Source organism: Bombina bombina, chromosome 2, assembly GCF_027579735.1.
Source record: "Bombina bombina isolate aBomBom1 chromosome 2, aBomBom1.pri, whole genome shotgun sequence".
Lineage (NCBI taxonomy): Eukaryota > Metazoa > Chordata > Amphibia > Anura > Bombinatoridae > Bombina > Bombina bombina.
Window position 1 is genome coordinate 1,415,962,026 of NC_069500.1, and position 288,358 is coordinate 1,416,250,383.

At 41.0% G+C, this 288,358-nt stretch overlaps 1 protein-coding gene across 1 annotated transcript; it reads left to right on the forward strand.

The window, feature by feature from the left end:
* Positions 1–4,571: 4,571 nt before the first annotated feature.
* On the forward strand, positions 4,572–235,114 carry ALMS1 (ALMS1 centrosome and basal body associated protein). The gene is made up of 19 exons (XM_053704364.1): positions 4,572–4,647; positions 11,379–11,516; positions 80,157–80,340; positions 95,638–95,758; positions 106,925–109,031; positions 109,189–109,348; positions 120,317–121,795; positions 127,117–127,232; positions 180,000–182,265; positions 183,431–183,556; positions 184,174–184,338; positions 184,731–185,905; positions 190,943–191,048; positions 191,785–191,985; positions 195,634–195,875; positions 200,302–200,470; positions 222,626–222,689; positions 232,818–232,917; positions 234,790–235,114. The coding sequence occupies exons 1-19, from the start codon at positions 4,585–4,587 to the stop codon at positions 234,832–234,834; spliced, it is 9,027 nt and encodes a 3,008-aa protein (XP_053560339.1). The 5' UTR covers positions 4,572–4,584; the 3' UTR covers positions 234,835–235,114.
* The last annotated feature ends 53,244 nt before the right edge of the window (positions 235,115–288,358 follow it).

Consider the following 288,358-nt stretch of genomic DNA (forward strand, 5'->3'; position numbering starts at 1 on the left):
AGGGTGATAAAAAATATATATAATGGAGCGCAAACATAATATATAACAGAGCACACAAATATATCTATTGGGGCATCAAAATAAGATATAAAAGAAGCGCTAAAATAGAAGCACAAAAACAATGAAATGTAGATCCATTTTCTACCATGAGTTTGTTGAAGAGAGGCATTAAAGGGGCATTATATACCAAAGTTATCATAGGCTATTTAAATAAAGCATTAGGTGTAGATAACATTTGCAATTGACATACAATACCTATTTTGCAGCTAACTGAACTAAAAATGGGATAAACCATGCAGGGTGTTTCAGTGAATATGAATACCTACGTACTATGCTCTAATCACTGAGCTATTGTTTTCTCCTCACTCGCTAACGGCCGACAGCAGGAAGTTACTGACTGACACGCCTGGCTCACTAAAGCAGCATTATATGAGGTCTGCTGAGAAACTGTTGTTTTATTTGTAAAGGATCATATTTTACTGAGAAGTGTGTGAGAAATTTAGCTCCCAGGGTGCCCAGTAGCTTAGCCAGTTCCCTATTGATTCGATCCTGGACTTGAAATCAAAAGATCGCATTGGCGATTGCGTGATTTCATCTTTACTAATAGTGTTTGTTTACAATCGGAACTTTTGAAGGGAACACTATTTTTTCTGCCACAATGGAGTTAATATGAGAAGTTACACAACATTACGTTTATTTTATACCAAACGTTGATGTACACTGTCTTATCAATAAACTATTAAATATATCCTATAATATAAAAGGCCAAGTGTGTTTGTCCGAAGCTGTCATGCGCAGTAGAGACTGCGCGAGGAGAGAGAGGAGAGAGGAGGGAGATTATATATATATATATATATATATATATTTATTAGGGCTGCACGATTAAGCGCATAGCTGCACGATTAAGCGCATATGCGATTTAAAACCGCGATTAATCGCCACGATTTAAAAACCGCGAGAGTCGCGATTTTTTGCTAAAAAAAATCCTCAGAAGTGGCTGTAATGGATTGATTTGTATGTGATTTCTTGCAAACCAGCTCCATCTAGTTGTTGCTTTTAGCACACATTTGTAAAATGTCTCTTTTACTTTCACTTTCTGATCTGAGTAGCAGCCGGTGTTCTGTGAAAGGACCGAACTTTGTAAAAGAGAGAACCATGTCACTTCCTGTGACGTTTCATCAGCTGTTGCACTCATTTTGCACCAAATGCGCATGAGTGCCAGCGTCGTCATATACCTGGCCGCATACGTCACGGTGAAACTATTTAGACTTGTGAAATTCTGAAACCTTGTTATAGCGCATGCGTGGGCTTTTCTATCACAAATGAGGGTGTTTTATGGAACGATGTTTATTCAACACTGTATGTGAATTATGGTGTGAAACCGAAATAAACGAATACTTATTTAAAAATATTTATTTATATATATAACCTCAAACTCATACAAACAAGAAGGCGTGCATTCAAAGCACTTCACTTTATGATTACTTTAAAATACGACATGCAGTGGAGATAGCCGAGTGGCTGTTTGTCATGCAGGGACGAATAAACATTGTTCCATGTTTGAGGTTACATATAAATAAATATGTTTAAATAAGTATACATTTATTTCTGTTTCACACCATAATTCACATACAGTGTTGAATAAACATCGTTCCATAAACCACCCCCATTCATGATAGAAAAGCCCACGCATACGCTATATAAAGGTTTCAGAATTTCACAAGTCTAAATAGTTTCACCGTGACGTATGCGGCCAGGTATATGATGACGCTGGCACGCATGCGCATTTGGTGCAAAATGAGTGCAACAGCTGATGAAACGTCACAGGAAGTGACATGGTTCGCTCTTTTACAAAGTTCGGTCCCTTCACAGAACACCGGGGTTCTAAAGAAACTGGTAAACCGCATAGGAATGTGTATACCACGTCACTTTAGATCACGTGACTCAGCTGCTGGAGGTGAGGCGCTCGATGAGCATGCGCAAGAGGCCCAATCTCATCCAAACGACGTTGTTCTGATTTTCATGCCCGTAGGATTTTGCTACCGTCGAAATGAGCATGCTCAGTATGAGGTAATTGCATTCCACAGCTGACTGAAAGGAATGTATTGAATGCATTTAGGCATGCGTAGAGCTACTGGTAGCAAATTCTGAAGGGAGAGACATTTACCTCTTAAACAGGCAACTCACGCATGCTCAGTAGAAGCAGAGGGGAATCTGTCCGATGTTCATACCCCTCAAACTGCCCATGCGTGACAGCCATATGTTTCATATCCAATAAAGTGTTTTATTCTTAAAGGGGCAGGTGGGGAGGATTTTATCAGATATTCATACCATTATATGCCCTCAAACTGTCTTAAAGGGGTAGGTGTTTTTTTGTTTTACTCATATCCCTCTGTCTTAAAGGGGCAGGTGGGGTGGATGTTATTGCTCACAATGTTTCGTTATGAGCTCTGGATGTTTTAGTATATGACACACTGTTAGGGGTCTGTGCTTTGGATGTTTCAGTATGTGACACACTATTTGGGGTCTGTGCTCTGAATGTTCCAGTATGTGACACACTGCTTGGGGTCTGTGCGCTTGATGTTTCAGTGTGTGACACACCATTTGACGTCTGTGCTCTGAATGTTTCAGTATGTGACACCCAGTTTGGAGTCTGTGCGCTGAATTTTTCAGTATGTGACACACTCTTTTGAGTCTCTGATCTGCATGTTTCAGTATGTGATACACTTTGGAGTCTCAGCTCTGGATTTTTTTAGTATGTGACACTCTTTGGAGTCTCTGCACTGGATCTTTTAGTATGTGACACACTCTTTGGAGTCACTGCCCTGGATTTTTCTAAAAGCAGAGCCCATGCAGAAATGAAGAGGAGGGAAAGCCACTTACTTATATATCCCCCTAGGGACGTCTGCAGTCTGAAACTTAGGGTATGTAATCATTAAAGAACATCCCACACAATCTCCTGCTCTCTAAGAAAAGGCTAAAACTGCAGTCCCCTCTGCTGCTTGGTTAACTTAACTGCATCTACAATGTATTTGATATCAGCAAAGCACAGCATTTCTGAAAGGAGCAGCCCCCCCACCCCTACTGCTATATGCCTGTATTTGATTCCTGCACAGGAGCATGGCTCATTATCAGTCAAATTAAAATGTTTAAAAAAAAAAAATAATAATAATAATAATAATAATAATAATAATAATATTATATATACACACACTGTGTGTGTGTGTATATATATATATATATATATATATATATATATTAAAGTGATATTTTGCCAAGACCTTTGGAGCGCGCTTTCTACTGGAGTTGTGATTGCTTTTTGCTGCACCCAAGGCTGTGGAGTGAGGATCTGGGAGTGCATATTGTCATATATATATATATATATATATATATATATATATATATATATATATATATATGTGTGTGTGTGTGTGTGTGTGTGTGTGTGTGTGTGTGTGTGTGTGTGTGTGTGTGTGTGTGTGTGTGATATTATATATATATATATATACACACATACAGTATACACACAAAACATGGGTGGGATATTGTGTGTGTATGTGGCTTACACTGCTTCATTTGTTAATCATACCACTATCCACAGTTAGAATGACTGTCCAAAACATGACAATGTTGTGTGTCATAAGACCCAATAACTGGCTAGTGGCTACTATTTAATCACATCACAGGCAGCAAATTTTATTTTAACTATTTTTTTGTTTTGTATTTTTATGCTCCAAGAGTGTATTGGACATTGAGAAACGTGTACAGTAAGATTCTGTAGTGTTAAATAAACTTTATAATGCAAAATAAAGGTGTTATAGTCATTTATAAGAAAATGGTGATTAAATAACAATCAGGGGGGGGGGGGGGGTTGCCCAAATTGCCCAGCCCTAATATATATCCTTTGTGCTCCAGCATTTTAAATAGTGCAGCAGATCAGAGAGTCAGTGGGGCTAGTATCATATCAGCAATTAACAAATTGAGTAAAACAAAATGATGCATGCACCTTATGCTCTGTACGAAAGTGCTGGTGCACAGTGCATACTTAAATACACTCTTGAAGCAGCTATAACCTTTGATAAAGGCATTTTTGCTAATTGATATAATATTGAAAAATGTTTGTATTCAAAAGTGAAATGCACCCATGTGAGTTCCATTGTTGGCTGGAATGTCCCTATACATCTGCTGAAAAACGAGGTATAAATTAGTGTGGTTTACCTCACAGGAATAAAAAAAGGTTATTAATGACACACAATCATGTTACTGTAATCTGTATAGAGATCATTTACCTACAAACTAACATTTGACACAGAAGCTTTAGAACTAAACAAAAAAACAATCTACGTGAACGTACCAAGTACTACCAAATGCTGTTAACATCACGAGCACAAAGCAGTGCCCGGAAACAAGTTCCCGACTTCCCGGCAATTCGCGCCCCTGCATATTATCTTGAACATTGCCGCTTTCTCTAGCGGGGTTGCGCCCGAGCTCTTGTGCCGCGTCCCTAGTAACACAACTGGCGGCCTGGCTGGTGGGTGGAGATTGGGTTATTGCGCATGCGTGGGAGTCAGTGCTGGTGTCAACATGGAAGAGAGCGAGCAGGGTGAAGAAGGGAGAGTCGGGGACACGGGTTCTTGTACCCCACCGGTGAGTGAGGCTGCCCGGTGTGTGTATGTGCAGTGGCACCATGCATATGTATGTATATGCACGTACATGTGCCTACCAGCCTGCGGTGTGTATGTATACACTGTACATACACAGGGGCCGGTCTGTATGTACATGGTGCACAAACTGTAATGCACTGACCGATAATATACTCTGCCTTATAACTATACAGAGCTAATATGGATTCTATAAATGTGCCAGTATGCCCTGCCTTAGTGTGTCAGGGTGCTTTGTATGTATAACTGTACCTGTGACAGTATGCCCTGCTATAGTATGTCAGTGTGCTTTGTATGTATAACTGTACCTGTACCAGTATGCCCTGCCTTAGTGTGTCAGGGTGCTTTGTATGTATAACTGTACCTGTACCAGTATGCCATGGATATGTACTAGTATGCCCTGCCTTAGTGTCAGTGTGCTTTGTATGTATAACTGTACCTGTGACAGTATGCCCTGCTATAGTATGTCAGTGTGCTTTGTATGTATAACTGTACCTGTACCAGTATGCCATGGATATGTACCAGTATGCCCTGCTTTAGTGTGCCAGTATGCTTTGTATAACTGTACCTGTGCCAGTATGCCATAGGTATGTACCAGTATGCCCTGCCTTAGTGTGCCAGTATGCTTTGTTTGTGTAACTGTGCCAGTATGCCATGGATATGTACCAGTATGCCCTGCTTTAGTGTGCCAGTATGCTTTGTATAACTGTACCTGTGCCAGTATGCCATGGATATGTACCAGTATGCCCTGCCTTAGTGTGTCAGTGTGCTTTGAATGTTTAACTGCGCCTGTGCCAGTATCCCATGGATATGTACCAGTATGCCCTGCCTTAGTGTGTTAGTGTGCTTTGTATGTATAACTGTACCTGTGCCAGTATGCCATGTATATGTACCAGTATGCCCTGTTATAGTGTGTCAGTGTGCTTTGTATGTATAACTGTACCTGTGCCAGTATGCCATGGATATATACCAGTATGCCCTGCCTTAGTGTGCCAGTATGCTTTGTTTGTGTAACTGTACCTGTGCCAGTATGCCATGGATATGTACCAGTATGCCCTGCTTTAGTGTGCCAGTATGCTTTGTATAACTGTACCTGTGCCAGTATGCCATGGGTATGTACCAGTATGCCCTGCCTTAGTGTGCCAGTATGCTTTGTTTGTGTAACTGTGCCAGTATGCCATGGATATGTACCAGTATGCCCTGCTTTAGTGTGCCAGTATGCTTTGCATAACTGTACCTGTGCCAGTATGCCATGGATATGTACCAGTATGCCCTGCCTTAGTGTGTCAGTGTGCTTTGTATGTTTAACTGCGCCTGTGCCAGTATGCCATGGATATGTACCAGTATGCCCTGCCTTAGTGTGTTAGTGTGCTTTGTATGTAATGTATAACTGTACCTGTGCAAGTATGCCATGGATATGTACCAGTATGCCCTGTTATAGTGTGTCAGTGTGCTTTGTATGTATAACTGTACCTGTTCCAGTATGCCATGGATATGTACCAGTATGCCCTGCCTTAGTGTGCCAGTATGCTTTGTTTGTATAACTGTACCTGTGCCAGTATGCCATATGCCATGGATATGTACCAGTATGCACTGCCTTAGTGTGTCAGTGTGCTTTGTATGTATATCTGCACCTGTGCCAGTATGCTTTGTATGTTTAACTGCACCTGTGCCAGTATGCCATGGATATGTACCAGTATGCACCGCCTTAGTGTGTCAGCGTGCTTTGTATGCTTTGTATTCCTATAACCTCCGATCCAGTACCAGCACATTATTTAGTTTGCCTCAATATAAAAAGAACGCAGCTCGATCCTCCTTTTCCTACAGAGCGCCACAGTTATGGAACAACCTCCCGCAAACTTTCAAACCTTCCCCAAGCCTAATATCCTTTAAGAGATCCCTCTCTACATATCTCAAAACAGAATGCACCTGTCATTGTTGATTATATATTTCCTACCTGTTCTATGTTAATTGTTTGCATATATTGTGTATTATTGTTTTTTTAATTTTATTGTACCCTATTGTATCAATGCAATGTTTTGTGGACCCAGGACATACTTGAAAACGAGAGAAATCTCAATGGTATCCTTCCTGGTAAAATATTTTATAAATAATAAATAAATACGTATGCACTGTCTTAGTGTGTCAGTGTGCTTTGTATGTATAACTGTACCTGTGCCCGTATGCTTTGTTTGTATAACTGTACCTATGCCAGTATGCCATGGATATGTACCAGTATGCACTGCCTTAGTGTGTCAGTGTGCTTTGTATGTATAACTGTACCTGTGCCAGTATGCCATGGATATGTACCAGTATCCCTTGCCTTAGAGTGTCAGTGTGCTTTGTATGTATAACTGTACTTGTGCCAGTATGCTTTGTTTGTATGACTGTACCTCTGCCAGTATGCCATGGATATGTACCAGTATGCCCTGCTATAGTGTGTCAGTGTGCTTTGTATGTATAACTGTACGTGCGCCAGTATGCTCTGGATATGTACCAGTATGCCCTGCCTAAGTGTGTCAGTGTGCTTTGTTTGTATAACTGTACCTGTGCCAGTATGCTTTGTTTGTATGACTGTACCTGTGCTAGTAATAGTATGCTTTACGTGTATATTTGTGGCAGTGCCAGTTCAGTAGGCTTTTGTAAAATTCTATTTGAGATCATTAGTATGCTCAGCACGTATTACTGTGTCAACACTAGTTTGCTCAGCATGTAAAACTGCCGGTACTAATATGCTTCATGTGTACAGCTATGCTGGTGTCAGTATGTTCAGCAAGTATAATATAAACACTGTATATGCTAGCACTAACACAACACATATTGGAATAGTTGATACACTCCGTAGCAGAGAAGGGGTTAATCCTTTTTTCCCCCCTTTTTTTTATGTCTCTAGAATGGAACCGGTTAATCGCCTTTCTAAAGGTCTCTAGCCAGGAAGGCGTTAACCCATCTTCCACAACTTACTTGAAAATAAGGGGTTTACATTTAGTCAAGAACGTTTTTGTATCAGTGAAGGGGTTAATTACTGTTCTACAGACCCCTAGAGCCCCAAAGAAGGGCTTGATATTTGCTCTACAAGTAGTGATAAAATAGTTACTTTGTATCTCTAGTAGGGAAGTGTGCAGAAAAAGGGTAATCTTTCTAATCGTATCCCTGTAGCAATAAAGGGGTTAATTATTGGTATACAGGTCTCTGTAGCAGGGATTGGGTATATTGCTGCTGTGAAGGTGTTAATCACTGGTCTACTTGTCTTTTTAGCAGGAGAGTTATAAGTTGCTCTTGTTAGATCCCATGGCAGGGAAAGCGTTAATTTCTGAGATTTATAAGCAGGCAGGAGGAGGCTATGTGCTAATGTACAGGGCTCTGCAGCAGGGAAAGGGTTAATCCCTTCTCTGCCTGAATGGTCACTGTGGCCTTTTTTTCTTGCAGTTGAAATTTATTTGTTTTTCTATTTATGGCTCATTATTAGCGTAGCCAGACGCACCTCAGGTTGTCATATGCGGTTAGGAAATCCGCTCTCCGGAGATGTCATTAAAAAAATCCTACCGGTAGTATAATTACTGATGCGTAGGCCCCACTTCTTCACTCTTGTTAGTAACAAGTATTAATCTGATCTCCAGGAGACCAACAGCTTAAAGGGACACTAAACCCAATTTTTTTTTTAATGATTCAGATAGAGCAGAAATTTTAAGCAACTTTCTAATTTACTCCTATAATCAATTTATTTTCGTTCTCATGCTATCTTTATTTGAAAAAGAAGGTATCTAAGCTATATTTTTGGTTCAGACCCTGGACAGCACTTGTTTATTGGTGGGTGAATTTATCTACCAATCAGCAAGAACAACCCAGGTTATTCACCAAAAATGGGCTGGCATCTAAACTTACATTCTTGCTTTTCAAATAAAGATACCAAGAGAATGAAGAATATTTGATAATAGGATTAAATTAGAAAGTTGCTTAAAATTGCATGCTCTATCCGAATCATGAAAGAAAAAATTTGGGTTCAGTGTCCCCTTAATACAAAGAAAATTAAAGGGATAGTAAAGTCCAAATTCAACTTTCATGATTCAGATAGGGCATGTAATTTTAAACAACTTTCTAATTTACTTTTATAATTAAATTTGCTTTGTTCTCTTGTTATTTTTAGTTGAAATCTAGGTAGGCTCATATGCTAATTTCTAAACCTTTGAAGGCCGCCTCTTATCTCAGTGCATTTCACAGCTATAGGGCGTTAACTTATGCGTTTCATATAAATAACATTGTGCTCATGCACGTAGACTTATTTAAGAGTACACACTAATTGCCTGAAATGCAAGTCTGTCAAAAGCACTGGGATAAGGAGGCAGTCTGCAGAGGCTTAGATACAAGGTAATTACAGAGGTAAAAAGTGTATTAGTATAACAGTGTTGGTTATGCAATACTGGGGAATGGTAAATATAGGGATTATCTATCTTTTTAAACAATAAACATTTTTTGTTTTTTTTACTATTTTTTTTTAGTAGATAAACAAAACAAGCCCTAGAACTGACCCCTGAGGAACACCACTAGTAATAACAGCACCCCCTCTGCTGAATGTACTACAAAGACACTCTGGTCTTTTCTTAAAGGGACATGAAATGCAACATTTTTCTTTCATGATTCAAGAGAATACAATTATACAAAAGTTTCCAATTTACTTCTATTATCAAATGTGCTTAGTTCTCATGTTATTCTTTGTTGAAGAGATACCTAAATGGGTAAGTTGTACATGTTTGAGGCACTACATGACAGGAAATAGTTCTGCCATATAGTGCTGCAGTCACATGCACGCTCCTGAGCTACCTTCCTGCTTTTCAAAAAAGATAACAAGAAAACGACAAAAATCTAATAGAAGTACATTAGAAAGTTGTTTAAAACCGTATGTTCTATCTAAATCGTGAAAGAACATTTTGGGTTTTGTGTCTCTTTAAGCCAGCATTCTACCCAGCTCATAATATGTGAGTCTAGGTGAAGTAGATACAGCTTATGCACTAGTTGCTTGTGACAGTCCTTTTTCATTTTCAGTAAAACAGTCGTGCGCCTCCCCCTCATAGCTTTATATTATTAGCTTTTTGCAGGGAGATATAATCATTTTGTTTTTATACTAATGATCTGGTTAATTTGCTTTGTATTCTTCTCTTTGCTAATTAACCTTTAGGGAATTAGCGTCAGCTTAACTGGAACCTGGCAGCAGATGTCTGTGAAATTCATACTAGGTCCAACTCCTGCACCAGGAATGATTTAGTTTACAAGATATTATGTCTTGTATGTGAAATAGCAGTAAAAATGTTAAAACAAGAAAGTATTAAGTTAAAGGGACAGTAAACACCAGAATTTGTGATGTTTAAAAAGGTAGATAATCCCTTTATTACCATTCCCCAATTTTGCATAACCAACACAGTTATAATAATACACTTTTTACCTCTGTGATTACCTTGTATCTAAGTCTCTGCAAACTACCCCCTTATTTCAGTTCTTTTGAGAGACTTGCATTTTTAGCCACTCAGTGCTTGCTCTTCACGTGCCTGGGCTCAATGTTATCTATATGAAACACATGAACTAACGCCCTCTAGTGGTGAAAAACTGTCAAAATGCTTTCCAATTAGAGGCAGTCTTCAAGGTCTAAGAAATTAGCACATGGACCTCCTAGATTTAGCTTTCAACTAAGAATACCAAGAGAACAAAGCAAAATTGGTAATAAAAGTAAATTGGAAAGTTGTTTAAAATTGCATGCCCTATTTAAATCATGAAAGATTTTTTGTTACTTTACTGTCCCCTTAAGATTCTAGAGTTTATTAGTTTAGTACACACAGTATACTAAATTATTTGTAAAAACAGTGGCACTTTAATTCATAAAATATTTAAAGACGCTTCCTTTGTAAAATATTTACCATTTAGTGATGGTAAACGCGGTTTCTCCACCCGCATCTCATACTTGATTTAGCTGAGCGATGACAAATCCGGCTTCATCCAATCGTAGCGTGCCCCACTTGCTGTCTGGCTCGTGGGGCACGCAACAATTAAATGAAGGCGATCTAGAAACACACAGAAAAAGACCATATTTTATCTGACATACAGAAAAGATGGCTTAAAGTGAATGTAATCTTTCATGAATTAGTGCCAGGTTTTAAAAATACTGTTAAACACAGGAGCACTTTCACTCATGCAGCGTAGTTTTGTTTCTTGAACAAAGCCGGATGGTCGATCACCTGCCCGCCGTTCCTCTGCCCCTAGAGGATCCATCTTGTGAGGCCACTCCATGATTGGAGGAAGCAATTATGTTACATTATGTTAAGCAAAACAGGGCCCAGAAGTGGCGACTGAGGAACACCACTAGTAAGAATGTAACAATAATTCACATTTATTGTTGTTGTACGCATGCAGTTTAATTAGCTGATAACACAATAATACAGTGCATATTAAGGATTAACATATACTTTATTCCTTCTACTCTTTGGTTCCCAGGTGTTTCACCTGTAACTTTCTCCTCATTGGCTGCTGTTAGATAATGGGACACTGAACGGTCTGATGTTGGACAAGTGCCGGTTACTGCGTCCTGTCCAGCAGCCGTTACCATAGAGACAAAAGTGCGCCATTGCTTAGCTAGAGAACTGCTAATGATTCTATTACTGACATATAACATGATGGTTTGGTTTTATTTGTTACATGAGATTACAAGGTTGTCTTTTTTCTTTCCAGCCGATCGCTACAACACCTCCAGTATCACAGTTTGGACGCCTGGAAGAGCTTCAGAGTGAGAGCAGCAGCCCAGGAACCCATATCTCCAGCACCAGCGGCATGTCTCTGGGGGAGGCCATCAGACAGGCTGCGAGTCAGGTGATGTATACGTCATGCTGTCATTACAATATATTAAGTTAAATGCACCTTAATGTTTCTGTAAATATAAACAAAGAGCCTGATGATACGTTACAGTCTTTTGGAACATCTGCCATAGTTATTATCTAGATCATGGTGTCCAACGGGTGGTCCGAGGGCTACATACTGCCCTGTGAACTAGTTCTTGTGGCTCCAAGGAAAAGCAGAACAATTTTAGCCAATAGTGATTGTGGCCCCAGGAAAAGAGCAGAAATAAAGATGTGTGCTTTGGGGTGACAGCAGACAAGGATGCCCTGCACCTAAATCTAGCCCTGTCCAACTGGACATATTTATTTGTGTTCCTGATGATCCTACACCTGAGCAAGCGTTTCTCATGTTCTCTGTATGAGCAGCTGTGCCACATACACTATAACGTTGTTCACTCACAACCTTTTTTAACCTCTGTTTAGTTTATCTATTCTTAAACTATTTATTTCTATCTCCTAAAATGTTTCTTTATGCAGCGGGCCATATCTCGGTATGCACCTATCCTCCGTATGCACCTATCCTCCGTATGCACCTATCCTCCGTATGCACCTATCCTCAGTATGCACCTATCCTCAGTATGCACCTATCCTCCGTATGCACCTATCCTCCGTATGCACCTATCCTCAGTATGCACCTATCCTCCGTATGCACCTATCCTCCGTATGCACCTATCCTCCGTATGCACCTATCCTCCGTATGAATCTATCCTCCGTATGCACCTATCCCCATACTCCTCCAGTTCTTGTGTCTTGGTATGAGGGAAATGCTCTGATAATTCTATTAACTTGCAAATCTTATTTATTACACAAGGGCAAGCATTATGGCCACTTATATAAGCACAATGATTTGTTGAAAAGAGACAATAATTAGGAAGGAATATTGTGAATTCTTTAAGTGCATAAAAACACATTTTGAATTCCCCATAAAATGTGTAAAGGTCCAATATTTACTTTGAATTTTTCCAATTGGCTACAATTAAAGGGATATGAAACCCAAATTTGTAACATGAATCAGATAGAGAAGCGATTTTAAGCAACTTTCTAATTTACTCCTATTATCAATTTTTGTCTTCGTTCTTTTAGTATCTTTATTTGAAAAGCAGGAATGTACATTTAAGAGCCGGCCCATTTTTGATTGGTGGCTAAATGTAGCAAGCGCTATCCTGGGTGCTGTACCAAAACTGGGTCCGTCTCCTAAGCTTAAATTGCTACTTTTCAAATAAAGATACCAAAAGAACGAAGAAAAAATTGATAAAAGGAGTCAATTAGAAAGTTGCTTAAAATTGCTGCTCTATCTGAATCATGAAAGAAAACATTTTTCATATCCCTTTGAGTGCCATTATAGTAAAAACATTACATGAACTGATTTGTCATTTTAAGACTATTGACCCTGCACTACAGGGGTTAAACACATAGTAGAAGTACTGCTGTGGGTCCTGAATAATAACTGCCAATGATCCAATCACCGGTGCTAGTTACACAGCTGTGTCATGTGACTAGCACTACTGATTGGATCAGCTGCAAATACAAAGAGAGAAGCGCTCTACCAGGAACGACCAATAGCTCAGTAGCTAGTTCTATGTCGAGTCACCACCCAGCAGCAGCCTCTTTTAGCCCAGTTGCGCTTTTCACAGAGGAAAACGTTCCTGATATCAGTCTGATCCTGCCAAGTGAGCTCAGTCCAGCCCGAAACACCAGGCAATTCTCCTCTGAACAAGGAACATGACAACCCCAGACGATCGTTTCGGATTGGATCAGCTGCAGTTTGTGTTTAGGACCAGCAGTAATCTGCAGCTTCTGAGCGGTACTTATACTATGTGTTTAAAGGGATAGTTTAGTCAAAATTAAACTTTCATGATTCAGATAAAACCTGCAATTTTAAGCAACTTGCTAATTTACTTCTATTATCATTTTTTTTGTCTTGGTATCTTTATTTGAAAAAGCAAGAATGTAAGTTTAGATGCCGGCCCATTTTTGGTGAACAACCTGGGTTGTTTACTTGACAAAGTGGGGCTGCCAAAGAAAGCTGCGATTCCCCACAAAAAGTATGCACTAAAAGCACTCTGGGCCCTGACTATGGGCGGTATAGTTCCAAACAAAAGGAAAAATTAAAATATAACTTTTATTAATATATCATGTTTTAAAAACATTAAGAGTAACACACAATTAAAAAAAATCCAGACATTAATGACTTGTGACTGTGCAGAAATAAATAGAGGGGCCCTGTGATAATATGATTAGGGCCTTAGTTATATTGAAATCACACTCCCCCTCACAAATATGAAGTTATTTAGCTCTAAAAGATGTGAATAGATAAAATCTATTGGCTTTTATCATATGCTTATGCTAGTATCCTGGGCTATATATAATTGGTCTGGTACTACGTGATTGCCATGCGTATATCACCTGCAATCGGCTCCACCTTGTACTCAATGGTCCCTCAATCCCAGAAACATAAATGCTCTATGGTCCTGTGTTGTCCCAATGATAAACAAATAACTGTTGTACTGTGTCTGGGTTAGTGAATTTAACACACTAGTGAATCTGTCAGTCACTTGCTGTGAGTCCAGGGCCATCTGAATTGCCCCACTCCTAGGTAAAAAATGTGTAGTGTGTGTCGTGCTTAAACACATGTGATTACCATTGTTCTTTCGTTTAATAAGCAGGGCACTTACTCTAGTAAAGTTTCCTCAAGTTCATTTCTAATGGAAAAAAAGATACTTGCTGACTCGTGAATTGGTTACAATTCGATACATGTGAGATAAGAAACACAAAATATTCAATATTAATGTGTTATTTCACAAAATTTTAATATACTTTGAGATAAACACTGTCCTCTCTCTCAGGGGAATGTAACAGTAGGTTGTCTGTATTGTAAGATTCACGGAGCTAATGTGTACGGGCACTGTGCAAGGTAAATTGGATATATAATCTGATTCTGATTATCCCTTATCCTTGTGAATATTTTAATTGTGCTTTTGGAATTATTTCTGTCAATTAAATACTAACAGTTAAACTGTAATATAATACCACATGCCCCTGTCTTAAGAAAAGACTTTTATCAATATTTAGTTCCATCAGTTATTAAAGTTAGATGAACACTCGGTTCTGACTCTATATTCAATATATTCTATATGATTCTCAATCAGTTCAGCCGTTATTTAGTTCAAGCAACTATTAAAGCTATTTGAACATCCAGTTATGATTCTGTATGTAATATATTCTATACAATTTAACATCAATAATCCCCTTGGGGAGCCTATGCGTTCTAATATGTCATGTATCGATTCTTCTGTTGTGCTGATCGTCAGCACTGGTATCAGTAGTGTATTCTACTGAGTCTCCCAGACCTTGTAATTGGTTCGACACTAGTTCTATTCAATTGCATAAATACTAGGTCTGGCACAACCCAGACCGTTTTGTACAATTGGCACTAGCGATATTCAAAAATGTCAGATCCGGCACAGCCCTGACTATATAGTCAATTGATCTAGTTATCACTGAGTGTGTCAAGTATTGGTGAAACTGAATTGCATGAACGCTAAGTCTGGCACAACCCAGACCGTGCACTAATCTAAGCTTATCTGATACTAGCAATATTATGTGCAAAGAGCATGATCCAGTTCAGTCTCAATCTGGCAATTTAAAATAAGAGCGTCCAAACGCTCTAATAACTCCTCTGACGCGTTTCGCCCCTCCGGGCTTTGTCAAAGGCAGCCTGGGTTGTTCCTGCTGATTGGTGGATAAATTCACCCACCAATAAACAAGTGCTGCCCAAGGTCTGAACCAAAAATTGTCTGGCTCCTTAGCTTAAATGCCTTCTTTTTCAAATAAAGATAGCAAGAGAACAAAGAAAAATTGATAATAGGAGTAAATTAGAAACTTGCTTAAAGGGACACTCAGGTTAAATAAAATTTTCATGATTCAGATACAGCATGTAATTTTAAACAACTTTCCAATTTACTTCCATTAAAAAAAATGTGCACAGTCTTTTATATTTACAATTTTTGAGTCACCAGATCCTACTGAGCATGTGCAAGAATTCACAGACTATACGTATATGCATTTGTGATTGGCTGATTGCTATCACATGGTACAAGGGGAGTGGAAATATACATAACTTTAAAATTTGTTATAAAAAAATCTACTACTCATTTGAAGTTAAGACTAAGTGCTATTGCATTGTCTTGTTATCTTGCATTTGTTGATTATGCAAATCTAATGTGTTGACTGGTCCTTTAAAATTGCTGCTCTATCTGAACCACAAAAGAAAAAAATTGGGCTTAGTGTCCCTTTAAAATTACATGTTCTATCTGAATCATGAACATTTTTAATTTTGACTAGACTATCCCTTTAACCCCTTTTGGGGGGTTAAACACACAGAAGTACAGGGTCACTAGTCTTAAAATGACATTCTCTAAACGAATAAGACTTAACTTTGACTTAAATGAATAGAAGATAAGAAAGGTAATTAAATGCTTAACCCCTTTAGGACAGGATCAGAACAAAGTTTCAAAGTAAACAAACTGTAAAAAGCAGAAGTTACGTGATTGTTGCTGCGATCACGTGACTCAAACGACGGTTATGGAATCCAAGGGGACTGATTATGTTGCCAGGCACATCTTTCGGTCAGATCTTCAGTTTACTGATCGAGGAGGCGAGCAAGACGCCAAAAAACGTAGGACTCTCCATGCTGTCCTAAGGGCGCTAAAAGCCCAGCGCTGTTAGGACAGCATGGAACATCCTAAGGGCGTCAAGGGGTTAAAGGACCATTAAACTCAACATTTCAGCAATGCATACAGTGTTTATTATTGCAAGTGAAACCTTATGCTTCCCTTTACTGTATAATACATCTCCCAGGGAGGCTTAAAGGGACATAAAACACCATTTTTTTTTCTTTTATGATTTATACAGAGCATGCTATTTCTCCAACATTGGTGTGTCCGGTCCACGGCGTCATCCATTACTTGTGGGAAATGTTCTCCCCCACAGGGAAAGGCAAGGAGAGCACACAGCAAGAGCTGTCCATATAGCTCCCCCTCTGGCTCCGCCCCCCAGTCATTCTCCTTGCCGCTCTGAACAAGTAGCATCTACCACGGGGATGGCGAGGAGTTTGTGGTGTTAGTTGTAGTTTTTTATTCTTCTATCAAGAGTTTGTTATTTTAAAATAGTGCTGGCTTGTACTATTTACTCTATAACAGAAAAGTGATGAAGATTTCTGTTTAAGAGGGCTATGATTTTAGCACAAGTAACTAAAATCCATTACTGTTACCACGCAGGACTGTTGAAACAAGAGAACTTCAGTTGGGGGTAACAGTTTGCAGACTCATCTGCTTCAGGTATGACTAGTCTCCTTCTAACAACACAGGCTAATGCTAGATGACAGTCATTTTTCCCCTCAGGGGAAACGGTAAGCCATTTTTCTTTCACCTCAGCAAAAAAGATAACAGGCTTCCCCTTTTTGTTTTTTATGCTGGTAGACACTGTTTGGGGCTAAATCGATTGATTTTTATTACAATATTATACCATTTGAAATATTTTATAAGCTCACATACACTTGGGAACGTTTTTTTATTGATCTGGCTTGTTTTAGACACCTAAATCTAGTCAGGAAGGCCCCTTCACTCTAGTGTGCTGAGGAAGCCTCATTTTGGCACTTCAGCTGTGCAGTTGAATTTCAATGCAGTGCATGCAGATTCATGTGAGAGGGTCCTGTGGTTCAGAAAGTGACTCCAAAAGGCTTTTTTTCTGTGAATGGTGACCCCTAAGGAAGGTAAAAAGCTGCAGCAAGGCTGTAGCTGGGATTGTGGTGTGTAAAAACGGTTAAATCCAACAATTAGCTCCGGTTTGCTTGTTTTAAGAGCTAGAGTCTCCATATTTGCTGTGCAATACTTTCTAAGCATTAAGACACTGGGGTCCAAATTTCAGAAAAATCGGATATTGCCTTCATAGTTTTTTGAACATTCAGAAATAAATGTGTCATTTTATTATTTAAAGAGACAGTAACGTTTTTGTTTAAGCTAGAACATCTCCGCGCTTTGCTTAAGGAGGTATTAGCTACTCTGGATGACTGTGATTCCATGGTAGTACCAGAGAAGTTGTGCAAATTGGACAAATTTTTAGAGGTCCCAGTGCACGACGACGCTTTTCCAATACCTAAGAGGGTAGCGAACATAGTGGAAAAGGAGTGGGAGAAGCCAGGTGTACCCTTTGCCCCACCTCCTATATTTAAGAAAATGTTTCCATTGTAGACCCTAGAAGGGACGCATGGCAAACGGTCCCGAAGGTTGAGGGAGCTGTTTCAACGCTAGCGAAGCGCACAACTATTCCTATAGAGGATAGCTGCGCTTTCAAAGATCCTATGGATAAAAAATTGGAAGGATTGCTTAAAAAGATTTTTGTTCAGCAAGGGTTCATCCTTCAACCAGCTACGTGTGTTATTACTGTCACTTCAGCGGCGTCCTTTTGGTTCGAAGAACTAGAAAGGTCGCTCCAGAAAGAGACTTCCTATGAAGAAGTCATGGACAGAATTCACGCATTAAAGTTAGCTAATTCCTTTATATTGGATGCCGCCTTTCAAATAACGAAATTGGCGGCGAAAAACTCAGGTTTTGCTATAGTAGCGCGGAGGGCGCTTTGGCTAAAATCCTGGTCGGCAGACGTGTCGTCCAAGACTAAGTTACTGAATATTCCTTTCAAGGGTAAGACCCTTTTTGGGCCGGAATTGAAGGAAATTATTTCAGACATCACTGGGGGTAAGGGCCATGCCCTCCCACAGGATAGGCCTTTTAAGGCTAAGAACAAGTCTAATTTTCGTTCCTTTCGCAATTTCAGGAACGGACCGGCTAATAACTCCACTGCCGCTAGACAAGAAGGTAACGCGGCCCAGCCCAAACCCGCTTGGAAGCCCATGCAAGGCTGGAACAAGGGTAAACAAACCAAGAAACCTGCTGCTGCTACCAAGACAGCATGAAGGGGTAGCCCCCGATCCGGGACCGGATCTGGTAGGGGGCAGACTATCTCTCTTCGCTCAGGCTTGGGCAAGAGATGTTCTGGATCCCTGGGCACTAGAGATAGTTTCCAAGGGATATCTGTTAGAATTCAAGGGACTTCCTCCAAAGGGAAGGTTCCACCTGTCTCGATTATCTTCAGACCAGATAAAGAAACAGGCATTCTTACATTGTGTAGGAGACCTATCAAAGATGGGAGTGATAAACCCAGTCCCCTCCGGGGAACAAGGTCTAGGGTTTTACTCAAACCTGTTTGTGGTTCCCAAAAAAGAGGGAACTTTCAGGCCAATTCTGGATTTAAAGATATTAAACAAGTTCCTCAGAGTTCCATCCTTCAAGATGGAAACCATTCGGACAATCTTACCAACAATCCAGCAGGGTCAATTTTTGACTACCGTGGATCTGAAGAATGCGTATCTGCATATCCCAATCCACAAATCTCATCATCAGTTCCTGAGGTTTGCCTTTCTGGACAAACATTACCAGTTTGTGGCTCTTCCATTCGGTTTAGCCACCGCTCCCAGAATTTTCACAAAGGTGCTAGGGTCCCTTCTAGCGGTCCTAAGACCGAGGGGCATCGCTGTAGCACCTTATCTAGACGACATCCTAATCCAAGCGCCGTCTCTTTCCAAAGCGAGGGCTCATACAGACATTGTGTTGGCTTTTCTCAGATCTCACGGGTGGAAAGTGAACATAGAAAAAAGTTCACTGTCACCGTCCACAAGGGTTCCTTTTCTGGGAACAATAGTAGATTCTGTGGAAATGAAGATCTTTCTCACTGACGTCAGAAAGACAAAGCTTCTAAAAGCTTGTCGAGTTCTTCACTCTATTCCTCAACCCTCCATAGCTCAATGCATGGAAGTAATAGGACTAATGGTCGCAGCAATGGATGTGGTTCCTTTTGCTCGAATTCATCTAAGACCATTAAAGCTGTGCATGCTCAATCAGTGGAATGGGGACTATACAGACTTGTCTCCCCAAATTCAAGTAGACCAGGTAACCAGGGACTCACTTCTCTGGTGGTTGACCCAGGATCACCTGTCTCAGGGAATGAGTTTCCGCAGACCGGAGTGGGTCATCGTCACGACCGACGCCAGCCTCTTGGCTGGGGCGCGGTCTGGGACTCTCTGAAAGCTCAGGGCCTATGGTCGCGGGAAGAGTCGCTTCTCCCGATAAACATTTTGGAACTAAGAGCTATATTCAATGCGCTCCTGGCTTGACCTCAGCTAGCGGAAGCCAGGTTCATAAGATTTCAGTCGGACAACATAACGACTGTTGCGTACATCAATCATCAGGGGGGAACAAAGAGTTCCCTAGCGATGAAGGAAGTAACCAAGATAATCCAATGGGCAGAGAATCACTCCTGCCATCTATCTGCTATTCACATCCCAGGAGTAGACAACTGGGAGGCGGACTATTTGAGTCGTCAGACTTTCCATCCGGTGGAGTGGGAACTCCATCCGGAGGTCTTTGTTCAGTTAACCCACTTATGGGGCATTCCAGACATGGATCTAATGGCGTCCCGTCAGAACTTCAAGATTCCTTGCTACGGGTCCAGATCCAGGGATCCCAAGGCGACTCTAGTGGATGCATTAGTGGCGCCTTGGTCGTTCAACCTAGCATATGTGTTTCCACCGTTTCCTCTCCTCCCCAGGCTCATAGCCAGGATCAAACAGGAGAAGGCCTCGGTGATTCTGATAGCTCCTGCATGACCACGCAGGACTTGGTATGCAGACCTGGTGAATATGTCAGGAGACAGGACCTTCTAGTACAAGGTCCATTCGAACATCCAAATCTAGTTTCTCTTCAGCTGACTGCTTGGAAATTGAACGCTTGATTTTATCCAAGCGTGGGTTTTCAAATTCTGTGATTGATACTCTGGTCCAAGCCAGAAAACCTGTGGCGGATTTACCATAAAATATATCTGTTGGTGTGAATCCAAAGGATTCTTCTGGAGTAAGATTAAAATTCCAAAGATTCTCTCCTTTCTCCAAGAAGGTTTGGATAAAGGATTGTCAGCTAGTTCTCTAAAAGGACAGATTTCTGCATTATCCGTCTTGTTGCACAAACGACTGGCGGCTTTGCCAGATGTACAAGCTTTTGTTCAGGCTTTGGTTAGAATCAAGCCTGTTTATAGACCCATGACTCCTCCTTGGAGTCTAAATTTAGTTCTTTCAGTTCTTCAAGGGGTTCCGTTTGAACCTTTACATTCCATAGATATTAAGTTACTATCTTGGAAAGTTCTGTTTTTGGTTGCTATTTCTTCTGCTAGAAGAGTTTCTGAATTATCTGCTTTGCAGTGTGATCCACCCTATCTGGTGTTCCATTCAGATAAGGTTGTTTTGCGTACTAAGCCTGGTTTTCTTCCAAAAGTTGTTTCCAACGAGAACATCAACCAGGAAATAGTTGTTCCTTCTTTGTGTCCGAATCCAGTTTCAAAAAAGGAACGTTTATTACACAATTTAGATGTTGTTCATGCTTTAAAGTTCTATTTAGAAGCAACAAAAGATTTTAGACAAACCTCATCCTTGTTTGTCGTTTACTCTGGTAAGAGGAGAGGTCAAAAAGCTACTGCTACCTCTCTCTCTTTCTGGCTGAAAAGCATTATCCGCTTGGCTTATGAGACTGCCGGACGGCAGCCTCCTGACCGTATCACAGCTCACTCTACTAGGGCTGTGGCTTCCACATGGGCCTATAAGAACGAGGCTTCTGTTGACCAGATATGTAAGGCAGCGACTTGGTCTTCTCTGCACACTTTTGCCAAATTCTACAAATTTGATATTTTTGCTTCTTCGGAGGCTGTTTTTGGGAGAAAGGTTTTGCAAGCCGTGGTGCCTTCTGTTTAGGTAACATGATTTGCTCCCTCCCTTCATCCGTGTCCTAAAGCTTTGGTATTGGTTCCCACAAGTAATGGATGACGCCGTGGACCGGACACACCAATGTTGGAGAAAACAGAATTTATGCTTACCTGATAAATTACTTTCTCCAACGGTGTGTCCGGTCCACGGCCCGCCCTGGTTTTTTTAATCAGGTTGAAATTTTTTTTCTTTATACACTACAGTCACCACGGCACCCTATAGTTTCTCCTTTTTCTCCTAACCGTCGGTCGAATGACTGGGGGGCGGAGCCAGAGGGGGAGCTATATGGACAGCTCTTGCTGTGTGCTCTCCTTGCCTTTCCCTGTGGGGGAGAACATTTCCCACAAGTAATGGATGACGCCGTGGACCGGACACACCGTTGGAGAAAGTAATTTATCAGGTAAGCATAAATTCTGTTTTTAAACAACTTTCCAATTTACTTCTATTATTTAGTTTGCTTCCTTCTCTTGTTATCCTTTGCTGAAAAGTTTATCTAGGTAAGCTCAGGAGCAGCAAAGAACCTAGGTTCTAGCTGCTGATTGGTGGCTGCATATATATACTGATTGTCAGTGGCTCACCTATGTGTTCAGTCAGCAAACAGTGATGCATTGCTGCGCATTCAACAAATGATACAAAGAGAATAAAGAAAATGTGATAATAGAAGTAAATTGAAAGTAGTTTAAAATTGTCTGTTCTACCTAAATTATATTTGGGTTTTATCTCCCTTTAAGTGAATACTTTTAGCTAACTTTTTGTGAACTTCTGTTTCCCCCTCACCTTACCTGTAGTCATTTGCTTTTAAAAGGACAGTGTACACCAGTTTTCATATAACTGCATGCAATAGAGACTACTATAAAGAATAAGATGCACAGATACTGAAATAAAAATCCAGTATAAAACTGTATAAAAACTTACTTAGAAGCTCTCAGTTTAGCTCTGTTGAATGAGGTTAGACAGGGACAGCCAATGAAAAGGGCAGAAAGAGCAGACACCCCTCATCCCCTGCATATGAAAATACAGATTACACAAACAATAGCAGCAAGAATCTGTACACCTGGGTCTATATCTGATACTGTGGGGCTTGGTTAGGAGTCTGAAAATCAGCACAATGTTATTATAAAATAAGCAAAACTATAGATTGTAACAAAAACACCCTCACATGGGCTTTATAAAGGGATCATGTACAATGCCCCTTAAAGGCAGATTATCAATTTTACATCAACAATCATGATAGGAAAAGTATTCTTTGCAATAGAAGTGTGCACACTATGTAGTTTAGGTGTGGTTATTATTGCTTATATATACATAGATATTTATATTTAGCCATTGGGAATTACTAAGTTCAATCACTGCTAAACCACCTTTAAAGGGACATGAAACCGAACATTTTCTTTCATGATTCAGATAAAGAAAACAATTTTTAAAAAGTTTCCAATTTACTTATTATTAAATATGTGTTGTGCTCTTATTCTTTGTTTAAGAGATATCAAGATAGGTAGCGTGCACATGTCTGGGGCTCTACATGACAGGAAATAGTGCTGCCATCTAGTGCTCTTGCTAATGTATAACATTGTTATAAAACTGCTGCCATCTAGTGCTCTTGCTAATGTATAACATTGTTATAAAACTGCTGCCATCTAGTGCTCTTGCTAATGTATAAAATTGTTATAAAACTGCTGCCATCTAGTGCTCTTGCTAATGTATAACATTATTCTAAAACTGCTGCCATCTAGTACTCTTGCTAATGTATAACATTGTTATAAAACTGCTGCCATCTAGTGCTCTTGCTGATGTATAACATTGTTATAAAACTGCTGCCATCTAGTGCTCTTGCTAATGTATAATATTGTAAAACTGCTGCCATCTAGTGCTCTTGCTAATGTATAACATTGTTATAAAACTGCTGCCATCTAGTACTCTTACTAATGTATAACATTGTTATAAAACTGCTGCCATCTAGTGCTCTTGCGAATGTATAACATTATTATAAAACTGCTGCCATCTAGTGCTCTTGCTAATGTATAACATTGTTATAGAACTGCTGCCATCTAGTGCTCTTGCTAATGTATAACATTGTTATAGAACTGCTGCCATCTAGTGCTCTTGCTAATGTATAACATTGTTATAAAACTTCTGCCATCTAGTGCTCTTGCTAATGTATAACATTGTTATAAAACTGCTGCCATCTAGTGCTCTTGCTGATGTATAACATTATTATAAAACTGCTGCCATCTAGTGCTCTTGCTAATGTATAAAACTGCTGCCATCTAGTGCTCTTGCTAATGTATAACATTGTAATAAAACTGCTGCCATCTAGTGCTCTTGCTAATGTATAACATTGTTATAAAACTGCTGCCATCTAGTGCTCCTGCTAATGTATAACATTGTTATAAAACTGCTGCCATCTAGTGCTCTTGCTAATGTATAACATTGTTATAAATCTGCTGCCATCTAGTGCTCTTGCTAATGCATAACATTGTTATAAAACTGCTGCCATCTAGTGCTCTTGCTAATGTATAACATTGTTATAAAACTGCTGCCATCTAGTGATCTTGATAATGTATAACATTGTTATAAAACTGCTGCCATCTAGTGCTCTTGCTAATGTATAACATTATTATAAAACTGCTGCCATCTAGTGCTCTTGCTAATGTTTAAAGGGCCACTGTAAGTAAATATTTTCTATGCCTGTTACTAACTACCCCAAATACGCTTTTTATCAATAGCATTTCATTAACATATCTCTACCGTATATCAGAAATCTTGTCTGCAAATTTAATTGTTTTCCAAACCCACTCCGTGGGTATCCTTTGCTCTGTACCAATCCGTTTACAATACCTAGGTTTCAAAATGGCGCTTTAAACACAAAGTTATTGGTTTAAGTATTTTGAAAATGCAGTGCTGAAAATAGTGGGCAGGATAACGTGACATCATCGGCGAATAAAATATATAACTTTTAGAACGTTATGAAACTTCGTTTTGGAGAAAATATAGGTCAGTAGGTTTTAATTCATGTTTATTAACTTTAATATGTTAGTTGTTTAGCTTAAAAAGTATAACAGAAAGTAATCCTTTAACATTGTTACAAAACTGCTGCCATCTAGTACTGCAGACACGTGCACGCGCCTGAGCTTACATCTGCTTTTCAACAAAGGATAAGAAGAAAAGTAAGAAAAATTGATAATATAAGTTGTTTTTCATTGTATGTTCTATCTGAATCATGAAAGAAAAATGTGGGGCTTGTTTGTCCCTTTAATCCCTTCGCTACCGGTAATTTCAGAGAAAACCTTGCCCAAAATATTGAAGAATTGTTAGCGTTTTTGCTAACCCCATTTATACTGAAATACAGCCTTGATTTTGTGATATTTACCTATCAATACTACATTTTATTTATTATAGTAGACAACCTAAGGTGTATATCAATATATTTTATTTATTTATTATAGTAGACAACCTAAGGTATATATCAGTACTATATTTATTTATGTATTATATATAGTAGACAAACTAAAGTATATATTAATACTATATTTTATGTATTTATTACAGTAGACAACCTAAGGTATATATCAATACTATATTGTATTTATTTATTATAGTAGACAACCTAAGGTATATATCAATACTATATTTTATTTATTTATTTATTATAGTAGACAACCTAAGGTATATATCAATACTATATTTTATTTATTTATTATAGTAGACAACCTAAGGTATATATCAATACTATATTTTATTTATTTATTATAGTAGACAACCTAAGGTATATATCAATACTATATTTTATTTATTATATTAGACAAACTAAGGTATATATCAATACTATATTTATTATAGTAGACAACCTAAGGTATATATTAATACTATATTTTATGTATTTATTATAGTAGACAATCTAAGGTTTATATCAATACTATATTTTATTTATTTATTATAGTAGACAAACTAAGCTATATATCAATACTATATTTTATTTATTATAGTAGACAAACTAAGGTATATATCAATACTATATTTTATTTATTTATTATAGTAGACAAACTAAGGTATATATCAATACTATATTTTATTTATTTATTATATTAGACAAACTAAGAAGTATATATCTAGGCCAAAGGTTTTCTTAGGCGGTGGCCCCTCCCCTCTGACGAAATTTTCCAGACAGTGCCGCCCATAACGGATGCTATTTTATTTTTTCTCTTTAAAGACATTTTTGATATTTATTTTTAGTTTTAATTTGGGGAATTTACGTCAGATCCAGGTTTCACATACCAATCTTAAGAGCTGGTTCTCCTCAACCAATTTGTACTTTTATTGCTCCTGTGTTAAATGCAACTTACTGATCAAGACAACAAATGCGATGCAGTCTTTGCGCAACTTTGACCTTGGTGCCTTTCTTCCACCTACATTACACCCTTTGCCTTTTTCCACCACAAAATGGCAAGTGTCATCGTCTTTTATCCTTTTAACAACGTTGTATTCTGGCCAAATTCTTCTGGGCTTTAACGCCGATGGACGGAATACAACGTCCTAACCGGGTGGCTTTCCTGAAGCTACTGGCGCTACCCAGATGGGGTCTTGAGGGCGTGCCGAGCATCATAGGGACACCCCCCTGACGCATTCCCATCATTGAAATCTCGTGATCACGTGCACGATCGCAAGATTTAAAATTGTTTACATCAGAGCAGTTGTTCCGATGTAGACAGTTTAACTCCGACAGGAAAGGGTTAAAAACTGATGTTTGTTTTGCCAAAGTCATCTGCTGCTTGTGGTTTCCATAGCATAATGTGAAGTGTCACTGCTCTCACGCCCCCCTGGGGATGCCTGCCTCACACTTTAAAAACTCCTGATCTAGGCTCATTTTAGAATATTTCATGCCACTGTTTCGCCGATAAATGCAATCGTATTAAAAAATGTTTTCACTTTTTTACAAACTTTGGGGTTCTCACTGAATTTTTTTACACACAACTACTGGAGTCATAAGACAAATGGTAGTAAATCGATTCTCTGGGACCCCTTTGTTCAGAAATAGCAGAAATGCATGTCTTTGCTATTTTTTTTAACAATTAGAAATCCGCTAATTGCAGCTGCGATTCACACTTCTGAAATTTCCGTCAGTAAAGGGTTTAATTAGTTAGCTGGTAAGATTAATAGTATTTTAATACAGGGATTATACTCACACCTGACACGTTCCACCTCCTTGATCCCTTTCCAGACAGCTCTCTCCCCTCCCACACCTGTCAGGGTTTTTCCCTCCTTTGTTTGCCATGTGCTGCTGGCAGCCATTTTACTCACCTCTCTTGCTAAATCTGGTGCAAAGTGTGTGATGCTGCTCATTTCCTGAAGCCCTCTTATGGCCAGAATGGTGTACATAATCCGTATGAGATAGGTTGCAGTCTCAGAATTGTGATGTCATCACTTATTATTTAAAGGGCCTCTGTTCAGTATGCTTTGCCCTTGCGAGTTGTGAGTTCCTAGGGATTACCTGGCTGTCTGACGTCCCTCCTGGTTCCTGATCCCTGGCTTGTTCTTGACTCTGGCTCGTCTGACTACTCGCTTTGGCTCCTGACTCGGCTCGTCTGACTACTCGCTTTGGCTCCTGACTTGGCTCGTCTGACTACCAGCTCTGGCTTTGACTCCTGGCTTGTTATTTGACTTGTGGACTCTTTATTATTTTTTTGTTATTAATAAAGGTGTGATTATTTTTGCACTTCTCGTCTCAGTCTGATTCCAGCACCCTGACATTACGCAAGGGCCATGAATCCTGATGGTGCTAATAATCCACCTTTACCTACCATCATTTCCAGGATGGATGAACAGGATCACCTCTTTGATCAATTTGCACTTGCCCTGCAAACCCTTCTGACTCGCACTGCACATTTGGACCAGAGTGTCCCACAAGTTATGGCTGCTCATGTTTCCGCTGCTGCACCTAGTCCTACTAGGAGCATGTCCAGTTCTGCTCCTCTACCTCAGCAATATTGAGGCGATCCTATTCAGTGCAGAGGGTTTTTGAACCAGGTTGGCATTTACTTTGAGATGTTACCTCATGCGTTTCCCTCTGACAGAGCTAAGGTGGGATTTCTCATCTCGTTACACTCTGACACGGCTCTTGCCTGGGCTAATCCCTTGTGGGAGACAAACCTGTGTGTCTTTTTTATCCTAATTGACACCAGACTCAGAGAGAGGCCCTCTTTCAAGGAGCGCTTGCGGAAGCCTCCTGTTCCATTGTCTCCTACGTGTTCATCCACACCTATGCCTCCTGGTCCCGAGTCACCAGGTACTGCTGAGCTGATGCAGTTGGGATTCATGCATCTCTCTGCGGCACAGAGGGCCTTTAGGAGGAGGGAGGGGCTCTGCCTCTATTGTGGGTTACAGGGCCACCTTTTAAAGTCTTGTCCTACACGGCCGAGAAACGCTAGCAGCTAAGGTCCTGTCGGGGGCAGACCTTGGGTGGTTTATCCTCGTCCCCGGAACCGCTAAAGGAGAAACCTTCCTGAGTGGACCTTTCCTGGGTGTACTCCTCCATAGTCACCCAGGCTCTTGTTGACTCCAGTGCTGCAGACTATTTCATTGATGGTGCTTTTGTATCAAAGCACTCCATTCCTGTATTGCCTCGGTCCGTTCCGCTTGCTATTGAGGCCATTGATGGCAGGCCCCTTCAGCCCGCACTCGTTACTCACGAAACCACTCCGTTATCCATGGCTGTTGGAGCTCTCCATTTTGAGACTCTCCAGTACCAGGTGATAAACTCTCCACATTTTCTGGTTGTTCTGGGTTATCCCTGGCTCCAAAAGCACAATCCCAGTCTCGACTGGCGCAGGTCCAAAGTTTTGTCATGGTCTCCGGCAATGTATTTCCACTTGTCTTCGGAAACCAGTCAAAGTCTTGTGCACTTCTTCGGTATGTCAATTGCCAGAGGAGTACCGAGAGTTCCTAGACGTTTTTGACAAGGTGCGTGCCGGTATGTTGCCTCCCCACCCGTCTTACGATTGTGCCATAGACCTGCAACCCGGAGCCATTCCTCCTCGGGGCCGGGTTTACCCTCTGTCTGTTGCAGAGAATTGTGCTATGGAGGAGTATGTTGCTGATGCTCTGTCACAGGGGATCAACCACAAATACTGCTCTCCTTCAGGGGCTGGCTTCTTCTTTGTGAAGAAAAAGGGTGGCGAGTTAAGACCATGCATTGATTATAAGGGTCTTAATCGTCTTACCGTTAAGAATGCTTACCCTATTCCGCTCATTACGGAACTCTTTGACCGCCTCAAGGGAGCTACAGTCTTATCTAAACTTGATTTGAGAGAAGCGTACAATCTCGTTAGGATCAAAGAGGGCCACAAATGGAAAAAAGCATTTAACACCAGGAGCGGGCATTATGAATATCTTGTAATGCCCTTTGGCCTATGTAATGCTCCTGCTGTTTTTCAGGAATTTATTAATGATGTCCTACGAGATATGTTGCAACAGTGTGTTGTGGTGTACTTAGTCGACATCCTCATACACTCACCCATACTTGAGGCTCATCATTCTAATGTCACACGGTTACTTCAGAGACTACCTGAGAACGGCCTGTTTTGTAAACTCGAGAAATGTGAGTTCCATCAGACTCAAGTAACCTTCCTAGGTAATGTAATCTCCGTTTCAGGGTTCTCCATGGATCCTGACAAGTTGTCTGCAGTGGCCTCGCCCAGTTGGTCTTCGCTCTAACGTTTTTTGGACTTCGCCAATTACTATAGAAAGTTTATTAAGAACTTTTCTTCCTTGGTCAAACCTATCACAGACATGACCCGTAAAGAGAATAATTCACTCCATTGGTCACCTACTGTTATTAAGGCCTTTGATAGTCTTACGTGTGCCTTTGCTGCCACTCCAGTACTGGCTCATCCTAATCCTGTCCTGCCTTCCGTTCTTGAGGTTGATGCGTCTGAGACTGGAGTAGGTGCCCTCTTATCTCAACGTCCTACACCTGACGGTTCCTTGCATCCATGCGATTTCTTCTCTAAGAAATTGTTTCCAGCGGAGAGCAATTATGAAATTGGCGACAGGGAATTACTGGCCTTAATTTTGGCACTCAAGGAATGGAGGCATCTTCTCGAGGATACTAGCGTACCAGTGCTCATTCCTACTGACCATAAGAATTTAACTTATCTATCCAAAGCTAAACGTTTGTCGCCCCGACAGGCCAGATGGTAGTAAGAATGTTAGGGCTGATGCCCTCTCACTACATTTTTCGCCTCTGTCCAAGGAGGAGTCTGTACCTACTCCAGTTGAACCTCCTGACCATATTTTGGCTACCATACGTACTAATTTGATTTCTCCCTTGGGGGAGGAGATCCTGGCTGCACAAACCAATGCACCTCCTGAGAAACCTAGTGGTAAAGTGCTTTGTTCCTGAAAATCTTTCAACTAAACTTTTGCACACTTACCACTATCCTAAAGCCGCAGGTCACCCAGGCAAAAAACTAATGATTTGGTCTGTCACTCAACAATTCTGGTGGCCAGGTCTTCATTCTGATGTAGCTGGGTTTGTTGCCTCCTGCTCAGTTTGTGCACAGAATAAGACTCCTCTACGTCTTCCTGTGGGTCTTCTTCAACCTATTGCTAATGGTGAGCGTCTTTGGACACATCTTTCCATGGACTTCATTGTCAAGCTCCCTGTTTCCAATGGCAATACTGTTATCCTAATGGCGGTTGACCGTTTTTTTCCCTAAAATGTCACATTGCATTCCCTTGAAGAAGCTGCCTACCTTCAGGAGCTTGCTTCAATTTTTGCCCGGGAGGTCTTCCGTTTACATGGGTTACCCAAGGAGATAGTGTCGGACCGGGGTAGCCAATTTGTCTCCAGATTTTGGCGTTCTTTTTGTGCTCAAATGGGAATCCAGCTTTCCTTCTCCTCGGCATATCACCCTCAATCTAATGGGGCTGCGGGACGGTCTAATCAAGCTCTGGAACAGTTCCTCCGTTGCTATGTCTCAGATCACCACAATAATTGGTCTGAACTGTTACCTTGGGCAGAGTTTGCTCGTAATAGGTGCTATTAATGCTTCCTCTAGTTATCCCCGTTCATGGCGAATTATGGGTTTCAACCATCCTTGTTGCCTAATTCATTCATGTCTCTGGGTATTCCGTCTTTGAAGGAGCATCTCTGGCAACTCTGTTCCACGTGGGTGCAGGTTCAGGATTGCCTTCATCGTTCTATGCAGCGCCAAAAAATCCAGGCTGATCGTAGGCGTCTGCCCGCGCCTTCCTACCAGGTTGGTGAGAGGGTTTGGCTGTCCTCCCGCAACTTGAACCTTCGTGTGCCTTCCAAAAAACTGGCTCCCTGTTATGTTGCTCCTTTTCGAATACTCCGACAGGTCAATCCTGTGGCCTATGCTCTTGACCTTCCTCTTGCAATGCGCATCTCCAATGTTTTTCATGTCTCCCTCTTGAAACTATTGGTTTGTAATCGGTTTACCACTGTGTTGCCTCGTCCCCATCCTATCTTTGTTGACAACCATGAAGAATATGAGGTCAGCAGCATTATTGACTCACGTATGTCATGGGGCCGCGTACAGTATTTGGTTCACTGGAGAGGCTACGGTCCGGAGGAGCGTTCATGGGTTCCCTCCTCTGATGTTCATGCTCCCTTTTGTGCCTTCCATGCCCGTTTCCCCAATAAGCCTTTTGTCCTCCCGTGGAGGGGTCGTTGAGGGGAGGGTACTGTCTGGGTTTTTCCCTGCTTTGTTTGCCATGTGCTGCTGGCAGCCATTTTACTCACCTCTCTTGCTGAGTCTGGTGCAGAGTGTGTGATGCTACTCATTTCCTGAAGCCCTCTTATTGCCAGACTGGTGTACATCATCCGTGTGAGACAGGTTGGAGTCTCAGAATTGTGATGTCATCACTTATTATTTAAAGGGCCTCTGTTCAGTATGCTTTGCCCTTGCGTTGTCTCAGACCTGTTTGTGAGTTCCTGTGGATTACTTGGCTGTCTGATGACCCTCCTGGTTCCTGATCCCTGGCTTGTTCCTGACTCTGCTGTTCTCCTTGTTCCTGACTCCGGCTCATCTGACTACTCGCTTTGGCTCCTGACTCGGCTCGTCTGACTACCAGCTCTGGCTTTGACTCCTGGCTTGTTATTTGACTTGTGGACTCTTTATTATTTTTTTGTTTTTAATAAAGGTGTGATTATTTTTGCACTTCTCGTCTGTCTGATTCCTGACACCCTGACAACACCATACTCTTGACCACCATCTTAAAGGGACATTATACAGCCAATCACATGAGGAATCTATGTGCAGCCACCAATCAGCAGCTACTGAGCCTATCTAGATATGGTTTTCAGCAAAGGATATCACGCGAATTAAGCAAATTAGATAATAGTAGTAAATTAGAAAGTTGTTTAAAATTGCATGTTCTTTCTATATCCGGAAAGGAAAAAATGAGGTTTTATGCCCCTTTAAGTACTTGCAGATAGTCTACCAGTATGAAGTTGTTGTTTTTTTGTTGTTGTTGGTTTTTTTTCTTTTAAAATAAAATTATTTGTATTTATTTATGTTTGTTGCAGTGTGGGATCCCCCCTGATCCCGCCCCCAAACAGCTCCCTAACCCTCCCCAACTTATGGTGTTCATCCTTTTAGGTGCTGTCAGCTATCTTTTTACCCATTTTATAGATTTATTTTGATCTTTGTATTCATTTATTCATTATTTTATATATTTTTCTATAGTGTAGCGGCCCAACACCCCTCCCCTCCCGATTGCTAATGTAGGGACCCCCACCCGAATCCATAATTTTTTTCTGTAGCGTCCCTTCCCTCCCTCTACCATCCATACTTATTTTTCTACAGTGTAGGGTTCCGCTTCTTCCTCCCACTCCACCCCCCTCCTCCGCTGTGCCACCTGCCTACATCCCTCCTAACCCTCCCACCGCCACAAACCGATAGTGCTTTGGTTCCATATGCAGCTCAGGGACAATATCTTTATTTTTTTACATAGAAATGCTCAGGTGATATTTTCTTGTCAGCTTTTTACAAATAAGCTGCATCACTTTCAAGTGCTTCAGCATTTGGTTATCATGTCCTCTTAACTGCACATTTGCAAATATCTGTGTATTGGTTTGTGATTGGTTAGCAGGGGTTCTTTTGTTCTTGTAAACAGGGAAATCGGCAAACATAAAACAAATATAATCATTTGACAAAGTAAAACTACATTATTCATTGCAAAATGCTTCTCATATATTAAGGTACATTATCCTGCTGCTTATAGTTTGTGTTTAGCGTCCCTTTAACACATTCTAATGTAAAAACGACCCTTTCTAATATCTGCATTACTGAACCCCTACATAGGGGCTGAATACATAGGTAAAGACCCTCTCCAGAGCTGTAAGCACTGCAGCTTCTGAGCAGACAACAACCAGTGACTAATCAGGAACGACCATCGCACAACCCACCAATCATAGGCTTAGTCCTGCTTGAGAGCGGCAGTGCTTATAGCTCTGGAGAGGGATTTTACTTATGTGGTTAATTTAGATCATGTCATTTTTGCAATAATCTGCCCCCTTGAAGCCTCAAGCATTGAAGCTTCTGGGTATGAAATTACCAGTGAACCAACCAGGGGTGGCAGTCACATGATCTACCAATCACCTGCAGTTTCATAGCCATGAGCTGGGAAAAAAGGAAGGGCTTAAAGAGACGGTAAAGTCCAAAATAAACTTTCATGATTCAGATAGGGCATGTCATTTTAAACAACTTTCCAATTTATTTTTATCATCAAATTTGCTTTGTTCTCTTGTTATTCTTAGTTGAAAGCTAAACCTAGGTAGGCTCATATTCTAATGTCTAAGCCCTTGAAGGCTGCCTCTTTTCTGAATGCATTTGAAAGGTTTTTCACAGCTAGAAGGCATTCGTTCAAGTGTGCCATATAGATAACATTGTGCTCACATGTAGTTATTTCTGAGTCAGACTCTGAACTAATTGGCTAAAATGCAAGGCTGTCAAAAGAACTGAAATAAGGGGGCAGTCTGCAGAGGCTTAGATTCAAGGTCATTACAGAGGTAAAATGTATTAGTGCCAGTAAACCTAAAAAATAATGTTATATAATTCTGCACATAGTTTTATACGAGTGCTAGCTTTATAAAACCTAATATATCCGGTAAACTTTTCTAGACAAACATTATTTTTTAGGTTTACTGGCCCTTTAAGATAACAGTGCTGGTTATGCAAAACTGGGGAATGGAAAATAAAGGGATTATCTATCTTGTTAAACAATAACATTTTTAGTGTTTACTGTCCCTTTTGAGCAAATAAGTAGAACATTATTCAGTACATTTTATTGCTGCTATACATGGTGCATATATAACAAGTTTACTGTATCTTTCAGCATTTTCCTCTGTAACATTTAAGAGCACACATACACACGTAGTGCTCTGTATTTGGCTAATGTATGACATAAAGCTGCGGTGTGTTTAAGTTCATCTTCATAGTGAGTCACTTTTCTTGGCAACCAATTCTCTGTTTTTTCCTACAAAAGCAAACTCCTTATGTAGAATCTGTTTTTTTAACAAAGTGATTATGTCATGATCACAGAGAACAAAGCGGTCTCGCATGCTAAAAATAGCCGATAACTAGAAAGTCACAAAGATCAGTATGGAATTTAATGTCTGACACTGATGCTTTTATTTGTGGGGAGCTTGCGATTCATTGCTTTACTTTGTCAGAAGGATATAAAGTGCCGCGCTGTTTCTGCGAGCTGGAGGTGTACTCGTCTTCTTTTAAATCCTTTATAATGCGATTGTTTTTTTGTCACTGTTCATTTAATGAAATCCTTATTCTTCACGGCAGTGACATCAATGTGAATTTAAATTAATGAACTACGTCAACCTATTGATTTTCATAAGTGCTTCTAATTTTACACTGTCAGTTGTCTGATAACTGTGCTCCTTTTAAACAAATCTTCATTTTCTCAGTTTGTGAGCTCTTTTCATAGCCTGTATCTTAAAGGAACGTTGAAAATATAATAATACTTTTGTGGCTCAAATAGAGCATTCAGATTTAAAGGGACATAATACTCATATGCTAAATCACTTGAAACTGATGCAGTATAACTGTAAAAAGCTGACAGGAAAATATCACCTGAGCATCTCTATGTAAAAAAAGAAGATATTTTACCGCACAATCTCCTCAGCTCAGCAAAGTTCTGTGTAAAAAGTTATACTTTAGCTACTGCCCAGCTGCAGGTAAAAAAAATGAAGAAATGAGCAGCAGCCAATCAGCATCAGCAGTGCTGAGGTCATAAACTCTTTTACTGTGATCTCATGAGATTTTACTTAACTATCATGAGATTTCATAGAAAACTTCCTTAAACTGAATAGGGAAATAACATGAGTGTTCACGAATACTGATTTGTTGCCTAGAAGTCCTTTACAATGGGATGTGGCTACTGAGGAACTTTTGAGGTAAAATATCTTTCTTTTTTACATAGAGATGTGCAGGTGATATTTTCTAGTCAGCTTTTTACAGCTATGCTGCATCACTTTCAAGTGTTTCAACATTTGGGTATCATGGCCCTTTAACCCCTTAAGGACCAAGAACGTATGCCGTACGTCCTCCAAAAAAAAAAAAAAAGACACTTAACGACCGAGGACGTATGGCATACGTCCTTGGTCTTGGAAAGCGGTGGAAGCTATCCGGTTATTTCAGTGATGCCTCAATATCGAGGCATCCTGCAATAACCCTCCTTGGCCATCCGATGCAGAGAGCACCACTCTGTAGCCCTCTCTGCAACGGACATCGATGGCCGGTATCGTTGGTGGGAACCAGTCTGGGAGGCGGGTGGGCGTCCATCGAGGCATCTGCTGATGCAAGAGGTGGGCGGGATCGTGGGAGGGATCACAGGGTGCACGGGTAGGGAGCGGGTGGGAACCGCTACACTGAAATAAAATATTGAACAAAAAGTGGCAGAGAGGGGGATATAAAAATACAATAAAAATGATCTAAGGAATCTGCGAGGGGGTGGGGGGTTGGTCTTTGGGGGGGGCAAGCTACACTACAGAAAAAATATATAAAAAAAAATATTTTATTGTAAACTGGTAGACAGCTGCCAGTACCCAAGATGGCTACCAATAAGTTAGAGGGGGAGGGTTAGAGAGCTGTTTGGGGGGGGGTCAGGGGAGGTTAGGGGCTAAGGGGGGATCCTACAGAGCAGCATATGTAAATATGCTTAATATAAATTTTAAAAAAATCAAAGATAGCTTTTATTTTAGTACTGACAGACTTTCTGCCAGTACTTAACATGGCGGGGACAATTGTGGGGTGGGGGAGGGAAGAGAGCTGTTTGGGAGGGATCAGGGGGTATAATTTGTCAGGTGGGAGGCTGATATCTACACTAAAGCTAAAATTAACCCTGCAAGCTCCCTACAAGCTACCTAATTAACCCCTTCACTGCTAGCCATAATACAATGATGCGCAGCAGTATTTAGCGGCCTTCTAATTACCAAAAAGCAACGACAAAGCCATATATGTCTGCTATTTCTCAACAAAGGGGATCCCAGATAAGCATTTACAACTATTTGTGCCATAATTGCACAAGCTGTCTGTAAATAATTTCAATGAGAAACCTAAAGTTTGTGAAAAAGCAAACAATTTTTCTTATTTGATTGCATTTGCCGGTGAAATGGTGGCATGAAATATACCAAAATGGGCCTAGATCAATACTTGGGGTTGTCTACTACACTAAAGCTAAAATTAACCCTACAACCTCCCTACATGCTCCCTAATTAACCCCTTCACTGCTGGGCATAATACACGTGTGGTGCGCAGTCGCATTTAGCAGCCTTCTAATTAGTAAAAAGCAAAATCAAAGCCATATATGTCTGCTATTTATGAACAAAGGGGATCCCAGAGAAGCATTTACAACCATTTATGCCATAATTGCACAAGTTGTTTGTAAATAATTTCAGTAAGAAACCTAAAGTTTGTGAAAAAAATTGTGGAAAAGTGAACAATTTTTTTTATTTGATCTCATTTGGCAGTGAAATGGTGGCATGAAATATACCAATATGGGCCTAGATCAATACTTTGGGATGTCTTCTAAATATATATATATATACATGTCAAGGGATATTCAGGGATTCCTGAAAGATATCAGTGTCCCAATGTAACTAGGGCTAATTTTGTAAAAAAGTGGTTTGGAAATAGCAAAGTGCTATTTGTATTTATGGCCCTATAACTTGCAAAAAAAGTAAAGAACATGTAAACATTGGGTATTTCTAAACTCAGGACAAAATTTGGAAACTATTTAGCATGGGTGTTTTTTGGTGGTTGTAGATGTGTAACAGATTTAGGCCAAAGTTAGAAAAAGTGTCTGTTTTTCCATTTTTTCCTCATTTTATATATTTTTTTATAGTAAATTAAAAGATATGATGAAAATAATGGTATCTTTAGAAAGTCCATTTAATGGCGAGAAAAATTGTATATAATATGTGTGGGTACAGTAAATGAGTAAGAGCTAAACACAAACACTGCAAAAATGTAAAAATAGCCTTGGTCCCAAACGGACAGAAAATGGTTAAAGTGCTGTGGTCATTAAGGGGTTAAAGGTCCATTATAGGAAAAAGGAAAAAGTTCATGCTAAAATTTGTTAGATTATGTCATTTTAAGACTAGTGACATTCAGCCTGCAAATGGGTTAAACCCATGCTTGGGACCCCCAGAGCACTGCTGGTTGTGAGTGAAAACTGCAGCTGATTGTAGAAGTACCACTTGGGACCTACAGAGCACTGCTGGTCCAAAGCAGAAACTGCCACTTGTCCAATGTGTTTAACCACATTTGGGGAGTTAAACTCATAGAGGTGCAGGATCGTTAGTCTTAAAAGTACATGCTCTATTGAATTATTTTGCTTCTTAATACAGGTAGAGTCCACAGCTGCATTCATTACTTGTGGGAATACAGAACCTGGCCACCAGGAGGAGGCAAATACACCCCAGCCAAAGGCTTAATTACCTCCCCCACTTCTCTCATCCCCCAGTCATTCTTTGCCTTTCGTCACAGGAGGTTGGCAGAGAAGTGTCAGAAGATTTCGGAGTAGTTCCTTAGGAAGGGTATCTGCCCTTCGATATGGGACTGGAGTTTTAAGTAGTCTTGTCAGCCTCTCAGTGAGAGCATTGGCGAAAGTTATAGTCTGGAGATGCAGGGAGAGTCTTTCTGCGAAACCATCCAGTCTTGTATTAACAGCTCCTTGAGCAATCAGCGTTGACGAGTTTCGTTGCCTGCTTTCTTCAATCAAGTCCATGTCAGAAGCGCTGCTACAATCTGTCAAACTTAAAGGACCATGTTACTGTTCCACGTCATAGATTCCGGTAAGATCGTTTCTTTTTTTACACATATTGCAAACGTTAGAAGACAGGGTCACAGTGTAGCTCCTTTTATCTATATGGAATCAAGGGTTAATATCTCCCGAGGGGGATTATGAACAGTTGGGTTTAAAACTTTAATCATATATGCTTTATTTGACTTTATGCTGCTTTATGTGCAAGATGTTTATGGGCTCATAGGCTGAGATGGAACATACAGGTTTAACTTTCAAGGTTGCGCAGCTTAAAAGCTTGGTGCGCTTTTTCTCATAGCAGGGATGGTCCTGCATTGCGCACCATGTGACCGGAATGGTTGAGGCTTCCATTTCCTTTCTCTTGACCGAGTTGCTACCAGAGAGGATTTTTTATCTCTGTTCTATCTGGGTCATAGGAGGTGGTGAGTGCCCCAGCCATTGGGGGTATAAAGGTGCCGCTTTTTTTTATTTACAATAAGGTTTGTTTTTTCTGTAGTCCTTCGCATATCGTACTTTAGCTATGGAGGATTCTGATTCATTAGAGGGTTCTCCCTCTATTTATAAAAGTAATGCCTGTTTATATTGTGAGGGAGCTCTGGAATATCGACCCTCTCAATTATGTTCCCTATGCCTTGATAAGGGGATTATATCAAATAAGGTTGACATGTTTGATACCACTGAGCCGCCCACCTTTGAGGAGTCCTCGTCCAGTGAGGTGCACACCCTTCATGCATCTTTGTATACACATGCAGTTTCCATTGCACTGCTAATCCTACATCTGGAGGGGGCCTTTTTTTCACCAGACGTTACTGAGCAGTTTTGTACTGTGGTGTCTGCGGCCATTAGTGCTTTCCCTCGCACTGCTAAGCCCAAGTAAAAGGTTAAATCTTGCACTCCTGCCCAGGTGGCATTATGTAATTTGTGGGATATATTTGATCAGTTATCCAAGGATGAAGTTCTCTCTGAAACTTCAGAGTATGAACTTTCAGGGTTGGAGTCTGCTGCTTATAATCCTCCCCCTGTAGAGGATCCAGTTTTTAGATTTAGGACAGAACGTTTACGCTTTCTACTAAGGGAGGTTTTGACTACATTAGAGGTTCCAAAGGCCGAGCTGCCAGTCGAACCTCTGGGTCCTAAATTTGATGGCAATCATTAATAAGGACAAGTGGAACAGGATTAGATTCCTCTTTCCGTCGTCTGCCTTTTAAGGATCCTGGTTCCGGGCTCTCTATGGGGGTGGGTTCTCTTTTTCCCATCCCTACTTGGTTGACGCTAATTTTATGCTTGTCACACGTAATGCTAGCCCGTGTGAGAATAGTTCATCATTCATGGAGCCGCCAGATATACGGATGGAAACTCTGTTAAAAGGATTTCTCCAACATTGGTGTGTCCGGTCCACGGCGTCATCCTTACTTGTGGGATATTCTCTTCCCCAACAGGAAATGGCAAAGAGTCCCAGCAAAGCTGGTCACATGATCCCTCCTAGGCTCCGCCCACCCCAGTCATTCTCTTTGCCGTTGCACAGGCAACATCTCTACGGAGATGGTTAAGAGTTTTTTGGTGTTTAAATGTAGTTTTTATTCTTCTATCAAGTGTTTGTTATTTTAAAATAGTTCTGGTATGTACTATTTACTCTGAAACAGAAAAGGATGAAGATTTCTGTTTGTAAGAGGAAGATGATTTTAGCAGACAGTAACTAAAATCGATTGCTGTTTCCACATAGGACTTTTGAGATGAAGTAACTTCAGTTGGGGGAAACAGTTAGCAGACTTTTCTGCTTAAGGTATGACTAGCCATATTTCTAACAAGACTGTGTAATGCTGGAAGGCTGTCATTTCCCCTCATGGGGACCGGTAAGCCATTTTCTTAGTCAAAGACAAACAGAATAAAGGGCTTATTATGGGCTAAAAAACTGGTAGACATTTTTATGGGCTAAATCGATTGCTTTATTTGTGCATATTATTCAAATTTAGGCTAACAATTGACATTTATAATCTTGGGGAACGTTTATAAAACGGCAGGCACTGTATTGGACACCTTTTTCAGTCAGGGGGCCTTTCTAGTCATAGACTGAGCCTCATTTTCGCGCCATTAATGCGCAGTTGTTTTTTGAGAGCAGGACATGCAGATGCATGTGTGAGGATCTAAGAATCTCTGAAAAAGCTTTTAGAAGGCGTCATTTGGTATCGTATTCCCCTCAGGGCTTGGTTGGGTCTTAGCAAAGACTGTATCTGGGACTGTATAGGGGTTAAATTGAAAAACGGCTCCGGTTCCGTTATTTTAAGGGTTAAAGCTCTGAAATTTGGTGTGCAATACTTTTAAGGCTTTAAGACACTGTGGTGAAAATTTGGTAATTTTTGAACAATTCCTTCATACTTTTTCACATATTCAGTAATAAAGTGTTTTCTGTTTGAAATTTAAAGTGACAGTAACGGTTTTATTTTAAAACGTTTTTTGTGCTTTGTTGACAAGTTTAAGCCTGTTTAACATGTCTGTAACTTCAGATAAGCTATGTTCTATATGTATGAAAGCCAATGTGTCTCCCCATTTAAATTTATGTGATAATTGTGCCATAGCGTCCAAACAAAGTAAGGACAGTACTGCCACAAATAATGATATTGCCCAAGATGATTCCTCAAATGAGGGGAGTAAACATGATACTACATCATCTCCTACTGTGTCTACACCAGTTTTGCCCATGCAGGAGGCCCCTAGTACATCTAGTGCGCCAATACTTATTACCATGCAACAATTAACGGCTGTAATGGATAACTCCATAGCAAATCTTTTATCCAAAATGCCTACTTATCAGAGAAAGCGCGATTGCTCTGTTTTAAACACTGAAGAGCAAGAGGACGCTGATGATAATTGTTCTGTCATACCCTCACACCAATCTGAAGGGGCCATGAGGGAGGTTTTGTCTGAGGGAGAAATTTCAGATTCAGGAAAAATTTCTCATCAAGCTGAACCTGATGTTGTGACATTTAAATTTAAATTAGAACATCTCCGCGCACTGCTTAAGGAGGTATTATCTACTCTGGATGATTGTGACAATTTGGTCATTCCAGAGAAATTATGCAAGATGGACAGGTTCCTAGAGGTTCCAGTGCCCCCCGACGCTTTTCCTATACCCAAGCGGGTGGCGGACATAGTAAATAAAGAGTGGGAAAAGCCCGGCATACCTTTTGTTCCTCCCCCTATATTTAAGAAATTATTTCCTATGGTCGACCCCAGAAAGGACTTATGGCAGACAGTCCCCAAGGTCGAGGGGGCAGTTTCTACTCTAAACAAACGCACTACTATTCCTATCGAAGATAGTTGTGCTTTCAAAGATCCTATGGATAAAAAATTGGAGGGTTTGCTTAAAAAGATTTTTGTACAGCAAGGCTACCTTCTACAACCAATTTCATGCATTGTTCCTGTCACTACGGCAGCGTGGTTCTGGTTCGAGGAACTAGAAAAGTCGCTCAGTAGAGAAACTCCATATGAGGAGGTTATGGACAGAGTTCACGCACTTAAATTGGCTAACTCTTTTATTTTAGATGCCGCTTTACAATTAGCAAAATTAGCGGCGAAAAATTCAGGGTTTGCTATCGTGGCGCGCAGAGCGCTTTGGCTAAAGTCTTGGTCAGCGGATGTGTCATCCAAGACAAAATTGCTTAACATTCCTTTCAAAGGTAAAACTTTATTTGGACCTGATTTGAAAGAGATTATTTCAGACATCACTGGGGGAAAGGGCCACGCCCTTCCACAGGATAGGTCTTTTAAGGCTAAAAATAAGCCTAATTTTCGTCCCTTTCGCAGAAATGGACCAGCCTCTAATTCTGCATCCTCTAAGCAAGAGGGTAATGCCTCACAACCCAAACCAGCCTGGAAACCAATGCAAGGCTGGAACAAGGGTAAGCAGGCCAAGAAGCCTGTCACTGCTAACAAAACAGCATGAAGGAGTAGCCCCCGATCCGGGACCGGATCTGGTGGGGGGCAGACTCTCTCTCTTTGCTCAGGCTTGGGCAAGAGATGTTCAGGATCCTTGGGCGCTAGAAATAGTTTCTCAAGGTTATCTCCTGGAATTCAAGGAACTACCCCCAAGGGGAAGGTTCCACAAGTCTCACTTATCCTCAAACCAAATAAAGAGACAGGCATTCTTACATTGTGTAGAAGACCTGTTAAAGATGGGAGTGATACACCCAGTTCCAATAAAGGAACAAGGAATGGGATTTTATTCCAATCTGTTCGTAGTTTCCAAAAAAGAGGGAACGTTCAGACCAATTCTGGATTTGAAGATCCTAAACAAATTTCTCAGGGTACCATCGTTCAAAATGGAAACTATTCAAACGATTCTACCCACCATCCAGGAAGGTCAATTTATGACTACCGTGGATCTAAAGGATGTGTACCTACATATCCCTATCCACAAGGAACATCATCAGTTCCTAAGGTTCGCTTTTCTGGACAAACATTACCAGTTTGTGGCTCTTCCATTCGGATTAGCCACTGCTCCAAGGATTTTCACAAAGGTGCTAGGGTCCCTTCTAGCGGTTCTAAGACCAAGGGGCATTGCAGTAGTACCCTACTTGGACGACATTCTAATACAAGCGTCGTCCCTGTAAAAGGCAAAGGCTCATACGGACATCGTTCTAGCCTTTCTCACATCTCACGGATGGAAGGTGAACAAAGAAAAGAGTTCTCTGTCCCCGTCAACAAGAGTTCCCTTCTTGGGAACAATATTAGATTCCTTAGAAATGAGGATTTTTCTGACAGAGGTCAGAAAATCAAAACTTCTAAGCTCTTGTCAAGTACTTCATTCTGTTCCTCGTCCTTCCATAGCGCAGTGCATGGAAGTAATAGGATTGATGGTTGCAACAATGGACATAGTTCCTTTTGCACAAATTCATCTAAGACCATTACAATTGTGCATGCTCAAACAGTGGAATGGGGATTATACAGACTTGTCTCCAATGATTCAAGTAGATCAAAAGACCAGAGATTCACTCCGTTGGTGGTTGACCCTGGACCATCTGTCCCAGGGAATGAGCTTCCGCAGGCCAGAGTGGGTCATTGTCACGACCGACGCCAGTCTAGTGGGCTGGGGTGCGGTCTGGGAATCCCTGAAAGCTCAGGGTCTATGGTCTCGGGAAGAGTCTCTTCTCCCGATAAACATTCTGGAACTGAGAGCGATATTCAATGCTCTCAGAGCTTGGCCTCAACTAGCAAAGGCCAAATTCATAAGGTTCCAATCAGACAACATGACGACTGTTGCTTATATCAATCATCAAGGGGGAACAAAGAGTTCCCTGGCGATGAAAGAAGTGACCAAAATAATTCAATGGGCGGAGGATCACTCCTGCCACTTGTCTGCGATCCACATCCCAGGAGTGGAAAATTGGGAAGCGGATTTTCTGAGTCGTCAGACATTTCATCCGGGGGAGTGGGAACTCCATCCGGAAATCTTTGCCCAAATAACTCAATTATGGGGCATTCCAGACATGGATCTGATGGCGTCTCGTCAGAACTTCAAGGTTCCTTGCTACGGGTCCAGATCCAGGGATCCCAAGGCGACTCTAGTAGATGCACTAGTAGCACCTTGGACTTTCAACCTAGCTTACGTATTCCCACCGTTTCCTCTCATTCCCAGGCTGGTAGCCAGGATCAATCAGGAGAGGGCCTCGGTGATCTTGATAGCTCCTGCGTGGCCACGCAGGACTTGGTATGCAGACCTGGTGAATATGTCATCGGCTCCACCATGGAAGCTACCTTTGAGACAGGACCTTCTTGTTCAAGGTCCATTCGAACACCCAAATCTGGTCTCCCTCCAACTGACGGCTTGGAGATTGAACGCTTGATTCTATCAAAGCGTGGGTTTTCAGATTCGGTGATAGATACTCTGGTTCAGGCCAGAAAACCTGTAACTAGAAAAATTTACCATAAAATATGGAAAAAATATATCTGTTGGTGTGAATCCAAAGGATTCCCATGGAATAAGATAAAAATTCCTAAGATTCTCTCCTTTCTTCAAGAAGGTTTGGAGAAAGGTTTATCTGCCAGTTCTCTAAAGGGACAGATCTCTGCTTTATCTGTCTTACTACACAAAAGACTAGCAGCTGTGCCAGATGTTCAAGCATTTGTTCAGGCTCTGGTTAGGATCAAGCCTGTTTACAGACCTTTGACTCCTCCCTGGAGTCTAAATTTAGTTCTTTCAGTTCTTCAAGGGGTTCCGTTTGAACCCTTACATTCCGTAGATATTAAGTTACTATCTTGGAAAGTTTTGTTTTTGGTTGCAATTTCTTCTGCTAGAAGAGTTTCAGAGTTATCTGCTCTGCAGTGTTCTCTTCCTTATCTGGTGTTCCATGCAGATAAGGTGGTTTAGCGTACTAAGCCTGGTTTTCTTCCTAAAGTTGTTTCTAACAAAAATATTAACCAGGAGATAGTTGTACCTTCTTTGTGTCCGAATCCAGTTTCAAAGAAGGAACGTTTGTTACACAATTTGGACGTTGTCCGTGCTCTAAAGTTCTATTTAGAGGCTACTAAAGATTTCAGACAAACATCTTCCTTGTTTGTTGTTTATTCTGGTAAAAGGAGAGGTCAAAAAGCGACTTCTACCTCTCTTTCCTTTTGGCTTAAAAGCATTATCCGTTTGGCTTATGAGACTGCCGGACGGCAGCCTCCTGAAAGAATCACAGCTCACTCCACTAGGGCTGTGGCTTCCACATGGGCCTTCAAGAACGAGGCTTCTGTTGACCAGATATGTAAGGCAGCGACTTGGTCTTCACTGCACACTTTTGGCAAATTTTACATATTTGATACTTTTGCTTCTTCGGAGGCTATTTTTGGGAGAAAGGTTTTGCAAGCTGTGGTGCCTTCCGTTTAGGTGACCTGATTTGCTCCCTCCCTTCATCCGTGTCCTAAAGCTTTGGTATTGGTTCCCACAAGTAAGGATGACGCCGTGGACCGGACACACCAATGTTGGAGAAAACAGAATTTATGCTTACCTGATAAATTACTTTCTCCAACGGTGTGTCCGGTCCACGGCCCGCCCTGGTTTTTTAATCAGGTCTGATGAATTATTTTCTCTAACTACAGTCACCACGGTATCATATAGTTTCTCCTATATATATTTCCTCCTGTCCGTCGGTCGAATGACTGGGGTGGGCGGAGCCTAGGAGGGATCATGTGACCAGCTTTGCTGGGACTCTTTGCCATTTCCTGTTGGGGAAGAGAATATCCCACAAGTAAGGATGACGCCGTGGACCGGACACACCGTTGGAGAAAGTAATTTATCAGGTAAGCATAAATTCTGTTTTTCAACCTATGGGATATTTGCTTTTACGGACGGCGCTTGTCGCCGTAGTTGCTGGAGCGGCTACCTTTTGGTGCGTCTCCTTTGCGAAAATGATCGAGGTGGAGGTTGTCCTCGACATTTTTCAGGAAAGAATATTTGCCTTCTGGGTTACTAATTCTTTTATCTGTGCTGTTATTACGCAGATTAATTAGTCTATGGCTAAGACTTCAGGTTTTCTGTTCAAGCCCGTAAGGCGCTCTGACAGATAACTTCTAAGTCTAGTCTCTTTCCCTCTCCTTTAAGGGAAAGAGTTTGTTTGCCTATCTCCACAGTTTCAGGGGCCCAGGGTGCCTTCATACCATAAGATAAAGAGAACAATTCTATGGGACACAGTTTGTATTTTTGTTCCTTTTAGTTCTGATAAAAGCCCAGTGTCAGAGGCCTCCGCTAAACCAGAGCAAACCAAGAGTTCTTGGAAGCCGGCTCAGTCCTGAAATAAACCAAAGCAGAGCAAGAAGCCTGCTGAGACTAATTCAGCATGAAGGGGCAGCCCACGGTCCTATTTTGAATCGTGTAGGGGGCAGTCTGTGGCTCTTTAAGAGGCTTGGTTCAGGGACGTGCAGGATCCTTGGGTCCTGAAGGTCATAGCTCAGGGTTGCAAGGTAGGTTTCAAATCTCATCCACTCAGGGGCAGATTCATCCTCTCTACCTGTCTTCAAGACTAGGAAAGAGGGATGCTTTTCTGGAGTGCATAAGGGATCTGTCCTCCTTTGGAGTCATTGTCGCAGTGCCTATCGCAGAGAGAGGTTTTGGATACTATTCAAACCTATTCATGGTCCCAAAGAAGGAGGGAACTTTCCGTCCAGTTCTGGACCTACAGTGCTTAAACAAATTTTTAATGTCCCCTCGTCAGATGGAGACAATAAGGTCCATCCTTCCCTTAATTCGGGAAGGGCAGTTTATGACCACTATAGATCTGAAGGATCTATAGCATTCCTTCACCTTCCAAGCCACAGGGAGCACTTCCAGTTCCTCAGGTTTACGTTCCTGGACCAGCACTTCCAGTTCATTGCACTTCCGTTTGGTCCAGCTACTACTCCAAGAATTTTACTAAGGTTCTAGGGGCTCTTCTAGCAGTCGCCAGAACCCGAGGTGTAGCAATAGCTCCCTATTTGGATGATATTCTGGTACAAGCACCATAGTTGTGCCTGACCATTCGGAATCTCTCCTCTGGGGAAGATAAATAGAGAATAGAGTTCTCTTATTCCAAGCCCCAGGGTGGAATTCCTGGGCACAATATTAGATTCCATAGACATGACCAGAGAAGTTGCAAACATGTCTTGTCCTCCAGACCTCTTTAAAGGGACGCTGAACCCAAATTTTTTCTTTTGTGATTCAGATAGAGCATGCAATTTTTTTTTTTTAACGTTTTTATTTATCATCTCAGCAAACAATGTTACATCAAAACATGGAAAGGAATATAATTAATATTCAACAAAAGCAGAAATTTGTTAACATCCTTTTATATTATCCACAGAAATAAAAAGAAAATCGGATTGCTGATTTTTTTGTGATACCCATCCAAGTCTACCTACTACCTGTATGGAGACCTGGCATCTCGAAAAAAAAGAAAAAATGGAAAAAGGGAGAGGACAAAAAAAAAAAATTAAAGGGGACCACACCCCAAAAGGTTCCTCTCTCTCCTCCTGCCCTCCCCCCCCCCCCCCCTGCCTACCACTGATCTAGTTGAACCAGTTCCGAATTTCTAAATGGAAAGATTAGATTCTCTATTTCGTTCTCTGGGTAGCTTTTAATAAAAACTGCCCATTTCTTAAAAAATATTTTTATGTCTTCCTCGTTATTTATATTGGTATCTCTTTTCTCTAATATGAATTGTTTCTTAAGGTATTTTTTTATTTCTAGCAACCCTGGGACTCTATGACTTTTCCAGGCTTTAATAATTGAATACCTAACTGCTAGAATTGAAAGAGTTACTAGTTTTTCCTGAGGGTGTTGCCCTTCCCCTTGTTTGATACAGAACACGATTTGCGCAAATGTGAGATCCAGAGGGGACATCTCCAGTGCATTATTGAGCCAATATTGTATTTTCTGCCATAGTTGCCTGATTTTCAGGCAGCTCCAGATCATATGTGTTACGGTTACCCTTAGTCTCGCTGAGAGATGGACCGCTTAGTAGCCTGGATCCCTATTGCTAAAGAGGGGAGAAGCTGCTTTCCATAGTATTCTATATGAGTCTCGCAAATATAGAATAATCTCCCTTAGCTGCAGTACCGCTAGGATACCCTTCTGCCCACAAAAACGAGTCAACGCTGCGATTGAGGGTCAAACAAGAACTCAGGACTGGGATGCCCAGCCTGCTTTTTATTAAGGTTACATGCACACAGGGCACTCCCAGGGGGAGAGGGGGGGAAGCACAAAATCCCCCATCACACATTTAGATAGAGAGCACTGTCCTTTGACAGGCCACAATAGGATTACAGTACTTAAGATAACAAGTTTACAAGTTCATCTTATCAATTAGCAGTCTGGCTCCAGAGGTGATTAGACAATAGTTTCTAAAAGCTGAAAAAAAAGAGTTAACTCTTTATGAAATGATACTTGTTACGGTTTTCTTGGAGCCCTTCTTAGGCGCTGGCTTGCTGGTTCAGGCATTGCTGCTGGGAAATAAGCTCTTCACAACAAAATAACTAATGCTTCTGTAACAGTGCTCCCTTTCTGTGGAACACTCTGGCAGACACGGTCTGACCCCTTTTCGGGGCAGACTAAGGCTGTCCAGACCGCTGATTATGCGGGGCTGAGGTCGGTTTGTCTGGACAACCCGTCGGCGTTGCCATTCTGTTTCCCAGGTCTGTAAGTAATGGTGAAATTGAAGGGTTGCAACGATAAGCTCCAACGTAATAGCCTGCCGTTATCTCCAGAGACCCGGTTCAGCCACACCAACGGGTTATGGTCGGTGACCAGAGTGAACTCCTGACCATATAAATAGGGAGTCAATTTCTTTAATGCCCACACCAAAGCCAAACACTCCTTTTCGACCGCTGCATAGCTGAGCTTCCGGCTGATGTAGGCAACTGGATGCTCCCCTCCATCTTCGCCTACTTGGCTGAGGACGGCTCCCAGCCCGAACATGGAAGCATCTGTATGGACGATAAAACGTTTGTTAAGGGCTGGGGCCGCCAAGACAGGAGCGTTAATTAGAGCATTTTTGAGAGCCTGGAAAGCCGTTTCACAGTGGGGAGACCACAGGACCTGTCGAGGTAAGTTCTTCTTGGTCAAGTCAGTCAGGGGATTGGCAAGTGTGCTGTAGTCTGGTACGAACCGTCTATAGTACCCTGCCGTGCCCAGGAAGGCTAGGACCTGAGTCTTAGTGATGGGGGTGGGCCAATTGGCGACAGCTTCTATTTTGGCCGGCTCTGGTCGCTGCTTTCCACACCCCACCCGGTGACCCAGGTACTGTACCTCGGCCATCCCAAAGTGGCATTTTTCTGGCTTCAGAGTCAGGCCAGCAGCCCGGATCTGATCCAGAACCATTCCCACATGAGCTAAGTGGTCCTCCCAGGACTCACTGTGGATCGCTATGTCGTCCAGGTAGGCGCAAGCAAAACTCTGGAAGCCATCCAGGAGCCTATCCACCAAGCGCTGGAATGTAGCTGGGGCATTCTTCATCCCAAACGGCATTACCCTAAACTGATATAAGCCGAATGGGGTGACGAATGCCGACTTGGGGATAGCCTCCGGGGCCAGGGGAATCTGCCAGTAACCTTTGCAGAGGTCAATAGTGGTCAGGTAATTTCCCCTGGCTATACGATCGAGTAGCTCGTCTACCCTGGGCATAGGGTAAGCGTCCGTCACGGTATTTTCATTGAGCCTCCGATAGTCTACGCAGAACCGGGTGGTCCCATCTTTCTTGGGCACCAAGACAACTGGGGAGGCCCAGGGACTATCGGAGGGCTCAATTACCCTGAGCTGGAGCATCTCATCGATCTCCTTCTTCATTCCTGTCCTAACTGCTTCGGGGATTCGGTACGGAGCCTGGCGCAAGGGAGCTTGTCCCGGAGTATCTACCTGGTGGGTGGTTAAAGTAGTGTACCCTGGCTTCGGGGAGAAGGTGAGGTGTTTAGACTGGAGGAGTTGGTTGAGCTGCTCCCTTTCAGTGGGGCTAAGTCGGTCCCCTATCTGAACCTGCGCCACTATACCTGTGGGGAGGCTCTTTTCTAATAGGTCTGGAATGGGTAAACTGTCGGGGTCTTCCTGAGGGGAACAACATACGGCCGTCACGTTCTCTGGCCGCTCAAAATATTCCTTGAGCATGTTTACATGGAATGTCTTTCTAAGATTGTTGTCGTGGCAGCTAGCTATCACATAAGTGGTGTCTCCCCTTTTCTCTACGATCTGGTAGGGACCCTGCCAGGACGCCTGCAATTTGTCTGTCTTCACCGGCTTAAGTACTAACACCTTTTGTCCTATGGTGAAGATTCTCTTTCGGGCCCCCCGATCGTACCATACTTTCTGTCTTCTCTGGGCCAACTGGAGATTAGCCCGCACGGATTTGGCTAATTGCTCCATTCGGTCCCTGAGTTCCAGCACGTATGGCACAATGGGGACACCGTCAGCCTCCATCTCTCCCTCCCAGTGCTCCCGGATCAGGTTTAGGGGTCCCCGTACCTTTCTTCCGTAGAGCAACTCGAAGGGAGAGAACCCTGTCGTTTCCTGGGGCACCTCCCGATAAGCAAATAGGAGGTGCGGCAGGAAGCGTTCCCAGTCTCGGTATTCCTGAGTGAACGTCTTGAGCATTTGCTTGAGGGTCCCATTGAACCTCTCACACAGCCCGTTCGTCTGGGGGTGGTATGGGGAGCTCAGGAGGGACTTAATTTTGCAAACCTGCCAGAGTTGTTGGGTCAATTCAGCCGTAAATTGGGTGCCTCGGTCGGATAGGATTTCTTTTGGAAATCCTACCCGGGAGAACACCTGTACTAGTGCATTCGCTACCGTATCCGCTTGTATGTTGGATAGGGCGACAGCCTCTGGGTACCTGGTAGCGTAGTCCACTACGGTAAGAATGTATCGCTTACCGGAGGGACTAGGGGTAGCCAGTGGTCCCACTAGGTCAATAGCAACCCGGCTGAAGGGTTCCTCTACAATGGGCATATTTACTAGCTGGGCTTTAGGGTGATCGCCTCGCCTTCCTACTCGTTGACACACATCGCAGGTGTTACAGTAAGTTCTAACGTCAGCGTGCACCCCTGGCCAAAAGAACGTGTGAGTAATGCGGTGTAGGGTACGGGTAACGGCTAGGTGGCCTGCTAAGGGGATGTCGTGGCCTATTTTGAGGATTTCTTGACGGTATTTGTGGGGCACTACCAGCTGTCGCCTACGCTGTCCCCTTTTCTCTGTCCAGCGGTATAGTTTCCCTTTTTCCCATAAGAATGTTTCGTTATCTGCCCCGCCCCCTCCGGTCTCTGCTCGTTCCCGGTACTTTTGTAAGGTCGGGTCAGTCTTAGACTCTGCCTCGAAAGCATCTGGGGTGTCCCAGGGTATGGGGCCTAACCTGTCAGGCAAGGTCGGGGTAGGTCTTACCTGTGTCTCCCGCACTGGTGAGAGCTCTCGCTCCGTCCGGGCTTGGGCCCGTGTAGTCACTGGGTCCGCCTCGTTGTTGCATACTGGAGCATAGGCAGAAGTCATGGGGCCCAAATCGTTGCCCAGTAGTACTTCGGCAGGTAAATTATCCATTAGGCCCACGTTCACAGCCCCCTTTCCCGCTCCCCAATCAAGATGCACTTTAGCTGTTGGAATTTTGTACACATCCCCCCCCGCCACTCTAACGGCCACAGTCTGTCCGGATCGCTTGTGCTCTGGCACCAAATGACTCTGTACCAGCGTGATAGTAGCCCCTGTGTCTCGCAATCCCTCGGTAGATCGCCCCTCGAGCCATACCCTCTGCCGATGGTGCTGGCGGTTATCTGAGGCAGCATATACAGGGTCTGCCTCGTGAAGCGGCCCCACATATCCCTCCATAGGGGCCTCTTGGTTAACACAGAGGGCCCGGGCCGGACGATAGGACCCAGAGGGGTAATTGTAATTCCTGGGTGTCTGGTGCGTATTAAGGGGGCAGCTAGCCATGAAATGCCCTGGTTGCTTGCATCGGTGGCAAGTCGGTCTGGGACGCTCAGAGCTGTTATTGGGTGGTCCTGAGTGTCGGACGGGCCTTGTGGGCACCGGGGCTCGGAATTCAGTACGAGGGGGTGCACGGTAAACCTCTCTGGGTTCGACCCGTGCTGGAGCTCGGTAGTTCATGGGTTCGTGAAGACGGGAGTCATAATGTTCATCGGCCAATTTGGCTGCTTCTTCTAAGGTAGAAGGCCGCCTGTCTCGCAGCCATTCCTTCCCTTGCTGTTCCATGCCATTATAAAAATGTTCTAAGAGAAACAATTGTAAAATTTCCTCCCCAGTCACCGCTTTACTTCCGCTCAGCCAGTGATTTGCCGCTCTCCGCATTCGGTGCGCCCATTCCATATGGGTATCGTTAGGCTTCTTTTCCGTGCCCCGAAACTGTCGGCGATACGTGTCCGGAGTTACAGCGTACCGTCGCAACAGTGTCTCCTTAACTAGCTCATACTGTGTCACTTCCTCAGCACCCAGAGTACGAAAGGCTTCCAGGGCTCGCCCGGATAGTTTCCCAGACAATATCGTGGGCCACTCTCTGTTGGGAATCTGGTGCAGGGCACATTGCCTTTCGAAGTCCGCCAAATATTCATCAATCCCTGTCTCGCTCTCTAGGAAGGGTCGAAATGCCGCATAGGGTATCTTGGGCCTCCCAGCATTTTCGACAGGGATGATTACCTGCGGGGCTTCAGCATTGCGGTGTGCATTCGCTAGGTTGAGTTCGTGGGCTCGAGTCTCTCGTATATCCTCGTCCGCCTCTGCCATCAACTGCTGTACCAATTCCATGGAGGGGTTCGGCCCGTATAATGAGAGCCTTTCCCGAACAATCCTGGTTTTTTCGTCACTAATCGTGGTCGGTGTTTCCGCCATTGTGAAGCTCTGATCCAGTTCGGTCAATTCTGCGATCAGCTCTCTCCTCGGCCGGTTGCTGGCGTACCCCCCTCTGCTTTCAAGTAAATCCTTTTGGGTTGTACGCTTCAATTTTTCGTAAGCGCTCTCCATCCGTTCTGTACCTCTCCTAGGAAATCCAGGAAAATCCCGCCGCTGCCGCCAAATGTTACGGTTACCCTTAGTCTCGCTGAGAGATGGACCGCTTAGTAGCCTGGATCCCTATTGCTAAAGAGGGGAGAAGCTGCTTTCCATAGTATTCTATATGAGTCTCGCAAATATAGAATAATCTCCCTTAGCTGCAGTACCGCTAGGATACCCTTCTGCCCACAAAAACGAGTCAACGCTGCGATTGAGGGTCAAACAAGAACTCAGGACTGGGATGCCCAGCCTGCTTTTTATTAAGGTTACATGCACACAGGGCACTCCCAGGGGGAGAGGGGGGGAAGCACAAAATCCCCCATCACACATTTAGATAGAGAGCACTGTCCTTTGACAGGCCACAATAGGATTACAGTACTTAAGATAACAAGTTTACAAGTTCATCTTATCAATTAGCAGTCTGGCTCCAGAGGTGATTAGACAATAGTTTCTAAAAGCTGAAAAAAAAGAGTTAACTCTTTATGAAATGATACTTGTTACGGTTTTCTTGGAGCCCTTCTTAGGCGCTGGCTTGCTGGTTCAGGCATTGCTGCTGGGAAATAAGCTCTTCACAACAAAATAACTAATGCTTCTGTAACAATATGTTTTAAATCTGCTGCCGGGAAAGCACATTTTGGACATTTGTTAAAATTTGTGTTATTTATTTTATAACCTTTTTCTGGCGTGAAATATGCTTTATGTAGAATTTTGACGTGTGCCTCTCTCCAAGTAGCTGAGAGTGTGGCTTGGTAAACTTTACTAATAGATTTTTGGATAAACTTTGAGTCTATACTATTAGGGGCAATTAGCCTATTCCATCCTAATGTTAGCTGTTCCAATATAGGAGTTCCCTTGCAACCGACTAAGGAGTTATAGCAGTAGGTAATTGAGGTATATCCTCCCTTTGTTAATGTCAGCCAATTTTCCATTTTGCCCATGCTCTAATTCCAGCCCACCAGTCTAACCAATTCTGATATATAATGTCTTATTTGTAGGTAAGCAAAAAATTGATTATTTGCTAGTTTGAACTCGCTTTTTATTTCCTCGAAAGATTTTAGATATTTTGTGTCTAGTCTGATAAGTTGTTGCACTCTCTTCAAGTCTAAGTCAGACCAATTGTCAAAGATTGCTGAGTTCAAGCCCGGACAAAAGTCAGGATTTCCTCTAATTGGGAGAAACTGTGAGGCTTTACAGTTGACTTTAAAAAGGATGGCAATCTTCCACCATGCTTTGATAGGATTAAAGATAGTTTTGAGCTTTTTGATTTCAGTTGGTAGTGTTTTTGGTTCACAATTAATCAATCCTGTCGGGAGGAAAGGAAGGCAGATATTTTCATCTAGTATGTTATTAGTTACGTAGTTTTTAGTACAGACCCAATCTGTTACAGTGCGCGCAAGAAATGCTAGGTTGTAAGATCTTATATCCGGGAGAGCTAGTCCTCTGGATTCTTTCCCTACTGAAAGTTTGGATATAGAAATCTTGGATCTTTTCCCTTGCCATATGAAATTTCTAATTGCCGAATTAAGAAACCGAATGTCTTTTTCATAAATAAATAAGGGGATATTCTGTAACACATACAGAAGTTTCGGAAGGAGGATCATCTTATATAATGCGATTCTTCCAGAGAGTGAAATTGGGAGATTTAACCAGATTTTCAATTTTTCACGAATAAGTGACAATATTGATGTTATATTAAGCCTATAGAGATCTGAAAATTTAACTGGAATATTAATACCTAAGTACTTGAATGAGTTAGTTACCTCTTTAAACGGGCAGTTACTTATTGAGTCAGGCCTTTTTCTGAGACAGAAAATCTCTGACTTAGATGCATTCATTTTATAACCCGAAAAGGTTCCAAATCTTTCAATTATGTATATAAGTTTGGGAACGTTGATTTTTGTATTCGCGATATAAAGAAGAATATCATCGGCGTATAACACGATTTTTATTTCATACTTAGATATTCTAACCCCTTGTAAAGACTGCCTGATCATAATTGCCAGAGGTTCTATGGCTATGTTAAATAGAAGAGGGGATAATGGGCATCCCTGCCTCGTGCCTCTCTGAATTTCAATTACTGTTGATGTGAGATTATTAACTATTAAATTTGTACAGGGTGTTTTATATAGATTTTCTATAAATTTGCGGAACTTATCCGAGAATCCAAATTTATCTAATGCTGTAAAAATATGAGAAAAATAAACTGAGTCAAAAGCTTTTTCTCCGTCGATTGTCACTATGGCAAGATCGGAGGCTCCTATCTTTTCTTCTTCGTTATCTGATTTTTTTGGAAAAAAATTCAGAGATTGTCAATACTTCTCTAATTTTTGAAGCAGAGTTACGATTCTTCAAGAACCCTGCTTGATCTTTGTGTATAATATGTATTAAACTATCTTGAAGTCTTCCTGCTAATATTGAAGCCAGAATTTTATATTCTGAGTTCAAAAGCGCTATGGGGACGGTAAGACTCTCTTTGGGTTTGGTCTTTGCCCGGTTTCAATATTAGTGTTGTATATGAGGCTGTAAAACTTGCTGGGACCATTTTACCATTAACATACAAGTCATTAAATAAGTTACATAAATAAGGAACTACTTCTGGGGTTAAAATTTTGTTAACCTCATTGGGCAATCCATATGGGCCTGCAGCTTTGTTAAGTGACATGTCAGATATCACTTTATTTACTTCCTCCTCTGATATTGGTTCATTTAATTTGGCAATTGATTCCTCCGGCACTGTAGGGTAATTTATTTTGCTCCAAAATTCTTGGGACTGATCTATGTCTGTAGTTCTTAGGGAATAGATGTCTTTATAATAATTTGTAAAGGTCTCTAGAATATCCTCTGACTTTGTATATATCCGCTCTTTTTGTTGCAATCTGTCTATCAATGGAGATTTTTTTTCACTCTTAACTAAGTTGGCTAGTAATTTGCCTGATTTGTTTCCATAGCGATACATTTTTGCCCGAAATCTAAGATCTTTTTGAGTTTCAATAAGAAGTATTAGGGCATCTCTTTCTTTTTTGGCTTTAATATACTTGGCCCAATTAAAAGATGACTTTTTTAGGAGGAACCGATTGTATGAATTTACCACAAAGTTGATGGCTTCTTTCTCTCTGTTTTTTAGTATCTTGGTTAACTTAGCTACATATGCTGTAATTTCTCCTCTAATGACTGCCTTTGCAGCCCCCCAGAAGATATGTGGCCTATCAATATATTCCATATTGAATTGAATATATTCTTTAAATTTATCGTTTAAATGTTTTTTAAATTTTAAATCGTTAACCAAGTGATAGGGAAACCTAAATCTCAGAAAAACTTTATTTGGAGGGTTCGGTTGAATCTCAAGATAAATGGGAGAGTGATCTGAAATAACAATGGGGTAAATTCCTGCTTTTATTTTTCTTGTACACAATATCTCGTCTACTAAGAATAAGTCTATTCTAGAGAGCGTTTTATGTACCCTAGATAGACAAGTATATTCCCTCAGGTCGGGATTCTGTACTCGCCAAATGTCTCTAACTAATAGGTTCTGACAAAAAAATTTAAGTATTTTTGTTTCTAATTTATCCTTTTTACATTTGAGTTGTGTACTGTTGTATCTTAGTCTGTCCAGAGGAGACTGTGGGGCCATGTTAAAGTCTCACCCTACAATCAGGGAGCCTTCTGAGTGAAGGTGGGCCATAGATTGCATTGCATTCCAGAAGTCATAGTCGAGCTCATTGGGTGCATATATATTGAGTAAGGTATAAATTTGTTTAAAAATTCGAATTTTCACCATTAGAAATCTCCCCTCTGGATCTCTTCTTGTCTGTAGTAATTCAGAATCTAACCTTTTGCCCAACAGTATTGCTACTCCCCTCTTTCTTCTGATACTAGGTGAGGCTTCTACCTCCTTGATCCAGGAACCCTTTAGTTTCATTGTTTCTTCCATGCTCAAGTGTGTTTCCTGTAGAAACATTATGTCAGCTTGCATCTTGCGCATGTGCGAGACAATGGCTTTCCTTTTTATAGGAGGAGTTATACATCCGATGTTCCATGATATTATCTTAACTTTATCTAGAGGTTTTGTCATCTGACTATTTAACTGAGGATACCCATAGGAGGAAGAAGGGAGGGGGAGACGGAGGAGGAAGAGAAAAAAAAAAAAAAAAAAAACCAGAAAGAAAAATAAGAAGGGGGAATCTAGAATCTCAACCAAGTAAAAGAAGAGGGGAACCTGCCCTCCCCTTTTTTTGTTTCCCCTGGCTTCAAGGGGATCCCGAACCAGTGTTCGCCAGGTTATTGTTACAATCATAGCATGCCTTTATACTAAATGATAACATAAGTTTTTACAATTTTTATTTTGCCCAAAAAATCCTCCAAACAAAGGAGAACTCATCCTGCTGGTTCTAATTCAGTAAAAAAACTCTCTGCATCTTTTGCATTGTCAAAAATATGTATTTTGTCAGTGGTAGTAACTTTAAGTTTAGATGGATAGATTAATGTTGCCCTGTATCCCTTTTGTATTAATTTTGTGCAGATGGGTGCAAGTTCTCTCCTTTTTAAGGAGGTTTCGGCCGAAAAATCCTGAAACATGAATATTTTAGCTCCTTCTATATTGATAGGTTGTTTCTTCCTATACTGTTGCATCATATTAGTTTTATCTAAATAATTCAAGAAGCGCGCTATAACTGCCCTTGGTCTGTTATTAGATTTATTGTCAGCCTGCAGTGGGCCGATTCTAATGGGCTCTTTCAATTATTATCTGTGTTTCTGTAATTCCCAGGATTTGGGCTAGGGTTTCTGTTATAAATAATGTTACATTTTCAAATTTCTTTCCTTCAGGAATTCCTATTATCCTAATATTATTCCTCCGGGACCGATTCTCAGAATCTTCTAGTCTAGACTGTATTTTCTGAAGTTTAGTTTCTGCTTCTTTTAGTCTAAGATCATGGGTCACTGATAAGTCTTCTAAATCTGAGACCCTTTGCTCTGCCTCTTGCAGTCTATTCGAGAACTGTCTAATTTCCTGTGATAACATAGCTATGTCCTGTTTTATTTCTGTTCTTAAAATGTCAAACTTGGGGGTCAAGGCTTCTGATATATTAGAAACCAGATTTTGCATGCTAAAGACCTCATTCATTAAATTTATATTTGATGCAGAATGTGCATCTGCTGCGTTTTCTGACAATCCTTTAGACTTTTTGTCTCTAAGTTTGCCTGCCATGTTTGAAGGGGAAGATTTTTGTGAAGTGTTAAGGAATTTATCCATGTGCCAGTTGTGAGGGTTATAGCAAAAAATAGTGTATGTGATTGGGTGATCCTATTTACTTAAAGGGACACTGAACTCGAAATTTTTCTTTCGTGATTCAGATAGAGCATGTAATTTTAAGAAACTTTCTAATTTACTCCTATTATCAATTTTTCTTCGTTCTCTTGCTATCTTTATTGGGAAAAAAGGCATCTAAGCTTTTTTTCTTGGTTCAGAACTATGGATAGCTCTTTTTTATTGGTGGATGAATTTATCCACCAATCAGCAAGGACAACCCAGGTTGTTCACCAAAAATGGGCCGGCATCTAAACTTACATTCTTGCATTTCAAATAAAGATACCAAGAGAATAAAGAACATTTGATAATAGGAGTAAATTAGAAAGTTGCTTAAAATTTCATGCTCTATCTAAATCACGAAAGAAAATTTTTGGGTTCAGTGTCCCTTTAACCCCTTAATGACAACTGACGTACCAGGTACGTCATGCATTAACTAACAGTTAATGACAATGGACGTACCTGGTACGTCAGTTGTCTAAGAGAGTGCATTTAATGGCGAGAAAAACGGTATATAATATGTGTGGGTACAGTAAATGAGTAAGAGGAAAATTACAGCTAAACACAAACACAGCAGAAATGTAAAAATAGCCATTGTCATTAAGGGTAAGAAAATTGAAAAATGGTCCGGTCATTAAGGGGTTAAAAAGAGAATTTTTAGTGACTAAACAAGTGAGAGGAAAAAAAAAAGTTTTTCCCTTTTTTTTTTATTTAGTTAGTGTGTGTTATAAGTGATACGATGGGGATTAACCCCCCCCAAAAAAAAAGTTTTCCCCTTTTTTTTTAATTTAGTTAGTGTGTGTTATAAGTGATACGATGGGATTTAACCCCAAAAAAATAAATAAAAAAATTGTGAATTATTTTAGGGGTATAGTGCCAAGCTTTGGCAGTTTTTACTCAGAGTGTGGGAGAGGAATAAATAAGTTTTGAATAAGTGTTTTTCTTATAACCTTAGTATTTTAGGGCTTCCTGCTTTTCTGAGTTGCTATACTTTTACCCACTCACCCTATATAGGACCAGTTATTTTTCTTTATCCCTGGATCATTATCAGGAATATGATTCAGAAGGCTAGCTACTAGAACAGATCTAAGATGGTATATAGCATAATATTGTGTTAATCGGCAGTACTTGTGATCTTTGTATTCAGTAAACCATGAAAAAGCATAAAAAGAAGACAGGAGAATTGCATTCAGCTATTGCCTTAAATCACAGTTTTGAGAAAAGACCCAGCATAAGAAGGGCATGAATTTAATTCTTCTTACCCACTATCCTTAGTGTTTTCTCAAGTCTGAGCCATTATATCCCAAGAAGTTTAATATACAAGTATTAGAGGAATAGTTAATTATCGACAGTGCTTATACCACTAGCATACACTAGAACCATTAAAAAAGAAAAAAAAAAAGAAGGAAAAAAAAGAAAGAAAAAAGAGAAGAGGAAGAAAACATATTCAACTATGCTTTTCATCAACAATTTTTCTAAGGAGCCTATTATGTTGTTAGTATAAGGCAAGTCCTTCTCACACAATTAGATTTGTAAATTTGTAATGTTTTTATGTTCTTTTGTTTTAAGTCTTTAAGTTTTCCTTAATTTCTGCTTTTCTCCTTGTATCTTAAGGCTAGTTGAAATTCTTAAGGAGGGTCCTGGTGGCTATTTTTCTTAATATTCGAAGGGAGCTGTTTCCTTGTCTTAAAGGTATTTTCCCAGTGATATAAGTTCTCTTCCCTTCTTAATTTGCTAGTTCCGTTTTCTCTCTTCACTCCCTGGCTTATACGAAGGGAGAAAAAAGATAATAGGAACAAAAATAAAGAAAAGTCCAAGCCACCTATAATCGTAGTCTAAATTGTTTCGTTCTTTTTAGGCTTCTTATCTTCCCCTTTCCAAGGCTATACACAACTTTTTCTTAATTGTACTATGTACTCACCCTTCCCATCACCGGTATTTTCAATTGTGTCCCTTCTTGCAGTTAGCCTCTGGGTTGTGAGCCCCTCTCTTACCTTCCAATAAAAGGGAGATAGCAACGTGCAGCTTACAGAGCACTAAAGCGTAGCCTTTCCTTAGCCCACCTCCTGCCGCGCAACATCGTGGGGGGGGAGCGGGTCTATTGACAGCTTTCGTGTCGGGTCCTGGAACCAATCTAGCGGAGTGAAGGGGAGAAGAGAGCAAAAGACCATTCACTGTCCCTCTCGCCGGGGGTTCCGGCTAATGCCACAGCGCTCAGACTCCTCACCATACACTAGAGCAGCGCTCTCCTGTAGTCGCCTTCTCCCTCGCAGCACCTGTGAGGGAGGAGGATATCCTTTCAATTCCTTCGATTCCTCCTTCGGGTTCGCTTTAGTGCAGTCAGGTATGTATCGATAGCTCACAGGTGCATCGTTCAAGGGGTCGCCGGCCTTTTCACCAGGAGGGAGGGTGAGTGCCCAAACGGTATCAGGAGAGAGAAATAGCTACTTGTTATTATCCAAAGATATAATTTAACACAGTTTTATCTTTATGTGGTTTGCGGTAGGGTAAGCTCAGAAAAAAATCAGTTGAGCTATTATAGCCACTTGTTGTAAGCTGGTGGTATACTTTACCGCACTCTTGTTTTTGTAGGCTTTGCCTTTTGTAGTAATGGTACAAAGTCAAAGAGGGGTTGACAAAAGCCGCTATACCTCTTTTATTCCTTCCAATATTGTGAGGCACATTTAGTAGGTTTGCAATCCCCTCCAAGCCAGGGGGTCTCAGACAGCAGGCTGGATTCTGCTGTAAGTTCCGGCAGCGTGTGTATTTTGCTGGCCAGGTAGCAGCCCTTCACCTCAGGGCTTGGTGCATGGAAAACATCACCAGGTGCTTAGAGCTGGAGAACAATCACTCAGCCATCTGTGCTGAGCTCCTCCTCCGGAACTCTCCAAGAGCATCTAGAGCATGCAATTTTAAGCAACTTTTTAATTTACTCCTATTAGCAATTTTTCTTTGTTCTCTTGCTATCTTTATTTGAAAATAAAGGCATCTAAGTTTTTTGTTTGTTTTAGTACTCTGGACAGCACTTTTTTATTGGTGGATGAATTTATCCACCAATCAGCAAGGACAACCCAGGTTGTTCACCAAAAATGGGCCGGCATCTAAACTTACATTCTTGCAGTTCAAATAAAGATACCAAAAGAATGAAGAAAATTTGATAATAGGAGTAAATTAGAAAGTTGCTTAAAATGTCATGCTCTATCTGAATAACAAAAGAAAAAAAATGGGTACAGTGTCCCTTTAAGGCCATCTGTGGCTCAGTGTATGGAGGTGATTGGTCTCATGGTGTCCAGCATGGACATCGTTCTCTTTGCTAGGTTCCACCTCAGGCCGTTGCAACTGTGCATGCTGAGGCAGTGGAACGGCGATCATTTGGATCTGTCTCAACAGATTTCTCTGGACAATCGCTTTCTTGGTGGCTCTGTCCGGATCACCTGTCCCGAGGGACATCCTTTTTAAGTCCATCATGGGTGACTGTGACTACGGACGCAAGTCTGTCAGTATGGGGAGCTGTTTGGGGCGCCAAGTAGACGCAGGGCCTGCGGATGCAGGAGGACAGGAGGAGAGCTCCCTCCCGTTTAACATTCTAGACGTTCGGGCAATATTCAATGCTCTGAAGGTTTGGCCCCTACTGGGTTCGTCCCAATTGATCTGATTCCAATCAGACAATATATCCTCGGTGGCTTACATCAACCATCAGGGGAAACGAAAAGCTTCTTGGCATTGAGGGAAGTATCTCGGATTCTGGAGTGGGCGGAGACCAGCAACTGTTCGCTGTCAGCAATCCACATTCTGACAGGTGAGGAATGCCGGAGATAGATCTCATGGGGTCCCGTCTCAATACCTAGCTACCCAGATATGGGTCTAGGTCCAGGGGTCGTCAGGCGGAGCTAATAGATGTGTTAGCGGTGCCTTGGAGGTTCAATCCAATTTTCTCTTTCTTTCATGCAATTAGCAAGAGTCCATGAGCTAGTGACGTATGGGATATACATTCCTACCAGGAGGGGCAAAGTTTCCCAAACCTCAAAATGCCTATAAATACACCCCTCACCACACCCACAATTCAGTTTTACAAACTTTGCCTCCTATGGAGGTGGTGAAGTAAGTTTGTGCTAGATTCTACGTTGATATGCGCTCCGCAGCAAGTTGGAGCCCGGTTTTCCTCTCAGCGTGCAGTGAATGTCAGAGGGATGTGAGGAGAGTATTGCCTATTTGAATGCAGTGATCTCCTTCTACGGGGTCTATTTCATAGGTTCTCTGTTATCGGTCGTAGAGATTCATCTCTTACCTCCCTTTTCAGATCGACGATATACTCTTATTTATATACCATTACCTCTGCTGATTTTCGTTTCAGTACTGGTTTGGTTTTCTACAAACATGTAGATGAGTGTCCTGGGGTAAGTAAATCTTATTTTCTGTGACACTCTAAGCTATGGTTGGGCACTTTATTTATAAAGTTCTAAATATATGTATTCAAACATTTATTTGCCTTGACTCAGGATGTTCAACATTCCTTATTTTCAGACAGTCAGTTTCATATTTGGGATAATGCATTTGAATCAATCTTTTTCTTACCTTAAAATTTGACTCTTTTTTCCCTGTGGGCCGTTAGGCTCGCGGGGGCTGAAAATGCTTCATTTTATTGCGTCATTCTTGGCGCGGACTTTTTTGGCGCAAAAAATCTTTTCTGTTTCCGGCGTCATACGTGTCGCCGGAAGTTGCGTCATTTTTGACGTCCTTTTGCACCAAAAATGTCGGCGTTCCGGATGTGGCGTCATTTTTGGCGCCAAAAAGCATTTAGGCGCCAAATAATGTGGGCGTCTCCACATTATTTCAGTTTCATTTTTTCTTTGCTTCTGGTTACTAGAAGCTTCTTTATTGGCATTTTTCCCATTCCTGAAACTGTCATTTAAGGAATTTGATCAATTTTGCTTTATATGTTGTTTTTTCTCTTACATATTGCAAGATGTCTCACGTTGCATCTGAGTCAGAAGATACTTCAGGAAAATCGCTGTCTAGTGCTGGAACTACCAAAGCTAAGTGTATCTGCTGTAAACTTTTGGTAGCTATTCCTCCGGCTGTTGTTTGTATTAATTGTCATGACAAACTTGTTAAAGCAGATAATATTTCCTTTAGTAATGTACCATTGCCTGTTGCAGTTCCTTCAACATCTAAGGTGCAGAATGTTCCTGATAACATAAGAGATTTTGTTTCTGAATCCATCAAGAAGGCTATGTCTGTTATTTCTCCTTCTAGTAAACATAAAAAATCTTTTAAAACTTCTCTCTCTACAGATGAATTTTTAAATGAACATCATCATTCTGATTCTGATGACTCTTCTGGTTCAGAGGATTCTGTCTCAGAGATTGATGCTGATAAATCTTCATATTTATTTAAAATGGAATTTATTCGTTCTTTACTTAAAGAAGTACTAATTGCTTTAGAAATAGAGGATTCTGGTCCTCTTGATACTAATTCTAAACGTTTACATAAGGTATTTAAATCTCCTGTGGTTATTCCAGAAGTTTTTCCTGTTCCTAATGCTATTTCTGAAGTAATTTCCAGAGAATGGGATAAATTGGGTAATTCATTTACTCCTTCTAAACGTTTTAAGCAATTATATCCTGTGCCGTCTGACAGATTAGAATTTTGGGACAAAATCCCTAAAGTTGATGGGGCTATTTCTACCCTTGCTAAACGTACTACTATTCCTACGTCAGATGGTACTTCGTTTAAGGATCCTTTAGATAGGAAAACTGAATCCTTTCTAAGAAAAGCTTATCTGTGTTCAGGTAATCTTCTTAGACCTGCTATATCATTGGCTGATGTTGCTGCAGCTTCAACTTTTTGGTTGGAGACTTTAGCGCAACAAGTAACAGATCATGATTCTCATAATATTATTCTTCTTCTTCAGCATGCTAATAATTTTATCTGTGATGCCATTTTTGATATTATCAGAGTTGATGTCAGGTTTATGTCTCTAGCTATTTTAGCTAGAAGAGCTTTATGGCTTAAAACTTGGAATGCTGATATGGCTTCTAAATCAACTCTACTTTCCATTTCTTTCCAGGGTAACAAATTATTTGGTTCTCAGTTGGATTCTATTATCTCAACTGTTACTGGTGGGAAAGGAACTTTTTTACCACAGGATAAAAAATCTAAGGGTAAAAACAGGTCTAATAATCGTTTTCGTTCCTTTCGTTTCAACAAAGAACAAAAGCCTGATCCTTCATCCTCAGGAGCAGTTTCAGTTTGGAAACCATCTCCAGTCTGGAATAAATCCAAGCCTTCTAGAAAGGCAAAGCCTGCTTCTAAGTCCACATGAAGGTGCGGCCCTCATTCCAGCTCAGCTGGTAGGGGGCAGGTTACGTTTTTTCAAAGAAATTTGGATCAATTCTGTTCATAATCTTTGGATTCAGAACATTGTTTCAGAAGGGTACAGAATTGGTTTCAAGATGAGACCTCCTGCAAAGAGATTTTTTCTTTCCCGTGTCCCAGTAAATCCAGTGAAAGCTCAAGCATTTCTGAATTGTGTTTCAGATCTAGAGTTGGCTGGAGTAATTATGCCAGTTCCAGTTCTGGAACAGGGGATGGGGTTTTATTCAAATCTCTTCATTGTACCAAAGAAGGAGAATTCCTTCAGACCAGTTCTGGATCTAAAAATATTGAATCGTTATGTAAGGATACCAACGTTCAAAATGGTAACTGTAAGGACTATCTTTTTTTTTTTCAGCAAGGGCATTATATGTCCACAATAGATTTACAGGATGCATATCTGCATATTCCGATTCATCCAGATCATTATCAGTTTCTGAGATTCTCTTTTCTGGACAAGCATTACCAGCTTGTGGCTCTGCCGTTTGGCCTAGCTACAGCTCCAAGAATTTTTACAAAGGTTCTCGGTGCCCTTCTGTCTGTAATCAGAGAACAGGGTATTGTGGTATTTCCTTATTTGGACGATATCTTGGTACTTGCTCAGTCTTTACATTTAGCAGAATCTCATACGAATCGACATGTGTTGTTTCTTCAAGATCATGGTTGGAGGATCAATTTACCAAAAAGTTCATTGATTCCTCAGACAAGGGTAACCTTTCTGGGTTTCCAGATAGATTCAGTGTCCATGACTCTGTCTTTAACAGACAAGAGACGTCTAAAATTGATTTCAGCTTGTCGAAACCTTCAGTCACAATCATTCCCTTCGGTAGCCTTATGCATGGAAATTCTAGGTCTTATGACTGCTGCATCGGACGCGATCCCCTTTGCTCGTTTTCACATGCGACCTCTTCAGCTCTGTATGCTGAATCAATGGTGCAAGGATTACACAAAGATATCTCAATTAATATCTTTAAAACCGATTGTACGACACTCTCTAACGTGGTGGACAGATCACCATCGTTTAATTCAGGGGGCTTCTTTTGTGCTTCCGACCTGGACTGTAATTTCAACAGATGCAAGTCTCACAGGTTGGGGAGCTGTGTGGGGATCTCTGACGGCACAAGGAGTTTGGGAATCTCAGGAGGTGAGATTACCGATCAATATTTTGGAACTCCGTGCAATTTTCAGAGCTCTTCAGTCTTGGCCTCTTCTGAAGAGAGAATCGTTCATTTGTTTTCAGACAGACAATGTCACTACTGTGGCATACATCAATCATCAAGGAGGGACTCACAGTCCTCTGGCTATGAAAGAAGTATCTCGAATTCTGGTTTGGGCGGAATCCAGCTCCTGTCTAATCTCTGCGGTTCATATCCCAGGTATAGACAATTGGGAAGCGGATTATCTCAGTCGCCAAACGTTGCATCCGGGCGAATGGTCTCTTCACCCAGAGGTATTTCTTCAGATTGTTCAAATGTGGGAGCTTCCAGAAATAGATCTGATGGCGTCTCATCTAAACAAGAAACTTCCCAGGTATCTGTCCAGATCCCGGGATCCTCAGGCGGAAGCAGTGGATGCATTATCACTTCCTTGGAAGTATCATCCTGCTTATATCTTTCCGCCTCTAGTTCTTCTTCCAAGAGTAATCTCCAAGATTCTGAAGGAATGCTCGTTTGTTCTGCTGGTAGCTCCGGCATGGCCTCACAGGTTTTGGTATGCGGATCTTGTCCGGATGGCCTTTTGCCATCCGTGGACTCTTCCGCTACGACCAGACCTTCTGTCGCAAGGTCCTTTTTTCCATCAGGATCTCAAATCCTTAAATTTAAAGGTATGGAGATTGAACGCTTGATTCTTGGTCAAAGAGGTTTCTCTGACTCTGTGATTAATACTATGTTACAGGCTCGTAAATCTGTATCCAGAGAGATATATTATAGAGTCTGGAAGACTTATATTTCTTGGTGTCTTTCTCATCATTTCTCTTGGCATTCTTTTAGAATTCCGAGAATTTTACAGTTTCTTCAGGATGGTTTAGATAAAGGTTTATCCGCAAGTTCTTTGAAAGGACAAATCTCTGCTCTTTCTGTTCTTTTTCACAGAAAGATTGCTAATCTTCCTGATATTCATTGTTTTGTACAAGCTTTGGTTCGTATAAAACCTGTCATTAAGTCAATTTCTCCTCCTTGGAGTTTGAATTTGGTTCTGGGGGCTCTTCAAGCTCCTCCGTTTGAACCTATGCATTCATTGGACATTAAATTACTTTCTTGGAAAGTTTTGTTCCTTTTGGCAATCTCTTCTGCCAGAAGAGTTTCTGAATTATCTGCTCTTTCTTGTGAGTCTCCTTTTCTGATTTTTAATCAGGATAAGGCAGTGTTGCGAACTTCTTTTGAATTTTTACCTAAAGTTGTGAATTCCAACAACATTAGTAGAGAAATTGTGGTTCCTTCATTATGTCCTAATCCTAAGAATTCTAAGGAGAAATCGTTGCATTCTTTGGATGTTGTTAGAGCTTTGAAATATTATGTTGAAGCTACTAAGTCTTTCCGAAAGACTTCTAGTTTATTTGTTATCTTTTCCGGTTCTAGAAAAGGCCAGAAAGCTTCTGCCATTTCTTTGGCATCTTGGTTGAAATCTTTAATTCATCTTGCCTATGTTGAGTCGGGTAAAACTCCGCCTCAAAGGATTACAGCTCATTCTACTAGGTCAGTTTCTACTTCCTGGGCGTTTAGGAATGAAGCTTCGATTGATCAGATTTGCAAAGCAGCAACTTGGTCCTCTTTGCATACTTTTACTAAATTCTACCATTTTGATGTATTTTCTTCTTCTGAAGCAGTTTTTGGTAGAAAAGTACTTCAGGCAGCGGTTTCAGTTTGAATCTTCTGCTTATGTTTTTCATTAAACTTTATTTTGGGTGTGGATTATTTTCAGCAGGAATTGGCTGTCTTTATTTTATCCCTCCCTCTCTAGTGACTCTTGCGTGGAAAGATCCACATCTTGGGTAATCATTATCCCATACGTCACTAGCTCATGGACTCTTGCTAATTACATGAAAGAAAACATAATTTATGTAAGAACTTACCTGATAAATTCATTTCTTTCATATTAGCAAGAGTCCATGAGGCCCGCCCTTTTTTTGGGGTGGTTATGATTTTTGTATAAAGCACAATTATTCCAATTCCTTATTTTATATGCTTTCACACTTTTTTATCACCCCACTTCTTGGCTATTCGTTAAACTGAATTGTGGGTGTGGTGAGGGGTGTATTTATAGGCATTTTGAGGTTTGGGAAACTTTGCCCCTCCTGGTAGGAATGTATATCCCATACGTCACTAGCTCATGGACTCTTGCTTATATGAAAGAAATGAATTTATCAGGTAAGTTCTTACATAAATTATGTTTTCCTGCCTTTACCACTCCTTCCTTGAGTGGTGGCTCGAATCTTTCAGGAGCAGGCGTCAGTTATGCCGATTGGTCCATTGTGGCCGCAAAGGATATGGTTCACGGATCTAGTGGGGATGTCATAATCTTCTCCTTGGAGGTTACCTTGTCACAGGGATCTGTTGGAACAAGGCCCCTTAATTCATCAAAATCTAGATTCTCTGAGGCTGACTGCGTGGTTATTGAATGCTTGGCCAAGAGAGGGTTTTCTGAGAGTGTTATCGATACTCTCATTCAAGCTCGTAAACCGGTTACTCGTCGCATCTTTCATAAGGTGTGGAGGACCTACTTATTTTGGTGTGAAGAGTATGATTTGTCCTGGCACAAATAAAGGTTGGCAGGATTCCTTCTTTTCTCCAGGTTGGACTGGAGAAGGGCCTCTCAGCTAGTTCCTTGAAGGGACAAATTTCGGTCTGTTTTACTGCACAAGAGGCTGGCTGAGCTTCCGGATGTACAGTCTTTTGTTAAGGTTCTGACTAAGATCAGGCCGGTGTTTAGATCTAATGCTCCTCCTTGGAGTTTAAATTTTGTTCTTAAAGTTTTGCAACAAGCTCCGTTTGAGCCTATGCATGAGGTTGACATTAATTTGTTGTCTTGGAAGGTTCTTTTTCTACGAACTATTGCTACTGCACGCAGAGTCTCTGAGATTGCTGCTTTGCAATCAATTTCTTGATTGATGTTGCGATTTCACACAACCTTAGGAAGAAATCCTCCTTATCTGGTGTTCCATGCTAATAAGGCTGTTCTACGAACCAAGTTAGGATTTCTTCCTAAGGTTGTGTCAAATCGCAACATCAATCAAGAAATTGTGGTTCCTTCCTTATGTCCTAATCCTTCTTCATCAAAGGAACGTTTACTGCATAATCTGGATGTGGTTCGTGCCTTGAAGTTCTATCTTCAGGCTACGAAGGAATTTAGACAAACTTCTTTTCTGTTTATCTATTCTGGGAAGCGTAGGGGTCAGAGGGCCTCTTCAACTTCCTTATCTTTTTGGTTGAGGAGTATCATCTGTTTAGCATATGAGTCAGCGGGTAATCCTCAGAGGATTACAGCTCATTCTACAAGAGCAGTGGTTTCCTTTTGGACCTTCAAAAATGAGACCTCTATGATCAGATTTGTAAGGCGGCTAGTAGTGCATTGCTGCTCTTTTAACTATGTATTTAACTACTCTTCTGGGTCCTGATGATTTAAAGCTCCCAGGTATGAAGAGAAATTTTGCAAAATCTTTTTAGAGCATTATATTTTAGTCAGTGGTTTCCTGGATACAGGGTTTGTCGTACCCCAATATGTCTCTCCCACATACGCAACTTAGCATAGCTAGATAACAGCTCTCAAGCTAACATTTGCCTTTCTAAATTCTTTGAGGGACCTCCCAGTCCCAATTAAGACTTCTTAGATACTTTTGTCAGAGTGGAGAGCTTTAGATCATTGAGCCCCAGGACTTAAATACATATATGCACACATCAGAACATGTTCTTTTTGCACTTTTACGTCCCTTTAAATGTATGTTCCTAATGTTCCATCTACAACAGGAAATTATGCTGCAAGATATGACTGCTTTGAATTACACACACACACACACCAGGGGAGGGCTGGCAGCCTTAGACCTGGGGGGCAAATCCAGTCAAGTGGCCCATTGCACCACTGTATACGCTCACAGCCACAGGGCCCACAGCAGGCCACAGCCAGAAGGACCCACCACAGACCACAGCTGGACCCATAGCAAGCAGAACCCACCATAGGCCACAGCAGGACCTATAGCCAGCAGGAACCACAGCCAGCAGGAATAACCTTTACTGAATCCAACTGGGAACAGATAGTGCATGTTCACTTCCAATTCTTGGAATTAGAATAAAACTTTGTTTTCAAAGTCTAATTGCAGAAAAGTGCAAAATGATGAAAGTTTATTGTAAAGGTGTTTTACTAGACATTATTTAAAATGTTGTAAGTGTTTACATTCCTTAAAAAAATGTGGGCTGGAGGAATGTGCAAGCCAGGGGATTTTTCCCAAGGGCTAAACGAAAGCTTTTGAGCAGCTTTTCCGCTATGGTTTTAAACCACTGATTTTTTTTAACAAGTTTTTTTTAGCACATTTATTGCCTCTTTAAAAATATGGTGACCATGTAGGCTGGTAGAATTGAAGGTCTGTACACACTGGATTAACAACTAAATAAAAAAACATCTAAAATATCTTCTAAACTAAATAAGCCTACAGTTAGAGTGATCACACAATACCTATTATTGTTCATGCTGCATGGTGTGTGTGCAGCCCTCATGTACACCTCAAGCCATGTTGCTTTCATATTTAAATTACTGATCTCTCGTATTAACACCTTGAACGCTAAAATCACCGGATGCCAATGAGACACAAAGAGGAGCCCCACATGAATTCTACCCTAATAAACCGTAAATAATATAGTATATGAATGTACATATAAAGTACTCACTGCATCCCACGCCAGCAATGCCACCCCGAGGTTGGCGCCATAGTGCTGGGTAATACACAGGACCGCCACTAGAAATTTTGGGGCCCCTTACTAAAGCAGTGTCCAGGCCCCCCTCGCCCCCTATATTCATACTTTGGCCAAAGAAAATATCAAGGATGCCACCATGTCAAGGTAGACTCTACCAAGGGAAAATAAGACTTTCTAATATTTTTTTTAATTTATATATAGTAAACAAGTGTCCTTTAATTTAATCTTAATACACTGAAAGGGACATGAAACACACGTTTTTTTCTTTCACAATTCAGATAGAGCAGACATTTTAACAACTTTCCAAAGTACTTTTATAATCAATGTTGCTTCATTTTCTTGGGACTGTTATCTACAGTTTAAAAAAAATGCATAGTTGACAAATACTGCTGCTGTGAATGGTAAAAAGCCGTTTTATTATTTTCCTATGTTGGAGATGCAGATATTTATTCAACATAAACTGAAATGGTTTATCCCAAGGCTTCAGCTTAAAGAAAATCTGCACAGTATTAGCTGTATTCTACATGAGGATCTCACTGCACAGTATTAGCTGTATTCTACATGAGGATCTCACTGCACACTATTAGCTGTATTCTACATGAGGATCTCACTGCACAGTATTAGCTGTATTCTACATGAGGATCTCACTGCACACTATTAGCTGTATTCTACATGAGGATCTCACTGCACACTATTAGCTGTATTATACATGAGGATCTCACTGCACACTATTAGCTGTATTCTACATGAGGATCTCACTGCACAGTATTAGCTGTATTCTACATGAGGATCTCACTGCACACTATTAGCTGTATTCTACATGAGGATCTCACTGCACACTATTAGCTGTATTATACATGAGGATCTCACTGCACACTATTAGCTGTATTCTACATGAGGATCTCACTGCACACTATTAGCTGTATTATACATGAGGATCTCACTGCACACTATTAGCTGTATTATACATGAGGATCTCACTGCACACTATTAGCTGTATTCTACATGAGGATCTCACTGCACACTATTAGCTGTATTATACATAAGAATCTCACTGCACACTATTAGCTGTATTCTACATGAGGATCTCACTGCACAGTATTAGCTATATTCTACATGAGGATCTCACTGCATAGTATTAGCTGTATTCTACATGAGTATCTCACTGCACAGTATTAGCTGTATTCTACATGAGTATCTCACTGCACACTATTAGCTGTATTCTACATGAGGATCTCACTGCACACTATTAGCTGTATTCTACATGAGGATCTCACTGCACAGTATTGGCTGTATTCTACATGAGGATCTCACTGCACACTATTGGCTGTATTATACATGAGGATCTCTCTGCACACTATTAGCTGTATTCTACATAAGGATTTCACTGCACAGTATTAGCTGTATTCTACATGAGGATCTCACTGCACAGTATTAGCTGTATTATACATGAGGATCTCATTGCACACTATTAGCTGTATTCTACATAAGGATTTCACTGCACAGTATTAGCTGTATTCTACATGAGGATCTCACTGCACAGTATTAGCTGTATTATACATGAGAATCTCACTGCACACTATTAGCTGTATTATACATACGAATCTCACTGCACACTATTAGCTGTATTCTACATGAGGATCTCACTGCACACTATTAGCTGTATTCTACATGAGGATCTCACTGCACACTATTAGCTGTATTATACATGATTCTCACTGCACATTATTAGCTGTATTATACATGAGGGACTCACTGCACACTATTAGCTGTATTCTACATGAGGATCTCACTGCACACTATTAGCTGTATTCTACATGAGGATCTCACTGCACACTATTAGCTGTATTCTACATGAGGATCTCACTGCACAGTATTAGCTGTATTATACATGAGGATCTCACTGCACACTCTTAGCTGTATTATACATGAGAATCTCACTGCACAATATTAGCTGTATTATACATGAGGATCTCACTGCACAATATTAGCTGTATTATACATGAGAATCTCACTGCACAATATTAGCTGTATTATACATGAGGATCTCACTGCACACTATTAGCTGTATTATACATGAGGATCTCACTGCACACTATTAGCTGTATTCTACATGAGGATCTCACTGCACAGTATTAGCTGTATTATACATGAGGATCTCACTGCAGAGTATTAGCTGTATTATACATGAGGATCTCACTGCACAGTATTAGCTATATTCTACACGAGGATCTCACTGCACAGTATTAGCTGTATTATACATGAGGGTCTCACTGCACACTATTAGCTGTATTATACATGAGGATCTCACTGCACAGTATTAGCTATATTCTACACGAGGATCTCACTGCACAGTATTAGCTGTATTATACATGAGGATCTCACTGCACAGTATTAGCTGTATTATACATAAGGATCTCACTGCACAGTATTAGCTATATTCTACACGAGGATCTCACTGCACAGTATTAGCTGTATTATACACAAGGATCTCACTGCACACTATTAGCTGTATTATACATGAGGATCTCACTGCACACTATTAGCTGTATTATACATGAGGATCTCACTGCACAGTATTAGCTGTATTATACATAAGGATCTCACTGCACAGTATTAGCTGTATTATACATGAGGATCTCATTGCACAGTATTAGCTATATTCTACACGAGGATCTCACTGCACAGTATTAGCTGTATTATACATGAGGATCTCACTGCACAGTATTAGCTGTATTATACATGAGGATCTCATTGCACACTATTAGCTGTATTCTACATACGAATCTCACTGCACACTATTAGCTGTATTCTACATGAGGATCTCACTGCACACTATTAGCTGTATTCTACATGAGGATCTCACTGCACACTATTAGCTGTATTATACATGATTCTCACTGCACATTATTAGCTGTATTATACATGAGAATCTCACTGCACACTATTAGCTGTATTATACATACGAATCTCACTGCACACTATTAGCTGTATTCTACATGAGGATCTCACTGCACACTATTAGCTGTATTCTACATGATGATCTCACTGCACACTATTAGCTGTATTATACATGATTCTCACTGCACATTATTAGCTGTATTATACATGAGGGACTCACTGCACACTATTAGCTGTATTCTACATGAGGATCTCACTGCACAGTATTAGCTGTATTATACATGAGGATCTCACTGCACACTCTTAGCTGTATTATACATGAGAATCTCACTGCACAATATTAGCTGTATTATACATGAGGATCTCACTGCACAATATTAGCTGTATTATACATGAGAATCTCACTGCACAATATTAGCTGTATTATACATGAGGATTTCACTGCACACTATTAGCTGTATTATACATGAGGATCTCACTGCACACTATTAGCTGTATTCTACATGAGGATCTCACTGCACAGTATTAGCTGTATTATACATGAGGATCTCACTGCAGAGTATTAGCTGTATTATACATGAGGATCTCACTGCACAGTATTAGCTATATTCTACACGAGGATCTCACTGCACAGTATTAGCTGTATTATACATGAGGGTCTCACTGCACACTATTAGCTGTATTATACATGAGGATCTCACTGCACAGTATTAGCTATATTCTACACGAGGATCTCACTGCACAGTATTAGCTGTATTATACATGAGGATCTTACTGCACAGTATTAGCTATATTCTACACGAGGATCTCACTGCACAGTATTAGCTGTATTATACATGAGGATCTCACTGCACACTATTAGCTGTATTCTACATAAGGATCTCACTGCACACTATTACCTGTATTATACATGAGGATCTCACTGCACACTATTAGCTGTATTCTACATAAGGATCTCACTGCACACTATTACCTGTATTATACATGAGGATCTCACTGCACAGTATTAGCTGTATTATACATAAGGATCTCACTGCACAGTATTAGCTATATTCTACACGAGGATCTCACTGCACAGTATTAGCGGTATTATACACAAGGATCTCACTGCACACTATTAGCTGTATTATACATGAGGATCTCACTGCACACTATTAGCTGTATTATACATGAGGATCTCACTGCACAGTATTAGCTGTATTATACATAAGGATCTCACTGCACAGTATTAGCTGTATTATACATGAGGATCTCATTGCACAGTATTAGCTATATTCTACACGAGGATCTCACTGCACAGTATTAGCTGTATTATACATGAGGATCTCACTGCACAGTATTAGCTGTATTATACATGAGGGTCTCACTGCAGAGTATTAGCTGTATTCTACATAAGGGTCTCACTGCACACTATTAGCTGTATTATACATGAGGATCTCACTGCACAGTATTAGCTGTATTATACATGAGGATCTCACTGCACAGTATTAGCTGTATTATACATGAGGGTCTCACTGCACAGTATTAGCTGTATTATACATGAGGGTCTCACTGCACACTATTAGCTGTATTATACATGAGGATCTCACTGCACACTATTAGCTGTATTCTACACGAGGATCTCACTGCACACTATTAGCTGTATTATACACGAGGATCTCACTGCACACTATTAGCTGTATTATACATGAGGATCTCACTGCACACTATTAGCTGTATTCTACATGAGGATCTCACTGCACACTATTAGCTGTATTCTACATGAGGATCTCACTGCACAGTATTAGCTGTATTATACATGAGGATCTCACTGCACAGTATTAGCTGTATTATACATGAGGATCTCACTGCACACTATTAGCTGTATTATACATGAGGATCTCACTGCACACTATTAGCTGTATTATACATAAGAATCTCACTGCACACTATTAGCTGTATTATACATGAGGATCTCACTGCACACTATTAGCTGTATTATACATGAGGATCTCACTGCACACTATTAGCTGTATTATACATGAGGATCTCACTGCACACTATTAGCTGTATTATACATGAGGATCTCACTGCACAGTATTAGCTGTATTATACATGAGGATCTCACTGCACTGTATTAGCTGTATTATACATGAGGATCTCACTGCACAGTATTAGCTGTATTATACATGAGGATCTCACTGCACAGTATTAGCTGTATTATACATGAGGATCTCACTGCACAGTATTAGCTGTATTATACATGAGGATCTCACTGCACAGTATTAGCTGTATTATACATGAGGATCTCACTGCACAATATTAGCTGTATTATACATGAGGATCTCACTGCACAATATTAGCTGTATTATACATGAGGATTTAACTGGAGCCCTAAAGAAACCCCTCACACTTGCTGAGAGCACATTTATGTAATTACTGTTTAGTTGTTGGGTGGAAGCTGCCCAGGTGAATCTCAGTTATATCAGTTAGCAGAGGTGACCACACATGCTTCTAGCAGCTCACACTGATGCAAGCAGACTTTCCCTCCATTCATTGAGACTGCACTCTGGCTGTTTGACTTGGGAACATCTGCCCTAAGCCCTTCCCCCCTCAGCTAGGGTTGCCACCCACCCCGGGATCACCGGGACAGTCCCGGTCTGACACTGTGTGTCCTGGAACTACCCTCAAATGCCCCGGGCTATGAGCTCCCCTGGCGCAGCAGCAGTGCGCACACATAAAAAAAAAAACAAGGGAGCTCTTAGTCCAGGATTACTAAAACAGGGGGTGGAGTCTGAAAGAGAGACGGAGGAGTGTGTAGGAGGGGGGAAGAGGGTTGAGGAGTCGACCGGAAACACGTTTGTGGTGCTAAGTTAGACCTGTGCTCTTTTGTTTGGGCAGACTCAGTCTCTACTGTCTACCCATGTGACCATTATGGATGCTTTTGAGGAATTGGTAAGTGCCCTGGGCTGGCCCCCGAGGGAAGTGGTGAGCTGAGCAACAGCAACTGGCAGTGCCTGGGGGACAAAGAGAGCCTGAAGTCCCCCTGTACCAAGAGCGGATATGTCAGCCACATATGTACCAGTCCATGCTGTAAATTCAGGGCTCAGGTGTATTGTTTCTTAGTAAGGAAATTATTTATATATATATTTATTTATAATATATATATATATATATATATATATATATATATATATATATATATAGTATAGGTATATATAAATTTTATTTCATATTGAATTTGATGCCGCAAGAAGCCACACCCTAAGGCACACCCTCTCCACACCCATTTAAAAAGTGTCCGGGAATTTTCTGGGCAAAAGGTGGCAATACTACCCTCAACACATGGCCTGTCAGTGCCATAGAGAGAGAAAGGCTGCTCCACTTCTATGTACAGCTGCACCCCCTACTAGCCACTATTAAAACAATACAAAAGCGCAGCAGCCATTTTTAACATGATTTAGTGCAGCCTGGGTGGCAATTGCCCTCCGACCCAGTCCGCCCTTGACACGCACGCATGCACACATACATATACAAAATACACACGGATACATACACACACTCATATATATTTATTTATATATATACATATATATATACAGGGAGTGCAGAATTATTAGGCAAGTTGTATTTTTGAGGATTAATTTTATTATTGAACAACAACCATGTTCTCAATGAACCCAAAAAACTCATTAATATCAAAGCTGAATAGTTTTGGAAGTAGTTTTTAGTTTGTTTTTAGTTATAGCTATTTTAGGGGGATATCTGTGTGTGCAGGTGACTATTACTGTGCATAATTATTAGGCAACTTAACAAAAAACAAATATATACCCATTTCAATTATTTATTTTTACCAGTGAAACCAATATAACATCTCAACATTCACAAATAAACATTTCTGACATTCAAAAACAAAACAAAAACAAATCAGTGACCAATATAGCCACCTTTCTTTGCAAGGACACTCAAAAGCCTGCCATCCATGGATTCTGTCAGTGTTTTGATCTGTTCACCATCAACATTGCGTGCAGCAGCAACCACAGCCTCCCAGACACTGTTCAGAGAGGTGTACTGTTTTCCCTCCTTGTAAATCTCACATTTGATGATGGACCACAGGTTCTCAATGGGGTTCAGATCAGGTGAACAAGGAGGCCATGTCATTAGATTTTCTTCTTTTATACCCTTTCTTGCCAGCCACGCTGTGGAGTAGTTGGACGCGTGTGATGGAGCATTGTCCTGCATGAAAATCATGTTTTTCTTGAAGGATGCAGACTTCTTCCTGTACCACTGCTTGAAGAAGGTGTCTTCCAGAAACTGGCAGAAGGACTGGGAGTTGAGCTTGACTCCATCCTCAACCCGAAAAGGCCCCACAGGCTCATCTTTGATGATACCAGCCCAAACCAGTAATCCACCTCCACCTTGTTGGCGTTTGAGTCGGACTGGAGCTCTCTGCCCTTTACCAATCCAGCCACGGGCCCATCCATCTGGCCCATCAAGACTTACTCTCATTTCATCAGTCCATAAAACCTTAGAAAAATCAGTCTTGAGATATTTCTTGGCCCAGTCTTGACGTTTCAGCTTGTGTGTCTTGTTCAGTGGTGGTCGTCTTTCAGCCTTTCTTACCTTGGCCATGTCTCTGAGTATTGCACACCTTGTGCTTTTGGGCACTCCAGTGATGTTGCAGCTCTGAAATATGGCCAAACTGGTGGCAAGTGGCATCTTGGCAGCTGCACGCTTGACTTTTCTCAGTTCATGGGCACTTATTTTGCACCTTGGTTTTTCCACACGCTTCTTGCGACCCTGTTGACTATTTTGAATGAAACGCTTGATTGTTCGATGATCACGCTTCAGAAGCTTTGCAATTTTAAGAGTGCTGCATCCCTCTGCAAGATATCTCACTATTTTTGACTTTTCTGAGCCTGTCAAGTCCTTCTTTTGACCCATTTTGCCAAAGGAAAGGAAGTTGCCTAATAATTATGTACACCTGATTTAGGGTGTTGATGTCATTAGACCACACCCCTTCTCATTACAGAGATGCACATTACCTAATATGCTTAATTGGTAGTAGGCTTTCGAGCCTATACAGCTTGGAGTAAGACAACATGCATAAAGAGGATGATGTGGTCAAAATACTAATTTGCCTAATAATTCTGCACTCCCTATATATATATATATATATATATATATATATATATATATATATATATATATATATATATATATATATATATATATATATATATATATATTAGTGTAAGAAGGGGTACTAGAAGGAATACTGCGCTTGTTAGTGTGCCCACTCAAAAAGTATTAGCGAAAATGATTACCAAAACCAATAGATAAAATAGTTTTGCAATGCATGGTGATTACCATATAAGTGAGAGATTTAAGGGAAAAAAAATTCTCAAAGAAATGATTGTAAAAAATACAAATAATATCTGAGGTATTAGGTCTGAAAGTCCTGAATAAATTGAAACGTATTAGTCTTTGTATTCGCTGTAAAAAGTCTGTATGTTACTTTGTAGAAATCATAAAAATGTTTATCCAATAAAGCTTGAATTTCCTACTTACAAGACACACCCTCAATCATATGAGGTAAGTGTAGGGCGTAAAACGAATGCAGTTCACAGGGTAATATCACTGCATCTGGCGAGTCTGCTTCATATAACGAATTCCACCTCTAGATCATCAGGTTGAAGTCCACCCAATTTGGAGCAAGGGTATGGTTCCCAAAAGGAGGCTGGAGTTCCCAAAAGAAGGCAAAGACTCTTTCCTGCAGGGCTCTTTAAGCTGATATTCACCCCAACCGTATACTCAATGTCATAAAAGGAAGAGAAAATGGCAAAACATAGTGTGATATTGTTTATTAATAAGTACAAATAAACTGTGTTAGCCAAATTAACACTTACAATAGAGGACCCCAATGATAGTGAGGTAACGATAAAACATATAACCAAATGGTTTCCACAGATTTAAAATGGTGTATCTGTTTCTCCTAATTGTAAATGAACTTATGGCAAAAATCTGTGACCCAAAGTAATGGATGTACCGGCCGGTTACAATTCCAAACACATCGGGTGGCAATAAATCTGAGAGTATAAAAGTCCGACAGAATTCAGGGGCTTCTAATGTTAGCCCAAGTGTAACCTTACGCGTTTCGAAGGTTATCGCTAGTTTAAGCTCCTTCTTCCGAGGATTTCTATATATACTCACACATTCACATTCTCACATATACATACATCCAGCGCTACGGAATTTGGCGGTGCTATACAAATAAATTATAATACATACATTCATTACATATACTCACACATTCATATTCTCACACACATGTACATATACACACATGCTTTTATATAAATTTATATATAATGAAAAAGAGATGGATGTCTGAGTCCAATAAGATGTATAATCCAGACTGTCATAAAATCTTTATATGCCCCAGTAGCTAATGCCCAGAGAGCCTATTTGCAGAGTCAATTATTGTGAACACATTTTTTTATATGAATGCACAGTCTCTTTGCCAAACAAACTGTAATCAGAGATAGAGAGTGTTCGTATATTCCAAAGTCCCAATGCAGTGTAATGCAGATAAAGGACCCTACTGGTACGGGTATAAAGTGTAGTGTGTATATACACAACAAAACTGTCACTATGTGACGTCACCCACTTACAGGTCCTGACGTGACTTTCATCGATGAAAAAAGTAGGAGACACTCTTATTGCGTCTTACCGGCAACAAAACTCTTCTCTGATCCTGTTTGGAGTTGCCGCGTCTGTGTGAATTTCACGTATTGTGTCCACGTGATCTGTTCATCCAATCAGGAGACAGATTCGGCTCCAATAGTTCCAATCAGCTGTAGGTGTCCTCCAGTCTCAATGCACTGGCTCTCAGCTGTCAAAGCTAACTGGGGCTGGCGAGCGACAAATACGAACTGCCTCTGGGGGTCCTAGAAATAGGTACAATTCGTGCAAAAAAACAGAGGAGGTCCAGATGTAGTTTCAAATAAAAGTCTAAAATTTATTTTAAAATGTTTTAAAAACGCATGTGAAGGTACCAAATGTCAAAACAAAAGAGCATCACAACAAGGATAGTGCTAACATGTTTAGGCGCTAGGCTGTATTTATATATATATATATATATATATATATATATACGCACACACATATATTGTCTCACATATATATATATAAATATATACACACACAAAAATAAATGGTGTGTTACAGATGGGTGCTCAGTACGTGTCAGGTTGGTTCTAGAGTGGATTTTATTTTTTTTTTATTTTTTTTGTGGGGGGTGTTAGTATCTGCAGGCTCACTGTTCTCAGTCTTGCTTGGTACACTTCATCCAAGGATGGTAAATAATACAAGTACAATGCATTAACCATGCATGATGAGGTATTTTATGGGATATTTACATTTTGAGTTTAAATGCTACAAGGATTTTGCAAATTTTAGATTGTTTTTTCATATAATTACAGAGTATGGAATCCTGGTACCAACTTCCAACAGAGGAGGATGACAGTAACTTGTTACCCACATTTAGTGAGATTGGGACATTTGCTGAGCAAACAGAGTTCCCAACCATTGAAGAAGGAACAATACATTTAGAACCAGACCGTGGAAAGGGGGCTTCTGAAATAAAGTCTTTCTCATTAAATCTTGGTAAGAGAATTGGTTATTTGTCGTGTTTTACTAAACAAATTGTGTTAGATTTAGACACTGCTGGATTTTGAATGAAAATAATCCGCTGACCCCTCTAGTCTGCCTACGTTGCTTTGTAAAGTTCCACAAACCTCAGATATTTGTCTAAAGCACAAATTTACTATGATTGTAACAGATGGAGTTATAGCCAGGTGAAACAGACTGAGGTGCTGGATGACAAACCTCATATAATTATTAGTTCCCTGAAGGTTGTGTTTTTCTTGTTTTGATATTGAAATGGAACAAACCTCATCAGTGTGTTCTCCCCAGCACCTATTTAATGGACCCACCTCCTGGCTGATTCTACTCACCAACTGGCAAAAAAAGAAGCCATTATTAAGCTGAAATGAGCTGATATTAAATGTGTCTAATGTTGTTGCAGAAGTGATCATAAAATCAATGTATATTAAATTACTGAATCAATTTCTGCTTTAGATAGCTTAACGTGATGGTAAATCTGAGCATTCAATTATAAACAAAAAGGTTGCTAAACTCACCCTGACTGTGCCGCTACACCTCGCTAATCTCAGCAGCTCCGGCCTCCCACAGCACAACGCTCTCCTTCAATGAGGTGACGTTTGCACCTCTAAACCAATAGCCTTGCCTGTCATCAGGGTTGTGTATGCTAGCCTGGCTATTGGTTTACAGGTGAAAATGTCACCTCATTGGTAGAAGAACGCTGTGCCGTGGGCGGCCATAGGCGATGACTTTAGCTAGTTGCAGCGACACAATCAGGGTAAGTATCAGTACTTTTTTATTTTTATTTAATATAGTTGATTACTTAAACTCAACGTTATTTTTTAGCGATGGAAAATCCTTGCGTTTGTTAAATGCTCGTATTTCCCATCACTTTGAGTAACCTTTATAAATAACAGAAAATTTTATAATATTGCAAAGTATTAGGTTGCCTCCTGCCCAACTACTTTATAATGCCACCTGGCTAGCAAATATTTTTGTGGAGAACTCTGATCATATTATTGTTTATGTTGCAATGTAACAGCTTGTTTAGTGCTGAAATTGTCCTGAACAAAGTGTAACTGTGCTGCTTTAATGTGTGCAATTATTCCTATTTATTTCTATGTATGAGTTCAGTAGCCTTTCACACAGACACAACCTGGTGCCTATCTGCTGTTACTCCCTATAAATGCAGTGTTGGACACTAGTACCAGCACCTTTAGCATTTTTCAGTGCAGGTTTATTTAGTCTATATTGTCCTTACATTGTAACCTCTCAGTGCTGTGCCTACAGGTTCGTTGTTCATTATGAAAGAGCATGAAAAAGTAAAAGCTGTTTAAAGTGATGGTAAATTCTCCCTGTTATAAAAACAGATCTGGATTGTTAGTGACATAGATGAAGTTCAATTCATCAGTTGTAGTAAAGATGCGCTTTAACTTACTTTCTTTCCTAAGATATGGAGAGTCCACAACGTCATCAATTACTAGTGGGAATATCACTCCTGGCCAGCAGGAGGAGGCAAAGAGCCCCACACCAAAGCTGTTAAGTATCACTCCCCTACCCACAATCCCCAGTCATTCTCTTTGCCTTTGTCAATGGAGGAGGTGAAGTTTTTTTGGGTCTAGCCGTACTCCACGTTAATCTCTTCAGTAGGGTAGTGGTGGCTTTAAAGCAGTTAGGAACTTGTGAGGTGGGCCTTGCTGCGTTGTCCTAACATATTTGTTGTCCTAGTAAAGAAAGCCAGAGTAGGTTTACTCTGTTCTTTCTTTTTTCACAGGTCTCTGTAAGGAGTGGAGTCCTTTCATACCGTGTGAGCTGTCTACCTGCCGGACAGCTGGAATTGTAGGTAAGTGCTGTTTATCTTCTAGGTTGGGAGACTGGCACTAAATGGGGTTAAGAAGAAAAGCCCTCTGCAGTATATTTTGGGACTTAATCCTTAGGAGAGGATTACTTTTAGGCAGTGTGCAGGCACTGGTGTGTGACTTCAGAGATTTCAGGGTTAATCACCTTTATTGTGGAAAGGGGTTAACTTGTGGCTCATGGGTTTTATTCTTTTTTAGCTGTTAGAGTTTATTTATCTCAAACGCTAGTGTAACGAGCAGTGATCTGACAGAAATATCTTCTAGAGAACACACAGTTAATTTTTACTTATTATTGTGAAAGCAATCAAAGAATGGTATGTTGTTTGCTTTTTATCTTATCCAATTGTCAGTGTCTAGCAAAATTCACTGACAAAGTCAGTTCTTACTTTACTTTCGGCTTGAGCACGCTCTTTTCTTGATGGCGCAGTTTTCGCTCAGTAGATCATGTGACCACTTCTGAGACTGCCGGAGTGGTGTCAGATTGAGCTGCGACACAGCAGCTTCCGTTGGGCTCTTAACGTTTGGGTTTCAACTACGGAGGGGCATGTAATCACCTCAGTTTAATACGGAGGTGTAGTGGTGCTTATTGTTAAAAAAGCTAGTGAATTTTAGTAGCATTTTTATTGGCCTTAGCAGTATTTGAGTTTAAAAGTGACAGTACAGGTAATTTTTAATGGAAATAGTTGTGGACAGCACTCTGTTCATATGGACAATTGTCTGCTCTGCCTTGAGAAGCAGAATGTAGTGCCTTTGCAATTCTGTACCTCAGGTCTAAATAAAACCCTAAAATGTAAAGACAAGATTTTTATTTCAAATGAGCCTAAATGTCTCTCAGGATGATGCTGTTCAGGCAATTCCACAGCTTTCACCTCTAATGTCCCAAGCCTCAATGGTGTCACATGCAGTGCCCTACGATTCCTTTCAACCTCTTGTAAGGAAGCACCAAAAGCTTGGACTTAGAGGTAACATCTGCTGACCAAGATTTTAGCCATAACGCCATGCGGGCTAGGACAGTGAAGCCAGACATCTTGGCTCCCAGTCTAATAACTTGCATGTTAGCATCAGAAATGAAGAAGTTGGCTAGTTCGAGAGCCTTAATCCTATCTTGGATCTCCTCCAAAGGAGTCTCTACTACAATTGATTCAGACAAGGCGTCGCGGTCGGACAGTGTCTCCTCAGTGGCTTACATCAATCAACAATCAAGACATGATGGAGGTTTCTCGTATTGTTCTGTGGGCGGAAGCTCACAATTGCCATCTATCTGCCATCCACATTCAGGGGTAGACAACTGGGAAGCAGACTTCCTAAGCAGAAAGACATTTTATCCTGGGGAGTGGGCTCTCCATCCGGAGGTGTTCTCCAGGTTAACCCTCAAATGGGGGGTGTCAGAGTTGGATCTGATGGCGTCTTGGCGGAACGCCAAGCTTCCAAGGTACGGTTCAAGGTCAAGAGATCCGCAGACCGCCCTGATAAATGCTCTGGCGGTTCCTTGGGATTTCAGTCTGGCATATCGGTTTCCTCTGTTTATTCTTTTTCCACAAGTCATTGCATGTATCAAACAGGAGAGCATCGGTTATTCTAATAGCTCCTGCGTGGCCTCACAGGATCTGGTATGCAAACCTAGTGAAGATGTCATCTCTTCCACCTTGGAGGTTGCCTCTGAGAAAGGACCTTCTAACTCAGGGTCCATTCCTTCATCCAAATCTCACTTCTCTGAAGCTGACTGCTTGGAGATTGAACTCTTAGTTCTGTCTAAGCGTGGTTTTTCTGAGTCGGTCATTGAGACCATGATTCAGTCTCGCAAGCCTGTTACTAGAAAGATTTCCTATAAGGTATGGCGTAAATATCTTTTATTGGTGTGAATCCAAGGGCTATTCTTGGAGTAGGGTCAGGATTCCTAGGATTTTGTCTTTTCTCCAGGAAGGTCTGGAGAAGGGATTGACCGTCAGTTCTCTGAATGTCAGATTTCTGCATTATCTTTTTGTTGCACAAGCGTCTGGCGGATTTGCCAGATGTTCAATCTTTTTGTCAGGCCCTGATCAGAATCAGGCCTGTGTTTAAGTCTGTTGCTCCTCCTTGGAGCTTTAACCTTGTTCTTAAAGTTTTGCAGCAGGCTCCGTTTGAGCCAATTTATTCCATAGATATTAAGTTGTTATCTTGGAAGGTTTTTGTTTCTTATTGCTATCTCTTCTGCTCGGAGAATATCGGAACTCTTGGCTTTGCAGTGTGATTTGTCTTATCTTTCATGCTGATAAGGCGGTTCTTCGTACTAAGTGGGGTTTTCTTCCTAAAGTGGTTTCGGATAGAAATACAGTTGTGCTCATAAGTTTACATACCCTGGCAGAATTTATGATTTCTTGGCCATTTCAGAGAATTTGAATGATAACACAAAAACTTTTCTTTCACTCATGGTTAGTGTTTGGCTGAAGCCATTTTATTATCAATCAACTGTGTTTACCCTTTTTTTAATCATAATGACAACAGAAACTACCCAAATGACCCTGATCAAAAGTTTACCTACCCCAGTTCTTAATACCGTCTATTGCCCCCTTTAACATCAATGACAGCTTAAAGTCATTTGTGGATGAGGCTCTTTATCTTCTCAGATGGTAAAGCTGCCCATTCTTCCTGGCAAAAAGCCTCCAGTTCCTGTAAATTCTTGGGCTGTCTTGCATGAACTGCACGTTTTGAGATCTCCCCAGAGTGGCTCAATGATATTGAGGTCAGGAGACTGAGATGGCCACTCCAGAACCTTTACTTTATTCTGCTGTAGCCAATGACAGGTCGACTTGGCCTTGTGTTTAGGATCATTGTCATGTTGGAATGTCCAAGTACGTCCCATGTGCAGCTTCCGGGCTGATGAATGCAAATTTTCCTCCAGTATTTTTTGATAACATACTGCATTCATCTTGCCATCAATTCTGACCAAATTTCCTGTACCTTTGTAGCTCACACATCCCCAAAACATCAGCGATCCACCTCTGTGTTTCACAGTAGGAATGGTGTACCTTTCATCATAGGCCTTGTCCAAATGTAGCATTTATGGTTGTGGCCAAAAAGCTCAATTTTGGTCTCATCACTCCAAATGTCTTTGTGCCAGAAGGTTTGAGGCTTGTCTCTGTGCTGTTTGGCGTATTGTAAGCGGGATACTTTGTGGCATTAGCGTAGTAATGGCTTTCTTCTGGGGACTCGACCATGCAGCCCATCTTTCTTCAAGTGCCTCCTTATTGTGCATCTTGAAACAGCCACACCACATATTTTCAGAGAGTCCTGTATTTCACCTGAAGTTATTTGTGGGTTTTTCTTTGTATCCCAAACCATTTTCCTGACAGTTGTGGCTGAAATTTTAGTTGGTCTACCTGACCGTGGTTTGGTTTCAACAGAACCCCTCATTTTCCACTTCTTGATTAGAGTTTGAACACTGCTGATTGGCATTCTCAATTCCTTGGATATCATTTTATATCCCTTTCCTGTTTTATACAGTTCAACTACCTTTTCTCGCAGATCCTTTGACAATTCTTTTGCTTTCCCCATGACTCCAGAAACTCATTGACTGTTTAGACACACACACTAATTACAAGCAAACAGATCACAGGTGAGGATGGTTACCTTTAATAGCCATTCAAACCCCTTTGTGTCAACTTGTGTGCATGTTATCAGGCCAAAATCACCAGGGTATGTAAACTTTTGATCAGGGTCATTTGGGTAGTTTCTGTTGTCATTAGGATTTAAAAAGAGTAAACACGAGGGGAACTTCCGGGCGGCGGCCATGACAGGTCGCAAGAGTGTTAGTCTGTTCAAGCTACAATTATAATCTCTTTAAAATCCTCATCCTAACACTGCATCGTCTACATTGCTTGATCAAAGGTGCTCTACTGAAGCAAGCTCTATCATATAATACCACTATCTTTTGGTCTAGCTATTAAATCCAGCACGCCGGAGTGAAACAAAGGTTGCGGCCTACCATCTAATACCCCCCCCGGCGGGACACCTCGGTGCTCCTGTCGTTAAGAGACAGTGATTCCCCGCAAGGCACTGCTTGACTATACTTTGAGTAGACAACGCATCTATCTATCGCAACCTTGCTCTTCACATCTGCCTAGCGCCTATCATCTAACTCGCATGCTGGAGATTCCAGCGTATTTCTTTAAAGAGTTAAGCCGCTTACAGTGCTGAATGCAAAGCTCTGGGAGAGTGCTAGCGCAATACACGGTATCCTGACCAGTGTGCTGACCGGACAACATGGACATGAAGAATGCCACTGACGTGTTGCAAGTGCTGCGCAACCTACTCTCGAACCACCATGCGGCCTTAGAGGAAAAGATGGCTGCCGCATTTAGCCTCAGAGGCTCCATGACATCCCAGCAAGTTATTTCAGCCAGACCTATTTTGGTGATGTGTGTGGGTGATAGCGCTTTGGGGCCCCAGCGCTTCAAACCTCCTCTAACCAAAATGAATGTCTCGCGCACTACCGCAGGATCTGTGACTGGTGATGTGGCCGTTACAGAGGTGAATACCGAACGGATCATCGTTGGTTCTGCAACCGATGCAGGACGCCGCGGGGGAGATATAGCAGCGACTCAATCAGCCTTTCTATCAGCTGGGGAACATGTAGCTGCGGAGACCCCTGTGAAACACTCATTCCGAGATTGCGGAGGTACATGGGCACGAATGCAGAGGTCCTCAGTGTCTTTGAAAGTCTTGAAAACCCCTTATTACACAGATGAGTGGTTATTCACCTGGGATACTATGCAGGAACAGGGACGATATCCTTTTACCACTACCTTTGTCTGGCTTAGACTTTGGGGGATCAGGCAACCAACTGATAAAGAGGACTATCTCAGGGGGACTCGCACTGGAGTAGGTTAGACCGGTCCCTAACTGTGTTTAAATAGACTCACGTTAAATATTTTATATGCAGCTATAGTTTGTTTGTGAGTTCCTACTTTATCACCATTAGCGTTTGGAACGATTGATACAGCCTAAATTTCTTAGTAGTTCTTTGACCTTGTTGTTGTCTTATTTTCAAAACTGTACTTTGGCTTGCATGGGAATATTTCTCCTCATAGCACGTATCTATTTTTCCACAAATATGTACTACTGTCATTATAGAACTATTGTGCTATGTTGTGCAGCTTGCGGCCGAGGCTGTGCACTACGCATATAGTTACATAGCCAGCTTTTATATTTAACAGAGTACCTGGAATAATATTTAGTTTAAGGTGAGACTGCCCATATAAGTAATTCCAAATATACTGTTTTTGTTACAACAGATTCCCAAGTTATGCAATCAGGCACAGTTTATTCTTGCTCATGCTAGGTTGTTCCATAAAATGTTATGCAAATTGTTCCTCTCTCTTAACTGGTTAGTACAGAAAATTTATACCTCAGCCTAGGTTAGTAGCATTAATCTATCTAGCGGCTTCCAAATAAGCTATATAGCCCGTTTTTATATTTGACAGAGTATTCTGAATAATATTTAGTTTCAGATGAGGCTGCACATATAAGTACTTTTAAAGATACTGCTTTTGTTATAACAGATTCCCAAGTTGTGTAATCAGGCATAGTTTATTCTTGCTCATGCTAAGGTGTTCCATAAAATGCAATGAAAACGTTCTTCTCTCTTCACTGGTCAGCACAGAAAATTTATTCCACAGCCTATGTCAGTAGCATTAATCTATCTAGCGTCTCTCCAATATATTCCAAAATGTTTTACCTTCTAGTATTCCCTGAATAATAATATTGCACCTAAAGAAAAATAAAACAAAATTTGAGGTTCATTTGAGACCCATATTTTAAGGGCAGATGTTTGAGCCTAATATCTCTATGTCTTAGCATTTATATTCATAGTTATGGCATTATTAGTATTTTAAACTCCCAACTTCTACATTACAGCTATAAACCCTAAAACTAGAGGTTGTAATTAGATCCATAAGTGATCTTATATCTAGCAGGCAGCCTCCCATTGCAACAAATTCTTAACCAGGGACCCAAGAGTGGCCCTTTGACTCAGAGGGGAGGCTTTGACTCTTTAAGGCATGTTTATATTAGCTCTTTATATGACATTATGTGTATTGGTTACTCTACTGTTTTACTAACTGGACTTGTTTACATTCCTTGTATCTATACTTTTTTTTTTTTTTTTTGCATGGATTGCTCTGTAACATGTTTTCTTTAATAGCAATTGTGGAATGTCTTAAAACACTGTATGCCTTACTTTACCTCAATAAAAAAAAAAAAAAAAAAAAAAAAGAGTAAACACAGTTGATAGATTATAAATGGCTTCAGCCAAACACTAAGCATGAGTGAAAGAAAAGTTTTTGTGTTATCATTCATGTTCTCTGAAAAATGGCCAAGAAATCATAAATTCTGCCAGTCTATGTAAACTTATGAGCACAACTGTATTAATCAGGAAATTGTGGTTCCTTCTCTATGTCCTATTCCTTCTTCTCATAAGGAACATTTGTTGCACAACTTGGATGTTGTGCGTGCTCTAAAATTCTGCCTACAGACGGTTAAGGATTTTCGCCAGTCCTCTGCCCTGTTTGTTTGTTTCTCTGGAAAGCATAAAGGTCAGAAAGCTACTGCTACTTCTTTCTCTCTGGTTGAGAAGTATAATTCGTTTAGTTTATGAGACTGCTGGTCAGCAGCCTCCTGAGAAAATTACAGCTCATTCCACACAACATGGTCCTCTCTGCGTACTTTTTTCAAATTTGACACTTTTGCCACGGCCGAGGCCTCCTTTGGGAGAAAGGTTCTTCAAGCGGTGGAACCTTCTGTTTAGGTCTGCCTGTCTTGTTATCCCTCCCTAGTCATCTGTGTCCTCTAGCTTGGGTATTGGTTCCCACTAGTAATTGTTGATGTTGTGGACTCTCCATATATTAGGAAAGAAAACAACATTTATGCTTACCTGATAAATTTATTTCCGGACATGGAGAGTCCACAACCCCACCCTTGTTCTAAGACACTTGTTTTTTTACTAAACCTCAGGCACATTTACACCTTTGTGTTATTCCTTTTTTCATTTTCCTTTCGGTCGAATGACTGGGGATTGTGGGTAGGGGAGTGACACTTAACAGCTTTGCTGTGGTGCTCTTTGCATCCTCCTGCTGGCCAGGAGTGATATTCCCACTAGTAATTGATGACGTCGTGGACTCTCCATATCTGGAAAGAAATAAATTTATCAGGTAAGCATACATTTAGTTTTCTTCTATAAGGTACGACGAGTCCACGGATTCATCCTTTACTTGTGGGATATTATCCTCCTGCTAACAGGAAGTGGCAAAGAGCACCACAGCAGAGCTGTCTATATAGCTCCTCCCTTAGCTCCACCCCCCAGTCATTCTCTTTGCCTACTCTAAGTACTAGGAAGGGTAAAGTGAAAGAGGTGATAAAATGTTAGTTTTTATTTTCTTCAAGCAAGAGTTTTTTTATTTTAAATGGTACCGGTGTGTACTATTTTCTCTCAGGCAGCAGATGGATGAAGACTTCTGCCTGGAGGCTGATGATCTTTGCATTTGTCACTAAGATCTAGAGCAGTTCCCACAGAAGGGCTGAGGAGTACTTAAGAAACTTCAGTGTGAGGAACGTTTTCATGCTATATAGCAGTGAGGTATGTTCAGTCATTTTTTCTGGAGAGACACTGTATTTCAGAAAGGCTGACAGTATCCGCATGTGGGTAAGGGTAAGCAGTAATCCTAAGAGCTATAGAAAGGCATTACTAAGCTTGCATAAGGGGCTAATTACAAAAATGGTTGACACTGAGTTTTGAATGTTTGTGGGCAAACATTTTATGAACTGGGAGTGCTGTTAACGTTTTGTGGGCAATAACTTTTTTGGGCAACTTTATTGAGGGTACACTTGGCTTATTTTTTGAGTTTCAGAACCCACATGGCTAGTTTAAAACCGCTCTGGTGCGGTTCTTTGAGGCTGTAGAGACATCGAGTGAGATGGGCGGGGCCTATTTTCGGGCCTCAGATGCGCAGTTGTTTCACGTAGCAAGCTCCAACTCCTGAGGGCCCTTGTGGATGTTTTGGGCCAAATTGTAGCTTTAACCCCATATTTACTATCCCTGAGGGCAGGTAGGTGCCGGGGGTGGTTTTTTTTTCCGGATTTAGGCCTCATTTCAATCCGGTTTGCACATTAAGGGGTTAAATGTTAAATTTCCTTGTGGGGCAAACGTAACTACACATATTGAGTCTGCTTGCAAAAATTAGCTTTTTTTCTCTTAAAGGTGCAGTACCGTTTTTTAAGATTGTTATTTTTTTCACTAAATAAAGTGTTTTCATGCTTGTTTGTAGTCATTACTAGCCTGTTCAACATGTCTGACATTGAAGAAAGTAATTGTTCAATATGTTTAGAAGCCATTGTGGAACCCCCGCTTAAAATGTGTCCCTCATGCACTGAAAGGTCAATAAATTGCAAAGAACATATTTTAGCTACTAAAAGTATGTCGCAGGATGATTCTCAGTCAGAAGGGAATCAGGTTATGCCATCTAATTCTCCCCAAGTGTCACAACCATTAATGCCCGCACAAGCGACGCCAAGTACTTCTAGTGCGTCTAATTCTTTCACCCTGCAAGATATGGCCGCAGTTATGAATACTACCCTCACAGAGGTTTTATCTAAGCTGCCTGGGTTGCAGGGGAAGCGCAGTAGGTCTGGTGTGAAAACAAATGCTGAGTCCTCTGACGCTTTATTAGCCATATCCGATGTACCCTCACAATGTTCTGAGTTGGGGGTGAGGGATTTGCTGTCTGAGGGAGAGATTTCTGATTCAGGAAAGATGTTCCCTCAGACAGACTCAGATATGACGGCTAATAAATTTAAACTAGAACACCCCGCTTATTGCTCAGGGAGGTTTTAGCGACTCTGGATGATTGTGACCCTATTGTAGTTCCAGAGAAATTGTGTAAAATGGACAGATTTCTAGAGGTTCCTGCCTACACTGATGTTTTTCCGGTCCCTAAGAGGATTTCGGACATTGTTACTAAGGAGTGGGATAGACCAGGTATTCCGTTTGCTGCCCCTCCTACTTTTAAGAAAATGTTTCCCATATTAGACACCATGGCAGACGGTCGCTAAGGTGGAGGGAGCTATTTCTACCCTGGCTAAGTGTACAACTATACCTACTGAGGACAGTTGTGCTTTCAAAGATCCTATGGATAAAAAATTAGAGGGTCTCCTAAAGAAAATATTTGTTCATCAGGGTTTTCTTCTCCAACCTATAGCGTGCATTGTTCCTGTAACTACTGCAGCTGCTTTTTGGTTCGAGGCTCTGGAGGAGGCTCTTCAGGTTGAGACCCCATTAGATGATATTCTGGATAGAATTAGGGCTCTCAAGCTAGCTAATTGTTTCATTACAGATGCCGCTTTTCAACTGGCTAAATTAGCGGCAAAGAATTCAGGTTTTGCCATTTTAGCGTGTAGAGCGCTATGGCTTAAGTCCTGGTCTGCTGATGTGTCATCAAAAGTTAAGCTTTTAGCCATCCCTTTCAAGGGTAAGACCCTATTCGGGCCTGAACTGAAAGAGATCATTTCAGACATCACTGGAGGGAAAGGCCATGCCCTTCCTCAGGATAAGACAGGACCAAACAAAATAATTTTCGTTCCTTTCGAAACTTCAAAGGGGGTCCCTCTACCTCTTCCCCTGCTGCAAAGCAAGAGGGGAATTTTGCTCAATCCACGTCAGTCTGGAGACCTAACCAGACTTGGAACAAGGGTAAACAGGCCAAGAAGCCTGCTGCTGCCACCAAGACAGCATGAAGGGGTTGCCCCCGATCCGGGACCGGATCTAGTAGGGGGCAGACTTTCTCTCTTTGCTCAGGCTTGGGCAAGAGACGTTCAGGATTCCTGGGTTTTAGAAATCGTAACCCAGGGGTATCTTCTAGATTTCAAAGATTCTCCTCCAAGGGGGAGATTCCATCTTTCTCAATTGTCTGTAAACCAGACAAAGAGAGAGGCGTTCTTAAGCTGTGTAGAAGACCTATATACCATGGGAGTGATCTGCCCAGTTCCGAAAACAGAACAGGGACAGGGGTTCTACTCCAATCTGTTTGTGGTTCCCAAAAAAGAGGGAACCTTAAGACCAATTTTAGATCTCAAGATCCTAAACAAATTCCCATCCTTCAAGATGGAGACCATTCGGACTATTTAACCAATGATCCAGGAGGGTCAATATATGTCCACTGTGGACTTAAAGGATGCGTATCTACACATCCATATCTACAAAGATCATCACCAGTTCCTCAGGTTCGCCTTTCTGGACAAGCATTACCAGTTTGTGGCTCTTCCCTTTGGGTTGGCCACAGCTCCCAGAATTTTCACAAAGGTGCTAGGGTCCCTTCTGGCGGTTCTAAGGCCGCGGGGCATAGCTGTGGTGCCTTATCTGGACGATATCTTAATTCAGGCGTCGACTTACAAACTAGCCAAGTCTCACACGGACATCGTGTTGGCTTTTCTAAGATCTCACGGGTGGAAGGTGAAAGTAAAAAAGAGTTCACTTACCCCTCTCACAAGAGTTCCTTTCCTGGGAACTCTGATAGATTCGGTGGACATGAAAAATTTTCTGACGGAGGTCAGGAAATCAAAGATTTTAACCATCTGCCGAGCTCTTCATTCCATTCCTCGGCCGTCAGTGGCTCAGTGTATGGAGGTAATCGGACTAATGGTAGCGGCAATGGACATAGTTCTGTTTGCTCGCTTGCATCTCAGAACACTGCAACTATGCATGCTCAAACAGTGGAATGGGGATTATGTAGATTTATCTCCTCAGCAAAATCTGGATCAAGAGACCAGAGACTCTCTTCTTTGGTGGTTGTCACAGGATCATCTGTCCCAGGGAATGTGTTTCCGCAGGCCAGCATGGGTCATAGTGTCGACGAACGCCAGCCTATTGGGCTGGGGTGCAGTCTGAAATTCCCTGAAAGCACAGGGTTTGTGGACTCAGGAGGAGGCTCTCCTCCCGATAAATATTCTAGAACTGAGAGCGATATTCAGCGCGCTTCTGGCGTGGCCTCAGCTGGCTTCAGCCAGATTCATAACATTCCAGTCGGACAATATCACGACTGTAGCATATATCAATCATCAGGGGGGAACAAAGAGTTCTCTAGCGATGATAGAGGTTACCAAAATAATTCGATGGCCAGAGACTCAGTCTTGCCATCTATCGGCAATCTATATCCCAACTGGGAGGCGGATTTTCTAAGTCGTCAGACTTTTCATCCGGGGGGAGTGGGAACTCCATCCGGAGGTGTTTGCACAATTGATTCAGCAATGGGGCACACCAGAATTGGATCTGATGGCGTCTCATCAGAACGCCAAACTTCCTTGTTACGGGTCCAGGTCAAGGGATCCTCAGGCAGTACTGATAGATGCTCTAGCAGTACCCTGGTCGTTCAACCTGGCTTATGTGTTTCCACCATTTCCTCTCCTTCCTCGTTTGATTGCCAGAATCAAACAGGAGAGAGCTTCGGTGATTTTGATAGCACCTGCGTGGCCACACAGGACTTGGTATGCAGACCTTGTGGACATGTCCTCTCTTCCACCATGGACTCTGCCACTGAGACAGGACCTTCTGATTCAAGGTCCGTTCCAGCATCCAAATCTAGTTTCTCTGCGGCTGACTGCTTGGAGATTGAACGCTTGATTTTTTCCAAGCGGGGTTTCTCTGGGTCGGTCATAGATACCTTGATTCAGGCTCGAAAGCCTGTCACTAGGAAAATTTATCATAAGATATGGTGTAAATATCTTTATTGGTGCGAATCCAAAGGCTACTCATGGAGTAAGATCAGGATTCCTAGGATTTTGTCCTTTCTCCAAGAAGGATTGCAGATGTTCCAGACGTTCGGTCATTCTGTCAGGTTTTAGTTAGAATCAAGCCTGTGTTTAAACCTGTTGCTCCGCCATGGAGTTTGAATTTAGTTCTAAAAGTTATTTAAGGGGTTCCGTTTGAACCTATGCATTCCATAGATATTAAGCTTCTATCTTGGAAAGTTCTATTTTTAGTTGCTATCTCTTCGGCTCGAAGAGTTTCTGAATTATCTGCATTGCAATGCGACTCGCCTTTTCTTGTTTTCCATGCTGATTAGGTGGTTTTGCGTACCAAACCTGGATTCCTTCCTAAGGTTGTTACTAATAGGAATATCAATCAGGAAATTGTTGTTCCTTCTCTGTGTCCTAATCCTCCCTCTAAGAAGGAGCGTCTGTTGCACAACTTGGACGTGGTTCGTGCTTTGAAGTTTTACTTGCAAGCAACCAAAGATTTGTAAGGCTGCGACTTGGTCTTCGCCTCATACCTTTTCCAAATTTTACAAATTTGATACTTTTGCTTCTTCGGAGGCTATTTTTGGGAGAAAAATTCTTCAAGCAGTGGTGCCTTCTGTTTAACCATCTGTCTTGTCCCTCCCGTTCATCCGTGTCCTGTAGCTTTGGTATTGTTTCCCACAAGTAAAGGATGAATCCGTGGACTCGTCGTACCGCCCTGACATTTTAAGACAGATTATATTTTTTGATTTTAAACTTCAGTCACCTCTGCACCTTGTAGTTTCTCCTTTTTCTTCCTGTACCTTTGGTCGAATGACTGGGGGGTGGAGCTAAGGGAGGAGCTATATAGACAGCTCTGCTGTGGTGTTCTTTGCCACTTCCTGTTAGCAGGAGGATAATATCCCACAAGTAAAGGATGAATCCGTGGACTCGTCGTACCATAGAAGAAATTAATTTATCAGTTAAGCATAAATTTACATTTTTAATATAGATATGAAATTCAAATACCCAGCGCTCTGCTGCCCAGTTCAAAAGTCACTTTTTCTGTGAGCTAAAGGTTTGAATTGTTCTCCAATCAGCACTCTAGATACAACAAAAGTGCCTTATGGGGAGAGTGCTGGTTGGACAATTCAAACCATTAACTCACAGAAAAATTTATTTTTTAAGTGGGCATCATAGCGCGAGTATTTTAACTTCATATCTATATTAAAGTAAGTTAAAGCGCATTTTCATTACAACTGATTAATTAAACTGCATCTAAAATAACACTAACATTACGGATCAGCTTTTATAAAGGGAAGAGTTTACCATCACGTTAACTGAAACTAATATACTAGTATCAGCTGTGCACTTTCTTCCTACTAATGCTCTGTGACTTCTCGACCCTTCAACCAATGAGCACCAAGAGAAAGAACCTATTAGCCAATGAGGTATAGGCATAGGTACGCAGCTGATACAGCTGTATTAGATGTGGTTTAAATTGAAAAATATTTCATAACCATAGAAAAATGTCCCAGAAGACGGTGACTATCCAGAAAATGAGGTAGCATTTTCCCTGAAGTAGTGGGTATTACAGCTGTTCTATATTGATTACCACAAAACGTAGCATCTGATTGCTTTAGGAGTCAAATGACTTTAGTAAAATGCCATTGTTTCACTCACCACTTTGTCTCAGCAGAAATGCAGGACAGCCGGCTTTCTCCGTGTCTCCCGCTGCTGACATCAGGAACTGCTCAGCGACAGAAGTTTTTTGATGATACTCTTCTTCAGAAAACAGAAATGGATTTTGCACCTTTGAGGTATGTTGCATTTGTTATACAGGAAGTTCTGTGCATAATTTAATTTCAAGTTTAATAAAATGTTCTATTTATTATGAAGGTTTCTGTATCATATGAGATGTGTAAGGACATCTTTTGTGTATGATGGTTCATTTTCCTCTCTGTGAGATAAACTCATTGCATCATTTTCATTGTATCTTTATTTCAAGTAACCTTGGAGAACAGGGTTATCCAATTTGTATCCTAAAGACTAAAAACTGACCATTGTCTCATATAGGATATTCCACAAATCAGCTCTGTCTTTAGGCCTCAATGATAAACACTGGACTAACGGATTTTTACAATAAAGACAGAACAATAAATAAAGTAGTTGATAAAATGTTAAAAACATTAAAAACCAACTCTTCTGTCTTTTTTTTTATTGTATAGTATCCTCACAATGCACAATTAGGGAAACCAGCATATTATACAAAAATATATACTTTACCATACAGTATACTCAAGCTGAGGTTTAGGACCATGATCCACAGATTTATTCACAAAAAATAACGGCAGCAAATCTTTTCACAAAGGCTCATTGCATTTCTGGATTAAAAAGAGAACCTTTCTCAGGAACTATTCTCTTCTCTTCTCAGAGTATTTTAGGCAGATAATGTAGTTCAGCTATATCCTATACCATTAGCAGATTGTGACTTTTTGTTCAAACATCATAAGATAAAACTTGTTATTTTAATTGTATAATAAATACATAAAAATGATGTTCATATTAGATGGTGATGGTGTATTTAACTCCTTCACACCATTTGGACATTCCATTCCGTCCTAACAGCGCTGGGCTTTAACACCATTCCTGCAGCCTCCCCCATTGATGTAAGCAAGAATTGTACTGGGGGGCTACAGCGAATCAGATTCCCTGTCCATGAAGATTTTTCTGATGGACATCAGAAAATCCAAGCTTCATGTTTCTTGCCTGCCTCTTCAGTCTACTATTCGTCCATCTGTGGCTCAATGCATGGAGGTTCCATCTGAGACCTCTGCAGCTATGGATGCTCAGTCAATGGAACAGGGACCACTCAGATCTCTCGCAGAAGATACATTTGGATTCCCCAACAAGAGTCTCACTCTCATGGTGGGTTTCACAGGACCATCTGTCTCAGGTCACATGCTTCCTGAGGCCTTCCTGGGTGATTGTGACCACGGACCCCAGCCAGGGTCTGTGGACTCCAGAGGAGGCGTCTCTTCCAATAAACATCTTGGAGATGAGAGCAATTTTCTATGCTTTAATAGCTTGGCCTCAACTAGCTTTGATCCGATTTATCAGATTTCAGTCGGACAACATCACCTCGTGGACTACATCAATCACCAGGGAGGAACTCGGAGTTCCTTGGCAAAGAAGGAGGTGTCTCGCATTCTCCAGTGGGCGGATTCTCACGATTGCCATCTCTCTGCCATCCACATACCAGGGGTGGACAACTAGGAGGCGGATTTTCTAAGCAGGCAGACCTTTCTACCCGGAGAGTGGGCTCTCCACCCAGAGGTTTTCACAATGATAACTCTCAGGTGGGGGTTCCGGAGTTGGATCTGATGGTGTCTCGTCAAAACGCCAAGCTTCCAAAGTACGGTTCAAGGTCAAGAGATCCTCAAGCCGTTCTGGTAGATGCTCTAGCAGTTCCTTGAGCTTCAATCTAGCATACCTGTTTCCCCTGTTTGCGTTGCTTCCACAAGTAATTGCTCGCATCAAACAGGAGAGAGCTTCTGTCATTCTAATAGCTCCTGCATGGCCTCGCAGGATCTGGTTCACGGATCTGGTGACAATGTCATTTCTTCCGCCATGGAGGTTACCTTTCAGGATGGACCTTCTACTTCAGGGTCCCTTTCTTCATCCAAATCTGTTTTTTTCTGAAGCTGAGTGCTTGGAGATTGAATGTCTATGTTTGGCTAGACGTGGCTTCTCTGAGAAAGTCATATATACTATGCTTCAGGCTTGTAAACCGGTTACTCGCAGAATTTACCATAGAGTATGATGTAAATACCTTCATTGGTGTGATTCAAAAGGTTTTTCTTGGAGTAAGGGTTCCTCAAATTTTGGCTTTTTTTCAGGAGGGCCTGGAGTTTGGTTTGTCAGTCAGATTTCTGCTCTGTCTATTCTTCTGCATAAACGTCTAGCAGTTCTGCCAGGTGTTCATTCTTTTTGTTCAGGCCTTGGTCAGAATCAGGCCTGTGTTTAAATCTGTTACTCCTCCTTGGAGTCTTAAAGGGACAGAAAACCCAACATTTTTCTTTCATTATTCTGACAAAGAATAAGATTTAAAAAAAAGTTTCCAATTCATTTCTGTTATCAAATGGGCTTCGTTCTCTTGTTATTCTTTGTTGAAGAGATACCTAGGTAGGTAGCGTGCACATGCCTGAGGCACTACATGACAGGAAATAGTGCTGCCATCTAGTGCTCTTGCTGATGTTTAACTTGCAAAACTGCTGCCATATAGTGCTCCAGACACGTGCGCACTCATGGGCCTACCTTCCTGCTTTTCAACAAAGAATAACAAGAAAATGAAGAACGTTTGATAATAGAAGTAAATTGTAAAGTTGTTTAAAATTGTATTCTCTATCTAATTCGTGAAAGAAAATTTGTGGTTTTTATGTCCCTTTAACCTTGTTTTTAGAGTTTTGCAGCCGGCTCCGTTTGAGCTGATGCATTCTGTTAGTATTAAATTACTATCTTGGGGCTCAAGTACCCCCAACTGGCCTGGTTTTCATTATAGCTGAACCAGTGCACTGGTAACCATGGTTACTAACCTGCTCTCAAACATCAGATGATTATTTCACCTGTGCTCTAGTTCAGTTATAATGAAAACCAGGCTTGTTGGGGGTACTTGAGGACCGCGGTTGGGAAACGCTGGTCTAGAGGAACTTGTAGAAATGTCTGTGTCCTGAGCTTTTACAGCAAATAAATAGACTGGCTTCTGACTGTTTGACAACAAGTTTTAGCAAATGAGGACTGTGATATAGTGGCTAAGATATTCTTGCAGGCAAAGTGTTCACATCTTAGTGTTTTTTATGTTTCTCAGCATAAATATATTGTTACATGAACGGCTTCAGGTATTTTTTTTTTCATTTAAATGTTTTTATTGAGTTTTCAAAGAACATTATAACTTTACCAATTATAAACATTGATAAAAAGTCATGCAAGAAGATTTTTACGCGACGTTGTCATTACAAACCTCCATTCCAGTGAGTGGATTAAATGTTTGTTTTGGCTCTGGCAACTATTAATGGCATTAAATCTATTTAGTTGTTTATAGCTCCATGGCATTTGCCTGTAGTGATAGATGATCTGATCATGCATCTAGACTCTTACACTAAATACATTGTTTTGTTTAGGCACAGGCTCATTCTTTTAATTCACTTTATCTCTCGTTGAGAAAAAGCCGATATTTGCCTTAGCAGGTCTTTTCTACTGATTTTCTTGCCTCCCATCTCTCTGCCCTCATTTTTATCCTTAAAGAAAATCAATAAAACAGAAGAAGGCATATACCTTTCATGATTCAGATAGATAATGTAATTTTAAACAACTTTCCAATTTACTTTTATCATCAAATTTGCTTTGTTCTCTTGGTATTCTTTGTTAAAAGCTAAACCTAGGTAGACTCATACACTAATTTCTAAGCCCTTGAAGGCCACCTCTTATCTCGGTGTGTTTTTCACAGCTAGACCGTGCTGTTTTATGTGTTTCATTTTGATAAGTGTGCTTACTCCCGTGGAGTTATTGATGAATCAGCACTGATTGGCTAAAATGCAAGTCTGTCAAAAGAACTGAAATAATGGGGCAGTCTACAGAGTCTTAGATACAAGGTAATCACAGAGGTAAAAAGTGTATTAATATAACCGTGCTGTTTATACAAAACTGGGGAATGGGTAATAAAGGGATTATCTATCTTTAAGCAATAACAATTTTAGAGTAGACTGTCCCTTTTAATGTCTTTATCTATATTGAATGAACAATAGAATGGAAGCAAGATGATATGTTGTAGCTAAACCCAAATGGTCAGGTATAGGCTGCACTAATAACCCTTTATACATTATATAACGCTCCCTTAGTTTCAGCTATTTTATAACCAAATGAAAATGTGTGAGGTAGGTTTAAGACCTTTGTATTTTCTGTCTGGCTTCTATTGTTCTTTAGAGAATTCTTCAGACGGACCTGAGCATTTCTGTATGCATGGCTTATATCTAAATATTTCAACTGCTTCTGCTAATACTTCTACATAAGGAGTTTCTGGGTCTGAAGAACTATGGATTTTAAACTCGTCATTTCCTTTATGCTTTCTCTCTTTTAATCTTGAAAGAGTTCATTTTAATGTTCAATATTTTTAATGCAGAGAGATGGGGTTTCTATTGTAGGTTTTGACTTTTTAAATCCTTTGTGAACTGGTAGCAAATGTGATTTATCAAAACATAAGGTTTACCTGCTGGACACATACTGTGACATTGTGTTATTTTGTTTGCAGGATGGTCACACTTAGGCATGGTTAGGTTTCAAAAAGACTTAAAGATTAAAGTGAAGTAAACTTGTTTTAAAATCAGTTCCTGAATCTAAGCAATATTTTACCGGGAGTTTAATTGATTACTTATACAGATGCACTGTAACTTACTTTTTAATCTAGCTGTTCCATTCTAATACCTCACTCTCTGGTTGCCCACTTTAAAACCAATATTTTTTGTGAGCTAACGGTTTGAACTGTTCTCAAATTGGTGCTCTAGCTGTACGGTCCTTTTTTTGTAACTAGAGCATCAATTGGAGAACAGTTCAAACTGTTATCTCATAAAAACAAATAGTTTTGAAGTGGGTGGGCGGAGCGCAGGTATTAGAATGTCACGGCTAGATTAAATAGTAAATTACAGCGCATCTTCATTAGAAGTGATTAAAGTCCCAGTAAAATATTGCTTCGATTCCAGACCAGATTTTAAAACATGTCAAGTTTATCACATAAAATCCCCGTTGGATTATGAAACGAGTAGGCCCTGACATGATTCTGAAGTCCCTTTAAAGCCACCAACCTACCGTTGTATAAGAGTGTGTTTAAGTATTATAAATAGACAGAAACGTTATATTCTATAGAGATTACTATTGATAACTCTGTACTGTGTACAGTAATATTTTTTTATTCAGGGGATCAATATTACATTTCAGTGAAACCAGGAAATTAAAGGGACAGGAAACCCCAAAGTTGTCTTTCATGGTTTGGATAGAACATACAATCTTGAACAGCTTTCCAATTTACTTCTATTATCAAATTTGCTTCGTACTCTTGTTATCCTTTGCTGAAGGAACAACATTACACTACTGTCATCTAGCTGAGCACATCTAGTTAGCCAATCACAAGAGACAAATGGGTGCAGGCACCAATTAGCAGCAGCTCCCACTAGTGTAGGATATGTACGTATTCTTTTTCAACAAGGGATACCAAGACACATTTGAAAATAGAAGTGAATTCAAAAGTATCTTAAAATTACAAGCTCTATCTGAATCATGCAAGTTTATTTCTATCTTAATGGGAGGAGAGTCCACGGCTTCATTCATTAAGAACCCGGCCACCAGGAGGAGGCAAAGACACCCCAGCCAAAGGCTTAAATACCTCCCCCACTCCCCTCATCCCCCAGTCATTCTTTGCCTTTCGTCACAGGAGGTTGGCAGAGAAGTGTTGGAAGATTTGGAGTAGTCTCTTATGTATTGTAGTACTCTTCGGAATGGGGCTGGAGTTTTAAGTAGTCCTGTCAGCCTCTCAGTGAGAGCCTGGGCAAAAGTTAGAGTCCGGAGATGCAGGGAGAGTCTTTTTGCGAAACCATCCCGACTCAGATTAACAGCTCCCTAAGCAATAAGAGTTGACGAGTTTTCCTGCCTGCTTTCTGCACTCAAGTCCATGTCAGGAGCGATGCTACTACCCTGTCACACTTAAAAAGGGCCGTGTTCCTGTTCCATGGCATAGATTCGGGTAAGATCGTTTCATTTATACACATATGATAACGCAAGACAGGGTCACAGTGTGTCTACTTTTATCTGTATAGAATCAAGGGTTAATATCCTCGGAAAGGGATTTATTGAACAGGGGGGGGGGGGGGTTATGCATAATATTCTTTATTGTGTTTAATGCTGCGACATGTGTGAGATAAGGCTCTGTCAATGTGTGAACAGTCCGGTTTCCTTAGGGAGATATAGACACAGCCTTTTTTGCTGTGTTTTCTCCTTAGTGCAGGGGCAGTCCTGCATGGCACTCCATGTGACCGGGTGTGGCCTCTTTAACTTCCTCTTTCTGGGTCTTGAAAGGCTTAAATACCTCCCCCACTTCCCTCGTCCCCCAGTCATTCTTTGCCTTTCGTCATAGGAGGATGGCAGAGGAGTGCCGGAGTTTCGGATTAGTCTCTTATGGAGGGTGGTACTCTTTGCATTGGGACTGGAGTTTTAAGTAGTCCTGTCAGCCTCTCAGTGAGAGCCTGGGCAAAAGTTAGAGTCCGGAGATGCAGGGAGAGTCTTTCTGCGAAACATCCCGACTCATATTAACAGTTCCCTAAGCAATCAGCGTTGACGAGTTTCGCTGCCTGCTTTCTTCACTCAAGTCCATGTCAGGAGCGAGGCTGCTAACCTGTCACACTTTTCTGTTTTAGCACGCAGGGCTCTGTGACTAAAATCTTGGTCTGCGGACATGACCTCTAAATCGAGGCTGTTGTCCCTGCCTTTTCAAGGGAAGATCCTGTTCGGTCCAGGATTGAATTCAATCATATCCACGGTTACGGGAGGCAAGGGAGCTTTCCTACCGCAGGATAAGAAGGCTAAGCCTAAGGGATCTACTTTTCGTCCCTTTCGTGCGGACAAGGCCGAACGCAAGCAGCCCAAGGGATCTTGGAAGCCGGCTCAATCTTGGAACAAGTCTTAGTAGAGCAAGAAGCCCGCCGAGAGGAAATCGGCATGAAGGGGCGGCCCCCGACCGATCTCCGGATCACGTAGGGGGCAGATTATCTCTATGACTTACTTGTCCTGGTGTGAGAAGCATGGATATCCTTGGCATAAGGTGAAGGTATCCAGGATTCTGTCCTTTCTCCAAGATGGTTTGGAGAAGGGTATTGCTGCTAGTTCCTTAAAGGGACAGATTTGGTCATTATCAGTCTTGTTGCATAGGAGACTTGCTGAGCTCCCTGACATTCAATCTTTTGTTCAGGCTCTGTCTAGAATCAGGCCTGTCTTTAGACAGTCGCCTCCGCCTTGGAGCTTAAACTTAGTCCTTAAGGTTTTGCAGAGGGTTCCGTTTGAACCTATGCATTCCATAGACATTAAGATTCTGTCCTCGAAGGTTATCTTCCTGTTGGCTATTGCATTGGCACACAGAGTATCTGAACTAGCTGCCTTGCAAAGTGATCTTCCTTATCTGGTGTTTCATGCGGATATGGCTGTACTTCGCACTGGGTTGGGGTTTCTCCCCAAGGTGGTGTCTAACCGTAACATCAATCAGGAAATAGTTGTTCCTTCTTTGTATCCTAATCCTTCTTCTTCAAAGGAGAGGTTACTTCATAACCTGGATGTGGTTTGTGACTTGAAGTTTTATCTTCAGGCTACAAAGGATTTCAGGCAGTCTACATCTCTCTTTGTGGTGTATTCTGGGAAGCGCAAAGTGCCTCTGCTACTTCTTTGTATTTTTGGTTGAGGAGTTTGATTCGCCTGGCTTATGAGACAGCGGGACATAAGCCTCCTCAGAGGATCACGGCTCATTCAAGTAGAGCTGTGGCTTCATCCTGGACCTTCAAGAATGAGGCCTCTATGGAGCAGATTTGTAAGGTGGCTACCTGGTTCTCCTTACACACTTTTACAAATTTGACGTTTTTGCTTCTGCGGAAGCTGTTTTTGGGAGATAGGTTTTGCAGACTGTGGTTCCCCCTGATTAGGGTCCACCTTTTTACCCTCCCGGTTTCATGCAGTGCCCTCTAGAGCTTGGGTATATGTTCCCAACAGTAATCTCCCCTTTAGATGGAAAACATAAATTATGCTTACCTGATCATTTCATTTTCATCGAGGGGAGGAGAGTCCACGGCTCTCCATATCTCCGATGGGCGGACCTAAATTTAATCATTTTCTGGCACCATTTATACCCTGATATTTCTCCTACTGTTCCTGGTTCCCTCGACAGAATGACTGGGGGATGAGGGAAGTGGGAGATTTATTTAAGCCTTTGGCTGGGGTGTCTTTGCCTCCTCCTGGTGGCCAGTTTCTTAATTGCCAATAGTAATGAATGAAGCCGTGGACTCTCCTCCCCTCGATGGAAATTAAATTATCAGGTGAGCATAATTTGTTATTTAGTACAACTGAGCCTTCCACCTCTGAGGGTTCTCCGTCCTGCGAGGTGCGTTCCCTACATTCATCTCTGATTACACATGCAGCTCCCCTGGGCACTACTAATCCTCCCGCGGGAGCGGCCCTTTGGCCGCCAGTTTTTGCTTTTCCAGCAGTTTTGCAGAGGACCATTCGAGGGCTCTTCTTCTTTGATCTCATGGATGGAAGATAAATGTAGGAAAGAGTTCCCTGGTTCCCAGCAACAGGGTGGAATTCCTGGGCACGATAATAGATTCTATATCCAGGAAGATATTCCTGACAGAACAGATACGTTGCAATATTGCATCCAGCTGACTTGCCCTTCAGACCTCCTCAAGGCCATCTGTGGCCCGGTGTATGGAGGTGATTGGGCTCATGGTATCCAGCATAGATGTCATTCCATATGCCAGGTTCCATCTCAGACCTCTTCAGTTGTGCATGTTGAGACAATGGAAAGGCGATCGCTCAGATCTATCCCGACAGATCTCTCTGGACATCCGAACGAGGGAATCCCTCTCTTAGTGGATCTGTCCGGGCCAACTGTCTCAGGGGACATCCTTCTTGAGACCATCCTGGGAGATTGTGACCACGGACGCAAGTCTGTCAGGATGGGGAGCTGTTTGGGGTGCCAGGAAGGCACAGGGCATGTGGACTTGAGAGGAGTCGCTTCTCCCAATCAATATTCAGGAACTTCAACAATCTTCAAAGCTCTGAGGGCTTAGCCCCTCCTGGGGTCATCCTGATTCATCAGATTCCAGTCGGACAATATTACCTCTGTGGCTTACATCAACCATCAGGGGGAGACGAGAAGCTCCCTAGCCATGAGGGAAGTATCTCGGATTCTGTAATGGGCGGAGACCCACAACTGTTCGCTTTCAGCGATCCACATTCTTGGTGTGGACAACTGGGAGGCGGATTTTCTTAGCAGACAATCGTTCCAGGGGAATGGTCTCTCCATCACGAGGTGTTTGCGGAGATCTGTAACAGATTGGGGACACCGGAGATATATCTCATGGCGTCCAGACTCAACTTCAAGCTACCCAGATACGGGTCGCGGTCCAGGGATCCCCAGGCGGAGCTAATAGATGCCTTGGCTGTGCCTTGCGAGTTCAACCTAGTCTACATATTTCCACTGTTGCCACTTCTATCTCAAGTAGTGGCCTGCATCAAGCAGGAGCAAGCTTCAGCTATTCTGATTGCCCCCTCGTGGCCGCAGAGGATGTGGTTTGCATATCTGGTAGGGATGTCATCGTCTCCTCCATTGAGGTTACCTTATCGCAGGGATCTGCTGGTTCAGGGTCCTTTTCTACATCAAAATCTCGATTCTCTGAGGCTGACTGCATGGAGATTGAACGCTTAGTCCTAGCCAAGAGAGGTTTTTCTGAGAGAGTGATTGATACTCTCATTCAAGCCAGGAAACCGGTCACTCGTTGCATCTATCATAAGATGTGGAGGACCTACTTGTCCTGGTGTGAGGAACATGGATACTCCTGGTATAAGGTTAGGGTATCCAGGATCCTGCCCTTCTTCCAGGATGGGTTGGAGAAGGGACTTTCCGCCAGTTCCTTAAAAGGACAGATTTCGGCTTTATCTGTACTGTTGCACAAGAAGCTTGAGGAGCTTCCTGATATTCAGTCCTTTGTTCAAGCTCTATCTAGGATCAGGCCTGTCTTTAGAAATTCCACTCCCCCTTGGAACTTAAACTTGGTACTTAAGATTTTGCAGAGGGCTCCATTTGAGCCAATGCATTCGCTTGACATTAAAATTCTTTCCTGGAAGGTTCTATTCCTACTGGCTATTGCATCGGCACGCAGAGTCTCTGAGTTGGTGGCCTTGCAATGTGAGCCTCCTTACCTGGGTTTTCACGCTGATAAGGCTGTTCTTCGCACTGGGTTGGGATTTCTTCCCAAGGTTGTGTCGAATCGTAACATCAATCAGGAGATAGTAGTTCCTTCCTTGTGTCCAAACCCTTCCTCTTCAAAGGAAAGGTTGCTTCATAATTTGGATGTGGTTCGAGCCTTGAAGTTCTATCTTCAGGCCATGAAAGAATTCAGACAGACTTCGTCTTTATTTGTTGTGTATTCAGGGAAGCGCGAAGGGCAGAGGGCCTCTTCCACTTCCCTATCTTTTTGGTTGAGGAGCATTATTCGCCTGGCCTATGAGACAGCGGGACATAAGCCTCCTCAGAGGATTAGGGCTCACTCAACTAGGGCTGTGGCCTCTATATGGGCCTTTAAGAATGAGGCCTCTATATGGAGCAGATTTGTAAGGCGGCTACTTGGTCCTCCTTACATACTTTTGCTAAATTTTACAAATTTGATGTCTTTGCTTCGGTGGAAGCAGCTTTTAGGGGAGAGGTTTTGCAGGCTGTGGTGCCCTCAGATTAGAGTCCGCCTTTTTGCCATCCCGTTTTTTTCATTCAGTGTCCTCTAGAACTTGGGTATTTGTTTCCCACAAATATTGAATACATACATACACGACTCCCGCCCGTTTCTCCGGTGGGCATACCTAAATTAAATTTTGTTCTTCTGGCACCATTTATACCCTGATATTTCTCCTACTGTTCCTTGTTCCCTTGGCAGATTGACTGGGGGATGAGGGGAGTGGGGGAGGTATTTAAGCCTTTGGCTGGGGTGTCTTTGCCTCCTCCTGGTGGCCAGGTTCTTAATTCCCCCAAGTAATGATTGAAGCCGTGGACTCTCCTCCCACAGATGGAAATGAAATTATCAGGTAAGCATAATTTATGTTTTTTACTTTCCTATCACTTTAAGCTGTTTTGGAGTGTGTATCGTTTTGTTACATTACAATACTTTTTGTATTCTTTTCAGAGGTTCCCTTGATATGTCTGAGTTTCCCAGTCATCATTCGTTGCAAATAAGCGATGCAGTGGCACTTGCTAGCAAAGAGGTCTCATTGTATACGGCTGAGGGCACTGTAACTTTGTCCCAGCATGATAATGAAGATGTAGATGCCAGCAGCATGTACAACATATCTCAGCACCCACTGTATGTCCTCAACATGGACAGAGGAAGCGCTGATCATGGCTACCACACAACAGATGTGGATATTCCTGGTATACCAGATTCTAAAGAACTAGCAGTTTCTTCACAGGAGCAGGTTGACAAATGTTTCAGGCAAGAAGATGGTTTGTTTTTGGACAGCAATGTTCCTGCTCCTTTGTTGCTGCAGTTGCTTGAAAAGGAAGTTGGCCTATCGAGCAGCAGTGGAATGTCTTCTAGAACATCATCTTCCCAATCAGTAACAGCTAAAGAGACCGAGAGCAGTGACATCACACAAAATATAAAACCTGATCTGCAACAGCAAACCACTACAAAACATCAGCTGTTGCAAGAGGTTCCATCAAAAGCAGATGTCAATCCACTTGATGAAGAATATTTTAAAGACTCTAGAGAAATAGATTTTTTCAATACGGACTCCTATAAGGAATTAGAGGAAGAAAATATTGATCCAAATCAGTCTGGTATCACTGTGCGCTCATCTATAAAACAGCATAACCAAGTGTCAAAAGAAGTGCTTCATAAACAGATGTGTTCTGAGATCCAACAACGATTTAAAGAGAGAAAAATCTCTAACGTCAGTGAAAGCCAAAGCAAGAATTCTAGCAATGTAAGAATAGACACTTCTCTGGTACCAGAAATTTACACAGAATCAAACAGTGGGAAAGAGAATACTATTATAGAAGCACATTCAGCAATTAGTTGTGATGACCTTACTATTTCTTCTCGTGGCAGCATAGAAAGGGGTCACAAAGATGCAGGAATATCGCCTTCTGATAACCCTACTGTAGAAGATGGCTCATTTATTGGGCGACTGGCTCACCCAATCTCTCAGTCCACTCCTGGTACGTTTACAGTGAAAGGTGGGAAAAAACATCTCACTGACAAACTATTGCAAATTAAGGCAAAACTTACAGGATCCGATATGTCCTTAAATGAGGAGGAACCTTCAAACAGCTCTTCACAGAGTAATATGGCTCCATCTGGAAAGCATCAGAACTTGCCAAGTAGTCATGAAAGCTACCCAGACAGCTCTGACTCTCCACGATCATTGTCCCCTCAAAGAAGAAGAATACAGTCTCTGCCCAGCCTAAATTACATTGAGAAGGTTGGTGCATGGAATACAAACCAGTCCTTTGATGCGTTGGTTCTTAGAGGTTTAACGGGAGTGTCCCCAAAAAAGAGGGCATACAACGCAGTTGCAGAATCTTTAAACCGAATTCTTTCTAGCCAGAGAAGCAGCACCACACAGAAGAGAGGACTAGCTGCCTCCTTTTCTGGAACATCTTCTATGACCAACTTGAATTCAAAAGAGAAGTATACCAGCAGCACCTCGCAAATTACCAGATCTCAGTCTTACAACTCTGTATCCACAATAATCCCAGAAACCCCACCCGTAACAACACAAGAAGCCGTTGATAAACCTGTAAAAGAACTTAATGAGATGACTGTAAATGCAGATCCTGGGAAAACTGGTGAATGCTTAATGGAAGATATAGAAAAATCTTGCAATGTCCCCATTGCTGCTGTAATAGATGTTTGTGATTCACAAAGGGAGTGCAGCACAGACCAAAGTATTCAAGAAAGCAAGTCTACAGCTGAAATAGATTTAAAATTTAAGGGAGAGATGGACCTTGCAAATAATGCGAGTGAAAGAACTACAGATAAATCAATACCTGGTGTTGATGTAGGTCCAGTTTCTCGTATGATGGACCAGTTTAGTGATGTCTCCCTAGATAATGATTTCTTGAGTAGCTCTCATTCAAGTGATCAAGCTAACCAGATTTTTACAAATTCTGCCATGGCTGCTTCTATACGCTCAGTAATGAGCTTAGAGATTGATAACTTTGTCCCCTTCTGGTCACCTTCTGCAAAAACACCAGAGATAAAAGAGATCAACATTGAAGAAAGAATACCAGTGAGTATTATTTTTTTAATGCTCTAAGATTTTTATGTTTACTTTTATTTTTGTCTGTAATTGTGGGTATATTTTATTACCTTGCATAAAAGAGTCTATAAAAGCTGTAAATGTTTTGATAAAACCAGTGGTATGAAGTTCTATATCTTTTTTTCAGACATATCTTCGCAATCTCGGTATTGATCAATCCCCGACCACTATTTTAACACCATTTGTTCCAAAAGGGCCAATAAGGGAGCCAGAATTTTCTCCCTCAGAGCTAAGAACTATAAAGGGATCTACAGCCACGCCTACCAAAAGCTTGCAGTTGTCCGAAGGTAATGCAGATAAATCTGTTGTAGGATTGTCATAAAAGCATTATGCGCCAATGATAAATACTGACCCAGAATTTGCTTTAATTATTCCAGTAGCGAAATCATGCAACATCCATACAGTTTTATCTCATGTATAAGGCAACTAAAGACATCAGAATAATATTGAAACATTTGTTTTTAGAGAGTTTTTCTTCTTCAGATTTAATTTATACAGGTCATTATTGTCTTTATCTTTGACTTTATAAAAGAACTATTCAATCAGCCATTTTCATAATTTAAATTAGTGCAAGTATCCTTTGATTTTTTTTTCTATGTTGTATTTAACCAGGAGGAGTGAAAATTACTTCTTTTTTTTTGGAAATTAATGTATGAACCATTTTTAATTGTGAATTAATAGCAGTTATGGAGGCCGAATTATCAAATCTCTGTTGGACCTGATCCGACAGTGCGGATCAGGTCCGACAGACTTCGCTGAATGCGGAGAGCAATACGCTCTCTGTATTCAGCATTGCACCAGCAGTTCACAAGAGCTTCTGGTGCAACGCCACCCCCTGCAGACTCGCGGCCAATGGGCGACAGGGTTATGGAGCAGCGGTCTTTAGACCGCTGCTTCCTAACTACTGTTTCTGGCGAGTCTGAAGACTCGCCAGAAACACCGGCCCACAAGCTCCCTACGGAGCTTGTTAAATGGGCCTCATGGTGATTACAATCTATTTATGTGTGTATACGTTTATGTTGTGTTGGTAAATCCAAGTTTTTAAAAAACACTAGGATTTACCATCACTAAAGAATAAAGTAGACTTTTTGTGATCAATTAGTAAGAAAAAGTAAACCCTTTCTGTGCCGCGGCCGTGGATGGCCAGAGTCGCTGACTTTAGCGAGGAGCCGCAGCACAGAAAGGGTGATTTCTCCAACATTGGTGTGTCCGGTCCACGGCGTCATCCTTACTTGTGGGAATATCTCTTCCCCAACAGGAAATGGCAAAGAGTCCCAGCAAAGCTGGCCATATAGTCCCTCCTAGTCTCCGCCCACCCCAGTCATTCTCTTTGCCGTTGCACAGGCAACATCTCCACGGAGATGGTTAAGAGTTTTTTGGTGTTTAAATGAGGATTTTTCTGACAGAGGTCAGAAAGTCAAAACTTCTAAGCACCTGTCAAGTTCTTCATTCTGTTCCACGTCCTTCCATAGCGCAGTGCATGGAAGTAGTAGGGTTGATGGTTGCAGCAATGGACATAGTTCCTTTTGCACGAATTCATCTAAGACAATTACAACTGTGCATGCTCAAACAGTGGAATGGGGACTATACAGACTTGTCTCCAATGATTCAAGTAGATCAGAAGACCAGAGATTCACTCCGTTGGTGGCTGACCCTGGACCATCTATCCCAGGGAATGAGCTTCCGCAGTCCAGAGTGGGTCATTGTCACGACCGACGCCAGTCTAGTGGGCTGGGGCGCGGTCTGGGAATCCCTGAAAGCTCAGGGACTATGGTCTCGGGAAGAGTCTCTTCTCCCGATAAACATTCTGAAACTAAGAGCGATCTTCAATACTCTCAGGGCTTGGCCTCAGCTAGCAAAGGCCAGATTCATAAGATTCCAATCAGACAACATTACGACCGTTGCGTATATCAATCATCAGGGGGGAACAAGGAGTTCCCTGGCGATGAAAGAAGTGACCAAAATAATTCAATGGGCGGAGGATCACTCCTGCCACCTATCTGCGATCCACATCCCAGGTGTGGAAAACTGGGAAGCGGATTATCTGAGTCGTCAGACATTCCATCCGGGGGAGTGGGAACTCCACCCGGAGATCTTTGCCCAACTAACTCAATTATGGGGCATTCCAGACATGGATCTGATGGCGTCTCGTCAGAACTTCAAGGTTCCTTGCTACGGGTCCAGATCCAGGGATCCCAAGGCGACTCTAGTAGATGCACTAGTAGCACCTTGGACCTTCAACCTAGCTTATGTATTTCCACCGTTTCCTCTAATTCCCAGGCTGGTAGCCAGGATCAAACAGGAGAGGGCCTCGGTGATCTTGATAGCTCCTGCGTGGCCACGCAGGACTTGGTATGCAGACCTGGTGAATATGTCATCGGTTCCACCATTGAAGCTACCTTTGAGACAGGACCTTCTTGTTCAGGGTCCATTCGAACATCCAAATCTGGTCTCCCTCCAGCTGACGGCTTGGAGATTGAACGCTTGATTCTATCAAAGCGTGGGTTTTCAGATTCTGTGATAGATACTCTGGTTCAGGCCAGAAAACCGGTAACTAGAAAGATTTACCATAAAATATGGAAAAGATATATCTGTTGGTGTGAATCCAAGGGATTCTCCTGGAGTAAGATTAAAATTCCAAAGATTCTCTCCTTTCTCCAAGAAGGTTTGGATAAAGGGTTGTCAGCGAGTTCTCTAAAGGGACAGATTTCTGCTTTATCTGTCTTGTTACACAAACGACTGGCAGCTGTGCCAGATGTACAAGCTTTTGTTCAGGCTTTGGTCAGAATCAAGCCTGTTTACAGACCCATGACTCCTCCTTGGAGTCTAAATTTAGTTCTTTCAGTTCTTCAAGGGGTTCCGTTTGAACCTTTACATTCCATAGATATTAAGTTACTATCTTGGAAAGTTCTGTTTTTGGTTGCTATTTCTTCTGCTAGAAGAGTTTCTGAATTATCTGCTTTGCAGTGTGATCCACCCTATCTGGTTTTCCATTCAGATAAGGTTGTTTTGCGTACTAAGGCTGGTTTTCTTCCAAAAGTTGTTTCCAACAAGAATATTAACCAGGAAATAGTTGGTCCTTCTCTGTGTCCGAATCCAGTTTCAAAGATGGAACGTTTGTTACAAAATTTGGATGTAGTTCGTGCTTTAAAGTTCTATTTAGAAGCAACAAAAGATTTTAGACAAACCTCATCTTTGTTTGTCGTTTACTCTGGTAAGAGGAGAGGTCAAAAAGCTACTGCTACCTCTCTTTCTTTCTGGCTGAAAAGCATTATCCGATTGGGATACGGGTCCAGATCCAGGGATCCCAAGGCGACTCTAGTAGATGCACTAGTAGCACCTTGGACCTTCAACCTAGCTTATGTATTTCCACCGTTTCCTCTAATTCCCAGGCTGGTAGCCAGGATCAAACAGGAGAGGGCCTCGGTGATCTTGATAGCTCCTGCGTGGCCACGCAGGACTTGGTATGCAGACCTGGTGAATATGTCATCGGTTCCACCATGGAAGCTACCTTTGAGACAGGACCTTCTTGTTCAGGGTCCATTCGAACATCCAAATCTGGTCTCCCTCCAGCTGACGGCTTGGAGATTTAACGCTTGATTCTATCAAAGCGTGGGTTTTCAGATTCTGTGATAGATACTCTGGTTCAGGCCAGAAAACCGGTAACTAGAAAGATTTACCATAAAATATGGAAAAGATATATCTGTTGGTGTGAATCCAAAGGATTCCCATGGAATAAGATAAAAATTCCTAAGATTCTCTCCTTTCTACAAGAAGGTTTGGAGAAAGGATTATCTGCAAGTTCTCTAAAGGGACAGATCTCTGCTTTATCTGTCTTACTACACAAAAGACTGGCAGCTGTGCCAGACGTTCAAGCATTTGTTCAGGCTCTGGTTAGGATCAAGCCTGTTTTCAGACCTTTGACTCCTCCCTGGAGTCTAAATCTAGTTCTTTCAGTTCTTCAAGGGGTTCCGTTTGAACCTTTACATTCCATAGATATTAAGTTACTATCTTGGAAAGTTTTGTTTTTGGTTGCTATTTCTTCTGCTAGAAGAGTTTCAGAGTTATCTGCTCTGCAGTGTTCTCCGCCCTATCTGGTGTTCCATGCAGATAAGGTGGTTTTGCGTACTAAGCCTGGTTTTCTTCCAAAGGTTGTTTCTAACAAGAATATTAACCAGGAGATAGTTGTACCTTCTTTATGTCTGAATCCAGTTTCAAAGAAGGAACGTTTGTTACACAATTTGGACGTAGTCCGTGCTCTAAAATTCTATTTAGAGGCTACAAAAGATTTCAGACAAACATTGTGGCAAACCTAGCCACTTCTGGACTATAACATAAGAAAGGTTGTCTATAGGCTGTATATTGTGCTATGTAGATGTGACAGACCCTTCTGTCAGCACTGAAAGAGTTAACTGTGTTCAGCTGTAGCCTCAGCTATTGTGCACTGTCATTAATGTTATTGATACACAGTCCATTGTTTAATCAACCTCAGAGAGCAGACCCTAGATGATAAGGAAAGCCAAGTGTGTGTCTGTGTTTAAATTGTTATCAGCTTGAGCAAGGTATTCTATTGTATCATGTAAAAGGGCGTGTTCCCTCCATTCAATGTACAACATTCTTTCAACCCCCCTTCTGGGGGGGGGTCAGACCTGCATAAATACTGGGCATATGAGCCTTAATAAAAGTCTTTCTGTTTAAAAACCTGAAAACTGGCTGGGTTGTGAATTGCTGATTCCCTATGCAGGACATTGTTCCCTGGTGTTAACCCTTGGTATCCGGTTGGTACCGTTACAATTGGTGGCAAGCGACGGAATGAACCTTATCGCCCAGAAGAGCAACTACACAAGCCAGTAACCTCAGGAAGAGGGGGATTACTACAATACTGACTAAGATGGAAGGAGTACCAGGGGCCGAAGTGAATGGAGATGGATTATTCTAAGCTAAAGAGACAAACGTAAAAGGAACTGCTAGAAGCCAGGGGAAAGATAGGCAGCAGCAAACCCAAGGCTATATTAATTGCTGAGCTGATGGAGGGAGACAGAGCTCGCAGCGCTACGCCTCCAGCAGCCATGGAGGAGACCCTATACCAGAGGGAAATGAGGACCAGGCTGGAATTTTTACCCCAACCTGTACCACGGGATATGCTATCCGTGGTAATGGCAGATGTGCAGGAGTACGTGATGGCACACAGTCCGCGGAATGCATCCTCCCGAGCAGAATCCATTTTGGACGCACTCAGCAACCCGGTAAGACCCAAAATCCCATACCATGCATTTAAAATGTTTTGTGAGGAGAAGGATGAGATTGATGGGTATTTACAGGATTTTGAGAGACTGTGCGAGTTACATGATTTGGAGCAGTCCGTATGGGTGCCGGTGCTAGCAGGCAAGCTAGCCGGTAGGGCAGCGGAAGCGTATCGCGCTGTACCCAGGGAGGACAGCAAGGATTACGCTAAAGTGAAGAGAGCGATCTTGGAAAGATATGCCATTACCTCAGAGGCATACCGGCGCAAGTTTAGAGGCCTGCGCAAGCCAGAAAGAGATTCCCATGCAGAGTGGGCCCACAAGCTGGATCAAGCATCTCAGGGGTGGATACAGGCCAGCCAAGCTACCACCATGGAAGAATTGCGACAACTGATGCTGTTGGAGCAATTCTTTAACGGCTTGTCCCCAGAAGCCCAAGAATGGGTGAGAGATCGAAAACCCCTCACCTTAACCGAAGCAGCCAGATTAGCAGACCAGCATTTTGATGCCAGGAGGCACCATGGACTACAGCCTAACAACGGACGGGCTAATATACAATGCCACACCTGCAAGCAGTGGGGACATATGGCACGTGAGTGCACCCAAAATCGGAGCAGACAAGCTTGGAACCAGGTCAGACAGAACCTGGCCCCAAGGGCGGCTGCTCACCATTACCAAACGGAGCCAGCCGCTCATGAGGTGTTGAGCACCCAAGCCGAGGAACCCCTGGGAATTCTGCATGAGGTGATGTCGGTCCAGGGACTTCGGGATTCGGGAGCTACTTTAACCCTGATAGCTCCCCATTTGGTGCCGGATACAGCACCCACTGGCGGATCCGTGGCAGTACGAGGGGCAGGGGGAGCAGTATACCGATTGCCCACTGCTAGAGTGGAGTACAGACCCCCAGTCACCCCAGCAGCTGCCAGTTACCAACCCCCGGCGCACCGCTATACCACACGGCCTCCGGCCACGAACTACCCTCAGAGAGCCCGGTTCAATTCGCGGGGCTACTCACAACCTATTCGGTGCTTTGGATGTAAGCAACTAGGGCACAAAAGACCAGAGTGTCCCCTAAACGCAGCGAATCAAGCACAGTCCTGGAGAAGACCCGCTGGCGGAATCCCACATAATCCTCAGCCTGTGGCCCGCTACGTAGAGGCGCCAGAATGCTGGGGCAGCCTACATGAAGCAGACCCCGTGCAAGCTGCCCACCGGAATAACCGGCAACGGGTTAAAGTGAATGGGAAGGAGGTCAGTTGTCTACGGGATACTGGTGCTACCATGACCTTGCTTCAAGAGAACTTGGTGCCTGAGAAACAGCACACTGGAGACACTGTGGCTGTGAGGGTAGCAGGGGGCACTGTGTTCCGCCTACCTGTTGCCAGGGTACATTTGGATTGGGGAGTGGGCGCTAGACTTGTGAATGTGGGGGTCAAGAAGGACTTACCTGCTGATGTTCTCCTTGGAAATGACTTGGCCCCCCTTGTTTCTGCCTATGCTCCCATGGATCCCGCTGATGTTAACCCTGTGACTACCCAAGCCCAGTCCCTCCGGGAAGAGACGCTTCCATGTTTGGGGTGGGGGCAGTACTGAGCCAAGTTGGAGCAGATGGCGGAGAACACCCCGTAGCTTACTTGAGCCGAAAGTTGTTGCCCCGGACATCCCCAAGCCGATCCGTTGGGATCAGACTGTGTATGCCGGCTTGGTTCTGGGGGAGCATTGTGGCAAACCTAGCCACTTCTGGACTATAACATAAGAAAGGTTGTCTATAGGCTGTATATTGTGCTATGTAGATGTGACAGACCCTTCTGTCAGCACTGAAAGAGTTAACTGTGTTCAGCTGTAGCCTCAGCTATTGTGCACTGTCATTAATGTTATTGATACACAGTCCATTGTTTAATCAACCTCAGAGAGCAGACCCTAGATGATAAGGAAAGCCAAGTGTGTGTCTGTGTTTAAATTGTTATCAGCTTGAGCAAGGTATTCTATTGTATCATGTAAAAGGGCGTGTTCCCTCCATTCAATGTACAACATTCTTTCAACCCCCCTTCTGGGGGGGGGTCAGACCTGCATAAATACTGGGCATATGAGCCTTAATAAAAGTCTTTCTGTTTAAAAACCTGAAAACTGGCTGGGTTGTGAATTGCTGATTCCCTATGCAGGACATTGTTCCCTGGTGTTAACCCTTGGTATCCGGTTGGTACCGTTACAAACATCTTCTTTGTTTGTTGTCTATTCTGGTAAAAGGAGAGGTCAAAAAGCGACTTCTACCTCTCTTTCCTTTTGGCTTAAAAGCATCATCCGATTGGCTTATGAGACTGCCGGACGGCAGCCTCCTGAAAGAATCACAGCTCACTCCACTAGGGCTGTGGCTTCCACATGGGCCTTCAAGAACGAGGCTTCTGTTGACCAGATATGTAAGGCAGCGACTTGGTCTTCACTGCACACTTTTGCCAAATTTTACAAATTTGATACTTTTGCTTCTTCGGAGGCTATTTTTGGGAGAAAGGTTTTGCAAGCCGTGGTGCCTTCCGTTTAGGTAACCTGATTTGCTCCCTCCCTTCATCCGTGTCCTAAAGCTTTGGTATTGGTTCCCACAAGTAAGGATGACGCCGTGGACCGGACACACCAATGTTGGAGAAAACAGAATTTATGCTTACCTGATAAATTACTTTCTCCAACGGTGTGTCCGGTCCACGGCCCGCCCTGGTTTTTTAATCAGGTCTGATGAATTATTTTCTCTAACTACAGTCACCACGGTACCATATGGTTTCTCCTATATTTTTCCTCCTGTCCGTTGGTCGAATGACTGGGGTGGGCGGAGCCTAGGAGGGACTATATGGCCAGCTTTGCTGGGACTCTTTGCCATTTCCTGTTGGGGAAGAGATATTTCCCACAAGTAAGGATGACGCCGTGGACCGTACACACCGTTGGAGAAAGTAATTTATCAGGTAAGCATAAATTCTGTTTTTAGTACCTTTTTTTTTTTTACTAAGTGATCACTGAAAGTCCAGTTTATTTTTAGTAATGGTAAATCCTAGCGTTTTTTTAAATGCTTGGATTAACCATCACTTTAAGCATAATATCATAAAACCCAGCATACAATTTAAAAAAACTTTCCAATATACTTCTATTATCAAATGTCTTTTATTTTATTGGTATCTTTTGTTAAAAAGCAGAAAGGGAAGCTCAGGAGTAGAGTTGTGCATCCTCCAAAAAATTGGTTGATCCGATCCTACTTTTCAGTATTCGCTTTGTTTTAAACATATCGAATACTGAATATTTGTAGAACAATTACATTCATTTCCATTAAACAAATCTAAATGTACCAAAGCTACAGGTGAAAAAGTTCAGCTGTAGCTTTATACTTCACTTTAGTGTGCTGGAGAAGTGCGCTTACCCTCTCCTCTTCTTCACAGAGCCCCTGCAGCGCTAATAGTAGGCTTAGCGTGATCGAAAAGTGCGCTTACCATCTCCTCTTCTTCACAGAGCCCCTGCAGCGCTAATAGTAGGCTTAGCGTGATGGGAAAGTGCGCTTACCCTCTCCTCTTCTTCACAGAGCCCCTGCAGCGCTAATAGTAGGCTTAGCGTGATGGAAAAGTGCGCTTACCCTCTCCTCTTCTTCACAGAGCCCCTGCAGCGCTAATAGTAGGCTTAGCGTGATGGGAAAGTGCGCTTACCCTCTCCTCTTCTTCACAGAGCCCCTGCAGCGCTAATAGTAGGCTTAGCGTGATGGAAAAGTGCGCTTACCCTCTCCTCTTCTTCACAGAGCCCCTGCAGCGCTAATAGTAGGCTTAGCGTGATGGAAAAGTGCGCTTACCCTCTCCTCTTCTTCACAGAGCCCCTGCAGCGCTAATAGCAGGCTTAGTGTGCTGGAGAAGTGCGCTTACCCTCTTCTTCACAGAGCCCCTGCAGCGCTAATAGTAGGCTTAATGTGATGGAGAAGTGCGCTTACCCTCTCCTCTTCTTCACAGAGCCCCTGCAGCGCTAATAGTAGGCTTAGCGTGATGGAAAAGTGCGCTTACCCTCTCCTCTTCTTCACAGAGCCCCTGCAGCGCTAATAGTAGGCTTAGCGTGATGGAAAAGTGCGCTTACCCTCTCCTCTTCTTCACAGAGCCCCTGCAGCGCTAATAGTAGGCTTAGAGTGATGGAAAAGTGCGCTTACCCTCTCCTCTTCTTCGCAGAGCCCCTGCAGCGCTAATAGCAGGCTTAGTGTGCTGGAGAAGTGCGCTTACCCTCTCCTCTTCTTCACAGAGCCCCTGCAGCGCTAATAGCAGGCTTAGTGTGATGGAGAAGTGCGCTTACCCTCTTCTTCACAGAGCCCCTGCAGCGCTAATAGTAGGCTTAATGTGATGGAGAAGTGCGCTTACCCTCTCCTCTTCTTCACAGAGCCCCTGCAGCGCTAATAGTAGGCTTATTGTGATGGAGAAGTGCGCTTACCCTCTCCTCTTCTTCACAGAGCCCCTGCAGCGCTAATAGTAGGCTTAGCGTGATGGAAAAGTGCGCTTACCCTCTCCTCTTCTTCACAGAGCCCCTGCAGCGCTAATAGTAGGCTTAGCGTGATGGAAAAGTGCGCTTACCCTCTCCTCTTCTTCACAGAGCCCCTGCAGCGCTAATAGTAGGCTTAGAGTGATGGAAAAGTGCGCTTACCCTCTCCTCTTCTTCGCAGAGCCCCTGCAGCGCTAATAGCAGGCTTAGTGTGCTGGAGAAGTGCGCTTACCCTCTCCTCTTCTTCACAGAGCCCCTGCAGCGCTAATAGCAGGCTTAGTGTGATGGAGAAGTGCGCTTACCCTCTTCTTCACAGAGCCCCTGCAGCGCTAATAGTAGGCTTAGCGTGATGGAGACGTGCGCTTACCCTCTCCTCTTCTTCACAGAGCCCCTGCATCACTAATAGTAGGCTTAGCGTGATGGAGAAGTGCGCTTACCCTCTCCTCTTCTTCACAGAGCCCCTGCAGCGCTAATAGCAGGCTTAGTGTGCTGGAAAAGTGCGCTTACCCTCTCCTCTTCTTCACAGAGCCCCTGCAGCACTAATAGCAGGCTTAGCGTGGTGGCTCCTAGGGCCTGAGCTGAAGTAGAAGGTTCTTTAGTGCAGGCCATGGGAGCCGCCACACTTGGCCTCCTATTAGCATGGCCAGGGCTTTGTGAAGAAGAGGAGCAGGTTAGCGCACTAAAGGTAAGTATTTAACCTCTTAAAGGTAATTTATTATTTTCTTTAAGCTTCATTGTTGCATTCATTCAGATATTTGTTCGCATTCGTTAGGAAACTAATGCACATCTCTACTCAGGAGCGTGCACGTGTCTATAGCACTATATGGCCGCAGTTTCGCAAAAATATTATACATTAGCAAGACCACTAGATGGTAGCACTATTTCCTGCCATGTAGTGCTACAGATATGTGCACACAACCTATCTAGATAGCTCTAAAACAAAGAATAACATGAGGGTGAAACAAATTTGATAAAAGAAGTCTGAATCGGAAAAGATCATTTGTATTCCATAGCCCTTTAAATTGTGGTTATCCCAGGAACGTATTGTGAAGAACTGCGCTACATTTTAAAATATATTCTTTTGTTTAGATGGACAAAAAAAACATTGCACATGAAAGTAATCTTGTCAGGGTATAAAATCTGGTTTCATGTCCCTTTTTAAAAATGTAATTTTATTATATAAAGCAGCTAACGCGAAGCCTAGTAAACCAACGTGCTGTGCTGTATCGTGAGCTTTCATGCAGCATCCTTTGGCGCAACATTCTTTAGCCACACCAGTTTATATGAGGTCGTAGCAGAATGCACCGTTGTACGGGCTCTGTCCTGCATGATAATAAATAAGATTATCGGATTTAAACATTTTCCAGTGTCTAAAATTTGAGTTAATAGTTCAGTGAATTTCTTTGCCCCTTATATACATATAATTCAGTATTTTATTGTAATGTGTAGTATCATAATATAATATCATAAAATAGGCAGCAAATTATCGTTATTTTATTGTAATTTTATACTTTTTGTGTCTAGGAGGCTCCCAGGCTGCAGTTAACATTTCTTATTCCAGCATCTTTTCTACGGCATCTACTACAAGTGTATCTATACCTATGGGTTCCGAGCATGGCCATGACTCTCCTCTACCAACTGAACCAACTCCACCTCTTAGCCCAACGTCACCTAAAGACAGACCAGTAAGCCAGTATGATCTCACCTCACATGATGATGAAAGCAACATGCAGCCTTTGGCCATTAAGAAGTGTGATGAACAGACTGTAGAGATACCGGTCAGTGAACAGCTTACAGAGATCCGTAAAGGGCAATTATTTACCCCAGACCTCCATTCTGAAGAGGAAAATGCTACAGAAGAAACATATCGAGTTAAACAACTTATACACAGATTTGAATATGGAAGTCAAGTAGTGAATCAGAATAATCACTCTGCAGATGGTCATGATGTAGAAGGACGCATAGATTTGTCATTAAGGACCGGGGCCTCCATGCAGAAGCAAACTATGGATTCCATAAATGATTCTTTTGTTGGATCCAAAACCCTCAAAGAGATCCGTAAATTATTGGCAGAAGCGGACGATCCTGGCCTTGATTTTTCTGGTGGTGGATTTTCTCTCACATCATTAAAAGACTCGGGTGAATTATCTCAGTTGTGGCTGAAATTATCTGACTCTCTAAAATCAGATGACATAGGAAGTGAAACTGCAAGCCCCATTGGTGGCCTAGTGAAAGCAACGTCATGGGAAAGCTTATTAAACAGCAGTGTGAGAAACAACAAATTACTTGAAAGTTCCTCCTCAAAAGCTGATTTGGGTTGGGGTGATATTTCAGTAAGCAATGATAAAACTGGATCTTTTTTGGAAGAAGTGAATGGGAGTAAAAAGCAAACGACTGAACCCTTTTTGCTGCAAAGACACTATGGGAGGTTTAAACCAGAGGGCTCAAGTGAAGCCACAAAAGATAAAATTATGCCTTATAATGTTCAGTTCCAAAACAATTTAAGTAGCAAAGACAATGCAGTCGATTTATTTAGAGGACCTCAAAATACTTCAGAGCTTCTAAATAACGTTACCAGTGCAGTGGGAAGCTTAGCCCAAACACTGGCCAAGACTACGGTTGCTACGTCTACAAGACGAAGAGATGACCTACCAGAAAGTGACGATAGCAGTGCTGATTCCCTTGCTGCACGGGTCACTAGTCTTCTGAGAAACAACGCTCCATTGGCTAGTGCAGAACAAATAATACAAAATGCTGAAGAGGAGGAAAAGAGGAGACCCGGTACATACTTTAGTTCTGCCAGCGCAGTGGGAGGTCTACAACAAGCATTGGTGCAGATAGATGTTGCATTCACAAGACAAAAAAAGGACCTACCAGAAAGCGATGATAGCAGTACTGACACCCTTGCTGCACGGGTCACAAGCCTCATGAGAAACAATGCTTCCTTGGCTAGCTCAGAACAAACAGTACAAAATGCTGAAGATGAAGAAAAGTTAGAACATGGTAAGTTCTTCAGTTAACTTTGAATACAGTTGGCATTTACATTCCATACATAGCCTAATATTTTTGTACCCAGTTTCCTAATTGTGGCTGTTGTGTGAGGAGACGTTTCCAGGGTTGCCAATAATTTTGTGTGTACCTTGTGACACCAGGTACTTAAAGAGACAGTGTAAACTATTTTGGAGTTATATGTAGAATTATTTACAGCAGTTGCGTATTTATGTTTAGTGCTGCCCTAGGCACTCAAAATTCTGCTGCCCCCCTCAAAAGTTTTAGACCGTTTTTCCACTTAATATTTTTGGGTCATTGTGTATAATGTTTTTGTTTTGTTTGTTTTTTAATAACAATTAAAAAGAAAATGGGTTAGCAAAACACTTGCATACAGGTGGGTTGAATTGCATGCATCTCATACCATTTTCTCCCTGAGAGAAAAGAAGGGGAGTGGAAAAAAGGGAGGGAAAGGAAAGCAAGAAGGGAGGGAGAGAGAGAGAGAAGAGAAAAGTGGTGAGGGAAAGAAAGGAGTGAAAAAATGGAGTTGAGGTGAAAAGGGGAGGGAGGGAAAGAAGGGAGTGAGTCGAGGGAGGGAGTGAGTTAAGGGAGGGAGAAAGGGAAAGAAGGGAGAGAGGAAAGGAGGGAAAGAAGAATACCCTTTGAAACAATCACTGCTCTTTACATGCAACAACATACAGTAATTACTATCATTCAAGTAATGAAAATTTTTAAGTGTCCATTTCCTATTTACTCAGTGGGTTCATGAATACAGAGAAAGCTATTAGTAGCTAACATACATTAGCACTGAGAGTTTATGACTAGACATCACATGAATGCAGAGACAGCTATCTATTAGTAGCTAACATACATTAGCGCTGAGAGTTTATGACTAGACATCACATGAATGCAGAGAAAGCTAGCTATTAGTAACTAACATACATTAGCACTGAGAGGTTATGATTAGACATCACACGAATGCAGAGAAAGCTAGCTATTAGTAACTAACATACATTAGCACTGAGAGTTTATGATTAGACATCACATGAATGCAGAGAAAGCTAGCTATTAGTAACTAACATACATTAGCACTGAGAGTTTATGATTAGACATCACATGAATGCAGAGACAGCTAGCTATTAGTAGCTAACATACATTAGCACTGAGAGTTTATGATTAGACATCACATGAATGCAGAGACAGCTAGCTATTAGTAGCTAACATACATTAGCACTGAGAGTTTATGATTAGACATCACATGAATGCAGAGAAAGCTATTAGTAGCTAACATACATTAGCACTGAGAGTTTATGACTAGACATCACATGAATGCAGAGAAAGCTAGCTAATAGTAACTAACATACATTAGCACTGAGAGTTTATGATTAGACATCACATGAATGCAGAGACAGCTAGCTATTAGTAGCTAACATACATTAGCACTGAGAGTTTATGATTAGACATCACATGAATGCAGAGACAGCTAGCTATTAGTAGCTAACATACATTAGTGCTGAGAGTTTATGATTAGACATCACATGAATGCAGAGAAAGCTAGCTATTAGTAGCTAACATACATTAGCGCTGAGAGTTTATGATTAGACATCACATGAATGCAGAGACAGCTAGCTATTAGTAACTAACATACATTAGCACTGAGAGTTTATGATTAGACATCACATGAATGCAGAGAAAGCTAACTATTAGTAGCTAACATACATTAGCACTGAGAGTTTATGATTAGACATCACATGAATGCAGAGAAAGCTAGCTAATAGTAACTAACATACATTAGCACTGAGAGTTTATGATTAGACATCACATGAATGCAGAGACAGCTAGCTATTAGTAGCTAACATACATTAGCACTGAGAGTTTATGATTAGACATCACATGAATGCAAAGACAGCTAGCTATTAGTAGCTAACATACATTAGCACTGAGAGTTTATAATTAGACATCACATGAATGCAAAGACAGCTAGCTATTAGTAGCTAACATACATTAGTGCTGAGAGTTATGATTAGACATCACATGAATGAACAGAAAGCTAGCTATTAGTAACTAACATACATTAGCGCTGAGAGTTTATGATTAGACATCACATGAATGCATAGACAGCTCGCTATTAGTAACTAACATACATTAGCGCTGAGAGTTTATGATTAGACATCACATGAATGCATAGACAGCTCGCTATTAGTAACTAACATACATTAGCACTGAGAGTTTATGATTAGACATCACATGAATGCAGAGAAAGCTAGCTATTAGTAACTAACATACATTAGCACTGAGAGTTTATGATTAGACATCACATGAATGCATAGACAGCTCGCTATTAGTAACTAACATACATTAGCGCTGAGAGTTTATGATTAGACATCACATGAATGCATAGACAGCTCGCTATTAGTAACTAACATACATTAGCACTGAGAGTTTATGATTAGACATCACATGAATGCAGAGAAAGCTAGCTATTAGTAGCTAACATACATTAGCGCTGAGAGTTTATGATTAGACATCACATGAATGCAGAGAAAGCTAGCTATTAGTGGCTAACATACATTAGCGCTGAGAGTTTATTATTAGACATCATATGAATGCAGATAAAGCTAGCTATTAGTAACTAACATACATTAGCGCTGAGAGTTTATGATTAGACATCACATGAATGCATAGACAGCTCGCTATTAGTAGCTAACATACATTAGCACTGAGAGTTTATGATTAGACATCACATGAATGCAGAGACAGCTAGCTATTAGTAGCTAACATACATTAGCACTGAGAGTTCATGATTAGACATCACATGAATGCAGAGAAAGCTAGCTATTAGTAGCTAACATACATTAGCACTGAGAGTTTATGATTAGACATCACATGAATGCAGAGAAAGCTAGGTATTAGTAACTAACATACATTAGCACTGAGAGTTTATGATTAGACATCACATGAATGCAGAGAAAGCTAGCTATAAGTAGCTAACATACATTATCGCTGAGAGTTTATGATTAGACATCACATGAATGCAGAGAAAGCTAGATATTAGTAGCTAACATACATTAGCACTGAGAGTTTATGATTAGACATCACATGAATGCAGAGAAAGCTAGCTATTAGTAGCTAACATACATTAGCGCTGAGAGTTTATGATTAGACATCACATGAATGCAGAGAAAGCTAGATATTAGTAGCTAACATACATTAGCAATGAGAGTTTATGATTAGACATCACATGAATGCAGAGAAAGCTAGATATTAGTAGCTAACATACATTAGCACTGAGAGTTTATGATTAGACATCACATGAATGCAGAGAAAGCTAGATATTAGTAGCTAACATACATTAGCACTGAGAGTTTATGATTAGACATCACATGAATGCAGAGAAAGCTAGCTATTAGTAGGTAACATACATTAGCACTGAGAGTTAATGATTAGACATCACATGAATGCAGAGAAAGCTAGATATTAGTAGCTAACATACATTAGCGCTGAGAGTTTATGATTAGACATCACAAGGTGATCTAAGCAGTGCACAGACGCATCCAGTCTGTTAGTTACTAAGACCTGCAATAAGCACTCCGCTCGCAGACCCACCACAGCTGATAAAGGGAGGCAGCATATGGGCACAAGGTCTTCTCCTCCAGCCTCACCTTGTAAGCATATCCCTGGGCAAGTTTCCCACCAAGAATGCTTCCCATTTCTCTGCATATGAAAAGACTCACACAAACAGGAGTAAGCTGGAGTAGGTATACATCAGTCAGGGCCGGACTGGGAATAAAAAGCAGCCCTGGACAAATTGTAGACCAGCCCAACAGCTCTATAATTTGTCAAAGATATATATATATATATATGTGTGTGTGTGTGTGTGTGTATATATATAAATATATGTGTGTATGTATATATATGTATGTGTATATATATATATACAGTATATATGTACAAAAGATATAAGATGGCGCTATAAACAGCTCATATCCATGAGCTGTTGACAGTTAAAATGAATTAAGTGAAATATTGGCCTTATGGTATCCTTATAAGTGCTATTTATCACTAATAAGGCATAAACAGCATATATAATATACTATGCTAAAATGGACATATATAATGCATATATGCTATTAGTGTATAATTCATATATACATAACCATACGATTTCTTCAGTTTGATGAGCACGGCTGGATGCCAGTATGAGTTTTGATTCGTCTTGATGAAGGCTTCTGTGAAACCCGAAACGTCGACCATTAACAAATGTTGTTACTAAGAACAATAAAAGAAAATCTTTGCTGACACGCAATTATCACAAACCCTGAGAGTGCCCTTCATTCCTAAAATCTGTTTTATATATAAAATGCTAATTAAATCTTTTCCCTCTGCACCTGATGTGATGATCAAAGGGAGAGGGGCTGGGAGCACTTTGCCCGGCCGGACAATAGCAAACTTTAAAGAAGCATCTCGCAGACATAAATGACTTAAGTCAGCAGCCCCCCTGTAACCCATCCTGTCCCTCTTACCATAAATTACTGGCTTTCTTCCTGTGTAAGACTGCTGTGTTCTACCTAAACAGAGAGGCTGTTAGTGCCATGGTTGGGCAGAGAGGAGGGGGAGACTGCACTTGGAGAAGAGTTCACGCCGTGAGCAATCTATCAGGCTTTTGTATGAGGCAGGTCCCACAACTGTCACAGCTTGACCAGCTTTAAAAAAAGCTGCAGTTTTTTCCAGGTTGAGCAGGGTCTGTGCAGGGAGATCATGCAATGTAATTTATCCCAGCCTTGCGCTCTGTTTCTTCCTGCTTCAGGGGATTCCCTAAATCTCAGCAACTATGCCATGCCCACGTGGCCCTATCTACTGCTGCCCACCGGGAAATATCCCGGCATCCCAATCCGGCACTGACATCCGTATTCTTATAAAACTTGGGGGCTGGGTTAGGAGTCTTTAAATCATAGCAGTGTTATTTAGAAATAAGCAAAACTATATATTTTTTTTAAAGCTCTATAGGCTATATAAATGAATCTACAAAACATTTATGCAAAGAAAAATCTAGTGTATAATGTCTCTTTAAATGAAAGCAAACTAAGATTACAAGCTTATTTATAGCTGTTTGATGCTAACATTTTTTTTTCCTAAAAATGAATGATCATATTGATTGATGTACGTTATGGCTTTGGATCTGCTTTATAAGTGCATTACATCACAACGCAGCTGTGAACAAAATCATTTCAGTATTTATGATTTCTAACATTTAGAAGTGCATTTTGCTTTTCCATTACAGCTTTGGCAATTACCAAAGCTAGAAGTTTATTTCACTAAACTCTTTGTGCTTACAGGTGCAGTGAATCCGCCTTTGTACACAGAGAGAGATCTGAGCGAAGAGGACAGAAAGCGAATAGAAGAGATAAAGAGAGAGCTGCTTCAAGGTGCAAGGGAGGCTAGAGGAGCAAAGGTATGTGTGCCTCAGGGCCTGTCGCCAGAGTAACAAATGTATATGTGTGCCTCAGGGCCTGTCGCCAGAGTAACAAATGTATATGTGTGCCTCAGGGCCTGTCGCCAGAGTAACAAATGTATATGTGTGCCTCAGGGCCTGTAGCCAGAGTAACAAATGTATATGTGTGCCTCAGGGCCTGTCGCCAGAGTAACAAATGTATATGTGTGCCTCAGGGCCTGTCGCCAGAGTAACAAATGTATATGTGTGCCTCAGGGCCTGTCGTCAGAGTAACAAATGTATATGTGTGCCTCAGGGCCTGTCGCCAGAGTAACAAATGTATATGTGTGCCTCAGGGCCTGTCGCCAGAGTAACAAATGTATGTGTGTGCCTCAGGGCCTGTCGCCAGAGTAACAAATGTATATGTGTGCCTCAGGGCCTGTCGCCAGAGTAACAAATGTATATGTGTGCCTCAGGGCCTCTAGCCAGAGTAACAAATGTATATGTGTGCCTCAGGGCCTCTAGCCAGAGTAACAAATGTATATGTGTGCCTCAGGGCCTGTCGTCAGAGTAACAAATGTATATGTGTGCCTCAGGGCCTGTCGCCAGAGTAACAAATGTATATGTGTGCCTCAGGGCCTGTCGCCAGAGTAACAAATGTATATGTGTGCCTCAGGGCCTGTCGCCAGAGTAACAAATGTATATGTGTGCCTCAGGGCCTGTCGCCAGAGTAACAAATGTATATGTGTGCCTCAGGGCCTGTCGCCAGAGTAACAAATGTATGTGTGTGCCTCAGGGCCTGTCGCCAGAGTAACAAATGTATGTGTGTGCCTCAGGGCCTGTCGCCAGAGTAACAAATGTATATGTGTGCCTCGGCCTGTCGCCAGAGTAACAAATGTATATGTGTGCCTCAGGGCCTGTCGCCAGAGTAACAAATGTATATGTGTGCCTCAGGGCCTGTCGCCAGAGTAACAAATGTATATGTGTGCCTCAGGGCCTGTCGCCAGAGTAACAAATGTATATGTGTGCCTCAGGGCCTCTAGCCAGAGTAACAAATGTATATGTGTGCCTCAGGGCCTGTCGCCAGAGTAACAAATGTATATGTGTGCCTCAGGGCCTGTCGCCAGAGTAACAAAGGTATGTGTGCCTCAGGGCCTGTCGCCAGAGTAACAAATGTATATGTGTGCCTCAGGGCCTCTAGCCAGAGTAACAAATGTATATGTGTGCCTCAGGGCCTCTAGCCAGAGTAACAAATGTATATGTGTGCCTCAGGGCCTGTCGCCAGAGTAACAAATGTATATGTGTGCCTCAGGGCCTGTCGCCAGAGTAACAAATGTATATGTGTGCCTCAGGGCCTCTAGCCAGAGTAACAAATGTATATGTGTGCCTCAGGGCCTCTAGCCAGAGTAACAAATGTATATGTGTGCCTCAGGGCCTGTCGCCAGAGTAACAAATGTATATGTGTGCCTCAGGGCCTCTAGCCAGAGTAACAAATGTATATGTGTGCCTCAGGGCCTGTCGCCAGAGTAACAAATGTATATGTGTGCCTCAGGGCCTGTCGCCAGAGTAACAAATGTATATGTGTGCCTCAGGGCCTGTCGCCAGAGTAACAAATGTATATGTGTGCCTCAGGGGCTCTAGCCAGAGTAACAAATGTATATGTGTGCCTCAGGGCCTGTCGCCAGAGTAACAAATGTATATGTGTGCCTCAGGGCCTGTCGCCAGAGTAACAAATGTATATGTGTGCCTCAGGGCCTGTCGCCAGAGTAACAAATGTATATGTGTGCCTCAGGGGCTCTAGCCAGAGTAACAAATGTATATGTGTGCCTCAGGGCCTCTAGCCAGAGTAACAAATGTATATGTGTGCCTCAGGGCCTCTAGCCAGAGTAACAAATGTATATGTGTGCCTCAGGGCCTCTAGCCAGAGTAACAAATGTATATGTGTGCCTCAGGGCCTGTCGCCAGAGTAACAAATGTATATGTGTGCCTCAGGGCCTCTAGCCAGAGTAACAAATGTATATGTGTGCCTCAGGGGCTCTAACCAGGGTAAGAAATGTATATGTGTGCCTCAGGGCCTGTCGCCAGAGTAACAAAGGTATGTGTGCCTCAGGGCCTGTCGCCAGAGTAACAAATGTATATGTGTGCCTCAGGGCCTCTAGCCAGAGTAACAAATGTATATGTGTGCCTCAGGGCCTGTTGCCAGAGTAACAAATGTATATGTGTGCCTCAGGGCCTGTCGCCAGAGTAACAAATGTATATGTGTGCCTCAGGGCCTGTTGCCAGAGTAACAAATGTATATGTGTGCCTCAGGGCCTGTCGCCAGAGTAACAAATGTATATGTGTGCCTCAGGGCCTCTAGCCAGAGTAACAAATGTATATGTGTGCCTCAGGGCCTCTAGCCAGAGTAAGAAATGTATATGTGTGCCTCAGGGCCTCTAGCCAGAGTAACAAATGTATATGTGTGCCTCAGGGCCTGTCGCCAGAGTAACAAATGTATATGTGTGCCTCAGGGGCTCTAGCCAGGGTAACAAATGTATATGTGTGCCTCAGGGGCTCTAGCCAGGGTAACAAATGTATATGTGTGCCTCAGGGGCTCTAGCCAGGGTAACAAATGTATATGTGTGCCTCAGGGGCTCTAGCCAGGGTAACAAATGTATATGTGTGCCTCAGGGGCTCTAGCCAGAGTAACAAATGTATATGTGTGCCTCAGGGGCTCTAGCCAGAGTAACAAATGTATATGTGTGCCTCAGGGGCTCTAGCCAGGGTAACAAATGTATATGTGTGCCTCAGGGGCTCTAGCCAGGGTAACAAATGTATATGTGTGCCTCAGGGCCTGTCGCCAGAGTAACAAATGTATATGTGTGCCTCAGGGGCTCTAGCCAGGGTAACAAATGTATATGTGTGCTTCAGGGCCTGTCGCCAGAGTAACAAATGTATATGTGTGCCTCAGGGCCTGTCGCCAGAGTAACAAATGTATATGTGTGCCTCAGGGGCTCTAGCCAGAGTAACAAATGTATATGTGTGCCTCAGGGGCTCTAGCCAGAGTAACAAATGTATATGTGTGCCTCAGGGGCTCTAGCCAGGGTAACAAATGTATATGTGTGCCTCAGGGGCTCTAGCCAGAGTAACAAATGTATATGTGTGCCTCAGGGGCTCTAGCCAGAGTAACAAATGTATATGTGTGCCTCAGGGGCTCTAGCCAGAGTAACAAATGTATATGTGTGCCTCAGGGGCTCTAGCCAGAGTAACAAATGTATATGTGTGCCTCAGGGGCTCTAGCCAGGGTAACAGATGTATATGTGGGCCTCAGGGCCTGTCGCCAGAGTAACAAAGGTATGTGTGCCTCAGGGACTGTTGCCAGAGTAACAAATGTATATGTGTGCCTCAGGGCCTGTCGCCAGAGTAACAATATGTATATGTGTGCCTCAGGGCCTGTCGCCAGAGTAACAAAGGTATGTGTGCCTCAGGGACACTAGCGCCGTAGGGTACATGTGCCAGATCATTCAGTTTTAACCTATAGTGTGTATACAAAGAGCCTTTAGTTCTTGCTGCGATTATGTGTTCAGGGCATGTGATGTGGGCAGTTGTGGTTATACTTAATCTGTGCCTACAAGAGATATTATATTGGAGTTTGTTTTACTGCCTGTACCTTAATAACAATTTGGGAATTGTTTTGAATGCAGCAGCTGCCAAAGGCTGAGAGGAGGTAAGTGTGACCGGCTGGCACATGTCTTGCTGCACATTTCTCTGGGTGAAGTGGTTGACCAGACATAGATTAAATATACATGTTACAACTTGTTGGCTATTCAGACCCTGTTGACCAAACATTACCTGAGGAATGTGACTGTTGCTCCTGACATTCTTTGTGCTTTATTTTATGTGGGAAAACATGAATAACAACCAAATGAGCCAAGAAATAGAAGATAGACATTCTCTCAACTGTCTAGTTAATGGATAGGACGTTATCATAGCTGTAAATATTTGTTCAGTCTTTTGTGTTCCTGGCACATTGTAAGAAATTCATCCAGATTTGTGCTGCACTAATAAGACGTGTGTTATCTGCAGGCGCATGGTTTGTGATCTGCGGTGTGTGAATGCGCAGTCCTATAGCCCTGCATGCCGTGTGTATTTGTTTGCAGTGTCGCTCGTTGCATTTCAGGTGTCCTGAGATGCATCGTACAAACAAAAGCATTTTCTTGCTTGTTTCTCTGTGTGTGCATTTTAACTCTGTAATTTTCTGTACTGTGCTTGGTAAATTACTTTTATATTTTGTATATTATGGACATCTTTTAGGGCTGTTTTTGTACAATATGCAACACTAAATATCACATTATCCCCTGCAGAAGCTTTCTGGGAATAAAGTGTTAGTGACTAAGACAATAAGGTAAATATATTATAAATAAGACTGGTGTCGCCTACCCTTCGACTCTGTGACAATGCTACAGTTTTGTAGTTTAGCTGTAGAATATGATATGATCAGAGCTTTGATATAGTAATGTTAGAAGTGTTTGTAGGTTGGGTAAACATGGATATGTGATTCTAGAGAGCGAGAGTGTTTGTAGGTTGGGTAAACATGGATATGTGATAGTAGAGAGCGAGAGTGTTTGTAGGTTGGGTAAACATGGATATGTGATTGTAGAGAGTGAGAGTGTTTGTAGGTTGGGTAAACATGGATATGTGATTGTAGAGAGTGAGAGTGTTTGTAGGTTGGGTAAACATGGATATGTGATTGTAGAGAGCGAGAGTGTTTGTAGGTTGGGTAAACAATGGATATGTGATTGTAGAGAGCGAGAGTGTTTGTAGGTTGGGTAAACATGGATATGTGATAGTAGAGAGCGAGAGTGTTTGTAGGTTGGGTAAACATGGATATGTGATTGTAGAGTGCGAGAGTGTTTGTAGGTTGGGTAAACATGGATATGTGATTGTAGAGAGTGAGAGTGGTTGTAGGTTGGGTAAACATGGATATGTGATTGTAGAGAGTGAGAGTGGTTGTAGGTTGGGTAAACATGGATATGTGATTGTCTTAATCAGCATTTCATTAAGTGAGGAGCACAAGAAGATTCAAATGGATTGGAAAAAGCTTTTCGGTGTTGGATCGGGAGCTTCTGTCCTGGGAAAAGGAATCCATGTGTGTCAGGAAGAAGCTGATATAACTGAAGTTATGAGTTGTATGGGTCTGTAGCTGGGAAAGCAAAAAGAGAGTTAGTGTGGTATGCTCCTATGAACAGCAAATATATTAAGCAACAAAACATGCGATGATGATCTCCGGGACTTAGAACAAATACACACTAACCCCAGTTGTGGTCCTTCCACACTATAATGTCAGAGTCCGCCATCAGAGGTATACCCAAAGACACCGGGGAAACTGTAATCCAACAGACCGAAAAACTTACTCGGCAAGCACGTCCGCTGCTTCCTCCCAGTGCGACCTCTATCCAGGTACTGGTTCGCAGCACTCGGCTCCGGACGATGACATCAGTAATGACGTATGGGGTGACGGTAGTCTTCACCCGGGATTGCGATGTCACTATGTGAAGAGACGGGATCCTGAAGCTGGTGAAACTTGAAGGCAAAACGAAAGGATGGGGTCCTGAGTCAAATGTAGTTGAAGTAAAAGCAATACTATATTAATAAAAGTTAAAATCGCCAACATGCCCTGGAGGGTACAACAGTGCGTTGCAAAAGGTGTGTGAGCGTGGCACCAATGGCTTACATGTTTCAGCGTGCAGCCGTAATCATAGCCTAAGGTGTCACACATGTGAGATACTTTTAAAAGCTTAAGGAATATTCTAATAGGTTAAAACCTAAAATATAAATAAACGCCCAACACAGCAGCCTGAAATGAGGTTAACCCCTTACATAAATAGCTAATAGCATAAAGTAAGGTAAATAGAAGAAAAGGAGGAAAAGCAAAGCTTATACAGCTATGATAAACAGGCATAAGGACCTATATCTGAATCATATATATACAGCCTAAACTATAATGCATAGTAAGAATCTAGACAAGCCGTATCAGTCAAGATACAGTGGACATATAGGAACTCATAAGAAATGGATAAATATACATAAACACTCAGGCTAATATATATATACATTTATATATTATCATTTATATATTATATATGTATTGTGGTTGAAAGAAACATATGGAAGTACAAAACTTATCACAAGATCTATTAGTGTATATACACTATACTGCAGGTCATATATTACTATGTAGGACAAAAGCTGTGAGAGGGAATAATGGACAACATGATTCACTCCCAAAAATTAATAAGATCATATTTGGAATTTAGACCAAATGGGAGTCTAGTTTTTACGACAAAAATCCAATAGACCTCACGTTTGGTCAAAATGCTATCTAAATTTCCTCCTCTATTTGGTACCCATGCTTTCTCAATGGCAGCCCATCTAAAAGAGTTAAGACTGCAGTCATGTTTGGTGGCAAAATGTTGCAATAACGGAGTAGTTGATGTACCCCTAGATATGGTAGAAAAATGCTCCCTTATACGGGAGTTGATGTCTCTTGAGGTAAGTCTTACATATTGGACATTGCATTTAATGCAGGAGATAAGATAAATTACATCTGTGCTCTTACAATTTAAACATGTCTTTATGGGGTATGTTTGGCCACTCACTGCCGAGGTAAACTGTGAGGTAACTTTTGTACATAATCGCAAGGTTTACACTTGCGATGGCCACATCTAAACATTCCCAAATGTCTAAGCCAGGAGCTAGATGGAACTGTTGTCTGTTTAATTTGGGTGGGAGATAGAATAGAGGCCAACGTGGGGCATTTTTTGTATGGACCTAATGCCTTCCCTGACAGTCTCAGTAAGTTTATCGTCTGCGGCCAAAAGAGGAAAATGTTTCCTAATAATGCTACAGATTTGTGGATATTGGGCACTAAAGTTAGTTACAAAGTAAACTCCTTTAAATGTATCTGTGCTGTTAGTGGGCTTGTCCTGTAGAAGAGTATCCCTCGCAAGATTATCCACTTTGTTTTTTGCTTCCACAATATGACTCCAGGCATATTTCCTCTTTTTTTAGTCTAATCTCTTAACACTTTGCCTCCTGCACATAATCCGTTTGTCTACTGCAGTTTCTTTTCAGTCTGACAAATCGTCCTTTTGCTACTGCATATGAAGTGTTCTTAGGATGACAACTGTAGGCATGCAGGAGGGTTTTGCCAGAGATTGGTTTACGATAAACTTTAGTGTCAATAGAGCCATCTATGTTTCCCATTAAACATAGGTCAAGATAATTAATGCTGTTAGGGTCTGAAGTGTAAGTGAAACTGAGATTCACATTATTGTAATTAAGCCATTCCATGAAAGAAGCAATGTGAGGGTGGGGACCTGACCAGATCAAAAGAAGGTCATCTATATACCTTTTAAAAAAGTGTATATGTGACCGAAAGGGGTTACTGTCTCCAAAGATGCTATCCAACTCCCATCTGCCCAGATACAAATTGGCATAAGAGGGGGCAAACTTTGCCCCCATGGCAGTGCTGCATCTCTGGAGATAGTAATGCCCCTCAAAAAAGAAAATATTGTGAGTTAGAAGAAATTCCAATACACGCACAATATACGTCTGAAACACTGAAGTGTAATCTGTGCATTTGCTAAGAAAGTATTCTACTGCCTCAATGCCTTAAGAGTGGGGAATAGAAGAATATAATGACACAGCATCTACTGTAATCCAGGTAAATTGGGCTTCCTATTTTAAACCAGCCAAGAGTTTAAGTATGTGTTTGGAGTCCCTAGTGTATGATGGAAGTGTGCTGACTATAGGTTGCAGAATGGCATCTAGCCACTGAGAAAGTCGTTCCAGTAGCGAATCGACACCACTAATAATAGGGCGACCCTTCACATTAGTTAGACTTGTGGACCTTCGGAAATGGTGGAACATGAGAATCTTAGGAAAGGAACGTTAAGAAAAGAGGCTGTGTGTTCATCTAGATACCCGTGTTCAACACCATCATCCAGAATGTCCACTAAAAGTCTCCTATAGTCGTTAGTAGGATTTCTGTCAAGAATAGAGCAATCTTGGGAATTATTAAGTTGGCGTAAGGCTTCTGAAACATAGTCTGCCCGATTCATGACAACAATAGTACCGCCTTTATCTGCCGGGCATATGACTAAGTTTGCATTCTGTTGTAGAGACCTAAGGGCCTCTTGTTGTCTTTTGGGCAGATTATGTGCTGGATTACCTGGACTGTCTTTCAAAGCTTGAGGATCGGCCTCAACTCTAGAATGAAATGTCTCAATAACTGGACCCCTACTATGAATGGGATAAAATCTGGATTTATCTTTGAAAGTGGCTCCACTGTTCACCTGGCCAGAAATATTCTCTGTTTCTGATGCCAGATCCTGAAGAGAGATGACATCACAGACATCTGCAAATGTCTGAAATTCTGGCATGGGAACAGTGGAGTACACTACAACTTCCATAGGAGAAGATGGTGAGTCAGAGAAATGTTTCTTAAGTGTAATGTTACGAATAAAACAATATCAATCATGGTTTGGAACAAATCAAATTGGGCAGTGGGTGCAAAACCTAGACCTAAACCTAGTAGGTCTACTTGATCCTTAGTAAGTTCTGCAGACGACAGATTAATACGTTGTTCATTTGTATTTAGTCTGTGTGCGATTGCCTTTTTTTTTCTACCACATCTAGAGGTACATCGACTACTCCGTTAGTGCAACATTTTGCCACCAAACATGACTGCAGTCTTAACTCTTTTAGATGGGCTGCCATTGAGAAAGCATGGGTACCAAATAGAGGAGGTAATTTAGATAGCATTTTGGCTAAACTTGAGGTCTATTGGATTTTTGTTCTAAAAACTAGACTCCCATTTGGTCTAAATTCCAAATATGATCTTATTAATTTTTGGGAGTGAATCATGTTGTCCATTATTCCCTCTCACAGCTTTTGTCCTACATAGTACTATATGACCTGCAGTATAGAGTATACTTTATATATATATATATATATATATATATATATATATATATATATATATATATATATATATATATATATATATACTAATAGATCTTGTGATAAGTTTTGTACTTCTATATGTTTTTCCTTCAACCACGCTACATATATAAAATATAAATGTATATATATTAGCCCGAGTGTTTATGTATATTTATCCATATCTTATGAGTACCTATATGTCCACTGTATCTTGACTGATACGGCTTGTCTAGATTCTTACTATTAATGTATCACAAGCTGTATTATATATATGTATATGTATATATATGATTCAGATATAGGTTCTTATGCCTGTTTATCATAGCTGTATAAGCTTTGATTTTCCTTCTTTTATTCTATTTACCTTACTTTATGCTATTAGCTATTTATGTAAGGGGTTAACCTCATTTCAGGCTGCTCTGTTGGGCGTTTATTTATATTTTAGGTTTTGACCTATTAGAATATTCCTTAAGTTTTTTAAAGTATCTCACGTGTGACACCTTAGGCTATGATTACGGCTGCACGCTGAAACATGTAAGCCATTGGTGCCACGCTCACACACCTTTTGCAACGCACTGTTGTACCCTCCAGGCCATGTTGGCGATTTTAACTTTTATGAATATAGTATTGCTTTTACTTCAACTACATTTGACTCTGGACCCCATCCTTTCATTTTGCCTTCTGTAGCTGGGAATAAAGACTAACTTGTTCCTGAATGAGGACACAGGAAGAGCTTTAGATCACTATAAGGCCGTATGCTATTGAATGTACCGGGTATTGTTGGCAGAAGGGTGGGTTAATATACAGTATAGTAGTTGTCTATAGTTGCCGATTACTGGCAGAATATAATTGGCATAAACACAGAAATATCTAATAAGAGCAAATCTGCAACATATGGAATTAATAATAAAGCAATTTTTAAGATTACGGAATTATCACATCCTGTACTCACCACTGCCCTTAGTAGAGCTGCTGGTACAGTTAAATCCAACTTTGTTAAACATTTAAGGTATAGCTTTTGTCCAGACAAATAGAGAGGTGAGTTGTTCTATGCACATCTTCTTGCTTTTCTGTATAGTCAAAATTAAACTTGCTGGTGCCTGCACACATTTGTCTCTTGTGATTGGCTAACTAGATGTGTTCAGCTAGCTGCCAGTAGTGCAATGCTGCTCCTTCAGCAAAGGATAACAAGAGAATGAAGCAAATTTGTTAATAGAAGTAAATTGGAAAGTTATTTAAAATGTGTATGTTTTATATGGATCATGAAAGAAAATTGTGGGGTTTCTTCTCCCTTTAAGTAATCAGCTATGTCTATCAAATTTATAAAGGGAGAACATACATTATAGTTACTGGGGACAACTTTATTTAGCTATTCAGGGTGGATTTGATTTAAATCATGGTTTAGAATAAATAACCTTTCAGATAAGTATTCCGGTTATATCAGACCATTGCTGATTTTGTTACAAATCATTAGATAAGCAGAGATAGATCATTGAAATGAATTAAATTATTGGGAGTTGAACTATCTCCATTTTTATAGATTAATCATTCATATTTCATCAACTTTTCACCTGTAGTTTATAGGAAGGAAAAAAATGATTACCTTTAATAATAACAATAATTTTCTTCATACATGGAAAGAGTCCACAGCTGCATTCATTACTTTTGGGAATTCAGAACCTGGCCACCAGGAGAAGGCAAAGACACCCCAGCCAAAGGCTTAAATACTCCTCCCACTTCCCTCGTCCCCCAGTCAGTACTCTTCGGCATGGGACTGGAATTTTAAGTAGTCCAGTCAGCCTCTCAGTGAGAGCATGGGTGAAAGTTAGAGTCCGGAGATGCAGGGAGAGTCTTTGTGCGAAACCATCCCGACTCATATTAACAGCTCCAAAAGCATTCAGCGTTGACAAGTTTCGCTGCCTACTTTTTTCTCTCAAGTCCATGGCAGAAGCGACGCTACTATCTGTCACACTAGAAGGGCCCTGTTCCTGTTCCATGGCGTAGATTCCGGTAAGATCATTTCATTTTACTTTCATCATGAATATATTGTAATTTCAACTGTTTATCCGAGAGGGGCTACAACCTTTCAGGGATAACTTTAACATAGGGTCTCAGTGAGGCTCCTTTTTGTATCTAGGAATCAAGGGTTAATATCTCCTGAGGGGGATTATTAAACAGGGGGGTTTATAATCATGTTTGTTATGTGATTCTGTCTGCTACTGTGTAGTGTTGCTTCGGCTCATGGCTATTTTGGAACATAACGGCCTATGTCTAGTGACGCGGGCCTTTTCGGTCGGGCGCGCATTTGCATGGACTGCATGGTTTACCTTGTGACTCCATTTCCACTTTCCTGACCGCGTGGTGATGGAAAAATCCTGGTCTGCTGGTGTCTGGTTCTCTGGAGGTGGTGAGTGCCCCAGCCATTGGGGGTGTAACGTGCCATTTAGATTTTAGAGTGCTCTGTTCCTCGGGATCGGGGAATCGGGTGCCCACTGAGCCATCCGCCTCTGGGTATTCTATTTCTCACGAGACGAGTTCCCTACCACCAACTCTTACTACGCATGCAGGTAACCCAAACGCTACTTATCCTTTCTAGGGAGTGTGGCCTGTTCTCACCGCAGGTTATGACACAGTTCCGCATGGCCATATCGTTGGTTCTAACGCATCTGCATCTCCCGGGAGTGTGCTTGCGATATTGTCCGTGTTTCGTTAACCGGGTCTCGTCAGGCGTGGGATCGTCTGGTCCAGTTCAGACTTCTGGGGGAGCGACTGCCCCTGATGCCTCAGGAGGGGGTCAACCTTCAGGCCGGTGTTTCCTTTTGTCCCGGCGGAGGTATGTTTTATAGACTGGCGCACCTTTGTGTTCTACTATGGCACGTTTTTGGCGTTGCTGGAGGATCCCACTCTTCATGGGTCTGGGGATTCTCAGTCTTACTCTTCGACTGGCTTGCATACATAGACATAAGGGGATGAAGTAATCTTCTTATAGTCTTTATTTGTGTATCATTTTCCAGTTCTGAGCTTGGAAGTCTCTGACCCCTGTTGGGCTGGTCCAGCGGGTCTGTCCGTTCTTCCTGGGCGATAACCTACGGGTTGTCTTATATTTTATTTTCATCCGGTGAGGATGATTTTTATTTGGTCTAAAGCTCATGTTGTGGTGTGATGTTTCCTTCGGGAACTTTCTTCTCTGGAATTGATACTTTTGTGGTCGCACTGTTTACAAAAGTCTGTTTGAATGTTCTTTATCCCTCCATCATCAGGGGAGACTCTATGTGGCCTTGACAGTGCTGGGGCCCTTGGTTTCAGGCTGGTCCTGGCTGGGTAGAAATCCTTCTGTCTTTTGAGGCCTAGTTCAGACACTTGGCACCTTTTTTTATGTCCAGTTGGTCCGGTGAGGGCGCCTAGCAATCATAATATGATTTGTGTTGTTTTCTTGTTTTATTTTACAAGCTTCAACTAGCATCCTGAGAGGACTTGAGGGTCCGTGGTTGCTTAGGGGCATAAAGGAATTGGTTCAGTCCTCATTCACATTTCAATCTAGTGGGCTAGATCCGCGGCGACATGCTCAGTCGTTTCTGATTTTTTTTCCGGGAACTAGAGTGTTCCTTCCCATTGTGGGTTGGAGGCTTGGGGGATTTAGGTCCTTCATACCGCCGTTCTTACGGTTTTGCCTTTTTCATGGTCTCTTTGGAAGTGTCCTTTTAGGACTTGTTCCTTTTAGAAGTTCTCTTCCTTTGGGTCGAGACGTTCTGGATTTCGTCCGTTTTTTCTGGTGGCTTTGGCCGCTTAATTAGGAAGTGGAAGCCGTGAGGCTCTGTCTTCCTTGGGAGTAAGTCATCTCCATATTAGGAGCGATAGGAGGTGTCTATTTTTCCAAGCTTTTTGCTTAGGGGATATTTTTCTGCCTGGGTTCAGGATGCTTTGTATTCTTCTCCCTTGGGTGTGGTCCTCTGGAACATTAATTTTAAAGGATTATGGAGACTAGCCTTTCTTTCTACTCTTTCGGGTGACTCTGTTCTTGTTCTCATTTGCCTTAGTGTTGGCCTTGGGGCCTTTGGACTCTAGAGAAATTGCGTGACTTTGTCGCGGCCTAGTACCTTACTGGGGGGGTGTTGACCTCGGCTAAGGGTGTTTTCTTCCCTTTAGGCTTGGAATGACGAGTGAGTCCTGTACCCATTCTCCCCTGTGAGGTCTGATTGCTTCAGACGGGGTATCTTGTGTTCCCTGAGGGTGTCGTTCTAGGATGATTCTAGGTCCAGGGTTCTTGTCTTGGATCCTTCTTGGATCTCTGGAGACTTATGATCCTGTGGAATGGTTCGGGACAATACAGTTTTTTTTCAGGGACCCTATGTTGCGACATAGGGGCTAGCTCATTGGGCTTGCAAGCAGTAAGGCCAGAGTTCACATCCACCTTCGGGTACTGGTTATAAACTTTAAGGCCTGCCTTGTCCTTCAGACGGGGTGTGCTCCTCTATGGGGAGTTTTTTCTCTGTTGGGTCAACAGTGGTGTCTGGATGATTTTTCATTCGGTCCGTGTTTTGATCATACTTTGGCTTCATGTCTTGTGTACATGTACTCTGTTCTTATCTGTGCTCTTCGCTTTTGAGGGGATAGTTGTCTTCCTTATGAGATGGGGTTTCCTCTCTCTGGAGGGTCTTTGTCCTGCCCTGTATGTAGGAGGTTGTATCAGGTGGCTTATTTCTGTAAGGGGCAGCATCTGCTGCTCTGTGGGCTCTGTTCCACCTGTTGGAATTTGATCTCTCTACGTAGGATTAGCCGCGCTTTACAAGTACAATCATGTTTTCTCCGTGCCTTTTCTTCTTTGTGGATGAATACGGTAGTTTGTTCCCTTTCTTTAGTAAGGGGTGTGTTGTTTGGAGACCGGCTGCTGGCCGATGGTGTCTCTTGGAGGCTGTTGACTCAGTCGAGTCTAGTTCCTGCGGTCTCTAAAAAGGCTGTGGACTATCTGCGGGTCAGTGTCCTTGGGCCTTTTCCTTTTTTTCAAAGTTGTTCTCGGCTTTGGATGAACCGGGATTTTGTTGGGTAGGGGTTTTCAGGCCTGGTGCCCTCAGAATGGGCCGCCTCTGGTACCCTCCCGTTCTTGCATTCAGTGTCCTCTATAGCTTGGGTATTGTTTTCCCAAAAGTAATGAATGCAGCTGTGGACTCTTTCCATTTATGAAAAAAAACTTAAATTATGCTTACCTGATCATTTTCTTTTCTTCAGATGGAAAGAGTCCACAGCTCCCCGACTGTATTTTTTTATGTGGGGCATCTGATTTTTGTTCTTCTGGCACCTTTTCACCCTGATATTTCTTCTACTGTTCCTTGTTCCTCGGCAGAAAGACTGGGGGATGAGGGAAGTGGGAGGAGTATTTAAGCCTTTGGCTGGGGTGTCTTTGCCTCCTCCTGGTGGCCAGGTTCTGAATTCCCAAAAGTAATGAATGCAGCTGTGGACTTTTTCGATCTGAAGAAAAGAAAATGATCAGGTAAGCATAATTTGTTTTTATTTAACTACAACAATAACATAATATTTAATTTTTACTGTTTGCCCCTCCCTCCTCACACTTGGGTCCTTGTGCAGATCTATTACACTCCAAACAATCTTCTATTCAGTGAGCTTCTTGAAATTTAGTATGGGTTGATTCTGTGTACATAGATTTGCAGTGGAGCAATGGCATTAAAGGGGGACAGTAAAGTAAATTAAACTTTCATGATTCAGAATCAACATGCAATTTTTAAAAAAATTCCAATTTACTTTTCTTATGTAATTTGCTTCGTTTTCTTTGTATGCATTGTTTAAAAACCTTCCTAGGTAGGCTCAGAAGCAATGCAGTACTGTAAGCTAGTTGCTTGGCACTGTCTCTCCCAATGTGTTTAGCTAGACCCCACTAGAGCATTGCTCTCCTTCAACAAAGGATACAAAGAAAATGAAGCAAATTTGATATGCTGTATCTGAAAACCAAATGTTTTCTTTCATGATTATGTCATTTTAAGGTCTATTTCTCAACTCTGTATGTTAATTTTATAACTTTTTTTTTATAATTTTTATTGAAGAAGCAGCATGTAGTTATTTCTGCTGGCACAAATTTACAGTTCTGAGAACTACAAAACCAATAATATGTGATATCTTCAAGATAGAAAAAATGCCCCAAATAATCTGACAGAAACCTCTGGGAGAGCCTGACATTGTGAAGGGATTAATCATTAATGGAATTAATTTACCACAAAAAAAACTAACGATTACAGCCATGAATATACAGCATCTTGCTATATAGTTTAAAAACAAATATATATTTCAGGATGAATAACCTTTAGATTATAATGTATCTTAAATAGAAACTATCTTTATATAGATTTTTCCTCAAAACTCATTCAAAAAATCCAATTTCAATCAAAAAAATTTGATTTAAATTTAAAAAAAAATCTTTTCTTTTTTTTTTATTATTCTTTTTTTTTAATCCACCCTGTAACTAGGGAGAATAATGCTTCATACTCTTGATAGATCAGCAAACTTAATAGAAATGCATATAGATTCCGTATTATGTTGCTTTGCACTGGTCACTTCAGAGAGATGGTGTTAAACACTAATACCTGTGAATTTTTAATATCGTTTTTTAGTGACTGTAGATGTTTTATAATAATTAACCTGGGTATCTGTAGATGTATACTATCTACTGTCTAACAGAGATCATGTTATCTTGAAGTTTAGTAATATATAGCTGGGTTCTTCAATTCTGGTCCTCAGAGCCCACTAACAGGACAGATTTTTTAATGATGATTTAGATAACCCTAAATCTCTCTTCTGTTAGTAGGTCCTACAATTGAAGATCCCTAATAAAGATCACCCGGTGTCTTTAGAAGATTAATAATCTGTAGTCGGTTAGTAACATTGATTCCTTTTATTGTTAGAGGTTTGGCAATATCAAACAATAGTGTTTGTAAAGGTTTAATCATTTGGAGCTTTCTTATCTGAAGACATTTGAGATTATTGAACACTGATGTTTGGTAAAAATAAAAAATATCTATAGAGCACAAATATCTGATAATTCCAAGCTATATTATTAATCTATGGCACTGTTATCTGAAAATGTTCGATGATATAGTGCTTTTTGTGTTCTGAGTATCTGTTGATGTCTGTTTGGTAAGAGAAAATAGTGATGTATTAAATGTTTATATAAAGCAGTGGAATTTGTAGACATTTAGCCATACCAAGCTGTGGTAAGTTTTTAATTAAATGTTGTATCAGTAGAGGCTGGTAGCGCATTTATTTCAGTAGAAAAAGGGTCATCCCGTGCTCTAGTATCTTGGGATAGTTTTGATACTGAGCTGTGATATGTTTTGATGTTTTGGAATTATATGTGCAGGTTTTGTTGGGTGGAGCAGTGATAGCTGTGGAGGTTTTGTGCCGTTGAGCTGTTATTTTTTGAGGTTTGGGGATTTTGAGCTATGATAACTGGACTGGTTTGGTGATATTGGGTTCTATTATCTGGACAGGTTTGTTGTGGTTGAGAGGTGACATCGGTGGAGGTTTTTTGCTGTTGAGCTGTGGTATTTAGAAATGCTTGAAGATATTAAGCTATGATTTGTGGTCAGGTTTGGTGATATTGGGTTCTATTATCTGGACAGGTTTGTTGTGGTTGAGTGGTGACATCAGTGGAGGTTTTGTGCCGTTGAGCTGTTATTTTGTGAGGCTTGGGGATGTTGAGCTATGATAACTGGACTGGTTTGGGGATATTTGGTTCTATTATCTGGACAGGTTTGTTGTGGTTGAGTGGTGACATTGGTGGAGGTTTTGTGCCATTGAGCTGGTACTCGCATTTAGCCACCAAGCAGCAAGCACTACCCAGGTTCTGAACCAATAATGGGCCGGCTCCTGAGCTTAGATTCCTGCTTTTCAAATAAAGATAGCAAGAGAACGAAGAAAATTTGACAATAGGAGTAAATTAGAAAGTTGCTTAAAATTGCTGTTCTATCTGAATCATGAAAGAAAAAATGTTTAGTATCCCTTTAAGTAAAATTTTATAAATAACATAAAATGCTATAATGTTACACTATTCAGGATATAGGAAAGTCAAAATTAAACTTGCAGGATTCAGATAGAGCATGTAATTGTAAGACTCTTTTAAATTTACTTCTATTTTCAAATGTGCTTTGTTCTCTTAGTATCCCTTGTTAACAATGAATACGCACATATCCTACACTAGTGGGAGCTGCTGCTAATTGGTGCCTGCACACATTTGTCTCTTGTGATTGGCTAAATAGATGTGTTCAGCTAGCTGACAGTAGTGCAATGCTGTTCCTTCAGCAAAGGGTAATAAGAGAATGAAGCCATTTCTCTTGTAAGGTGTATCCAGTCCACGGATCATCCATTACTTTTGGGATATTCTCATTCCCAACAGGAAGTTGCAAGAGGATCACCCACAGCAGAGCTGTCTATACAGCTCCTCCCCCAACTGCCACCTCCAGTCATTCTCTTGCAACTCTCGAAACGCAAGAAGCCATGGTGGAACCCCCTCTTAGAATGTGTACCAAATGTACTGATTTCACTTTAAGTAATAAAGACCATATTCTGTCTTTAAAAAATTTATCACCAGAGGAATCTGACGAGGGGGAAGTTATGCCGACTAACTCGCCCCACGTGTCAGAACCTTTAAATCCCGCTCAAGGGACTCACGCTCAAGAGGCGCCAAGTACATCTAGCGCGCCCATGGCGTTTACTTTACAATACATGGCGGCAGTCATGGATAATACACTGTCAGCGGTATTATCCAGACTACCTGGGTTACGAGGAAAGCGAGACAGCTCTGGAGTTAGAAGAAATACAGAGCATACTGACGCTTTAAGAGCTATGTCTGATACCCCCTCACAATATGCAGAAGCTGAAGAAGGAGAGCTTCTTTCTGTGGGTGATTTTTCTGACTCAGGGAAGAGGATTCAACCTGATTCTGAAATATCAACATTTAAATTTAAGCTTGAACACCTCCGCGTGTTGCTCAGGGAGGTTTAGCTGCTCTGAATGACTGTGATACAATTGCAGTGCCAGATAAATTGTGTAGATTGGATAAATACTATGCAGTACCTGTTTATACTGATGTTTCTTTCATGTAATTAGCAAGAGTCCATGAGCTAGTGACGTATGGGATATACATTCCTACCAGGAGGGGCAAAGTTTCCCAAACCTCAAAATGCCTATAAATACACCCCTCACCACACCCACAATTCAGTTTTTGCAAACTTTTCCTCCCGTGGATGTGGTGAAGTAAGTTTGTGCTAGATTCTACGTTGATATGCGCTTCGCAGCAGGCTGGAGCCCGGTTTTCCTCTCAGAGTGCAGTGAATGTCAGAGGGATGTGAAGAGAGTATTGCCTATTTGAATTCAATGGTCTCCTTCTACGGGATCTATTTCATATGTTCTCTGTTATCGGTCGTAGAGATTCATCTCTTACCTCCCTTTTCAGATCGACGATATACTCTTATATACCATTACCTCTACTGATTCTCGTTTCAGTACTGGTTTGGCTATCTACTATATGTAGATGAGTGTCCTGGGGTAAGTAAGTCTTATTTTTTGTGACACTCTAAGCTATGGTTGGGCACTTTATATATAAAGTTCTAAATATATGTCTTTAAACTTATATTTGCCTTGATTCAGGATGATCAATATTCCTTATTTCAGACAAGTCAGTTTCATTATTTGGGTTAATGCATATGAATTTTCAATTTTTTCTTACCTTGAAAATTGTTTTCAAATTGACTTTTTTTCCCTGTGGGCTGTTAGGCTCGCGGGGGCTGAAAATGCTTCAATTTATTGCGTCATTCTTGGCGCGGACTTTTTTGGCGCCAAAATTTTTTATTTATTTTTTTTTTGTCATTTCCGGCGTCATACTTGATGCCGGAAGTTGTTCGTGATTGCGTAATTTTTTTGACGTTTTGCGCCAAAAATGTCGGCGTTACCGGATGTGGCGTCATTCTTGGCGCCAAAAAATTTAAGGCGCCAATAATGTGGGCGTCTTTTTTGGCGCAAAAAAATGTGGGCGTCATTCTTGTCTCCACCTTTTTTTCACATTATTTCAGTCTCATTTTTTCATTGCTTCTGGTTGCTAGAGGCTTATTCATTGGCATTCTTTCCCATTCCTGAAACTGTCATTTAAGGAATTTGATAATTTTGCTTTATATGTTGTTTTTTTCTATTACATATTGCAAGATGTCTCAGATTTACCCTGGATCAGAATCTACTTCTGGAAAGACACTGCCTGATGCTGGTTCTACCAAAGTTAAGTGCATTTGTTGTAAACTTGTGGTAACTGTTCCTCCGGCTGTAGTTTGTGATGAATGTCATGATAAGCTTGCTAATGCAGATAGTATTTCCATTAGTAATATACCATTACCTGTTGCTGTTCCCTCAACATCTAATACTCAGGATGTTCCTGTTAATATAAGAGAATTTGTTTCTAAATCTATTAGGAAGGCTATGTCTGTTATTCCTCCTTCCAGTAAACGTAAAAGGTCTTTTAAATCTGATTTGTCTGTTTCTGATGAGGATTTTTCTGGTTCAGAGGATTCTGTCTCAGATATTGACACTGATAAATCTTCATATTTATTTAAGATGGAATTTATTCGCTCTTTACTTAAAGAAGTTTTAATCGCTTTAGAGATGGAGGAATCTAGTCCTCTTGATACTAAATCTACTAAGCGTTTAAATTCGGTTTTTAAACCTCCTATGGTTATTCCAGAAGTTTTTCCTGTCCCTGATGCTATTTCTGAAGTAATTTCTAGGGAATGGAATAATATGGGTACTTCATTTACTCCTTCTCAAAGGTTTAAGAAATTGTATCCTGTGCCATCTGACAGATTAGAGTTTTGGGACAAAATCCCTAAAGTTGATGGGGCTATCTCTACTCTTGCTAAACGTACTACTATTCCTACGGCAGATAGTACATCCTTTAAGGATCCTTTAGATAGGAAGATTGAATCTTTTCTAAGAAAAGCTTATTTATGTTCAGGTAATCTTCTTAGGCCTGCTATTTCTTTGGCTGATGTTGCTGCCGCTTCCACTTTTTGGTTGGAGGCTTTAGCACAACAAGTATCAGACCATAATACTCATAGCATTGTTAAACTCCTTCAACATGCTAATAACTTTATTTGTGATGCCATCTTTGATATCATTAGAGTTGATGTCAGGTATATGTCTTTAGCTATTTTAGCTAGAAGAGCTTTATGGCTTAAAACTTGGAATGCAGATATGTCTTCTAAGTCAACTTTGCTTTCTCTTTCTTTCCAAGGTAATAAATTATTTGGTTCCCAGTTGGATTCTATTATTTCAACTGTTACTGGACGGAAAGGAACTTTTTTGCCTCAGGACAAAAAATCTAAAGGTAAATACAGGGCTGCTAATCGTTTTCGTTCCTTTCGTCAGAATAAGGAACAGAAGCCTGACCCTTCCTCTAAAGGAATGGTTTCTGTCTGGAAACCTTCTCCAATCTGGAATAAAACCAAGCCTTTTAGGAAGTCAAAACCAGCTCCCAAGTCCACATGAAGGTGCGGCCCTCATTCCAGCACAGCTGGTAGGGGGCAGGTTACGATTTTTCAAAGACATTTGGATCAATTCGATTCACAGTCTTTGGATTCAGAACATTGTTTCACAAGGGTACAGAATAGGTTTCAAGGTAAGGCCGCCTGCGAGGAGATTTTTTCTCTCTCGCATTCCAATAAACCCAGTGAAGGCTCAGGCATTTCTGAAATGTGTTTCAGATCTAGAGTTGGCTGGAGTAATTGTGCCAGTTCCAGTTCTGGAACAGGGTCTGGGGTTTTACTCAAATCTATTCATTGTACCAAAGAAGGAGAATTCCTTCAGACCAGTTCTGGATCTAAAGATATTGAATTGTTATGTAAGAATACCAACATTCAAAATGGTAACTATAAGGACTATTCTGCCTTTTATTCAGCAAGGGCATTATATGTCCACAATAGATTTAAAGGATGCATATCTTCATATTCCGATTCATCCAGATCACTTTCAGTTTCTGAGATTCTCTTTTCTAGACAAGCATTACCAGTTTGTGGCCCTTCCGTTGCCCTAGCAACAGCTCCAAGGATCTTTTCAAAGGTTCTCGGTGCCCTTCTCTCTGTAATCAGAGAACAGGGTATTGCGGTATTTCCTTATTTGGACGATATCTTGGTACTTCCTCAGTCTTTACATTCTGCAGAATCTCACACGAATCAACTTGTGTTGTTTCTTCAAAGACATGGTTGGAGGATCAATTTACCAAAGAGTTTGTTGATTCCTCAGACAAAGGTAACCTTTTTGGGTTTTCAAATAGATTCAGTGTCCATGACCTTGTCTCTAACAGAAAAGAGACGTCTGAAATTGGTTTCAGCCTGTCGAAACCTTCAGTCTCAATCATTCCCTTCGGTAGCTTTGTGCATGGAAATTCTAGGTCTCATGACTGCTGCATCGGACGCGATCCCTTTTGCTCGTTTTCACATGCGACCTCTTCAGCTTTGTATGCTGAACCAGTGGTGCAGGGATTATACAAAGATATCACAATTAATATCCTTAAATCCCAATGTACGACACTCTCTGACGTGGTGGATAGATCACCATCGTTTAGTCCAAGGGGCTTCTTTTGTTCGTCCAACCTGGTCTGTGATCTCAACAGATGCGAGTCTGTCAGGTTGGGGAGCTGTATGTGGATCTCTGACAGCGCAGGGGGTTTGGGAATCTCAGGAGGCGAGATTACCAATCAACATTTTGGAACTCCGTGCGATTTTCAGAGCTCTTCAGTTTTGGCCTCTTCTGAAGAGAGAATCGTTTATTTGTTTTCAGACAGACAATGTCACAACCGTGGCATATGTCAATCATCAAGGTGGGACTCACAGTCCTCAGGCTGTGAAAGAAGTATCTCGGATACTTGTATGGGCGGAATCCAGCTCCTGTCTAATCTCTGCGGTTCACATCCCAGGTGTAGACAATTGGGAAGCGGATTATCTCAGTCACCAGACGTTACATCCGGGCGAATGGTCCCTTCACCCAGAGGTATTTCTTCAGATTGTTCAAATCTGGGGACCTCCAGAAATAGATCTGATGGCCTCTCATCTAAACAAGAAACCTCCCAGGTATCTATCCAGATCCAGGGACCCTCAGGCGGAGGCAGTGGACGCGTTGTCGCTTCCTTGGAATTATCATCCTGCCTATATCTTTCCGCCTCTAGTTCTTCTTCCAAAGGTGATTTCCAAAATTCTAATGGAACGTTCGTTTGTGCTGCTGGTTCCAGCATGGCCTCACAGGTTTTGGTATGCGGATCTCATTCGGATGGCCAGTTGCCAACCTTGGACTCTTCCGTTAAGACCAGACCTTCTATCTCAAGGCCCTTTTTTTCATCAGGATCTCAAATCATTAAATTTGAAGGTATGGAAATTGAACGCTTGAATCTTAGTCATAGAGGTTTCTCTGACTCAGTAATTAATACTATGTTACAGGCTCGTAAATCTGTGTCTAGGAAGATTTATTATCGAGTCTGGAAGACTTACATTTCTTGGTGTTCTTCTCATAAATTCTCCTGGCATTCTTTCAGAATTCCTAGAATTTTACAGTTTCTTTAGGATGGTTTGGATAAAGGTTTGTCTGCAAGTTCTTTGAAAGGACAAATCTCTGCTCTTTCTGTTCTTTTTCACAGAAAGATTGCTAATCTTCCTGATATTCATTGTTTTGTATAGGCTTTGGTTCGTATCAAACCTGTCATTAAGTCAATCTCTCCTCCTTGGAGTCTTAATTTGGTTCTGAGGGCTTTACAAGCTCCTCCGTTTGAACCTATGCATTCTCTGGACATTAAATTACTTTCTTGGAAAGTTCTGTTCCTTTTGGCCATCTCTTCTGCTAGAAGAGTTTCTGAATTATCTGCTCTTTCTTGTGAATCTCCTTTTCTGATTTTTCATCAGGATAAGGCAGTGTTGCGGACTTCATTTAAATTTTTACCTAAGGTTGTGAATTCTAACAACATTAGTAGAGAAATTGTGGTTCCTTCATTGTGTCCTAATCCTAAGAATTCAAAGGAGAGATCTTTGCATTCTTTGGATGTAGTAAGGGCTTTGAAATATTATGTTGAAGCTACTAAAGATTTTAGAAAGACTTCTAGTCTATTTGTTATCTTTTCTGGGTCCAGAAAAGGTCAGAAGGCCTCCGCCATTTCTTTGGCGTCTTGGTTAAAGTCTTTGATTCATCATGCTTATGTAGAGTCGGGTAAATCCCCGCCTCAAAAAATTACGGCTCATTCTACTAGGTCAGTTTCTACTTCCTGGGCGTTTAGGAATGAAGCTTCTGTTGATCAGATTTGCAAAGCAGCAACTTGGTCTTCTTTGCATACTTTTACTAAATTCTACCATTTTGATGTGTTTTCTTCTTCTGAAGCAGTTTTTGTTAGAAAAGTACTTCAGGCAGCTGTTTCAGTTTGATTCTTCTGCTTATAATTTCAGTTTTTTTCATTATTAAGATTAAAACTTTTGTTTTGGGTTGTGGATTATTATTATTTTTCAGCGGACTTGGCTGTCTTTATTTTATCCCTCCCTCTCTAGTGACTCTTGCGTGGAAGTTCCACATCTTGGGTATTTATTATCCCATACGTCACTAGCTCATGGACTCTTGCTAATTACATGAAAGAAAACATAATTTATGTAAGAACTTACCTGATAAATTCATTTCTTTCATATTAGCAAGAGTCCATGAGGCGCACCCTTTTTTGTTGTGGTTATGATTTTTTTGTATAAAGCACAATTATTCCAATTCCTTATTTTGATGCTTTCTCTCCTTTCTTATCACCCCACTTCTTGGCTATTCGTTAAACTGAATTTTGGGTGTGGTGAGGGGTGTATTTATAGGCATTTTGAGGTTTGGGAAAGTTTGCCCCTCCTGGTAGGAATGTATATCCCATACGTCACTAGCTCATGGACTCTTGCTAATATGAAAGAAATGAATTTATCAGGTAAGTTCTTACATAAATTATGTTTTTTCCAATACCTAAAAGGTTTACAGAAATTATTACTAAGGAATGGGATAGACCAGGTGTGCCGTTCTCTCCCCCTCCTATTTTTAAGAAAATGTTTCCAATAGATGCCGCCACACGGGACTTATGGCAAACGGTCCCTAAGGTGGAGGGAGCAGTTTCTACACTAGCTAAGCGTACTACTATCCCTGTCGAGGACAGTTGTGCTTTCTCAGATCCAATGGATAAAAAGTTAGAGGGTTACCTTAAGAAAATGTTTATTCAACAAGGTTTTATTCTACAGCCCCTTGCATGCATTGCCCCAGTCACTGCTGCTGCGGCCTTCTGGTTTGAGTCTCTGGAAGAGGCTTTACAGGTACAGACCCCATTGGATGATATACTTGACAAGCTTAGAGCACTTAAGCTAGCCAATTCTTTTGTTTCTGATGCCATTGATCATTTGACTAAACTAACGGCTAAGAATTCTGGTTTTGCTATTCAGGCGCGTAGGGCGCTATGGCTTAAATCGTGGTCAGCTGACGTTACTTCAAAGTCTAAGCTGCTTAATATTCCCTTCAAGGGGCAGACCCTATTCGGGCCTGGTTTGAAGGAGATCATTTCTGATATCACCGGAGGAAAAGGTCATGCCCTTCCTCAGGATAGGTCCAAATCAAGGGCCAAACAGTCTAATTTTCGTGCCTTTCGAAACTTCAAGGCGAGTGCGGCATCAACTTTTGCCCAGTCCAAGTTGGTCTGGAGACCTAACCAGACTTGGAACAAAGGTAAGCAGGCCAAAAAGCCTGCTGCTGCCTCTAAGACAGCATGAAGGATTGGCCCCCAATCCGGATTTTCTAAGTCGACAGACTTTTCATCCGGAGGAGTGGGAACTCCATCCGGAGGTGTTTGCACAATTGATTCTTCGTTGGGGCAAACCAGAACTGGATCTCATGGCGTCTCGCCAGAACGCCAAACTTCCTTGTTACGGATCCAGGTCCAGGGATCCCAAGGCGACGCTGATAGATGCTCTAGCAGCGCCTTGGTCCTTCAACCTGGCTTATGTGTTTCCACCGTTTCCTTTGCTCCCTCGTCTGATTGCCAAAATCAAGCAGGAGAGAGCATCAGTGATCTTGATAGCGCCTGCGTGGCCACGCAGGACTTGGTATGCAGATCTGGTGGACATGTCATCCTTTCCACCATGGACTCTGCCGCTGAGACAGGACCTTCTACTTCAGGGTCCTTTCAACCATCCAAATCTAATTTCTCTGAGACTGACTGCCTGGAGATTGAACGCTTGATTTTATCAAAGCGTGGCTTCTCCGAGTCAGTTATTGATACCTTAATTCAGGCACGAAAGCCTGTCACCAGGAAAATCTATCATAAGATATGGTGTAAATATCTTTATTGGTGCGAATCCAAGGGTTACTCATGGAGTAAAGTCAGGATTCCCAGGATATTATCCTTTCTCCAAGAAGGATTGGAAAAAGGATTGTCAGCTAGTTCCTTAAAGGGACAGATTTCTGCTCTGTCTATTCTTTTGCACAAGCGTCTGGCGGATGTTCCAGACGTTCAGGCTTTAGTTAGAATCAAGCCTGTGTTTAAACCCGTTGCTCCGCCATGAAGTTTAAATTTGGTTCTTAAAGTTCTTCAAGGGGTTCCGTTTGAACCTCTTCATTCCATAGATATTAAACTTTTATCTTGGAAAGTTCTATTTTTAGTAGCTATTTCCTCGGCTCGTAGAGTTTCCGAGTTATCTGCCTTACAATGTGATTCCCCTTATCTGATCTTCCATGCAGATAAGGTAGTTTTGCGTACCAAACCTGGGTTTTTACCTAAGGTGGTATCTAATAAGAATATCAATCAGGAGATTGTTGTTCCGTCATTGTGTCCTAATCCTTCTTCAAAGAAGGAACGTCTATTACACAATCTTGACGTGGTTTGTGCTTTAAAGTATTATTTACAAGCTACTAAAGATTTTCGGCAAACATCTGCTTTGTTTGTTGTCTACTCTGGACAGAGGAAAGGCCAAAAGGCTTCGGCAACCTCGCTTTCGTTTTGGCTAAGAAGTATAATACGCTTGGCTTATGAGACTGCTGGCCAGCAGCCTCCTGAAAGGATTACAGCTCATTCTACTAGAGCTGTGGCTTCCACATGGGCTTTTAAAAATGAGGCTTCTGTTGAACAGATTTGCAAGGCTGCGACTTGGTCTTCGCTTCATACTTTTTCAAAATTTTATAAATTTGATACTTTTGCTTCTTCGGAGGCTATTTTTGGGAGAAAGGTTTTACAGGCAGTGGTACCTTCCGTTTAAGTACCTGCCTTGTCCCTCCCTTCATCCGTGTACTTTAGCTTTGGTATTGGTATCCCACAAGTAATGGATGATCCGTGGACTGGATACACCTTACAAGAGAAAACATAATTTATGCTTACCTGATAAATTTATTTCTCTTGTGGTGTATCCAGTCCACGGCCCGCCCTGTCATTTTAAGGCAGGTATTTTTTAACTTTAAATTACAGTCACCACTGCACCCTATAGTTTCTCCTTTCTCTTGCTTGTCTTCGGTCGAATGACTGGGAGGTGGCAGTTAGGGGAGGAGCTTTATAGACAGCTCTGCTGTGGGTGATCCTCTTGCAACTTCCTGTTGGGAATGAGAATATCCCACAAGTAATGGATGATCCGTGGACTGGATACACCACAAGAGAAATACATTTATCAGGTAAGCATAAATTATTGTTTTTGAAGCAGAAGTAAATTAGAAAGTTGTTTAAAATTGGATGTTCTATCCAAACAATAAAAGAAAATGTTGGGGTTTCCTGCCCTTTAAGTATTACACTGCCCCCAGCTAGCAAAGTTTTCTGTGGAGAACACTGAGATGGTTATGAAATGTCTATCTGTGCCATGCTCTGTATTTGAGTAGTTATCAGTTAAATTGCTTAAAAGTAACAATCAGATTTGAATGAGGTTTATATCACAATTGAACATTATAAAAAGGTTTAAAACAAAATCAGAGCAACATATTGTAAATAGGAAGTTAAAAGGACATAAAACTCAAAATGTTTCTTTCCTGATTCAGCTAGAGCAGCAATCTTTAAAAAAAACTTTCTAGTTTTCTTCTACTATCGAATTTGCTTTGTTCTATTGCTGTCCTTTGTTGAAAAGCATACCTAGGTAGGCTGAGGAGTGGGGAACTAGCTGCTTAAAGGACCAGTCAACACAGTAGATTTGCATAATCAACACATGCAAGATAACAAGACAATGCAATAGCACTTAGTCCGAACTTTAAATCAATAGTAAAAAAAAATTCTGACAATTTTAAAATTTGTCTATTTCCCCTCCCCCTGTAACATGTGACAGCCATCAGCCAATCACAAATGCATACACGTACCATGTGGCAACCATCAGCCAATCACAAATGCATACACGTACCATGTGGCAGCCATCAGCCAATCACAAATGCATACACGTACCATGTGGCAGCCATCAGCCAATCACAAATGCATACACACTTATTCTGTGAATTCTTGCACATGCTCAGTAGGAGCTGGTGACTCAAAAAGTTTAAATATAAAAAGACTGTGCACATTTTGTTAATGGAAGTAAATTGGAAAGTTGTTTAAAATTGCTGCTCTATCTAAATAAGGAAAGTTTAATTTTGATCTTTGGTTGATGTTTACCAGTTCTCTGTAGGGACCTACAATTGCACAGTATGTCTTGTGCATTCCCACATATTAGTTTTATGTTATTGCTATGCACATTCTAGGGAAACCTTAAAGGGACACTGAACCCAATTTTTTTCTTTCATGATTCAGATAGCGCAGCAATTTTAAGCAACTTTCTAATTTACTCCTATTATCAATTTGTCTTTGTTCCATTGCTATCTTTATTTGAAAAAAAGAAAGCATTTAAGCTATTTGTTTGGTTCAGACCCTGGAAAGCACTTGTTAATTTGTGGATGAATTTATCACCCAATCAGCAAGAACAACCCAGGTTGTTCACCAAAAATGTGCCGCAATCTAAACTTACATTCTTGCATTTCAAATAAAGATACCAAGAGAACGAAGAAAATTTGATAATAGGAGTAAATTGGAAAGTTGCTTAAAATTGCACGCTCTATCTGAATCGCAAAAGAACAAATTTGGGTTCAGTGTCCCTTTAAAACTGGAGGAATTTCTCTGGAGGCCATTACGATCGCTGCGTGTAATTGTAAATAGGTTCTTTGAGAATGAATGAATGGCGCTGAATAGAAGGAAATACAGGGTTCCTTCTGGAGCTGTTGCAATGAAATTATAAAAAAATAAGTGACTTTTTTGAGATGCTACAGATGTCTGGCTACTGACGTTAATGCGATGCTTTCATTGTTTATTCCAAACATATCGCTTAATAAAAATCCCCAGTGAAGGACTATTGAAGGATAAAGTTTACTGTGGAATGGTTTTATCTTCATATAATAATGTTCTATTTTAGAATGTTCACAGCAGCTCACACAATACATTACTTGGCCTTCACTAAGGAAACCGGAAGTTTTATTTTTATTCCTTTCATTTATTGACTTTTTTTACATTTAATGCGTGCATATCTTTTCCACTGGGTCAAGGCCTGAAAATGAGTGGGGGGGGTTTTCTCACTTGGAAGTTGTATTCATAATACAGATAATAAAAATAAGTAAAGCATCAGTTTTTTTATTAATGAAGGTAGCAAAAAAAACCCTTAACTGTGAAAGAGGAAAGAAACAATAAAAAGCTAAAAAAAGATTTCAGTAGCTTTATGGCTTAAAAAAGAATATTCGTGCTGACTAACCATGGAGCAAGTGTAAAACACAGGGCCGCGCTCTACAAGAGCTTGTTTATCTGTTAAATAGAGTGTTGTAGGTTTTAATTAGATTTAGCAATATAAAAAAAACACTGAACAAAGGACGTTCTTATGGAAATCAGAACTGGAAGTATTGCTGCTACCTATGATCTGCTGCCTAGTTATTTTTAGCACAGTGTAGTCATTTAAAGGGACATATACCCCCCAAAAAATCTCAGTCATTCAGATGGTGTAAAATTTTATTATTAAAGGGACACTGAACTCAAAATAAACTTTTATGAATTAGATAGAGCAGCACTTTTAAGACTCTTTCCAATTTACTTCCATTTATCTAATTTTTCACAGTCTTTTTATATACACATATTCTGGGGAACAAGATCCTACTGAGCATGTGCACAAGGTCACAGGGTATACTAGTCTGTGATTGGCTGATGTCTGTCACATGATATAGGGGGCTGGAAAATGGGAGAAAAATACATTTGTCAGAAAAAAATCTACTGATTATTTGAAATTCATAGTAGGTGTTAAATCATTGTCTTTTGTATTATGCACTTGTTAATTGTGCAGTTCTACTGCATTGAATGGCCCTTAATTTGTTCTCTTGGTATGCTTTGTTGAAAAGCATGTAGGAAGGTGTAAGAGCATGCACATGACTGGAGCAATATATGGCAGCAGGTTATAACTGTTATACATTTGCAAGAACAGTAGGGGGCATTAATGTTTCCAGTCATGTACTGCTGCAGAAATTTGCATGCTACATCTCTAGATATCTCTTCAACAAAGAATATCATGAGAATGAAGTCAGTTTGATAATAGAAGTTAATGTAAAACTTTTCTCTTGCAAGGTGTATTCAGTCCACGGATTCATCCTTACTTGTGGGATATTCTCCTTCCCTATAGGAAGTGGCAAAGAGAGCACACAGCAGAGCTGTCCATATAGCTCCCCCCCTAGCTCCACCCCCCAGTCATTCTCTTTGCCGCGTTATCGCACTAGGTTCTCTCTCAGGGAGGGTAAAGTGAATGTGGTGTTAGAATTGTAGTTTTATATCTTCAATCAAGAGTTTGTTATTTTTAAATGGTACCGGTTTGTACTATTTACTCTCTAGCAGAAAAGTGATGAAGATTTCTGCTGAGAGGAAAATGATTTTAGCATGTTGTAACTAAAATCCACTGCTGTTCCCACACAGGACTGAGGAGTACCAGAAAACTTCAGTTGGGGGGAACAGTTTGCAGGCTTGACTGCAATGAGGTATGTTCAGTCATTTATTTCTAGACAAGACTGAGATAATGCTAGAAGACTGACAAGATCCCCATGTGGGGAGGGTAAGCTATGTTCTGAGACTTAGTATAGAATTGAATGCTTACATGACAGAAATAAATAGGCTGGTTGACACTAAGGCAGGGTAATCGATTATTTATTAAAAAATACTCATTGGAGACACCTTTTTAGGCACTTTGGAGTGTTTTACTGGGGTTATTATCCACATGGCATAAATTTAGTCACTTAGAAGTGATTTTTGTAGGCCTCACAACTCCGGAGTGGAGTGGGAGGGGCCTAATTTCACGCCTCAGATGCGCACTTAGAATTGAGAGACTGTTTCATGCTGCTTCACATGGAGGGTCCAGCTGCTGATTGAGGGCCTAGAAGAAGCTTTATTTCCCCAAAACTGATCCCTAAGGGCAGGTAGGGTCACAGTAGTAAGCTGTGGCAAGGTGCTGTAGTTTGTTAACCGGTTGTTGGCTTTAGGCTGCTCCGGTTTGGGCATTAAGGGGTTAATCGTTCTGAAACTTGCTGTGCAATCTTATTAAAGCCTTGGGTACATACTGAGAAAATTTCAAAAGGATTGGTGCATTTTTCACTGTTTTGTAAAATTGTGTGCCCTTTTTATTTCTTAAAGGTACAGTAACTTTTTTTCAAATTGTGTTTTTTATTTGATTAAAGTGTTTTCCAAGCTTGCTTGTGTATGCTACTAGTCTGTTAAACATGTCTGACACTAAGGAAAATTTTGTTCAATGTGTTTAGAAGCCATGGTGGGAACCCCCTCTCAGAATGTGTCCCAATTGCACTAATATTTCTATACATTTTAAAGATCATATTGTTGCACTTAAAAATGTGGCCCAAGATGATTCTCAGACTGAAGGTAATGAGGATAGTCCGTCTACCTCTCCCCATGTGTCACAACCAGTTACGCCCGCGCAAGAGGCTTAGTGCCTCTAGTGCGTCTGCCCCTATTACATTGCAACAACTAGCGACAGTTATGGATAATTCCCTTGCGGCCTTTCTATCCAAACTGCCAGTTTTTCCTACAAAGCGTGATAGCGCTGTTTTAAGAACAGATTATGAGCAGTCTGAAGCTTTGGTAGCCTTATCTGATGTACCCTCACAACGCTCTGAAATGGAGGTGAGGGATTTGATGTCTGAGGGAGAAATTTCCGATTTAGGAAAGGTTTCTCATCGGGCAGAGTCAGATTCATTAGCATTTAAATTTAAATTGGAACACCTCCGCGTTTTGCTCAGGGAGGTATTAGCTACTCTGGATGATTGTGACCCTATGGTGGTCCCAGAGAAGTTGTGTAAAATGGACAAGTACCTAGAGGTTCCTGTATACACTGATGCATTTCCGATCCCTGAGAGGGTTGCGGATATTGTTACTAGGGAGTGGGATAGACCAGGTGTTCCTTTTGTCCCCCCACCTATTTTTAAGAAAATGTTCCCCATAACTGACCCTAGGCGGGACTCGTGGCAGACGGTCCCTAAGGTAGAGGGGGCTGTTTCGACACTTGCTAAGCGCACAACCATACCAATTGAAGACAGTTATGCTTTTAAAGATCCTATGGATAAAAAGTTAGAAGGTTTACTTAAGAAAATCTTTGTTCAACAAGGCTTTCTTCTCCAACCTATTGCTTGCATTGTTCCTGTAACTACTGCAGCGGCTTTCTGGTTTGAGGCGCTGGAGGAGTCGCTCCAGACGGAGTCCTCATATGACGAAATTATGGATAGAATTAAGGCTCTAAAGCTGGCTAATTCATTTATCACAGATGCCGCTTTGCAATTAGCTAAGTTGGCTGCAAAAAATTCAGGCTTCGCCATTATGGCACGCAGAGCGCTTTGGCTCAAGTCATGGTCGGCCGATGTGTCGTCAAAATCCAAATTGTTAAATATCTCTTTCAAGGGAAAGACCCTTTTCGGGCCAGAATTGAAAGAGATTATTTCAGAAATCACCGGGGAAAGGGCCATGCTCTCCCCCAGGACAAGCCTTTTAAGGCTAAAAACAAAAGCTAATTTTCTTTCCTTTCCTAATTTCAGGAGCGGTCCCGCTTCAGCCTCTACAGCTGCAAAGCAAGAGGGTAACGCTTCACAGCCCAAGGCAACCTGGAAGCCTTATCAGGGCTGGAACAAGGGTAAACAGGCCAAAAAGCCTGCAGCTGCTACCAAGACAGCATGACTGGGTAGCCCCCGATCCGGAACCGGATCTAGTAGGGGGCAGACTTTCTCTCTTCGCTCAGGCCTGGGCAAGAGATGTTCTCGATCTCTGGGCTTTAGTGATTGTTACCCAGGGATATCTTCTAGAATTCAAGGACTCCCCTCCAAGGGGAAGGTTCCATATTTCTCGTCTGTCTACAGACACGACAAAGAAAGAGGCGTTCTTACGCTGTGTAGATGACCTACATACAATGGGAGTGTTCCACCCAGTTCCAATTGCGGAACAAGGGCTGGGGTTTTACTCAAACCTGTTTGTGGTTCCCAAAAAAGAAGGAACTTTCAGACCAATCCTGGATCTCAAATTTCTAAACAAATTCCTCAGAGTCTCATCATTCAAGATGGAGACCATTCGGACAATCTTACCTATGATCCAGAAAGGTCAATATATGACTACCGTGGATCTAAAGGATGCGTACCTGCATATCCCAATCCACAAAGATCATCATCAGTTCCTCCGGTTCGCTTTTCTAGACAAGCATTATCAGTTCATGGCTCTTCCATTCGGTTTAGCCACTGCTCCTAGAATTTTCACAAAGGTGCTAGGGTCCCTTCTGGCGGTTCTAAGACCGCGGGGCATAGCAGTGGCGCCTTATTTGGACGACATCTTAATTCAGGCGCCGTCTTTTCACAGAGCCAAGGCTCACACGGAGATTGTATTGGCCTTTCTAAGGTCTCACGGTTGGAAGGTGAACATCAAAAAGAGTTCCCTGCCCCCACTCACAAGGGTTCCCTTCCTAGGAACACCAATAGATTCGGTAGAAATGAAAATTATTTCTGACGGAGGTCAGAAAGTTGAAACTTTTAACTAGTTGCCGAGTTCTTCATTCCATTCCTCGGCCATCTGTAGCTCAAACTGAGGGCGATATTCAACGCGCTTCAGGCATGGCCTCACCTAGCTGCGGCCAAATTCATAAGATTTCAGTCGGACAACATTACAACTGTAGCTTACATCAATCATCAGCGGGGAACAAAGAGTTCTCTAGTGATGAGGGAAGTAACCAAAATAATCAGGTGGGCGGAGGCCCACTCCTGCCATCTCTCAGCAATTCACATCCCAGGTGTAGACAACTGGGAGGCGGATTTTCTAAGTCGTCAGACTTTTCACCCGGGGGAGTGGGAACTCCACCCGGAGGTATTTGCCCAGCTGACTCAGCTATGGGGCATTCCAGAGTTGGACCTGATGGCATCCCGTCAGAACACCAAGCTTCCTCTCTACGGATCCAGGTCCCGGGACCCCAAGGCGGCATTGATAGATGCTCTAGTAGCGCCTTGGTCCTTCAATCTGGCTTATGTTTTCCCACTGTTCCCTCTTCTCCCTCGTCGATTGCCAGAATCAAGCAGGAGAAGGCGTCAGTGATTTTGATAGCGCCTGCGTGGCCACGCAGGACTTGGTATGCAGACCTAGTGGACATGTCATCTGTCCCACCATGGACACTGCCAATGAGGCAGGACCTTCTAATACAGGGTCCGTTCAAGCATCCAAATCTAGTTTCACTACTGACTGCTTGGAGATTGAACGCTTAATTCTTTCAAAGCGTGGTTTTTGATACTCTGATCCAGACTAGAAAGCCTGTCACCAGGAAAATCTACCATAAGATATGGTGGAAATAGCTTTGTTGGTGTGAATCCAAGGGTCACTCATGGAGTAAGATTAGGATTCCCAGGATATTGTCTTTTCTCCAAGACGGTTTGGAGAAAGGATTGTCGGCTAGTTCTTTAAAGGGACAGATATCTGCTCTGTCTATCCTTTTGCACAAGCGTCTGACAGAGGTACCGGACGTTCAAGCGTTTGCACAGGCTTTAGTCAGAATCAAGCCTGTCTATAAACCTGTGGCTCCGCCATGGAGTCTAAATCTAGTTCTTTCAGTTCTTCAAGGGGTTCCGTTTGAACCTTTACATTCCATAGATATTAAGTTGTTATCTTGGAAAGTTTTGTTTTTGGTAGCTATCTCTTCTGCTCGAAGAGTCTCAGAATTATCTGCCTTACAGTGTGATTCACCTTATCTGGTGTTCCACGCAGATAAGGTAGTTTTGCATATCAAACCTGGTTTTCTTCCTAAAGTTGTTTCTAACAAGAATATTAACCAGGAAATAGTTGTTCCTTCTCTGTGTCCTAACCCATCTTCGAAGAAGGAACGTCTTTTGCATAATCTTGATGTAGTTTGTGCTTTAAAGTTCTATTTACAAGCAACTAAGGATTTCAGACAAACATCTTCTTTGTTTGTTATCTATTCTGGTAATAGGAGAGGTCAGAAAGCGACTGCTACCTCTCTTTCCTTTTGGCTGAAAAGCATCATCCGTTTGGCCTATGAGACTGCTGGCCAGAAGCTTCCTGAAAGAATTACTGATCATTCTACCAGAGCAGTGGCTTCCACATGGGTTTTCAAAAATGAGGCTTCTTTGGAACAGATTTGTAAGGCAGCGACTTGGTCTTCACTGCATACTTTTGCCAAATTTTATAAATTCGATACTTTTGCTTCTTCGGAGGCTATTTTTGGGAAAAAGGTTTTGCAAGCAGTGGTTCCTTTCGTTTAAGGTACCTGTCTTGTTCCCTCCCTTCATCCATATCCTAAAGCTTTGATATTGGTATCCCCACAAGTAAGGATGAATCCGTGGACTAGATACACCTTGCAAGAGAAAACAGAATTTATGCTTACCTGATAAATTACTTTCTCTTGCGGTGTATCCAGTCCACGGCCCGCCCTGGCAATTAAGTCAGGTAAAAAAAAAAATGTTTTGTTTAAACTACAGTCACCACTGCACCCTGTGGTTTCTCCTTTGGCTTCTTAACCTTTGGTCGAATGACTGGGGGGTGGAGCTAGGGGGGAGCTATATGGACAGCTCTGCTGTGTGCTCTCTTTGCCACTTCCTGTAGGGAAGGAGAATATCCCACAAGTAAGGATGAATCTGTGGACTGGATACACCGTAAGAGAAAGTAATTTATCAGGTAAGCATAAATTTAGTTTTCTTTCATGTAATTAGCAAGAGTCCATGAGCTAGTGACGTATGGGATATACATTCCTACCAGGAGGGGCAAAGTTTCCCAAACCTCAAAATGCCTATAAATACACCCCTCACCACACCCACAAATCAGTTTTACAAACTTTGCCTCCCATGGAGGTGGTGAAGTAAGTTTGTGCTAGATTCTACGTTGATATGCACTTCGCAGCAGGCTGGAGCCCGGTTTTCCTCTCAGTGTGCAGTGAATGTCAGAGGGATGTGAAGAGAGTATTGCCTATTTGAATTCAATGATCTCCTTCTACGGGGTCTATTTCATAGGTTCTCTGTTATCGGTCGTAGAGATTCATCTCTTACCTCCCTTTTTCAGATCGACGATATACTCTTATATATACCATTACCTCTACTGATTCTCGTTTCCTTACTGGTTTGGCTTTCTACTACATGTAGATGAGTGTCCTGGGGTAAGTAAGTCTTATTTTCTGTGACACTCTAAGCTATGGTTTGGCACTTTTATATAAAGTTCTAAATATATGTGTTTAAACATTTATTTGCCTTGATTCAGGATGTTCAACGTTCCTTATTTCAGACAGTCAGTTTCATATTTGGGATAATGCATATGAATCAATCAATTTTTTCTTACCTTAAAATTTGACTTTTTTCCTGTGGGTTGTTAGGCTCGCGGGGGCTGAAAATGCTTCATTTTATTGCGTCATTCTTGGCGCGGATTTTCTTGGCGCAAAAAATTTTCTTGTCATTTCCGGCGTCATACGTGTCGCCGGAAGTTGCGTCATTTTTTTACGTTTTTTTCTGCCAAAAAATGTCGGCGTTACCGGATGTGGTAACGTCATTGAGCGTCATTGTTGTCTCCACAATATTTAAGTCTCATTGTTTATTGTTTCTGGTTGCTAGAAGCTTGTTCATTGGCATTTTTTTCCCATTCCTGAAACTGTCATTTAAGGAATTTGATAATTTTTGCTTTATATGTTGTTTTTTTCTATTACATATTGCAAGATGTCTCAGATTCACCCTGAACATGGTTGGAGGATCAATTTACCAAAAAGTTTGTTGATTCCTCAGACAAGGGTAACCTTTTTAGGTTTCCAGATAGATTTAGTGTCCATAACTCTGTCTCTGACGGACAAGAGACATCTGAAATTGGTTTCAGCTTGTCGAAACCTTCAGTCTCAATCATTCCCTTCGGTAGCCTTATGCATGGAAATTCTAGGTCTTATGACTGCTGCATTGGACGCGATCCCCTTTGCTCGTTTTCACATGCGACCTCTTCAGCTCTGTATGCTGAACCAGTGGTGCAGGGATTATACAAAGATATCTCAATATCTTTAAAACCGATTGTTCGACATCCTCTGACGTGGTGGACAGATCACCATCGTTTAGTTCAGGGGGCTTCTTTTGTTCATCCAACCTGGACTGTGATCTCAACAGATGCAAGTCTGACAGGTTGGGGAGCTGTATGGGGGTTTCTGACAGCACAAGGGGTTTGGGAATCTCAGGAGGCGAGATTACCAATCAACATTTTGGAACTCTGTGCAATTTTCAGAGCTCTTCAGTCGTGGCCTCTTCTAAAGAGAGAGTCGTTCATTTGTTTCCAGACGGACAATGTCACAACCGTGGCATATGTCAATCATCAAGGAGGGACTCACAGTCCTCTGGCTATAAAAGAAGTATCTCGAATACTTGTATGGGCGGAATCCAGCTCCTGTCTAATTTCTGCGGTTCATATCCCAGGTATAGACAATTGGGAAGCGGATTATCTCAGTCGCCAAACGCTACATCCGGGCGAATGGTCTCTTCACCCAGAGGTATTTCTTCAGATTGTTCAAATATGGGGACTTCCAGAAATAGATCTGATGGCTTCTCATCTAAACAAGAAGCTTCCCAGGTATCTGTCCAGATCCAGGGATCCTCAGGCAGAAGCAGTGGATGCATTGTCACTTCCTTGGAAGTATCATCCTGCTTATATCTTTCCGCCTCTAGTTCTTCTTCCAAGAGTGATTTCCAAAATTCTAAAGGAGCGTTCGTTTATTCTGCTGGTGGCTCCAGCATGGCCTCACAGGTTTTGGTATACGAATCTGGCCCGGATGGCTCCTTGCCAACCGTGGACTCTTCCGTTAAGACCAGACCTTCTATCGCAAGGTCCTTTTTTTCCATCAGGATCTCAAATCCTTAAATTTGAAGGTATGGAGATTGAACGCTTGATTCTCAGTCATAGAGGTTTCTCTGACTCCGTAATTAATACTATGTTACAGGCTCGTAAATCTGTATCTAGGATGATATATTATCGAGTCTGGAAGACTTACATTTCTTGGTGTTTTTCTCATCTTTTTTCTTGGCATTCTTTTAGAATTCCTAGAATTTTACAGTTTCTTCAGGATGGTTTGGATAAAGGTTTGTCTACAAGTTCCTTGAAAGGACAAATCTCTGCTCTTTCTGTTCTTTTTCACAGAAAGATTGCTAGTCTTCCTGATATTTATTGTTTTGTACAAGCTTTGGTTCGTATAAAACCTGTTATTACGTCAATTTCTCCTCCTTGGAGTTTGAATTTGGTTCTAGGGGCTCTTCAAGCTCCTCCGTTTTCGCTGGATATTAAATTACTTTCTTGGAAAGTTTTGTTTCTTTTGGTCATCTCTTCTGCTAGAAGAGTTTCTGAATTATCTGCTCTTTCTTGTGAGTCTCCTTTTCTGATTTTTCATCAGAATAAGGCGATTTTGCGAACCTCATTTAAATTTTTACCTAAGGTTGTGAATTCTAACAACATTAGTAGAGAAATTGTGGTTCCTTCGTTGTGTCCTAATCCTAAGAACTCTAAGGAAAGATTGTTGCATTCTTTGGATGTAGTTAGAGCTTTGAAATATTATGTTGAAGCTACTAAAGATTTCTGAAAGACTTCTAGTCTATTTGTTATCCTTTCTGGTTCTAGGAAAGGTCAAAAGACTTCTGCCATTTCTTTGGCATCTTGGTTAAAATCCTTGATTCATCATGCTTATGTCGAGTCGGGTAGAACTCTGCCTCAAAGGATTACAGCTCATTCAACTAGGTCAGTCTCTACTTCCTGGGCATTTGGGAATGAAGCTTCGGTTGATCAGATTTGCAAAGCAGCAACTTGGTCTTCTTTGCATACTTTTACTAAATTCTACCATTTGGATGTGTTTTCTTCTTCTGAAGCAGTTTTTGGTAGAAAAGAACTTCAGGCAGCTGTTTCAGTTTGATTCTTCTGCTTATAATTTCAGTTTTTTTCATTATAAGATTTAAACTTTATTTTGGGGTGTGGATTATTTTTCAGCGGAATTGGCTGTCTTTATTTTATCCCTCCCTCTCTAGTGACTCTTGCGTGGAAGATCCACATCTTGGGTAGTCATTATCCCATACGTCACTAGCTCATGGACTCTTGCTAATTACATGAAAGAAAACATAATTTATGTAAGAACTTACCTGATAAATTCATTTCTTTCATATTAGCAAGAGTCCATGAGGCCCACCCTTTTTTGAGGTGGTTATGATTTTTTTTGTATAAAGCACAATTATTCCAATTCCTTATTTTATATGCTTTCGCACTTTTTTATCACCCCACTTCTTGGCTATTCGTTAAACTGAATTGTGGGTGTGGTGAGGGGTGTATTTATAGGCATTTTGAGGTTTGGGAAACTTTGCCCCTCCTGGTAGGAATGTATATCCCATACGTCACTAGCTCATGGACTCTTGCTAATATGAAAGAAATGAATTTATCAGGTAAGTTCTTACATAAATTATGTTTTTTTTAATTACGTGCTCTGCCTGAATCATGAAATAAAAATGTGGGGTTTCATGTTGCTTTAAAGTGATAGATGATTCTAATAGGGCGTTTTGGCATCCTCTGAACAGCCTTTTGCACTTGTGCACACATACTGTGCACGTGCCGGCTACTATGGCTGCCACCATGTTAGTAAGGAGCTGCAGGTAGGTGTCTCTGGAAAAAGCGTTTTATCGTATTATAGGTGGGTAGTCACATGCCTCATAACTATCACAATGGAAATAAATATTAAACAGAAAGCGATTCAGACAGGACATGCAGTTTTAGCTTTTCAATTTACTTCTGTTAGCCATTTTGCTTAGTTCTCTTTGTATCCTTTGGTTAGAGTAATCCTAGGTGAGCTCAGGAGTGTGCACATGTTCTTAGCCATCTGGCAACAGTGTTTGCAACAATGTTTATAGTAATGTTATAGATAGTTACAAACACTGCTGCCTTTAATGCTACAGACACTCTACAGCAGCAGATCTTAGTGTGTTGCAGCCACCTTCTTCTGCATTGTAAACATCACAAATGATCCGACTGCACGTGCAGAGTTGCACTTCTTTTGGCTACCAGCGGTTAAATTGTGCAGCTGTGTCCTCAATGACATAAGATACATAAACATCTCCGACAGTGTAATAAAACATCACCTGTAGTGTAGTGAAAGCATCTTGCTTATTGCTGTGTAGGACAACTACAGCCTGCAGAGTTAGAGATGCTTGTGTGAGAGCGTGTCAGTGTGTGTGTTACAATGAGAGTGTATGTGTGTGCGTGAGAGAATGTTAGAGTGACTGTGTGTGTGTGTGTGTGTGTGGTGTGTGAGAGAATGTTAGAGTGACTGTGTGTGTGTGTGTGTGTGAGAGAGAATGTTAGAGTGACTGTGTGTGTGTGTGTGTGTGTGGTGTGTGAGAGAATGTTAGAGTGACTGTGTGTGTGTGTGTGTGTGAGAGAGAATGTTAGAGTGACTGTGTGTGTGTGTGTGTGTGTGTGGTGTGTGAGAGAATGTTAGAGTGACTGTGTGTGTGTGTGTGTGTGTGAGAGAGAATGTTAGAGTGACTGTGTGTGTTTTGGGGGGGCAGTTAGAGTGAAAATGTTGATGAGACAGTGTTAGAGTGTGTGTGTGTTAGCGTAACAGTATGTGTGTTCTAGTGAGTCTGTGTGTTAGAGTGAGTGTGTAAGTTGGAGTGAAAATATGTGTGTGAGAGAGTTTTAGAGTGAGAATGTGTCTGTGTGAGAAAGTGTTACAGTGTAGGGGTGTGTGAGAGTCTGTGTTTGCTTTTTTTGAGTGTATGTGAGAGTTATATAAAAAAAACTGGGCCAATGGCACCACCTAGTGGAATAATTATGAGCTAATGTATATAAATTAGTATTAATTCATAGATGTGAGGTGCTGTGTATTATATTAGAATATTTGCAAAAAACAAACAGTGGAAAAAGAAATCCACTGATTGCAAAATAATACACTTGTAGCACTCTTATTCCATTGTGCAAAAGTAGTATAGTGTGTATATATAGTGTTTGGTGGTGTTGTATTTCACAAACATAAATTAAAACATCAAATCTTTATTGGTTTTGTTAAAACCATGGGGAAAAAAATTAATAACAGCAGTGTTTGACCATTAGACCTGGGATGTCAACAATTTGAACCACAGACCTAGTACTTTATATAAGCTAGGTTAATAATAAAGAAAAATAACTGCTACTGTGCTAATAATGAGACTATCAGTGTCTGGAGGTCTGTGTGTACCATATAAGTACAGTATAAAGCAGGTATATAGTGCACTGGAGAAAGCACAGATAATCGCTCCAGCTTATGACAAGCTAAGGTGTGAGATTATAGTGATTCTAAATATAGAGCCCCTAGATATTGGCCAAAAAAAATCTAAGTATAGATAGTCTCAAATAAGACCAATGAGATGTAATGATATTCACTACAGTTCAGCAAATATTATAGTTTAGTGTATAGTATAATTACTGAAAGGTAGAACAGAAACCCCAATCATTATTAACCTTTATCTATATGATGCATAATAAAGCCTCAAGTATGAATACTGAACAGCTGCACTGGCGATATAATTGCTAGGATACAATAATGTGATACTATGCATGTCTAGTAAAATAATAACGGCTGCAATTATAACAAACCGCTACATATCTTGTTGCAGTAGTGTCAAATTAGTGGCTGCATAATGAAAGTTTACTGGTGACTGACTTAATTTCCCTGTTGGAATGAACCGGAATGGCACAAAATCATCACCATTAGTATATATTGATACATCCGGTGCAAACTAAAAATGATTGTTAATTACTTGTGAGCTGATATAGATATTAATTGCTGTAATTTACCACAATTCAGAGACTGTCCGTTTGCTATGGGACTGTGGTGAAACAATCAGTGCTCTAATAACACAGCAGTATGCTGCTATATGTTAACTGAACTTCCAGCACAGAGAGCTATGATTATGTTTATCTAGCATTTAACATCTAATATCAGTTCAACTAACATTGTGGTATGCGGTTTAAATTAAATACGGATCTATTTGCAATTAAAACAAGTTTGGGAGCCCCATTTCACTCCCTCCCGCCCTCTGTGAGAGAGTGTCAGTGATGGGAGATCTCCAGGATCGGCATTGGAAGGAGGACCTCCTAGTGTAATGACACATGGCCTGCATTTACATAGGGGATATTATTATTATTTATTTGTTTAGCACTTCTAACTTCCATAGCGGTGGGTACAAAGATAGGGCTATACAATGAAAAAGATTTGTGATAAAATACAAATACATAACAGACTAAACAAAACTAGTACAGAAGGAGGAGGGTCCTGCTCTGAAGAGCTTTCAGTCTACAGGTTGAGGGTGCAGAACCATAAGGTTTGGGGTAGCTTGTCACATGGATTGTAGTTGCAGCAGCGAGTCCAGCAAATCCGAGATTTGTTTTGAATAGGATGAAAAAGAGAGAAGACTGTAAGCATCTCTGAATAGGTGGGTTTTCAAAGAGCGTCTGAAGCTATACCAAGTTGGAGACAGTCTGATTGAACGGGGCAGAGCGTTCCAGAGGACAAAAGCAGCGCATGAGAAGTCTTGGATGCATTGAGAGGGGTAGTAGAGATAATAGGAGTGGAAAGACATAAGTCAGAGGTTGATCGAAGAGGACATCTTGGGGAGCATTTGGAGATGAGAGAGGAAATATAGTTGGAAGCGACAATGTTGAGTGATTTATAGGTTAGGATTAATACTTTGAATTGTATTCTAGAGTGTATGGGGAGCCAGTGTAGAGACTGGTAAAGAGGAGTAGCTGCTGTAGATCGTCGTCTTGGGTGGATGAGTCTAGCTGAAACATTCATGATAGATTGGAGGGGGAGTGGCGGTGTTTGGGATGGCCATTTAGAAGTAGATTGCAGTAGTCAATGCGTGACAAAATAAGGGAATCATTTTAGTTTTTTTTGTACTTTCCTAAGTAAGAAAATGTCAAATTCTGGGAATGTTGTGTAGGTGTGCACATCAGGATTTGGTATGAGCTTGGATATGTGTAGGGAATGTGAGTTCAGAGTCAAGTGTGATACCAAGAGTCTTAAACTGTAAGAGAAATGTCGGGTTGGATGTCTCGGATGAGAGGAATAAGAAGCAGCTCGGTTTTAGATAGATTGAGCTGGAGGTAGTGCAAAGACATCCAAGAGAAAATTGCAGAGAGATAGTTATCACCAGCATATAAATACACAAGTAAGGAAATCCTCAGCACTCCAGCATTCTTTTATGGCAATTTATTGATACAAAGTAGCGATGTTTCGGGGTCACAGCCCCTTATTCATGCTTGATACTTCAATAGTTACACAGTTACCTTTTTAACCTATTACTTTGGCGCCAATGCACCTGATGTGGGTCTCTAGCTCCATCTACTGGCAGCCTATCAATATAACATTTAATAGAAAACTTTATTGCACATATGTGCACATATATTAAAAACATTAGACCGTAAAGGTCAATACTAAAACCTAGAAATAGATGCTGTTAGATTTAATATATATGGATCATTACATTTTATATGATATAACAAGACAGAAGAAACAGTCATTTAGAGATAGCAAGATAGGTCATAATCTGTATTGAGGCCCCTAGGGGCCAAAGTCTCCAATTTTTGGATCCACCACATTTCCTTTTGTTTGAGGAGACACTCCCTGTCTATACCGCTCCTATTGGGCTTAATATGATCTATAACCTGCCATTTAAGTTGGCTAATATTGTGTCCTTTTTCAAGGAAGTGTTTAGAGAGGGGAACCTCAAGGTTCTTACATCTGATGTTAGAGTGATGTTGGCTCATTCTTTCCCTGACCTTACGGGTCGTCTCCCCGATTTATACCATGGTCTCACAGGTAAAGTAGCCTCTTATGCCATATTTTTTACCACTATGTGGGTGATGGAAATGTGTGCCCCTTATTATAGAATTGCAACTCATGCAGTTTAGACATGGAAACGTTCCTGTTATCTTACCACCCAGAGTGGTTTGTTTTAGTTCCTTTCCAGGTCCTATATCTGTCCTTATGAGATGATCTCCAAGGTTCTTTACCCTTTTATGGGCCATTAATGGGGGTTCTTCAAATTGGACTACTCCCTTGTTGCATTCCTTAAGGATATGTCAATTCTGTCTAATAAGACTAGCAATTTTGTCACTTAATGGATTATACTGGCTGACAAATACCATTCTGTTTTCCTTATTCCTATGTGTTATTTCTCTAGTTTTGTGTAATGTGTCTATAGTTGTATCTAGAAGTTTAGGGGGATAACCTCTATCAGTGAATTTCTCTGCCATTTCATTCAGTCTAATCTTCTGTCTGTCTTTATCACTCACTATTCTGTTAACCCTGAGGAACTGGCTCAAGGTTAAGGAATCGACTAGTGGTCTAGGGTGAAAGCTATTGTAGAAAAGTAAATTATTCTTATCAGTGTTTTTCACATATAGATCAAACTCTAAGTGGTGTCCAGACTTGTAATTTTTTGTGTCCAAAAATGGTACCGATTCCTCACTGTAACTGACAGTGAACACCAAGTCTCTTACCTTAGAATTTAGATCCCCTACAAATTGTAGTAAGGATTCCACGTTACCTCACCATATGCCAAACACATCGTCTATGTACCGCCACCCTATGGCACCATATTGTTTGAATAAATTATTCTCATAAACAATGCTTTCTTCAACCTCATTCATAAAGTGGTTGGCGTATGATGGGGCAACGTTGGAACCCATTGCCGTCCCCTTTGTCTGAACAAACCATTGATCCTGAAAGAGGAAATAATTCCAATAAAGGATACGCCTCAATAGTTCCTCAATGAAGTCTGTCTGCTCATAAGAGTCTCTTGTTCACCAATAGTTTTCTTTTTCAATTAATTTTTCTTGATAATGGCTATGCCAGTTTGATGCTTTATAGAAGTATATAAGCATCTGACATGCATGGTGAACAAGAGATATTTATCATTTGGAAACTCTAATGCTTTTGCCTTCTCTAAAAAGTGATTAGTATCTTTAAAGGGACAGTCAACACCAGAATTTTTGTAGTTTAAAAAGATAGATAATCCCTTTGTAACCCATTCCCAAGTTTTGCATAACCAACACTGTTATATTAATACACTTTTTATTTCTGTGACTATCTTTTATCTAAGAATCTTCTGACCGCCCCTAATCACATGACTTTTAGTTATTATCTATTGACTTGCAGTTTAGCCAATTAGTGCAGTGTCTGCCACAACCCACGGGCGTGATCACAATGCTATCTATATGGTTTACCTGAACTACTCTCCCCTGTTGTGAAAAGCAAATACAAAAGCATGTGATTAGAGGCGGCCTTCAAGGGCTTAGAAATTATCATATGAGCCTTCCTAGGTTTGCTCTCAACTAGAATACCAAGAGAACAAAGCAAAATTGTTGATAAAAGTAAATTTGAAAGTTGTTTAAAATTACATGCCCTATTTGAAAAATAAAAGTTTTTTTTGGCCTTGACTGTCCCTTTAAGGTAGCTAGACATTTTTACCACCTCTGGTTGTAGTATTCTATCAATAAATTTAGAGATGTTGGTATAAATAGAGTCCACACTAGAGACTATAGGCCTTCCTGGTGGCCTTTGGTTGTCCTTATGGACCTTGGGGACCGTATAAAAAAATGTGGTTTCATGGGGAGGAGACATAAAGGAAATCAGACAAATTTTTATCTATTATATCTTTATCTAGTGCTTTCTTTAGGATTGCTGTAATTTCCTTTTGAATGTTATATAGGGGATTATTTTTGAGCTTTATATAAGTATTAGTGTCTCCCAATTGTGACATGACTTCTTGTATATAATATGTTTTATCTAACAAGACTGTGGCCCCTCCCTTATCAGCCCCCTTAATTATGACATTTTGATTTTCCTTTAATATACTTTATGTACTATACTCGTCCCTGGTGAAATTCGTTAATTTCACTCTTTGACCCTTTTGCCATATTTTTATATGATCTTTATTTTTATATTCACATTTTAATTTTGTCACCGTTTTCAATTAAATTAATGAAGGTGTTTACACTATGGTTATTTATATTTGGATTAAATGTACCCTTCATGAACATTCAAGGAGTTGATTACAAATTGTAAAATACAAAAAAAAGAGACATTCAGTTCAAAATTTAATTTCCATAAAATGTTTAGTTTATGCAGTATAAAAATGAACTCGATAATGCACTTTCAATATTTATTTTGCTGTGTTTTAGGTGCCCAGGAGGGTGATGTATATTCAGCAGGACATGCCCCAGACCTGAACACAGCTGGTTTCTTGTGGCTACGCACATATGCTGTTTGTGATTGGCACAGTGACTCAGCAGCTGTGTTCAGCTTTTTTGAGCAGCAGTATGCCCTTTAGGGGAGGTTATGCACATAGTTATATGCAAGCAATAGTGATATAAGAATATGCATTAGAGCGTTATCTTATTTCAATGTATGTACTGTTATGTGATAACTAGCTCCTGGGTGACCACTAGTGTGATAGACAGCCTCAGGCTGTTTGTGGTGTAACTTCTGCAAATCTCTCACCATGATATTTGTGTTTTATACAAAGAACTAAACCGCTTCTTGATTATGATACATGTATTGTTAAGGGGATCTGAAACTGCTCCTTGGAAATCGTGTTCATCTAATCACCTGTGACAGTGTCCAGCACTACTCCCATGCTTTGGCAATGGGAAGGTTTTTTTTTATTCATGGAGATTTGCTGTGCATTGGTATTTGTTGTAGCCTTACATACAATATAGACATTTTCTTTCCAATGGCATGGAGAGTCCACTAATCCATTCTAATTACTACTACAAATTCAGCTCCTGGCAAACCAAGAGGAGGCAAACAACACCCCAGCAAAGCTATAAGTATCACTCTCACTTCCCATAAACCCCCAGTCATTCTTTGCCTTGTACATCAGGAGGATGTGCGAAGATGGTATCTGAAGAAAATTAATTATTTTATGGGTAGTTTCCCTGCAAGCAAGGATTGGGGCTATGCTGTGTGTGTCCATGTAATCCTCTTTAGTAAGAGTAATGGTGGCTTTTACTTGTTGGAAAATGGTAGTCCTTGCTTCCCTTCCAACATTGATGCTACCCTTATATAGAAAACCAGGGTTGGTTACTCTGCTTTTCTTTTTCTATAGGTCCCTGTTAGAGGTTGGCTGAGTCTGTCATACATGAGAAGTTGTTCCTGCCCTGCAGCTGAATCCACAGGTAAGTGCTTTTACTCTCTAGGTGAGAAGGATTCAGCACTCTTGGGGGTTAATTCCCTCAGTGGATCTAATGGGGACCTAATTATCTATTTTATTTGGGGATACAAGTAATTGGGCAGCACTGACAGGGCACGTTACTGTAATTGGAGCATGAAGGGGTTAAAAAAAATTCTCTTTTTGTCTGAGGCTGGCTTTAGAGAGTGGAATGTTGGGCTATTTGGGGCTGATAGCTTTATTTGACCTTTTATAGTGGAATTGTGTGTTTTGGGCTAGAAACCCTACACAATTTCTTTATTTCTATAGAGAGGCGCAGCATAACTTGCAAGCTTTCTCTGTGTCGCATGAAAAAAAATTGTCTGTTGTATTCATGTGATCGCTCTTCTGCTTAGCGGCTTTCACTTCTCAGCCAACTTGGAGAGTGGAGTGTCTACATCATCTGCACGAGTGTTGGAGAGGGATTGGGTCCTATCCTCTGAGTAAATCAGTGGGTTTTAACGGATTTGGACCTCTGTAAAAGAGCGGTTGTCTACAGAGGCTCTTTATCTTAATTGGTCTTTCTAGGTCTCAGGAGTGGCGAGTCTCCCCAGCAAGGCTGGAGCTATAGCAGTACCTGCTATTTTAGCTTAATTGCTATCTAAACTTTTTGTTTTAAATTGAGTGCTTTAGTGGAACCTTTTTAACTATACAGATCTTATATTTTTTTGCTTCTGGGAACCAATATTTATCCATTATGGACTCTGATAAAAATTTAGATATGTCCTTTAACAAATGTTTGCATTGCTTGGAGGCTCAGATTATTCCTTCTGTGCAGTTTTGTTCCACATGTGTGAATAAAATGTTACTTTCTAAAAATAAAGATTCCCTCTCTAAGCCATCTGTCTCTCAGGATATTGTTGTCCGTGACATGCCTCAACTTTCTCCTCAGACATCCCCGTCTTTGGCAGTTTCACAAGAAGTGCCCTGCGGTTCATCTCAATCAGCTTTTGGGGGTGTATATTTACCAGGTGATTTTGCCGCGCAGCTGACTTCTGCAGTTTCTGCAGCTTTAAGTGCCTTACCTATTGCTGGTAAGAGAAAAAGAAAATCTTAGAACATTTCTAAACCAAGTAGTTCTGATTCCGCCAAGGCTGCTTTAGTCAGTCTATCTTAGTTATATGAGGAGGATCACTCCTCTGTGGCTTCTAAGGGCGAGATTTCTGATCCTAAATCTGCTGTTGCTAGTACAGCAGACTCAGAGGAGGTACATTTTAGATTTAAGCTTGAACACCTCTGTTTGCTTTTGAAAAAGGTTCTAGCTACTTTAGAGGACGCAGAGACTCCTAAAAAGGCTAATAAGCTCAAACACAAATCTGTGGAAGTATTTCCTGTTCCAGATCGTATGTCTGACATTATATCTCAGGAATGGGAGAAGCTGGGTGTTCCTTTTTCCCTATCTCCCATTTTTAAAAAGATCTTTCCTGTTGCTGACTCTGTGCGAGAATCACTTTTCCTCTAGAGGATAGCTCCTCCTTTAAGGACTCTATGGACAGGAAACTGGAAGGTTACTTAAGAAAAATGTTTCTACACCAGGGTTTACAATGGCAACCTGTTGCTAGTATTGCGACAGTTGCTGGTGCTGCCTTATATTTGTGTGGCTCCTTGTCCAATCTGATTTCGGAGGAGACTACAATAGAGGAGATCCAGGATAATATCAGGGCTTTAAAGCTGGCTCATACCTTTATCTGTGATGCCAGCATGCAAGTAGTCCGTTTGGGGGCAAACATTTCTAGCTTTGCCGTTCTATCTCGCAGAGCCCTGTGGTTAAAGTCTTGGTCTGCTGATGTGACATCCATGTCTAAGCTTCTGTCTCTGCCCTTTAAGGGCAAAACTTTATTTGGTCCTGGTCTGGCTGAAAACATTTCCGTAGAGACTGGTGGAAAGGGAACCTTTTTGCCACAGGACAAGGAGGGTAGGCTCAAAGGTCGCCAAAATTCTAATTTTCGTTCATTTCGCAACTTCAAGGGACAGAAATCCTCCTTCTTCCAGACCTGAGCAAGCCAAGACCTCATGGAGGTCTAACCAGCCTTGGAATAAGGGTAAGCAATCTAAGAAGCCTTCCCCTGAGAATAAATCAGCATGAAGGGTCTGCTCCTGATCCAGTCATGGATCAAGTGGGGGTCAGGCTTTGCTTCTTTCAGCAGGCTTGGATTTGCGGGCAGTGGAAGTAGTCTCCCAGGGATACAGGATAGGATTCTAGTCTTGTCCTCCCAGAGGCAGATTTCTCCTGTCAAGATTATCTGCATACCAGATAAAGAGAGAGGCTTTCTTAAACTGTGTCAAGGATCTCGTTTCTCTAGGATTGATTGTCCTAGTTCCTCTGGCAGAACAGGGTCAAGTATTCTATTCCAACCTATTCGTGGTTCCCAAGAAAGAGTGAACCTTTCGACCCATTTTTAGACCACAAGTGTCTCAACAAATTTCTCAAAGTTCCCTCCTTCAAAATGGAGACTATCCATTCTATTCTCCCTTTGGTTCAGGAGGTTCAGTTCATGACTACTATTGACCTAAAGGAAGCGTATCTTCATGTTCCTATCCACAGTGATAATTTTCAATACCTGCGGTTCGTCTTTTGGACAAACACTTCAAATTTGTAGCCCAACCTTTCGGCCTAGCCACGGCCCCTCAAATCTTTACGAAGGTTCTGGGGGCTCTGCTGGCAGTGGCCAGATCTCAAGGTATTGCGGTGGCTCCATACCTGGAGAATGTCTTGGTTAAGGCGCCATCTTTACATTTAGCAAGATCCCATACGGGATTCTCTGTTGTCGATTCTCCGCTCTCAAGGGTGGAAGGTGAATCTGGGAAAGAGTTCCTTGGTGCCAAACACCAGGGTATGTTTTCTGGGGACGATCATAGACTTGATCCTCATGAAGATTTCCTTGACGTAAGTCAGAAAATCCAAACTTCTTGCTACCTGTCTTTCCCTTCAGTCCTCTGTCCGTCCATCAGTGGCACTGTGTATGGAAGCAATTGGTCTAATGGTGGCTTCCATGGGCATTATTCCTTTTGCTCATTTCCTTCTAAGACCTATACAGTTATGCATGCTCAGACAATGGAATGGAGACCACTCGGACCTCTTTCAGAGGATAGTCTTAGACATCCGGACGAGGGATTCCCTGTCCTGGTGGTTCTCTCAGGACCATCTGTCCCAGGGCACATGCTTCCTGAGACCATCTTGGAAGATTGTGACTATGGACAACAGCTTTTTGGGGTGGGGTGCAGTTTGGGGTTCCTTAAGAGCTCAGGTAATTTGGACTCAGAAGGAGTCTGCCCTCCCTATAAATATCCTAGAGTTGAGAGCATTCTTCAATGCACCGATAGCTTGGCCTCAACTGAGTTCAGTTCGGTTTATCAGATTTCAATTGGACATTACCTTGGTGGCGTACATCAACCACCAGGGAGGAACACAGAGTTCCTTAGCGATGAAGGAGGTGACGCGCATTCTTCAGTGGGCGGAGTCTCGCAGTTGTCACCTTTCTGCCATCCACATCCCAGGGGTGGACAACTGGGAAAGCAGATTATTTGAGCAGGCAGACTTTTCATCCAGGGGAGTGGGCCCTTCATCCGGAAGTATTTTCAATGATAACTCTCAGGTGGGGAGTTCTGGAGTTGGATCTGATGCCATCTCGTCTAAACGCCAAACTTCCAAAGTACGGCTCAAGATCAAGGGATCCACAAGCAGCTCGGGTCAACGCTCTGGTGGTTCCATGGTACTTCGGTTTAATTTATCTGTTTCCTCAGTTTGCCCTCCTTCCTCGGGTGATAGCCCGTATCAAACAGGAGCAGGCTTTGGTGATTCTGATTGCTCCAGCTCACAGAATTTGGTTTGTGGACCTGGTGAAGATGTTGTCCTTTCCCCGTGGAAATTGCCTCTGAGGAAGGACCTTCTCCTTGAGGGTCCTTTTCTACATCCAAACCTATATTCTCTGAAGCTGACTGCTTAGAGATTAAAAGCCTAGTCTTATCTAGACAAGGTTTTTCCGAAAAGGTGATTGATGCCATGATTCAGGCTCGTAAGCCGGTAACTCGCAAGATTTACCATAAGGTGTGGCATACATATCTTTACTGGTGTGAGTCTAGGGGTTTCCCTTGGAGACAGGTGAGGGTTCCCTGTATTTTGCCTTTTCTTCAGGAGAGCCTGGAGAAAGGGTTGTCAGTTAGTACTCTGAAGGGACAGATATCTGGCCGACTTACCGGATGTTCAATCCTTTGTTCAGGCCTTGGTCAGAATCAGGCCTGAATCAGTATCAGAATCAGTCTGTTGCTCCTCCGTGGAGCCTCAATCTTGTTCTTAGGGTTCTGCAGCAGGCTTCGTTTGAGCCTATGCACTCTGTTGATATAAAGTTATTTTCTTGGAAGGTTTTGCTTCTTCTCGCTATTTCTTCTACTCAGTGAGTCTCAGAGCTTTGGGCCCTGCAGTGTGACCCCCCCCCCCCCACCTACCTTATTTACCATGCAGATAAAGCAGTCCTTTGTACTAAATTGGAATTTCTTCCTAAGGTGGTTTCGGACCGCAATATCAATCAGGATATTGTCATTTCTTCCTTGTGTCCGAATCTTTCTTCTCAAAAGGGACGTCTGTTGCATAACCTGGATGTTGTGCATGCTCTGAAATTCTTTCTGCAGGTAACTAGTTCGACAATCTACTGCCCTTTTTGTTGTGTTTTCTGGTAAATGTAATGATCAGAGGGCCACTTCCTCTACTCTCTCCTTTTGGTTGAGAAGTGTTATTCATTTGGCTTATGAGACAGCTGGACAACAGCCTCCTGAGAGGATTATGGCTCATTCAACTAGGGCTGTCTCTTCTTCCTGGGCCTTTAAAAATGAGGCTTCTGTGGAACATATCGGCAAGGCAGCCACTTGGTCCTCTTTGCATACTTTTTCCAAATTCTACAAATTCAATGTTTTTTCCTCTGCTGAGGCTTCTTTTGGGAGCAAAGTTCTTCAAGCTGGTGTGCCTTCTGTTTAGTTCCGCCTGTCTTGTTCTCCCTCCCTTCCATTCTGTGTCCTCTAGCTTGGGTATTGGTCCCCACTAGTAATTAGAATGGATTCGTGGACTCTCCATGCCATTGGAAAGAAAACAAAATTTATGCTTACCTGATGAATTATTTTCTTTCCTGGCATGGATAGTCCACGACCCGCCCGTATTTAAATTTTCAGACGTCTTTTTCTAAATTTCAGGCACCTCTATACCCTTTGTGTCTCTTCTCTTTCCGTATTCTCTCGGCCGAATGACTGGGTTTATGGGAAGTGGGAGGGATACTTACAGCTTTACTGGGGTGTTCTTTGCCGCCTCCTGGTGGTCAGGAGTTAAATTCCCACTAGTAATTAAAATAGATTTGTGGACAGAATTTATCAGGTAAGCATACATTTTGTTTTTGTTAGTGATTAGAGGTGCTCATTAGAGTAAGTGGCAATAAGACCTTATAGACAACAGCAACAGCTGCCTAATTTCCACCACAGTGGGTTAATGCCCCACCACATGGAATTTTGCTCCTTATATCTAAGCTTAAATGGACATAAAAACCCTTTTGTTTTCATGACTCAGAGTATGTTTGTTTTTTTATTATCCTTTTTTTGAATAGCAGGAAGGCAAGCTCAGGAGTGTGCACGTGTCTGCCGTACTATATGACAGTAGAATGTTATACATTAGCAAGAGCACTAGATGGCAGCACTATTTCCTGTCATGTAGTGCTTCGGACGTGTGACTTTTTTAAAATTGTATTGTTTACCTGAATCGCGAAAGAAAAAAATTGTTTCATGTCCCTATATAACTACTGTAAAACTCATACAACTATCATCAAGTGTTGCTCTTGCATTTATGTACATAAGGTAATGCAAAACGGTCATATCTCATTACTTTGTTATATGATTTCTATTCTGTAACTGCTAAAATGTCAATACAAATTCTAAAAGTATTTTGCAGAGCTAAACCTGGTGTTTAGAAAATTGTCATGAAATGTTGTTTGATTTACTCTACAAAACATATCATGTAACATCTTTTTTTTATTATAGAATCAGTATGATACAAGCAGTGGATTAAAAGATCTGAGCCAGTGGAAGGAAAGGGAGCACGTACAACATGTTTCTCCTTCACCCATTCCTGATCGGTCGTATGATCTGAGGCCTCTTAACTTGCCAAAAGTATCTGCAGAGCAACATGTACCGCCAACTAGTGATAGAGTACATAGTTACCGAGATCGATCTGAAATTACCACTTTTAAAGATGTCCCACCAACTAGTGATAGAGCTCATAGCTACCGAGATCGATCTGAAATTGTTACCACTTTTAAAGATGTTCCACCAACTAGTGATAGAGCTCATAGCTACCAAGAACGATCTGAAATTGTTACCACTTTTAAAGATGTCCCACCAACTAGTGATAGAGCTCATAGCTACCAAGAACGATCTGAAATTGTTACCACTTTTAAAGATGTCCCACCAACTAGTGATAGAGCTCATAGCTACCAAGAACGATCTGAAATTGTTACCACTTTTAAAGATGTCCCACCAACTAGTGATAGAGCTCATAGCTACCAAGAACGATCTGAAATTGTTACCACTTTTAATGATGTTCCACCAACTAGTGATAGAGCTCATAGCTACCAAGAACGATCTGAAATTGTTACCACTTTTAATGATGTTCCACCAACTAGTGATAGAGTACATAGTTACCAAGATCGATCTGGAATTGTTACCACTTTTAAAGATGTTCCACCAACTAGTGATAGAGCTCATAGCTACCAAGAACGATCTGAAATTGTTACCACTTTTAATGATGTTCCACCAACTAGTGATAGAGTACATTGTTACCGAGATCGATCTGGAATTGTTACCACTTTTAAAGATGTTCCACCAACTAGTGATAGAGCTCATAGCTACCAAGAAGGATCTGAAATTGTTACCACTTTTAAAGATGTCCCACCAACTAGTGATAGAGCTCATAGCTACCAAGAAGGATCTGAAATTGTTACCACTTTTAAAGATGGATATACTTTGTCTCCTTCCCTAAAGCAGCCTGAAATCATTTCTGTGTCTCATTATTCAGAGTACAAGGACAGAGGTGGCTTGCATGCTGACAATCAAGTACCATTTTCCCTTCCAATATCATATGAGGGCACCAAGCCAATCAACTCAATTACTTTTGCCTCCCGCAAATATTCCTCCCAGCTTTCCTTATCTCCTGAGCCTGAAACTGAATCTCAGGAGAATATACCAGTGGATTTGCAATCTATGAACATTGATAAAACCTCACACAATATTTTAGTAAGTACTGAATCTGCTCCGTTAATATTAAAGGCAGATAACCAACCTCTTGTTAAATTTCAGGACACTCCCATTCTACAATGCGTTAGTAAACCTGCATTTCAAGAGAAAACCCCGCTATTACCTGCATGTATATCAACTGATTATTCTCTGGCCAGACAGTTTTTCGGTCAAAGTTTTGCCGTTGATCAACTGAGTTCTTCTTCTATAAGAAAATCAGTTTCACTTGATGATGTAAACAGTGGTCAAGTTATTAAAAAATCTGGTGAACATACATTGGCTGCTTTTCAACAGGACAAGGACCGTTCCAATTTATCAAAAGTGGAGACATCTAGTGTCACATGTTTAGGTCACGACTTCAACAGACATATTAAGGATAGACCAATATCTGCTGTAATAGAAGAGAAAGAAAAACACGATGGAGGCTCCCAGTCTAGTTTTATAAGGGCAGAACCCATCCGCACGTCATCTCCCACCAGAAAAGCACTTTCCTGTGTTCATGTTACTATTTCCCCAAAACTGGACAGCTCTAGGAAACTTGATTTTGTCATTGACAAGTCAGTTATAGGAGGTATATCTGATCATAATGAAATAGCAGAAACTATCAGGATAGATGGAGCAGAAACACCCAGGCCCCGCTGTACAGAATTATTAAAAAAGGAACAAGTACTCCATAGCCAAGATCTGTTGTCTTATAAGGGAATCAATAGTTCTTCTTATTTCTTGCACCCTCCTCCTGAAACGTATAGAACTGCGGCACAAACAAGTGGTGAGGAGGACCAGAGACATCAGAAAGAAAGGGAAGATAATGTGAGAAAACGAACACTGTTATCTGATGCTACAACACAGATAACCACTGAAAGTCCTTCAAAAACAACATTTTCAGCTGAAATTTTTATTAATGATGCAGAGAGAGATAATAAAATCTCCACGTCTTCAAAGTTAAAGTCAGCAGAGACTTCAGATGTGCAGCCGTTAGATCGTGTTCAGGTGGCTTACCTTTCCCGGGCAACTGGTGAGTAAACACTGAATAGTTCTCTTGAACATTTTATATTTGGTGCCAAGGTGGTGATACTTTGTGATTATAAATATGAAATTATTTGTACTCTCGCCCTTCACTGTGTGAAATATAGCCCCCTTTCTAAAGAAAGAGACTGACTGAGTCTGCTTAGCAGGAGAAAAGCTAAACAGGGCGGCATCAGTTTCACCAAATAAAAAGTACAAGTCTCATGATTGTTATTTAGTTTGGTAAACTGCACAGAGAAACCAAGTCTGCTTGAGGATCCTGTGGTGCAGTTAAAACCTAGAGCGCTAATTTAAAGGTCATTATACTAAAACATAAAAGGCTGCCAATTGCAAATCTTTTTCACAACACTTTTACAATCCCAGCGTGAGTTTTAGTATTTATCTGAAATATTTAAGTGCCTTACTTGGAAATACTGCACATATATTTGTATTCCTGAAGTTCAAATACGTACAAAAAATGTCTATATATTTAGTTTGTTAGATGCCACATCTTGAACTTTCTGCCTACTACTGTTACCTGCGGGTCAGTAATGGCCTCTGTCCTTGGTGCTGATCTGTTCTTTGGTGTTTATTCACTAAACTACAGAGCTTAACGAGTCATTATAGTAAAAAAAACATTGTCTCATTCGTTAGATCATGTAATTTTATCACTGTCAACCCTACATATCTATGTTTTTAACCCCGCAAAAATAATGCGTACATTTTTCACTATAATAGCCAGCCATGAACTATTTTGAACCACATGCTGGATGGGATGTTTGTATTTCTTTAGGTCACATACATGCTATATATTTAGATTTTCTTTCTAGGCACTATCATTAAGTGTATATCTTTCTATACATTTATATAACTTATACACATATTTAGGAAATTAATAACTAATCCCTAAATCATCTGACCTTTTGGGAGTCTGGTAGAGTTTGGCAAATTATGCACAATACAACTAAAGCAAAGCATTCAGTGACATAATGTCAATTAGCAGCGAAACCATATCATATTCTTGTGGTTAGAATTGTTTTAATCTGTCCTAACATATTCTCTACTCTTCCTGTAAAAACAAAACCATAAAATGTCTTTTCATGTCTTGTCAAGTGCCTTACATGATGTCTTCATATTTTTAATGCACCTTATTTCTTATCTTCTCTATTTAACAGATCAACCAATGCTCCTGCCATACAGACCGCCAGGAAGTCCCGAATTGTTCTATGTGCCATATATTGACAAAGTATCCAGATTATCGCCTGTCAGATCAAGTAGCACAATAGAAAGTTCACATACAGGTAAAAGATTTAACTCTTGTAGTAACATTACAACATATCCAAAATCTTGTTGAACTCTTTATAGCAACATGTTCTTAGGACGTTAAAGGGACAGTCAAGTCAAAATTAAACAATCATTAATCTGATAGGGCATGCAATTTTAAACAATTTCCCAATTTGTTTTTATCATCAAATTTTCTTTTTTCTCTTGGCATTCTTTGTTAAAAGCTAAACCAAGGTAGGCTCATAAAATGATTTCTAAGATGTGGAAGGCTGCCTCTTATCTCACTGCATTTTGACTGTTTTTTTACAGATATACTTTGCTAGTTCTTGTGTGTCATAAAGATGACATTGTGCTCACTCCCGTGGAGTTATTTATGAGTCAGCACTGATTTGGCTAAAATGCAAGTCTGTCAAAAGAACTGAGATAAGGTGACAGTCTGCATAGTCTTAGATACAAGGTAATCACAGAGGTAAAAATTGGTTGGTTATGCAAAACTGGGGAATGGTTAATAAAGGGATTATCTTTTTAAACAATAAAAAATTTCAAGTAGACTGTCCCTTTAATGCCAGTTAATTTGCATATTCTCTGTGTATTTTCTTCCTGATCAGGAGTATAATTCTCTTTTTTTCCCCAGGCTCTAATGATGCTATATCACCAACGTTTCCAGCAGAAGTGCTGGGCTCAGCTACTGAAAAGCACTCAAACTTTCCTGTGCATAAAGACGGCATCTACAGCAAGGGCGTGGGGCCAAAAATAGCCTGGGAGGATGGTATGGATGATCCCAAGGAAACAGATGCAGGTGAGAAACATGTTGGTTCTTTAACTAATCTATAACAGTGATCTTAACATATTTTGTTCTTAATGGCTGCTTTGCCACTTTCTCACTGGTTTTTGACCTAGAAGGGATGGAGTATTAGGTATTTGTAATTTTTACAAAATGAAGTGTGATGGTGCCACAAGAACAAAGCAAGATGGGATAAAAAATAGAAAAGGTGAGATAGCTGCACAGAGGAAATTATGGGCTGGGGAAGTTGTAGCTAGAGGGGATGTTGACGAGGGAAGAACTGGCTGTTTGATGATCATATGATACAACTAAAGGAGTGCTAGACCTTACTTTGTCATGCTGATGTCTGATAAAGTCTAAAAAGCCAACACTTGTAACAATTTTATGATTTCTTTTTTCTATTAAAGATAACATTGAACACACAAGAACTAAAGTCTTATCCACGCCTGTTCAACATGGGTCCCAAAACCAGACAGAAAAAACATGTACTACTTATGAGCCAAGAAAAATGCCAGATTATTTTACAGAAGGGCTCATGTCATATAATCAACAGAAGGAAAATGAGTTCTTCCCTTTAAGACCAGAAGTTGATTATAGTCGAGAACACTACTCCCATGGGAAATTATCACTAATTAGTAATATGATAGAGGAAAAAACTGAGAAGTCTCAAAGAAAGAAAAATGAAAATGATAACCCTATAAGTTTACGGACCATAGATATCACTAATAAACATCAGTCTTTAAAGAACAGGGATTATGTCAACAACAGCAGTGAAGTCACTGATTTCAGGAAGGGAGCTCCAGAAAATGTCAAAAGCTTGAGGGATATCAGTGTTACCGCCTCAAATAGCAAGACCGCTGATGCCATAAGAAAATCACAGCACAAAACCTCACAAAATCAAAATCAAAGCAATCTTTCAAGCTTAGATGATTTATGGGCTCGGTATACAGAAAGAAAACAGAATCATCTCTCAGATTCCAACAGCAAGCTAGAATTGTCTTTGGTGGAGCGTCTGGACCGTCTAGCAAGGCTTCTTCAGAGATCTTTTGCCCACTCATCATTTTCTGAAGATGTGCACGTTACACAAGACCAAGTTCTGGGGAGAAAAGAGGTCACTGAAGGACAATGGGCAAGTGAGAAGATGGATGAAGAAAGATGGTACCAGTCTAAACAATCTGGTTTGGATGATATGAAGATTTCCGAAGGCCCTCTGAGGCTAAAACATTCTGTAGACAAGACACGTGACAGGTTGGCATATTCAGATTTTTCTTCAGAGTTGAAGAGTACAGAAACTGAGAGTGTCACCACTGATGTAGAAACTGCCACTCAAACAGACAGTGACTCAGTGGCTCAGACAGGAGTCAGTAGTTCTATATCCACCATTGACACTGTGCGACTTATCAAAGCTTTTGGTCCAGAGAGAGTTCAGCCATCATCACGGCTCTCACACTTGTATAGCACCATTGATAATCAGAAAAAACGCACTGAAGAAAGCATGGGAAAGCTGAGAAGACATATTGTGGCTAAAGAGAGCTCTAATAGAGAGTATGCTGAGCTTAAGAGAAGTAACCGCAATACACAGGTATGTTTTGTTTGTAATCCGTCATCCATCCTTTTGGGATTTGGTCGAATTGGTTCAGACTGTTAATGACAAATCTGTTTAACATTTAGGAGTCAGTAAGAATATTTAGTAGCCAGAGATACTTTTAGGAGCCAGACAGTGGTATCTGTATATAGATCTATGGTGAATAACCCCAAAATTTAGGTTTGTCGAGCCTTGATTTACAGTATTAATTGGCAAATATATATGGACTGGGCAACAATACTCAGTGATACTGTTCTGAAGTTTATTAGCCTTTAACCTTCTGGCACTTGATTGTGATATGGGGGGGGGGGGAACTTGCAAATCACTCACCCATCATCTTATTTTTTTGGTTGGCTGAGAGGCAGAGAATCCGCTTTTAACAGCCACTGTCTTTGCATCTCAACTAATAAATATGCGTTGTGTTGCTGGGAAGAGCAGAGAATATTCTTCACATGAGAAACTGACATCTCTGTTCCATATATACTTTTATTGTGTGGGCGCAATATAACATTACATGTAACAAATCCTGACACCTAGGGAACCGTAGCTACTAATATGTTACCCCTAGTTTCTAACTTTTTACATTTGTCTTCCTCTTTATGAAGTAGCCATTTGGGGGCATTGTAATACTTTGCAATATTATTACCTTTTCTGTTATTTGTAAATGTTATTTAAGCTATTCAAAGCACAAATTAATGAGATAACATAAATTGATTTAAATTGTCATTATAGTGTTAAAGTGACATGCGTCTGTTTCCGTTCCAAATCAGCAGTGCTGTGACGGTCCGAAGCTGGACTTTAAGTATGTGTTTAACCCCTTTGCAGGATCGCTAGTATTAAAATTGCCTGCTCTAAAATATTACAGTATGTCATTTTAACACTATTATGGCTTTTTAATTTTATTGTTAGCATATTTTAGCTTATTATAGGCTTAAAGGGACAGTCAACACCAGAATTTTTGTTGTTTAAAAAGATAGATAATCCCTTTATTACCCATTGCCCAGTTTTGCACAACCAACAGAGTTATAATAATACACTTTTTACCTCTGTGATTACCTTGTATCTAAGCTTCTGCACACTGCCCCCTTATTTCAGTTCTTTTGACAGACTTGCATTTTAGCCAATCAGTGCTTACTCCTAGGTAACTTCACGTGCGTGAGCTCAATGTTATCTATATGAAACAGCGGTGCCTTCTGTTTAGGTTCCCTGTCTTGTCCCTCCCTTATCATCCGTGTACTCTAGCTTTGGTATTGTATCCCACAAGTAAGGATGAAATCCGTAGACTCATCGTGTCTTTAACCCCTTAACGACCAAGGACGTACGCCATACGTCCTCAAAAAAAATACACTTAACGCCTGAGGACGTATGGCGTATGTCCTCGGTCTGGAAAGCAGCTGGAAGCGATCCTGCTTGCTTCCAGCTGCTTTCCGGTTAATGCAGTGATGCCTCAACATCGAGGCATCCTGCAATAACCCCCCTTGGCCATCCGATGCAGAGAGAGCCACTCTGTGGCCCTCTCTGCACCGGACATCGATGGCCGGTTTCGTTGGTGGGTGGGAGCCAGTCTGGGAGGCGGGTGGGCGGCCATCGATGGGCCGTATGATGTGGAGGGGGGCGGGAATGCCAGGGCTGCGCGCACGGGGGGCGGGCGCGTGCACTGGGTAGGGAGCGGGTGGGAACCGCTACACTACAGAAAAATGATGTGAAAAAAGTGGCAGTGAGGGCCAAAAATATCTAAAGTATATCGATCTAAGAGATCTGGGAGGGGGTGGGGGGTTGGTCTTATGGGGAGGGCAAGCTACACTACAGAAAAATATTTAAAAAAATAAAAAAACAGTTGCCAGTACCAAAGATGGCTACTAATAAGTTAGAGGGGGATGGTTAAAGAGCTGTTTGGGGGGGTATCAGGGAGGTTGGGGGCTAAGGGGGGATCCTCCAGAGCAGCATATGTAAATATGCCTTTTTTTTAAAGATTTTTTTTATCAAGGATAGCTTTTTTTTTTTTAGTACTGGCAGACTTTCTGCCAGTACTTAACATGGCGGGGACAATTGTGGGGTGGGGGAGGGAAGAGAGCTGTTTGGGAGGGATCAGGGGGTGTAATGTGTCAGGTGGGAGGCTGATCTCTACACTAAAGCTAAAATTAACCCTGCAAGCTCCCTACATGCTACCTAATTAACCCCTTCACTGCTAGCCATAATACATGTGTGATGCGCATCGGCATTTAGCGGCCTTCTAATTACCAAAAAGCAACGCCAACGCCATATATGTCTGCTATTTCTGAACAAAGGGGATCCCAGAGAAGCATTTACAACCATTTGTGCCATAATTGCACAAGCTGTTTGTAAATAATTTTAGTGAGAAACCTAAACTTTGTGAAAAAGTTTGTGAAAAAGCGAACAATTTTTTTTATTTGATCGCATTTGGCGGAGAAATGGTGGCATGCAATATACCAAAATGAGCCTAGATCAATACTTTGGGTTGTCTTCTACACTAAAGCTAAAATTAACCCTACTAGCTCCCTACAAGCTCCCTAATTAACCCCTGCACTGCTGGACATAATACACGTGTGATGCACAGCGGCATTTAGCGGCCTTCTAATTACCAAAAAGCAACGCCAAAGCCATGTATGTCTGCTATTTCTCAACAAAGGGGATCCCAGAGAAGCATTTACAACCATTTGTGCCATAATTGCACAAGCTGTTTGTAAATAATTTTAGTGAGAAACCTAAACTTTGTGAAAAAGTTTGTGAAAAAGCGAACAATTTTTTTTATTTGATCGCATTTGGCGGAGAAATGGTGGCATGCAATATACCAAAATGAGCCTAGATCAATACTTTGGGTTGTCTTCTACACTAAAGCTAAAATTAACCATACTAGCTCCCTACAAGCTCCCTAATTAACCCCTGCACTGCTGGACATAATACACGTGTGGTGCGCAGTGGCATTTAGAAGCCTTCTAATTACCAAAAAGCAACGCCAAAGCCATATAAGTCTGCTATTTCTGAAGAAAGGGGATCCCAGAGAAGCATTTACAACCATTTGTGCCATAATTGCACAAGCTGTTTGTAAATGATTTCAGTGAGAAACCTAAAATTGTGAAAAATGTAACTTTTTTTTTTTATTTAATCGCATTTGGCGGTGAAATGGTGGCATGAAATATACCAAAATGGGCCTAGATCAATACTTAGGGTTGTCTACTACACTACAATAAAGCTAAAATTAACCCTACAAACTCCCTACATGCTCCCTAATTAACCCCTTCATTGCTGTGCATAATACATGTGTGGTGCGCAGTGGCATTTAGCGGCCTTCTAATTACCAAAAAGCAACACCAAATCCATAAATGTCTGCTATTTATGAAAAAAGGGGATCCCAGAAAAGCATTTACAACCATTTGTGCCATAATTCCACAATCTGTTTGTACATAAATTCAGTGAGAAACCTAAAGTTTGTAACAAAATGTGTGAAAAAGTGAACAATTTTTTTTATTTGATTGCATTTGGTGGTGAAATGGTGGCATGAAATATACCAAAATGGGCCTAGATCAATACTTTGGGATGTCTTCTAAAAAAAAATATATATACATGTCAAGGGATATTCAGGTATTCCTGACAGATATCAGGGTTCCAATGTAACTAGCGCTAAGTTTGAAAAAAAGTGGTTTGGAAATAGCAAAGTGCTACTTGTATTTATTTCCCTATAACTTGCAAAAAAAGCAAAGAACGTGTAAACATTGGGTATTTCTAAACTCAGGACAAAATTTGGAAACTATTTAGCATGGGTGTTTTTTGGTGGTTGTAGATGTGTAACAGATTTTGGGGGTCAAAGTTAGAAAAAGTGTGTTTTTTTTCCATTTTTTCCTCATATTTTATATATTTTTTTATAGTAAATTATAAGATATGATGAAAATAATGGTATCTTTAGAAAGTCCATTTAATGGCGAGAAAAACGGTATATAATATGTGTGGGTACAGTAAATGAGTAAGAGTAAAATTACAGCTAAATACAAACACCGCAGAAATGTAAAAATAGCCTTGGTCCCAAACGGACAGAAAATGGAAAAGTGCTGTGGTCATTAAGGGGTTAAAAAGAAAAGAAAATTTATGCTTACCTGATAAATTTGTTTCTTTTTAGACACGATGAGTCCACAGCCCACCCTGTTCTTTGAGACAGGTTATTAGTTTTTGTAAACTTCAGACACCTCTGCACCTTGGCTTTTCCTTTCTCTTCCTAACTTCGGTCGAATGACTGGAGTGGGAGGGAAGGGAGGAGCTATTTAACAGCTCTGCTGTGGTGCTCTTTGCCTCCTCCTGCTGACCAGGAGGTGAATATCCCACAAGTAAGGATGAAATCCGTGGATCATGTCTAAAAAGAAACAAATTTATCAGATAAGCATACATTTTCTTTTTTTTTCTCGCTTAACAGTTGACCAGAGCTTCAAAGTCACGCCAACCCGATGAAATTAAATGCGTTTGATTGAATTTGAACGGTTTTAGCAAGCAACTCCTAATACATGTGCTATTCCTAATGCACGCAAAGAGCCATGAAATACCCCATATCGCTTGCGCTCTTCATTTAGAGCGTCACTCGTGATCTAGCCCTAAGTATGTCCTGGGGTAGAACAGGACCTGCTGATTAGTGGCTGCACATATATGCCTCTTGTCACTGTCTCACCTTATGTGTTCAGCTAACTTTCAGTAATGCGTTGCTGCTCCTTCAACAAAGGATACAAACAGAATGAAGCAATTTAATAATAGAAGTAAATTGGAAATTTGTTTAAAACTGTATGCTCTGAATCATTTGGGTTTCATGTCCCTTTAATGCAGTGAAAATTGCAAGTTCTTGTAAAACCTTTATTTTGCATGTATCAGTTTTGCAAATGTTGATATGTAATATTCATATATACAATGACTGTAATATCCCTTTAAAGCATCTTGCCGGCGAGAATACTTGTTCCTGGGCGGACTTAGGGCAGCTTATGCTGTTTGATCTGTGCAAATGCTGCAGCTTCTGATTGGTGCATGTATTTGTAGGCGGAGCATGCAGACACTTCCTCAACCGTGAGTAGCTCCTGGGAACCGAGCCCAGCTCTCATACAGAAAAAGAAAACCAGACAGTCGCACAAAGGCGTTCAGGCAGGTGAGTCATTGGCCATGGAGCCAGGAAAGTGATCTCTTGTGGTTCATTCCTATAACTTGATTTTGTTTATTTCAAATGTATGCGCAGAACTGATGTTGTTCTTTGTATGGAGCATTTAGGGCTGGGTTAATGGTAACATTACTGCAGATTTACTTGAGAATAGACATTAAACACTAAATACATGTCATGCCCTTCCCTCTAATCATGGGTGCTGCCATATTGGAACCTAGGTTACACTGCAGGTATCTGAAGGAGAGTTGCTGCACACGTGCAAATACATAAGCACTGGAATTTAATGAAAGCTAGATTTCAACATGGCGGCAGCCATGACTAGAGGCATGCGGGGAATAACCTCAGTACTATGCTTATAAATGTATTTAGTGTCCCTTATAAAGGGAAGTAACAACAAACCATAGCGTGTGCTATTTTAAAAACTTGTTAGCAAATTTACCACTGTTTTAGAATCTTTGTTGAAACGTGGGTCATGGGCATTGGGTGTATTTCAGCTGCATCTGTAAGAGTGTTATATACGATACACTCTTGTGCCTACTTCAGTATGCTCACATGCAAAGGATAGCAAGGAAAGAGGAGGTGCATTTGATAACAGAAGCAATATTTTCTATCAGAATAATGTACTTTTGACTTTCATGTCACTTTAAGACAAGTTTATTTTTCTATTAAATATCACTGTTCAAGTCCTGATTGGCTGACCTTCTACATTATGTCATTTACTTAGGAGACTTGGAAATAGTGACCAGCGCCACCAAGAAAAATACGAGAGATGTTGGCACAACTTTCCCATCACCATGTGGGGAGCCACAGAGGTCATTGATGGAGTCTTCCAGCCGTGGGCACCAGCACAATGAAGAGAACACGTGGGCCAGTAAGTTCCTTGGAGGGCGGACAGAGCGCAAGAGCAAGCGGTGCTTACCTCAAGGTCAGTAATGAGCTTGTAAGAAAGTCCTGCGCTACTGCACATGGTTTCATTTGCTTGTGGTTTTTGTTTGTCTGATAGTTTGTTGGTTGAATGGACATACGTTTCTTATGCATCAGAAATTGACTGATTGCAAGACATTTGTGACAAAAAGGATTTTTCTAAAACTGTCATTTTGTTACAAAATGGGGAATGGAGTTTTGCAATCCTGGAACACACCTCTTGAAAAGCCTCTTGCCTGTTCTTCATGTATCAACTAGCACTAGCATGTAAGATTGTCAGGGTTCTGCATTGTACAAAATGCTCCCCAGCCTCTCTTTGTAGGGATTGAAACACTACAATTTTCAGAGTTAAATTATTGGAAAAGCAATCAGAATTAATATTGAAAGTGCATTACCAAAGTTATGCATAATTGCATGTTTTATGACATTTTGAATTTAATGTCCCTTTAAAGTAATAGTCTATTCAAATTTAAACTTTAATTTTAATTCAATTTTAAGCAACTTTCAAATTTACTCCTATTATCATTTTTTTTTATTCTCTTGGTATCTTTATTTGAATGTAAGCTTAGGAGCCGGCCCATTTTTGGTTCAGCACCTGGGTAGTGCTTGCAGATTGGTGGCTACATTTAGACACCAATCAGCAAGTGCTACCCAGGTGCTGAACCAAAAATGGGCCGGTTCCTAAGCTTTACATTCTTGCTTTTTCAAATAAAGATAGCAAGAGAACGAAGATAAATTGATAATAGGAGTAAATTAGAAAGTTGCTTAAAATTGCTGCCTTATCTGAATCATGAAAGTTTAATTTTGACTTGCTATAAAAATAACCAGTTCTCAGGTTTCAGCCATCATCACTTTCACTTTAGTCGTCTGTAACTCCTTGACTGCCAACTGTGGCATATTCTGACGGCTTGTAGCACATAGTTTAGTAGTTTACAGCTGTTTAGTAATCCCAAAATCTCCATAGATTCAAAAGTGTCTTGACGATTTATAACATTACAGCAAAGGCACGCTCAACCCGAAACACAGTAAATATGTATAAAACTCAGTTTTGCATGAAACTGCGAAGCCGTCCAATATAACTGTCTCTACGTATGTGCGCCAAGCGCTGACATCACCAAACGTTCTGCGCGGGTAAAGCAGGAGAGAGCCGTGTGGGATGGTTGAATTAAATTATTGCCACTGTGTTGTAACGTTTGTGTTAATTTCCTTATATACTTCACATCTCAGGAATGAATATTGTTTGTGTTATTGTGCTGATAATTCTCACACTGATGACACCGCTCACTGTTCGTCTCTGTTATACAGGAATGAATATTGTTTGTGTTATTGTGCTGATAATTCTCACACTGATGACACCGCTCACGGTTTGTCTCTGTTATACAGGAATGAATATTGTTTGTGTCATTGTGCTGATAATTCTCACACTGATGACACCGCTCACGGTTTGTCTCTGTTATACAGGAATGAATATTGTTTGTGTTATTGTGCTGATAATTCTCACACTGATGACACCGCTCACTGTTTGTCTGTTATACAGGAATGAATATTGTTTGTGTTATTGTGCTGATAATTCTCACACTGATGACACCGCTCACTGTTTGTCTGTTATACAGGAATGAATATTGTTTGTGTTATTGTGCTGATAATTCTCACACTGATGACACGCTCACTGTTTGTCTCTGTTATACAGGAATGAATATTGTTTGTGTTATTGTGCTGATAATTCTCACACTGATGACACCCACTGTTTGTCTCTGTTATACAGGAATGAATATTGTTTGTGTTATTGTGCTGATAATTCTCACACTGATGACACCGCTCACTCTTTGTCTCTGTTATACAGGAATGAATATTGTTTGTGTTATTGTGCTGATAATTCTCACACTGATGACACCGCTCACTGTTTGTCTGTTATACAGGAATGAATATTGTTTGTGTTATTGTGCTGATAATTCTCACACTGATGACACCGCTCACTGTTCGTCTCTGTTATACAGGAATGAATATTGTTTGTTTTATTGTGCTGATAATTCTCACACTGATGACACCGCTCACTGTTCGTCTCTGTTATACAGGAATGAATATTGTTTGTGTTATTGTGCTGATAATTCTCACACTGATGACACCGCTCACTGTTCGTCTCTGTTATACAGGAATGAATATTGTTTGTGTTATTGTGCTGATAATTCTCACACTGATGACACCGCTCACTGTTCATCTCTGTTATACAGGAATGAATATTGTTTGTGTTATTGTGCTGATAATTCTCACACTGATGACACCGCTCACTGTTTGTCTGTTATACAGGAATGAATATTGTTTGTGTTATTGTGCTGATAATTCTCACACTGATGACACCGCTCACTGTTTGTCTGTTATACAGGAATGAATATTGTTTGTGTTATTGTGCTGATAATTCTCACACTGATGACACCGCTCACTGTTTGTCTGTTATACAGGAATGAATATTGTTTGTGTTATTGTGCTGATAATTCTCACACTGATGACACCGCTCACTGTTTGTCTGTTATACAGGAATGAATATTGTTTGTGTTATTGTGCTGATAATTCTCACACTGATGACACCGCTCACTGTTCGTCTCTGTTATACAGGAATGAATATTGTTTGTGTTATTGTGCTGATAATTCTCACACTGATGACACCGCTCACTGTTTGTCTCTGTTATACAGGAATGAATATTGTTTGTGTTATTGTGCTGATAATTCTCACACTGATGACACCCACTGTTTGTCTCTGTTATACAGGAATTAATATTGTTTGTGTTATTGTGCTGATAATTCTCACACTGATGACACCCACTGTTTGTCTCTGTTATACAGGAATGAATATTGTTTGTGTTATTGTGCTGATAATTCTCACACTGATGACACCGCTCACTGTTTGTGTTATACAGGAATGAATATTGTTTGTGTTATTGTGCTGATAATTCTCACACTGATGACACCCACTGTTTGTCTCTGTTATACAGGAATGAATATTGTTTGTGTTATTGTGCTGATAATTCTCACACTGATGACACCGCTCACTGTTCGTCTCTGTTATACAGGAATGAATATTGTTTGTGTTATTGTGCTGATAATTCTCACACTGATGACACCGCTCACTGTTTGTCTCTGTTATACAGGAATGAATATTGTTTGTGTTATTGTGCTGATAATTCTCACACTGATGACACCCATTGTTTGTCTCTGTTATACAGGAATGAATATTGTTTGTGTTATTGTGCTGATAATTCTCACACTGATGACACCCACTGTTTGTCTCTGTTATACAGGAATGAATATTGTTTGTGTTATTGTGCTGATAATTCTCACACTGATGACACCGCTCACTGTTTGTGTTATACAGGAATGAATATTGTTTGTGTTATTGTGCTGATAATTCTCACACTGATGACACCCACTGTTTGTCTCTGTTATACAGGAATGAATATTGTTTGTGTTATTGTGCTGATAATTCTCACACTGATGACACCGCTCACTGTTTGTCTCTGTTATACAGGAATGAATATTGTTTGTGTTATTGTGCTGATAATTCTCACACTGATGACACCGCTCACTGTTTGTGTTATTGTGCTGATAATTCTCACACTGATGACACCGCTCACTGTTTGTCTGTGTTATACAGGAATGAGCTGGTTTGTTCCAGCAGATGATCTGAAATCTGAGTCCAGGAAGGAGAATGAATCTAGCATAGACTGCGGCCCCGGGCTGGCCTGGCATGTACCTCTCATTATAACAAAGCCACTGAGGGAGCCGCTGAGGGAGAAGAACCTGCAGGAATATCTGACTAGAAGAGACAAAAATCAGCTTGGGGGCTCTGATGGGGAGAACAAAACCCTCAGACCGTTTGTGAAAGTTACCCTGCAGGTGAGATGCACACACGGAAGGCCTTGTCCTGTCATACAGCTAATGTTCTTGTTCTTTATTTCATCATTAAACTGATATGATACTCAAATATGCTAAAAACATATATATCCAAGGTGGTGATATAAAAACCTTTCACATTTTCTAAGAAGATCTCATAAAAAACATCCTTCAAGGAAAATAAAGTTAAATCAAGCCTGTACATAAGTCTGACACTTTTCGGCAGTCCATGTTCGCCATAATCATAGACCCTTAACGTACGGTGTGTCTCTTTAAATCGCTCCTCCTACATCAACTTGTAATACGAGCAGTACATTTAATACATATTGTGAACAATATTAAATATTATTTTATCCAGCATGGGCAGAATAATTAGCAAAGATGCTCATTACATAATTCAACAGAACTAATATATAGAACGTTGTATAAGGACAGAACTAATATATAGAACGTTGTATAAGGACAGAACTAATATATAGAACGTTGTATAAGGACAGAACTAATATATAGAACGTTGTATAAGGACAGAACTAATATATAGAACGTTGTATAAGGACAGAACTAATATATAGAACGTTGTATAAGGACAGAACTAATATATAGAACGTTGTATAAGGACAGAACTAATATATAGAACGTTGTATAAGGACAGAACTAATATATAGAACGTTGTATAAGGACAGAACTAATATATAGAACGTTGTATAAGGACAGAACTAATATATAGAACGTTGTATAAGAACAGAACTAATATATAGAACGTTGTATAAGGACAGAACTAATATATAGAACTTTGTATAAGGACAGAACTAATATATAGAACGTTGTATAAGGACAGAACTAATATATAGAACGTTGTATAAGGACAGAACTAATATATAGAACGTTGAATAAGGACAGAACTAATATATAGAACGTTGTATAAGGACAGAACTAATATATAGAACGTTGAATAAGGACAGAACAAATATATAGAACGTTGAATAAGGACAGAACAAATATATAGAACGTTGAATAAGGACAGAACTAATATATAGAACGTTGTATAAGGACAGAACTAATATATAGAACGTTGTATAAGGACAGAACTAATATATAGAACGTTGTATAAGGACAGAACTAATATATAGAACGTTGAATAAGGACAGAACTAATATATAGAACGTTGAATAAGGACAGAACTAATATATAGAACGTTGTATAAGGACAGAACTAATATATAGAACATTGAATAAGGACAGAACTAATATATAGAACGTTGTATAAGGACAGAACTAATATATAGAACGTTGAATAAGGACAGAACTAATATATAGAACGTTGTATAAGGACAGAACTAATATATAGAACGTTGAATAAGGACAGAACTAATATATAGAACGTTGTATAAGGACAGAACTAATATATAGAACGTTGTATAAGGACAGAACTAATATATAGAACGTTGTATAAGGACAGAACTAATATATAGAACGTTGTATAAGGACAGAACTAATATATAGAACGTTGTATAAGGACAGAACTAATATATTGAACGTTGTATAAGGACAGAACTAATATATAGAACGTTGTATAAGGACAGAACTAATATATAGAACGTTGTATAAGGACAGAACTAATATATAGAACGTTGTATAAGGACAGAACTAATATATAGAACGTTGTATAAGGACAGAACTAATATATAGAACGTTGTATAAGGACAGAACTAATATATTGAACGTTGTATAAGGACAGAACTAATATATAGAACGTTGTATAAGGACAGAACTAATATATAGAACGTTGTATAAGGACAGAACTAATATATAGAACGTTGAATAAGGACAGAACTAATATATAGAACGTTGTATAAGGACAGAACTAATATATAGAACGTTGTATAAGGACAGAACTAATATATAGAACGTTGTATAAGGACAGAACTAATATATAGAACGTTGTATAAGGACAGAACTAATATATTGAACGTTGTATAAGGACAGAACTAATATATAGAACGTTGTATAAGGACAGAACTAATATATAGAACGTTGTATAAGGACAGAACTAATATATAGAACGTTGTATAAGGACAGAACTAATACATAGAACGTTGTATAAGGACAGAACTAATATATAGAACGTTGTATAAGGACAGAACTAATATATAGAACGTTGTATAAGGACAGAACTAATATATAGAACGTTGTATAAGGACAGAACTAATATATAGAACGTTGTATAAGGACAGAACTAATACATAGAACGTTGTATAAGGACAGAACTAATATATAGAACATTGAATAAGGACAGAACTCGGGATAAATTATAAATACGTTAGCTAAACAGTAGCATGATATAAAAGTAACAGTGATTTGCTTAAACAAACACTAAAGACAGCTGCTCTAAGGGCCTGATTGGAGTTAAATTATAGTGCAAACGTCAGATATTATTTGTTGAAAAGCAGGAATGTAAGATTAGGAGCACTATATGGCGGCAATTTTGCAAGAATGTTATCCATTTGTAAGAACACTAGAGGGCAGCACTATTGTCATGTAGTGCTCCAGATGCTACCTATGTATCTCTTTAACAAAGAATAACATGAGAATGAAGCTAGTTTGATATTAAAGTAAACTAGAAACTTTTTAAAATTGTTTGCTCTGTTTAAATCACAAAAGAAAATGTTTGTGTTTCATATCTCTTTACATTGTGGTTATCACGGTAATGTAACGTGCACTACTTTTGTTTCGATGGAGCATGAAAGTAATCCGGGTATATTCTTGTCCTCTCTGTGTATTATACAATATATAGCCTCTCTGTGTATTATACAATATATAGCCTCTCTGTGTATTATACAATATATAGCCTCTCTGTGTATTATACAATATATAGCCTCTCTGTGTATTATACAATATATAGCCTCTCTGTGTATTATACAATATATAGCCTCTCTGTGTATTATACAATATATAGCCTCTCTGTGTATTATACAATATATAGCCTCTCTGTGTATTATACAATATATAGCCTCTCTGTGTATTATACAATATATAGCCTCTCTGTGTATTATACAATATATAGCCTCTCTGTGTATTACACAATATATAGCCTCTCTGTGTATTACACAATATATAGCCTCTCTGTGTATTACACAATATATAGCCTCTCTGTGTATTAAACAATATATAGCCTCTCTGTGTATTATACAATATATAGCCTCTCTGTGTATTATACAATATATAGCCTCTCTGTGTATTATACAATATATAGCCTCTCTGTGTATTATACAGTATATAGCCTCTCTGTGTATTATACGATATATAGCCTCTCTGTGTATTATACAATATATAGCCTCTCTGTGTATTATACAATATATAGGCTCTCTGTGTATTATACAATATATAGCCTCTCTGTGTATTATACAATATATAGCCTCTCTGTGTATTATACAATATATAGCCTCTCTGTGTATTATACAATATATAGCCTCTCTGTGTATTAAACAATATATAGCCTCTCTGTGTATTATACAATATATAGCCTCTCTGTGTATTATACAATATATAGCCTCTCTGTGTATTATACAATATATAGGCTCTCTGTGTATTATACAATATATAGCCTCTCTGTGTATTATACAATATATAGCCTCTCTGTGTATTAAACAATATATAGCCTCTCTGTGTATTAAACAATATATAGCCTCTCTGTGTATTATACAATATATAGCCTCTCTGTGTATTATACAATATATAGCCTCTCTGTGTATTATACAATATATAGGCTCTCTGTGTATTATACAATATATAGCCTCTCTGTGTATTATACAATATATAGCCTCTCTGTGTATTAAACAATATATAGCCTCTCTGTGTATTATACAATATATAGCCTCTCTGTGTATTATACAATATATAGCCTCTCTGTGTATTAAACAATATATAGCCTCTCTGTGTATTATACAATATATAGCCTCTCTGTGTATTATACAATATATAGCCTCTCTGTGTATTATACAATATATAGCCTCTCTGTGTATTAAACAATATATAGCCTCTCTGTGTATTATACAATATATAGCCTCTCTGTGTATTATACAATATATAGCCTCTCTGTGTATTAAACAATATATAGCCTCTCTGTGTATTAAACAATATATAGCCTCTCTGTGTATTAAACAATATATAGCCTCTCTGTGTATTATACAATATATAGCCTCTCTGTGTATTATACAATATATAGCCTCTCTGTGTATTAAACAATATATAGCCTCTCTGTGTATTATACAATATATAGCCTCTCTGTGTATTATACAGTATATAGCCTCTCTGTGTATTAAACAATATATAGCTGACATTAATATTCTGCAGTTTGTTTATCTGAAAACACAGATAATTGGATATTTTTTTCTTTCTCTTTTGTACAATGTTTGTGTTATGATCATTAGGAATCTCTAAAGACTCACCGACCTGATTTCATCTTCCGTTCCGGTGAACGAGTCAAGCGGTTGCAGCTTTTAGCCAAGGAGCGTAAATTGCAGACGGAGTTTCAGAGTGAACGAGATGTGCTTTTCAACCAGGTGGCTCGAAGAGGCGTCAGTAACTACACGCAGAAAGGTAAACGTCCTGAGCTCAGGGCTTACTGATGCTTATTATGATCGCAGCACCCGTGACTCACACAACACACACATCACTCAGAAACATAATAATCTTACAACATTTACAGATTTATTATCTCACCTCGTCTGAAGCATCTGTGAAGGGTAATAAAACTTATTGCGATTAGAATATAAAATGTTTGTGTAGTTAAAAACAAGTTGCAATATATTGTTTTTCTTCTTAAACAGGAAGAGTCCACAGCTGCATTCATTACTTTTGGGAATTCAGAACCTGGCCAGCAGAAGGAGGCAAAGACACCCCAGCCAAAGGCTTTTAATTCCTCCACCTCATCCTCAGTCATTCTTTGTCTTTCATCCCAGGAGGGTGGCAGAGAAGTGTCAGAAGTTTAAAGATGGTCTCTTATGGAGGGTAGTACTCTTCGAAATGGGACTGGAGTTTTAAGTAATCCTGTCAGCCTCTCAGTGAGAGCATGGATGAAAGTTAGAGTCCGGAGATGCAGGGAGTGTCGTCTCTGCGAAACCATTCCGACTCATATTAACAGCTCCTTGGCAATCAGTGTTGACAAGTTTCACTGCCTGCCTTTAATCACTCAAGTCCATGTCAGAAGTGATGCTACTATCTGTCACACTTGAAGGGCTGTGTTCCTGTTCCACGGCGTAGATTCCGGTAACATTGTTTCATTTATTTCAATACGGAATGTAATGTTAACGAAAGAAGTCAGGGTCCCAGTGGGACTCCTTTTGTCTTATGGAATCAAGGGTTTATATCTCATGTGGGGGGGTTGTTAAACAGGGGGGACTTTAATCATGTTTGCTATGTGATTTTGTCTGCTATTGTGTAGTGATACTTGGGCTCATGGCTATTCGGACATAACGGCTTTATTTCATCAGTTTGCGCGGTCAGAGGGACTGGCGCGTTTTTTTTTACTTACACGTTGCACCTCGTGATCGGGTGTGGTCACGTTGTATTCCATTTCCGCACCTTGACCTAGTGGCGACGGAGAGAGTCTGTTCGTTAGTTGTCTGGTTCACAGGAGGTGGTGAGTGCCCCAGCCATTGGAGGTGTAAGGTGCCGTTAGTGTTTGTCCATAATTGCAATCTCCAAGTTATGGAGGATTCTGATTTTTTTGGAGACAGATATCTCCGATTCGGAGTATACATCTTGCGCAGAGTATGAAATGGCCAGGGTTATCCATGTCCTTCAGTTATGTTCATATTGCTGTTCTAGAGTACTCTCTTCCCCCGAGTCAGGGAATTTAGAGTGTGCTGAGCCATCCGCCCCTGAGGATTCTATGTCCCAAGAGGTGCGTGTCCCAGAACCTCCCTTTGTTACGCAAGCAGGTGTCCCTAGGGCCGTTACTCTTGGGAGGATGGGGCCTCTAATCGGCTGGTCCAGTTGGCATTCCATTTTCCTTGGGCATTGACCTTTGGGTGCTGCCTTAATTTTATTTTTTGCTACTTTAATTTTATTTAAATCTGGATAGGATATATTTGATTTGTTTTAGGAAGCTCATGTCTGCTATCTTTTTCCATTTGGGAACATTTCTTCTCTGGAACTGATACTTGCGATTTTGTGGTCGCGTGGGCACTTCTTTGGAAACTGCACGTTTTATATATCTGAACTAAGTTATGATTATAGTTTGTTTTCACTGACTTTGGGGCTTCGGTTTTTCTTGGACCTTGGACAGTTCAGTTGTTTCTTGTACCAGGCAGGTACTGGTCGGGCACTAGCTGCTGTTTCTTAGGGTTCATGTCACCCACATGGTGCCGGTTATCCTGTCGGGTTTTGAATCGTTCACTTGTTGGAGTGTTCGTTAGTTGTTTATGTATCCATTAATTGAGGCGGTGTTTTGTTTTCTTATATGCCAACTTGCTCCTCGTCCTCGATGAACGGAGTGTCGGGGGGATTGTATAGGTCCTCTGCCGTCCCTTATGTGGGGATCAGTCTACAACTCCTCATGAGTCCTGGAGTTTTTTTGGCCGAGGTTTCGAGGTTCTCCATTCCCCAAGGGTTTTTGGAGGTCGGGATGACTGCGGGACAGTTGTGGTACCAATTTGGATAACGATTTTCGTTTCAATCTTGGTATTTTCCGGGTGTCTGTTTTTCTTGTGACCTAGTCGCAGGTACTCCTTGAGGTTGCGGGGACTGGTTCTCCCTTCTTGAGTGGTCTGGTCATCTGAATCCGGGAGTTCGGCTATATACGTCTCCCCCTTTTTTCAGTTTCTTGCACGCTCTCATAAGTTGGAGCGCAGGGGTTGGTTTTCTTCCCTTTTTTCCTTGGCAACCGCCTCTGGTCCGCTTCTCAGTGGGATTTCTGGGGTTGTCTATGTTATTCCTGGTACAGGTTTTTCTGGGAGGCTGATCCTGTGAGGTGGCGTGTTGAATACCGCTACTGTGGTATGTCTCCATTTTATGAAGACCTGTCTCTGGTAAACCCCGGGGTCCTTGGACTTGCAGTGGTCCTAGAACATCTAGGAGCTCTTGATTTCTAGGGTTGCAAGGAGTGGATCCAGGGTGTTGCTCCACCTACAGGTGCGAATTGCCATCTCTGGCCTGTCTAGATGTCTTCTATGATATTGGTCTGAGTCTCTTGCGAGCGTCCAATGATTAAGGCCACAGGGGTGTGGAATGCTCTACCTAGAATTCCTTTCTCCATATGAGGCAACTTGGTGGTTTCTCAGGACATACGGCATGTCCCGGATTTCGGGGTTTCTGGCCTAGGGCCACGTCTCTTGTCTGAGTTTTTGGGGTCCAGGTCGCTGTACTCGGTCCTGGGTGGTTCATTTTCAAGCTTTAGGGTTTAGAACATCCGCTTTTCCCTTGGGAGGGTTGGTTTTATATCTCATGGGAGATTTGGTATCGGCCTGAAGGTTAGTTTGCTGCTTTCAGGTGGATCTGCGGTTGTCGCCAGCCATTAAGGTGGACTTGAGGTTGTTTGTCCCATCTGAGCTGGTAGTACTGACCGTTGGGTTATTACTCAATGGTAGTGTTTTACCATTCTCTTTGGTCTCTTCCCCTTGGCTCTTGCCCTTTTGGGGAGGATTTGGAAGTATACAGTTTCCATGGAGACCCTGTGGGTCCTTATCTTCTCATTTGAGGATTCTTTTCTTCCCTCCTTGCATGTGGGATATCAGGGGGGCTGGCTCTGGTACTAGTCTGTGCCCTACCTCCCCTTTTGGGAGTGTTATTCTTAGAGGAATGTAAACACGTAGAGCTAGCTGTAGTAGCCTAATGTTTAGCTTTTGCTGTCTAGCCAGCGGAAGGTTTGCGTCATCTACTTGCACCTGGTATGTGTGCTTGCAAGCCTTATATCGTGGCAGTTGCTAGTAATTGGTCAGTGGTTCTCCAATGGGTTAGTTCCTCTTAGGACCTCCGTTCTTCTTGAGGTGGGTGTTACCAGCCACTTTTGGGGTTTGGTCCTTCCCTTGGAGGGGAGGTCGGAGATCTGTTTGCTCTCTTGGATCTGAACTTGTACTTACTCTTGACCCTGCTATCCTCCCTGGGGGGTTCACGGGTGTTCCTTTCTCAAGTGGTTGTATTGCTGCTGGTGTTGGATGTCTCTGGGGGCTGGATTTCCTGACAGGAGTTTCCGTCAATAATTTGGCACTCTCTGTGGGATGGGGTCCCTAAAAGACTTAGGGTCAGCTTGCTGCTCTGGAGCTGGAACTCGCAAGTTCTGTCAGTTGTGTTATGTGTTTCACAGTGAGCATTTTTCCTTGGGACAGTTAGTTTTCCATCCTGTCGGTGGGCTCTGGGTTTTCCTTCGGGCCTGAAATGGTTTTCCTACCTATATATGGCTAGTTTTAGCAGTTGTATCTGCTAAACTAGGGTTCAGTGGGGAGTTTGTGACTTCCTTGGAGCACCATTAGTTATATGGTGCTGTGTCAGAGGATATGAGGTTGTATTTTGTTCTTCCTTGCGATCACTCTCTTATAGGTTGGGGGAGTGTCTCCTGGGAGATGGACTTCTTAGAGAGTTCTTTTCCTTGGGTGGTTGTCCTGTAACCACCTTCGTTCGTTTGTCTTCGGCCCTATCCGTTGGTCCTTTGGATCTCTTTTTGGGTTCTCCGTTCACCCCTTCGTGTGTAGGTGGTGGTGCCTTTCTTTCGGATAAGTTCGTGCGATTTGGGAGCCTTGCGGGACTTGGCTCCTCTGAGGCATTGTGCTCAGTGGAATCTAAGGATTTTGAGTGGTCTCCAGCACGGCATGCCGGTTCTTTAAAGGGACAGTCTAGGCCAAAATAAACTTTCATGATTCAGATAGAGCATGTAATTTTAAACAATTTTCCAATTTACTTTTATCGCCAATTTTGCTTTGTTGGTATTCTTAGTTGAAAGCTTAACCTAGGAGGTTCATATGCTAATTTCTTAGACCTTGAAGACCACAGTTTTTCACCACTAGAGGTTGTTAGTTCACGTATTTCATATAGAAAACACTGTGCTCGGGCATGTGAAGTTATCTGGGAGCAGGCACTGATTGGCTAGACTGCAAGTCTGTCAAAAGAACTGATATAAAGGGGCAGTTTGCAGAGGCTTAGATACAAAATAATCACAGAGGTTAAAAGTATATTATTATAACTGTTTTGGTTATGCAAAACTGGGGAATGGGTAATAAAGGGATTATCTATCTTTAAAACAATAAAAATTCTGGTGTAGACTGTCCCTTTAACTGATGAGCAGTTCTTTTTTCAGTTTTTTTATGGGTAATTTCAGGCTGTGGTGCCCTTTGAAGGAGCCGCCTTCTGTACCCGCCTTTGTTTGCATTCAGTGTCCTCTATAGCTTGGGTATTATTTTCCTAAAAGTAATGAATGCAGCTGTGGACTCTTCCCATTTAAGAAGAAAAACTTAAATTATGCTTACCTGATAATTTTCTTTTCTTCTGACGGGAAGAGTCCACAGCTCCCCGCCCGCGTTTATCGATGTGGTGGCTGTGATTTAATTTCTTCTGGCACCTTTTCACCCTGATATTTCTCCTATTGTTCGTTGTTCCCTTGGCAGAATGACTGGTGGATGAGGGAAGTGGGGGAGGTATTTAAGCCTTTGGCTGGGGTGTCTTTGCCTCCTCCTGGTGGCCAGGTTCTGAATTCCCAAAAGTAATGAATGCAGCTGTGGACTCTTCCCGTCAGAAGAAAAGAAAATTATCAGGTAAGCATAATTTAAGTTTTTCTTTTATATAGGTGGCAAGAGTCCACGAGCTAGCTATTGATGGGATATGCATTCCTACCTGGAAGTGGCAAAGTTTCCCACACCTCAAATGCCTATAAATACACCTCCCACCTAACTCATACCTCAGTTTTGCCTCCTTAGGAGGTGGTGAAGCATGATGTGCTCAATGTCTTCGGTGAAAGGCGCTTCTACGCATATTGAAACCCAGTTCCTCTCTAAGTACAGTGTTTGTCTGAGGGATGTAAAGGGAGTATTGCCTGATGTCGCCATGTTTATGGGAAATCTATTCTAAGGCTCTCTGTAAATCAGTTGCAGGGATTCATCTGCTTCCTCCCTTTATAGATCGACAATATACTCTTGTACCATTACCTCTGCTGATATTTTTCAGTACTGGTTTGGCTGTCTGCTATATGTGTATGGGTGTCTTACACGGTAAATATATACTTTTATTATATAAGACACTCTCAGCTATGGATTGGGCACTTTTTAACTAAAGTTGTTATATATTGTTTGTATACATGCCATGAGTCAGTAATTCAGTGCTCTTTTTTAGCAACTTTATTTGTGGCTAAATATTTGTCAAGGTTGGTAGAGTCTGTGAAACATACAGGGTTTTTTTTGGAACTAGTAATTTATTTATAAATTAGGATGCTACGTATTATGTTAGTCTCATGGAATGTTGCTAATCACATTTTATGCAGTTATAATATCAGTATCCATTAGACTTTATTTAGGTACATTTTGTTTTTTTGTATTTACAATCAAAATTCTTACCTGGTTTTTAGAGTGATAGGTGTATTAGAAATCCACTACAGCTTCCCTCCAAAATTGCAGTTATAAACTCCGCCCCCAGCTAATTCAGTGTTCTCAGAAAACACTTAAAGAGCTTTTATGCAACATTTTATGAATCAGTTTTCTTTTTTTTTAAAATGTCCCTGTTTCCCATTCTCTCAAGCATGCTATATATATTATACATAGGAGCATGGATATAAATTGGCAGAATTAATTTATTTTTTTAAATTTAGTTTTCTTCTGTTATGTGTGATCAGTCCACGGGTCATCATTACTTCTGGGATATAACTCCTCCCCAACAGGAAATGCAAGAGGATTCACCCAGCAGAGCTGCATATAGCTCCTCCCCTCTACGTCAGTCCCAGTCATTCTCTTGCACCCAACGACTAGATAGGATGTGTGAGAGGACTATGGTGATTATACTTAGTTTTTATGACTTCAATCAAAAGTTTGTTATTTTAAAATAGCACCGGAGCGTGTTATTACTTCTCTGGCAGAGTTTGAGGAAGAATCTGTCAGAGTTTTTTACTATGATTTTAACCGGAGTAGTTAAGATCATATTGCTGTTCTCGGCCATCTGAGGGAGGTAAAGGCTTCAGATCAGGGGACAGCGGGCAGATGAATCTGCATTGAGGTATGTAGCAGTTTTTATTTTCTGAATGGAATTGATGAGAAAATCCTGCCATACCGTTAAAATGACATGTATGTATACACTTCAGTATTCTGGGGATGGTATTTCACCGGAACTACTCTGTTAAAGGTCACTAATCCTTTTTAATAACTATTTATCATGTTAAACGTTTTTGCTGGAATGTAGAATCGTTTACATTGCTGAGGTACTGTGTGAATAAATATTTGGGCATTATTTTCCACTTGGCAGTTTTTTTGCTTTAATTGTGACAGTTTCGTTTCTCTTCACTGCTGTGTGGGAGAGGGAGGGGCCGTTTTTGGCGCTCTTTGCTACGCATCAAAAAATACCAGTCAGTTACTTTTATATTTCCTGCATGATCCGGTTCATCTCTGATAGATCTCAGGGGTCTTCAAACTTCTTTGAAGGGAGGTAAATTCTCTCAGCAGAGCTGTGAGAATTCTTATAGTGACTGTGAATAAAAACGTTGCTTTGTATTTTTTATGTCAAATTTAATTATTGTTATTTTACTAATGGGAACAAACCTTTGCTAAAAGTTTTGTTGTTTTTAAAGTTTGATGCTATAACTGTTTTTCAGTTCATTATTTCAACTGTCATTTAATCGTTAGTACCTCTTTGAGGCACAGTACGTTTTTTGCTAAAAAAGATTATAACCAAGTTGTAAGTTTTTTGCTAGTGTGTTAAACATGTCTGACTCAGAGGAAGATATCTGTGTCATTTGTTCCAATGCCAAGGTGGAGCCCAATAGAAATTTATGTACTAACTGTATTGATGCTACTTTAAATAAAAGTCAATCTGTACAATGTGAACAAATTTCACCAAACAGCGAGGGGAGAGTTATGCCGACTAACTCGCCTCACGCGGCAGTACCTGCATCTCCCGCCCGGGAGGTGCGTGATATTTTGGCGCCTAGTACATCTGGGCGGCCATTACAGATAACATTACAAGATATGGCTACTGTTATGACTGAAGTTTTGTCTAAATTACCAGAACTAAGAGGCAAGCGTGATCACTCTGGGGTGAGAACAGAGTGCGCTGACAATGCTAGGGCCATGTCTGATACTGCGTCACAGCTCGCAGAGCATGAGGACGGAGAGCTTCATTCTGTGGGTGACGGTTCTGATCCAAACAGATTGGACTCAGATATTTCAAATTTTAAATTTAAATTGGAGAACCTCCGTGTATTACTAGGGGAGGTCTTAGCAGCTCTCAACGATTGTAACACCGTTGCAATACCAGAGAAACTGTGTAGGTTGGATAAATACTTTGCGGTACCGGCGAGTACTGACGTTTTTCCTATACCTAAGAGACTAACTGAAATTGTTACTAAGGAGTGGGATAGACCCGGTGTGCCGTTCTCACCCCCTCCAATATTTAGAAAGATGTTTCCAATAGACGCCACCACTCGGGACTTATGGCAAACGGTCCCCAAGGTGGAGGGAGCAGTTTCTACTTTAGCTAAGCGTACCACTATCCCGGTGGAGGATAGCTGTGCTTTCTCAGATCCAATGGATAAAAAATTAGAGGGTTACCTTAAGAAAATGTTTGTTCAACAAGGTTTTATATTACAACCCCTTGCATGTATCGCGCCGATTACGGCTGCGGCAGCATTTTGGATTGAGTCGCTTGAAGAGAACCTTAGTTCATCTACGCTAGACGACATTACGGACAGGCTTAGAGTCCTTAAACTAGCTAATTCCTTCATTTCGGAGGCCGTAGTACATTTAACCAAACTTACGGCTAAGAACTCAGGATTCGCCATACAGGCACGTAGGGCGCTGTGGCTAAAATCCTGGTCAGCTGATGTTACTTCTAAGTCCAAATTACTTAATATACCTTTCAAGGGGCAGTCTTTATTTGGGCCCGGTTTGAAAGAGATTATCGCTGACATTACAGGAGGTAAGGGCCACGCCCTACCTCAAGACAAAGCCAAAGCTAAGGCTAGACAGTCTAATTTTCGTCCCTTTCGGAACTTCAAAACAGGAGCAGCATCAACCTCCACTGCACCAAAACAGGAAGGAGCTGTTGCTCGTTACAGGCAAGGCTGGAAGCCTAACCAGTCCTGGAACAAGAGCAAGCAGGCCAGGAAACCTGCTGCTGCCCCAAAGACAGCATGAACCGAGAGCCCCCGATCCGGGACCGGATCTAGTGGGGGGCAGACTCTCTCTCTTCGCCCAGGCCTGGGCAAGAGATGTTCAGGATCCCTGGGCACTAGAGATCATATCTCAGGGATACCTTCTAGACTTCAAATTATCTCCCCCAAGAGGGAGATTTCATCTGTCAAGGTTGTCAACAAACCAGATAAAGAAAGAAGCGTTTCTACGCTGCGTACAAGATCTGTTAATAATGGGAGTGATCCATCCGGTTCCGCGGTCGGAACAAGGACAAGGGTTCTACTCAAACCTGTTTGTGGTTCCCAAAAAAGAGGGAACTTTCAGGCCAATCTTAGATTTAAAGATTCTAAACAAATTCCTAAGAGTTCCATCGTTCAAAATGGAAACTATTCGGACAATCTTACCCATGATCCAAGAGGGTCAGTACATGACCACAGTGGATTTAAAGGATGCTTACCTTCACATACCGATCCACAAAGATCATCACCGGTATCTAAGGTTTGCCTTCTTAAACAGGCACTACCAGTTTGTAGCTCTTCCATTCGGATTGGCTACGGCTCCAAGAATCTTCACAAAGGTTCTGGGTGCCCTTCTGGCGGTACTAAGACCACGAGGGATTTCGGTAGCTCCATACCTAGACGACATTCTAATACAAGCTTCAAGCTTTCAAACTGCCAAGTCTCATACAGAGTTAGTTCTGGCATTTCTAAGGTCGCATGGATGGAAAGTGAACGAAAAGAAGAGTTCTCTTTTTCCTCTCACAAGAGTTCCATTCTTGGGGACTCTTATAGATTCTGTAGAAATGAAGATTTACCTGACAGAGGACAGGTTAACAAAGCTTCAAAATGCATGCCGTGTCCTTCATTCCATTCAACACCCGTCAGTAGCTCAATGCATGGAGGTGATCGGCTTAATGGTAGCGGCAATGGACATAGTACCTTTTGCACGCCTACACCTCAGACCTCTGCAATTATGCATGCTAAGTCAGTGGAATGGGGATTACTCAGATTTGTCCCCTACTCTGAATCTGAATCAAGAGACCAGAAATTCTCTTCTATGGTGGCTTCATCGGCCACACCTGTCCAGGGGGATGCCATTCAGCAGGCCAGACTGGACAATTGTAACAACAGACGCCAGCCTACTAGGTTGGGGCGCTGTCTGGAATTCTCTGAAGGCTCAGGGACTATGGAATCAGGAGGAGAGTCTCCTTCCAATAAACATTCTGGAATTGAGGGCAGTTCTCAATGCCCTTCTAGCTTGGCCCCAATTAACAACTCGGGGGTTCATCAGGTTTCAGTCGGACAACATCACGACTGTAGCTTACATCAACCATCAGGGAGGGACAAGAAGCTCCCTAGCAATGGTGGAAGTATCAAAGATAATTCGCTGGGCAGAGTCTCACTCTTGCCACCTGTCAGCAATCCACATCCCGGGAGTGGAGAACTGGGAGGCGGATTTCTTGAGTCGCCAGACTTTTCATCCGGGGGAGTGGGAACTTCATCCGGAGGTCTTTGCCCAAATACTTCGACGTTGGGGCAAACCAGAGATAGATCTCATGGCGTCTCGCCAGAACGCCAAACTTCCTCGCTACGGGTCCAGATCCAGGGATCCGGGAGCGGTTCTGATAGATGCTTTGACAGCACCTTGGAACTTCGGGATGGCTTATGTGTTTCCACCCTTTCCGCTGCTTCCTCGATTGATTGCCAAAATCAAGCAGGAGAGAGCATCAGTGATTCTAATAGCGCCTGCATGGCCACGCAGGACTTGGTATGCAGATCTAGTGGACATGTCATCCTGTCCGCCTTGGTCTCTACCTCTAAGACAGGACCTTCTGATACAGGGTCCATTCAAACATCAAAATCTAACTTCTCTGAAGCTGACTGCTTGGAAATTGAACGTTTGATTTTATCAAAACGTGGTTTTTCTGAGTCGGTTATTGATACCCTGATACAGGCTAGGAAGCCTGTTACCAGAAAGATTTACCATAAAATATGGCGTAAATACCTATACTGGTGCGAATCCAAACATTACTCCTGGAGTAAGGTTAGGATCTCTAGGATATTGTCTTTTCTACAAGAAGGGTTAGAAAAGGGTTTATCAGCTAGTTCATTAAAGGGACAGATTTCAGCTCTGTCCATCTTGTTACACAGGCGTCTGTCAGAAAATCCAGACGTCCAGGCTTTTTGTCAGGCTTTAGCTAGGATCAAGCCTGTGTTTAAAGCTGTTGCTCCGCCATGGAGTTTAAACTTAGTTCTTAACGTTTTACAGGGTGTTCCATTTGAACCCCTTCATTCCATTGATATAAAATTGTTATCTTGGAAAGTTCTGTTTTTAATGGCTATTTCCTCGGCTCGAAGAGTCTCTGAGTTATCAGCCTTACATTGTGATTCTCCTTATCTGATTTTTCACTCAGACAAGGTAGTTCTGCGTACTAAACCTGGGTTCTTACCTAAGGTGGTCACTAACAGGAATATCAATCAAGAGATTGTTGTTCCATCCTTGTGTCCAAATCCTTCTTCAAAGAAGGAACGTCTTCTACACAATCTGGATGTAGTTCGTGCCCTCAAGTTCTACTTGCAGGCAACTAAAGATTTTCGCCAAACTTCTTCCCTGTTTGTCGTTTATTCTGGACAGAGGAGAGGTCAAAAAGCTTCTGCTACCTCTCTCTCTTTTTGGCTTCGTAGCATAATACGTTTAGCCTATGAGACTGCTGGTCAGCAGCCTCCTGAAAGAATTACAGCTCACTCCACTAGAGCTGTGGCTTCCACTTGGGCCTTTAAGAATGAGGCCTCTGTTGAACAGATTTGCAAGGCTGCAACTTGGTCTTCGCTTCATACTTTTTCCAAATTTTACAAATTTGACACTTTTGCTTCTTCGGAGGCTATTTTTGGGAGAAAGGTTCTTCAGGCAGTGGTTCCTTCTATATAATGAGCCTGCCTATCCCTCCCGTCATCCGTGTACTTTTGCTTTGGTATTGGTATCCCAGAAGTAATGATGACCCGTGGACTGATCACACATAACAGAAGAAAACATAATTTATGCTTACCTGATAAATTCCTTTCTTCTGTTGTGTGATCAGTCCACGGCCCGCCCTGTTTTAAGGCAGGTGAATATCTTTTAAATTATACTCCAGTCACCACTTCACCCTTGGTTACTCCTTTCTCGTTGATTCTTGGTCGAATGACTGGGACTGACGTAGAGGGGAGGAGCTATATGCAGCTCTGCTGGGTGAATCCTCTTGCATTTCCTGTTGGGGAGGAGTTATATCCCAGAAGTAATGATGACCCGTGGACTGATCACACAACAGAAGAAAGGAATTTATCAGGTAAGCATAAATTATGTTTTTTTGCAATTATGTCTCAAACTGAACGTGCCTCTGATGTTACCATAGGATTTGAGCTGCCTGAACACGTATCTACCAAAGCTAAGTGTGTTTGTTGTAATAAAGCTGATCTAAATTCTTCAGCTCAGTTATGTGGCTCTTGTTTTGACAAATTGTTAAATGCTGATAATATATCTACAAATACACCCACTGTTATTCCATCTTAGTCTAATGTACATAGCATTACTGCATAAATGTAAGATTTTATTGCTGCAGCTATAGAGAAGGCTATTCTGCCTTCAAATAAACGTAAAAGGGTCTTGCAACATTTTCATAAACTTAGTGAATTAAGTTCTGACCTTCAGCATACTGATGTATCCTCTACTGATGGGTTTTCCTCTGATTCAGAGAGGATACCACGTCAGAGACAGATATAGACAAATCTTCTTTTATTTAAAATAGAATATATTCGTTCTCTTTTAAAGGAAGTTTTGTTTACTTTAAGTATTAACGAGTCTAAACCTCCTGGTAAAGCTAGTAATTGTATAAATTCTGTATTTAAAGGGCAAGTCAACCCAAAAAATGTTTTTACTCACAGATAAAGTTTACTAGGATAAATAGTTCAACTTGTAGCCCAATTTTGCTAAATATATAGTTTTCAAGTAAAATTACCTACTACATGTCTCTCGGCCATTTTGAAATGGCTACCAGCCCCCTCCTCTCCCCATCTTCCTCCCTTCCTCTTCTGTCAGTGATCGCAGTAACTTTGCGTTCCTCCGCATTCCCGATTTTGCCGCATGAGCAATGCGCCGATTTTAGTGCCGGGGGCCTTTTGAAACAAAAAATAACCGCTCAGTATCCTAGTGGTTCCGGACCAGTTGGCTTCTTTCCATCTACCAGTCACAGAGCAGTTCCTAATTTTCTGCATAAGATTGTAATAGTTATGTGAAGTATAAGCTTATTATCATATCAAGATACATGTCTATGCAGAAGTAGGAACTGCTCTGTGACCGGTGTTTTACACTGTTTTATATGTTTCCTGTTACTGTCCCCTGTTAGTCATGCTGAAAAACATTACATATCTCGCTGAAAATTCCCCTGCACCACTCTGCCATATCATGCTAAGCACTGGGCAATGTCTATACCACACATTAAACTGTCCCCACTCGGTGCAAAAGGGGAAGCAATTACTTAGCAGCTAGTGCAGCACTAGCTGAGGATACAAGTTCATGTAAATTACATAGATAGGGCAGAGTGGTGCAGGGGAATTTTCAGCGAGATATGTAATGCTTTTCAGCATGACTAACATGGGACATCTGGTAACAGGAAACATATTAAACAGTTGCCGTGTTTTTGCCCAACACCGGTCACAGAGCAGTTCCTACTTCTGCATAGGATTGTAATAGGCATGTAATCTTGATATGATAATAAGCTTATACTTCACATAACTATTACAATCCTATGCAGAAGTAGGAACTGCTCTGTGACCGGTAGATGGAGATAAGCCCACTGATCCGGTGCATATAGGAACCGCTAGGATACTGAGCGTTTTTTTTTTTTTTTTTTTGTTCCTGCTTCAAAAGGCCCCCGGCACTAAAATCGTTGCATTGCGCATGCTCCAAAAACGGAACCTGGATGGTCACAAAGTTACTGCGATCACTGGCAGAAGAGGAAGGGAGGAAGATGGGGAGAGGAGGGGGCAGGTGGCCATTTCAAAACGGCTGAGGGTCATGTAGTAAGTCATTTTTCTTGAAAACGATATTTTTAGCGAAATTGGGCTACAGTTTGAACTATTTATCCTAGTAAACTTTATCTGTCTGAGAAAAAACATTTTTTTGGTTGACTTGCCCTTTAAGACTGTTATTACTCCTGAAGTATTTCCTATTCCTGACACTATCTCTAATGTGATTGCTAAAGAATGGTCTAAGCCTGGTACCTCTCTTAACCCTTCTAGGTTTAAGAAATTGTATCCTTTACTTGTAGCCAAGGATCCTTTAGATAGGAAGCTTGAATCTTATCTAAGAAGGGCATATTTACATACTGGCTATATTCTTAGACCTGTTATATCTATTAAACTAGATTATTATCTCTTTCTTTTCAAGGTAAAAATCTTTTTGGTTCACAATTGGATTCTATTATCTCCACTGTTACTGGGGGTAAGGGAGTTTTTCTGCCCCAAGACAATAAATTTAAGGGTAAATTAAACGCTCCCAATCGTTTTCTTCCTTTCCTCAGAATAGAGAACAGAAAACAACCCATTCCCTTAAGGCCTCTGGCTCTAATTGGAGACCATCTCTGAATTGGAATAAATCCAAGCCTTATAAGAAACCAAAACCTGCCCCTAAACCTACATGAAGTTGCGGCCCTCAAGCCAGTTCTTTTGGTAGGGTGCAGACTCTGTCCAAAATCAGTGGATTCAGAATATCATTTCTCAGAACTATCAAATAGGATTCAAAATAAGACCTCCCTTGGGAAGATTCTTTCTTACCCATGTAGCAAAAAAAAAACAGTAAAAGCTTCAAGCCTTTCTGAAATATGTTTCAGATCTAGAACTTTCAGGGGTATTTATCCCAGTTCCACAGCAGGAACAAGAATTGTGTTTTTCTCTTACATGGTGTATCCAGTCCACGGATTCATCCTTACTTGTGGAATATTCTCATTCCCTACAGGAAGTGCAAAGAGAGCACACAGCAGAGCTGTCCATATAGCTCCCCCTCAGGCTCCGCCCCCCCAGTCATTCTCTTTGCCGCTCTAACAAGTAGCATCTCCACGGGAGTGTAAAGGGAATGTGGTGTTAGTTTGTTTTTGGTAGCTATTTCTTCTGCTCGAAGAGTTTCAGAATTGTCTGCTTTGCAGTGTAATTCACCCTATCTGGTGTTCCATGCAGATAAGGTTGTTTTGCGTACCAAACCTGGTTTCCTTCCGAAAGTGGTTTCTAATAAGAATATTAACCAGGAAATCATTGTTCCTTCTCTGTGTCCTAATCCAGTTTCTAAGAAGGAACGGCTGTTACACAATCTTGATGTGGTTCGTGCTTTAAAATTCTATTTAAAAGCAACTAAAGATTTCAGACAAACATCATCCTTGTTGGTTGTCTATTCTGGTAAGAGGAGAGGTCAAAAAGCTACTGCTACCTCTCTTTCCTTTGGCTGAAAAGCATTATCCGATTGACTTATGAGACTGCTGGACAGCAGCCTCCTGAACGAATTACAGCTCTTTTCACCAGAGCTGTGGCTTCCACATGGGCTTTCAAGAATGAAGCTCCTGTTGAACAGATTTGTAAAGCAGCGACTTGGTCTTCACTGCATACTTTTGCCAAATTTTACAAATGCGTTACTTTTGCTTCTTCTGAGGCTATTTTTGGGAGAAGGGTTTTGCAAGCAGTGGTGCCTTCCGTTTAGGTTACCTGACTTGTTCCCTCCCTTCATCCATGTCCTAAAGCTTTGGTATTGGTATCCCACAAGTAAGGATGAATCCGTGGACTGGATACACCATGTAAGAGAAAACAGAATTTATGCTTACCTGATAAATTACTTTCTCTTTCGGTGTATCCAGTCCACGGCCCGCCCTGGCAATTAAGTCAGGTTTAAATTTATTTTTGTCAAACTACAGTCACCACTGCACCCTATGGTTTCTCCTTTTTCTCCTAACCGTCGGTCGAATGACTGGGGGGGCGGAGCCTGAGGGGGAGCTATATGGAAAGCTCTGATGTGTGCTCTCTTTGCACTTCCTGTAGGGAATGAGAATATCCCACAAGTAAGGATGAATCCGTGGACTGGATACACCGTAAGAGAAAGTAATTTATCAGGTAAGCATAAATTCTGTTTTTTATTCAAATCTATTCATTGTACTAAAGAAGGAAAATTATTTCAGACCAATTTTAGATCTGAAAACTTTTAATCGTTTTGTAAGAGCCCCAACTTTTAAGATAGTGACTATAAGGACTATTCTGCCTTTTGTTTAGCAAGGTTACCTCATGTCCACAATAGACTTAAAGGACGCTAACCTTCACAATTTGATTAATCCAGATCACTATCAATTTCTAAGATTCTCTTTTCTAAACAAGCATTACCAATTTGTCGCTCTTCCATTTGGTTTTGCAAAAGCACCAAGAATATTCTCAATAGTTCTAGGTGCCCTTCTATCTGTAATCAGAGTGCAGGGTATTGTGGTGTTTCCTTATTGAGAGGATATCTTGGTACTAGCTCAATCTTTTCATTTAGCAGATTCTCACACAAAACAACTTCTGACATGTTTGGAGGATCAATTTTTCTTGATTCCTCAGACAAAGGTCACCTTTTTAGGTTTCCAGATAGATTCAGTGTCCATGACTCTATTTCTAACAGAAAAGAGATGTTTGAGATTGGTTTCAACTTGTCTAAACCTTCAGTCTCTTATCATTTCCTTCAGTGGCTATGTGTCTGGAAGTTTTAGGCCTCATGTTTGCAGCATCAGACGCAATCCCTTTTGCTTGTTTTCATATGAGACTTCTACAGCTTTGCATGTTGCACCAATGGTGCAGGGATTATACTCCGATGTATGAAATAAATGTACGAAAAATCACAAAATGAAACAAAAAAAATACAATAAATGTAAAAAACAAGAGTGCAAAAAGTTCAATAACACTGGAAGGATATATCCGTTTCTGACCGAAATCTTTGGTGACTTGAATCTTCAATGGGTCCTCAAGTGAGAGACAAGAGAAAGGAAACACAAAATAGTGTAACACTGTAAACCCACTGGGTAAGGTGAAATTATGGGACGAATGATTACTCACATTTGTTGGAGCTACTACAAGTTCTGTATGATGCGCACACCTACTTTATTCTGGTAGGCAAACAGTATCCCACAGCGTAAATCTGGTAAAATACATTTATTAAAATGCTAAAATAGGTCACAAATGCTCAGTGTAAACAATCATACAAAGGGATCCGATAGGAAAACAGTCAATATTTACTGTCCAGAGTACACCAGCCCACCGGATGGATTTGAATGGAGAGCAGAAACTTAACCACATACCAACAGCTTTCCTCAACCGGCTAGGTGATACTCCGCCCTGAGAGTTACTGGCACGTTTTGACGTAAAAGTGGGAGAGAGTTCCAACGTACGTTTCGCTGACCAACTTGCAGCTTTGTCAAGGAATGTAGTGCACATGTCAAAATTTCGTCCTTAATACAGCATGTTGCATACGAACTAGAAGTTCATGAGGAATTGTCCGCCACGATTGTTTTGGGTATCTACGGATCCAGATTGGCAATCTGAACTACACATTAGAGGTTTGATACATAGTGTATAAAATATGGAAACGTTTGTTAAAGGAAAATTAGAAACAATTGAGATACATTGGAGATAGAAACATTTAGGCAATCTATCTACACAATAGAGTATATATATTACAAACACATATATAATAAATTAATAATTAATGAAGGCATAATAAAAAAATATCGAACCTTTCACAATAAATAAATAGATGCAAGTAACTCATATACCCTATGCCTTTATGACATATATTATATAAAAAAACACCTGTTAAGAAATCTCATAAAAAATTATGGACTTCATAAACTATCTGTCCATAATGTGGATCCATTTTCATCTCCGTACGGCCCAAAGTGTTTTGTGTGTCACCCCTCTCCAGTTGGGCTCCACTTTACGAATACCTAAAAACTGTAAGTCCGCAACGTTTCTATTATTTTTAAGATTGGAATGAGTGGAAACTAAGTGATTGGGGAAACCGTTCTCAATATTATATATGTGCTTGTTAAGTCTGGTTTTTAACAATCTTGAAGTGCATCCTATATAAATCAGATCACACAAGCAGCTTAATAGATAAATAACATTTTTTGCTATTGCATGTGATGAACTGATTTATATCATAACTTTTTTTTTACCATCTCTAGAAAAAAGTTACTTGAAATTTTAGGTGATTGTTTCATTTGTTTGCATGCATTGCAATATTGACATTTATTTTCTAAATCCCATTTGAGAGGGAAGAAGCCAATTCTTACTGGTTTTATTATCCAACTTAGTGGAATTATTAGAGCTGAAATTTAAGATTCTGAACTGTCTTGAAAATTATATTGGGGCATCCCCTAAAAATCCTGATAATGTGGAATACGGAGTGAGGATTCCCCAATGTCTTTGTATAATTTCCCTTAGATCTTTACTTTGTGTGTTGTGTTGAAATATTAGCCTGTTTGCCAAATTGTTTTTATCTTTTTTGACGGTTCTTTATTTTTATATTTAAGCAATTCCTTCCTTTCTAGTTTTAATATTTCATACATTTTCTCATCTAAATTGGACTGAGTAGTTTTTTTCCACAAAACTTTTTTTTCAAAATTTGAGATTGTTCTTGAAATTCGAAGTCAAAGAAATTGCCCTTTGGGTATATTGTTTAGCCAATGTTTTTGGTGTCAACTTCCGGTTCGTTTGCTGTATAAACGACAAATTTTGACATGCGCACTACATTCCTTGACAAAGCTGCAAGTTGGTCAGCGAAACGTACAATGGTACTCTCTCCCACTTCTACGTGGCAAAACGTGCCAGTAGCTCTCAGGGCGGAGTATCACCTAGCCGATTGAGGATAGCTGTTGGTAAGCGGTTCAGTTTCTGCTCTCCATACGCATCCATCCGGTGGTCTCGTGTACTCTAGACAGTAAATATTGACTGTTTTCATATTGGATCCCTTTGTATGATTGTTTACACTGAGCATTTGTGACGTATTTTAGCATTTTAATAAATTTATTTTACCTGATTTACGTTGTGGGATACTGTTTGCCTACCAGTATAAAGTAGGTATGCCCATCATACAGAGCTTGTATTGGCTCCAACAAATGTGAGTGATAATTTGTCCTATCATTTCACCTTACCCAGAGGGTTTACAGTGTTACGCTATTTTGTGTTTCCTTTCTCTTGACTCTCACTTGAGGACCCTTTGAAGATTCAAGTCGCCAAAGATTTCGGTCAGAAACGGATATATCCTTCCAGTATTATTGAACTTTTTGCACGCTTGTTTTTCACATTTATTGTATATTATATTTAGATATTTCAACTGATATACTTAAATCCCAACAATCACCTTTGTGTTCAAGGGGCCTCCTTTGTTCGTCCTACCTGGACTGTGATCACAACAGATGCAAGTCTCACACGTTGGGGAGCTATATGGGGTCTCTGACAGCACAAGGAGTTTGGAATCCTCGAGAGTCGAGGTTACCAATCTATATTAGAAATCCGTGCTGTTTCCAGAGATCTTCAGGCTTGGCCTCTATTAAAGAGAGAACCGTATATACGGTTTCAAACAGACAATGTCTCAACAGTGGCATATGTCAATGATCAAGGGGGGACTCGCAGTCCCCTAGCAATGAAAGAAGTGTCTCTAATACTTTCTTAGGCGGAATCCAACTCTTGTCTAATCACTGCGATTCTTACATCAGGTGTAGACAATTGGGAAGCGGATTATCTCAGCTGTCAGATTCTACATCCGGGAAAGTGATCTATCCATCCAGATGTGTTCTATCAGATTGTGTAGATGTGGGGTCTTCCAGATCTAATGGCCTTTCGTCTAAACAAGAAACTTCCCAAATACCTCTCCAGGTCCAGGGATCCTTAGGCAGAAATTATGGATGCTTGGTTTTATCAACCTGCTTATTTTTTTCCACCTCTGGTTCTTCTTCCAAGAGTGATCTCAAAGATCATAATGGAACAATCTTATGTGTTTCTGATAGCACCAGCATAGCCTCACAGGTTCTGTTATGCAGACCTTGTCTGAATGTCCAGTTGACAACCTTAGTCACTTCCTCTAAGACCAGACCTTCTGTCTCAAGGGCCTGTTTTTCCATTCGATCTTAAATTTCTAAATTTTAAGGCATGGAAACTGAACGCTTAGTCATTAGTCATAGAGTGTGTTTAACACTATGATACAGGCTCGTAAGCCCATTTCAAGGAAAATATATCACAAGGTTTGGAAAACCTATATTTAATGGTGTTCCACTCATGATTATTCTTGGCATTCTTTTAGAATTCCTAGGATTCTACAGTTTCTTCTGGATGGTTTGGATAAAGGTTTGTCTGCCAACACATTGAAAGGACAAATCTCTGCTCTTTCTGTTTTATTTCACAGAAAGATTGCTAATCTTCCTGATATTCACGGTTTCGTACAGGCTTTGACTCGTATCACACCTGTTATTAAATCTATCTCTCCTCCTTGGAGTCTAAATTTTGTATTAAAGACTTTGCAGGCTCCTCCTTTTGAGCCTATGCATTCTTTGAATATCAAACTACTTTCTTGGAAAGTGTTATTTCTCTTGGCTATCTCTGCTGCTAGAAGAGTTTCTGAATTGTCTGCTCTCTCTTTTGCGAGTCTCCTTATCTGATTTCCCATCAAAATAAATCTGTTTTGCGGACTTCATTTAAATTTTTGCCTAAAGTTGTGAATTCTATCAACATCAATAGGGAAATTATTGTTCCTTCCTTGTTTTCTAATCCTAAGAATACTCTTGAAAGGTCTTTACATTCTTTGGATGTGGTAAGAGCTTTGAAATATTATGTTGAGGCTACTAAAGATTTCAGAAAGACTTTCTAGTCTATTTCTTATTTTTTCTGGTTCCAGAAAAGGTCAGAAAGTCTCTGCCATTTCTTTGGCATCTTGGTTGAAACTTCTTATTCACAAAGCTTATTTGGAGGCGGGGCAGTCTTCGTCTCAGAGAATAACAGCTCATTCTACAAGATCAGTTGCCAGTTGGGCTTTCAAGAATAAAGCTTCAGTTGATCAAATCTGCAAAGCAGCCACTTGGTCTTCTTTGCATACATTCACTAAATTTTACAATTTTCATGTTTTTGCTTCTTCTGAAGCAGCTTTTGGCAGAAAGGTTCTTCAGGCAGCTATTTCAGTTTGATTCTAGTGCCTATGATTTAAGTTTTTTGAATTTTTAAGAAAACTTACTTATTTTTTGGATTTAATTACTCAGCGGAAATAGCTGTTGTTATTTTATCCCTCCCTCTACAGTTACTTGTGGACTTCCACATCTTGGGTATTATATCCCATCAGTAACTAGCTCGTGGACTCTCGCCACCTATATGAAAGAAAACATAATTTATGTAAAAACTTACCTGTTAAATTAATTTCTTTCATGGTGGCGAGAGTCCACGAGACCCACCCATTTTGTTGGGGTTATGATTTTTTTGTATAAAGCACATTTATTTATCCTATTCCCCTTTTTTATGCTTTTACTTCTTATACACCTCACTAACTTGGCTATACGTTAAACTGAGATATGAGTGAGGTAGGAGGTGTATTTATAGGCATCTGAGGTTTTAGAAACTTTGCCTCCTCCTGGTAGGAATGTATATCCCATCAGTAGTAAGCTTGTGGACTCTCGCCACTATGAAAGAAATTAATTTATCAGGTAAGTTCTTACATACATTATTTTATTTTCCCATTTTTCTGTAATTTAACTTGGAAAATGTGGGGTTTTCCAATTCTGAGAATCAGAAGTGCACACGGCAGATTTCACAAGCCTAACCATACTACATAACTGTCCCTAATTGTCCTCAGCAGAGGTGAAAAGCCTGGTGTTTTTCAGTAAAAAAGCTCCTCCAGATAAATAAAAAAAAAAAAAACATTTGCAGCAAACACAATCTGTACTGTAAAGTTTTCACACTTGTATGTTAGTCATTTGCAAAACAAGTCTTGTTACTATCCCTTTAAAGGGACATTGAAATATTTGTTTATATGTGCAGTATATGAATAATTAAGCACTGCATTGCAGTAGCTGTGCATACAGGATAAGAGGTTTAAAATTGTAAAATTTGCATTGTTTTGCAGTCCAGGGACACACCCCTTAAAAAGCATACTTATTTTAGTTTAACTCCTCTGCTTGTGGCTAATTAGGCACAGATATAAATGAGCACCTACACTGATTAAGCAATCACTGTGCCACTTGTAGCAAGCCCTGGGCTCTGCATCATGGAGTGGCTGAGTAAAAACCACAACTCCTTTTAAATCCTGTACTATTTAAAGTCCCCAGGACAAGAGCTTGACTAGAAAATAAAATATGTGAATGATATTTGTCAACCAGACATCTCAAACACAACATTTTCCTTCTCAGAGTCGAGGAAAGTGCAGAAAACCAGAACCGTCCCAAAGCAAGAGATGATCCAACGTTCCAAAAGGTGAGTGTTTTGTTTTACCGGATATCTCTATCTAATAAAATAGCTGTATGTTGTAGGATTCCAATTTATCTTCAAATTGCTATGATTAAAGTTGTATTTCCTTTTTCCAATGATGCTTAGGCACTCTGCATTCTAGTTGAGCATCATGGGAAATGTAGTTCTGAAACATCAGGGGTGCCAAGGTTTCTGACCCCTGGCCTAGGCTCTTCACAACTGCTCAAATTAACATTGTGTGTTCAAGAAAATTAGTTAATCCTTTACGGCCACTTCCAGGTTTTTTTTACAGTGACGAGACTGCACTATTTCTGCATGCCTCAGCAGGGCACAAATATACACAAGCAGGGTCAGGGTGTCACAGTGATCGCATCAATAAAGGTTGCCTCCATTACATCCGATACACGCTGAACAATTCGCACATGACAAATTTGCACTATACTGTACCTTTAACTTCATCCTGTAAACTGGTTTTGTTTAAAATCAGAATGCAGCGGAAGTAGACAACTTGGTGTAATGATTATTAAAGGGATATTAAGCATTTTGTTTTTATGTAAAGAATGTTCCACGATCCCTAAAGCAACCAGAAGGCAAAATCTGTAACCCAAGTGCTGGAACTTTCCTAAACCTGCTATTGAATTGCAGTATGTGCCGGGTACAGAATTTGTTTTTGGCCTCTTTAGGTAGCGTGGGACGAGCACAGTTATACACAAAAGCAAAAGGCGTTTGATGCTATTAGCTGTACATACACTGGTTTGTCTGAATAGAAAATCAGCGAGTCCTACAGTTGCTCTGTGCAGCTTTATACCACTAGCACTTTAACGGTAGAATCACATGTATTAAACGTTCCCCCCTCCCACTAGGGCTAATTGACATAAACACTTTAGCCCAATGGTCTCAAAGTACCGGCCCCAGGGCCAAATGCGGCCCTCAAGATAGTTTCATTTGGCCCTCCCTTGTAAACAAGTTATTTGTGCTGTCAGTTTTTCTTAGGGTTCGAAGAGGTGTAACTAGTTGATGTTTTATGTAAGCTCTACTAGATACATATGAAGACAAGTGTCCAGTGTAGACTCCCACCATGCAATGCTTGGATAAATGTCACTTTTTACTTTGTTATACAGTTCCAGAATGATCACTTCACTTGACACTCACAAGATATAGACAACTGTGTATGACTATTGTGGGATACAACTCACAACCATGCACTATTACTTGGGTAAATGTCACTTCCAGTTCTTACTATATCCAGTTCCGGAACACTTTCTCAGTTTAAGCGGCCCCCATGGGAGAAAAACACTTGGTCAGTGGCCCTCAGATACATTGAGCTTGATACCCCTGTGCATGTTTACCATGTTTTCTTCTATGACACTGAGAGTGATCCTTGTTTGTGACTTAGCGCTCCTGCTCACTATATCTGGCTGTACTAATCTGTCTATATATCTATTAGGCCTTTCTTCTGTGTCTCCCTGATACATAGGGCTCCATGTACTAAGCCGTCAATTCATCCGTCATTGTAGACGCGGATAAACTCGCCGTTACTCGCCGCGGGCGAAATGGTGTCCGCTGTCGCTATGTACTAATATTCCCCCAATAAATAGACAAGTCTAGCCCGCCGCGAGCAGTTGCGGATTGTTGATAAATTTGACGCCTCGCTTGCCGCGACTAAGCTGATGGTACTTAACTTTTAGTTGAATTGTCTGGCCAATTATTAACACGTGACATGCAAGGTGTCACGAACATCATAGTAGTCGCGGGAATAGAATTTTGCTCCTATAAAAGTTCAACTTATCTAAACAACTTTATTATTGTTCAAAATTTTTTGAAGAGTGATAACAGAGCGTTATTTTTGTAATATTTATTTACAATTTGGATATGGCTTCATCTGGATCTGATAATATATAAATATTAATATAAAAATAATTATAAAGATTGACAACTAACAATACAAATTTAAATAGATTACTCTTTAATTACAGTCGACAAATTGGGCGCAATTTATGTACATGGAAATGAGAGACAAATTAGACGCCAGTTATGCTGTAAGTACAATGCTGATATTACTGCCTTTTATATATGTCTAGACTGGCGTCTAGATTGACTTTCCTATTGTTTTGTACCTTGCCCGCCACCTAAAAGGTGGCGAGGCAAAAATAGCGAGGTGGGAGCGGAAATTGTAGCGAGCGGACAAATAGATTTTTTAGTACATTCGTTTTTTGGCGAGTTGGTGGTCAAATGTGTCTAATTACAGTGAAAAATGGAGCAGTAGCGAGGTTTGGCGGATAAGTACGCTCGCAATTTTAAAGATGCGAGTTTTAACACAATTGACGGCTTTGTACATATCAGTTTGCGAGTTTTGACGCGAGATTTGTTGCGGGTAGCTCGCTGACTGCTTAGTACATGGAGCCCATTGTCTTTCTTTTTATGCTGTTCCTATGCATTAAACTAAGTTTGGTTTACTGGTAACATCTCCCGGCTTTGCATGATGTCACACCTTGTCTGTCAGCATGAGCAGCCCTTGTACTAACTATTCCGTTTGCCAGATTTCACATACAGCTCTATCTATAAGTGGCCGGGAACTTTAGGAATAAGTCAGGTTATTGCGCTGTGACTAATTGGACAAGAATCCCTTTGCTGATGATCTGATAAGACACGATTTGCAGGGAGCCACGTACAGCACAATTTGGTGATTCTTATAACAGATGTTTCATATAGGGAGTGGGATGGCGGCTGGACCTTCCCTTATGCATGAGCTGAGGGCAATATACTGCTGGTGTGTTACGTTGTCCTGTCCTGCATGAGCTCAGGGCAATATACTGCTGGTGTGTTACGTTGTCCTGTCCTGCATGAGCTCAGGGCAATATACTGCTGGTGTGTTACGTTGTCCTGTCCTGCATGAGCTCAGGGCAATATACTGCTGGTGTGTTACGTTGTCATGTCCTGTATGAGCTCAGGGCAATATACTGCTGGTGTGTTACGTTGTCCTGTCCTGCATGAGCTGAGGGCAATATACTGCTGGTGTGTTACGTTGTCCTGTCCTGCATGAGCTCAGGGCAATATACTGCTGGTGTGTTACATTGTTACGTTGTCCTGTCCTGCATGAGCTCAGGGCAATATACTGCTGGTGTGTTACGTTGTCCTGCATGAGCTCAGGGTAATATACTGCTGGTGTGTTACGTTGTCCTGTCCTGCATGAGCTCAGGGCAATATACTGCTGGTGTGTTACGTTGTCCTGTCCTGCATGAGCTCAGGGCAATATACTGCTGGTGTGTTACGTTGTCCTGTCCTGCATGAGCTGAGGGCAATATACTGCTGGTGTGTTACGTTGTCCTGTCCTGCATGAGCTCAGGGCAATATACTGCTGGTGTGTTACGTTGTCCTGTCCTGCATGAGCTGAGGGCAATATACTGCTGGTGTGTTACATTGTCCTGTCCTGCATGAGCTCAGGGTAATATACTGCTGGTGTGTTACGTTGTCCTGTCCTGTATGAGCTCAGGGCAATATACTGCTGGTGTGTTACGTTGTCCTGTCCTGCATGAGCTGAGGGTAATATACTGCTGGTGTGTTACGTTGTCCTGTCCTGTATGAGCTCAGGGCAATATACTGCTGGTGTGTTACGTTGTCCTGTCCTGTATGAGCTCAGGGCAATATACTGCTGGTGTGTTACGTTGTCCTGTCCTGCATGAGCTGAGGGCAATATACTGCTGGTGTGTTACGTTGTCCTGTCCTGCATGAGCTCAGGGCAATATACTGCTGGTGTGTTAAGTTGTCCTGCATGAGCTCAGGGTAATATACTGCTGGTGTGTTACGTTGTCCTGTCCTGTATGAGCTCAGGGCAATATACTGCTGGTGTGTTACGTTGTCCTGTCCTGCATGAGCTCAGGGCAATATACTGCTGGTGTGTTACGTTGTCCTGTCCTGCATGAGCTGAGGGCAATATACTGCTGGTGTGTTACGTTGTCCTGTCCTGCATGAGCTCAGGGCAATATACTGCTGGTGTGTTACATTGTTACGTTGTCCTGTCCTGCATGAGCTCAGGGCAATATACTGCTGGTGTGTTACATTGTTACGTTGTCCTGTCCTGCATGAGCTCAGGGCAATATACTGCTGGTGTGTTACATTGTTACGTTGTCCTGTCCTGCATGAGCTCAGGGCAATATACTGCTGGTGTGTTACGTTGTCCTGTCCTGCATGAGCTCAGGGCAATATACTGCTGGTGTGTTACGTTGTCCTGTCCTGCATGAGCTGAGGGCAATATACTGCTGGTGTGTTACGTTGTCCTGTCCTGCATGAGCTCAGGGCAATATACTGCTGGTGTGTTACGTTGTCCTGTCCTGTATGAGCTCAGGGCAATATACTGCTGGTGTGTTACGTTGTCCTGTCCTGCATGAGCTGAGGGCAATATACTGCTGGTGTGTTACGTTGTCCTGTCCTGCATGAGCTCAGGGCAATATACTGCTGGTGTGTTACGTTGTCCTGTATGAGCTCAGGGCAATATACTGCTGGTGTGTTACGTTGTCCTGCATGAGCTCAGGGCAATATACTGCTGGTGTGTTACGTTGTCCTGTATGAGCTCAGGGCAATATACTGCTGGTGTGTTACGTTGTCCTGTCCTGCATGAGCTGAGGGCAATATACTGCTGGTGTGTTACGTTGTCCTGTATGAGCTCAGGGCAATATACTGCTGGTGTGTTACGTTGTCCTGCATGAGCTCAGGGCAATATACTGCTGGTGTGTTACGTTGTCCTGTATGAGCTCAGGGCAATATACTGCTGGTGTGTTACGTTGTCCTGTCCTGCATGAGCTGAGGGCAATATACTGCTGGTGTGTTACGTTGTCCTGCATGAGCTCAGGGCAATATACTGCTGGTGTGTTACGTTGTCCTGTATGAGCTCAGGGCAATATACTGCTGGTGTGTTACGTTGTCCTGTCCTGTATGAGCTGAGGGCAATATACTGCTGGTGTGTTACGTTGTCCTGTCCCGTATGAGCTCAGGGCAATATACTGCTGGTGTGTTACGTTGTCCTGTCCTGCATGAGCTGAGGGTAATATACTGCTGGTGTGTTACGTTGTCCTGTCCTGTATGAGCTGAGGGCAATATACTGCTGGTGTGTTACGTTGTCCTGTCCTGCATGAGCTGAGGGTAATATACTGCTGGTGTGTTACGTTGTCCTGTCCTGCATGAGCTCAGGGCAATATACTGCTGGTGTGTTACGTTGTCCTGCATGAGCTCAGGGCAATATACTGCTGGTGTGTTACGTTGTCCTGTATGAGCTCAGGGCAATATACTGCTGGTGTGTTACGTTGTCCTGTCCTGTATGAGCTGAGGGCAATATACTGCTGGTGTGTTACGTTGTCCTGTCCCGTATGAGCTCAGGGCAATATACTGCTGGTGTGTTACGTTGTCCTGTCCTGCATGAGCTGAGGGTAATATACTGCTGGTGTGTTACATTGTCCTGTCCTGTATGAGCTGAGGGCAATATACTGCTGGTGTGTTACGTTGTCCTGTCCTGCATGAGCTGAGGGTAATATACTGCTGGTGTGTTACGTTGTCCTGTCCTGCATGAGCTCAGGGCAATATACTGCTGGTGTGTTACGTTGTCCTGTCCTGTATGAGCTCAGGGCAATGTACTGCTGGTGTGTTACGTTGTCCTGTCCTGCATGAGCTCAGGGCAATATACTGCTGGTGTGTTACATTGTCCTGTCCTGCATGAGCTCAGGGCAATATACTGCTGGTGTGTTACGTTGTCCTGTCCTGCATGAGCTCAGGGCAATATACTGCTGGTGTGTTACGTTGTCCTGTCCTGTATGAGCTCAGGGCAATACACTGCTGGTGTGTTACGTTGTCCTGTCCTGCATGAGCTCAGGGCAATATACTGCTGGTGTGTTACGTTGTCCTGTCCTGTATGAGCTCAGGGCAATATACTGCTGGTGTGTTACGTTGTCCTGTCCTGTATGAGCTCAGGGCAATATACTGCTGGTGTGTTACGTTGTCCTGTCCTGTATGAGCTCAGGGCAATATACTGCTGGTGTGTTACGTTGTCCTGCATGAGCTCAGGGCAATATACTGCTGGTGTGTTACGTTGTCCTGTCCTGCATGAGCTCAGGGTAATATACTGCTGGTGTGTTACGTTGTCCTGTCCTGTATGAGCTCAGGGCAATATACTGCTGGTGTGTTACGTTGTCCTGCATGAGCTCAGGGCAATATACTGCTGGTGTGTTACGTTGTCCTGTCCTGCATGAGCTCAGGGTAATATACTGCTGGTGTGTTACGTTGTCCTGTCCTGTATGAGCTCAGGGCAATATACTGCTGGTGTGTTACGTTGTCCTGTCCTGCATGAGCTGAGGGTAATATACTGCTGGTGTGTTACGTTGTCCTGTCCTGCATGAGCTCAGGGCAATATACTGCTGGTGTGTTACGTTGTCCTGTCCTGCATGAGCTCAGGGCAATATACTGCTGGTGTGTTACGTTGTCCTGTCCTGCATGAGCTGAGGGCAATATACTGCTGGTGTGTTACGTTGTCCTGTCCTGTATGAGCTCAGGGCAATATACTGCTGGTGTGTTACGTTGTCCTGTCCTGTATGAGCTCAGGGCAATATACTGCTGGTGTGTTACGTTGTCCTGTCCTGTATGAGCTCAGGGCAATATACTGCTGGTGTGTTACGTTGTCCTGTCCTGTATGAGCTTAGGGCAATATACTGCTGGTGTGTTACGTTGTCCTGTCCTGTATGAGCTCAGGGCAATATACTGCTGGTGTGTTACCTTGTCCTGTCCTGCATGAGCGCAGGGCAATATACTGCTGGTGTGTTACGTTGTCCTGTCCTGCATGAGCTCAGGGCAATATACTGCTGGTGTGTTACGTTGTCCTGCATGAGCTCAGGGCAATATACTGCTGGTGTGTTACGTTGTACTGTCCTGCATGAGCTCAGGGCAATATACTGCTGGTGTGTTACGTTGTCCTGTCCTGTATGAGCTCAGGGCAATATACTGCTGGTGTGTTACGTTGTCCTGTCCTGCATGAGCTCAGGGCAATATACTGCTGGTGTGTTACATTGTTACGTTGTCCTGTCCTGCATGAGCTCAGGGCAATATACTGCTGGTGTGTTACGTTGTCCTGTCCTGCATGAGCTGAGGGCAATATACTGCTGGTGTGTTACGTTGTCCTGTCCTGCATGAGCTCAGGGCAATATACTGCTGGTGTGTTACGTTGTCCTGCATGAGCTCAGGGCAATATACTGCTGGTGTGTTACGTTGTCCTGCATGAGCTCAGGGCAGAATACTGCTGGTGTGTTACGTTGTCCTGTCCTGTATGAGCTCAGGGCAATATACTGCTGGTGTGTTACGTTGTCCTGTCCTGCATGAGCTCAGGGCAATATACTGCTGGTGTGTTACGTTGTCCTGTCCTGCATGAGCTCAGGGCAATATACTGCTGGTGTGTTACGTTGTCCTGTCCTGTATGAGCTCAGGGCAATATACTGCTGGTGTGTTACGTTGTCCTGTCCTGTATGAGCTCAGGGCAATATACTGCTGGTGTGTTACGTTGTCCTGTCCTGCATGAGCTCAGGGCAATATACTGCTGGTGTGTTACGTTGTCCTGTCCTGTATGAGCTCAGGGCAATATACTGCTGGTGTGTTACGTTGTCCTGTCCTGCATGAGCTGAGGGCAATATACTGCTGGTTGTGTTACGTTGTCCTGTCCTGCATGAGCTCAGGGCAATATACTGCTGGTGTGTTACGTTGTCCTGTCCTGCATGAGCTGAGGGCAATATACTGCTGGTGTGTTACGTTGTCCTGTCCTGCATGAGCTGAGGGCAATATACTGCTGGTGTGTTACGTTGTCCTGTCCTGTATGAGCTCAGGGCAATATACTGCTGGTGTGTTACGTTGTCCTGTCCTGTCCTGCATGAGCTGAGGGCAATATACTGCTGGTGTGTTACGTTGTCCTGTCCTGTATGAGCTCAGGGCAATATACTGCTGGTGTGTTACGTTGTCCTGTCCTGTATGAGCTCAGGGCAATATACTGCTGGTGTGTTACGTTGTCCTGTCCTGTATGAGCTGAGGGCAATATACTGCTGGTGTGTTACGTTGTCCTGTCCTGCATGAGCTCAGGGCAATATACTGCTGGTGTGTTACATTGTCCTGTATGAGCTCAGGGCAATATACTGCTGGTGTGTTACGTTGTCTTGTCCTTGTACAGTTACAGTAGCGTACAGAAGTAGTCAGCTGAGCACACTCAGTCCTATGCAGGAAGTATTCAATGTGCTGACCTGGCAGGTTTGCCAGCATTTGATCGTTAGTGCAGCATTTTGGCCTTGACCCCCTTTGCTGTAGATCTCATGTTGCTCTTGGCGTGTTCCTTCTCCCCATACTCCTTTCTACTACAACCCTGCGCTTGCATCCTTTCTACTACAACCCTGCGCTTGCATCCTTTCTACTACAACCCTGCGCTTGCATCCTTTCTACTACAACCCTGCGCTTGCATCCTTTCTACTACAACCCTGCGCTTGCATCCTTTCTACTACAACCCTGCGCTTGCATCCTTTCTACTACAACCCTGCGCTTGCATCCTTTCTACTACAACCCTGCGCTTGCATCCTTTCTACTACAACCCTGCGCTTGCATCCTTTCTACTACAACCCTGCGCTTGCATCCTTTCTACTACAACCCTGCGCTTGCATCCTTTCTACTACAACCCTGCGCTTGCATCCTTTCTACTACAACCCTGCGCTTGCCTCTTACATCCCAAGGGCTTTTTCTGTGGTATCACTTATGACTCCTCTAGTTTTTAGAAGCACAAACAAGCCAGTCACTTTCATGCTTTTCCCTCTGAATGGTCGCAAGTTTCCCCTTTTCCCTCAGTGTGCACAAGTTTGTGTTTTAACCTCAACTTCCTAAACCCCCAGACTGTCTTCTTATTGACTCATTTTTCTAGGTGTTTTTTTTTTTTTCTTATAAACGCATTACATTTTTTTCTGCTCTTATATAGCCCTATTATCAGTATAAGACAGACTACTATTTTACACCATTGGGAGGTTGTCTGTGGGCAGAGGGTCAGGAGGCCTCACAAAAGCATCTATGTACAGCACCCCTTGGCTCTATTTCTTTCATCAGATGGTAAGAGTCCACGAGTCATCACGTGTGGGAATATTCCCCTCTTGACCACTAGGAATATTCCCACACATAATGACTTGTGGACTCTCACCACCATGAAGGAAATTCATTTATCAGGTAAGCATCATTTTGTTTTGTTTTTTTGTATGAACTATTTTTTTCCTTCCGGCACTGCCCATGTTTTCAGTGATGGTTATTAGATCATTTTGATACTGACCAAATGGTGATAAATGATCTCCTGGTTCGGGTGCTGTCACAATGAATTTCAGAGAGAACTGGATTTGTATTGCTGTAGTGAGACATAAAGACCCCTCACCTTCCATGGCTGGAGGTTTTCCTTTTGATATGGCTCTATTTTGTTTCTTCTATACTCTGTCTACTGATGGATAAACAATACAAAAATGAGGCAGAGTAGGAGGCGTCTCCTATACAAAATGTTTTATTGTTCTCTCTTTTCTCGAAGTAGTGGCCTAAAATTACCCAGGGCTTGATAAATCCCAGCTCCTAAAATGTTACTCCTGGTTAAACTAGATACACGTGTATCTCATTCTCTTCCCTGGCTACTAAAATGTTACTCCTGGTTAAACTAGATACACGTGTATCTCATTCTCTTCCCTGGCTACTAAAATGTGTGGTTTGTTCCTTAATATTCTTGTTGCATCCCAGGTTTCATATACATTTGTCAACACTTGTTAGCCTGGTATAAATAAATCATCTCCTCCTTCTTGTGCAGAATATAAAGACAGGAATTTAGTGGTACAAAAAATAACAAAGTAGTTTAAATTGCTACATACTGATCACTAGGTTACATAAACATTATTGTTCAGCCCACATGCAGAGTGGTAGAGGTAGGTCTGGTATAGTGGATATCCTTAGTTACATCTATGGTTCCAACATTGCTAATGTGTTGTTACCGCTGAAAATAAATAAAATATTTACTTACAAAAAGCATCATGGCTGGAACAGACTAAAGCATTCAGCAAATGTTATGTAAAATATAACAATGTCATTATTTGATGTTTACAGGATATATCAGCAGCTCCCTGAGGTCAGGAAAAAAAGAGAAGATGAAAAGAGACAATCGGAATATGAATTGTATCGTTTGAAGGCTCAGCTATTCAGGAAGGTTGGTTTTCAGCAGAAGTTTATCTATGACTAAGATATTAGAGCTTTGGCAATTTATTTTTGTAACATTAAAGGGATATGGTTTGAGCTCTTTCATTTATCAAAGTTAAAAATGCTTAAAGGGACACTAAACCCAATTATTTACTTTCATGATTCAGATAGAGCAGCAATTTTAAACAACTTTCTTATTTACTCCTATTATCAGTTTTCTTAGTTGAAAAGCAGGAATAAAAGCTTAGGAGCAGGCCCATTTTAGGTTCAGCACCTGGGTACTGCTTGCTGATTGGCAGCTAAATGTAGCTACCAATCATCAAGCGCTATCCAGGGTGCTGAATTAGAAAAAGAAAGCAAAGATTTTGTCGACTCACTGAACGAGAACACAAATGGGCCTGAGCTTTACAAGTGTCAGGGACAAAACTAGCATTAAATACCTTGCCCTTATCCTCTTAGGGGAAGGACAAAAGGTGGTGAGGAAATTGCATAGAAAACCAATATCAGGGAATCGTGTCCTACATGCAAAAAGCATGCACCCTAAACATACACACTTGGAAATACTAAAGGGAGAATTAATTCGTCTCAAAAGAAATTGTTCCTCTAATGAGGACTATATTCAGCTAGCAAAAGGGCTGAAAGAGCGGTTTAAGAATGGGGGGTTTTCAGAACAGAAAATAATGAGAGCCTTTCATATGATAAAAAGAATGGATAGGAGGGTGATGTTACATTCTAACAAAACTAAGAACCCAAAGAATACAAGCAGTAAACCCTATTTTTGTAACGAATTACAGTAATCAATTCGAAGAAATTTCCAAGAATATTAAGGAGTGTCTGCCTATTTTAAAAGGAGATATAGACCTCTATAATACAGTAAAGAATGGATGCAAATGTGTATCAAGAAAAAATAAAACGCTGGGGAACATACTGGCCCCCAGTGAAGGTAAAACCATACCAGAAAAAGTCAACAGCTGGTTATAATGTAAGGGACACTACAGATGTGGGGCAATTAGATGCAAGTTTTCAATCTATGACTACACAGAAGGTGTTTGATGCCTGCACAAATTGCCGGAACACACATATGTGGTCTACCTTGTAACATGCTTCCAGTGCAAGAAGCAATATGTGGGCCTCACTACGAGAGAGGCGAGAAATAGGATCAAAGAGCACCTAAATGGAGTTAAGTCAGATAACCCAGATTCACAGGTAGCCTGGCACTACAAGATATACCATAATGGTAACATTGAAACCCTTAAGTGGCAGATCATAGAATTAATTAAGGTACCCAAAAGGGGTGGTGACCGTGACAAAATACTGCGTACCCGGGAGGCCTTTTGGATCTTCAAACTTAGAACCAGAGCCCTGAGGGAATGAATATACAAACAGATCTGATTAATTGTTGGCACTGATAAGACCAGTACTAGTCTGAGTCCAAATACACAATATCATGTTTAGGGATAGTCTTCGTATTTTCCACATACATATAAGTAATATATGCCTTATCTTTATTCATCTATTTATTTTTTCATAAGACACACTTATTTCTGGTCAGTAAAGAGAACCTTAGGAGGTAACGTAAGTTGTTCCACATACACCGATATGCATTTCTACTACGGTCTTATGATGTGTTTTCCCTTAATTATGGGGCTACATAGTGAATCTATAGATTGTAAATACGTTTCAATCGGGTGACTAGTTATAAATACTATAGATCTATATATACATAACTTATCTAGGGAAATCTAGTCTTATTGTTATGCACTTGTTAATTATGCAATTTTACAGTATTTAATGATATCTCCAGTAGTATATATCTAGCCCTATAATGTGCAATGTGTGCGATAACTTATATATTTACTTGTATATTTTTTTTGTTTTCCAGAAAGTCACTAATCACATTTTAGGAAGAAAAACCCCATGGAACTAAAGTGGACCCAGATAATGTTCCTTTTATGTGTTTCCGTAATGTGAAAGTCCAAACCGCCTATAGAGTAGTGTGCGGGATTTGTTTGTTTTATTACTTTTTTATTTTTGTATCATAGATCTTTTTTCTAATTTATTCTTCTATTTATATATTTTTGTAGAGTTGTGCGTGTAAATTATTTTAATATATTTTTTTTAAATATAGAGTTTAAAATATTGTCTCACTTGCTGCAGCAATTAAAAAACAAATGTAAAAATCTTAATAAAACGTTTTTAAAAAAATATATGGTCTCTATTTTAAAATGTTCCAGGTCTTTGTTTTTAAAATGGAATCTGAATACTAATTAAAATGTAACATTCCGCTGAGACGCTGTGTTATTTCTACCCCCATAATGGCTTCTCTTGTATTTACTGACATTTATTCACGCAACCTAGAAATGTAGAACTTTAAAAAAAAAAAAAGTTCTACTTTTTTTTTTACAGGTAAAATATGGAAGTGATCACCTAAATTACTCCTGTATGACGCTAATCGGTTAAAACAAAAACTACTAAATGTAAATCTACTATACAGAGAATAAATGAGTCTGGTGGTTAAATAAATGAAATACCTGGTCAGCAGTTGGATAGAATATAAAGGTACAAAGTAGCATTATAAATTATTACTCAAGCATGCTCACTAAATTACTGTGATATAACCTGCTGGGAAACATTATATATGTATGGGCTAGATTACAAGTGGAGCTCTAAATTATTGTGTGCCGGCTAATTTGCCATTTTGCGGGCGCCTGATAATTAACCATCCATTAGTTGCTGGTTACTGCCACCGCGAGCTAGCGGATTAGATCTCTGGTTAATTTTCTAAAAGTGCTCCAAATGCCCTCAAAATAGAGAGCATTATAGTTTTTTACTTAAAAAAATTTTGCTTTTTTTAAAATAAAAAATAACTGCACGAGACAGTTTTGGGGCTATAAAGTTGGTAGGAGTGGGGTGTTAGAAAAAAACTGCACTGAATAGTTACTTTACTTTCCTATAGACCACAATGTAAATATATATGTATATGAATATAAACATTTATACAGTATGTATGTGTTAATATGTGTATATACACATGTTAACACATAAATATATATGTATATATTCATATACATATATATTTTAAAATGCTACCCATCGCTGCATGACTTACCCCCTTCGCTGGGCGAGGTTCTGATGTCATTCACATTGCGATTTACTTGTAATACCAGTGCACATTATCGTGTGCTGGTATTACAAAGTGGAGAGCTAATATCGTTTTCACACAAGCGATATTTAGTGCTCCACTTGTACTCTTGCCCTTATATTGGTATTCTAATCATTTGGTTAGGCCACTTGCAAATCCTTGTAACATCTCAGGATATGCAGTTTTCACATTGGTGAGCATTGGGTAGTTAGGTGCAATATTACAATTTAAAATTGAATTTGTCTTGTATGTCCACTTAAAAAGCTTACCATGAAAATTAGGGTTGACCTAAATAGATGGTGTTTTAACTAAGGGAGCTGTAAAAAGTAAGTTTGATATTTTAAGTTCATTTGCTTGGTTTGTCTGCAAACACATTTTACCTGAGCCATAAGTTGACAAAACAGTAATAGTCGATTTAGAATAAATTACAAAATTATGTACAGTATCCCACAAAAGTGAGTACACCCCTCACATTTTTGTAAATATTTTATTATATTTTTTCATGTGACAACACTGAAGAAATGACACTTTGCTACAATATAAAGTAGTGAGTGTACAGCCTGTATAACAGTGTAAATTTGCTGTCCCCTCAAAATAATTCAACACACAGCCATTAATGTCTAAACCGTTGGCTACAAAAGTGAGTACACCCCTAAGTGGAAATGTCCAAATTGGGCCCAAAGTGTCAATATTTTGTGTGGCCACCATTATTTTCCAGCACTGCCTTAACCCTCTTGGGCATGAAATTCACCAGAGCTTCACAGGTTGCCACTGGAGTTCTCTTCCACTCCTCCATGACAACATCACAGAGCTGGTGGATGTTAGAGACCTTGCGCTCCCCCACCTTCCATTTGCCCCACAAATGCGTAAAAGGGTTTAGGTCTGGAGACATGCTTGGCCAGTCCATCACCTTTACCCTCAGCTTCTTTAGCAAGGCAGTGGTCGTCTTGGAGGTGTTTAGGGTCGTTATCATGTTGGAATACTGCCCTGCGGCCAAGTCTCCAAAGGAAGGGGATCATGCTCTGCTTCAGTATGTCACAGTACATGTTGGCATTCATGGTTCCCTCAATGAACTTTAGCTCCCCAGTGCCGGCAGCACTCATGCAGGACCAGACCATGACACTTACCACCACTATGCTTAACTATAGGCAAGACACACTTGTCTTTGTACTCCTCACCTGGGTGCCACCACACACGCTTGACACCATCTGAATCAAATAAGTTTATCTTGGTCTCATCGGACCACAAGACCATGGTTCCAGTAATCCATGTCCTTAGTCTGCTTGTCTTCAGCAAACTGTTTGCAGGCTTTCTTGTGAATCATTTTTAGAAGAGGCTTCCTTCTGGGACGACAGTCATGCAGATCAATTTGATGCAGTGTGCGGCATATGGTCTGAGCACTGAAAGGCTGACCCCCACCCCCTTCAACCTCTGCAGCAATGCTGGCAGCACTCATACATCTATTTCCCAAAGACAACCTCTGGATATGACGCTGAGCATGTGCACTCAACTTCTTTGTTCGACCATGGCAAGGTCTGTTCTGAGTGGAACCTGTTCTGGGAAACCGCTGTATGGTCTTGCCCACCGTGCTGCAGCTCCGTTTCAGGGTCTTGGCAATCTTCTTATAGCCTAGGCCAGGGGTGTCCAAACTTTGCTCTCCAGAGGTTTTGGAACTACATTTCCGATGATGCTCAGCCAGCATTTTATCTAGCTGAGCATCATGGGAAATGTAGTTCCAAAACCTCTGGAGAGCAAAGTTTGGACACCCCTGGCCTAGGCCATCTTTATATAGAGCAACAATTATTTTTTTCAGATCCTCAGAGAGTTCTTTGCCATGAGGTGCCATGTTGAACCTCCAGAGAGAGTGTGAAAGCGATAACACCAAATTTAACACACCTGCTCCCCATTCACACCTGAGATCTTGTAACACTGAGTCACATGACACCGGGGAGGGAAAATGGCTAATTGGGCCCAATTTGGACATTTCCACTTAGGGGTGTACTCACTTTTGTTGCCAATGGTTTAGACATTAATGTCTCTGTGTTGAGTTATTTTGAGGGGACAGCAAATTTACACTGTTATACAGGCTGTACACTCACTACTTTACATTGTAGCAAAGTATGATTTCTTCAGTGTTGTCACATGAAAAGATATAATAAAATATTTACAAAAATATGAGGGGTTTACTCACTTTTGTGGGATACTGTACGTTGAATGGCTTGAATAAGGAGGGATGTGAGTTGATGTCCTAATAAATACTATTTATAGTCTCCTTAGTAGTATATTTAGATGCAAAGAAGTTAAACACAATTAAAGTCCTACAACACACAGAGAAAGTCCAGCACTCACTCACAAGCTCTCAGCTAAGATTTAAAAGCAAAAATGGAAAGGTTAGTTACCGCATCTGGCCAAATGGGACAAGCCCAGGTAAGTGAGTGCTGGACTTTCTCTGTGTGCTGTATTAATTTGTTTTGTAATTTTTCCTATGGTTCTTGCACCCAGACCTGTCTGGGGTTAACTGCCTGGACTCTGGGGACAGCACAGCTTCCTGTGAGTGCCGGTGAGCACCCAGGGCTGAGCATGTTGCAGGGTCATGGGATGTGCACTTGAGAGTGCCTGTAAACTTCAGCTCCTGAGCTATAGCATAGGAATTGTGGTTGGTGACTACGTTCATCACATGATTGATTTACTGGTGCCAACTCAGGACCGTTAATGCATTGCTGCTCCACAGTTAAACACATATGCAAACAATAATGCAGTAAGAAAATGCTTTAATTGCAGATGTGTGGTCTTTTTAAGAGGTACCTTTCATTACTCTGTATTTAGCTTTATTTTTTTGCTGCTGTCTTCAGTTCAATGCAAAGCAAGTAACTATTTGAAGACATCTAAAAGTACTGATCTAATCAGTGCTAATTTATCAAATAATTGCAATGTAACTTTCCTTCTATTGGCAGTGAGAGTCCACAAGCACATTCATGACCTGAATTACCTTTCCTGGTCACCAGGAGGAGGCAAAGACACCCCAACAAAGCTCAAATATCCCTCCCACTTCCCATACGCCCCCCCCCCCACCCTCAGTAGTTCTTTGCCTCGTGTCATGGAGGTAGTTAGAGAGAGGTAATCTGTAAAAGAAATTAAGTTTTCAACATGAAACTGGCTTTTTGAAAGCCGGGGAAGATATAACCATGTAAATCTCAATCAAGTATTGAAATATCTATTTCTGGTAGACACTGGGTCTCCCGTGCCTCTTTTCAGCTTACTAAATCCCCTGTCTGATAACACGGTGTGTTTCACAGTAAATTACAGACTTAACATGGGTAAGTTGTCCCCTCTCTCGTGTCACTGTACACATCACCCAATACAACAGGCCATGACCTTTCATAATCAGACCGGTGAACCCGGTAGTTAGACAGACTATTTTATGGCTGGAGGGGAGCGATTCATGCACGCTGTTATACAGGACACAGACAACAATATACAGTCCTTGTGTATGGATGCCATATAATACCGATATTGTGACACCGCCTTACTAGTATTCGATACCGGTGATACCGTCACTCAATATAACACGCAAGCAGCAGCATCCCAAAGGTGAGGCTGTTCAAGGAGTTATGATTATTACTACAGCCCGCAGGCCCTTGTACGAAATAGGCTGCATCGATTGGCGGAAGACGTAGATTCCCGCTGTAGAAAGCGATTTTGTGGCATTTCCGCCTAGCTCCACTGCGCGACAGACCTGTGGCAGAGCGGTAACAACGCTGTCCGGCCGGATCGGAGGTGGTAAGACTTCCTAACGGCATTAAGGGGACAGTTGATTTATGAATCGGAAGGCTGGGGGTACCCCGTTGTGAGGTTCATGATTGTTGCCAAAATTGTCACTACACTACTGTAAGACCAATATAGCCTAGCGGTTAGCGTTGTGGCAACTCAAAGGTTTATAGAGATTCTAGAGGAATCATTCTCTGTATATTCCTTTAGTAATGTTAAATGTATGCTTTTCAAATTGAATACTGTGCACCTTCCGGCGCACCTATGCAATTCCTGATTGTCATTTTGTCCTAACCACGTTGTGGGAGGCCCAAGCAAGCCTACCGCTGAGGAAATTCTAAGTTGCCTGTCTCCAGCAGGCCCACCTGCGGATTCCCAAGTGTCGGCTGATTCTTGCACCTGGGCTTTATGGTTTCTAGTTACGCCTCTGGTCATGGGAATTACTTATCTACCGGTATTAGGAGGCAAAGATTACCAAACCACAAGAGCTCAATATAAAACCTCACACATACCTCTGTTGGAGGTGGTTGAAGAATGAAGATGTGCAGTGTTCTTTGTAGAGAGGAGTCTTCAATCTTTGTAAGGCCCAGTTCCCCTCAGAGTACAGTGGTTGTCGGACCAGGCCGGTGATAGGATTTTTAGCCACACAGGCGAGGATACATTTTCTCCTGTTAAGTGTGGTCAGTCCACGGGTCATCATTACTTCTGGGATATTAACTCCTCCCCAACAGGAAGTGCAAGAGGATCACCCAAGCAGAGCTGCCACATAGCTCCTCCCCTCTACGTCACACCTAGTCATTCTCTTGCACCCAACTAATAGATAGGATATGTGAGAGGACTGTGGTGATTATACTTAGTTTTTATATCTTCAATCAAAAGTTTGTTATTTTAAAACAGCACCGGAGTGTGTTGTTCCTTCTCAGGTAGAATTTGAAGAAGAATCTACCTGAGTTTTTGGATGATTTTAGCCGGCGTAGCTAAAATTCATTTTGCTGTTCTCGGCCATTCTGAGGAGTGAGGTAAACTTCAGATCAGGGGACAGCGGGCAGGTTCACCTGCAAAGAGGTATGTTGCAGTATATTATTTTCTGAGGAATGGAATTGACTGAGAAAATACTGCCAATACCAATATAATGTAAGTTCAGCCTTAAATGCAGTAGTAGCAACTGGTATCAGGCTGTTTATGTATATATGTGTACACTTCTGTATTCTGGGGAATGGCACTTCTCTGGGTAATACTATATGCATATAATCTTTAGCCTTACTTGCAGTGGGAACGTCTAGCAACAGGCTGTTTAATGGCATTTCATGATATTTGATTTTAAACGTTTTTACTGGCATGCTAAATTGTTTAAATATCTGAGGTACTGGGTGAAAAATTGTTTTTGGGCACTGTTTTTCCACTTGGCTATCGTTTATTTTAATCTGAGACAGTTTACTGAACTTCCCTCACTGCTGTGAGTGAGGGGGAGGGGCCTATTTTGGCGCTTTTGCTACGCATCAAAAATTCAGTCAAAAGTCTGTTTCTCTTCCTGCATGATCCGGATCGTCTCTACAGAGCTCAAGGGTCTTCAAAAATTATTTTGAGGGAGGTAATCACTCACAGCAGACCTGTGAGATTGTGCTTTGACTGTGATAAAAAACGTTTATATTTTGTACATTTTTTTTTTTTTTCTGCCATTAAGGGTTAGTTATCCATTGCTAATGGGGGCAATCCTTTGCTAAATTTATGCCTTTACTGGGAAAAATCTGATTGTTATAATTTTTCCAGTTCCTTATTATTAAACTGTCATAATTTTTTACTGTGCTTCTTAAAGGCACAGTGCGTTTTTCGCATTACTTGTAATTTGAGTGAAAAGTATTTCCAAGCTTGCTAGTTTAATTGCTAGTTTGTTAAACATGTCTGACTCAGAGGAATATCTCTGTGCTATATGTGCAAAAGCCAAGGTGGAGCCCAATAGAAATTTATGTACTAATTGCATTGATGCTACTTTGAATAAGAGTCATTCTGTACAAATTGAACATCATTCACCAAACAACGAGGGGGAAGTTATGCCGACTAACTTGCCTCACGTGTCAGTACCTGCATCTCCCGCTCGGGAGGTGCGTGATATTGTAACGCAGAGTACTTCAGGGCGGCCATTACAAATCACACTACAGGACATGGCTAATGTTATGACTGAAGTTTTGTCTAAATTACCAGAACTTAGAGGTAAGCGAGATCACTCTGGGGTGAGAACAGAGTGCGCTGATAATATTAGGGCCATGTCAGATACTGCGTCACAATTTGCAGAACATGAGGACGGAGAGCTTCATTCTGCGGGTGACGGATCTGATCCAAATAAACTGGATTCAGACATTTCAAATTTTAAGTTTAAGCTGGAAAACCTCCGTGTATTACTAGGGGAGGTCTTAGCGGCTCTGAATGATTGTAACACAGTTGCAATACCAGAGAAAATGTGTAGGTTGGATAAATATTTTGCGGTACAGTCGAGTACTGACGTTTTTCCAATACCTAAGAGACTTACTGAAATTGTTACTAAGGAGTGGGACAGACCCGGTGTGCCTTTCTCACCCCCTCCTATATTCAGAAAGATGTTTCCAATAGACGCCAGCACACGGGACTTATGGCAAACGGTCCCTAAGGTGGAGGGAGCAGTTTCTACTTTAGCTAAGCGTACCACTATCCCGGTGGAGGATAGCTGCGCCTTTTCAGATCCAATGGATAAAAAATTAGAGGGTTACCTTAAGAAAATGTTTGTTCAACAAGGTTTTATATTGCAACCCCTTGCATGCATTGCGCCTGTCACGGCTGCAGCAGCATTTTGGTTTGAGTCTCTGGAAGAGACCCTTGAATCAGCTCCATTAGATGAGATTACACACAAGCTTAAAACCCTTAAGCTAGCTAATTCGTTTATTTCTGATGCCGTAGTACACTTAACTAAACTTACGGCTAAGAATTCCGGATTCGCCATTCAGGCACGCAGAGCGCTGTGGCTAAAATCCTGGTCAGCTGATGTTACTTCTAAATCTAAACTACTTAACATACCTTTCAAAGGGCAGACCTTATTCGGGCCCGGTTTGAAGGAAATTATCGCTGACATTACAGGAGGTAAAGGCCATGCCCTGCCTCAAGACAGAGCCAAACCTAGGGCTAGACAGTCTAATTGTCGTGCCTTTCGTAACTTCAAGGCAGGAGCAGCATCAACTTCCTCTGCACCAAAACAGGAAGGAGCTGTTGCTCGATACAGACAAGGCTGGAAACCTAACCAGTCCTGGAACAAGGGCAAACAGGCCAGAAAGCCTGCTGCTGCCCCTAAGACAGCATGAAGTGAGGGCCCCCGATCCGGGAACGGATCTAGTGGGGGGCAGACTCTCTCTCTTCGCCCAGGCTTGGGCAAGAGATGTCCAGGATCCCTGGGCGTTAGAGATCATATCTCAGGGATATCTTCTGGACTTCAAAGCCTCTCCCCCAAAAGGGAGATTTCATCTTTCAAGGTTGTCAACAAACCAGATAAAGAAAGAGGCGTTTCTACGCTGTGTACAAGATCTTTTACTAATGGGAGTGATCCATCCGGTTCCGCGGTCGGAACACGGACAAGGTTTTTACTCAAATCTGTTTGTGGTTCCCAAGAAAGAAGGAACCTTCAGACCAATCTTGGATTTAAAGATCCTAAACAAATTCCTAAGAGTTCCATCGTTCAAAATGGAAACTATTCGGACAATCTTACCCATGATCCAAAAGGGTCAGTACATGACCACAGTGGATTTAAAGGATGCCTACCTTCATATACCGATTCACAAAGATCATTAACGGTATCTAAGGTTTGCCTTCCTAGACAGGCATTACCAGTTTGTAGCTCTTCCATTCGGGTTGGCTACGGCTCCAAGAATCTTCACAAAGGTTCTGGGCTCTCTTCTGGCGGTGCTAAGGCCGCGAGGAATTTCGGTGGCTCCGTACCTAGACGACATTCTGATACAAGCGTCAAGCTTTCAAACTGCCAAGTCTCATACAGAGTTAGTACTGGCATTTCTAAGGTCGCATGGGTGGAAGGTGAACGTAGAGAAGAGTTCTCTCTTACCACTCACAAGGGTTCCCTTCTTGGGGACTCTTATAGACTCTGTAGAAATGAAGATTTACCTGACAGAAGACAGGTTAACAAAGCTTCAAAATGCTTGCCGTGTCCTTCATTCCATTCAACACCCGTCAGTGGCTCAAAGCATGGAGGTAATCGGCTTAATGGTAGCGGCAATGGACATAGTACCCTTTGCACGCCTACATCTCAGACCGCTGCAATTGTGCATGCTAAGTCAGTGGAATGGGGATTACTCAGATTTGTCCCCTACTCTGAATCTGGATCAAGAGACCAGACATTCTCTTCTATGGTGGCTTTCTCGGCCACATCTGTCCAGGGGGATGCCATTCAGCAGACCAGATTGGACAATTGTAACAACAGACGCCAGCCTATTAGGTTGGGGCGCTGTCTGGAATTCCCTGAAGGCTCAGGGATCATGGACTCAGGAGGAAAGTCTCCTTCCAATAAACATTCTGGAATTGAGAGCAGTTCTCAATGCCCTTCTGGCTTGGCCTCAGTTAACAACTCGGGGGTTCATCAGGTTTCAGTCGGACAACATCACGACTGTAGCTTACATCAACCATCAAGGAGGGACAAGAAGCTCCCTAGCGATGATGGAAGTATCAAAGATAATTCGCTGGGCAGAGTCTCACTCTTGCCACCTGTCAGCGATCCACATTCCTGGAGTGGAAAACTGGGAGGCGGATTTCCTAAGTCGTCAGACTTTTCATCCGGGGGAGTGGGAACTTCATCCGGAGATTTTTGTCCAAATACTTCGACTTTGGGGCAAACCAGAGATAGATCTCATGGCGTCTCGCCAGAACGCCAAGCTTCCTTGTTACGGGTCCAGGTCCAGGGACCCGGGAGCAGTCCTGGTAGATGCTTTGACAGCACCTTGGACCTTCGGGATGGCCTATGTGTTTCCACCCTTCCCGATGCTTCCTCGATTGATTGCCAGGATCAAACAGGAGAGAGCATCGGTGATTCTGATAGCGCCTGCGTGGCCACGCAGGACCTGGTATGCAGATCTAGTGGACATGTCATCCTGTCCACCTTGGTCTCTGCCTCTGAGACAGGACCTTCTAATTCAGGGTCCTTTCAAACATCAAAATCTAATTTCTCTGAAGCTGACTGCATGGAAATTGAACGCTTGATTTTATCAAAGCGTGGTTTTTCGGAGTCAGTTATTGATACCTTAATACAGGCTAGGAAGCCTGTTACCAGAAAGATTTACCATAAAATATGGCGTAAATACTTACATTGGTGCGAATCCAAGAGTTACTCATGGAGTAAAGTTAGGATTCCTAGGATATTGTCCTTTCTACAAGAAGGTTTAGAAAAGGGTTTATCTGCTAGTTCCTTAAAGGGACAGATCTTAGCTCTGTCCATTCTTTTACACAAGCGTCTGTCAGAAGTTCCAGACATTCAGGCTTTTGGCCAGGCTTTGGCCAGGATTAAGCCTGTGTTTAAAACTGTTGCTCCACCATGGAGCTTAAATTTAGTTCTTAACGTTTTACAGGGTGTTCCGTTTGAACCCCTTCATTCCATTGATATCAAGCTGTTATCTTGGAAAGTTCTGTTTTTAATGGCTATTTCCTCGGCTCGTAGAGTCTCTGAGTTATCAGCCTTACATTGTGATTCTCCGTATCTGATTTTTCATTCAGATAAGGTAGTTCTGCGTACTAAACCTGGGTTCTTACCTAAGGTTGTCACTAATAAGAATATCAATCAAGAGATTGTTGTGCCATCATTGTGTCCGAATCCTTCTTCAAAGAAGGAACAACTTCTGCACAATCTAGATGTAGTCCGTGCCCTGAAATTTTATTTACAGGCAACTAAAGATTTTCGCCAAACTTCTTCCCTGTTTGTCGTTTATTCTGGACAGAGGAGAGGTCAAAAAGCTTCTGCTACCTCTCTCTCTTTTTGGCTTCGTAGCATAATACGTTTAGCCTATGAGACTGCTGGACAGCAGCCTCCTGAAAGAATTACAGCTCATTCCACTAGAGCTGTGGCTTCCACTTGGGCCTTTAAGAATGAGGCCTCTGTTGAACAGATTTGCAAGGCTGCAACTTGGTCTTCTCTTCATACTTTTTCCAAATTTTACAAATTTGACACTTTTGCTTCTTCGGAGGCTGTTTTTGGGAGAAAGGTTCTTCAGGCAGTGGTTCCTTCCGTATAAAGATCCTGCCTGTCCCTCCCGTCATCCGTGTACTTTAGCTTTGGTATTGGTATCCCAGAAGTAATGATGACCCGTGGACTGACCACACTTAACAGGAGAAAACATAATTTATGCTTACCTGATAAATTCCTTTCTCCTGTAGTGTGGTCAGTCCACGGCCCACCCTGTTTTTTATGGCAGGTCTAAATTTTTAAATTATACTCCAGTCACCACTGCACCCTATAGTTTCTCCTTTCTCGTTTGGTTCTTGGTCGAATGACTGGGTGTGACGTAGAGGGGAGGAGCTATGTGGCAGCTCTGCTTGGGTGATCCTCTTGCACTTCCTGTTGGGGAGGAGTTAATATCCCAGAAGTAATGATGACCCGTGGACTGACCACACTACAGGAGAAAGGAATTTATCAGGTAAGCATAAATTATGTTTTTCCGCGCCCCCCCCCCATGATTACATACCATCCCCATTGCTAGTTAAAGGGATATGAAACCCAATTTTTTTCTTTCATGATTCAGATAGAACATTCAATTTTAAGCAAATTTCTCATTTACTCCTATTATCAATTTTGTTTCCTTCTCTTGCTATCTGTATTTGAAAAGTAGGAATGTAAGCTTAGGAGCCGGCCCATTTTTGGTTCAGTACCTGAGTAGCTCTTGCTATTTGGTGGCTAAATGCAAATAAAACAATGGTAATGCCATATAACACATTAAACAGTGGTAGCACCGCATAGCAAATCAAACAATGGTTATGCCACATAACAAATCAAATTGTGGTGGTGCTGCATAACACATATATATATATATTAATTACAATTATGGTGGAGATAAAAGCCTGAGATTAAAATTCTCCATGTCTCAAAAGTAAATAAATAATAAAAATTTGTCATAAGCAATTAGCACATCTAATGAGATGTGCTAATTTCCTATGTAAAGAGAGAGAGACAGAGGAAGGGAGAGAGAGAGAGAGAGACAGAGAGATAGCCTATAATATTACAAGTGACTACAGGAATTATTCCCCCATAGGACTTCAGCAGAGCTCCAATAAAGGTTTTTCGCTTTAGCACTGTGCTCAGTATCATCTATTTGTTTGGGACAACCTATAAAATTCCAGTGTCACCCCTGATATATTTTTTATATGGCTGTTAAATCCCAAGAATTCCATAAAATAAACACTTTAGTGTAAAAATCATATGCTTTATCTTGTTATACCACTTTAATTGAACAGATTATTTTATTTACGGGGGCCGCTAACTTTTGGTGTGATTTTGTAGCGGATCAGATTACAGTAGAAACCCCTCTAAAGGAGATTCAGGATCATATTCAATTTCTAAAGAGAGAGATAGCCTATAATATTACAAGTGACTACAGGAATTATTCCCCCATAGGACTTCAGCAGAGCTCCATAAAGGTTTATCGCTTTAGCACTGTGCTCAGTATCATCTATTTGTTTGGGACAACCTATAAAATTCCAGTGACACCCCTGATATATTTTTTATATGGCTGTTAAATCCCAAGAACTCCATAAAATAAACACTTTAGTGTAAAAATCATATGCTTTATTTTGTTATACCACTTTAATTTAACAGATTATTTTATTTATGGGGGCCGCTAACTTTTGGTGTGATTTTGTAGCGGATCAGATTACAGTAGAAACCCCTCTAAAGGAGATTCAGGATCATATTCAATTTCTAAAGTTGGCTAATGCTTTCACTAGAGATGCCATCATTCAGATTATTAGCATCAATGCCAAGAATTCTAGCTTTGCAGTTCTGGTCAGAAGCTCCCTGGGGCTCAGGTTGTGGTTGGCGGATGTCTCAAATTAAGGTTATTATCTCTCGGCTAGATTACAAGTTTTGCGTTATAAGTTAAAAAGCCTCATAACGCTGCTTTTTCACTACCGCTGGTATTACGAGTCTTGTAGGTACAGCTGTACCGCACACTTTTTTGGCCGTCACTTTTCCAATGGGACTTCCACAGCGCCGGTATTACGAGTTTACCTGTCCGGCCAAAAAGTTAGCGGTACAGCCTATAAGTACAAGATCCGTACCATAAACTGGAAGTCAGTAGTTATGGGTTTTACGTTTACAAAGCTGTAGCATAAAACTCATAACTAAAGTGTCACAAAGTAAACTAACACCCATAAACTACCTATTAACCCCTAAACTGAGGCCCTCCCGCATCGCAAACACTAAAATAAATTTATTAACCCCTAATCTGCCACTCCGGACATCGCTGCCACTATAATAAACATATCAACCCCTAACCCGCCGCACTCCTGCATCATAAACACTAGTTAAATATTATTAACCCCTAATCTGCTGCCCCCAATGTCGTCGCCACCTACATAAACTTATTAACCCTTAATCTGCTGTCCCCAAAATCACTGCCACCTAACTACACTTATTAACCCCCAATCTGCTGCCCCCAACGTTACCGCCGCCACTAAACTAAAGTTATTAACACCTAAATCTAACCCCAACACCCCTAACTTTAATATAATTAAAATAAATCTAAATAAAAATTACTATCATTAACTAAATAATTCCTATTTAAAACTAAATACTTACCTATAAAATAAACCCTAAGATAGCTACAATATAACTAATAATTACATTGTAGCTATCTTAGGATTTATTTTTATTTCACAGCTCAATTTGTATTTATTTTAACTAGGTAGACTAGTTAGTAAATAATTATTAAATATTTACTAACTATCTAGTTAAAATAAATACAAATTTACCTGTGAAATAAAACCTAACCTGCCTCACACTAACACCTAACATTACACTAAAATTAAATAAATTACATTAATTAAATACAATTAACTAAAATACAAAAAAAATAAACACTAAATTACAAAAAAGAAATGATATCAAATATTTAAACTAATTACACCTTATCTAATAGCCCTATCAAAATAAAAAAGCCCCCCCCCCCCAAAATAAAAAACCCCTAGCCTAAACTAAACTGCCAATAGCCCTTAAAAGGGCCTTTTGCGGGGCATTGCCCCAAAGAAATCGGCTCTTTTACCTGTAAATAAAAATACAAACACCCCCCCAACAGTAAAACCCCCCAAATAAAATCCTTTGTAAAAAACCTAAGCTCCCCATTGCCCTGAAAGGAGCATTTGGATGTGCATTTCCCTTAAAAGGGCATTTAGCTCTTTTACATTGCCCAAAACTCAAATCTAAAAATAAAACCCACCCAATAAACCCTTAATAAAACCTAACACTAACCCCCGAAGATCCACTTACAGTTTTTGAAGACCGGATATCCATCCTCATCAAGCCGTGAGAAGTCTTCATCCAAGCGGCAAGAAGTCATCCTCAAGGCAGGCAGAAGTCTTCATCCAGACGGCATCTTCTATCTTCATCCTTCCAACGCAGAGCAGCTCCATCTTCAAGACATCCGGCGCTGAGCATCCTCTTCTTTTGCTGGATATTGAAGAATGAAGGTTCCATTAAATGACGTCATCCAAGATGGCGTCCCTTGAATTCTAATTGGCTTGTATAATTCTATCAGCCAATCGGAATTAAAGGGTAAAAAAATCCTATTGGTTAATGCAATCAGCCAATAAGATTGAGCTCACATTCTATTGGCTGATTGGAACAGCCAATAGAATGCGAGCTCAATCCTATTGGCTGATTGGATCAGCCAATAGGATTGAAGCTGAATCCTACTGGCTGATTGCATCAGCCAATGGGATTTTTTACCCTTTAATTCCAATTGGCTAATAGAATTCTATCAGCCAATCAGAATTCAAGGGACGCCATCTTGGATGACATCACTTAAAGGAACCTTCATTCTTCAAGATCCAGCGAAAGAAAAGGATGCTCCGTGCCGGATGTCTTGAAGATGGTGCCGCTCCGTGTCGGAAGGATAAAGATAGAAGATGCCGCTTGGATGAAGACTTCTCCCGGCTTCGTTGAGGACTTCTGCCCGCTTGGATGAAGACTTCTCCCGGCTTAATGAGGATGGATGTATGGTCTTCAAAAACTGTAAGCGGATCTTCACTGGTTAGTATTAGGTTTTATTAAAGGGACACTGAATCCAAATTTTTTCTTTCGTGATTCAGATAGAGCATGACATTTTAAGCAACTTTCTAATTTACTCTTATTATCAAATTTTCTTCATTCTCTTGGTAGCTTTATTTGAAATGCAAGAATGTAAGTTTAGATGCCGGCCCTTTTTTAGTGAACAGCCTGGGTTGTTCTTGCTGATTCGTGGATAAGTTCATCCACCAATAAAATAGTGCTGTCCAGAGTTCTGAAAAAAAAAAGCTTAGATGCTTTCTTTTTCAAATAAAGATAGCAAGAGAACGGAGAAAAATTGATAATAGGAGTCAATTAGAAAGTTGCTTAAAATTGCATGCTCTATCTGAATCACAATTGAAAAAATGTGGGTTCAGTGTCCCTTTAAGGGTTTATTAGGTGGGTTTTATTTTTAGATTAGGGTATTGGGCAATGTAAAAGAGCTAAATGCCCTTTTAAGGGCAATGCCCATCCAAATGCCCTTTTCAGGGCAATAAGGAGCTTAGGTTTTCTTTCATGTAATTAGCAAGAGTCCATGAGCTAGTGACGTATGGGATATACATTCCTACCAGGAGGGGCAAAGTTTCCCAAACCTCAAAATGCCTATAAATACACCCCTCACTACACCCACAAATCAGTTTTACAAACTTTGCCTCCTATGGAGGTGGTGAAGTAAGTTTGTGCTAGATTCTACGTTGATATGCGCTCCGCAGCAGGTTGGAGCCCGGTTTTCCTCTCAGCGTGCAGTGAATGTCAGAGGGATGTGAGGAGAGTATTGCCTATTTGAATTCAATGATCTCCTTCTACGGGGTCTATTTCATAGGTTCTCTATTATCGGTCGTAGAGATTCATCTCTTACCTCCCTTTTCAGATCGACGATATACTCTTATATATACCATTACCTCTACTGATTCTCGTTTCAGTACTGGTTTGGCTTTCTACTACATGTAGATGAGTGTCCTGGGGTAAGTAAGTCTTATTTTCTGTGACACTCTAAGCTATGGTTGGGCACTTTTATATAAAGTTCTAAATATATGTATTCAAACATTTATTTGCCTTGACTCAGGATGTTCAACGTTCCTTATTTCAGACAGTCAGTTTCATATTTGGGATAATGCATATGAATAAATCAATTTTTTTCTTACCTTAAAATTTGACTTTTTTCCCTGTGGGCTGTTAGGCTCGCGGGGGCTGAAAATGCTTCATTTTATTGCGTCATTCTTGGCGCGGACTTTTTTGGCGCAAAAAATCTTTTCTGTTTCCGGCGTCATACGTGTCGCCTGAAGTTGCGTCATTTTTGACGTTTTTTTGCGCCAAAAGTGTCGGCGTTCCGGATGCGGCGTCATTTTTGTCGCCAAAAGCATTTAGGCGCCAAATAATGTGGGCGTCTTTTTTGGCCCTAAAAAATATGGGCGTCACTATTGTCTCCACATTATTTAAGTCTCATTTATTTATTGCTTCTGGTTGCTAGAAGCTTGTTCACTGGCATTTTTTCCCATTCCTGAAACTGTCATTTAAGGAATTTGATCAATTTTGCTTTATATGTTGTTTTTTCTATTACATATTGCAAGATGTCCCAGATTGACACTGAGTCAGAAGATACTTGGAAAAACGCTGCCTGGTGCTGGATCTACCAAAGTTAAGTGTATCTGCTGTAAACTTGTGGTATCTATTCCTCCAGCTGTTGTTTGTAATGAATGTCATGACAAACTTGTTAATGCAGATAATATTTCCTTTAGTAATGTTACATTACCTGTTGCTGTTCCATCAGCATCTAATACTCAAAGTGTTCCTGTTAACATTAGAGATTTTGTTTCTAAATCCATTAAGAAGGCTATGTCTGTTATTCCTCCTTCTAGTAAACGTAAAAGGTCTTTTAAAACTTCTCATTTTTCAGATGAATTTTTAAATGAACATCATCATTCTGATTCTGATAATGGTTCCTCTGGTTCAGAGGATTCTGTCTCAGAGGTTGATGCTGATAAATCTTCATATTTATTCAAAATGGAATTTATTCGTTCTTTACTTAAAGAAGTCTTAATTGCATTAGAAATAGAAGATTCTGGTCCTCTTGATACTAAATCTAAACGTTTAAATAAGGTTTTTAAATCTCCTGTAGTTATTCCAGAAGTTTTTCCTGTCCATGATGCTATTTCTGAAGTAATCTCCAGGGAATGGAATAATTTGGGTAATTCATTTACTCCTTCTAAACGTTTTAAGCAATTATATCCTGTGCCATCTGACAGATTAGAATTTTGGGACAAAATCCCTAAAGTTGATGGGGCTGTCTCTACTCTTGCTAAACGTACTACTATTCCTACGGCAGATAGTACTTCCTTTAAGGATCCTTTAGATAGGAAGATTGAATCCTTTCTAAGAAAAGCTTACTTATGTTCAGGTAATCTTCTTAGACCTGCTATATCTTTAGCGGATGTTGCTGCAGCTTCAACTTTTTGGTTAGAAGCTTTAGCGCAACAAGTAACAGATCATAATTCTCATAGCATTGTTAATCTTCTTCAACATGCTAATAATTTTATTTGTGATGCCATCTTTGATATCATTAGGGTTGATGTCAGGTATATGTCTCTAGCTATTTTAGCTAGAAGAGCTTTATGGCTTAAAACTTGGAATGCTGATATGTCTTCTAAGTCAACTTTGCTTTCCCTTTCTTTCCAGGGTAATAAATTATTTGGTTCTCAGTTGGATTCTATTATCTCAACTGTTACTGGAGGGAAAGGAACTTTTTTACCACAGGATAAAAAATCTAAAGGTAAATTTAGGTCTAATAATCGTTTTCGTTCCTTTCGTCACAATACGGAACAAAAGCCTGATCCTTCACCCACAGGAGCGGTATCAGTTTGGAAACCATCTCCAGTCTGGAATAAATCCAAGCCTTTTAGAAAACCAAAGCCAGCTCCCAAGTCCACATGAAGGTGCGGCCCTCATTCCAGCCCAGCTGGTAGGGGGCAGATTACGATTTTTCAAAGAAATTTGGATCAATTCAATTCACAATCTTTGGATTCAAAACATTGTTTCAGAAGGGTACAGAATTGGCTTCAAGATAAGGCCTCCTGCAAAGAGATTTTTTCTTTCCCGTGTCCCAGTAAATCCAGCGAAGGCTCAAGCATTTCTGAAATGTGTTTCAGATCTAGAGTTGGCTGGAGTAATTATGCCAGTTCCAGTTCTGGAACAGGGGCTGGGGTTTTATTCAAATCTCTTCATTGTACCAAAGAAGGAGAATTCCTTCAGACCAGTTCTGGATCTAAAAATATTGAATCGTTATGTAAGGATACCAACATTCAAAATGGTAACTATAAGGACTATCCTGCCTTTTGTTCAGCAAGGGCATTATATGTCCACAATAGATTTACAGGATGCATATCTGCATATTCCGATTCATCCAGATCACTATCAGTTTCTGAGATTCTCTTTCCTAGACAAGCATTACCAGTTTGTGGCTCTGCCGTTTGGCCTAGCAACAGCTCCAAGAATTTTTACAAAGGTTCTCGGTGCCCTTCTGTCTGTAATCAGAGAACAGGGTATTGTGGTATTTCCTTATTTGGACGATATCTTGGTACTTGCTCAGTCTTCACATTTAGCAGAATCTCATACGAATCGACTTGTGTTGTTTCTTCAAGATCATGGTTGGAGGATCAATTTACCGAAAAGTTCATTGATTCCTCAGACAAGGGTAACCTTTTTAGGTTTCCAGATAGATTCAGCTTCCATGACTCTGTCTCTGACAGACAAGAGACGTCTAAAATTGATCTCAGCTTGTCGAAACCTTCAATCACAATCATTCCCTTCGGTAGCCTAATGCATGGAAATTCTAGGTCTTATGACTGCTGCATCGGACGCGATCCCCTTTGCTCGTTTTCACATGCGACCTCTTCAGCTCTGTATGCTGAACCAGTGGTGCAGGGATTACACAAAGATATCTCAATTAATATCTTTAAAACCGATTGTACGACACTCTCTGACGTGGTGGACAGATCACCATCGTTTAGTTCAGGGGGCTTCTTTTGTTCTTCCGACCTGGACTGTAATTTCAACAGATGCAAGTCTGACAGGTTGTGGAGCTGTTTGGGGGTCTCTGACAGCACAAGGGGTTTGGGAATCTCAGGAGGTGAGATTACCAATCAATATTTTGGAACTCCGTGCAATTTTCAGAGCTCTTCAGTCATGGCCTCTTCTAAAGAGAGAATCGTTAATTTGTTTTGAGACAGACAATGTCACAACTGTGGCATACATCAATCATCAAGGAGGGACTCACAGTCCTCTGGCTATGAAAGAAGTATCTCGGATACTGGTTTGGGCGGAATCCAGCTCCTGTCTAGTTTCTGCGATTCATATCCCAGGTATAGACAATTGGGAAGCGGATTATCTCAGTCGCCAAACGTTACATCCGGGCGAATGGTCTCTTCACCCAGAGGTATTTCTTCAGATTGTTCAAATGTGGGGACTTCCAGAAATAGATCTGATGGCTTCTCATCTAAACAAGAAACTTCCCAGGTATCTGTCCAGATCCAGGGATCCTCAAGCGGAAGCAGTGGATGCATTGTCACTTCCTTGGAAGTATCATCCTGCCTATATCTTTCTGCTTCTAGTTCTTCTTCCAAGAGTAATCTCCAAGATTCTGAAGGAATGCTCGTTTGTTCTGCTGGTGGCTCCAGCATGGCCTCACAGGTTTTGGTATGCGGATCTTGTCCGGATGGCCTCTTGCCAACGTGGACTCTTCCGTTAAGACCAGACCTTCTGTCGCAAGATCCTTTTTTCCATCAGGATCTCAAATCCTTAAATTTAAAGGTATGGAGATTGAACGCTTGATTCTTAGTCAAAGAGGTTTCTCTGACTCTGTGATTAATACTATGTTACAGGCTCGTAAATCTGTATCTAGGAAGATATATTATAGAGTCTGGAAGACTTACATTTCTTGGTGTCTTTCTCATCATTTTTCCTGGCATTCTTTTAGAATTCCGAGAATTTTACAGTTTCTTCAGGATGGTTTGGATAAAGGTTTGTCTGCAAGTTCCTTGAAAGGACAAATCTCTGCTCTTTCTGTTCTTTTTCACAGAAAGATTGCTAATCTTCCTGATATTTATTGTTTTGTACAAGCTTTGGTTCGTATAAAACCTGTCATTAAGTCAATTTCTCCTCCTTGGAGTTTGAATTTGGTTCTGGGGGCTCTTCAAGCTCCTCCGTTTGAACCTATGCATTCATTGGACATTAAACTACTTTCTTGGAAAGTTTTGTTTCTTTTGGCCATCTCTTCTGCTAGAAGAGTTTCTGAATTATCTGCTCTTTCTTGTGATTGTCTTCTTTTCTGATTTTTCATCAGGATAAGGCGGTGTTGCGAACTTCTTTTAAATTTTTACCTAAGGTTGTGAATTCTAACAACATTAGTAGAGAAATTGTGGTTCCTTCATTATGTCCTAATCCTAAGAATTCTAAGGAGAGATCATTGCATTCTTTGGATGTAGTTAGAGCTTTGAAATATTATGTTGAAGCTACTAAGAATTTCCGAAAGACTTCTAGTCTATTTGTTATCTTTTCTGGTTCTAGGAAAGGTCAGAAGGCCTCTGCCATTTCTTTGGCATCTTGGTTGAAATCTTTAATTCATCATGCTTATGTCGAGTCGGGTAAAACTCCGCCTCAAAGGATTACAGCTCATTCTACTAGGTCAGTTTCTACTTCCTGGGCGTTTAGGAATGAAGCTTCGGTTGATCAGATTTGCAAAGCAGCAACTTGGTCTTCTTTGCATACTTTTACTAAATTCTACCATTTTGATGTGTTTTCTTCTTCTGAAGCAGTTTTTAGTAGAAAAGTACTTCAGGCAGCTGTTTCAGTTTGATTCTTCTGCTTATAATTTCAGTTTTTTTCATTATAAGATTTAAACTTTATTTTGGGTGTGGATTATTTTCAGCGGAATTGGCTGTCTTTATTTTATCCCTCCCTCTCTAGTGACTCTTGCGTGGAAGATCCACATCTTGGGTAGTCATTATCCCATACGTCACTAGTTCATGGACTCTTGCTAATTACATGAAAGAAAACATAATTTATGTAAGAACTTACCTGATAAATTCATTTCTTTCATATTAGCAAGAGTCCATGAGGCCCACCCTTTTTGTGGTGGTTATGATTTTTTTGTATAAAGCACAATTATTCCAATTCCTTATTTTTTATGCTTTCGCACTTTTGTCTTATCACCCCACTTCTTGGCTATGCGTTAAACTGATTTGTGGGTGTGGTGAGGGGTGTATTTATAGGCATTTTGAGGTTTGGGAAACTTTGCCCCTCCTGGTAGGAATGTATATCCCATACGTCACTAGCTCATGGACTCTTGCTAATATGAAAGAAATTAATTTATCAGGTAAGTTCTTACATAAATTATGTTTTTTGGTTGTGTGGGTGATGGGTTTTACTGTTGGGGGGTTGTTTGTATTTTTTTTACAGGTAAAAGAGACGATTTCTTTGGGGCAATGCCCTGACATTGGGGGCAGCAGATTATGGGTTAATAAGTGTAGGTAGGTGGCGGCGATGTTAGGGGTGGCAGATTAGGGGTTAATAAGTGTAATGTAGGTGGCAGCGATGCCGGGTGGCAGATTAGGGGTTAATAAGTGTAATGTAGGTGGCGGCGATGTCGGGGGCAGCAGATTAGGGGTTAATAAGTGTAATGTAGGTGGCGGCAATGTTGGGGGCGGCAGATTAGGTGTGTTTAGACTCGGGGTTCATGTTAGGGTGTTAGCTTTAAACATTAATTTTCTTTCCCCATAGGAATCAATGGGGCTGCATTACGGAGCTTTACGCTCCTTTATTGCAGGTGTTAGGCTTTTTTTAGCCGGCTCTCCCCATTGATGTCTATGGGGAAATCGAGCACGTAAAACCAGCTCAAAGCAGCGCTGGTATTTGTGTGCGGTATGGAGCTCAACGCTGCCATATTGCCCGCTAACGCAGGTTTTTGGAAAACCTGTAATAGCAGTGCTATCAGGGGCGGAACTATCAGTGATGCAGTAGTCGCGGTCGCGACCGGGCCCCAGGGAGGGGCCCCTGTTTCAGCACATTTTTTTTTATTTTTTTATTTTTTTTTCTTACAAAGCTGTAACATAAAACTCATAACTAAAGTGTCACAAAGTAAACTAACACCCATAAACTACCTATTAACCCCTAAACTGAGGCCCTCCCGCATCGCAAACACTAAAATAAATTTATTAACCCCTAATCTGCCACTCCGGACATCGCTGCCACTATAAAAACATATCAACCCCTAACCCGCCGCACTCCTGCATCATTAACACTAGTTAAATATTATTAACCCCTAATCTGCTGCCCCCAATGTCGTCGCTACCTACATAAACTTATTAACCCTTAATCTGCTGTCCCCAAAATCACTGCCACCTAACTACACTTATTAACCCCCAATCTGCTGCCCCCAATGTTACTGCCGCCACTAAACTAAAGTTATTAACACCTAAATCTAACCCTAACACCCCTAACTTTAATATAATTAAAATAAATCTAAATAAAAATTACTATCATTAACTAAATAATTCCTATTTAAAACTAAATACTTACCTATAAAATAAACCCTAAGATAGCTACAATATAACTAATAATTACATTGTAGCTATCTTAGGATTTATTTTTATTTTACAGCTCAATTTGTATTTATTTTAACTAGGTAGACTAGTTAGTAAATAATTATTAAATATTTACTAACTATCTAGTTAAAATAAATACAAAATTACCTGTGAAATAAAACCTAACCTGCCTCACACTAACACCTAACATTACACTAAAATTAAATAAATTGCATTAATTAAATACAATTAACTAAATTACAAAAAAAATAAATACTAAATTACAAAAAAGAAATGATATCAAATATTTAAACTAATTACACCTTATCTAATAGCCCTATCAAAATTAAAAAGCCCCCCTCCCCAAAATAAAAAAAACCCTAGCCTAAACTAAACTGCCAATAGCCCTTAAAAGGGCCTTTTGCGGGGCATTGCCCCAAAGAAATCAGCTCTTTTACCTGTAAATAAAAATACAAACACCCCCCCAACAGTAAAACCCACCACCTACACAACCAAACCCCCCAAATAAAATCCTATGTAAAAAACCTAAGCTCCCCATTGCCCTGAAAGGAGCATTTGGATGTGCATTTCCCTTAAAAGGGCATTTAGCTCTTTTACATTGCCCAAAACTCAAATCTAAAAATAAAACCCACCCAATAAACCCTTAATAAAACCTAACACTAACCCCCGAAGATCCACTTACAGTTTTTGAAGACCGGATATCCATCCTCATCAAGCCGTGAGAAGTCTTCATCCAAGCGGCAAGAAGTCATCCTCAAGGCAGGCAGAAGTCTTCATCCAGACGGCATCTTCTATCTTCATCCTTCCAACGCAGAGCAGCTCCATCTTCAAGACATCCGGCGCTGAGCATCCTCTTCTTTTGCTGGATCTTGAAGAATGAAGGTTCCATTAAATGACGTCATCCAAGATGGCGTCCCTTGAATTCCGATTGGCTTGTATAATTCTATCAGCCAATCAGAATTAAAGGGTAAAAAAATCCTATTGGTTAATGCAATCAGCCAATAAGATGGAGCTCACATTCTATTGGCTGATTGGAACAGCCAATAGAATGCGAGCTCAATCCTATTGGCTGATTGGATCAGCCAATAGGATTGAAGCTGAATCCTATTGGCTGATTGCATCAGCCAATGGGATTTTTTACCCTTTAATTCCGATTGGCTAATAGAATTCTATCAGCCAATCAGAATTCAAGGGACGCCATCTTGGATGACGTCACTTAAAGGAACCTTCATTCTTCAAGATCCAGCGAAAGAAAAGGATGCTCCGTGCCGGATGTCTTGAAGATGGAGCCGCTCCGTGTCGGAAGGATGAAGATAGAAGATGCCGTCTGGATGAAGACTTCTGCCCGCCTGGAGGACAACTTCTTGCCGCTTGGATGAAGACTTCTCCCGGCTTCGTTGAGGACTTCTGCCCGCTTGGATGAAGACTTCTCCCGGCTTAATGAGGATGGATGTATGGTCTTCAAAAACTGTAAGCGGATCTTCACTGGTTAGTGTTAGGTTTTATTAAAGGGACACTGAACCCAAATTTTTTCTTTCGTGATTCAGATAGAGCATGAAATTTTAAGCAACTTTCTAATTTACTCTTATTATCAAATTTTCTTCATTCTCTTGGTAGCTTTATTTGAAATGCAAGAATGTAAGTTTAGATGCCGGCCCTTTTTTAGTGAACAGCCTGGGTTGTTCTTGCTGATTCGTGGATAAGTTCATCCACCAATAAAATAGTGCTGTCCAGAGTTCTGAAAAAAAAAAAGCTTAGATGCTTTCTTATTCAAATAAAGATAGCAAGAGAACGGAGAAAAATTGATAATAGGAGTCAATTAGAAAGTTGCTTAAAATTGCATGCTCTATCTGAATCACAATTGAAAAAATGTGGGTTCAGTGTCCCTTTAAGGGTTTATTAGGTGGGTTTTATTTTTAGATTAGGGTATTGGGCAATGTAAAAGAGCTAAATGCCCTTTTAAGGGCAATGCCCATCCAAATGCCCTTTTCAGGGCAATGAGGAGCTTAGGTTTTTTGGTTGTGTGGGTGATGGGTTTTACTGTTGGGGGGTTGTTTGTATTTTTTTTACAGGTAAAAGAGCTGATTTCTTTGGGGCAATGCCCTGACATTGGGGGCGGCAGATTATGGGTTAATAAGTGTAGGTAGGTGGCGGCGATGTTAGGGGTGGCAGATTAGTGGTTAATAAGTGTAATGTAGGTGGCAGCAATGTCGGGGTGGCAGATTAGGGGTTAATAAGTGTAATGTAGGTGGCGGCGATGTCGGGGGCAGCAGATTAGGGGTTAATAAGTGTAATGTAGGTGGCGGCGATGTTGGGGGCAGTAGATTAGGTGTGTTTAGACTCGGGGTTCATGTTAGGGTGTTAGCTTTAAACATAAATTTTCTTTCCCCATAGGAATCAATGGGGCTGCGTTACGGAGCTTTACGCTCCTTTATTACAGGTGTTAGGCTTTTTTTTAGCCGGCTCTCCCCATTGATGTCTATGGGGAAATCGAGCACGTAAAACCAGCTCAAAGTAGCGCTGGTATTTGTGTGCGGTATGGAGCTCAACGCTGCCATATTGCCCGCTAACGCAGGTTTTTGGAAAACCTGTAATAGCAGCGCTATCAGGGGCGGAACTATCAGTGATGCAGTAGTCGCGGTCCCCTGTTTCAGCACATTTTTTTTTTTCTTAAACATACCCCCCGCCCCCCCCCCCCCCCGTGCCCCCCCCCTCCGCATTTCCTGCTTAGCGGGAAAGAAGGAGCTTAGGAGCTGTGTTGCAGGCAGAAAACAGAGCTGCAGCTGACAAGACACCAACCAAGCAGTCACATTGCCCAGCATTACTGGTAAGACTGCATTTAAGCAATTTTAAAAAGTCTTAATTGATCTTCTTCCAATGAGTCCTAATGCAGCTTTTAAACCAGGCTTTGCTGTCACTGGAACTTAGAGCAGTAGGTCATTGTGCTTTTGTAAAGAAGCTCCCTTCCTTGCAGTTGCACATTAATCTTTTGGTGTCTTTTTTAAATTATGTTGTCACTGTGCATAATTGTTAACAAGATTCTTGAGAATTGCTTGTAAATTTCTCAAAGGAGCTAAATAAAAAATAAAATTAAAAAAACATGTATTTTTATATCTGAGAAGTTTCCAGTCATTGAGGAGAGAGATGTGTGTGCGTGTATTTATTTGGGGGGGGGGGCTCTTCGTGGATTCTTGCACCGGGGCCCTGAGGTTTCTAGTTACACCTCTGAGCACTATTAAAGGTGAGCGGTGGAAATAACTTGCAAGTTATTACCGAGCCACTCATAATGCAAAACTCGTAATCTGGCCATCTGTCCTTTAAGGGTAAATCCCTGTTCGGACCTGGGCTGGATTCTATCATAGCTACTGTCATCGGTAGTAAGGGAACTTTCTACCGCAGGGCAAGAAATCTAAGGCCAAGAACCATTTAGCTGGAAGTTTTCGACCCTTCGTCTGAATAGAAACCAGAGGATCAAGTAAAAGCCTAAGACAAACTCTCCCAAAGCTACCTGGAAGCCCCCCCCCCCAGGAGTGCACAAAGAACTAAAAAGTCCAAGAAGAGTTCCCAAGATATCAAGTCAGCTTGATGGGATCGCCCCCTACCTGGGGCAGATTATTTCTGTTTAGCAAGGACTGGGCTCAGTCCATCCAGGATCCTTGGGTGCTGGACATTGTGCATCAAGGATTTAAAATAAGCTTTCAGTCACGTCCCCAAGAGGGCACATACCATTCCATTTTGGACCTAAAGGGACTCAACAGGTTCATAAGGGTTCCAGCTTTCAAAATGGAAACAATAAGATCTATCCTTTCCCCGGTTCAAAAGGGTCACTTCATGACCAAAACAGAGTCTGTCATGCTGAGGTGCTGGGGGGTTCTCTGAGAGCCCAAGGAACCTGAGTTCATGAGGAAGTGTCCCTTCCGATCAACATTCTGGAATTGAGAGCGATCTACAATGCTCTTCTAGCATGGCCCTAGCTATGTTCCGTCTGTTATATCTGATTCCAATGGGACATCATCATGACTGTGGCCTATATCAACCATCAGGGTGGCACACAGAGCACTCTGGTGTGACAGGGTAATCCAAAATCCTGCTGTGGGGGGGGGGGGACATCAATGTCAGATCTCCGCTATCCACACCCCAGGGGTGGAGAATTGGGAAGTGGATTTCCTGAGTAGGCTGGCTCTCCACTCAGATCACCCTCAGGTGGGGTGTTCCCGAGATAGATCTGATGGCTTCAATGCCAAGCTCCCGAAATGAGATTGAGATCCAGGGAAGTATTGAAGTCTAGAATCCTCTATAAGAAGCAGCAAAAGATAAAAAATAAATATTCATTACTCTGAAAATACACCATCTAAATAGAAGACATTGTATATGGCACACAAGACTGCTTTAGGACATCCTGGACATTAAAACAAATTATAACAGCCTAAGAACTAACACATGAATGTCGACAACATATTATCTCTATAATTTGTGCACTCAAGTAATTTACCAGTTATAACACAAAATATCATTTAAATGTAGAATTTAACATGGATCAGCTCATCAAATAGATGCTAAAACTATTTACTTAGAGAGAGAGAAGTGAAGTAGGCCCGCCATAAGACTGCTGTATTCAGGGTGCTAAAGAAACAAATCTACAATTGGTGAACATAGCTCCCCCTGAGTACTGAACAATGAGTAATCTACATAAATAGTTGACTAGTACTGCCTCATAAGAGTATTCAATTTCTCTATACTAATAGTATAATTGGACAACCCCCACCCTAAAAATAAATGGAAGAGAATTTTCCTGACATATTGACCCAGCCACCAACAGTGTTTATGTTAAGAACTGTAAGGGTCCATTAATTAAGAAGGTAAGCAGTAGAGGAATACAACAATAGATAATAAACTGGTTCATGCTCAATTCTTAAGGTAACTGTAGTTTAACGCTAATGTTATATAAAAACATTGTCTTAATATGATATATGTTATTGGTAAAATTGTAAATGGAAAACAAAAATAAACCCAAATAACAGCAAACCATTGTTTACTAGATAATGATAAACACACCAGTTACCAAAGTCTTTTATAATGATCTTTCTAAAAATCTTCAGGGTAAAACACAGCAGTCAGCCCACTCAACTCCCATGCAAAAAAACAATAACAGTATATAGTATCTTTGTGACAAACATTATATATCATACAGGGCTCTAATCTACCCCCACTCTCTTATCGGACACGGGTTGGAATGCTTTGTCCACTAAGCAGCCCAAAACATCCATAGAGTCAAATGTGGGGGTCACAACAATAACTACAGAGTGGGGGGCTTCTTTATGATAGGAGTAGGGGGCCAGACAGGGACCTCTACATATTTCTCCTTACCAGATGCATAGGAGGTCAGAAATACCTCTGTTCCCCTGTAGACAATTATAAAAGCCCCAAATAATCTAGAAGCGCTATGTTCTTTAGATGATGATCTCTCTCTTCTAAGCTTGAGGTATCTCCCTTGTCAAGTGCATTATGAGCAAGGCTTAGAGACTGACCAGGAATCTCGTCTGTCGAGCTGCTAATGTCCCTTTCTCCACCTCTCTGCTCTCAAACTCTAAGAAAGGACAATGGACAGGTCATGATCATTTACTTGTGGATCTTGTCTCTTATTCCATCCAGACACATTACAAAAGCATTGATTAGACACTGCTCAAGATTCAAAAAATGAGATTGCAAAATGTGTATGAGCTCTGTCTTCCATGTATCCATCTTCAGCACAATATACTCAGGTCGGAATAAATACTGGCTTGCCACTGAAATAAAGCAACACTAGGGCGAGGAGGTCTGTCTCAGTGCTTGTAGAAATTCCAAATGCGACTGCTTAACCTGAATTACTAAGGGGGTGGGGGTGTTAAGGCCTTGTCATTAGGCCTGAACCATTAATGGTCCTGATCAGGGATGGAAGGTCATAAATACAGCAAACTCTGTATTAATGAATTATGTGGGTTGTAAGACCTTCACATGTATCAGTTATAAGTATGGATGCTATAAAGTCCCAGAGGTAATTGTCAGATTAATGGGGGTCACACCGACAGCCTCAGATATTGTGACCCAGCATGGCCACCGCCCAGACACGCCCCACAAAAGTGATATCTATAGTAATCACCTCGCAGCAACTGCTAGCCTAGCTTTGATTTCTTTCATGTAATTGGCAACAGTCCATGAGCTAGTGACGTATGGGATATACAATCCTACCAGGAGGGGCAAAGTTTCCCAAACCTCAAAATGCCTATAAATACACCCCTCACCACACCCACAATTCAGTTTTACAAACTTTGCCTCCTATGGAGGTGGTGAAGTAAGTTTGTGGTAAGATTTCTACGTTGATATGCGCTTCTCAGCATTTTGAAGCCCGATTCCTCTCAGAGTACAGTGAATGGCAGAGGGATGTGAAGGAAGTATCACCTATTGAATGCAATGGTTTTCCTCACGGGGGATCTATTTCATGCGTTCTCTGTTATCAGTCGTAGATATTCATCTCCTACCTCCCTTTTCAGATCGACAATATACTCTCATATTCCATTACCTCTACTGATAACCGTTTCAGTACTGGTTTGGCTATATGTGGATGGGTGTCTTTTGGTAAGTATGTTTTCATTACTTAAGACACTGTCAGCTATGGTTTTGAACTTTATGTATTTATATAAAGTTCTAAATATATGTATTGTACTTATATTAGCCATGATTCAGGTTTTCAGTATATTTCCTTTTGCAGACTGTCAGTTTTATATCTGGGAAATGTTTTTTTATGAAAAATGTATTTCTTACCTGGGGTATAGTCTCTTTTTTAAATTGACTGTCTTTTAAATTCGCAGGCAGAATTAGGCTCGTGAGGGCGCAAAATGCCAAAGATTATTGCGTCATTCTTGGCGCAAGATTTTTTTGGCGCGAAGTTACGTTCATCCTTTCCGTCGTCTTAGTTGACGAAGTCCTTCACAAGGTTGTGTCATCTATAATGCGAGTGTGTCGTTTTTGGCGCCAAAAAATATTTTTCTATTTGTTGTGCATCATACTTGGCGCCTAATATTTTCATTATTTAAGACCCCATTGCTACTTGCCTCTTGCCTTTTTTCTATGTCAGAGGGCTATGCTGTTTGCATTTTTTCCCATTCCTGAAACTGCCATATAAGGAAACTGATCATTTTGCTTTATGTGTTGTTTTTTTCTCTTACATTTGCAAGATGTCTCAATCTGATCCTGTCTCAGAAATCACTGTTGGAACCCTGCTGCCTGATAATAGTTCTACCAAAGTTAAGTGCATTTGTTGGAAACTTGTGGAGGTTATACCTCCAGCTGTGGTTTGTAATAGTTGTCATGATAAACTTTTACATGCAGAGAATGTATCCATCAGTAGAAATTCATTACCTGTTGCTGTTCCCTCAACATCTAATGCACAAGATATACCTGTAAATTTAAGAGAATATATTTCTGATTCTATTCAGAAGGCTTTGTCTGCCATTCACCTTCTAATAAATGTAAAAGGTCTTTTAAAACTTCTCATAAAGTGGATGAAATTTCAAATGACCGGCGCATATTTGGTGGCAATGCCCTAACATAATCCCTATTTGGGGACAAATTGCAGAGGAAACGTCAAAGCTATTGGACAGGAATCTCCCTCTGGATCCGGCCCCACAGTAGAACAGACCAAACTGTTTAATATTGCTAGTAATAGTATTAAGTTATTAATAGCTAAGAACTGGAAGAGCCCGAATGTACCGTCTGTGGCTCAGTGGGTGCAGGAATGTAACCACTCTATCTCCCTGGTAGAATATCATTATCTCAAGCAGCGCAAGCTAGATAGATATTTGCAAATTAAGATAACGTGGGAAAGCTATGTAAAGGATAAATTTGGTCTGTGAAACTAAATCAACTAATACATGCAATAAAGTGATTCATCCTATGCATATTAGATCGAGATATTGGGTGTTGAAGCAATACACATAATACTTGCATATTCATATAGGATGGGCGGCACAGTGTGTTCCGTTTTGTTTTGTTTTCCTTTCTTTCTTCTCTCTTTTCTTATTTCTTTACTCTTTTTCCATTACTTTTATGATATACTTTAACACGCATCGCTTACCCTCTCATCTCTTGCTAACCGCGCTGTGTGCGTACAGCATATATAGCGGTAAATTATACAATCCTGTAACGATGCCAATTGTATATGCACTATGTTTTTATTTCACAAAATAAAATAAAATATTTTTTTGAAATTTCAAATGAACGGCAACATACTGAATTATTCTCCTCTGATGAGGATCTATCTGATTCAGAAGATCCTGCCTCCGATATTGACACTGACAAATCCTCTTGTTTGTTTAAAATGGAGTATATTCGTTCTTTGTTAAAAGAAGTGTTGATTACATTACACATGGACAAAACTAGTCCTCTTGATATTAAAACTAGTAAACGTTTAAATTCTGTTTATAAACCTCCTGCGGTTATTCCAGAGGTTTTTCCAGTTCCTGATGCTATTTCTGATATGATTTCTAAAGAATGGAATAGGTCTGGTACTTCTTTTATTCCTTCTTCAAGGTTTAAAAAATTGTATTCTTTGCAAGCAGTTAGTTTGAAGTTTTGGGAAAAGATCCCCAAAGTTGATGGGGCTATCTCTACTCTTGCTAAACATACTACTATTCCTACGGAAGATAGTACTTCTTTTAAAGATCCTTTAGATAGGAAACTTGAATCTTATCTAAGGAAAGCTTATTTATATTCAGGTCATCTTCTTAGCCCTACAATTTATTTGGCTGATGTTGCAGCTGCTTCAACTATTTGGTTGGAAACTTTAGCGCAACAAGTATCGGATCATGATTTATCTAGCATTGTTAAGTTGATTCAACATGCTAATAATTTCATTTGTGATGCCATTTCTGATATCATTAAAATTGATGTTAAATCTATGTCTTTAGCTATTTTAGCTACAAGAGCTTTGTGGCTCAAATCTTGGAATGCTGATATGACTTCTAAGTCTAGATTGCTATCTCTTTCTTTCCAAGGTAATAAATTATTTGGTTCTCAGTTGGATTGAATAATTTCAACTGTCACTGGGGGAAAGGGAGTTTTTTTGCCTCAGGATAAAAGACCTAAGGGTAAATCTAAAGCTTTTAACCGTTTTTGTTCATTTCGACAAAATAAGGAACAGAAACCTAATCCTTCCCCCAAATAATCTATTTCCAATTGGAAGCCTTCTTCAAATTGGAATAAATCCAAGCCATTTAAGAGATCAAAGCCAGCCCCCAAGTCCGAATAAAGGTGCGTCCCTCATTGCAGCTCAGCTGGTAGGGGCAGATTAAAATTTTTCAAAGATGTTTGGACCAATTTGGTCCAAAATCATTGGATTCAGAGTATTGTCTCTCAGGGGTACAGAATAGGATTCAGAGTAAGACCGCCTGTGAGAAGATTTTTTCTCTCACGCATTCCAGCAAACCCAGTAAAGGCTCAGGCTTTCCTGAAGTGTGTTTCAGACCTGGAGCTATCAGGGGTAATCATGCCAGTTCCGTTTCAGGAACAGGGTATGGGATTTTATTCAAATTTATTCATTGTCCCAAAGAAAGAAAATTTATTCAGACCAGTTCTGGATCTAAAGATTTGGAATCGATATGTAAGAGTACCAACTTTCAAAATGGTGACTATAAGGACTATTCTGCCTTTTGTTCAGCAAGGGCATTATATGTCCACAATAGACTTACAGGATGCATATCTTCATATTCCGATTCATCTGGATCACTATCAGTTCCTGAAATTCTCTTTTCTAGACAAGCATTACCAATTTGTTGCTCTTCCTTTTGGTCTAGCGACAGCTCCAAGAATCTTTTCAAAGGTTCTCGGTGCCCTACTCTCTGTAATTAGAGAGTGGGGTATTGCGGTGTTTCCTTATTTGGACAATATATTGGTACTCGCTCAGTCTATACGTTCTGCAGAATCTCACACGAATCACCTAGAGTTGTTTCTTCGAAGACATGATTGGAGGATCAATTTACCCAAAAATTTGTTTCAGACAAAGGTAACTTTTTTAGGTTTCCAGATACATTCAGTGTCCATGACTTTGTCTTTAACAGACAAGAGACGTTTGAAATTGGTTGCAGCCTGTCGGAACCTTCAGTCTCAGTCATTCCCTTCAGTAGCTATGTGCATGGAAGTTTTAGGTCTCATGACTGCAGCATCAGACGCGATCCCCTTTGCTCGTTTTCATATGAGACCTCTCCAGCTTTGTATGCTTTACCAATGGTGCAGGGATTATACAAGAATATCACAATTAATATCCTTAAATCCTAATGTTCGACTTTCTCTGACTTGGTGGTTAGATCACCATAGTATAATTCTAGGGGCATCTTTTGTTTGTCCAACGTGGACTGTGATCACAACAGATGCAAGTCTTTCAGGTTATGGAGCTGTTTGGGGATCTCTGACAGCACAAGGGGTTTGGAAATCTCAAGAGGCGAGATTACCAATCAATCAATCGTGCGATTCTCAGGGCTCTTCAATTTTGGCCTCTGTTGAAGAGAGAACCGTTCATTTGTTTTCAGACAAACAATATCACAACTGTGGCATATGTCAATCATCAGGGTGGGACTCACAGTCCTCAAGCTATGAAAGAAGTATCTTGGATACTTTTTTGGGCGGAATCCAGCTCCTGTCTAATTTCTGCGGTTCATATCCCAGGTATAGACAATTAGGAAGCGGATTATCTCAGTCGTCAGACTTTACATCCGGGGGAGTGGTCTCTCCATCCAGATGTGTTTTCTCAGGTTGTTCAGATGTGGGGTCTTCCAGAAATATATCTGATGGCATCTCATCTATACAAGAAACTTCCCAGGTACCTGTCCAGGTCCAGGGATCCTCAGGTGGAATCAGTGGATGCTTTGACACTTCCTTGGTGTTATCAACCTGCTTATATTTTCCCACCTTTAGTTCTTCCAAGAGTGATCTCCAAAATCATCATGGAGCAATCGTTTGTGCTGCTGGTGGCTCCAGCATGGTATCACAGGTTTTGGTATGCAGATCTTGTTCGGATGTCCAGTTGCCAACCTTGGCCACTTCCATTAAGGCCAGACCTTCTGTCTCAAGGTCTGTTTTTCCATCAGGATCTAAAATCATTAAATTTGAAGGTATGGAAATTGAACGCTTAGTGCTTAGTCATAGAGGTTTTTCTGACTCTGTGATTAATTCTATTTTGCAGGCTCATAAATCTGTTTCTAGAAAGATTTACTATCGGGTTTGGAAAACCGATATTTCATGGTGTTTTTCTCATAAATTCTCTTGACATTCTTTTAGAATTCCTAGAATTTTACAGTTTCTTCAGAATGGTTTGGATAAATGTTTGTCTGCAAGTTCCTTGAAAGGACAAATCTCTGCTCTTTCTGTTTTATTTCACAGAAAGATTGCTAAACTTCCTGATATTCACTGTTTTGTACAGGCTTTGGTTCGTATCAAGCCCGTCATTAAATCAATCTCTCCTCCTTGGAGTCTTAATTTGGTTTTGAAGGCTTTACAGGCTCCTCCATTTGAACCTATGCATTCTTTGGATATTAAAATACTTTGTTTCTTTTGGCCATCTCTTCTGCTAGAAGAGTTTCTGAATTATCTCCTCTCTCTTGTGAATCTCCTTTTCTGATTTTTCATCAGGATAAGGCGGTTTTGCGGACTTCATTTAAATTCAATAGAGAAATTGTTGTCCCTTCTTTGTGTCCCAATCCTAAGAATTCTTTGGAGAGATCTTTACATTCTTTGGATGTGGTGAGAGCTCTGAAATATTATGTTGAAGCTACTAAAGATTTCACGAAGAGTTTCTGAATTATCTCCTCTCTCTTGTGAATCTCCTTTTCTGATTTTTCATCAGGATAAGGCAGTTTTGCAGACTTCATTTAAATTCTTACCTAAGGTTGTGAATTCTAACAGCATTAATAGAGAAATTGTTGTTCCTTCCTTGTGTCCTAATCCTAAGAATTATTTGGAGATCTTTACATTCTTTGGATGTTGTAAGAGATTTGAAATATTATGTTGAAACTACTAAAGATTTCAGGAAGACTTCTAGTCTATTTGTTATCTTTTCTGGTTCTAGGAAAGGTCAGAAGGCTTCTGCCGTTTTTTTCGTGGTTAAAGCTTTTGATTCATCAAGCTTATTTGGAGTCGGGTAAAGGCCCGCCTCAGAGAATTACAGCTCATTCTTCTAGATCAGTTTGCACTTTGTGGGCTTTTAAGAATGAAGCTTCAGTTGATGAGATTTGCAAAGCAGCAACTTGGTCTTCTTTGCATACATTTACTAAATTCTACCATTTTGATGTATTTGCTTCTTCAGAAGCAGTTTTTGGTAGAAAAGTTCTTCAGGCAGCTGTTTCAGTTAGATTTTTCTGCTTTTGGTTTAATTTTTTTCCTCTCATTTATGAGAATTAGCTTATATTTTGGGTTGTGGATTAATTTTTTCAGCGGAAAATGGCTGTTTTTATTTTTATCCCTCCCTCTCTAGTGACTCCTGTGTGGAGTTCCACATCTTGGGTATTGCTATCCTATACATCACTAGCTCATGGACTCTTGCCAATTACATGAAAGAAAACATAATTTATGTAAGAACTTACCTGATAAATTCATTCCTTTTATATTGGCAAGAGTCTATGAGGCCCACCCCCTTTTTTATGGTTGTTATGATTTTTTTGTATTCAGCACAATTATTTCCAAATTCCTTTGTTGATGCTTTTTACTCCTTTCTTATCACCCCACTACTTGGCTATTCGTTAAACTGAATTGTGGGTGTGGTGAGGGGTGTATTTATAGGCATTTTGAGGTTTGGGAAACTTTGCCCCTCCTGGTAGGAATGTATATCCCATACGTCACTAGCTCATGGACTCTTGCTAATATGAAAGAAATGAATTTATCAGGTAAGTTCTTACATAAATTATGTTTTTCTGAGCTAATAAAAATGGCAGGAGTCAAAATAAATAAAACTGGTTGAGTAAATTCTATTCTTTTTCCAATCATTTTTACTACACAAATACTTCACAATGAGTTTCCCCTCTGCAAGTTCAAACTTTTGTGTTGTTTTAGAATTGATGTAGCATTTTTGTGTATATATATTATGTTACTACTTATTTTTGCTTAAAGGGACACTGAACCCAAATTTTTTCATATTATTTTCATTCTCTTGGTATCTTTATTTGAAATGCAAGAATGTAAGTTTAGATGCCGGCCCATTTTTGGTGAACACACCATTGGTGGGTAAATTCACCTACCAATAAACAAGTGCTTTCCATGGTTCTGAAAGAAAAAAATAGCTTAGATGCCTTATTTTTCAAATAAAGAAAGCAAGAGAATGAAGAAAAATTGATAATAGGAGTAAATTAGAAAGTTGTTTAAAATTGCATACTCTATCTGAATCACAAAAGAAAAAATTTGGGTTCAGTGTCCCTTTTATGATGCAAAGCGGAAACAAAATATATTTTTTTCTTCTAATTTTCCATTTCTTAATTTGTATTTAAAGGGACAGTCTAGTCCAGAATTGTTATTGTTTAAAAAGATAGATAATCCATTTATTAACCCCTTAACGACCAAGGACGTACGCCACACGTCCTCAAAAAAAATACAGTTAATGACCGAGGACGTGTGGCGTACGTCCTTGGTCTGGAAAGCAGCTGGAAGCGATCCTGCTCGCTTCCAGCTGCTTTCCGGTTATTGCAGTGATGCCTCGATATAGAGGCATCCTGCAATAACCCCCCTTGGCCATCCGATGCAGAGAGAGCCACTCTCTGCATCGGTACCGCTACACTACAGAAAAACATAAAGTTAAAAGTAAAAAAAAATTAGAAAGGTTTTTTTTTTTTTTTTTTTTTTAATTATTTTTTTATTGAAGTCAAAAACCAATACAGAGTATAGGGTATGTCTCAAAACATTCACAAGACAATGTGTACAGAGCATAATTAGGAGACAATGTATTCTAGTATCTCAAACATTTCCGCTACACTACAGAAAAACATAAAGTTAAAAGTAAAAAAAAATAAGAAAGGTTTTTTTTTTTGTTTTTTTTTTATTATTTTTTTATTGAAGTCAAAAACCAATACAGAGTATAGGGTATGTCTCAAAACATTCACAAGACAATGTGTACAGAGCATAATTAGGAGACAATGTATTCTAGTATCTCAAACATTTCCATAAAATGTGGCTATCACATAAAGAGACTTCAGTTTTGTTTTAGAGTATAACAAATATAATATAAGCAAAAATGGTCCTCTCCTAGCTATATACAAAGAGAAGTAAGGTAGCTATTCAGATAAGGGTAAGACTAGGGAGGAGGTAACTCTATAGTTATATGGGGAAGAGGGATGAGGGATGCAGCGGGCAAGAGCCGCTCAAAATATAATAGGGGTGGGGGGGGGGAGGCGGAGGGCGAAGCCAGTTAGTATGTCCTCACCAGGAACAAATTTAGGTGGGACTAGAGTATTATTACTTAATATAAACAAAATCACACTCATCTAAACCCTTGTATTCCTATAGAGGGGGCCTGGAAACATATAATATATTATCAAGTGGAGGGGGGACGTTAGAATAGTTGGAGACTGGGGGGCCTGGAGAACCTCTGGGTGAGCCCCTCTCCTAGGGGAGTGCCACCTATAGGCGATGCGGGAAAAAGGAGAAGGGATATGACCCGCAGGCATAAGTACCAGCGGGAAAGGGAGGAGAGAGGCTCAATCAAGACCACTATTATGTACTAGTAATGTGAGCAAGAGCATAGATAAATTAGGGATGACAGTCGTATAGTCACAGAGAATGATAGCCAGTAACAAATAATATAAATATAACACAACATTTAGGCAAAAGAAAGGTCACGTACACCCATATAAACAATAATAACTATTGAACACAATATAGAAAACCGGGATATACTAGGGAGAGTGTAGATTACATATATACGGTCGAGGCTAACTAGAGCAAAGCTAAATAATATCTCCACCACGGCCGCTGGCAGAGACACCACATCAGCTCATTCAATAAAGTCATCTTACTAGTTGCTAATATTAAATATAGGTATCTTAAATACTTTGAGCCTTCACCTACTACAAATAATCCAATCTAGTAAACATGGACAGTAGGAGTATTATTGGGAAATTTCCCTGCATACATGAAATAGATAGGAATAAATGGCTCAAGCCTAAAAAAAATTACATAAAATATACAACCATAAATAAGTTAAATTGGAAAATATTTTACCCATACAAATCCATGAACCCCTCATGTCTAGCCTGAGTGAAATATATAAATGAACTTATAAGACATATATAATAACAGTAAACAGGCTTACCTAGAAAATAAATTAAGATGGAGTAATGAACCTTGTCCAGGGAACAAGAGTTAGGACACGGGTGCCACTAGTGAGTAACCAAGCGTCCTGTAGAATAATATTTTCTGCAAGAATTAAGCTGACCTACACCTAAGGGACACATCAACGGTATGATGGGGCTATAAGGGTCTACAGGTCAATCTGCGAGACTATCCTGCTGAATATAGATAAGGGGGTGTAAAACATATTAGATGTAAGAATAAGCCTAAAACCTACTGTACTAGAATCTGTAAGCTATACTTACTGTGGAGGGTGGCTGAAGTATACTAATTGCAGTGTGGGAAAGGTGTGGTAAGGATAGTGTCTAATAGTCTATCTAAATCTTTACCTTGTTAATAGGCTATATGTGGGAGTCAAAGGAGCTTTAAATATTGTAGTACATGTATTTAAGTAGCATGAGATAATTTATACACCCACCTCACTCTAATCATCTGTATTAGCATCTGTAAATATTAGAACCTTGGCAAAGAACATCATTAAACAGAGAACATGAGATGAAGGGTTTTTGGAGAGTGATCAGTTTTGCATATAGTGTGAGCAGAACATTAGAGTAGGGTTAATAGGGCTACAAGGGGGATTGAGCTCTTAAACAAAATGTGTTCACAATCTGTGATCCGGAGTCATATGGCAATGGGTTAGTGTCTCTAGACTCTGTAACTCTATACCGCAGGCAAGGAATACTGAGTCAAGGTCCCCTTTCATTAATAAAGCTTCTGAGGAAAGGCCAAAAAAAAATGTGAACATGGGGTAGGTTATATGCCTGGTGTAAATAGAGGGGAGTAACTTTCTCAAATATATACCAGTTAGAGCCCCCAAGTTAGACAGTGCATAAAGGAAACTGTAACTTTCAATATATATTAAATCACTGCAGGCATCCAAAATGCTTATCCTGTACTTAGGATTAGTTCAAACCCATAAACAAAAGCACTATACCCTAGACTGGAGCTTACTATCCCCCAAACTATGCAGGACTTATTGACATACTGGGATAGACCATAATCACCGTGGTAACCGTCAGGACAATTCTAAAGAATGTTAATATTACTCATGTTGCGTCAGAAATAAAGGCTACCAGTTTATAGTTGGTGTTGAAAATAATTAGCTCGGGCTTCCCTCACGACATCAGACTAGGAAACCATCGTAACTATATGGGGCATGATGCCTAGACTGCTAATACCCAGCAACAGGAGGTTCTCTAACAGCTACCTGAAAACTAATGCAGAGTGGCGTGGAATCAAGATTGAGACTCACTATAGCAATCACCTTACGCTGCATGCAAATAACTAAAGTGTACATATAGGTCATGTGACCTGTAGAGGAACTACAAATCCCCAACTACTAATCAATACAAGCAATAGAATTCCTATCAAGGAACCTGCAGAACGAGTTAAGCAGCAATCAACCTGAAAACTATATGTAGCGGGGAGCAGTTGCTATGGCTGATGCACAGAATCAAATACAACAGCGTACTGCAAACATATGTAGAGACTAAAATCACAGTATACTAATGACAAAGGAAAGGTCTCCCATAAGCATTAAACATAAATCATAAGAGACCACTTAGTTGCTGTAGGTCCAACCACAAGCCAGTGAGAGCTGGGTGTTTGTGATATCAAGGCAGTCATGATATGTTTACCCCACTCCAGTTCTAAGTCCCACCGGTGCTTGAAACTTCAAAGTGCGCAGAGTATATGGGTAGGTACGGCCGACACCGGACTCAGAAAAAAGAGTAACATAAAGTCCTGCAAAGTGTCTAATCATGTCCCCGCTAACTCTCCAGGTTGCCTGCCACTCACGTTGTGGATTACCAGAGCCTTTCAATTGTCCGGGTTCCAGCAGTTCGGCTCCAATAGTTAGCAAGCTGTCAAGAATGTCCCTATTGGCACTGTACGCCACAAGATTAGTTGTATCACCCGGTACCTCTGAACATCCACCACCACCGGAGCATGGAGTGGGTCTCTCTACTGGGGCGGATGACTGTCGTGGCGACCGGACATCACTGTCCAAACAATCAGAATGGTGAGCGCCCGTGTACAGGCAAAGCAGATCACAGCTGTTTTCGGATCCACGCAGTGATAGTGAGGAAGGGCTGGCTGATGGTATGCCGCTGTGGTTATTTAGACACTGTGGCCTCCTCTCGCTAAATGCACTCTCCTCTCCAGCAGGACTCCGGTCAGAGATAAGTTCTGCCCTCAATAATAGGAATTGCGCATCGAGCTTGTCTCCCAGCTGATGCAAGAGTAGGATGATCTCCGCCATTTTAGGCATAAATTCGTTCGCGTGGTGATCCTGAGGTCAAAGAGCTGAATCTTCTGAAGTTTTCTGTGTTTCTGGTGATCTCTGAGTTCAATAAGTGGGGTTATCCTTTGAAAACATTAGTGCCCATAGTTTTTTTGTATAAAATTACATAATTAAAGGCTGTTTTAGACTGTAAATACTCAGGAGCTCTACCAGGACACGTCTTACTCCTGTGATGGCTAGCTCCGCCCCCCCCCCCAAAATAAGAAAGTTTAAATATTAAAAATATAATAATAGGGATCTGGAAGGGGTTGGGGGTTGGTCTTGGTGGGGGGGAAAGCTACACTACAGAAAAGGGCTTTTTTTTTTTTTAAAAAAAAGGCACATTTTTTGCAAAACTGGGTACTGGCAGACAGCTGCCAGTACCCAAGATGGTGCCCATTAAGGCAGAGGGGAAGGGTTAGAGAGCTGTTAGGTGGGGGATCAGTGAGGTTGGGGTCTAAGGGGGGATCATACACATCAGCATATGTAAATATGCTTTTTTTTTTTTTTTTTTTTAAAAAGGGCCAAATACCTTTTATTTTAGTACTGGCAGAGTGGCGGGGACAATTGTGGGGTGGGGGAGGGAAGAGAGCTGTTTGGGAGGGATTAGTGGGTCTGATGTTTCAGGTGGGAGGCTGAGCTCTACACTAAAGATAAAATTAACCCTGCAAGCTCCCTACAAGCTACATAATTAACCCCTTCACTGCTAGCCATAATACACGTGTGATGCGCAGCGGCATTTAGAGGCCTTCTAATTACCAAAAAGCAATGCCAAAGCCATATATGTCTGCTATTTCTGAACAAAGGGGATCCCAGAGAAGCATTTACAACCATTTGTGCCATAATTGCACAAGCTGTTTGTAAATAATTTCAGTGAGAAACCTAAAATTGCGAAAAATTTAACTTTTTTTTTAATTTGATCGCATTTGGTGGTGAAATGGTGACATAAAATATACCAAAATTGGCCTAGATCAATACTTGGGGTTTTCTACTACACTACACTAAAGCTAAAACTATCCCAAAAAGCTCCCTACATGCTCCCTAATTAACCCCTTCACTGCTGGGCATAATACACGTGTGGTGCGCAGTGGCATTTAGCGGCCTTCTAATTACCAAAAAGCAATGCCAAAGTCATATATGTCTGCTATTTCTGAACAAAGGGGATCCCAGATAAGAATTTACAACAATTTATGCCATAATTGCACAAGCTGTTTGTAAATAATTTAAGTTAGAAACCAAAAGTTTGTGAAAAAATTTGTGAAAAGTGAACGATTTTTTGTATTTGATTGCATTTGGCGGTGAAATGGTGGCATGAAATATACCAAAATGGGCCTAGATCAATACTTTGGGTTGTCTACTAAAAAAAAATATATACATGTCAAGGGATATTCAGAGATTCCTGAAAGATATCAGTGTTCTAATGTAACTAGCGCTAATTTTAAAAAGAAATGGTTTGGAAATAGCAAAGTGCTACTTTTATTTATGGCCCTATAGTTTACAAAAAAAGCAAAGAACATGTAAACATTGGGTATTTCTAAATTCAGGACAAAATTTAGAAACTATTTAGCATGGGTGTTTTTTTGTGGTTGTAGATGTGTAACAGATTTTGGGGGTCAAAGTTAGAAAAAGTGTGTTTTTTTCCATTTTTCCTCATATTTTATAATTGTTTTTATAGTAAATTATAAGATATGATGAAAATAATGGTATCTTTAGAAAGTCCATTTAATGGCGAGAAAAACGGTATATAATATGTGTGGGTACAGTAAATGAGTAAGAAGAAAATTACAGCTAAACACAAACACCGCAAAAATGTAAAAATAGCCTTGGTCCCAAACGGACAGAAAATGGAAAAGTGCTGTGGTCATTAAGGGGTTAACTATACCCCAGTTTTGCATAACCAAAACTGTTTTATTAATACACTTTTTACCTCTGTGATTACCTTGTATCTAAACCTCTGCAAACTGCCCCCTTATCTCAGTTCTTTTGACAGACTTGCATTTTACCCAATCAGTGTCCTCTCATAAGTAACTTCACAGGTAATGAGCACAATGTTATTTATATGGCCCACATGAACTAGCGCTGTCTAGCTTTAAAAAAACTGTCAAAATGCACTGAGAGAAGAAGCGGCCTTCAAAGCTTTAGAAATTTGCATATGATCCTACCTAGGTTTATCTTTCAACAAATAATACCAAGAAAACAAAGCAAATTTGATAATAAAAGTAAATTGTAAAGTTTTTTAAAATGACATGACATATAGCATCATACAGCCAGCATGTTTAAACTAGAATATGCAAACTAATAAACAAACTTCTTTTTACCCTCTTAAGGCAGAGAAGACCACTTTTGGGCCTATGACACATATAGAAATAATTACCATGAGGGATATATAGTAGGACAGACACTCTTGGACTCCAATAATCAAACACACATGTCACAAATTCTAGAATATAAAATGATCTAGTTTGAACATTAATTAAGCTCAGTAGTATATGCAGTACTATACAAAATATAGGGGGTTTTATATGACATAACTAGCAGATGCCCCCCTTGGACCTGTAAGTAGATTTATATAGTGAAAATCATACAGAAGCTCAATTAACCAGCAGGGGAAGATGCATTAAAAAGAGAGTATACTGTCCCTTTAATACAAACACATTTACAATCACACAACTGAAGTTATACACACACACCGCCAGGGTAGAATTGTCTCAGACGCTAGACATATAATAAATCATACTTTAAAGGGACAGTAAAGTCAACATTAAGCTTTCATGATTCAGATAGAGTATGTCATTTTAAACTTTACAATTTACTTCTTTACTTTTTTTGTTCTCTTGGTATCTTTTATTGAAGAGTAAAACTAGGTAGGCTCAGGAGAGTGCATATATCTTTGGTACTCTATGGCAGCAGTGTTTTGCAACATCATTTGTTGTTTTGTTATACAATGTTGCAAAACACTCACGGCTTATTATTACTCCTAATACAGTTACTATTTATTTTTATTTTGTATCTTGTTTCCTTTGTTCCATTTATATAAACTATTAACAATAAACACAGTGTTTTTTAATGGAGTTTTGGAAAGATTATGTCCATGGCTTACTAACATTTTTATATCAGGTATTTATATTTAATGTAAATAATATCACACATAAGACCTCCTTTTAGCAGTATGACATCTTACTCCAGCTGGTTTCATCGCTAAGCAGTGGAAAAGTACGTTGTGCAAATGTTTGTTGTAAAAACTGACCACTAGATGGTAATGCAGAACAACCTATATGTAACACAACAAAGACATTGGACCTCCACTTCTGTATATAAATCATCCGTTAATATCATAAAACATATTTATGTAAAAGAACAATATGATCTGTTCTGGAAAAAAAAAAATATCAAGAAGAATAAAAAAAACAAGTTGTATATTTGCTTTAAAATCTTTATTTGTGACAATTAGACCAAGATGCAAATTTGTAGCTTTGACGACACTTTATCAAGATTTTAATAAATCATTTTATAAATTCTAAATAAATAACATTTTAATAACCATTAAGATTTCTTATTTTGTTACATGTCATAAAAATACATTTTCACAAAAATAAAATAAAAAAAAATATTCCTCTTATACACAGTGATATAAAAACACACAGGTCAGCCTGTACCATCATGGTATACCTTCAGCAGTACAGGGTCATGTGTGAGTCACAAGTCAACATATGTGACTAGTGTATTTAGTGGATGTGAAGCAGACTTTGTATTTTATTGGTTACACAAATTGTAGGAACTTTATTATTTATTCTCATTACAATTACACACATGAAAGAAAAAGGAAGTCATGATAGCTGTTGCTCCCAGAACCCCTAGGAGGGTACATACCCAAATATCACTAGAGTGGATATTAAAAGGACATTAAACTTCAAAATTCTCTTTCATGATTTAGATAGAGCATGCAATTTTACGCAAATTTCTAATTTACTCCGGTTATCAATTTTTTTGTTCTCTTGCTATCTTTATTTAAAAAGCAGGAATGTAAAGTTTAGGAAACAGACCATTTTCGGTTCAGAACCTGGGTTACGCTTGCTTGTTGGTTAGCTGAATGTAGTCACCAATAAGCAAGAGCTATCCAGGGTGCTGAACCTAAAATGGGCCATATCCTAAGCTTTGTATTCCTGCTTTTTAAATAAAGATAGCAAGAGAACGAAGAAAAATTGATAATAGGAGTAAATTAGGAAGTTGCACAAAATTGCTGCTCTGTCTGAATCATGAAAGAAAAAATTCTGTTTAATATCCTAAATGAGGAAGAGGAACATTATAGGATGAGGCTAGATCACGTTTACAGCTCGAACACCTTAGAAATGTGCGCGGTGTAGCACGGTATTCACTGTATGGTAACTGAAATGTTCACGGAACTCTCAGTAGGGAAGTGTGTTCAGCAGTTTTGCTCACTGCCGAATACGGAAGTAAGAGGCTGCTTTCAGTATTCACCTCTTATCGGAGCCGAATATCATCTTGTGCTAGTGAATCACACTAAGATCTGTGCAAATCTACATTTTCTAAGCGTTTCACACAAGTCATAAAATCCTTCCATCTAAAACATAAGCAGTTTGTTGCTCTGCCAAAAACTGAAGACTGGTGGGACATTAGAATCCATGAGTAGGGATTGGCAAATCTGTCGAGAGTAAAATTCTTTTGGGACAAACGAATGTCGATAAGGGGGAAAACCCCTTAAAGGGACAGTAAACCTACAAAATAAATGTTATATAATTCTTCACATAGTGCAGAATTATATAATATTACCTTAGCACTGACTTTATCCATCGGTATTGCAGAGATATTTTATTACAAAAGTTCAATTTTCCAGAACGCCGCTCTTGGCTCTACTGAGCGGCTCTTTTTGCATCGCAGATACACTGTCTAGTCACAGGGCGCCCGTTCGCGCCATTAAACTGAATGTAGCCAGCTCTGGTCTGGTAGTGATCTACATTCAGTTTAATGGCGCAATCGGGTGCGCTGTGACTAGACTAGATAGCGTGCCTGCAATGTGCTTTGGGAAAAAAAAGACCCGCTCAGTAGAGCCAGCAGCGGCATTCTTGAAAATTGAACTTTGTAATAAATATCTCTGCAATACTTTGATGGATAAAGTTGGCGCTAAGCTAATGTTATATAATACTGCACTATGTGCAGAATTATATAACATTATTTTGTAGGTTTACTGTTCCTTTAAGTGGTTTTCGCCCTTATCGACATTCATTTGTCCCAAAAGAATTGTACTCAACAAATTAAACAATGTAGCTCGCTCCCGCTACAGAGTGGGTGCAAGCTACATTCAGTTTAATGGCGCGATCGGGCGCGCTGTGACTAGAGAGCGTGCCCGCAATGCACTTAGGGGAAAAAAACAGCTGCTCAGTAGAGCCAGGAGCGGCGTTCTGGAAAACTGATCTTTGTAATAAAATATCTCTGCAATACTTTGATGGATAAAGTTGGCGCTAAGCTAATGTTTAATTTTTTGAATGTTGCAAAGCATTCGCCCACCTTTATCCACGAGACATCACATATGAGAAATTACCCCCAGTCCACTAGGAGGAGGCAAAAACACTTCAACATAACCTGAATCCTCAGTTTTGCCTCCAAGAAAGAGTGAGGTGAATGCTAAACCTTCTCAGAATGCCTATAAACGACAGAGGAGTAGACGAGGAGTTTTCAGCCAGGCAGTGAAAAATCTATTCCCAGTGTTGATGTCAGGGGCCTTCCAGGTGAAATTTATCTGCCAGTTCCCTGGCCTATAATGTGCTGCTCCTTGTGTGACACACAGCCCTCCCCAGGTAAAATGTATATTTCTTTCATGTAAGTGGCAAGAGTCCATGAGCTAGTGACGTATGGGATATGGGATATCCAAAGTTTCCCAAACCTCAAAATGCCTATAAATACACCCCGCCCCACCACCTCACTCATACCTCAGTTTTGCCTCCTTAGGAGGTGGTGAAGCAAGATGTGCTTGATGTCTTCAGTGAAAGGCGCTTCTAAGTATTTTGAAGCCCAATTCCTCTCTAAGTACAGTGTTTGTCTGAGGGATGTGAAGGGAGTATTTGCCTGATGATACCATATTTTTGCCTATGGAAAATCTATTCTAGGGCTCTCTGTAAATCAATCGCAGGGATTCATCTGCTGCCTCCCTTTACAGATCGACAATTTACTCCTTTACCATTACCTCTGCTGATACCTTTCAGTACTGGTTTAGCTGTCTGCTATATACTCTTGTACCATTACCTCTGCTGATCTGTTTCAGTACTGGTTTAGCTGTCTGCTATATACTCTTGTACCATTACCTCTGCTGATATGTTTCAGTACTGGTTTAGCTGTCTGCTATATACTCTTGTACCATTACCTCTGCTGATACGTTTCAGTACTGGTTTAGCTGTCTGCTATATACTCTTGTACCATTACCTCTGCTGATATGTTTCAGTACTGATTTAGCTGTCTGCTATATACTCTTGTACCATTACCTCTGCTGATACGTTTCAGTACTGGTTTAGCTGTCTGCTATATACTCTTGTACCATTACCTCTGCTGATATGTTTCAGTACTGGTTTAGCTGTCTGCTATATACTCTTGTACCATTACCTCTGCTGATCTGTTTCAGTACTGGTTTAGCTGTCTGCTATATACTCTTGTACCATTACCTCTGCTGATATGTTTCAGTACTGGTTTAGCTGTCTGCTGTATACTCTTGTACCATTACCTCTGCTGATCTGTTTCAGTACTGGTTTAGCTGTCTGCTATATACTCTTGTACCATTACCTCTGCTGATATGTTTCAGTACTGGTTTAGCTGTCTGCTATATACTCTTGTACCATTACCTCTGCTGATATGTTTCAGTACTGGTTTAGCTGTCTGCTGTATTCTCTTGTACCATTACCTCTGCTGATATGTTTCAGTACTGGTTTAGCAGTCTGCTATATACTCTTGTACCATTACCTCTGCTGATATGTTTCAGTACTGGTTTAGCTGTCTGCTATATACTCTTGTACCATTACCTCTGCTGATATGTTTCAGTACTGGTTTAGCTGTCTGCTGTATTCTCTTGTACCATTACCTCTGCTGATATGTTTCAGTACTGGTTTAGCTGTCTGCTATATACTCTTGTACCATTACCTCTGCTGATCTGTTTCAGTACTGGTTTAGCTGTCTGCTATATACTCTTGTACCATTACCTCTGCTGATATGTTACATTACAGGTTTAGCTGTCTGCTATATATTCTTGTACCATTACCTCTGCTGATATGTTTCAGTGCTGATTTAGCTGTCTGCTATATACTCTTGTACCATTACCTCTGCTGATATGTTTCAGTACTGGTTTGGCTGTCTGCTATATACTCTTGTACCATTACCTCTGCTGATATGTTTCAGTACTGGTTTGGCTGTCTGCTATATACTCTTGTACCATTACCTCTGCTGATACGTTTCAGTACTGGTTTAGCTGTCTGCTATATACTCTTGTACCATTACCTCTGCTGATATGTTTCAGTGCTGATTTAGCTGTCTGCTATATACTCTTGTACCATTACCTCTGCTGATATGTTTCAGTACTGGTTTGGCTGTCTGCTATATACTCTTGTACCATTACCTCTGCTGATATGTTTCAGTACTGGTTTAGCTGTCTGCTATATACTCTTGTACCATTACCTCTGCTGATATGTTTCAGTACTGGTTTAGCTGTCTGCTGTATACTCTTATACCATTACCTCTGCTGATATGTTTCAGTACTGGTTTAGCTGTCTGCTATATACTCTTGTACCATTACCTCTGCTGATATGTTTCAGTACTGGTTTGGCTGTCTGCTATATACTCTTGTACCATTACCTCTGCTGATATGTTTCAGTACTGGTTTAGCTGTCTGCTATATACTCTTGTACCATTACCTCTGCTGATCTGTTTCAGTACTGGTATAGCTGTCTGCTATATACTCTTGTACCATTACCTCTGCTGATACGTTTCAGTACTGGTTTAGCTGTCTGCTATATACTCTTGTACCATTACCTCTGCTGATATGTTTCAGTACTGGTTTAGCTGTCTGCTATATACTCTTGTACCATTACCTCTGCTGATATGTTTCAGTACTGGTTTATCTGTCTGCTATATACTCTTGTACCATTACCTCTGCTGATATGTTTCAGTACTGGTTTAGCTGTCTGCTATATACTCTTGTACCATTACCTCTGCTGATACGTTTCAGTACTGGTTTAGCTGTCTGTTATATACTCTTGTACCATTACCTCTGCTGATACGTTTCAGTACTGGTTTAGCTGTCTGCTATATACTCTTGTACCATTACCTCTGCTGATATGTTTCAGTACTGGTTTAGCTGTCTGCTATATACTCTTGTACCATTACCTCTGCTGATATGTTTCAGTACTGGTTTATCTGTCTGCTATATACTCTTGTACCATTACCTCTGCTGATATGTTTCAGTACTGGTTTAGCTGTCTGCTATATACTCTTGTACCATTACCTCTGCTGATACGTTTCAGTACTGGTTTAGCTGTCTGTTATATACTCTTGTACCATTACCTCTGCTGATATGTTTCAGTACTGGTTTAGCTGTCTGCTATATACTCTTGTACCATTACCTCTGCTGATACGTTTCAGTACTGGTTTAGCTGTCTGCTATATACTCTTGTACCATTACCTCTGCTGATATGTTTCAGTACTGGTTTAGCTGTCTGCTATATACTCCTGTACCATTACCTCTGCTGATACGTTTCAGTACTGGTTTATCTGTCTGCTATATACTCTTGTACCATTACCTCTGCTGATATGTTTCAGTACTGGTTTAGCTGTCTGCTATATACTCTTGTACCATTACCTCTGCTGATATGTTTCAGTACTGGTTTAGCTGTCTGCTATATACTCTTGTACCATTACCTCTGCTGATACTTTTCAGTACTGGTTTAGCTGTCTGCTATATACTCTTGTACCATTACCTCTGCTGATACGTTTCAGTACTGGTTTAGCTGTCTGCTATATACTCCTCTACCATTATTGTGGCAAACCTAGCCACTTCTGGACTATAACGTAAGAAAGGTTGTCTGTGACAGACCCTTCGGTCAGGACTGAAAGTGTTAACTTTATTTTCTAACCACAAGTGGCTGGCTCCAGCTACAATCTAATTAATGCTTAGCATTCTATTGTTTGATCACCCCCAGAGAGAAACGCCTAAGTGATAAGGAGAGTCAAGAGTGTCCTGTGGTTGAAGTGTTTAAGTAATATAATCCTATTGTATCATGTCAAGGGCGCTTCTCCCTTTTATCTAATGTACAACATTCTTTCAACCCCCATCTGGGGGGGGGGTCAAAAACCTGTATAAATCTGTATGCTGCCTTCAAATAAAGTGTTATTCTGTTTAAAACCTGAAAACTGGCTGGGTTGTGAACTGCTGATTCCCTATGCAGGACATTGTTCCCTGGTGTTAACCCTTGGTATCCGGTTGGTACCGTTACAATTGGTGGCAGCGGTGGGATGAACCTTATCACCCAGAAGAGCAACTACACAAGCAGTAACCTCAGGAAGAGGGGGATTACTACAATACTGACTAAGATGGAAGGAGTACCAGGGACCGAAGTGAATGGAGATGGATTATTCTAAGCTAAAGAGACAAACGTAAAAGGAACTGCTAGAAGCCAGGGGAAAGATAGGCAGCAGCAAACCCAAGGCTATATTAATTGCTGAGCTGATGGAGGGAGACAGAGCTCGCAGCGCTACGCCTCCAGCAGCCATGGAGGAGACCCTATACCAGAGGGAAATGAGGACCAGGCTGGAATTTTTACCCCAACCTGTACCACGGGATATGCTATCCGTGGTAATGGCAGATGTGCAGGAGTACGTGATGGCACACAGTCCGCGGAATGCATCCTCCCGAGCAGAATCCATTTTGGACGCACTCAGCAACCCAGTAAGACCCAAAATCCCATACCATGCATTTAAAATGTTTTGTGAGGAGAAGGATGAGATTGATGGGTATTTACAGGATTTTGAGAGACTGTGCGAGTTACATGATTTGGAGCAGTCCGTATGGGTGCCGGTGCTAGCAGGCAAGCTAGCCGGTAGGGCAGCGGAAGCGTATCGCGCTGTACCCAGGGAGGACAGCAAGGATTACGCTAAAGTGAAGAGAGCGATCTTGGAAAGATATGCCATTACCTCAGAGGCATACCGGCGCAAGTTTAGAGGCCTGCGCAAGCCAGAAAGAGATTCCCATGCAGAGTGGGCCCACAAGCTGGATCAAGCATCTCAGGGGTGGATACAGGCCAGCCAAGCTACCACCATGGAAGAATTGCGACAACTGATGCTGTTGGAGCAATTCTTTAACGGCTTGTCCCCAGAAGCCCAAGAATGGGTGAGAGATCGAAAACCCCTCACCTTAACCGAAGCAGCCAGATTAGCAGACCAGCATTTTGATGCCAGGAGGCACCATGGACTACAGCCTAACAACGGACGGGCTAATATACAATGCCACACCTGCAAGAAGTGGGGACATATGGCACGTGAGTGCACCCAAAATCGGAGCAGACAAGCTTGGAACCAGGTCAGACAGAACCTGGCCCCAAGGGCGGCTGCTCACCATTACCAAACGGAGCCAGCCGCTCATGAGGTGTTGAGCACCCAAGCCGAGGAACCCCTGGGAATTCTGCATGAGGTGATGTCGGTCCAGGGACTTCGGGATTCGGGAGCTACTTTAACCCTGATAGCTCCCCATTTGGTGCCGGATACAGCACCCACTGGCGGATCCGTGGCAGTACGAGGGGCAGGGGGAGCAGTATACCGATTGCCCACTGCTAGAGTGGAGTACAGACCCCCAGTCACCCCAGCAGCTGCCAGTTACCAACCCCTGGCGCACCGCTATACCACACGGCCTCCGGCCACGAACTACCCTCAGAGAGCCCGGTTCAATTCGCGGGGCTACTCACAACCTATTCGGTGCTTTGGATGTAAGCAACTAGGGCACAAAAGACCAGAGTGTCCCCTAAATGCAGCGAATCAAGCACAGTCCTGGAGAAGACCCGCTGGCGGAATCCCACATAATCCTCAGCCTGTGGCCCGCTACGTAGAGGCGCCAGAATGCTGGGGCAGCCTACATGAAGCAGACCCCGTGCAAGCTGCCCACCGGAATAACCGGCAACGGGTTAAAGTGAATGGGAAGGAGGTCAGTTGTCTACGGGATACTGGTGCTACCATGACCTTGCTTCAAGAGAACTTGGTGCCTGAGAAACAGCACACTGGAGACACTGTGGCTGTGAGGGTAGCAGGGGGCACTGTGTTCCGCCTACCTGTTGCCAGGGTACATTTGGATTGGGGAGTGGGCGCTAGACTTGTGAATGTGGGGGTCAAGAAGGACTTACCTGCTGATGTTCTCCTTGGAAATGACTTGGCCCCCCCTTGTTTCTGCCTATGCTCCCATGGATCCCGCTAATGTTAACCCTGTGACTACCCAAGCCCAGTCCCTCCGGGAAGAGACGCTTCCATGTTTGGGGTGGGGGCAGTACTGAGCCAAGTTGGAGCAGATGGCGGAGAACACCCCGTAGCTTACTTGAGCCGAAAGTTGTTGCCCCGGACATCCCCAAGCCGATCCGTTGGGATCAGACTGTGTATGCCGGCTTGGTTCTGGGGGAGCATTGTGGCAAACCTAGCCACTTCTGGACTATAACGTAAGAAAGGTTGTCTGTGACAGACCCTTCGGTCAGGACTGAAAGTGTTAACTTTATTTTCTAACCACAAGTGGCTGGCTCCAGCTACAATCTAATTAATGCTTAGCATTCTATTGTTTGATCACCCCCAGAGAGAAACGCCTAAGTGATAAGGAGAGTCAAGAGTGTCCTGTGGTTGAAGTGTTTAAGTAATATAATCCTATTGTATCATGTCAAGGGCGCTTCTCCCTTTTATCTAATGTACAACATTCTTTCAACCCCCATCTGGGGGGGGGGGGTCAAAAACCTGTATAAATCTGTATGCTGCCTTCAAATAAAGTGTTATTCTGTTTAAAACCTGAAAACTGGCTGGGTTGTGAACTGCTGATTCCCTATGCAGGACATTGTTCCCTGGTGTTAACCCTTGGTATCCGGTTGGTACCGTTACAATTACCTCTGCTGATATGTTTCAGTACTGGTTTAGCTGTTTGCTATATACTCTTGTACCATTACCTCTGCTGATATGTTTCAGTACTGGTTTAGCTGTCTGCTATATACTTGTGTACCATTACCTCTGCTGATACGTTTCAGTACTGGTTTGGCTGTCTGCTATATACTCTTGTACCATTACCTCTGCTGATACGTTTCAGTACTGGTTTAGCTGTCTGCTATATACTCTTGTACCATTACCTCTGCTGATAGGTTTCAGTACTGGTTTAGCTGTCTGCTATATACTCTTGTACCATTACCTCTGCTGATATGTTTCAGTACTGGTTTAGCTGTCTGCTATATACTCTTGTACCATTACCTCTGCTGATACGTTTCAGTACTGGTTTAGCTGTCTGCTATATACTCTTGTACCATTACCTCTGCTGATAGGTTTCAGTACTGGTTTAGCTGTCTGCTATATACTCTTGTACCATTACCTCTGCTGATATGTTTCAGTACTGGTTTGGCTGTCTGCTATATACTCTTGTACCATTACCTCTGCTGATACGTTTCAGTACTGGTTTAGCTGTCTGCTATATACTCTTGTACCATTACCTCTGCTGATATGTTTCAGTACTGGTTTAGCTGTCTGCTATATACTCCTGTACCATTACCTCTGCTGATACGTTTCAGTACTGGTTTATCTGTCTGCTATATACTCTTGTACCATTACCTCTGCTGATATGTTTCAGTACTGGTTTAGCTGTCTGCTATATACTCTTGTACCATTACCTCTGCTGATATGTTTCAGTACTGGTTTAGCTGTCTGCTATATACTCTTGTACCATTACCTCTGCTGATACTTTTCAGTACTGGTTTAGCTGTCTGCTATATACTCTTGTACCATTACCTCTGCTGATAC

What these genes read in the sequence shown, in the direction of transcription:
- ALMS1 (XM_053704364.1), top strand. Translation starts at nt 4,585, where the DNA reads ATGGAAGAGAGCGAGCAGGGTGAAGAAGGGAGAGTCGGGGACACGGGT. An exon ending in GGGAGGCTAGAGGAGCAAAG is followed by an intron (nt 127,233 to 179,999) that starts GTATGTGTGCCT and finishes TTTTTATTATAG; the next exon opens with AATCAGTATGATACAAGCAG. An exon ending in ATGATCCAACGTTCCAAAAG is followed by an intron (nt 222,690 to 232,817) that starts GTGAGTGTTTTG and finishes TGATGTTTACAG; the next exon opens with GATATATCAGCAGCTCCCTG.